Source organism: Triturus cristatus, chromosome 7 (genome assembly GCF_964204655.1).
Source record: "Triturus cristatus chromosome 7, aTriCri1.1, whole genome shotgun sequence".
NCBI lineage: Eukaryota > Metazoa > Chordata > Amphibia > Caudata > Salamandridae > Triturus > Triturus cristatus.
This window is the reverse complement of record NC_140590.1, coordinates 1065245167-1065533524: the sequence shown is the minus strand read 5'-3', so window position 1 is coordinate 1065533524 and position 288358 is coordinate 1065245167. Positions and strand designations below refer to the sequence as shown.

Here is a 288358-nt window from a genome sequence, read left to right as displayed (position 1 = left end):
TTACTGGTCTGCCATCTCTGTAGACCCAAACATGGTCTGTTTCTCTTGGAGCACATCCTGCTTTAACCCAATCTTGTTTCTCTTCCTCTCCTGCCTCATCTTGTAACTGCTTTACTTCATCCCACGTTTCTAGGACATTAGTAAACATCACAGAAAGGAGAGACATTTCCTCCATCCTACTCCTGTTAATAGATTGGTTGGTTTTAGCGCAATACTGCGCCACATCGTTGGCATACCTGTTACCAACAGTGATAAAATCATCTCCTGAACCATGTGCGGCACATTTTACAACCGCTAACTCCTTAGGCAGCTGTATCGCCTCAAGCAATTTTCCAATCAACTCAGCATTCTTTATCGGAGTTCCACCCGATGTCAAGAAACCTCTTTGTAGCCACAGTTGACCAAAGTCATGCACTACTCCAAATCCATACTGACTATCAGTCAACACGGTTGTTCTCAAGTCTTTCCCAATCTCACAAGCTTTTGTCAATGCCACTAGTTCAGCAACTTGCGCAGATTTCACTCCTTTCAATGGTGATGCTTCCATGACCTCTGAAACTTTGCATACTGCATATGCTGCACATAGCACACCATTATCATTTCTCAGGCATGAACCATCCACAAACAACACATGGTCATTCTCAGGTAAGGGAATATCCCTTATGTCTGGTCTCGGTTTCGTACAGTACTCGAGCACATCCAAACAATCATGATCATCTTCCATCTTTATACCCACATTTTCAATATCCGGCAAGAGTGTCGCTGGATTTACATTCACACATCTCTCAAGAGTCACATTTGATACTCCCAGAATCACTTTTTCATACTTAGTCAGCCGACTATGTGACATATGCTGAGTTCTGCTTCTTGTCAAAAGAATTGTCACATTGTGAGGTACGAATACCCTTACAGGATACCCCATTATGATCCCCTCACTCTGTTCCAGGCTTCTGCATGTCGCAGCTACAGCCTTCAGACAACCTGGTAACCCCACGGCTACAGTGTCAAGTGTCGATGAGAAGTATGCAATAGGCCTTCTCAATTGCCCATGTTTCTGGATTAATACTGAAAGTGCACATCCATTTCTCTCACTGCAGTACAATTCAAATTCTTTTTCATAGTCTGGCATACCCAAAGCTGGAGCCTCACACATTTTAGTTTTGAGCTCCTCAAATGCTGCCAATTGTTCTGCATCCAGATCTAACGGATCTGTCATTTCACTTTTTGTCAATTTAATCAATGGCTTTGCTATCAGGGAAAAATTAATTATCCACTGACGACAATATCCCACCATACCCAGGAACATCCTCACTTCTCTCTGGGTTTTCGGAGCTTTCATTTCTCTGATTATTCTGATCCTATCAGTAGTCACTTTTCTCAGACCTTTCTCAATATTATGTCCAAGATAATGCACCTCTTTCTTGCAAAATTGCAATTTGGCTGGAGATACCTTTAACCCTCCATCTGCCAGATGATTCAGTAAAGCTATGGTATCCACTTCACAAGCTTCACGTGTCTTTGATGCCACAAGTAGGTCATCAATATATTGTACTAGCACTGAGCTCTCAGGCATGAACAAACTTTCCAACGATTTCTTCAATAACTGATTGAATATCGAAGGACTCTCCGTATACCCCTGTGGGATACGACACCATGCTAAAATACGCTGGCCAAACCTAAATGCAAAAATCGGCTGGCTGTCATGATGCAATGGAATTGAAAAGAACGCATGACACAAATCAATTACTGTATACCACTCAGCATCATGTGGAATTTGATACAGAATCACTGATGGATTTGGCACAATGGGACAACATGCCACCACAATTTGATTAACTTTTCTCAGATCTTGCACGATCCTGAACTTGCCATTGGGCTTTTTCAGTCCCATTATCGGTGAATTACACGGACTACTCAGTAGTTCTCTCAGAACTCCCTGCTGAATCATTTTCTCGATTATAGGAGTTATCCCTTCAATTATTTCTGGTGTCATTTTATACTGAGGAATGTTAGGATATGTAATTCCCTCTTTCACTGCAATTTTCACTGGATCTACATTATTCATCAATCCCACATCCTCTCCTGTAAAATCCCAAACTGCTCTTTTCACTGTGTCTCTCAGCACTTGAGGCAAATCCTCCGGATTGAACACTGGAAATGCACCAATTAACTCATTTTCTCTATTTTCTAGAGTCATTCGGTAGAAAACATCATCATCTGGTGTCTCAAAACTATTCCATCTGGTGTACAAAAAATTGTACAATTCATTTTACACAATAAGTCCCTACCTAACAGGTTCACTGGACTCGTGTCACAGACAATAAATCTGTGCATGTCTGAGAATTTCCCTATCTGTACTCTTACTGGTTCAGTAAGACGTGTTCTGATTTGTGTATTGGCTACACCAACTACTTGGATTGCTTCATCCGAGAGAGGAAGATTTCTAACATCTGTTGACCTGACAGTTGATCTTGTCGCACCTGTGTCTACCAAAAAAGTAACACTCTCCTCATTTATTTTCCCATCCACAAATGGTCCTGCCTGGTCTATTTCTAGAGTTGCACCAAGTATGCACTCTTCTTCCTCTCCTCGGCACCGTCAATAATCACCCTCAGACTCACTCCCTTCACTCTTTAACAAGTACTGCTGTACTTTGTTAGTACGTCTTTGTTTGTTTACCTGCTCATCATTGAAGAATCCTGAGTCCTGATTGTACTTTTGTACCCCTCTATTCTGCGGTAAGGGCGGTTTTGGCTCTTGACTCTGCTGCCTCACAACTTTCTGCTGTTGTTGCTGCTGGTTATTCCCTTCATTCTGCACCTGTTGATTTAAGGATTTACCCTCATTATTCACTAATGGTGGATTAGGACATTCAGATCTCCAATGTCCCAGTTGGCCACAGTTGTGACAAGGGAACTTTTTCTTTGCTTCCTCAAGACTTCCTTTTCCTTTTCCTGCATATCTGGGTCTATTTCCTGCATTATTTCCTGGATTATTCGCCTGTTCCACTAACTGTGCTTCCTGTCTTTCTGCAACTTTCACTTGTGCCCACATTGCTTTTTCTTTCAGCTTTCTCTGTTTTGCTTCAATTTCATCACTGAAGTATTTTGCATGTCTCAGGATCTCATCTACTTTTTTACTCTGCCAATCCACTGTGTGTTCACGAATTCTCTCACCAATTTCAGGTCTAAGACCATATACAAACCTGTATACAAAATGACTCAAATCCTTGTCACCCAGGTGTTCATCTCCACTGAATTGTTTAAATGCCAGTATCAGCCTTTCGTAAAAAGCATGAACTGATTCTTTTGCTTCCTGTTGTGTTCGATCTATCTTAACCCAGTCTGTCTCTTTTGGAGGAACTTTACTCTTCAGGTATACCATCACCTGATCATACTTCCTCATCACTTCTGGATCTGGTGCCCCTGTTCTTGAGTCTCTTGGATATTCCTCAGTAGGCCAACTCACAACTATTTTACACTCAGTCCACAAGTCTGCTGGAACAATTATATCAAACAGACTATTCAGGTCAACCCACAGCACTTTTGACAATTTCACAAACCTATCTACCTGCCTATACCACTCGACGGGCTTTTTTCTCAATCGAGGGAAATCATTCGTAAATGATAAAATATCCTGTCTGGTCCATGGAACATGTACATATCCTCCTCCAGGTATTTCTCTCATCGGATAATTCTCCACTGGTTTCTCTTTTTCTCTCACTGGAAATGCTGAATAAGTTGTTCTATCCTCAGATTCCTCTCTTTTCTTATACCACCTATCCTTCCACTTTTCTACATCCCCCCATCTACGCAATAATGCCACCATTTCTTTAATCTGTCCTGTTCTACCAGAAGTATTCAAATTTTCAATGTCTTTCTCAGTGAAATCCATCCTGTACGTTTTCTGCAAAGCCTTTACTCTATCAATGTCAACTCCTTGCTCATTTGCTATCGCTCTTAGTCTATCATGAGTATTTCTTGCTCTCCATGTTATGCTCTTGCACATAAACATTAATTCACCATCATGATGACTCTTCAGGATTTTTGTTGGAACTGTTCCTGTCACAAGCTCTTCTAATTCTATACGTAACTTAACCACATCAATAACTTGTGAATCTTTATCCTTTTTCTGAAGAACTTTCATCCAATCGTTTAAATCGTCCACTGTTATTTCTGCAGTTTTTCTTACTGGAACCACTTTTTTCTGCGGTTCTAAAATTGGCATCCCTGAACAACTAGGTTCACTGACATCCAATAATTCACTACATGTGTCATGTCTGGTTTGTCTCAGGTCACTTCTCCCTGTCCTTTTCTCTGAATCTCCTGAAGGACCAACTGAATTTGTCGATTCATTTGCAATATATGGAATCACCAGTCCATTCTCACCTGCTCTCTGTTTGTCAAACACAGGCATAACTGGACCTATAGTTACAGGCACCGTAACAGCTTCCAGATTCTTCGTTAACTCTCTAATTTTCTCAGCCAGTTCTGTTGTCGTCTTTGCTAATTTTCTAGCATTTTCTTCACTACCTCGACTCTCTCTCTCCCTGAAAGAACTACTACTTCTTGATTCAGGTGTCATTTTTTCTTTCTCAACTGTATCTCTTATCGGAGAAACAACTGGTGTACTCTCATCTGGTTCTGTTCTATATGGAGGTGGTCTCTTGTAAATCATGTCATTTAAGACCTCATCCTCATATTCTCCATACCTTCTCATGTCTGACTCAGAAGCTCTTTCTGTCGAAGGAGCAGAAGCTTCAACTGTTCTCATCGGATATAATCCCTCTGACATACAAGCATCTCGCCATCTTTTCATTCGATCTTGATGTGTTTCACGATCATGTCTCCTCCCAAACATGTACCTATAATACCCTCCAGACCTTTGCTTTTCTCTGTCATGAACTTCCTCTTCCCATTCCACTAAAGCCTCGAACTGTGTAGGTCTCGGCTTCGGGTCTAAACATAACATCTTTTCCCGTAAGTTTCTCAACACGGCCAAATTAAATGAACCATGTTCTGGAAATGCTAGAACACCATCTTCTTTAGTATACTTAACCCAATTCTGCAACCATATACAGGTATGCAATCCATATTTCACAGCCATGAAGGATGCAGGCGTTTTCGTTGGAGGTAACAACTCACCCTCTCTTGTTTTAACCTTTTTATCCTTGCTAAACCACTTTTTAACTTTTCCAAAGAACGTCTTTTTCTTTTTCTCTTCTTGGTAATACATTTTTGCAAGCGCTTATCAAACTCTCTACCCTCTCCGTATTATAAATATACAATACGAGTTTCTCAACCAATAGCAGCGCGACTCACACTAACGCACCAATCCTGGAGCGTCTACGTCACTAGACAGCTTTTCCAATCCCTGCGCGACTCACACTAACGCACCAATCCCAGCGCGAACCCTATTCTGATTCACTATCCAATCAGTGCGCGGACCTTCTGACGTCAACAGTCGCTGCAGTCTCTGTCTCCTGTCTCTGTCACTCGTCTACCCCTCCTTTACAAAACTCTCAGTAGACTTTGTGTGTCAAAATTTCTACAAAATCTATTAGTTACAACATAAAAACATCTCCATTGTCTGCTTCGCTAACCACAGAATAGTAAAAGAGAGTCTATTTCTCAAGAATCAACAACTTTCATACATCGCATAACTGTTTTCTCTAGGACTTATCCAAAGAGTCTTACAGTCAATAAATGTATATGCATTCACGCACATTCATACGAGAAAAATATAGTACATGCACACAGAATCCTGCTTCTCGAGAACAGCACAACCTGTCTCTATACAGAATTATAACTCAACAACTAAGCAGCTTACCTCTGCCCAGTTCCTCAAACAAGCTCAGAGAATACCTATTACTCCTCCCGCGATAAGCTTTAACGGAAATCCTTACGGATCCCTGGGACTTAAGACCAGAGTTTCACAGATAACCTTCACTACGATTCACACTCCTTATATACCAGAAATGTCTAATAGTAACATACGACGATGTCACTGATTCCGAACCCAGACAATGTGAACGCGCAACTTCAATTGTCACACGTAATTCCTTACAATCCCGTCTTTCCCGAGAGCAGCATATACACTTTCCTCTGCCCTACTACGGAACTGTTTCCACAGCTTCCAAATTCCAGAAGCACTACATATAACTCAACATTACGACTCCAACATATAATATTAGTACGAATACCAACAACATAAAAATAAATCAATAATCAATAAGCTGATTTATAAGCAATCTTATCTTATCAGATCAAGACAACCATCTAAAACCATCCTCTGCTACCAGAGAAATTGCTAGAGATCAGGGTATCAAATATATGCCCACTATCACGGATAGAGTAATCTCACAGTTACACGCACATACATTCATCATACGTTAGGGCCCATTTCACTAACATACGCTCAAATACTCTACCAGCATAAGACCTGTGGGAAGAAAACTCTTAAACCACCCTGCATCTATATCTAAGCGATAGGACCTGATTATAGTGGTTGTCCCTAAACATACTCTAAATCTATACAACAATAATCAAGAATGTACACAATAATTGACAAGAAAGAATATCCAACACCATGTTTTAAAGTTATATTGCTTTATCTAAAATTAGTCAAAGTAAATCAATCAGAATAAATCATTTCTCATAGTTACCTATTCTAGCTAAGTGTCAGAACGGGTCAGGACCAGTCACTCGGTAAAGTCTCTCTCAGGACAGAGTCCTCAGCATCGAACCTCAGCAACGCATGAAGGCGGCCAAAGGAGTGGGGGGAGCCCTCCCTAAACTAACAGTTTTTATAGTGAGAAATACAATAGAAACACACATAAAGTTGGCTGAATAAACTGTATCACCGAGCAGAACGAGAAGGAAGAAATGTAGCTTTGCTACATCTGGAAATCTCCGCTCAGGAAAAGTCACAAGGCATAAACTACGGAACAGGAACCAAGGAAATAAAACATGTAACACATTTAATCCGATTCCTCCTCGGCCATCGAGCCACAGTTCAGAGTTTCCCTCTAAGGCTCCTTTGTCCTTTGAGAAAGCCAAGGACACTTTCACTTTTCTTGGAGTACACCCAAAGCTGCTGTCGTCCTCATAGAAAATTTCATAGAAGGACTATGGTCAGTTGTCTTCAACCTTTTTCCAGCAGGGGTCTCTCTTGCCACATCACAGAAATATTTACTCGAGGCCAGGCTCACAAGTCAGCCATCATGGATTAGGCCTCCATAGGCCACAATAGACCATCTCAATTTAAAAGAAATAAAAACAACGTTACTACAGCATAATGATTAAACAGTGTTAACCCCACTAATACCCTTATGTGTATGCATCTATCTAGCTTTTGCGACATAAAAAGCATTAATTCTGACAGCGTTTTGTGCTCAAAATAAATAGCACACAGCAACATTTAAACATGAAAACTTGCACGTTATTGTAAATACATGAACAGCACACATAAGCTAACCCTCATGTAACTTTCTCTTGTGTTAAGACAAACAGGTTGATTAGTGAAACATACTTGCACAAGACAAATAATTAATTGTTAATTATTAATAAATTAATAAAACGCATAGACATGCCAGAGCTTCAAAAGCCCCAGAATTTTCTAAAAGAAAACTCTGCTCCAGCACCTCCATATTACTAAATTACCTGCAATTCCTTGTAATTATGTGCATTTGGACGTGGAGTCTTCTTGGGGTATAGATGTGATGTGTCTGGCATTTTGGGCTGGCCGGAGGAATACAATCCTGGGCGGGATCTTCTGGTAAAGGTGTCGTGTAATGGAGGCGGGCAGGTCGTTGGTGCAAGGGAGAGCATCCATGCGCATGAGTGGGTGATGCTTGTACAAAGTAGTAACAGTCTCTGTGGTAAAACTGACAGTGTGTAGTCTGCCTGTGTGGTGGTTACGTGTCCCACAACCCTAAGACACCCCTGTGACAATGGGCCTGTCTGCACTCTTGTCAGAGTGATGGCAATTTCCCAGAGTGGTAATGTGGCTCATGGGGCACGTGCGGCATTTTTGACTTGGCCATTAAGTAAGAAAGTTTCTCAGCACCAGTCCACGAGATGGGGGGAGTGAGGGGGACAGGAGCCTTCCACGCCATCGCTTTTTGTCTTTTAAATAGAACAAAGGCAAGGTTGATTAACCTGTGAAGGTGACTATCCCCCTTTGCTCTGTTGCGCAACCGCAACAGGCAGGATTCAAGTGTGGGTGTGATTTGCAAGTTTGGCCACCATGGCAGTGGCTGTTTGCCCGGCCGGGCGCAGATCTGACTGTCTCATACCATGTGGTAAAATCCAGCATGCAGTAATCTACATCTAGGGCCCTCAGAGGTCAGGGCGAGGAAAGTGCGCTTGATTCGCTGAGGGGAGAAGGAAGCATGATGTAAATTGTGTGAAACAAAATCTAGGGTTACGAGACACGTCCTTCACCATTTGAAGTGCCCAAGACCAGGCCTTATCTGACAGAGGGTACAGCTACACACCATCCCGCCTGGTGCGTGCCCCCACTGTGTAATTCGGTGGAGCATAGTTGAGGGATAGAGTGTGATTATAGCGTGACGTGCTATCTTGAGTTAGGAGCATGTGCAACGTGGTGGATGTGGGAGGGTCACTCTGCCCAGCACCCAACGTGGCGCATAGTGGGTGTTGTATGGTGTTAAAGGTTAAACACTGACCAGTTCCTATTCCATAGGTGTCCATGATGTCTGAAAAAGACATGATGAAGCACTCTTGATAGAGTTCCCCTATTTAGTCGACTCCCCAGGGGGCCCTATCATATCGGTGTGTTGTATGAGTAATGAGGTCCTTTGGTGTGCACAAATCTACGCCAGCAGGCTTGTGCCACAGTTCCTGTCAGGCGGATGGTTGGGTCGGACAGCCACATGTAGATATTCAGATTGCCTAAAACCTCACGGGCAAGCGCCAGCTCGAGCCAGGTGGGTATGCACAGCCATGCCATCAGCCACTGTAGCTGTGCCGCCACGTAGTACAGCTCATAGTTAGGCCCACCTAGCCCACCATCAGTTGCTGAGTGCTGGAGGGTGACTAGCGCAACACGCCGGCAACCCACACTCCATATCAGTTTGAATAATACACCATGCAGCTCACGAAAAAACAGGAGTCAAGGTAGCACCAGCATCTTGGAGATCACCATGCGACCTAACAGAGATAGAGGGAATGATCGCCAAAAAGGCAAAGACTGACGGATGGAACCTACTGCCTTGTCTATATTGCCCTCTTTGATGTTCTTCTTCGAGTGGTAAATCTGAACTCCCAGGTATTTAAAGGTGTCATAGCACCACTGGAGACGAGTACCCAGGGGATTAGCACTATGCAGATCGGGCCACAACGGCAGAGGGAACAGACAGGATTTAGGCAAGTTCAAGTAGAGCCCCGAGATGTCCCTGAAGTCATTTAACAAGCGCATGAGGCCTGGTAGGGTGGTCCCCACATCACGCAGTTAATCCACGTATCGTCTGCATATAACAAAATGACGTGATGTGCACCCAGCTCCGAGACCCAGAGTTGTTCACCCACTGGCAAAGATGGCAAGCCAACGGCTCCATGGCAAGGGCCAAAATAAGTGAAGAGAGCGGGTAACCTTGTCTGGTGCCTCTTTGAATGAACAAGCTTTTGGAGATCAACAGACAGGTTCCGACCCCTGTCAACATTATTTTAGAGAGTATGGCTCCATCTAAAAAAAAAACGGGCCGAACCCCATGACAGCAAGGGTTAGATGGAGAAAATCCTAGCCCAGGGGATCGAACACCTTTTGGATGTCTAATGGAACAGCCACTTGACCAAATGCATCGACAGGAGAGCTGTGTATGATGTGTAACAAGCAGGTGCCCTAACCGCGATTCATCGTGTTAAAGTCGGTGTGTGATCCAGTTTCAAATGCGTTGTATGGTGCAAACACAGGTGGGAGCGCACAAGGGGGAATAGAGCAGTCTAGGCCAACATTCGGCACACAATTAACCCACCCCTCCCCCAGAGCCCCAGGTGCAGGGGTTCCCAAAAAAGCACGGGTGTTAACGCATCCGGGAGGACCGATTGGTTAGTGTTGGGGGAATAAACTATCACCAATGTAAGGGGAGCCCTGTCAAGGTATCTCTCCAAAATCACAAATCGCCCCTCTGTGTCCTGTGTACATCCAGGACAAATGGGAGTCCTGGAGCGATCCTGAAGGGATCCAGATGAGGACCCCCCTTGGCATAGGCCGACATAAGCGTGCCGTACACCTGGCCCTCCATTTCGCACAGACTTTGTGCAGCTCCGCCGAAGTGAGGTGAGTTTCCTGGAGCATGGCAACGTGTGCGTGACGGCATCTGAGATATACAGTTTTAGCGGGAGTACCCATACCACGCACATTCCAGGTGATTATGTGGTACTGAGGGCATGAGTGTCAGGTGTTGCCCCCATCATGTGACCTGGTAGTGGGATTAGCGGAGAGGAATGTGGAGCCCCTCTGTGTCCACTGTTGATAGTGACCCGCAGCCAAGGAGGTCGCCCAAGGCCAGATTGGGTGCCCCTGAGAGCATGTGTTTGAAAAGCAGACCGGCAGCAGGCTCCAACAAGACAACAATGCGCACCTGAACAGCAGCAAGTCGAAATGGCTGCATCCCCCACATGACAGTGTAGTTGTGCATCTCTGTCCAAAGGTACCCAACTTCTAAACAAGAACAAAACAGAAAAGACAAGCATTTGCAATGCAATAGGTCTCTCATTTATACAGTTTGAGCTATTGACATTGTAAATTACAATGCCCTTTATTAAAGTTTTGGTTTTCAAAGTATAAATAAAAGGCATTGTCATTTACAATGCCAATTGCTTAAACCAGCGTAAATGCGAGACCTATTGCATTGCAAATGCTTGTTTTTTTTTGTCTTAAGCACTCCTTGAGAGCGCATTTGTTTTTCAGCTGTCTCCCTAGTGTGCTTCTCCTTCCCACTCGGTGTTGCTCTCTTTCCCACGAGCTTCACCCACTATCTGTTATGCGCTTGCCTCCGTATGCCTTTCACCCCCCACCCCAGGTTGCTTCCCTCACTCCAAGCTCCATGTTTCTTATTTGCCTATTTGTCCCTCCCACCCCACCAGACTCCAAGCTGTTCTCTTTCTCTCGCCCATTTGCTTTTCTCCATAAAGCCCCCACCACATGCTTTTAATTGGCGCGCTTCCAAAATGCAGGCTTCTGATTGCAAGGGAGGCATGTTTGTTCCCTCCCTGTCTCCTGTTTGCCGTGCCTGCCCGGACAGGAGCTGTGCACGCGCACGGCGTTTCAAGGCGTACTCAACAGGGCTTTGTTAATTAGATATATATCAGTTTCACTTTTGCATTACACTGCATCTCGCCAGTGACGTTGTTTTTGAATATGTTTGCCGTGCAGAGCTTTGTTTCCTTCTTTCTTTTTTGCGTGGGAGGTAAGCTCTAAATCTTAGATACAAAAGCAGCATGTTGTTACATATTTTTGTCCGTGCCTGCTTTTATTAAATTGTCGTGCGTTCGCTGTCTGAAATCTGCTTGCTTGTATATTTATGTGGCTTTCTTTGAACATATCGCAAAGGTTCATTTTTTGGGAGTGCCTTTCCCTAACTTCTTGTCGACTTTGCTTGCCCACATCGCAGCGTTTTATTTTCAGTTTTGTAATGTGTTGCTGTGACCCACAATGAGGAATGACTCAGGCACTTATGGGTATTTATCCGTGTTACTTTATTCCCATGTATAAGTATTCAGGAGAGCGCCAGGAGACATGTGAACAGTTCGCCGGGCCCGCGCTTATACTCCGTTCCCCAAGATGGCCGCCGCGTCCTACGTCATCGCGCACACACGAAGACTAGAACGCGACACTACATATCTCCCCCCTTTACAGATATACATTTCACAAATAAGATAATGTCTCTCATGCTACTTGCTGTTGGACTCGTTCCCTTCTCCCATCTCAAAGTCTCTGTACTTCAACGTTCTTACTACAGCTCTGCCCATGCGGGTGCGCCTCACCGGAGACTTTGAAGTGTGCCCAGCTTCTTCTTGGGACTTCTTTGTTCCACTTCTTTCTACACTCCAGGGAACTCCTCTACACGGCGAGCTGATGGTGCTTCCCGACAGTTCCTCCACTCCTGGATCACTCCTTTTCTCTACTTCCTGTTCTCTTTCTGTTCCTCCGGTTATCACCGTTCCTGCCCCCTCCGGATTAACCTCCCTTTCTTGTACCCGGGGAGTTGCTGTCTGTCCACTTTCTTTTCCACTCCAGCTCAAGATCTTGATGCATTTGGACATCCTATCTTGGGACCAAACTTTTCCGTCGCGCAGCAAATCTGCTCGATTGTAGACTTCCTCCACTTGCATGGGTGCACTGAACTTGGTGTCGCCTTTTCTTCTTAACTGAGCTAGTCTAACTCAAACCCATTCTCCTCTCTCTAACTCCGTCTCCTTGACATTCCTCCTCCTGTTGTAGTGTTCAGTATATATTCTCTGTGCCTTTTCCAGATTATGTTGCACTACAGCTGGAGACCACTTGCTCGTGATCGTGCGTTCCTTCCAGAAAACATTGTCCTTCGTGAATGTGTCTCGGCCTCTGAGAATCTGGAAGGGACTGTATCCTGTGCTGGTCGGGGTAATCCTGTATGCCCACAACATGCACTTTAGTTCTTTCTCCCAGTCCTTCCCGGATCCTATCGCTGATTGTATCGAGCCCATGATGACTCTATTAAACCTCTCGGCTAGTCCGTTCCCTGCTGGATGGTATATGGAAGTATGTTTGACTTTTATCCCATTCCTTCCCATGTACGCATTCCATTTTTCCGACGTGAACTGAAGGCCCATTGTCACTTAGGAGAGAGCGTGGAATACCTTCTCTGAGGAAGACTGTTGTTAGAAATTTTAATATTTTGTCTGAGTTCATGTCTTCCTGTATGTCCACTTCGGGCAACTTGGAGTACTGATCTACAAGTACTGCCACGTTTTTCTGGACTCCCTGGTTATCCAATATTGGCCCCAAAATGTCTATCAATAGATCTTCCCAAGGGTTGGTGGGGTTGTCGAATTTCCCTAAGGGAGGACGCATCATGCTTTGGGACTTGTCCGCTCTTTGGCATTGATCACGCACCCGCACATGCCTATCTATCTGGTTGTCCATTGCTGGCCACCAGTACATCTGTTTCGCTCTGAGCTTCGTTTTCACGATGCCTAGGTGTCCTTCATGTATGATGGCGAGTAATCGTGGCACCAGCGCGTTGGGCGGAACTACTTTTTCGCCTCTCCGCAGGAAGATCCCTTGGTCACATACTGATAACTCCTCTCTTACTTCAAAGAATTTTCTGAGTGCTGCCTCCACGTGTCTCTTCTCTGGCCATCCCCCTTGTGTGAACCTTTTGACTACCTCAATGACCGAGTCGGTCTCGTATGCTTCCTTCCACTCCTGTTCACTTATCGCCCGTTCGTGATCTTCCGTGAACGCCACTCTAATGTCTTCCTCCTAGGATTCATTCGGAGCTTCTTCCATGGCTGCGGCACAACTGAGGTAGTCTGCTACTTTGTTCCTGGTTCCTGGGATATGTTCTACATCATACCTGTAATCCAGTAATTTCAAAGTCATTTTCGCAATGCGGGCGGTCGCATTAGGATGTCCAGATGATGTGAGGACTTTGACCAGGGGTTTATGGTCGGTTCTGATCCTGAATCTTGTACCCCATAAGAATTGGCGGAACTTCTCCATGGCCCATACTGCCGCCAACATTTGCTTTTCTATCACGCCGTACTTTTGCTCCGTGGGCGATAAGGATCTGGACGCGAATCCGAGGGTGGCTAGTTCCCCTTCCTTCGTTTCTTGCATTAGGACCGCTCCTAGGCCCCTTTCACTCGCATCTGTCGTCAATACTGATCTAGCTTGCTGATCATACCGACTCAAGGGAACTGCTGTGCTGATGTCTGTCTTGATCTTCAGGAATTCTTCTTGAGTCTCCTCAGTCCACATGAAGGTTGTTTTATCCCTCAGGAGTTGGCGTAAGTGGTGTGTCTTAGTAGTGAAGTGCTGTACAAATTTGCTGTAGAATTCAGCCATGCCTAGAAATGATCTGACTTCTTCCTTGGTCCCCGGGGATGGCGCGTCACATATTGCTTTGACATTGGATTGTTTAGGTGTAATGCCTTGGTCGCTGATCTCATGCCCTAAGTATGTGACTGATGTCATCCCGAACCGACATTTGTCCCACTCTGCTGTGAGTCCATTGCGCTCCAAGACATGTAGGACCTTGGACAACTTGGCGCCATGGTCCGCTTTGTTCTTGCCCATCACCAAGATGTCATCTTGGAAATACTGGACTCCTTTTACTTCTTTGAATAGTTTGTGCATGAGTTTCTGAAATCCGGCCGCAGCCGAGGCCAGTCCGAATGGCATCCTGCGAAACTGGTAGCATCCGAACGGGGTTATGAATGACGTAAGTCTTCGGCATGTGTGATGTAGGGCTATCTGATGATAGGCTGATGTGAGGTCGATGGTAGAGAACCATTTCACCCCCTTGGTCTTCGCTAGCATTTCGTCTATCCTCGGTAGTGGGAATTTTTCTACTATTATGTTTTTGTTTAATTCTCTCAAGTCTACGCACAGATGCACCTTGCCGTTGGGTTTCATTGCTACTACCAATGGGGCCAACCATTCCGCACTGGTGATCGGTTCTATGATACCGTTGTCCTCTAGTCTGCGTAATTCTAGTTGTACTTTCTCTCTAATTGCTAGCGGTATATTTCTCACTTTGTGACACACCGGTTTCGCCTCCGCTTTGAGATTGATCTTATGTGTGAATTTGGTTAATTTACCAACCTTGCCTCCAAACACGGTGGGGAATTCTTCTTTTAGTTTTCCTGCGTCTGGTTGTTGTTCTTCGCCGGTCATCAAGACTTGTGTGGTGCCTCTGGGATTCAATTGTATTCCCAGGTCTCCTTGGTCAATCCACCCCAGAACCGATGGGCCTTTCTCCGCCACGTATAGTTTGCATCTCGCACTCCGTTCCTTGAATTCGAATTTCAATCTTCTGTATCCCACCATAGGGATAGGGTCTCCTGTGAATGTGACTGGGTGAATGTCTGGGGGTTCCATGTGATGCCTTAGGTGCTCTTTGAAGCGTTCATCCCATACCGTTCTTTGTACTATGGTGTACGGGGATCCTGAATCTGCCACCATCTTTATCGGAATACCTCCTATCACCAGGTCGCATTGGGGTTTCTTGGAACGGTTGCAGTTGATCCCCAGTATGTGTTCTTCTATACACAACACGCCGTCTTCTTCTTCTTCTTCACCTTCGCTTTCCGCCTCTGTCTCCTGTGCCACGTATTTTACTGCTGCTCTCTTTTGCTTTCGGCGACATACTTTCTCGTAGTGCCCTATAATTCTGCAAAACATGCATTTGGCTCGAAACACTGGACTTCGTTTGTCGTAGGCTGGATGTGACTGACTGCCGCACCTGTAGCACGTGTTTTTGCCTTCATTACCCGGCTTCTTCACCGGCACTGACTTGGGCCTCCATTTTGCTTGTACTTTCATGTCCCCCGTAGTTCCCTTGCCTTTTTCCGGCGATTCTGCTTCGGTGACTTTGTTCACCATGGGCCTAGCTGTTGTCTCTCTTTTCGCCGCTTCCGCACATCTCTTTTACAGCTCGGCTTTCTTCACCATGGCTATGACTTCCTTCAAGGACGCGTCTCCATTTACCCACAGCGTGTCCTGGATCGTCGCATTTGTGGTGTGCATTACGATCTGATCTTTGATGAATTCGTCGTGTAACACGCCAAATTTGCACGTGGCCGCTAATTTCCTCAACGCTGCCACGTATTCTTCTACAGACTCCCCCACTGCCTGTTTCCTCTGTTGGAAGTTGTATCGGTCTATGGACGTGCACACTGCTGGTCTATAATGCTTATTCAGGTCATCAAGGGCATGCTGGAACACGTCATCATCTGCTGCTTGTCGTGGAGTCGGAACTATGTTCTGGAACACTCTGATGCCTTCTGGGCCTAGGTTGTGAAGTAATATCCTCTTCCTTCTCTTGCTGGGAAATGCTTCTCCATTCTCGTCCTCTAGGGCTTCCAGATAGTTCAGAAAGTATTCTCTCCAGTCTTCCCACTTCATCGATGGATCTCCTGGTTTCGGTAGGAATGGAATGGGTGTCGTGAGTAAGACGGTTGAGCGCACATTTCTGCTCTTCTTCCCTGTGACTCTTCTTCACCCCTGGGGCTGCCTGGCACGCTTTGCTTCGGTAGGCGCGGAGGGCTCTGTTGCGACGCAGCTCCACCCCCTGGTCTGTGTCCTGCTTGCTCCGCCAGGGCCTCAGGTGTTCCGTGTGTTTCCCGCGAACGGGAGAGCTAGCCTCTGCGCTTCCCCGGTCACTGTCTTGACCCCCCCCGACTCTCCTCACTGGTGGGCAGTATATGTCCTGTTGCGGTCGGTCCTCTCCGCTGCCCTACGTGCCTTGGGGTGTGGCTAAGTGGTTATTCTTCCCCTTGCACGTGGCTGTTGGCGCCGGCTGCGGTTGGTCTGTGTATTTCAGTTATACCATGGACTGTTCTTGCGCTCGTTAGCCTAGCGCTTCCCCTCTGCCGCGCTCTCCTTACTGTCTCTGCCTGCGTGAGTCGGTCTCTACTTCCTCGTTTGGTAGGTGGGTTGTCCCTTGTTCCACGTGGGTACTGGGCTGTGCCTGGTTTTTCGTCTTCTTGTTTTTTTCCAGATCCCCAGCCTCGTCGCCAGTTGTAATGTGTTGCTGTGACCCACAATGAGGAATGACTCAGGCACTTATGGGTATTTATCTGTGTTACTTTATTCCCATGTATAAGTATTCAGGAGAGTGCCGGGAGACATGTGAACAGTTCGCGGGGCCCGCACTAATAATCCGTTCCCCAAGATGGCCGCCGCGTCCTACGTCATCGCGCACACGCGAAGGCTAGAACGCGACACTACAAGTTTGCGTAGCCACATCACAGCGTTGGATTCGCTGCTTTTGTTTGCCCACATCGCAGCATTTTATTTTTGTGTAGCCATGGTATCGTTTTATTTTAAGTTTGTGTGGTGTTATATGCATGAGTTTTAATATTACCAAGTCTGTGAACAAAATGCCAGGGCCTGTTCACTTGCCACAAAGGCATCTCCGCATGCCCACTGTTATGCGCTAATGTAATAATGGGACGGAGCAATTTGTTTTTGGTATGTGCCCCCCTCCGCAAACGGTGTGAGGTGGATGCATTGTGTGATACTAGTAAATAATGAGATGGCTTCAGGCGTCCGTAAAGGGCACTGTCTGTAATGCTGGCTGACTTTTGATTTTGAGTTTGTGGCTCATACTCGCTGCTTTTGCTTGCCCACTTGGCAGCGTTTTATTTTCAGTTTGTGTAGCCATGCAACCCCAAGGCTGTATATAATTTAAGGGCCATATACTAAGTCGGTGTGTGTCTGTATACTAACCACTGGCAGTGCTCTTTGTGTAGTGGGAACATTTTACCACACGGATAGTACTGGGGGCTACAAAGCCCTCATAGCTGTTCATGTTAGCTTCCCGCTTGACAGCTCTAGTCATTATGCCACTATGTCTAACAGTGGCCACCCCTGTACTGTTCAGCATGCAGTATCAGCGGACAAAAACTCCCACGACTGTTTGGAGTATTGTGCCCACCTGAATGGAACCTATAATGCGCGTAGGCTGCTGTGTCTCAGTTTGTAAAGCTAACTGTGCCACAGCGGTTTGTGTTGCAGTGACTGCGCAGATGTAACTTCTACATGTTATAGGAGGCACTAGCTCAATGGGTCCAGGGACTACAGCTCCCGAGCTATTTAAGTTACAGTTTTCACAGGAAAAGCCTTTTGAGGCTGCATACGGTGGAATATCTCTGTGTGTCTAATAGTCACAAGAACACATTGCCTATTGGAAGGCGCGGGGATATTAACTAATTTGCCCAGAATCACAGCACGGGGAGCCAACGCCGTGACTCTAACATGGTTCTCTAGCTTCTTGCTCCGCAGCTCTGGTCATTTCGCAACATCCTTGTGCTTTAGGGAAATTGCTAGTGCCATAGTGTGTGCCTATACACCCATCTACAGTATGTTATACATTATTTACAAGCAAAAAGCCACATGCTGCAACGTATTTATGTCTGTGAAACCTTTAGTTGCATTGAAGGCGCGTGGAGATGAACTAATTTGCCCTCAATTACAAGACGGTGAGACAACGTTGTGACTGTAACATGGTTCTTTAGTTTCTTGGTCTGCAGCTCTGGTCATTTCGTTACATCCTTGTGCTTTAGGGAGATTGCCTACTGCCATATTGTGTGCCTATGCTCCCATCTGCAGTATGCCATACATTATTTAAAAGCAAAAGCCACATGCTGCAACGTATTTATGTCTGTGAACCAATGCCGTATCTCTAACATGGTTCCCTACTTGTTGCTTGGCAGCTCTGGTCATTTCGCCATATCCTTGAGCTTTAGGGACATTGCCTACTGTTACATTGAGTACCCATCTACAGTACGTCATACATTATCTCAAAGCAAAAGCCACATGCTGCACCCTATTTCTGTCTGTGAAACCTTTAGCTGCATTGTTTTGCGTTCACTGTCTTCAAACTCCTTGCTTCCAATTTATTTCGCTCCCATTCAGCACATCGCGGCTGTTCAGTCTTTTTTAACTGCCTTTTCAGATCTTCTTGCCGCTTTTACTTGCCCATATTGTAGCGTTTGATTCGAATTTTGTAGCTTCTAAAATTTTCATTGAACTTTATTGTTCACCTTTACCCCATTATTTCAGGTTAACTCACGCAATAGTTCCAAACAAAACCATTAAGCAAAATTGTCCTTACAATACTACCAATAACTCTAACTTTTAACTGATGCGAGACCTGTTTCATTGCAAAAGCATGGAAGAAACAACTACAGCTCTTTAGGTTAATTTACCGGCAGCAGCAATACGTGTGCTGCCCGCAGTCACCGGTTTAAATCCGAGAAGGTAGGACACAACCTTACATTTTACATTAATATAATTGTTCGAAGTATACAAATCTGTCTTTACGATAAACAGATATTACCTTCATTTTCCTCCTTCTGTTTATTTGCTCCCCTGTGAAATGTATCCAAAAAAGAAAAAGCTGTAGGCATTGTGCTAGTGCGCACACTGAATAACGAGGCTTGGTCCGAGAGAGGTGGCAACAGGAGCACGCTGAGGCGCATTTTAAATAAGCTGTTGGTGTAGTGCAAGCGCGCGTGCATATCTCCTGTCCTGCGTGCGCGCAGACAGGGAGGGAGAGAGCGAACGAGCGAGCCGAGCCCTACACACGTGAACATCTCCTGTCCTCGAACGCCTGCTGTTTTATGCTAACGTCTTCCGCCGTACGCGTCCACATGTCCTGTCTTCTGGGCGCGTGCACCTATCCTGTCCCGCATCGCAAAGCAAGTCGGCAACAATAGATCTCGCCTACGCGAGCAGCGCTTTCGTGCTGCGTCGCTAGGCGAGACCTAATAAACGATTAAACAAGTCCTTATTGGAGCACTGGAAGGACGTGGTGTAGCACGAGGGCCCATCACAAGGGTCCCAGCATTCGGCCTACCAGTGATAGAGGTGACTCCCTGTGATGATAGGAAGTCGGGGCGCGCCAAATGCACATTGATTTGGAGGACCCAATTATGAGAGAAAGGTCACAGTAGGATATCAGTGCATCACGGTGTGGTTTTAGGATCAGGTGCACTGCACGTGGAGGAAGTCTGGGAGGCGCCTGTGTCAGAGGCAGAGTCCATGGTTGGTCTGATGCGCAGCGCTGTGAAAGGGTTTGTACTGTGCAAGGAGGCCGTCTCCACCGCCCGGTCCTGTTCCGCAGTTACTTTGTACGGAGTAGGCCATATTAACGCCGCCCTGCACCTTCTACTATTAGCGTTTAAGTCACTAAATCACTCATTCATCCTCTGCCTGAACGTTATCAGCCGTGCAAGCGAGGCCCTTAGTGTGAAGACAGGTCTAAACATCCTCTGGTGTAGAAAACATGTGAGAGGACTCACCCTCCATGACCTTAAATTTCGCAGGAAACAGTAATGCACAGCAGAGTTGCAGCTCCTGCAGGTATTGTTTCACCTTCATGTAGGAGCCCCTGAGGCGCCGTACCTCAGTAATGAAATCCGGAAACGTTGATATTTTGGTGTTCTCGTAATGCCAGGGACCCTTCGTATGGAAACGCGGCAATATAAAGTCCTGATCACATTAGTTAAGGAAGTGAAGAAGGATTTTGTCTGTGCTTAATGATTGGCGAGGCAGCGCTCCAGGTGGAGGTGAACAAGCTGGGATGCAAGGTGCTCGCTCCACTGAAAACAGATGTGGGACTGTTTTCCGCAGCACTGTGGCCTTCAGCCAGTCTCAAAGAAGAGCTCAGTGCTGGGGTGTTCTGAGCGCTCTGGGAACGACAGAAAATGAATGTTGTTGCGCCGTGGGCGCCCCTTGGCATCCTCCGCACGATGGTGCAAAGAGGCTACTTCCTCTCTCACAGGGACATATTAGCAACGATCTGCGATATTTATCGCAAACCGCGTATAGAGCTGTTTTCTTTATCGCCGCATATCGCTGGAATACATCGCCCTGTTAGCGGCGTATTATCAACGCGCTTCTCACAGGCGATGTGAATTCCAGCGATAGACGGCGATAAACCTCAATAGCGGGTGAAAACCTGCGATAAATCAAGAGCGTAAAGGAAATGCTTGATGATACGCAATGGTGTACTTAGCCCATCAATCTACCTGCCACTGAAGAGATGGCTAAGTCAGATTTCTAGCAGGAGTTAAAATCCTGCGATAATGGGGGCTTAGCTCGCCTTTTATTCCCGCATCGCGGGTCCGGTGCAGCCTTGTAAATATCGCGAAGCTGATTTCGTGAGTCTTTCTCATGTAGTTTTGCTGAGGTACGGCCACTTTGCACGTCATTAGCGATGTATATCGCTGACAAGCAAAGTGAGATAAAAAATGGCTACCATCTCAAGGATATACGGGCTAAAGCCTGTTAGCGTGTCCTTGATAATAGAGCGATATTTAAATCACCGCTTTTCGTCCGAAAACGGCCGCTAAAGCGGCGATATTGGGCTTGATAATATGCCCCGAATGTCTAACTTGGCCAGTAGTTCCCGCACTGTGGAGCCCAGGGAGGTCAGAGCAGATTCAGCATCTTCCACACGGTCCGCCTGCTTGCAGTGATCAACTCTCGGCAAGTTCACGTTCAAAAATATTGCGTCTGTTTTTGCTTCCAGTGATGTCTTTGTGTGTCCAGGATAGCCTGGAGAACCTTTTCGAATTGTGCTGTGTTTGTCGAGGGTGGATTCAAGGCGCCCATGGTTTGTTCTGGGGAGGTGGAGGACGGTGGCAAGATGCTAGATTTGGAGGTCAGATTTCTGGTGATTCTGGTTTTCCCTATCATGATACGGTGCGGACCTACAGGACAAGTGCAGGAGAGGGACCGTGGTAGGCTGGTTTCTTGAGATGCAGTGAGCTATAAGGAGGAACTGTCTCAGAGCCCCAGCAGGGAGGCATGGGATAGCTCGCACCGCCTGGCCAGGCAGGCAGCCAGGAGTGTCCCTCAATGTAACAAGCCCCTTGTTTAGCAGCGGGACCACAGAGTCACACGTACCAACCGCTGTCCAATGTGCCATAGATTTAGACTGGCAGAGGACAACACATTAGCTGCATGTGTTTGGTTCTGCACTCATTGCAAGCCTCTGATTTCAGAAATAACAGGGTCTCAATTGGTGAATTCAAAAACATTCTCAACAAATCCACAAGATTTAGTTCCATACAAGAAGATAAAGTGACCTTGGTGAAGTGAGTAGATGCTTGGCAAATCATCAACACTTACCAGATTTTTTGACATCCATGAAGACATTTTCTGTTTAGCGGTTAGACGAAGAGAGGAGGTTTTTTCACTACCATGCTTTATCAGCGTCTTGCAGTAGTGTTCCCAGTCATTAATTGCGTTGGAGTGAGCTAATGGATATTCCTCTAGTAATTTCATACATTCTGTCAAAATTTATTTTTGCCAAGGGTGCTTTTTTCTTCTCTACAGAATTGGAACTCATAAATGCACATTCTCCATATATAGGGGGCTGTCGCTTCTCTCACATCTTATATGCTGGCGATCTGCCCCTGCTACGTATGACGCCGTTTGGACTGCAACATCTCCTAGATGCTATTTCAAGCTTCACAAAGCGGCACAAACTCGAAATCTCCTATAAAAAGACAAAAGTGGTGAAATTTAGTAATAAACTAAAAACACCCGGAGCATGGTTCATAGATGGGCTTGTAGGAAGCTGGGTTTCTGTTGCAGTAAATCTCCCTACATTTTGCCAGTCTACTGATGCACTTTGACTTGATGTGCCCTGAGTCCCTGCCAATCAGGTTCCCAGGGCCTGTGTTCTTTCCCAAAACTGTACCTTGTACCCCCAATTGGCACCTCTCTGGCCACATGTCAGCCCCTTGTAAAAGGTACCATGGGTACCAAGGGCACTGTGACCAGGGAAGGCCTCTAAGGGCTGCAACACTTGTGCCACCCTTAGAGGCCCTGTACCTCACACACTGCCATTGCAGGCTGCGTGTTTTGGTGCAGGACAAAGTGAAGAGTCGACATGGCACACATCCCTGTGTACCATGCCTACAACCCACTGCCCTGGCATAGATCAGCCACCTCTCTAGCTGGGTGCACTATACCAGTGGTGATGGTACAGTTGCATGTGGCCTGTACCCATACATTGTCGAAACCAATTCTTAGACATTGTAAGTGCGATAATGCCATAAAGAGTATATGGTGCTGGGAGTTTGTCATTACGAACTTCACAGCACCTTAATTGCTTTACTGAAAACTTGGAAGTTTGGTATCAAACTTATCAGCACATTAAACCCACACTGATGCCAGTGTGGGATTTAATGAAAAATGCACAGAGAAGGCATCTTAGAGATACCCCCTGAAAAACAACCAGCCTCTGGTGGGTTCCTTGACTGGTACGTACCAGTCTGCCACCACAAGACATATTTCTGGACCCCTGCGGTGGGAGCCTTCGCCCCCTGAGCCCAGACTCCAAGCCTTTCCTGGGTGGAGGTGGTCACACCTTCCCTAGGCTAGAAAGAGCCATCTCGGGCAGGTTAGCTTCAAAGGCCTTGCCGCCTTTGTAATGCGGCCCCCAGCCTCTCCTGCTAACAGGAGCAGGCCCCCTTCCTGTCCACCCGCCTTTTTGGCGGGAAGACAGGTGGGAAATATTAGCACAGCCCAGAAGGTGTGCCCACCTTTGCCAACCCCACACCTCAGGTGGGGAAGGCGAGATGAAGCCCAGCTCTTAAGTGCCCGCCATCTTGCAGATGGCAGGCCTTCTCCAATCAGGATTAGGGATTGTGCCCACTCCCCACATTGGGTGAGCACACCAAGGGTGTAGTCACCCTAAGGTCAGTAGCCCATTGGCTACTGACCTCGAGACCCCTAAAACGCTCCCTAAATACTGTATTTAGGGGGCAGCCCTGAACTAAGAGGTGAGATTCTAGCAACCTACGAAGAAGAAGGACAAAAGAAGATGCCCAGCAGAGGAGACTGCAGAGAAAAACTGACTTGGCCCCAGCCCCACCGACCCGTCTGCAGTATCCAGAGATCCTGAGCCAAAAGTCACCTTGTCCTGCAGCCAACGACCTCCAGAACCCCTGGGAGGACTGACTGCCTTCAACAAAGATCAGATATCCTGTGAGCAGCAGCTCTGTTCAAAAGAAACTCCCAAGAGAGACTCAGAGCCTGCTGAGGACAAAGAAACCAGACACCTGGAACCACCACTGCACCCGATGCCTACAGCCCGAATCCGGGTGGCCCACCGGTCCCAGCAAGGTCCCCCAGCGCTCCAGAGTCTGAGTCCACCATGGGTTAACCCCTCTAGGCCTCCCAGACGTCGCCTGCAGCCTCTGCACGGAGACCCCCCAGCCGCGAGTGGCCCGGTAAGGTGAAATCTGACCTCAAAAGACACCTCTACATCCAGCCGCCCTGCGCCCTGGAGAAGAGAACCCAAGGTGCATCTATGTCCCCAAGCCCTCCAAATTACCTGCCCAGCTGTTGGTTCCTCCCGGAAGTCTTCCTGGACCGAGCCTGCAGCCAAAATCCAAAACCGGCAACTCCGTTTGAAAACAACGGGGCACCTGATGCCAAAACAGCACCCTGCACCCAGCTGCCCCTGCGCCACTGCGGGTGATCTTTAGGTGTTAACTCGGATCCCCTTTTGCCCTGAGCCTAACACCAGGAGTTTTTCTCCCACAGTCTTGTGGCCTGCTCGTGCGCAGCCACCAACCAGAGGTCCCCTATCCCTCATTGGATAACATTGGGCCTCAGCACTCTGCACCCGGCCACCCTAGTGCCGCTGAGGGTGTTTCAGGAGTGCATCCTTGACCCTGGAGGAATCCTGGTTCTAACCCCAGAATACCAACTCCCACAAACTTGTAATTACCTTTAAACTGTTAACTTCATTTTTTTCCATAGGAATACATTAACTGGTTTTCGTTGAAAATTGTTCAGTGTGGAGTTGGTTTATAGGAAACACTGACAAATTGCAAATGTACAAAAACTTATTTACTTACCTTTTCTCTAGGAAATGTCCCATTGTGATGTTTAGGCATATAACACTGAGTAGAAAAGTAACTTAAAAAGTAATCTAGAAAGTAATGTACAAAGTAATCTGTAAAGTAACTGAAAAGTAATTTTGAAGCACTGACTTACCTGTAATTCAATCAACTGCATTTGAACCTGCATTCAACTGTAAAACATTGCATAAGATTTTGCAAATCATTTATTTCACTTACCTGCACCAGGCTTGGCTTGGTTCTAGAAATAACTAAATAATATTTTTGATACAAACAAATTGGTCTGATTCAGTCTTTGAGTGTGGGACATCATTTGCTGCCTGAGTGTGTACAACAAATACGTAACACTACCCTCTGATAAAGCCTTAATGCTCACCCACACTACCACAAATAGAGAGTAAGGTGCTATTTACTTTTACCTCTGCCTACCTTTGGGGTTCCACTGGACTTTGTGCACACTATACCTCATTTTAGTATAGTATATACGGAGCCAGCTTCCCACAGGGATCAACTATCCGTTGAAACAAAATATAAAAATCTTGGAGTGGTACTCGATTGAAGAGGCACTTTCGCCACACACATGGGCACTATGAAATCTAAAGCCACCTGCTTGACTTCAGGCTTTCACACACTCTCAAGATCTCTGCAAGGCCCTATTTTAGGGCCACTACAGAAGGCCATGGCGGCAAAGTTGCTCCCGTCTATTACAAATGGTTGCAAAATAATGGCAGAAAAGAAGGTGGCAAGGCTGTGGATCTGCTTATCGCAAAAGCCTATTGGTCCGTCTGTAGGCCTCCAAACTATACATCGCAGGCACATCTGCGCTTAGAGTTGGGTTTAATAAAAGAATCACCTGCCATAAAAAGCTTTTTCTTTTTTTTTAAATGTGCCACAGATTCAGACTGGAAGAGGACAACACATTAGCTGCATGTGTTTAGCTTGGCACTAATTGGAAGCCTCTGACTTAAGAAGTAACAGTGTCTCAATTAGTGAGGTAAAAAATATTCTCAACAAAGCCACAAGATTTGTTTCCATGCACAAAGATAAAGTGACCTTGGTGAAGCCAGCACATGCTTGGCAAATCATTAACTCTTACAAGTCTCTAAAACCACAGCCATAAGTTTGACCTTGGATTCCCATTTCACATTAAACTAAAGTTTTATGGCGAGGTCCGGAGGCCAATGTTATGCCTTGATCTTTTATTGCCTCATACACAGCAATATTAGCCTCCATGCTTTTAATAAAATCACGATTTTCTTCCCATTAAAACTGTGGAAAATCTGCATTTATGCATCGTTGTCTGGGAGTCCAACCAACTTTGGACCAATTACACACCTGGTCAAAACCTGCTAAGGCAGATTGCAGACTCTGTGGTGCAGAAAAAGAGACACTAATACATGTACATGTCCTCTGCACCTGCCCGGCCATGTTATCAGACCGCAGAAGGATGCTGCGAGGCGCCTTCAATCAGGCAGCCAGTCGAAGGTGTAGGCAAGCCCTTATAACGGCACTTAACCCAGAATATGCAAGTATGAGCATCTGGATGGTAACATTGTTCAACATTTTTGAAGCAAGAACAAGTGACGCTGTAGAGAAATGAAGGCTCCCTGTTGTTCTGACATGCAGATATGACACCAGGGGCTATCAAAAGCAAAGACACTTTAGCAAAATGGGCACAGCAGCTGCCACGTCTCACCCATATGTCACCTGGAAATTGATCAAGGTGTGGTAACTGCAAAGGATGTAGCATCTGAGTATAATTTCTCGAACCACTCAATGCCAGGAGGATGATAGCAGAAGCAAGGTTCTCAAGGCCTGCCGCAGCCAGGGCCGGACTGGGAACCACAACCGGCCCTGGCAAAGTGCTCGGCCAGCCCAGGGTGCCGCCCTGGGTGCCGCCGAGGTTTTTGCCAGGGCCTGTTTTCGGCCGAATCTGTTACCGGGCCGATTTTGCAAAAAAACGTCCCTGTAACGAAAACGGCCCATAGGGGCCAAAACCGGCCCCCACCCGTGCGGCGTACTGGGGGATTGGCCGGTGCCCGCTACGGCCAGTCCGGCCCTGGCCGTGGCCTAGCTCTGTCACTATAACACATTTTTTTCACATATCTATGCGGAGGGACAAGTATTGCCATGTTTCACTGAGCACAGACATTTCCTATAAATTCTGCTCGGTCAAGTCCATGGCTAAGGATCAACTCTTTTCATACACTTAGCGCAGCCAAGATCATGACTTACCTCTCAATGAAAAGTTTATGCCATTTAAGCAATAACTTATGGTCTTTTCACCCAAATGAATGAGTAATTATTACACACTTGTTTATGATTGTATAGCATCTTTACAATTTATCACTGTATATTATTATTTTATGATTGGTTTAATGCTTTGATGGTGTAATGGTTTTGATTAACTATGCACTTTAGAAATAAACTTGAACCCTGGTGACAGGAGAATTAGTTGGTTTGTGTACTGTTAAGGCATTGTGATGTTGTGTTCCTTTAAAGAGGTGCGTCATCAACTCTTTCCTAAATTGGAAATGAGTTGGGGCGGTCCTAATGGATACAAGGATTTTGTTCCGGATCCTCGGTGCAGAGATGGAGAAGACCTACTTGTGAGATTGCTTCTTCTGTGAAAAAAAAAACAAACTTCACATTTGCAGAAATGTAACCTGAACTGACAGAGCCAGTCACTGGGCTGGATGGCCTGACAGACGGTGCCATGGTAAATGTGTAATTACTGCACCGTGGGACTCTGCAGTCTGTTATTCCTGAGGAAGTTGATAACTTTTCAAAGAGATGCCATAACATCGCAAAGAGTTGGGGGCGAGAGTTGGTAAAGGAGCAACAGAGATAGACTGAGAAATTATGACAATTGGGAACGTTTTTTTCGAGGGAAAGAGGCACTCTTACACAAGGAAAACAAAAAGGGAGGAACTGCGCAAAAGAAAAAAAACAGAAGAAAAAAACGAATACTAGAAAACGGAAGAAGGAAGGAAGCCCTCCAGTGCCGTCACAGTAGGTCAGTCTCAGCAGATTTGCTGTACTTTATTTTTTTGGGATTATTTCAAAGCCTCTTCAGAACCGCCAAACGAAATGTTGTATTTTGGGCAGGGAATGTGCTGTAAAATGCACTGTTTAACCTTTAAAAAAAATGTTTTTAATAACTTCTTGCTTAAGAATGTTTTTACAAGGAGAACACCCTATCAGCACTGACACGCCACTCCTGCACACTTGTTGGGACAGCTGAACTCACTCCCTCTGCTCGCTCGGTGCTTCAGAGGTATGGTTGCAGGTGGACCCTGGTCCTAGCATTCAGTACAAGTCTAGCATGGCCTGGGGAGAGGCCTTGTCCAGGGGGTGCTCAAGACCTGGCACCACAGACATGCAGAAGCAGCAGCAAACAGCACAAAAGTCACAAACCACACCATGATTTTTCCCTCTTGTGTAGAGACAGTCCGACAACAGCTCCTCTATGTAAAGTGAGTGTATCATAGGATGCCTAGCATCCTGACTGCCTCCAGAGATGGGTCTGATGTCCCATGGGTGTCACAGACGTCTGCCATGTTGCCTGGTCTACCACAGTTTTCCCCAGATCCCCACTGCCCTGGCCACCATGCATGTAGTCACTATTATCTGCTCCTCTGCTGCCTTATCGCCCCCGCCCGATCAACATTCCAAACTCACTCCTCTGCCCATGGCTGCCCCATCCCACTTCATCCCTAATTCCCGACATCTACTCTGTCTGAGGCTAATGAAAGAATCAGACCAATTGCCCAAGAGGAACCACAGAAATTACCCATAAGTCACTGGGGTAGCAGGAGTGTGCACTTCAGAAGGTGGTGTGGTACAGCTCCAGGCCATTGGAGTGTTCACAGCTCTCTCTTCAAAGTACACGAGTGATTGTGTATTTCTGTACTCAGTCCAACCATTTATTCACAGTGCCAGGCATAGTAGTGGGTGACATTGTTACTGGCCTTCTGCTGTCAGCCTCAGGCTAACACTCACAGTAAGCGTGACTGCATGCTTGGAGCAGAACACACAATATTTCTCCACAACTAATTCTCGACCAGAAGCACAATGCATGGACCATAGTCTTGTGACAGAAGTCAACCACAGGAAAGCTCTCTATTTTCCAGCATTTTTCAAGTAAGAAAATAATACACAAGACTAAACTGATCTCTTAAGGCGGCCAACATTCAATCACACTACCACACTCCTGCTGCATTTTAGGATTGACCTAGGACCTGGACCAAGTCCTGACACAAGCTTCGTACTCGAAACATTATAAGGAGTCATGCAGAAGGAGCCAATCAAGTGAAACCCCTCCTAAAAGAACAAGCATTTGCAATGCAATAGGTTTCGCATTTGTGATAGTTTGAGCTATTGGCATTGTAAATGATGCCTTTTATTTATGTGTTTACAGAACCTGCAAGCGCTGCGTGAACACTGCTTGCAGGTTTAGTAAACACATAAATAAAAGACATTGTCATTTACAATGTTAATAGCTGAAACTCTTGCAAATGCGAGACCTTTGTGGCACCCGTACTTCAGTCTTCCACATCGTAAGCTAAAGCACGGGTGCTGCGATTGCTTTAAAAGTAAAGAAATAGAAGAAAAGGTTTTTCTATTTCTTTCATTTTGAAGCAATCGCGACACCCACACTTTAGATTTCAACATCGTTAACTAAAGCGCGGGTGCCGTGATTGCTTCATAAGTAAAGAAATAGAATTTTAATTTTTTTTCTTTCTTTACTTTTGAAGCAATCGCGGCACCCATGCTTTAGCTTAAGATGTTGAAAGCTAAAGCGCAGGTACCCTCATTGTAACAAAAGTAAACAAATATAAAAAAATGGTGGCCGCACACTTTTTTTTCTATTTATTTACTTTTGTAACATCTTCAGCTAAAGCTTGGGTGCCGCAATTGCTTCAAAAGTAAACAAACAGACAAAAATGCACATTTTTTTCTCTATTTGTTTACTTTTAAAGCAACCGCGGGACCCATCATTGTGAAAAAAAACTAAATGAAACAGAAAAAGAAAGCCATGCGGCTGCGTTCGGCCAGCATATAAGAAAAGAAAAGCGCAGCCACCATTATTCTTACCAAGGCATGCCGCGCTGGATAGATTATAAAAAAAAAAATACGTGTTGAGGGAGAATGTGTCCTGCCTGTGTTGCAGGCAGGACAAACCTACTCAAGAAAATAGTGCTCAGAGGCTGTAATTAAAGCCTACCACACAACACATGTAACAGACAGTGTCCTCATGGGAGGTTACAAGAAAAGAAAAGGCGGTACTAAGGAGGGACAACTGAGCCTATTGACCAAAGAGAAGCCACCATTGACAAAGGACAGGGACTGGACCCAATTAAAAAGATGGGCAGAACGTGGGCGGAGTTTCATGCCCTTTTCCTGAATGCAGCATGTCTCAAAGAGACAGCTCAAGTGCTGCCTTGGCGAGACCTAAAAAGGAAAATGCTGGGCCTGACCAATTCACTGCAAAGAGCTCTGAGTCAAGGCACGTGGCCAGCATCCTAGCAACAACAACTAATAACAAAGCAAATCTGTTTTAGGTCTGGGTTTTGACAGTATAGCTATATTGTTAACAATATACACAGAGTGGGTTTTAGGTAGGCCTCTTTCAACCATTGGCTTTGTTTCACCTGCCCCTTTCACAAATATTTCCTGGACAATTATATACCCACATTCAATTGCCTCCCTTTCATACAACTAGACTGGACAGATCAATGAGCCATGCCACTGACACTCAAACACTTGCTAACTATCCGCCATGGCCATTCAGAACCAAGCTATCAAGAGCTTTGCTTCTACAAACACTTCCCATTGAAAGCTGTCGAGCAAACCTCAGTCACTCTTACTGTTTCTCCAAGTTTACACCCAAAGTAAACATACTCCTTGACTTACTAAACATCACATGCAAAGATAATGACAATCAGGCTCTACTGAAGCTATGAATTAGCAGATTAACCCTAAATACTTGTTACACCCCTAACAGTCAGGCTTCATACTTCGCCGCGGCACCAAAAACCAATCTCCATACAAATTGTGAATTTCCATATTTAATTGGATCCGGATAAATTCTGTGCATCACAGTAGCACTGAATCTACACAAATCAGTTGGAAGGGGACCATTTTAAGTGCCTCTTGTAAATGCTTAAACCAATACTCTTGAAAAAGTTATGTAAATTCCTGCCTTTCTGAGGAGCATTTTTACCATTGGCAGTATTTTTATTTATTTATTTATAAAGTTTTCTATAGCGCGAGCGTGACCCTCAAGGGTATCAGAGCCCTTTACATGACGAGAAGACGAGTAAAAATTGGTCTGGTAAACAGGAAAACATGTACGTGAGAGCCGAACATATCATACAGTAAAATAGGATAACAAGGATTGGGATGAATTAAAGTTAGTCCTAGGAAGGAAAGTCCACATGAGAGTTTAGTATCTAAACCTTTTCAATATCACCGATATATTGACTTAGGGTAAAAACGTAGTCAGTAGATAGGGTTTGGCTTTTTTTTTATGAAGGAGGTGATAGAGGAAATTGATCGAAGGTCCGGTGGTAAAGAGTTCCAAAACTCTTGGGTGTGATAGCCGAGAATGCTCTGGCATTCATTTTCTTGTTGTGGGTATGTTGGGGTTTCAGAAGCAAGGCGAGCTCACTTTGTGAGGATCTGTTGCTCCCTGAGTTTTTGGGCCAGATAACTGGGGGTATTGAAGTGTACCGCTTTATGCATCATGCATGCCATTTTCAGTTGGATTCTTGATTCGTATGGTAGCCAGTTCAAGGATTTTAGGGCTGGTGAGATGTGCATGTTTCTTTTAGTTCCGAGGATGAGTCTTGGTGCTGTGTTGATGGATGCTCTTAGAGGAGCCAGTTTGTATCTAGGTAGGCCACTGTTAGACACGGGGTAGCGTGGTGCAGAGCGGGTGGGCCAAACTCCGGAGGAAATGTGTAAAGCATCCACGCAGCACACACAGGCGACACACGAGGCACACTACAAAAAGAGACCACACCAGTTTAGGTGAAAAAACAGCATGTGTATTATAAAATAAACACATCAGAAGGGAATCACAGGTGCAGATGAACTGTGCCAGCCGGCACCGGGTAATAATTCACAGGGGGACTATATACAGGGCAGCACCAATCGGGCCGCTTCCTGAACCATCGCAAAAGGACAAAGGATAAATGGAAGTCCAGTAATAAATGTGAAGCATAAAAGTGGAACCAGGCATCAATGCATTTAGTCATAGGTCATAAAACATCATAGTCCGACGTAGGCATCAGCACGTTAGCATCAACGCATGAGCAGCCTATTAGGCATAATCATCACTATCACCAGGGGCCTAAACCTGTGAGCCTAGAGCAGTGGTCTTCAAACTATTTGATGCCGAGACCCCCCATCAACATTTTTTAGGCATAAGGACCCAACAAAAATTTCTAGAACCTGGTACTTGGTATCACTGACAACCATAAATGTTCACCAGAGAAATGGTCAATCTGTGGTTGCACCTCATTAGTACCAGTTTAACACCCAAATATAGCAATAAGCAACCAGTACAGCTTTACAAATGGCCATCTACGAAGTGTCAACACCTCTTGCTGCTTTTTAGTAACTTTTGAACCTTTTGAATAAATACATTTTTGTTTGGTTAAAATCAGCAGAGTATGTGGTAGATGATGGATTATGTGGCAAATGTGATGAATCTATAATCATGCTAAAATCGCTGCGGCCTCACAATCACATAATTCCAGTGCCCCTTGGTATAATAGCTGTAATGCATGGGCTGCAACTTTATTGCACGGCATTAGAGGAAAACCATATTATATTTCATGGGATGCTGACAGTGGCATTTACAGCTGCATGTAACTGGAGGCAGCTTCAATGAATAATAAATACATTTTAAAAAGTTGTTACTCAGTGAGAAATGCACTATAATACATTATGAAAACTCTATTAGTTAATGCACTGCAAAGGTCTGTGTGAAACTAGAGAGCAACCAAATTAAATTGTGGTTGGTGCAGTGGAAAATAGTCACTTGTGTATTTTTAGTTCTATGAGTTCACAGCCTGTGACAGAAAGCACCTCGAATATGTAAGTCTTTATTTTATACTTGCATTACACACAGTATAAGATAGACTGTTACAAAAAATGTTACGATAAAATGGTGCTTCCAAAATATACAGGATGCTTTCAAAATATAGGGGCTTATTTATAAGCCCCTTGCACTGCATCATTTTTTATGATGCTCTGGTTGCGCAGACCCATATCTACGAGGCCACGTGAAGTCACTTTGCATAGCATTTCATGGCCTCCTAGATATGTGTAAGGAAACGCTACGCGAGTTGATGTGTTGCCTTACACTGCGTTGGGGGAGGGGGGCGTTCCATGGGCGTTGCGGTGGGTTTTCCCATGGGTTTTGACACATTCCCAGATTTACAAGCATATGTAAACCTGAGGATGCGTCAAAACTGTACGATGCCCCAGGGAATGCGTAACAAGGAGAAATATCTTTATTTCTCCTCAGTTGTTTCCTCTTTCTATGTGTGGCACACATAGAAAGAGGAAAAAGCCTCCATGAATTGCTTTTGCGCAGAAAGGCGTGCCTTCTTGCACAAAAACAATCCTGCAAACAATGCACACACCCTTGCACCATGGTGCAAGGGTGCCTGCGTTGGCGCTAGGCACCAAATTGTGTGCTGGCAGAAAGGACAGGAATGCACTGTATTTTATAAATACAGTCCATTCCTGCCCTTTTGAATTGGCATAGGGCAACGCAGCAAAAATATTTGCGGAGCTGCCCTACACCATTTCATTGTAAATGAAGCCCACAGATTTTTGTAATATCTGTACCCTATGTAATGCATTTCTTTTTTAACATAACTGTCCCTTCAACACATTCTCAGGGAAAGTAAAAGCTATGTAAATACGATAACAATTAAAAGCAAGCACTTCACAGCTCAGTTAACTCTGTGCACTACCACTCAAAAAGTTTCAAGTGATTCAATAAATGAACCTCAACAGCACTCTCCTTTCCTGAGAAATCAAAGCCAATACACCTTTCTGCAAGTGTGCTGCTGGCCTGAAAGAAATGCAAATGTGCACAACCAGTTAATCTGCAAATCCTTTACTTTTGCAGATTAACTCGTGCACATTTGCATTTCTTTCAGGCCAGCAGTACACTGGCAGAAAGGTGTGTTTAACTGTCTGCCTGGCTTCTGTTTCCCAGCACAGGAGAGTCACTGAATAACGCTCCAGGGAAGGCATTTTAACTACCCTGTCTGGAACGTTATCTTTAGCAAAGGAACAGTGCGACCCCCTTCCCATGACTCCACGGCCCCCCTGGGGGTCGCGCCCCACAGATTGAAGACCTCTGGCCTAGAGGCATTATCAGTCAGCAGAATACACATTAGATCAGGCACATTATGCATGACACCAGACGGAACGTAACTGTAGGCATAACCTTCATAGCCTCAGCTATACCCGGTGGGCATAAAGCGCATTAGCCTCAACCCTGCAATAAAAGCATCATTAGCATAAAGCAGTATATCAGCATATGTCACCCTGGACCTAAACCAGTGAGCCTAGGGGCATCATCCTGGGGCAGAGGCACAACCTGACTTCAAAAACAAACGTGCCCAATGTTGTAGGTTAGTCCTTGGCGTCACTGCGCCTGGGGGGCCCCCTTCTCTGTGACTCTCAAACTAAGGAATGCCCACGTTGCGGCGGCCCAGCGCTCTTGCAGGGCAGCTGTGTCCCAGAACCAAACACGGGCAGGGGGAGTCCCCTTTGGGGCTCTGAATCACCAAGGCTCCCAACCGGTGCAGCGGCCCGCAACTGCGGTGCCGCTGGGTGTCCCAACAAAGTACTGGCCCTTAAAAGTACACGGGCACCACGGAGCAATTGGAGGCCCCACTCAGTAAAGGGATGAAAGGCAGCTGCCCACTACCACCCGGGGCAGCTGCCTGGTAAGTCCCGCAAATGGCGGCGCGGCCCCTTCCTGGGTCCCGGGGGCCTCAGGCACCGACAGTGTGCCTCGGCTGGCCCCCCCTCCAACAGTTGGACCAGGCCGCCCCACTCACCAGGATCCCGGCGAAGCTGCTCCGGTCTCTGCTCCGCCCTTCTTGCTGGCGGGAGGCGGGCGGCCGGAAGGGATGTGTGCCGCTCGGGATCCTCGGTGGCTGCGGGGAGCAGTGCAGGGCTTCCGGTCTTCTCTGTGGCCACAGGAGCCCACGAAGCTCCTCTCCTGGCTTCACCCGGGCCCCCTCCTGGGACCCGGGACTTCGTTGCGGAGCTCGCAAGGGTCCGCACCTCCCGCTTCCGCCTCTGCAGGGCGGGACTTCCTGGAGTGGCTCCCACCAGCGCCAATGCCAGCGCGGCTCCCCTGACATCACAGGGAAGCCCGCGCGGTGCTCCCGGGCCGGCGGCGGTGAGTCCCGGCAGCTTCACTGTTCTGCAATGAGGGGTAGGCTCCCTCCAAAGTCAAAGCACACACGCGGGGTGGGCACCCACTTTCGCTGGCAGTAAACCCGCGGGGTGGGCTCCCGCTGGGTTTCCAATTAGGCTGGCACGCGGGGTGGGCTCCCGCTGGGTGTAAACCAGCAAAGTGCAGCAAAAATAACGCGGGGTGGGCACCCGCTCTCCCTTGCAACGCGGGGCCCCACAGGGATTATAGATTCTCCTCCTGGGGCCACAAATGCGGGGTAGGCTCCCGCTGTTCTTCCAAATGAGCAGGCAGTTCCCCCAGGCAACACTCCCGCTAATTCCAAGTGTGCAGGAGGGGTTCCCACTCGCCGGGAATTCCTTCACAGCCCAGAGCTGCAGGCACCAGCTTCTTTCTTCTCCTGGGCAGTGCCCCTAAAGCGCTCTCCTGGTGCAGGGATAGGAGGGGAACTCAAATATAGCGCTCACCTACCCCTGGCAACTTGACTCTAGCGCTCTCCTTACGCAGGGCATGCAGTCAGGGTCCCACGAGGCTCTAGGTAGGAGAGCACCAGGTACTACTGGGCAAGATCAGCGGTCAGTGGGCACTCATCAGAACAGGGCCGCAGTTCCTAGGAACAGTCATCCTCTGTAACCTGGTACTCCTCCTGGTACAGCAGTCTTGACTCCAGCAGCGGGGCTCTCACTAGCCCTGTGGACAGCAGAGGGGTTATAGTTGGGCACAGGGGCCAGCACACAGGCCCATGCGGCGGTACCTCCCGGCAGTAGGTCCCCTCACATTCAAGTCCACGCTCAGTCTGAGCACATGGTGGCCCAGCCCCCCTATATATACGCCCCTCACCCCACCTACCAGACAGTGCAAGAAGCTTCTAGAAGCGTCTGGGGAAACTGGTCCTAACTGGTCTAGGGGGAGGTGTAAAGCACCCTGGGTGCCAGGCTTCCCTCCAAAAGCTGGGGTTGCTGGGAAACAAACAACTAGACTGGCAACCCAGCTTCGGCAGACAGGCACAAGCACACAGCAATGGCATCCATTTTAAAAGTAACCCTTCTGCAAAGGGGAAGATGACTCTGCGCACGCCATTGTGCAGCATGTATCACTGCATCTCACACCACACATGGACTATACATTCCTCTACCATGGGGGAGAATAGGTGAAAAATTCAGGGAAAAAGGGCCAAGTCCAACACAACCACCTCCCAGCCAAAAGCCAGGGGAGACCGATCAATGCCTTGATGGGCTTCCCTGCTTGGGGCGAGAAAACGTGGACGCAGGCCCGCAACTACAGGGGCATCCGCAGGTTCTCCGCCACTCTGGAACCCGATGGTTCCCTCTCTCAAACCTCCCTTAACCAACTAAGACACCCCACTGGTGCTCTCTAGTCGGGTGCAGCCAGGACTGGCCCCTAGGCTGTCCAGATGTCTCTGCCCTTGCTGTCTTGCAGAGTGGGGGGCAGTAGCCCCAGGCCCGTAGTACCCGTTGGCCACTCTCCTTCTCCTCCTTGCAGTTCCAAACTGCCACTGGTCCTCCCACCTGGGGTCCGCACCCTCAGGCTGACCAGCCATCCGGGGCGAGGCTCTCCTCCCCGTACCTCTCCTTCTGGGGTTCCTCACTCTCCTCCCATGCGAGGCACCATCCGAACACCACTCTCTCCCCAGTCCAGGGCCGTGACCCTGCAACTGCTCCACCAACCCAGGGTCTAAACCCTTAGGCTGCACTGGTGCCAGGGGCGAGACCTCCCTCCCCCTGCACCCCCTCCCAACTGGAGTAGTACCCCTGGAAGACAATTCTGGGGGGACACTGCTTACAGATGTCCCACCCGCCAGGTCAGGCAGTACCTGTCCATGGCCTCCCAACCCAGGATCGAAGCCCTGTGGCTGAGCCGGTGCCAGCGGCGAGAACTTCCTCCCTCTGCACCCCCTTCCAGAGTTCCGCACCCTCCCACCTGGAGAAGTACCCCTGGAAGTCAAACCGGTAGGGACCTTGATTACAAGTGCCCCTCCCTCCAGGTCAGGCAGCCCCTGAACCTGGCATCCCAGCCCAGGATCTAAACCCTGTGACTGAGCTGACCCCAGAACCTCAGGAGCTCTGATGACAGTCGCCCGGGTTCTCCTGACACTATGGGATCCCCTTCACTGGACGGCACATCAGGACAGCCTAGGCTCCCAACTTGGGGCTCCCTTATGGAACTCTCCAGGCCCTGAGACTGCGGTTGGGGCACCTCGGGACACCTCCCCGTCTCACTCTTTCCTGTAGATAGGACGTGAGGCCCTACAACCCTCTCTCTTCCCTGGGACCTAGCTGGGCTATTCTCCACCTCTCCCACCTGACTGGGTTGGAAGATCCCTGCACCACTCCCTTCAGGATCACTCCCCAATGCCTCCTCAGACACCCTGGCACTCACCGAAAGGTCTTCCTCCTGTGCAAGCTCCCTGGGGTCGGAGAACCTGCACTGTAACAGGTGGTGACGCAACCTTGGGAAACAATTCCTTAGCATGTGCTCCTTGATAACTACATGGCACAGCCCTTCCCAATCATTCACTGCTCTACACGCCACCCAATCCTCCAATGCAGTCCAACACACATCCGCAAACTCCCCCCAGGACTGGTGGGACAGTTTTCCCCTGCCCCTGAACTCCAACCTGTCCCCCTCTTCCTGGGAATCAGGCACCGTCTCCCGGGCTCTGGGAGTGGGACTCCCTACATTGGAATTACTTCCGCTGCCACCACTGGACCCCACCCTCCCTGGCGAGTGCAGACTCTTGAAACCACTCTTAGGGGACAACCAACCCTCTAGAGCTAGTTTCTCCCTGGCGAAGGCCCTCTCTGCCTCCGCCATCCTTTCTTGCGCTAGGACCCTTTCGGTCTCTAGCCTCTTCTCTTCCACACTCAGCTGCGCTAGCTCCACTCTGAGCCTCTGCGACGCCAGCTGGTGCTGCCTTTCTTCCCTCCTATCTACCCACTCTTCTGGGGACAGGGAAAGGGATGGGGCAGTGCCCCCAGGACTGGACCCAGCACGGGACTCCCTGACTATGGTGTCCTCCCTCGCTACTCGCGTCTCCGCCCTGTCTTCATCTTCATCCTCGTCAGTATCATCACCCTCCAGGGTTATGGACTGGGCACCCTCACTCTCAGAGTCCTCCTTACACTCGAGGTCCTCCTCCGCGTCTCCACCAAATCCACCCTTGAAATATGCGGAGGGGTAATCGGAAAGGTCCCGACATGGCTCTAAGGGTTCCCCCCTCCTGAGGGCCTCATAGAGAAACAACTTCCTGCGAATGTTGCCTACTGGGGGTATACCTCTCTCTCTACAGAAGTCCATCACCACCTGCTCCGTGTACTCCCGAAGGTCATCCTCATTGTAGGTTAACCCCACTCTGGCGAGATACACCCGGGACACACCACCCACAGTGCAACAGGGGAAAACAATTCAAAAACACCACTTTCAGGAGGAAAGCACAATCAAGAAAAAAACAATAATCCTCAAAACCTGTGATTACTGTAAATGCTTAGTTTGCAGTGCAACGCGTTGTCGCTGTGGTACTGCGCAAACACAAGTCCTATCCCACCGCTGCCACCAATGTTAGACACGGGGTAGCGTGGTGCAGAGCGGGTGGGCCAAACTCCGGAGGAAATGTGTAAAGCATCCACCCTGCACACACAGGCGACACACGAGGCACACTACAAAAAGAGACCACACCAGTTTAGGTGAAAAAACAGTATGTGTATTATAAAATAAACACATCAGAAGGGAATCACAGGTGCAGATGAACTGTGCCAGCCGGCACCGGGTAATAATTCACAGGGGGACTATATACAGGGCAGCACCAATCGGGCCGCTGCCAGAACCATCGCAAAAGGACAAAGGATAAATGGAAGTCCAGTAATGAATGTGAAGCATAAAAGTGGAACCAGACATCAATACATTTAGTCATAGAAACATAAAACATCATAGTCCGACGTAGGCATCAGCATGTTAGCATCAACGCATGAGCAGCCTATTAGGCATAATCATGAGCAATACTATAGCTTGGACCTCTTGTTTTAGGTCTTCGTGGGGTAGGTGGGTTTAAGTTTCCACAGAATGCTCAGTTGGTAGTTCACTCCTTTAGTGGCTGCACTAATGTGATCCTGCATATTTAGGTGATTGTCTAATGTAATGCCGAAAGATCTGGCAGAGTCTATGATGTGGGGCGAGCAATTGAGGGCTGTAAGATGTTTCATCCATAGATCAATATTGGGGATGTTTTTCGGTGGCGAGATGAAAAGAAATTCCGTTTTGGATGCATTGAGTTTGAGATGGTTAACCATGAGCCAGAGGTGCGTGTTTTGTAGGATGGAATTGAGGGATATGATGTTCTCTGAGGAGGCGATTTCGAGATACAGCTGAGTGTCATCAGCGTACATATGGTAGTGGATGTTAGCGGTTTTTAGGAGATTTGCCTGTGGTTCCAGAAATGGGTTGAAGAGAATGGGTGATAGGGAGGATCCTTGATGAACGCCAAGAGTGATCGCGTGGGACTTGGAGAGAGGTTGATTAATTTTGACTCTTAAGCATCTGTTTTGGAGGAATGATGAGAACCATTGTAATACGACCCCTGATAGGCCCATCCTTTGTTCCAGTAGTTTCAATAGGTTATCGTGTTTGACGGTGTCAAAGGCAGCGGATAAATCCAGCAATATTAAAAGGCATGATTCATTTTGATCCAGCATTTTTAGTATCTACTATATGAGTAAGGGAAGTTTCCATGTTGTGATCTTGATGGAAGCCTGATTGGTGTTGATTGAGGAGTTAGAAGTTTTCTATGTGATTGAGATTTGGTTCTGTACACATTTTTTTGAGACTTTTGGCAGTGTGGGGATGTTGGAGATGGGCCGGAAGTTGTTGGGATTGTAGCAGTCTGCCCTAGGGTTTTTTAAGATGGGTGTCACTTGTCCTACTTTTAGGCAGCCAGGGATAGTGCCTTGACATAGTGAGGCATTTACAATCTTGGACCATAGTGGGAGAATACAGGTTTTGTTCTCTTTGAATATGATGGGCCATGAAGTGGTTAGATGGGTTTAACCCCTTCTGTGCCCATGACGAGCTGGACTCGTCATGGGCCGCGGTTGCGCTGTGCCCATGACGAGTCCAGCTCGTCATGAACCCCGCCCGCTAATGCAACGGCCGGCACAGGGCGGGGAAAGGGCGTGGCACACAAGGGGTTAAAGAAGAAAGAATGTTGTACATTTCATGTTCGCTGATTGGGGAGAAGGTGTTCCAAGTGGAATTGTTTTTGGAGGTGGGGCCATGGTGGTTCCTTCCCTTCGGTGAATTCGGAGGTGTATGAGAGACTGACTGGAGTAGCCAGTAGTGTCTCCTTCACTAGTTGAAGTTCGTTCTCAATTTTTGTAGTTTTTTTCCTTGAAGAAGTGGCCAGTTCTTCACAGCTTGGAAGGGTGCTGGATCCAGAGTCCAATGGGTCTGATGTGTTGCGTGATTGTTGCTTGACTATTTCGAATAGTTTTTTGGGCCTATTTCTGGCTTGGTCGAGCTGTGTTCTTATAAAATTAGCTTTCGCTTGTCTTATTTTTCTAATGTAAGCGTTTCTCATTGATCTCAGGCATTTTAGTGATTACACGGATGGGGAGTATCCAACCCCTTTCTGCTGTTCTAAGATTGTGTCTTATCATTGAACCATGGTTTTGAACTTTTATTGGAAATATTTTTCTGTTGAAGGGGTACGATGGAGTCCATGACTTCCCGTATAGAGATATTATAGTAGTCTGTGAGGTCATTGACATCCTCCATGTTCGTCTGTGGGATCAAGGTGTTATTGCATAGGACGGTTAGTTCATTGTGGTTTATGTTAGGGAGATTCCTTTTCCAATGTTTTTTCTTCGGTTGGCTATTCTTTGGGATCAATTTTAAGTTGATGAGGAAGGTGATGCGATAGTGGTCTGTCCAGTCACATGGGGTAATAGACTCTAGAGTGATAGTGTCCGACTTAAAGATGATAAGCATTTCACCCTTGCTGTGTGTTGGTCTGTCGCAAATTTGGGACAACTCATTGTTTAATAGGAAGGATTTTAGGCTATTCACTGAGGGGCCATTCACGGGTCATTCCAGTGTAGATTGAAATCACCATGGAAGACCTGGGGATCTTGAAGATTATCATTCATTGTGATAATTTCCATGATTTGTTCGATGAACAATGAGTTATCGCCCAGAGGGTGATAAAAGGCATGTATATTACAAATGGATTTGTAGCAGTGAATGTGCCTGTGCTGCCTCTCACCTACAGAAACTGGGATGGTGACTACATTTGGCACCTCTACGCTCAGCAAAGCTCTTTTCCTGGGAATTAGAATCACACACAGGAATCTTTGTGTACCCTGTGTCCTTTCAAGATAATCTAATTTAGATCCTGAAATATTAAAGTTTGACTCAAAAATCTTTCCCTTAGCCATATGCGGCATATAGACACAAATTAAATTCTTCATATAAGCCTTCTTAAACTCCCATTGTTTTTCCCGATTGGGCAGTGTGCCTGCAAGCAAGAATTTGGTGCGAATGGTTGTTTTTGAAAGAGTTTGTGTTGGTATGCAAAAGAGCCCTGGCGTGGTTCTGGAAAGCATTCACCCCAGCCCTGCATTTCCCGTAGCAAGTCTCTAATGTTTTGGGGATTTTTGTCCTCAGCACACATGCCAATTATTCATGCCTGTGTTTTCGAGGATCATTGTGACAAGGAGGAACACACCACACTGTGTGAACCCCTCTTTACTGTGACTACCGTCAGCTGACTGGGCTGGACTGGAAAAAAAGAAGGCAGCAGGCCTTTTCTATTTAGGCACCCACGATCTGGAACAACAGCTGGCATTGATTAGGACTACCGCAACGCTGCTCCATTTTTGGGAAGAGTTGAAGACTTGTCCCTTTAAAGGAACCTACTTTACAATGGATCAACCACCCCCAAGCCACCTACTTCTATCACTTGCTGACTTTATGCCTTTCATTGAGCCTGTGCAGTACTCTGCTGCCTTTTGGCTAGTTCTGTGCTGTTAAAATACCATACATGTACATGCACACAGAGCAGTTTCTACCGGGTTGCTTTGTGTGACTACTTACCATTAAGAGCAGTGCCGTTGCTGCCCCCAGTTGTCAAAGGGAGCCATGTCCATGAGTACAGAAACAAAAGGTACAGTGCAAGGGTGAGACATTACAGGGAAATCTTTGGCTTTGGGACAATTCACGCCCTGCCCGTAAATGGCCCACAGTCACTTTAGGGGAGGCAGGGAGTAGTTTAAACCTGAGAAGACAATGTGTCGTAACATGCACAGATTGTATCCACATAATAGTCTACTAAAGGGAGCAGCTTCGGCTAGTATTGGCTTGCCCCCTGGCACAGTAATTACTTCCTCGATAACCATGTAATACCATTTTATTGCCCTCTTATATATATGTACAATATTCTCTTGTGTGTTGAAAAAAAAGTACTTTTTCTAGAGGTGATTCAGAGGAGCAAGATGGCGGATTGATGCCGCTTGAGAGAGCAGGCTTACAGTGAGGCCCCTCAGTACCTACACCCAGCTGTGTAACTGATGTGAGGCGATGTAAGCAGGGAAAGGGAAAGGAAAACTGTGACAAGGAGACTCCAAGATGCATACATGACGCAAGGGGGATCTGCCAAACTACGGGGAAAAAAAAGAAAACTTACGGAACTTGCTGTGAAGAGCGGACAAAGTGAATGCAGGTAGCGGTGACGGTCAGTATCGGGCGGCTGGTGCACGTCTCTCGGATCGCACGCCTGGTAATTGGGCGTTGCTCGGTGATCTACTGGCTGAGACTGCCTTTTAGACTGTCCACTGCTCCAGACTTTGTCCTAAAGGAGGATATGGCAACTCCAAAGACAGCGCCCAGAAGCACAAGGGCAGGGGGGATACCGGCAAGCACAACGGGCATGGTATGTACTGTGGGGGCTGACGAGATGGAAGAGGTAATGGCGGCTCAGCGAGGAAACACTACTAAAGCGCCATTGAAAGTAGGTAAGCCACTGCTGCGACTTTTACAATCAGGGAAAGCGGTGGATTTGTTTGCCACATGGGCAGTCTCTGAACAATCTACTTGCAACAAAATAGCAGATGTCATTCTAGAAGCGATCCCAGTGCAACATAATAGCTCTCAAAATGCTTCTTGCAGCCTGGACATTCTTTGTCTCACGCAAAGTAATATTTTTAACTGCGTTCTAAAAATTCTGCAATGCAATTAAGCGAATTAATAAAAGTGTTTACACTACCATCAGAATTATCGGGACCTCTGACAGCGGTCAATTCTGTGGAAGATGGGGTAATTCGCAAAGTACAAACTGAAGCTAAAGAACCTGGCAGCGTGTTTAGCATACATAGGAGAGAAAGCGTAACATCTAATGACCTGCTTGGCCTAGAGCAGAGTCAGGGGGACATTGATTTTTTCACTGCCACAACCCCTGCCTCAACCCCTCCCAGGGTGAATTCTGATATGGACAACAACATTCGATCTACACTCCAGATACTGATTGGAGATGGGGATAGCGAGCCAGGAAATGGGGGAACTATCTCAGAAGCACCAGACTCCCAACAGGAATCTGGTAAACCTATGGAAAAAAGGAATGATTTTCCAGTACCCAATCTAGCTGGTAAAAAGAGAAAGGTAAAGCTTAAAATAATGAGAGGCGGGAAGAAAATCCACAATGTACATGATAACCAGCAACGTATTGTCCCCCAACGGGCTAAAGATACTTCAGGTGGCAGCCCCCTGCATTGCTGGGATCAAGCTAAGGGAGGGGTAAGACAATAATATCACAGTTATCAGGTACTAGCCCAATAGACGGTGCTGGCGTCATGGAGGCGGTGGAAACAGTGGCTGTCAACTTAGAGCCAGAGTCAGCGACACCCACCAGCCAGTCACCTACTTTGCACTCTCTTGGCTTGCCATTAATATCTGGTTCTTCCAGAGTGCTGCAACAGACTGTGGGGATATATCAATCTAAGAAGTTTCAAGGTCATGAGGAGCCATCACTCTCTTTGATCTTCCGCGCCCTAAATGACCAGAGATCTGAAGCGCAGGAGCATTATGCTCAAGCTAGGGCTGATAACTATAGCATCCAGCAGTCACTAAAGGAGGTGACACTCAAGGTCGGGACACTCACAAATGATATTTTGGAACTACAGCAGAGGGTTGCAAATACCGAGGAGACTACTACTCAGGTAGCCAGCTCGCTGCAGATGCATGACGCCCATATCACAGCTATGCAACTCAAGATAGAGGATCTTGAGAATCACCAGCGGCCACACAATTTAAGGCTGTTTGGAGTCCCGGAGGGGCAGGAGGGATCAGACCCCAGAGCATTTGTAGTCCAGCTTTTTCAGAAGGCTTTTTCCGACTTAGGGAATTGGGACTGGGACTGGGACTGTCAGCTGCAAAGTGTTCATAGACTCCCACTTGTACAAAATAAACAGGGGTCTTGCTATCTAAGGCCATTTTTGTTTTTTGGGGGAAATTTTCTACTCCGACAAGCTGTGTCTTTAAAGGCTCGTCCTAGCTCTCCTGTGACAATTGACTCTTTCACTATCTCCAAGCGGTCAGATCTTTATAAAGTGACAATGGATAGATGCTGGAAATTATGCCAATTGATTGATTCATTAAAAGCTACTGGGGCACAAGTATTTTTACAGGAACCAGCACGCCTGAAAGTCCTGCGGGGGGCCAATCATATTTTTTCTTAAGTGAGCAGGAAGCAAATGATGCTGTTGGTAGATGGCAAACAGGAGTGTCGGACAAAACTTAAAGTCTAAGAGTGCCTTGATTTGGTTCTATTAACTGAATAAAGCTAAAAGGGGGGTAATTATAAAAAAATTAAAAAAAGAAGTGGGTAGGGGGGAGATGGGTTTGGATCCTTTTTACTTGAATACATTTGTCTTCCCTCTTGCTTCTTTCTCCTTGGGGTTTATTTTTCCTTTTTTTTCTTTTCTCTCTCTCTCTCGGTTTCATTCTAATGGCAAATTGACAAATGTTATTGGGTGTGGGCTAGCTTGGGAGTCGCCGTGGGGGCACTGTCTCCAAGAAGCTGCCTAATCAGCGGCAGCTGGTGAAAGGGGATGATTCCTTCTTTACGATACAGGGAGGGGGTGGAGTTGTTAAGGGTGAAGGGGGTGTAGGGTGGATTATGGAGGGGCAGGAAAAAATTCAAATGGGGGTGTATAGGAAATTAAGAAGCAAGTTTGTGATTAGAGTGTATGAGTATGGAATAAGTACAAGAATAAAGATGCACATTAGGAAGGGTAGCAACAAGATAGAAGGGAATCATTTTTATTATGGATTGGATTAAGTGTCTCGCTTGGAACATTGCAGATCTTAACAGCAGAATTAAGTGGCAGCTTGTCAGTGAAGAGTTAAAAATGTATGGTCACCAGATAGTACGGTTATCAGAGACGCATCTCTCATATAAAGATTGCAGTCTTCTCAAACACTTGAGGTATGAAACAGTAGTGTGTACGACACAAGGTACTTCAACGAGGGGTACTGCTATATTAAAGCACAAACGTTTTACATGTACGATACATAAGACACTCGCTGATCAGAGGGGTTGATAGGCAATTGCACAGTTAGAAATTAGAGGTAGGAAATATGTCTTTTGTTCACTAGATGGTCCTAATATTGACGATCCTACTGTTATTGATGTATTGTAATATCGAAATCTTAAATTGGGAGACTAAGCAATTGATAATGGGGGATTTTAATTGTGTTATGGATTATAGTATGGATTCAACTAGATGCAGAGCGACTCATAGAATGTGTAAGACTCGGGCTGCAATCTTAGAATCGGGATGGCTTCAGTCTATTAGAGATGTATGGAGAAACCTAAGTCCAACTATTCCAGGTAACACGTACTACTCTACCCCACATAGGCTCTTTTCCAGAATAGATATGGCATGGGTGTGGGATCAAATAATGTTGTCATCAGACATAGAAGTATGCCCACGAGTTACTTCCGATCATAATCCTATACTATTATCGTTTAGGTCTACACACAAATGTAAGATACTTAGACCCATTTCTTTTCCTAGATATCTACTCTCAGATAGTGTGTATTTGGCTACTATTAGAAAACAGCTTGAACTATTTTTAAAAGAGAATATGGGGCCAGCCTCCCTGCCTACGGTCTGGGAAACTATGGAGGTAGGTATAAGAGGTGTAACCCAACAATACATATGGCAACAGAACCAAGCACACAAAGTCTCAAGCATGGAGGTAATTCAAGCAATACGTAAAGTTGAATAACAACACGCGGAGGCAGTCTTGCGGGGTACTAACGATCAGGGACAGGCGCTTCTTTCTCTAATAGATGCCAGATTAGCTATAAAGAAGACATTTAGGGAGAGAATTGGGTTAGATACAATAAATATCATTTAACGCAATATGAATATGGCGAACAAATAGGAAGGGTTCTGGCATATAAGTTTGCAGAGGATAGAGCTAAAACTCAAATTAGAACTATAAAAGGGGCAAATGGTACTTTGCATTCACACCCACAGGAGATTTTAGAACAATTTTCCATCTACTATCAAGAGCTATACACACCAACTATTGAACCAGAAGAGGATGACATACAACGGTACCTTCAGGGAAAGTCATCTCCCAGCCATGAGTGATGGGATATTTGTTTTATTGGAGAATTATATCTCGAGGGAAGAAATGGGCTTGGCAATATCTACTCTGCCATCTGGGAAGGTGGCTGGGGAAGATTCCATACCCATCGAATTTTATAAGCTCTCTAAAGATATTTTGATTCCACCGTTTAGTTTGGTTAGACAATGTATAGGCTCAAGCGGAAAGATACCAGAGTCTTGGAATATGACCCAGATAGTCTTTTTTTAAAAAAAAGGATAAACCTCCTGTCGAGTGTGGCTCTTACCAGCCAATCTCGCTTATAAATGCTGACGCCAACAGTTTTGCAAAAAATTTGGGCGAATCGTCTTGCTCCAATTATGCCTGGGTTAGTATCTCCTCACCAACAAGGCTTTATTCAAGGTAGGGACACTACAGCTCATGTTGATATGGCAGTAGGGGCTTTTGATATGACCGGGAAGATGTCAACTCCCCTTGGTATGGTTCTTTTGAATGCTGAAAAGGCTTTCGATAGGGTGTGGTGGGATTTCCGGTGGGCTACACTTGCAGCATTTGGGGTTAAGGGACAACTCATGCAATTTGTATAATAAACCCCAAGCAAAATTATTATATTCGGGTTTACAGTCATTACCATTTCCTATTTTGTGTGGTAGCAGGCAGGGCTGCCCCCTATCACCTCTGCTGTTTGCTCTATATATCGAGCCATTTATTTGGCCTCTGCAGTTTAACTCTCAAATTACTCCATTAGTATCAGGTGCAACTTCGCTTAAGGCCACTGTTTATGCGGACGACATCATGGTTTTTACAACTGAACCAGTGAGAACGATTAATGCCATTGAGGTTGAAGCAGTCAAGTTTGGCTCTATTTCAGGGTATAAATTAAACGTTAAAAAACACAAGTCCTTCTCAACTTCAAACTCAATAAATCAATTCCTGGTGTTTGCTCTGTAGTTACTTACTTAAGGGTTAGGCTCTCTGTGCAGATAGATCGGATATTTGCTTTAAATTACGAATCTTTACTGAAAGACAAAATAAAAAAGTTAAAGAACTAGCATAAACTCCCTATTCTTATAATTATTTCGATCTATCCCCTTGTGAGTTCCTTATTTTTTCTTTAAGAGACTAGAGGGCATGTTGGGTAGTTTTATTTGGGGCTACAGAAAAGCCCAATGAGCAATTGATCTGCTAAAGCTTCCATATAATCAGGGAGGACTTGACTCTCCTGACTTTAAAATGTATTTCTGGGCAGCTTTTGCTGGGCGTTTCCGCAGTCTTCTAAACCCTGCTCATAAAATCTTCTTTCATCAATTTATATTGGGAGAGGATAGCAGTATGTACTTATATAGAATCAACGACCCAAACTACTTCAAAAGAGTTAAATTCAAGACTATAAGAGACAGTATATATATGTAGAAGAGTGGCATCGACTGCATAGTTGCCCCCAACTTTTTGCTGATGTTTTGACTGTTTTCTGACTCTAGCCAGGCTGTGGCCCTGCTATCCAGGACCCCAGCCTATCTGCTTCCTCTCTAAACTGATGTGAGTACCCTAGGTACATACCAATTGGATACTGAGGACACCCTATCAGCCCCTTGTAGATGGTACCCTAGGTACCCAGGGTATGGGTCCCTCAGAGGCCTACCAGGGGCTGCAGCACTTATTGTGCCACCCCTGGGACAGCCATACAAACTGACACCACCAGACCACTACTGTAGTCTGGGTAAGGTGGTGCTTGCACCCCTTACAGGGATATAGGTATTCTGTATCCAACTTAATACGACACATATATCCTCATAGGTCACCCCTAAGGCAGGCCTTGCTAATCCTACAAGGCAGGGTGCTGAGATATGTGTGAGGGGGGACCCCTACCTGAGTAGTGCCCCTCTGCAACCTTCATAAAACTATTGCTGGGTTGTTTGTAGTGCAGTCATACCATATACTCTTAACCGCATTATAAGTAATCGCGATAGTGTGATAACTTGAAAGTGGCTGCACAGAACCATGTCATGTTTGGTGTCAAACATCGTGGAATCATACCCCCAATCCAGCCATGGGAGTGAGGGCATGATTCCCCCCTGCTAGAGGGGTGATATGGTAAAAGCGGCAGATTTTAGACACCAATTTAAAAGTGCACACGTAATACAAAATGGATGCTACCCGCCACCCACACGACTCTGGCTGCCTGTTGCTGGGCAGAACTCCAGCCACGGCAGCTGGACAATAGGGATCTTGTTGCAGGGAGGTGTTCCCACCTCCCCAGACAGACTATGTGGATTGGAACTGGGTGGGTGCACCATAGGATGTCTTTCAGACTTGCACGTAGGCTTCTCCAGTGCCTACTTCTGCATACACCGCCTCAAACCGGTTCAGGGGCATCCTGTCCCCTGCCCAGGTGGGAAAACACACAAAGGGGAGAGGGTGTGGCCACCCTTTCCCGCCTGAAGTCTCATTGGTGGGCTCTGATTCAGACACTCCCCTAATCTCTGGATAAAGGTGGGTGCAGGGTCCCCAGAGCCTCAGATTAATCTTGGACTTCAAAGACTTGAACCTTCGACTTGCTGCCGCACAGCTGAATGAAGAAATCTCCCTTGGGGTAAAGAAGTTACCCCCCTGCTTGGCAGGCACCTGAAACACTGCAAGTGACCTGGTTGGAACTCCACTGCTCCTACGGACATCGAAGACTTCTGCCTACCCTGAGGTGGGTTTCCAAGCATCCCAGAGGCCAGTGAGTATGCACAGCAAAGCTCAGCACCGTGGACCCCGTGGGTGCCGAGATCCCCAATACCCCAGGACACCAGCCACTTCATGCACAGCACACGACCCCAACCAGTGGGGAAGTTGTGCTTTGGCCCATAATTGAGCCAACCTCTCAGCATTACTTGTGCCAAAGGACGACACTCCAGCCCGCTCCGACGACCCGTGGGCTCACCTTTACGCACTCCAAATTGCCGCCTCCCGCGGTCCCTTGTCTCTCAACTGGTGGGCCCTAGCGGAGGTCAATCTTTACTTTAAAGGGCTCCCCTGATTGCTCCAGGCCTGCTCTACAGTCTCCTCACTGGAGACCTCGCTCAGACCTCGTGGGTCTGCACCGTAGCTGTTTTGTGATCCTTGCGTGGGGTGCGGTTGCCAAGGCTTAGTGGATCCAATCCGGACACTAACACTGCAGCAGCCTTCATCCTTTGTGGGACAGTCGCCCTCCAGAAGCTGGCCTTCCTTGAAGCCTCCTGGACCTCATGGCTGCTGATCCAAGCTACCCATCTTCAACCTGAAAACACCCGACATTGAAGGGCTCTTTCTCCTGACCTTCCTGGTCACTGGCTAGTGACCCAGACTCTGTCCCCTCTGCTTTCAGGTCCTTTCCTTCAAGATCTACATCTTCAATCTGCATGACATCGACGGCACTTCACGCCAGCAGCAGTTCTTCACCTTTTTCCATTGAAAACGAGATCGCGACCCGACATTGAAAACGACTTATGCACCCGGCTTCCCTGGGGCAGGTAACAGTGGTACCTCGGTACTGTCGTGGGTGTGGGCCCTCCAAAAGCTTAACTCTAACCTGCTGAACTTGAACTCCCGCTAGAAGTGTTTAGATTCTTGTAATTTCCAACTGCAACATTCTCCATAGGGTTTAATAGAGATCCCGACAGTAGTTTATACCACTCCACGCGTCTCCCGTGGGTCCCCTTCCTCACTACCATGGGTGGTTTTGTAAGGGGCCAGCGACCCTAAGTGCCCTGGGCACTGTCTGTAGAATTGTCTTGGTTCTTATACCACTTTTTTAATATATGGTTTGGTCCCCACCTGGGGCCCTATGATTCCAGTGCTATTTATTGTAACTATCAATGCTTGTTTGAATTGTATCTTTACCTCCAGTCTCATAAAGAGACTAGTGGGATTATTCTTAGAATAAATACATATATTTCATATATATACCTGTGTGGACTACTCTTTCATTTGGTCATTCAAGAGGTTATCCATGGTAAAACAATAAGCTTAACACTCCTTCAAGACTTAGCCTGAAGGCTGCTCTCCACAGCTACCACTAGGATAGCTTTCTTTAAAGGTTGTCTTTTAACCTATCACCTTAAGAGTCGAATTGGACTGGTGCAAAGTGTCCCCTATAACTAGTGGACAGCATATGCCAGGCCAACTTCTCACAATATATATATATATATGGGGTGCTATATCCTCTAGATGTACTATATCATTTTATTATGATGAACTTCCCTTATGGGGTAATCCGATATTCCCAGAGGTCAGGGCCGGACTGGCTGTAGCGGGCACCGAGCGTTTCCCCGATGGGCCGCCAGGGTGGGGGGCATTTTTGGGCCCCTGGGGGCCGTTTTTGTTACCGGGGTCCTGCAATATCGGTCCCCGGTAACAAAATCGGCCGAAACCGGCAATTGCAAACAGCTCGGCTGCACCCCATCAGCCCCCCCAGGGGGCCGGCCGAGCAGTTTGCCAGGGTAGATTTCGGTTACCAGTCCGGCCCTGCTGGAGGTGTTTCAGGATGCTGTCAGCAAAAGCTGGGCTAGCTATGGGATAACATGTCTTGGGCATCTCTATGATTATAATGGCTTCCTCTCCTTTGAGAATTTTCAGCTTCAGTATAAATTACCTAATCATATGTTTTTTCAAATATCTTCAGATTAGGGATCACCTTGTGAGATAGCTAGCCCTGACACAAATATCTAGTTCTGAGGTTTAGGACTGCTTGCATGGGCAGAAGACAAAATCCATGATAAGCCATATGTATAAGTGCTTTAATAACTACAGACAAAGTGATTGTGAAAGACTGGTGGAGCGTTGGAGTAAGGCTCTGGGCACGGGGATCACGCCAATCACTATTGAACATGCACTAAGAACCATAGATGACTCGGTATATTCTGTGAGTCTGCGGCTACAGCAATTTCGTGCTATATGCTTGCTGTACCACACGCCAGAAAAAATCACTAAATGGACTCCGTTTTGGTTAGGTGGTGATCGGACGAAATGTCCCAGATGTGGTCTGTATGCGGCCAGTATAATGCATATGTTTGCAACTTGTCTGGAATTAGAGACATTCTGGCAAAAGGTAGGCCAAGTATTCTCTCAGAAACTGCGGATAGACTCACCTGTTATGATTACAGAAATCATGATGGGTTACAAGCACACGAATCATAGACTCACGCGATTATCTTCAATATTACTGGTCGCTGCTAGGCTGACAATTGCCCGGGTATGGATCTCTACAAAACCTTCTTCTATAAGTCATTGGTGGATGCTGGTCAGGCAAATGTATGAAATAGAAAAAGCGTTGGCTAAGGAAAGGGGTATCCGTTCTCTGATGAAATTAGATGCAATATGGGGGCATTTCATTTTAGAAACAGGTTTTTTTAATACTATTATTTGAGACACTGATAATCGTTATGCTTTGGCGATCCCTTCTGGTAAATGGCATACGTCTATCTGTTCTAAGATCTTGAGTCATGCTTTCTTTACTTTTTGTTTGCTTCTTGGTTGATATAATACTGTGATAAGTTTTGTTGCCCTTTTGTTGACAATAAAAAAATAATGTTTAAAAAAAAAAAGAAGAAAATAACATACTTTTTTTTCAGTAGAAGCACTAACTGGGGGACAATGATGGATTTGTTTACTAATTTTAATAAAAAATATCAACATACTCTGTTGGACAGGCCTATCTGAAAACAACCGGACTTGTTCAAGTGGTTGTTAAAATTTTTTCACATGTGCAATTTTGGATGACAAATAATTCTGTGATTTTAATAATGTTTAGTTTGCATCTTGTCATAACCGATGAACAAATGATGCTGCATTAAAATGATAAAAATATAGTTCAGAAGACTATTTGAAAAGTAATGTTGTCACATTTTTGCAGGAGACCCCATTTTATTAAAATGGATGCGGTTTCTGGGGTTCTACTGCACATTCTCCCTCGCAATCAGCAACCTGCTGCAGATCTTCTCTCCTTACAGTTTCTGCATTCCTCAGCATGTGTGACGTCAATGAGGGGCAGGGTGCTTCAGGTCTTGGCGACGAGGTAGGAAAATTGATCAACCTCCGGTTCTGGTCTTGTGGATTGTAGGGACGGAGGCCAGAGCGAGTTAAATGGAGTGGTCTGGTGGGTATGTGGAATGAGAGGCAGTGGTTCAGATATGTTTGTCCTGCATCATAGCGGGTTTTGCAGGCATGTGTGAGGAGCTTGAAGGAGATTCTCTTGTTAATGTAACCTCGACTGGAATAGTTCCTGCATCATGGAAAGGCGCAGTCACTCATCCTTTATACAAAAGGGGTTCCAAGCAAGATCCAACTAGTTATCGCTTAATAGTTCTCTTTATTTTGAGGGGCTATTATCCTCGAAACCTCTACTAAATACTTTGGAACATTGGACAACAAAACAATGTTTAATATCATTAACTCAAATGGGATTCTGCCGGAGATGCTCCACCTATGCAAAAACAACAGTTGATGGACAGAATGCAGCACAATGTCATACATTCACCCCAGTACAGATATCTGGGCCTAAATCCATCTTTTTTTTGCTCACCATGCCGTTCCAGTTTGAACTCAGCCATATTCAAATAAAGTCTTAACCCTGTGCCTCTTGGGAACAGTCCAGCCCGAACTGCCAAGCCAGGTCCTCCCTGGACTGGAAACAAGCATCCTAGGACCGGTTTCGGGGTTTCACCCCTCTTCAGCCAGGATAGCTTGATTCCAGTGGCATGGAGAGCACGGGACCCATGTCTGGGCATACCCTTCCCACTCGGGGTGACAAATGCAAAAACAACAGTTGATGGACATAATGCAGCACAATGTCATACATTCACCCCAGTACAGAGATCTGGGCCTAAATCCATCGTTTTTTTACTCACCATGCCGATTCAGTTTGAACTCAGCCATATGCAAATCAGTCTTGGCCCTGTGCCTCATGGGAACAGTCCAGCCCGAACAGCCAAGCCAGGTCCTCCCTGGACTGGAAACAAGCATCCTGGGACCGGTTTTGGGGTTTCACCCCTCTTCAGTCAGGATAGCTTGATTCCAGTGGCATGGAGAGCATGGACCCACGTCTGGGCATACCCTTCCCACTCGGGGTGACAAATGCAAAAACAACAGTTGATGGACAGAATGCAGCACAATGTCATACATTCACCCCCGTACAGAGATCTGGCCCTAAATCCATCGTTTTTTTGCTCACCATGTCGTTCCAGTTTGAACTCGGCCATATGCAAATCAGTTTTGACCCTGTGCCTCATGGGAACAGTCCAGCCCGAACTGCCAAGCCAGATCTTCCCTGGACTGGAAACAAGCATCCTAGGACTGCTTTTGGGGTTTCACCCCTCTTCAGCCAGGATAGCTTGATTCCAGTGGCATGGAAGGCACGGGACCCACGTCTGAGCATACCCTTCCCACTCGGGGTGACAAATGCAAAACCAACAGTTGATGGACAGAATGCAGCACAATGTCATACATTCACCCCAGTACAGAGATCTGGGCCTAAATCCATCGTTTTTTTGCTCACCATGCCGTTCCAGTTTGAACTCAGCCATATTCAAATAAAGTCTTAACCCTGTGCCTCATGGGAACAGTCCAGCCCGAACTGCCAAGCCAGGTCCTCCCTGGACTGGAAACAAGCATCCTAGGACCGGTTTCGGGGTTTCACCCCTCTTCAGCCAGGATAGCTTGATTCCAGTGGCATGGAGAGCACGGGACCCAGGTCTGTGCATACCCTTCCCACTCGGGGTGACAAATGCAAAAACCGTCATTAATATCATGGCACTGACTCTTATCACAAACAAATCACACAGGAAATAAAACCTCTCTGTACGCCTGTTATGTGGAATATTCCCCCACTGTAGATAAGGTGAATTACCAGAGACTGTGGACAAAGCTCAGGAATTGGGGGATTGATCCATCATTATTACACTTCCTCATTGAATTGCATATAGATACCTGGTTACATGTAAGGCTTTCTAGTGACAACATTCTGTCATCTAAAGTTTACACAGAGAACGGCTTTACACAAAGTTGCATCCTGTCCCCTTCATTATTCTCCTTATACATTGACGACTTGTTAGAGTTTTTTAAAACCAGAACATGGTCTACCTTATTGTACCAAGAAATTTCTTGTGCGCTTCTTGTACATTTTTATTTGCTTATCTTGTTATCCTCTACTATTGCCTTACAATGTTCCCTTTTTACCTTCTTACCTCTCCCATTACTGTGAAGCGCTCTGATACCTCTCGGGGTCTTGTTCGCCCTATACAAAACTTTTTAAATAAATAAATAAAAATAAATGATAAACCTTGTTAGAGAGTGTGTTGTGTGAATGAAACTTTTACCATGGTCCTAATGTATAATTTTGAAGGACTTGCGCTGGAAGTTCTGATGTAGGCTTGCAGGAGAACATTTTCTATGGAGCTTTGTTTAGAATGTTTCAAATTGTATTCTGCATCTCTGGACTGTAGTTGCTGAGGACGCAAATGGAAGATTATTTTACCTTTAAAAATGGGATCCTGTTATGTATTTTGAAACCCATGACAATATTTCTTCTCATTTGTCAAAAGTAGACTAACCATGATCATGCTTTGATGAGTTTGCAGTTATGATAATTTATATACATGAATTATATTTACAAAATGTGGTTTTGGGCGGATTTGGGGCAACTTCTCATTTTCCTCCGAAGACTATGTCTGATTTATTTGAGACTTATGTCCTTACTACAAAATGATGCTAGTACTCTTTATGGGTCAAATACTTCGTTTCGAAATGCCTAAATAGGGATTATTGCTTCTCTGATTTCTGTATTCATTACCTGTGTATTTATGACCTTTAATGCATTTTTCTGTAATTACTTTCTGTCATAAATCCTTAAAACGTATCCTCTTGATCTAGAACTTATGTTTTTGAATGGTCCAAGTTACTAATTGGCTATGCTGATTTATACTCTGCTAATTTGGTGAATTTGAGGAATGAGGATGGTGTTTCTGGACACTAGATCAACAGATCAGGGGAGCAGAACCGTTGAGGTAAAATTGAGATATTAGATTACTGGGATTAATTTGATTATTGGGGTTCAGTCCCAAACTATGATTAAAAACATTGAGCGATTGCGTGTACCTCACCTGCGTGTACCTGTTAAACAAAGCCATGTAGCTTACTGTGTATTACGCCATCACACACTCACAACCACATAGTTATTGTTTCGGTACTGTAAAAAACTGAAAGTTGAAAAAAAAGCTGAAGAATGTTTATACTTTCTTCAAGCCAATGTACTGATTATTGTCTAAAATGAAAAATATATTAGGTTTATTAAATAGCAACAAACAATCTACGATTAGAATAATTTAAACCTACTCAAATAAAAATTAAATAGAAACAATGGTGCCCCATAAAATAGATTATCCTTAGGAATCTCAGGGTTGCCGAATATATGCTTTTAGTACCGACTGACTTGAGGCACACCAAGGAAATTGATGTAAATGACTGGCATGGACACATTGAGGTTTTTAGTGAAATGCCTTGTATAGGGTATATCTGGGCTTATGGTAACATGAGGTGGCATGGTGAGCAAACGAACAATGGGTTGGAGTGCTACCCCAAGCTATTGCCGGTGGCTAAACTTATTGCAAGCAGCATCCCATCACCTGTTGTGTTCTTCATGTACCCCCCTAAGTGGCATGGGTCTGCCTAGACGTGGGTCCCTTGCTCACTGTGTCACTGGAGCCAAGCTGTACTTGGCAGATGAGCCCCTAACTAGGGCAAAACCGGTCCTGGGTTGCTTGTGTTCCAGTTCAGGGAAAACCTAGCTTGCAATTCGAGCTGGACTGTTCCCATGAGGAGCAGGGTCAAGACTGATTTGCATATGGCTCGGTCTAAACTGAGGTGGCATGGTGAGCAAAAGAACAATTGGTGGGAGTGCTACTCTGAGCTATTGCCAGTGATTAGACTTATTGGAAGCAGCATCCAATCGCCTTTTTTGTGTTTCATATGATAAAATTGACTGCCACATGAGGTTGAGACCCCAGACACTCAATAGAATTGCTTGGCCTGATGTTCACTTGGGCACATCGAAGCATAAACTGGCAAACAGGACATATCATGTCACGGATTGCCATGTGGTACACCTAAACAAATAAAGGCACCAATTGAGATTATTAAAACCTGGGAAAGTGATGGACAAAACTGGCATATGTGCCATACGATGACACTAAGTGGTCGGTTGCACAACTAGGTGCATGATGGCATTGTCCGGCATGGGCAACACTTAAGCACGTTATTATTATTATTTCATTCTTGTAGAGCGCATGAATACCCAGAGGGTTGCCCAGCACTGATGAGGCACATGACCTCATCAGTAGGTGTATGAGGGTGCATTAAAACAGTTAGGCACATGATAGCATTCACTGGCATTGGATAGACCGGAGAACATGATGGAAGTGGTGGCTTTGTCTCCCTGGATCACAACAAGATGGCATTGCCTGACATTGAGCATGTCCAATCACATGAAAGCATTATCTCTAAATATGCAATACACATTGGCACGTGATAGCATTTATAGCATAGGGCACACTATGGGGATGATGGTAATGACTTTCTTGGGGGAGACATGTGCCCAAGATGGCAATGACAGACATATGGGTGACATAAGATCAGATTTGGCATTGGCTACCAATGGGCACATCAGAGTGCATGATGGCATTAATTGGCATATGTTGCGACTACGGAGGGTAATGATGACAACGGCTTTCCTATATGTAAAATGAAAATGGAACTTGGGAACACCGTAAGTATATTTCATGGCAATAACAAGCAGAAATATTGCGACAAAATGAGAATGTTGGCGAAACACGAAAACAATTTTATGGGGAAATGGGTGTATTTACTAAACAAACAAACAAGTTGATAATTTGGCAACATATATATATATGTACAGTAAATGGTAAGCTGATGTTATGGGATACAATTCTTTTAGTTAAAAGAAATAAAAGGTCTTTGGTGACAATTAGTGTTTTTCTTCAGAAAATGTCAAGCTGGTATGTTAGCTGAAAACCAATTACGTTTATTTACTGGAAATGTAAAGCTAGCCGTTAGGGACAAAATTATTTTATTTCCAAAAATCTTCTAAGCTGACGTTTCAGTGAGACTTTTAGATGAGTTTGGGGGTATTTACTACAGATGTTGTAGCCTCATTTATTTAGTGCTTGCTGGTGTGGTGTCAGGATCAAATTTGAGGAACTGTTTTGATAAAGTAAAATAAAAGGAATTAAAAGATGTCTGCCCGTGTGCAAATGTAATGGTGGTCATTTTGGAATGTATAACAAAAGGCATTTCCAAACTACGGCTGCTAGCAGTGCACAAGCAGGATTCAACACACTACAAATAGCAGCAAGGGTCTAGTAGAAGACAGGTGAGCTGTGGGGCCCTTGCAAAAGGAACAAGCATTGGCATAGCCAATAGGTCTCGCCTTTGGGACCTTATAAGTGTTTAGACATGCAACAGTTGCATAACTAAATGCTTATAAGGTCCCAAAAGCGAGACCTATTGGCTATGCCAAGCGGCCGTGCGGCCGCGAAAGTGATCGCTGTCACGATCAAGCATCAAAGCGGCCGTGCGGCCGCAAAAGTGAAAGTAATCGCGGTAAAAGCGGCGCGCGCGCCCGCGCACATGCACTGTAGCTCTAGGCTGGCCTGGTAGCACTTTTTGGAGCCCTCTCAATAAGCCTCGCCAGACCAGCGCATTCTCTGATTGGCGGCCGCAAAATATGAATGACAATACAAGAGACCAATAGCTGAAGAGGGATGCCAGTAAGCTTCTGTATCTATGTACCTATAAGTTTGTATTTTCAAAGGTTATTTTGCAAAAAACAAAAGGCTAGGCTAACTTCAGGCCTAAAAAATAAAAATGTTACTATTGGCCCGCCCGCCTGTCAAGCTGACAGCTCCATTTTGTCTCTGTACTCTCTTCAGAAGCTGTAAGAGGCCAGCCAAACAGCAGCACTCTGAAGCATATCGTTCAATTTCACTTTGCTGACTACTTGATTTTCTGTAAAAACAGCTGCATAGACAATCTGCACAGCCGCATGACTCAACTGTCTCATCTGTTTCCTACAGTGATGCAATTGCACGTGATTGTTACAGGGTCGGACTGGGACAGAAAGTAGGCCCTGGCACCAAAATAAATGTGTTTCCCATTAGTGTCTTGGATAGCTAAAAACTAGGCCCTTGTTTGCGAACTGGGCAGTTTTGAACTTTTGTAAAGACATGCTGTGTGAGTGTTTTGCAAGATATGGAAAACTGCACGGATTTGAACTTGCTGCTGGCAATGTTTGAGTGAATATGAGGGAAATCTACAGACAAAATAGAAGACTATAAGACAGCCCCTCAAATGGGCAAAGAAACTCAGCCCACACACTGACCTGCCAGAACAGTCCATTGGGCACTGTCTGATAGCCCAGTACACCATTCCACATCCGGACAGTTATGACCTCTCCCGGTCCTTCGGCAGGCTGCTGGTAACTGCTGTTTTTCTGATGCAAGGTGTTATAACAGAGCATGCCTGCAGTGCCCGATTAAACCATGAAGAGGCCCCCAGGCAGTCAAAATTTCGCCCCCCCCCCTTCGCAAATTATCTCCTAATACCCAATGCACTTGATTTTTTAACAAACTGACAGCTGCTAGAAGATGAGCTTTTAAGAGACAAACTGATGAGTGAATCTGATGTCTCTCATTTATGTACTTTAAGTTGTTACATCAATACTGTATTTTCTCTATACAGTATTTAATGTACAGTTTTCCTTTCTATGACTAGATTATTTTGTTTCTATCTTTTGGAAAGAATATTTAAGAAAGCTTGATTTCCTTTCAAGATCAAATCAACATTACTTTGATCCTGTGTCGCGAGGCCCCTAAAAGGGGTTGGGCCCCTAAAAGGGATGGGGCCCATAAACCAGTGCCTACTTTGCCTATTTGGTAATCTGGACCTGCATGCCTGGAATACCCTCGTTTGGAGCGTAAATGCACCCAGAGGCTTTAACTGACAAGGTTGGCTACACATGCTGAAATTATAATGTATTGTTTCTTTGACAGTGCTGAACATTAAATATTTACTTGCATTTAATTGATGTTATAAACCCATCAGTGCACTCCAGGGTGTGAACAAACTGAAAAGATTCATAACTGATTTTTTGATTGAAAGAATATATTAACCCAAATGTTTGCCATACGGGTATTCACAACCCCTCTTAGTTCCATGATGTTATGGTAGCATCATGGGATGCACTTGTAATCCTATCAATGAATAAGAGATAGCGGAATATTTCACACCCTGATAATCACAGTGACTCTAAAGAGAGGAAGTTTGCTAATGACAACAAGCATTTTCAATGCAATAGGTCTTGCAGTTACACGAGTTAAAGCTATTGGCATTGTAAATGACAATGCCTTTTATTTATGTTTTTAAAACGAAAACAAATATAAAAGGCATTGTTATTTGCAATGTCAATAGCTCAAACTCGCGTACATGCGAGACCTATTGCATTGCAAATGCTTAGTGCTTTCAGACTAAATAAGATATACCATGTAACAACAGAAGTAAAAGGGCCAGTCCTCATGGAAGGTTACAAATGAAGACAAGGCGGTACTAAGGAAGGACTAACAAGCCTATTAACGAATCAGAAGACAGCATTTACAAATGACAAGGACACAAGCAAATGAAAAATATGGGTGGAGAGTGGGCGGAACTTCAAATCTAAACTCTAATACAGCATGCCTCGCAGAGCAGCGCATGCGCTGCCAAGGCTCCACCTAAAAAAAAGTACCAGTTTTAGAGGTGAGATCCACTTAACCTTCTTGAGGAAAGTGATGGGGAACAGTAGAACAAAGAGAAACGAAGACTCTTTGCAATTAATCTGAACAATCCTGGTTATGGCTTTGTGTAATAATAACCATAAAGTCATCTGAACAAGGGGAACAGAATTTATTGCACAGACTACATATGTGTGGGGTGTCCATTCATGCCAGTCACAAGACCAACTGACCCTCTTGAACACTCACCACAAGTCCTCTGTCATCGACTGGAACACCCCAAGGCACCTACGTTCCATGAAGCACGCAACAAAAAATAGTCAGCGTCAAATCACACAATTCCCAGCCCCTTGTCAATTCTAACACATTTGCTGTTCTACTGTGGCCAGCGCGTGCATTACTCTTAATAAGTATGCGGGAGGACGTCATCTTGTAAATTGAGATAAGTGCCCAGCTGTTCATAAAAAAAAGAGACCCGCCCCCTTGAAACATGATTAGAGGGTTTTGCAGTTTCCTCTCTTTTGAGGTTTGAGGCTTTGAAAGGTTTTACAAGTCCTCATTTGGCCAAAATAACTGAGTCGTGAACTGTCTGGCTCGGAAGTCCTGTACATTTTTGTCGAGTCCTTGCAGTAAGTGCAGTTTACATTAATTTCCTTCGAACATTTAGTAATGTTTCTGTAATACACCAATAGAGCTTGGCTTTTCTCTTCTAATGCTTTGTCTCTCATGTTAGCGACTTAAAATTATGTTACCAGGTGGAAATGTTATGATATTTTACGGAATGTATGTGTGTGAAAATGTATTGTTTTCAACAACGTGATATTTGTTGTGCTCACTGAAACCCCTACTGCTGCTTGCGGCAATGTGCATATCGGCTTAATTTTCGAAATTCATTTTAGATGTTTGCTGCCCGCACACACAGCTGTTTCGGTTTGCACGATGAGTTGCGAAGGTTCGTTGGATTTAGAATCTATTAGAATCATGTAGTATCACTTTCATAACTTTATCGTGTTATGCGCTGCGGTCTGTGGACAGATACTTCTAGACTCATAGCCTGCTATGTAAAGTTGAGTTTACTCATATGTACGTAGATTTTATGTAATATACATATTACACATTTGCACCTCCTGCCTTGAAACACATGCGCTTAAGCACGATGCCAATTTTTAACAGGCTAAACAAGCTGTCTCCGTGGAGCCGATGGGAAGACGGAAAGTGAAAGGGCGAGATGCACGCACTGTGTGCTTGCAGAGAGGAGATGCCATGCGCGTGCACATTGCTTGTCTGTGCGCGCACATGGTTTGTCTCCCTTCGCAAACCAAAGCGACGACAATAGAGTCTCGCCAAGGCGAAGCAGCTGCGCTGCTTTCGCTAGGCGAGACCTAAAAACCATGAGTATGGCATGGTCTGAAGGGTGAAGGAAAAGCTGTTCCTTGTCAGTGATGTCCTGATGAAAATCCCTTTAATGTTTTGAGTAAAGTGTTTTGGCTGGTAGCAGGTGTGAGCAGATGTACTGCAGCACAGACAGGTGCCTTTTCTTCACAAAATCACATAAGAGTTGAAATGAGATACCAAAGTGATGTAGGTTTAAAGCGCTCCATATAAAGTAATATCATGTTAGACATAAATGTGAACTAAATATCTAGGTGAAGCGACAGCAGAAATTGCTCATGATGTGCTGCCTCTCTTTTGAGAAAGGAGGGAGGATAACGTCTGCCTAATGCACAATATGTAATGCAATGCGGGCTTAGGTGACTTAATTGTATTCATTTGGACCATTCACATAGCACGTAATAGACATTTACTCATTTATTGGCACTTATTAATAGTTTTATGCCCTCCCACAGTTTTCATCTAATAGTTTTGGTTACTTGTGTCCCCCATTTCGCCTCTACAAGTATTTGATTTCCTTTGCAAACTCTCTCAAATGGTATCCACTTGTTACTTTCTGTTGAGTGCAGTGGATATGAAAATAAATGTTGTCTTCTACAAGCTTGATTTGATTTTAATTTTGCAAAGCGCGACGTTTGGTATGGAGGGGGAAGCCAACAAATAGGAAGTCTACAGGGCAAGAGTAAACAGCCATGTTTTTTGTGACTTTCTGAAAGCCAGGAAGTTAGATATATTCCCTAGATGATTTGGCATTTGATTTCTGACGTGAGTGGTGCCATAGGAAAAGGTTCTGCCTCCCCAGGAAGGTCTGTGAATGTAAGGGCTTGGCTGTGACTGAGCGCAGAGATCTATTTTGAATGTACCACAAAAATGTATTTCTGAGGAAATCAGGGCCCTGATGGTAAAGTGATTTATGCGCTATACATAGTGTCTTAAAGGCCACTCTCTTTTTAATGGGTAGCCAGTGGAGTTCTTCCCTAGCTTTTGGAGACGGGTTCAAACTTTTTGAACTTTTTCAGAACTTGAACTGCTGCATTTTGCAGTCCCTGCAGTCTTCCCAAAACACATTGCTGAGCTCCAACATAAAGGGCATTGCAGTAGTCTAACTTTGATAGTGCCAGAGAGGTAACCACTGTCTTCTGCAGGTCGAATGGTAAAAAAGGACGAAATTTCCTCAAATGTTTTTTACCTGTGGAAGCCACTTCATGTTATATTGCTCACAGGTTATATCTTCCTCAAATTTTCACATATACCTGGGTTTGCCTATCAGTATTTGCAGCTTATGATCACTTATCCTGTATCTGGTCATACGTGGTCTGTATTTAGTGTTTTTGGCTCTTGGATTCAACAGTGTCAACAAACCTGTTGCTAACAATATCTAGAGTGAGATCACTGGTGGCTGGAATCTACAGGGGGGGGCAGGCGTGTGCTCGCAAAATTTTAATAAAAAAAAAATTAACCTTAACTGACGTCCTCTGACCTCAGCTCTAGATCTCTTCTCAGCCGCCACCAGATGCTGCAGTGCGGGCACCAATCCTGCCTCTGCTCTCACAGCGTGAGAGCAGCGCACTGCTTGAAGGGAGCGGCCTCACTCGCCGCTCCCAAGGACACTGAAGCCCTGCACTTAATCTGACCCAGCTGTCTTAAGACTGGGTTAGAGGTTTGAAAGTGCGCATGTGTGGCTGTCCATCGCAAGACAGCCGGCCAAAATGACATACGAACTTTGAAAAGTGCACACACCGCTCACCATCCTCCCTGCTGCTGTCATTCAGCAGCGGCCCGTGGATAAAAAATTAAATGGTGATGTATTACCATTTTATTATTCATTCTTTGGGGTGTAACTTAAGTGGGCCGACGCTCCTCCGTTCCAAGGGAGGAGCCGCCCCTGAGTGAGATTCAGGCCTTGCCTTTTCAAACATTTAGGGTTTGGGATTTTTTTGACGAGCCTCTTTCAGCCACTAGCTTGAAACGTTGTCAATCATTCTTGGCTCAGTTCAGTGGAGTGGGTTTTTTAATAATTCATTTTATTGGTTTTTAACAAGGAAAAACGCAAAACAACAGAATAAACAGACAGTGCTGTATGACCAGGGACAGTCAGGAGTCAAATACTGCGGATCTCTATGGTTCACATAGTTAGAACCAAACCAACATTGCACATGAAACAACATTTCACCCTTATCAGCCACTCTGACTGGTTATCCATGGGCTCCAAACTTTATTATATAAATTTGTATACCCTCTTCGCAGCCACAGCACATTAATCCATGCCCCAGTATCATTCCTCTATTGGCGGGAATGAAGAGCATCTTCAGTGACGAGCTAAATCTCTCTTGGCAACAAGAATTCCCAGTCAAACTAGTAATCTCTGGCTCCTCAAATACCCCTCTCCCTCCTTGATGCCCAGCGATGCCACTTTGTAGTCTGGTCCACTGTGGTGACCAGGATAGCACCGAAAGAACCGTATATCATCTGCCATTATCGTTGAATGGGTCTGCAGTCCCATACCATGTGAAAAAAAGAAGACCGGCTCCTCTCCCCCCACCACGTACATTCCTGGCCACTACCCCGTCATCCCTCCACAGCACACTGGGGCGTTAGTAGACTCTATGAAAGTAACTAAAGTGGATCATTTTCAGGTTGGGGGGAACAGCAGTCAGTCAGTCAGTCATTGTCATCTAGTTCTCCTAAACTTGGGCCCATGAGGCTATAATTTACCCAACTGAGACAGGTACATTCATCAACAAGGTTCTATTCAACTTTGAGATCCTTGTACTCTACAAGGTTTCCATGGTTTGTTTTATTTCTAGTGAGTTAGGTCTGGGACCTTCTCCAACTCGCTTCTATATGTCGTAAGGGCATGGCAGAAGTGAGATTTGTGTAATTGGAATTCCTTTGCAAACTGAGTGCAGAACTTCATATGATCTAATGTCCGCAAATCACCCAAATTTGAGATACTGATGAGGTCGCAGGGTCCAAACCCCTCCAGCTGCACAAACAACTTTAGCCAACTGCCAGTCCACAACAGGATCAGACTAGTGAGATTATTCAGGCAGCTGGTGAATCAAAGCTCCTCCCGTATGACTAGGATCAGATTTTTCGTGATTTGCGGAAGCACATATGGGGGAACAGCACCATACAGCAAGTCCCTGGTTTTTCCTGCCTCACCTAGGACTCATGCTGGTCTCCAACTATCTAATCCCCAATTGGGGCCAGCCCAGTGGAGCATTTATCTTTCACCTAATGCTATTGGCTGCTTAGTATTATCATTCTGCCTCCACCCTATGCTTGCTTTGAACTGCAGGAGGAACTGCTTTACAACTCTAGCCCGATCTGTCTTCTCCTGCTAGCTGTCTTTCATATACAGCGCTTCAGTGTGCTAATCCCAGCCAGGAGAGTATTTGCCAATAGTGCAGCAGATGCAGTGGTGCCAGAGGCCCGTTGGGCACCAATTGAAGCTGTTTTTACTACCAAACCTGGAGATGACGGGTTTCTTTTTTTGTTGCTTGAATTAGGGTTCGTGATTGCTTGAATTAGGGTTCGTGACATCATTGCTCTCTGTTGTAAATAGAGAGGTGGTACAGCCAGGTTAAGTATGAAGACCTTTATTTGAAGATCGAGAGAAGAGACAAGAGCGGACTCTCCTCCACGGAAGCAACTCGTAACTGCCGTGGAACAGAATCCCAGATTGCAAGCAAGCATGGAATAAAGAATACAGAAGCATTCTATGAGCGGTAATACTAAATATGTACTACACATCTTCTTCCTTTCTATTGTTAAAAACAAGAAACACAAAAACAAAATTTAAAAAAAATAAGTACAATAAACATTATGATATGTGAAAAGCATAAAGGTTACACCAAAACACAATATTAGCGAATGAAATCCTGCAAATAAATTGGAGGTCTGCGATACCTTGGGGTGCAATTTGGAGCAAGAGACTCAGGCAAAGAGGTAGAACTCATTATAGGATGAACTTCAGGTGTGAGAGAATCAACGCTTTCTCCAACATGATGTTGACTAGTGGGAACTAAAGTGGTGGTCTCAAGAGGTGCTTGGGCCAAAAGGTAGCCGCTATTGTTCGCAGAGGAAAGGGGTCTCTCAAAGGTAGGAGTTGAAGCAGCCCTTTTATACAAGGCCACATGCCTGAAGTTCCAACACTCACCATTATTGAGAATTACACAATGATGAAGAACTTTCTTGACGGTGAAGGGTCCCTTGAATTTAGATAACCCCTTAGCCACCCTCCCACTTTTGACTTTAACAAGGTCACCAATAGTGAAAGGACGGGAGGTTTTAGGGGGAAAAGGTAAAAGTGAACAGTTAGTTTGTGTAGTTACAACTTGTTTCATCCAAGAAGGTATGAGTTTTAAACCGGGAGTACGCCCTCTCATAAGTTGAAAAGGGGAAAGATGTCCATTAACAAGGGGAGTTTTTCCGATAGGCCCATAACATCTCATTAACCATTTTTCGTACCACAGATCCATTTGCAGAGGCCATTTGTATGATACCCTTCACCACCCTGTTTGCCCTTTCACAAATTCCATTGCCCTGTGGATTGTATAATGAAGTGCAGTGATGAGAGATACCACAATCTTTGAGAAATGCTTGCATTTCATTGGAAGTGAGCTGAGTGCCATTGTCAGTAATGATGATTGAAGGAATCCCCTCGTCTTTAAACAGGTTTCCTAAAAACTTAATGGTGCTCTCAGTGGTAACATTATTAGTAAATTCTACAACTAACCATTTCGAGTAGATGTCGACTACGACAATAGCAAATCTGTCTCTTTCATGTAATTCACCCATGGGGCCAATAAAATCCAGACAAATACTATGCCAGGGTAAACCTGGATTGTCTAAGTGACCCGTAAATGATTTGGGACCTACTTTGAGTCTTTTTTCCCCCTCTCTGCAGATGGAACAATTTTCTACCCACTCAACAACTTGAGAATCCATGCCTGGCCACCAGAAATGATTCTTAAGACGACGTTGTGTGAGAGTCTGACCCAAATGGCCCTCATGTGCTAAGGCTAAAAGTTTGTTTCTGAGACCAAGAGGGGGTATGAATTTCTCTTCTTTGACAATAACATTGTTGTTAAGGAGAGAGAGATCATCCAACACTTTGACATAAGGTTGAACAGAGATTGAAAAAGAACTCTCTCTTCTAGAGCCAAGGGTAATGAGTCTGATAACTTCTTGCAAAGTATCATCAGAATTCATTTCACGTTCCCAATCACTGGCTTTAAAGGCACCCTCACCTACGAACACGGCAACCTCGACAGAGGCTACCGCACTGTCATCACCGAATCGAGAAACACAAGGATCAATAACACTACGCCAATCAAGGGACATTCTAGAAAGGCAGTCTGCTTGTACATTTTTCCACCCCTGAATGTACTGGATGGTATATTGAAACTCTTGAAGTTTTGAAGCAAGTCTAACGAGTCTAGCCGACCCTTTACCAGTCCCGCCAGGAGAAAGAATTTTGAGAAATGGCTTATGGTCTGTTTTTTAAAATGAACTTCATGCCGCACAAATATGTCCTGAAATACTCTACAGCCCAGGAAGCAGCTAAGGCTTCTCTTTCAATGACTGAATAATTCTTCTCAGCATCAGTTAAGGTTCTAGATGCAAAGGCAACTGTATGCTCTGACTCACCAGTGAGTTGAGAAAGCATAGCTCCAAGGCCAGTGACACTCGCATCTACTGTTAAAATAGACTTTTTGTGAATATCAAAAGGAGATAGGACTTTGGCATTACAAATTTCCTTCTTGATATTCTCAAAAGAGTCTTGGTGTTGGGCAGTCCATGAGAAGCTTGTGCCTCTTTTGAATAATGACCTCACGCATGACGTCTTGTCTGAAAATTTTTTAACACATTTTGAGTAGTACTCAATGAGCCCCATCAAAGAACGTAGTTGGTCCTTGTCTTTGGGTTGGGGTGCAGAGTGAATGGCACGACAAAGGTCTTTCTTCGGTTGTACACCGGAAGCACTAATGGTGTAACCTAGGTAGTCAATCTGATTGACTAAAAACTGACACTTTTCTTTACGTGGTGTTAGACCTGCAGAGGAGAGTCTGTCTAAGACTATCTTGAAGGTGGTGTTGTTTTGTTCAACAGACTGACCATAGATCAAAATGTCATCTTGGAAGTAGACAGTGTTACCCACTCCTTCAAAGATGTTGGACACCATTCTCTGAAAAACACTTGCTGCAGAGTTGAGACCAAAAGGAAGGCGTGTAAACTGGAATGTACCGTAAGGTGTGACAAAAGCAGTCAGGTGCTTTGAGTCTTTGTGTAAGTTAATTTGATGATAAGCACTCCTAAGGTCTAATTTGGAGAACACCTTGGCACCTTTTAGAGATGTGACTAATTCCGAAATATTTGGAAGAGGAAAGGTGTCTGCAACTACACATTGGTTCAAAGACCTCAAATCCACACAGAAGCGGAGCTTGCCATCCGATTTCTTCGTGACGACAATGGGAGAAATCCATGGCGATGCCTCTACAGGTTCTACAACACCCGTTGCTAGCATGTCTTCAATCAGCCCTTTAACTTCTTGTTTGACTACAATAGGGACTCGCCTAACTTTGTGTTGCACTGGAATTAAACCTTTTTTTAAAACAATGCGATGAGAATATCCTTTAAGTTGACCTAGACCCTCTCTAAATACACTGCTAGCATTGGCTAGGATTTTGTCTAAATCATTATCTTCAATAATCATAACTTGTGGGGTAGCCCGAGGGTTGACAATTATTCCCAGGTCATATTGGTGAACCCAACCAAGTATAGCTGGTCCTGATTTGGACACGTAAACTTGCCCTTGAATGTGTCTGTGGGGAAATGTGATTTGTGCCACAAAATAACCTAAAATGTCAATAGACTCACCTTGGTAACCCCCAGGGGAGATGTCTTTAGGAAGGAGGGATCTCGTGCCCCATTTATTTTGGAACAGATCATTAGGTATTATAGTGTATTTTGAGCCAGTATCAACCATTAGGTGTATATCTTTACCATTTACTTTGAATAAGGCTTTTGGCCTATTCTTGCGTTTGTCTTCTTGTTCAAAAGATGTGTCTGACTCAACCACTAATATTTTATCTTTTTCTTCGACCAAAGGAGGGGAACTTTGTACATAAGCTACAGTAGAGTGAGGTTTACTACGACATACCCTTGCGTAGTGACCCATACGGCCACACTTAAACATTCCTGTTTGGCTGCAAAACAAAATTTTGAATCAGAAGAATGTACAGTGCTACCACACCTATTACACATTTTAGCAAAAGACTTTTGAGTAACTGTAGGCCTCGACGGAAGATTTCTCTTAATTATCTTCTTGTTTTTGACAGCTGCAATTTCACTTTGTTCATCAACATTCTGGACTTGGTCCTGAGACTCTAGGACTGAGACTTCATTAACGTCATTTGAAGATGACCTTTTTTCTAGTTCCTTCATGCAGCCTTCAGATTCTTCTACAATTTTTGCCAATTCTATAGCAGTTTGCAGATTGGGGTTCTTTGCTGCCCAAAGGCATTCCTGTATCTTTTTATTGTTACACTGGACTATGAGTTGGTCTCTGATAAGTTCTTCCGTCATGTTCCCAAACTTGCACTTAACAGACATTTCTCTCAGTCTTGCAACAAAATCGTCGATTGACTCACTAGACTTTTGACTTTTAGTATAAAATTTGTATCTGTTCATGACTAAGTTCTCTTCTTTAGAGTATCTAACCTCCAGGTGACAAAGTGCTTCTCTATATTCGTCAGGAAGGGGTTGGCCATTCGCCTTCTTTGCCTAGAGAACCTAAGAGTAATGCCTCCTTTCTCTTAGCTGAATACTCTTGAGCATCTAGTGCGTCGAGATGGTTGTCAAACATTGGGAACCAATCTTTCCAGGAAATACTTGGCTGGCCAGGAAGGGGAAGAAAGCTTGGGGGGAAGAACTACAGAGGGATTTTCTGAAGACATGGCATAAACAAGGCACAGCAAAAGCGTAAGTTAACAGATGAACTATTCAAATGACTTAACAAACCAGACTAGGAAAAATAATATCTCTATAATATAACTATGTACACCATCTTCTCCTCTATCCATGTGAAAAATCTTTGGAAAAACCAGGCCAACATAACATGTGCCATACCAATGGTCTGGCAAACGATAATATGCCCTGTTCCCACAAATGAAATACAGTCCTGGAAAGACTGGATCTCTTCCACCTTTAAATCCCCATCCTCCCATGATCCGGTATGTATCATGGCACTCACTATTCCCTGGAAAATAATTGTCATATGCCGTCTGATTTCTTCTTATACACAGTTTCCCTTTCTGGGGCCAATCTAAAGCCATAGTTAGACTCCATTCTCCTCTTAAATGTTTCTCCGTTTCTACATCCCAAACCGTTTTCTCCACTTTTCCTTCTGAAACCTTCCTTTGCATTTTCAATCTCCTTTCTTCAACCATATTCAAAAATGTCTTCTCCTCTTTCTTTAAACTGGAAGTCAAGTTATTTCTAATAATATATTCTAACGTTAGTTCACTTGTCTCTAAGAAAAATTTACCTTATACTTTTGCAGGTTTTACTTTATTTAGCTTGTTAATTGCTGGTACTTGTGAAAATATAGTATCTACATCTGAAAAATAATACTCTAATTTACCTGTTTGATAAAACAAACTAGCTATTACACTACATGTTATTCCATATGTTACAGGAAGGTGATGATAAGTCACTCCTTCAGATACAGATGCAGGTAATTGCATATAAACGTAGCAATCCCTTACGTCCATAGTTTTTACATATTCATACAACAACTTTGAAAACACATTGTTAGAAAAATCTGTTATTGACCTGTCTTTATGTAAATAGTTTTTATCTATTCTAGTTGGAACTACCTTTTGAACCTTCCCTATATTAGTTATGTTATCACTATGTCCTTCTAATGTATCTACAGTAACTTTAAATGAAATTAGTAGAGCAAGAATACTCCAAAGAAGCATTAATAATCCTGTACAACAACAACACATTTTGCACCATCTTCTAAGGAAGGTACATCTACTTTTGCTACTTTCTATGTTTGCCATCTTTCTAAAATGCGCCGTGTCTTTTGACTTAGCCTCTTCTACTTCACAACTAATTTCTAACCCTAGGCTTCTAATCACCTACGTGGTTCTACCAGTTTTTATTCTTTTTCAGTATCTTATTGTTTTTCCATCAGTAACTTCCTTGTCTTATTCAGTTTGGCATCTCATCATCTTTCACCTTCCCTTCGTTTTCAACAAACAGGTTGTCCTGAATATCCGCTTTTTCTCCAATATCGGACAAGATCACTCTCAGGATTTCCGATTCTTCGTCTTCCTCAACCACTTCCGGTACAACCACCTCTGGATTTCCTTGGCTATCCGCCTCTTCCTTCACTTCATGCAGGGCCACATATGTCCATTCCAGGGATTTATACTTCTGGTTAGGCTTTCTTGTTCATTTGTTTTCTTTGACTACTGTCTGTTCTTCTTCATTCGATCTTTCCTGACTCGTTACTTCATTCACCTGTTGGCGAATTTACACGTGTCAGCCGATATCTCAGTCTCTTTATTTTGTTTGGCCACACTTCATCTTTGGCCGCTCTTTTCAGTTTACTCCCTTTATCATTCTTTTCAGTTCTCCATTCTTTCTCAGAACTCGGCCTTCTGGTATTTCATCCTCACTTTCCTCAGACTCTGTTTCGACTTGCTTTTTACCTTCAACGAGTTCTTTCTCCACCTCTTTTGTTTTCCCTACTTCTGTCCCTCCTCGAATCTCCGTCACGCAATCTTCCTGCTGACTACTTGTCCCTGCTTCTAACTGGATTTTGGAGTTCCCTACACCTCCTCGGGGGTCTTCCGCAATAATCTTTCCCTCTCTCTCTGTATCTGACACCTGTTCATCTAAAGGTGTTGTTTCAGGTGGAATTTCTCTCAATCTTTCATCTGGTACTTCCTTCTCACGGATTTCTTTTATTGTCTCTCCACTGTCCTTTTCTTTGTTCTTCTTTTATTCTTTCTTGGATGAATGGACTCTTTGTTCTATCTCTGAGTCTGAACTGGATTCAGAAATCTGCAATCTTTTCCTTAGGGAGTTACTTCTGGGGACCAAAGTTAACCTTGGATCTGTTTCCCCCCTTTCAGAATTTTCTCCTTCTTTATCTTTTGGCTCTCCGTCGTCTGACTCAGTACTGGATTCTGATTCATCAAAATACTCCTTTTCTTTACAGTCAAATGGATTTGGAATTCTCAAAGTATGACTTGCATGGATCCAGTTCTTCAATCCAGCGCACTTCACAGCTGTTGTTGTAGTCAAGATGACTTGCCTTGGTTTTCCCCACCTGGGAACCAAACAGTTTATTCTTCTGTGTACTTTTATCCTTACCCAGTCCCCTGGGCTTAGATCATGAGCTGGCTTCTTTTCAAGAGTGGTGGCATCCGCTCCAACCTGATAAAACACAGAATGAACTGCGTCAGCCAGGCTTTTACAGTATTCCAATACCATGTCATCAGTTATTGTCATCAGCTTGTTGACTGGTATAAATACATGTCTCATTGCGCGTCCCATGAGGATCTCATGAGGACTCAAACCAGTAGTTCTGTCTGGTATTGATCTAATAGTCATGAGTACTAGAGGCAAGACATCGGGCCATTTCATACCTGCGGCTAAACACATTTTCCCTATTCTGTTTTTGATGGTACCATTCATTTGTTCTACTACACCAGAAGCCTCTGGTCGGTAGGCACAATGCAGTTTTTGTCGTACATTCAATGCTTCACAAATCAGTTTTATAATCTCATTATGAAAATGCCCTCTTCTGTCTGATTCAATTGTTACTGGGAACCCAAACCTAGGTATAAATTCCCTCAACAATAATTTTGCCACTGTCATTCCATCATTTCTTCTTGTTGGGAACGCCTCTACCCACCTGGAGAATAGGCACACCATCACCAAAACATACCTCAATCTGTTACAGGGAGGCATTTCAATGAAATCTACTTGCATTCTGGTGAAAGGCCCTCCCTCTCGACCTATTGTTCCTAGACTCACCACTGTCTTTCTTCCTGGATTGTACTGCTGACAAATTAGACATCTTTGACAAATACTCTCCGCCACAAGCCTGAACTTGGCATTATACCAAGTTTGTTTAAAAGACCTAATCATGGCGTCTCTCCCTATATGTCCCTGTCCATGATACATCCGTGCCATGGCAGACATCATGCTATCAGGCATTACTGGTCTTCCATCTCGATAGACCCACACATGATCTTTCTCTCTTGGTGCACATCCTGCTTTTACCCACTGTTTTACTTCTTTCTCTCCTGCTTCTTCTTGCAATTGTCTTACCTCATCCCATGTTCCCACAGTGTTAGTAAACATTGGGAAACACGAAACCAATTATTTTTCCTTTGCCCAATTGATTGAATTCTGATTTTGTGCACAATACTGTGCCATGTCGTTGGCGAATTTATTTCCAGTGGCAATGTAATCACCACTGCGACTATGAGCAGCATATTTTACCACAGCCAATTGCCTGTGCAGCTGTATTGCCTCAAGCAACCTTCCAACCACTTCAGCATTCTTAATGGGAGTCCCACTTGAGGTCAGGAAACCTCTTTGCAGCCAAATTTGGCCAAAATCATGGACCACCCCGTAACCATACTGGCTATCAATTATCACAGTCACTCTCACACTTTTCCCAGTCTTACATGCTCTGGTCAGGGCGATACGTTCAGCTACTTGGGCCGACCTTACTCCTTTCAAATAGGATGCTTCCATCACTGCTGCAACTGTACATACTGCATATGCTGCACTTAGCACTCCATCATCTGTTCTCAAACAAGATCCATCGACAAACATGACATAATCACTTTCTGGTAAAGGGTCATCCTTTATATCAGGCCTTGGTTTTGTACAAAAATCAAGTACATCCAAACAACGATGATCTGCTTCATCTCTTACCTCCACATGCTCCACATCAGGCAACAATGTTGAAGGATTCACATTCACGCATCTCACAAGACTCACATTTGTTGCGCCCAAAATGACCTTTTCATACTTAGTCAGTCAGCTGTGCGTCATATACTGAGTATGACTCCTTTTTAAAAGAATCGCCACATCATGAGGCACAAACACTTTCACAGGATACCCCATCACAATTCCTTCACTCTGTTCCAAACTTCGACATGTAGCAGCTACTGCTTTCAGACACCCAGGAAGGGCTACAGATACTGGGTCAAACATGGATGAAAAATACCCAATTGGTTTCCTCAGTTTTCCATGCTTCTGTACTAGAACAGAGAGTGCACATCAATTTCTCTCACTGCAATACAACTCAAACTCCTTATCATAATCAGGCATACCCAATGCAGGCGCTTCACACAATCCTTCTCTCAATTTCTTGAATGCTGCCAACTCTTCTTTGTTCAAATCAATTGGATCTCTCACATCACTTCTTGTCAGTCGTACCAAAGGTTTTGCAATCAAGGAAACATTTCCTATCCATTGACGACAATATCCAACCATTCCCAGGAACAATCTCACTTCTCTTTGGGTCATTGGTGGACTCATTTTTTTTATGATCCTGATTCTGTCTATGGTTATTTTCCTGTGTCCTTTCTCAATGCTGTGTCCCAAATATTGGACTTCTCTTTTACAAAATTGTAGTTTAGATGGTGACACTTTTAGCCCTCCATCTGCCAAATGATTTAACAAAGCTACCGTGTCTACCTAACAAGCGTCACGAGTTTTCGATGCCACAAGTAGGTCATCGATATACTGGACTAGTACTGAATTTTCAGGCATTTCCAGACTCTCCAAAGACTTCTTCAATAGCTGATTAAATATTGAGGGGCTTTCTGTATACCCCTGTGGAATTCGGCACCACGCCAAAATACGCTTGCCGAAACGAAATGCAAACATTTGCTGGCTGTCATGGTGTAATGGGATGGAAAAGAATGCATGGTACAAATCAATCACTGTGTACCATTCTGCGTCATGAGGAATTTGATATAAAATCACAGATGGATTCGGTACAATGGGACAACATGGTACATCAATTTTGTTTATCTTTCTCAGATCTTGCACTATTCTGAACTTCCCACTAGGCTTTTTCAGTCCCATTATTGGTGAATTACATGGGCTACTCATTATTTCTCTCAATATTCCTTGCCTTATCATTTTCTCAATCACAGGAGTAACTCCTTCGATTATTTCAGGAGTCAATTTATATTGTGGAACATTTGGATAACTTACTCCTTCTTTTACAGTTATCTTTACTGGATCTATATTCCTCATCAATCCTACATCTTCTCCTGTGAAGTCCCAAACTTCTGCTTTTACTGATTGTTTCAATTCTTTTGGTAGTTCGTCAGGATTGAATACAGCATAGCCTCCTGTAATCTCTTTTTCTTTATTTGCCAATGTCATCTTATATAGCACATCATCATCAGGTGTTTCAAAGGCTATTCCATCTGGAGTACAAAATAGAGTGCAATTCATCTTGCACAATAAATCCCTACCTAACAAGTTCACAGGACTAGTGTCACACACTACAAATCTGTGCATTTCAGAAAATTTCCCTATACTAACTTTAACTGGTTCTGTAAGGTAAGTTTTAATCTGTCTGTTGGAGACCCCAACTACTTGGATCATTTCATCCGAGAGGGAAAGATTCTTAACATCAGCTGATCTAACAGTTGATCGAGTAGCACCAGTATCAACTAGGAAAGTAATATTTTCATTATTAACTTTTCCATCTACAAATGGGCCTGTCTGGTCTACTTCTAGAGTTGCGTCAAGTACACACTCGTCTTCCTCCCTTCGGCACCGTCAGTAACCCTCTTCTGAATCGCTTTCATCGCGTTGCAGCCAATACTGCGAAGCAGCGCTAGCGCGTTGCGGCTTATTTACCTGTTCTTCGTTGTAGAATCCATTCTCCTTACTATACTTCTGGCAATTTTTGTTCTGTGGAAAAGGTGGTCTTGGCACCTGATTCTGTTGTGTTACACCCTGCTGCTGTCGTTGTTGTTGACCACTCACCTCATTCTGCACCTGTGGATTCAAGGATTAATTTTCATCATTAGTACTTGGTGGATTTTTACACTCGGATTTCCAATGCCCTATTCTACCGCGATTATGGCACGGAAATTTCTTTTTAGCTTCCTCAAAATTCCCTTTATTTTTCCCAGGATTAAATCTCGGTTTTGACCCTGCTTGTTCCACCAATTGTGCTTCCTGTCTCTCTGCTACTTTTACCTGTGCCCACATTGCCTTCTCTTTTAGTTTTCGCTGTTTTGCTTCAATTTCATCACTGAAATATTTAGCATGTCTCAATACTTCGTCTATTTTCTTGTTTTGCCAATCTACCGTAAGCTGTTTTATCATTTCACTAATTTCTGGACGAAAACCATATACAAACCTGTGTACGAAATTACTCAAATCCTTGTCACTCAAATTCTCATCTCCACTGAATTGTTTAAAGGCTAAAATTAACCTTTCATAATAGGCATGTACTGATTCTTTGCTTTCTTGATGTGTTCTGTCAATTTTCACCTAATCTGTCTCCTTAGGGGGTACTTTGTTCTTCAAAAATGCCATAACTTGTTCGTATTTCTTCATTACCTCAGGGTCTGGAGCTCCTGGCTTAGGATTCCTTGGGTATTCCTGTGTTGGCCAATCTATTACTATTTTGCATTCTGTCCATAAATCGGCTGGTACAATTATATCAAACAGGCTATTCAAATCAATCCACAATACTTTGGATAATTTGACAAATCTGTCTACCTGTCTATACCACTCGACGGGCTTTTCACGCAGTCGAGGGAAGTCATTCGTAAATGACAAAATATCCTGTCTAGTCCATGGGACATGCGCATATCCTCCTCCTGGAATCTCTCTCATAGGGTATTCTGTCACAACCTTCTCTTTTTCTCTCATAGGATAGGCTGAAAACGTTTTGGCTGAAACTTCGTCTCGCTTACGATACCATCTGCTCCTCCATTTGTCCACATCTCCCCATTTTCTCAACAAAATAATTATATCCTTAATCTGACCTATTCGTCCTGTAGTATTCATGTTTTCAATGTCTTTTTCAGTGAAATCTACTCGATAGGGTTTCTGTAAAGCTTTTACCTTTTCAATATCAATGCCCATTTCATTTGCCACTTCTCCTAATTTTTCATGAAGATTTTTCGCTCTTCATGTTACACTTTTGCACAGAAATAACAATTCCTCATCTTGGTACGTTTTTAGCTTCTCTGTCGGAATAGTTCCTACTATTAATTCTTCCAGTACCATTCGTAATTTAGCTACATCTATTGACTGAGATTCCTTGTCTTTCTTTTGCAAGCTTCTCAACCATTCACTCAACTCCTCTGTAGATGGTCCTACTGGCTTCTCTACATTTCCCTGTCCAAAATCTTTTTGTGTTTCTGACATGGTCTCTATCATTGTCATACGTTTCTCTACACAGTGTTGACCTACTAACGGGTTGTTTGAAAAATTTGGATCAATCATACTCATAGTCTGTCTCCATGGATTCTCACTCTGACTCACTCTCGGTTGTTCAACCGATTTATTACTTTTATAAGGGACTGTCAAACAATGTTCACTGTCTTTTTGCTTGTCAAAAATAGGCATTACTGGACCTATCGTTACTGGTACAGTTACTGCTTCCAGATTCTTAGTTAATTCTCTTATTTTCTCCGTTAGTTCTAGGGTTGTTTTGGCTAATTCTGCTGAATTTTCTCCATCCAATTTTCCTCCAGACTTCTTTTCTACCTCTCTAGTAGGATCGTTTCTTCCTAAATCTTGGAACTCTGGTTCCGCTTTTATGATTCGTACTGTTTCTTTCATTGGGGCACTTGGAGTTAATATTTCTGGTTCTGGTCGGTATGGTGGTGGATTCTTATAGAACATATCATCAAGAACATCATCCTCGGATTCATTCCCTCCATACCCTTTCGTCTGCACATTATGCCTCTTTTCTACACACTTTCGTCCTTCATGCTCTCCTGCAGTTCTTACGGGAAACAAACCCTCAGTCATACATGCATTCCGCCACCTTCTCATTCGATCATCATGCGTCTCATGCCCGTACGTACGCAGTTACCTATATCCTCTACCATTTCTCTGTCTTTCTCGGTCATGCATTTCGTCTTCCCATTCCGTCAAAGCTTCAAATTGAGTCGTTCTAGGTCTCGGTTCTAAATTCATCATTTTCTCTCTCAAATTTCTCAAAACAGCCAAATTAAATGAACCATGTTCTGGAGAAGCTCATACTCCGTCCTCCTTTGTATACTTAACCCAGTTGTCTAACCAAATACAGGTGTGATATCCATATTTCGCAATCATTGAAGATGCAGGGGTTTTCGGTGGAGGAAGTAACTGTCCTTCCCTAGTTTTGACCGGTTTCTCCTTCTTAAACCACTTCTTAATTTTACCAAACCATGACTTTTTCTCTTTTTCTGGTGGATCGTAATACATTTTCCCTTCTTTTCGTGCCTCACTAGTTTCTCCCTACAACTGTACCGCTATTCTATCCAATCACAGCGCGACTCACACTAACGCACCAGTCCGGAGCATCTACGTCACTGTCACAATTCTCAAACCTCAGTGCGACTCACACTAACGCACCAATAGGGAGCGTTTTACATCACCCTGTATTTCTCCAATCCTAGCGTGGTGCACACTAACGCACCAATCCGGAACGTTTTAAGTTTCTGACCGACTGTCCAATCCCAGCGTGGTCGTTCTGACGTCAGCAGCCGCTGCGGCAGCTCCTGCTCCTGTCTACCCCTCCTTTGCAAATCTGATCAGTACGTTTTTGTTTCAATTTTTACAATTCTGTTAGTAACAACATGAAAACGTCTCCATTGTCCGCTTCGCTAACCAAAGAATAGCAATAGACCTTTCTCACGAGAATTCCGTCTTTCCCGAGAGCAGCGCTTACCTCTGCCCTACTACGGAATCGTTACTTCCGTTGATAAAGTAGCACATCCCTCTACTTCACCCTTATAACAAGCATTAGCCAACCGTTTCTCTAGTATTTAAGACACATAGTTGGAGACCCAATGCTCCTGAGAAATAAACCCAGAGTTTCACAATTACCCTGAATGCCTTTTCATTCATGCACTTTCACACAAGGAAATGTAGTACATTCACACAGAATCCTGTCTTTCCCGAGAACAGCAAACGGTCTGTTCTACTTCAGAATTATAACACACGTTAACAAAGCAGCGCTTACCTCTCCTTTGTCCTTCTAACAAGCTCAGAGAGTACATATTACCTTTCCAGTGATAAGCGTTATCAGAATGCCAGTTGGATCCCTGGTACCTAAGACCAGAACTTCACAGGTAACCTTCGCTATCATACACACTTCTCTCACACAGGAAATGTCTCTAATGGCAACACACGGCGATGTCACCGAATCGAACCCAGACAATGCGTCGTGCAACTTCAATCATCACACGTTTTCTCCTGTGTACCTACAGGATAACAACAATTCCGTCTTTCCCGAGAACAGCGCTTACCTCTGCTCTACTACGGAACCGTTACAAACTTCCGACTTCCTACATCCCAGTAGCCGTGCAAACAACATAAAACTCAACACAACTCAACATAGCGTGTTAGTACATAAACCAATATCAATAACCAATAATCAATAAGCTATTTACAAGCAATGATCACCAAACCAAAACAATAAAAACCATCGTCTTGCTACCAGAAAACTGTTGCAGCGCAGAACGTCAAATTCCCCCTTCGGCACAGACCAACTACCTTGTCATTCAATTTACTCACATACATTCATTGGTGGGGCCCATAACACCAATATACTTACACTCAGTTGACCTGTTTTCTGATGGAAAATACGTTTCACAACGCTGACATGAAAGGAATACCTTTACCTCACCTTTACAACATTGACATTAAACCTAAGATATCCCTCCCATACGGAGATAGATCATTTAGTTGAGTTGGTACTTGATGATTTACTCGTCTACTTTTGCTTTATTACTTTTCTCTTAATCTTCTTTTTCAAATAATCGACACAACACATTTGTCAATTAATCAATTATACCTTATCTAAGTAAATTGAAGGAAATGTCAAAATCATCATCAGCATTTCAGAGCATCATATTTACCTATTCTGGCTAACGTCGTCCTCTAAGTCAATTAGTCAAAGTGAAATTTTCTGCAAAGTTTAGGCCGCAATTCAGTCTCTCATAGACTCAGGAAAACAGCTGTCCAGCAGTGTCACCGTCCTCTCCGTCAGCATAACGTCAGGAAATCAAGTTCGTCAAAGAAGAGCGAGCCGGTCGTAGCGTCGAGATAGAGCGGGCGTTCCTACCCTAATTCCCTACCTACTTTTCTAATGAAAATACTAACAAAATTGTATCAAGATTGGGTTTAGAGAGTTCTAATTGGTCAATTTCGAATGGCGACGAGCAGTTCTCAGGGTGTCGAAGATGAAGTCATCAAACTTGCTTGTTCCGGCTTTTAAATTGAGCATTGTCTCTTAGTCTTGGACGGGTTCCCGGAATGACCTTGGAGGGTACATGTTCACCTGGGCTCAGGTCCAGGCCACTGTTGCTGGCGGTGACGCATGCGCACTTCACCCAGAACCTCGTGTTGTCAAGGCAGTCACGTTTAACGTCTCGTTCAGCCATCTTGTATAGGCCGAAATTGTCAACTTAAGCAAAAGAAACACAAAAACGTAATTAAAAGATGGAAATGACTAATAAAATGTTATCCCCTTACTAATACCCATATGTGTGTGTATTTATCTATCAGAAGCAACACTCAGAGCGGTTTATACTTACTAAATAAAGCACAAATCACAAAGACATCACTTAAAGCAACTTATAACATATAATATTCTAATTTTCTACTATTAATATGCGTACACTAGTTAATTTACAATTAATATAGCCATGCAAAGTGCAATTCCCACGTGTATTTCTCTTGTTAATATAGTTGGTGAGTTATCACTTCAAACAGATTAATAATATTACAATTAATTAATTATTCGGATTAATATAAACATGCAGAATGGGAGGGTATACAAAATGTTGTACTACCTGCCCCAGCAGTCACAGTAACAAGGAAACAAGGATGTCCGCCGGAGAGCGTGGGCAGCGTGAAGATGTCAAAAGAAGGAGTCGGAAGGACTCGCGTCGCAGAAGAAGGTGATGACAAATCACTGCGTCACGAAGCTTGCTCCACCAACACTCCGTGAGGTTCCATGATGTCATCAGAAGGGCGATGAAGAGGAGACAAAGCAGATCTCGCCGGGAAGTAACGGCTTTGTCCAGGCGGCTTCAATTGAGATACATCTTGGGAAAGCCAGACGAGGGAGAACACTCGCAGAGTGCCAAAATTATGCTGTGAGTAAACTATAGTGTATGAAATGATGAGTTGCTTGCACTTGTGAAGTCAAGTGAACTACAGGAACTTTATCTTTAGTAGAATTGACAGTTCGCTGAAAGTCACGTGTAGACAAAATTATTCGCAGTAGCTTCTACTTCTATCAAAACAGGCAGTTTATTGAAAGGTATATGTAGACTATGGTATTTGCAGCGGCTTTACTTTTAGCAGGGTTGAAAGTTATGCATAGGCTATGATGTTCATAGCACGATAAAGCTCACCTTTGCCCTGATACTGGATGCGCTGGAAATGAAGTCCATCTATAGTTGAAATAGGTGGGTGTAGTGTCGTGGCCCAGGGCCTAGAAATAATGCCACACCACACGTGGGTTACAGTAGTGGCTAGTGCAATGCCTACCACGCCCAGCACCCCGGGCTATTTATTAGCTTGGTAACGTGCCTTCCGTGTGGACGTCGGGGACGTCCACTGCGCGCACGCTCATGGGGGGGCTCATTAACTATCGCCAGGGACCCCCGTAACAGTCCAACTCTGGCAAACACTACAGTGGGAAGATTACTTCATCCTCCGCTCTTGTCGTTGAGTTTAGAAAACGGTGTGCTGTTGAACGCAGGGTTGTTGAAATCGTCAAATCGTCGCCAAGATTGTTGTAAATAGAGAGGCGGTACAGCCATGTTAAGTATGAAGACCTTTATTTGAAGATCAAGAGAAGAGACAAGAGCGGACTCTCCACCACGGAAGCAACTCGTACAGGGCTGGACTGGGAACCAAAACCGGCCCTGGCAAAGTGCTTGGCCGCCCTCCCCCCGCGGGGATGGGTTGGGGGTGCCGCCAGCTCTTTGCCAGGGCCGGTTTTCGGCGGATTTTGTTACATGGCCGATTTTGTAGCTATGCTGCAAAATCGGCCCTGTACCAAAAACGGCCCCCAGGGGCCCAAAACCGGCCCCCACCCGTGCGGCGCACCGGGGGATTGCCCGGTGCCCGCTACGGCCAGTCCGGCCCTGAACTAGCAACTGCCATGGAACAGAATCCCAGATTGCAAGCAAACATGGAATAAAGAATACAGAAGCATTCTATAAGCGGTAATACTAAATATGTACTACACTCTCTCTCTACCCCTGCGTAACGCTGCATGCATTAGCACATAATAACAGACCTATCCATTTGCCAATGCTTGTTTATTCTGTTTAGGTTTCCGGCGAGGTTGTTAACCATTTGTGAAGGTATCGGTTTTCAAGGGTTTCGTGTAGACAAATAGTTGTAATAACAATAGATTTACGGTAAGTTTATATTATTAAACATGTTTACAATTCAAATCTTGCTCATCCTCCATGCCTTCACAGTTTTGGCCGATGCCACTGTTGGAATAGGGGAAGAGCGTTCAAAAGTCCGATATAAATAATCTCACAAACTATTTCTGTTTAGTAGATTTCGGTAGCGGATTGCAGAAACGGGGGAACTCCGCGGGCACAATTATTTATTGCTTGCAACAGAAGCTAGAAGAAATGGTAGAATGGAACGGAGCATATGCATTATAAATAACGTGGTTTACTCCAATCATGAACAGCGTGAATGGTTAAATGAACACATTAGTGCTGAAGGCAGAGAGGGTTAAACGTTTGCTGCTGGCCGCCCCTGACAAGTCTGCTGAGGCAGGCAGTGAAGTTCCCTGAGAGAAGAGGAGGGTGGCAGTATTTTGCTCCATTGAGCAACAGAGGAAGGAGGAGGAGGAGGAGGAAGGTCGTGACTGTAATACACAGAGAGAACCGCGATCCGAGCCCCCTAGCTGCGGAGCTTCCCTATTCCCAGTACCCCCCTCCAGGGAAGGAGACCCTTGGCGGCCGGAGCGCTTTTCAGGGTGGATTATTGCCTCTCCAGCGGCTGTCTGTGAGCGTTTTCAACTGCAGCACCGTCATGGCGGATCCCAGCAGCAGCGGCCGATATCAGCAGGTAGGCGACAAGGGTTGCGCAGCCTGGCCGGGCTTGGCCTGACAGGTGTCGGCCATGCTTTTACGCGATGCCGGGGATCGGGCAGGGCGTGGTAGGCCGCGGTGTTTTCATGCACGTTCAGCCGTACATCCCTGTTCTTTAAAATCACCTTTTTATGGGATATACAGAGAAATAAGAAATAACTATCTCTTTGGTTACTAGTTTACTGTTTATTTTTTAACTATTTGACATAAAAAAATAACTGCGAAAAGGGGAAATGAAATAACAAGACTAGTGTTTTTCGGGGACATAGGGACCCCAAATCCTAAAAATGTGTTTCGCGTGCTGTTTTTTACGGGTATATTTACCTACTTGTTGAAAATGAAATTGTCAAATTAGTATATGCCGGATTGTTTCCTGTCCAGCTGTTTAGTTCATCGTGTTGTTACTCTTCATTGTTACATAGTTAGAGAACGTTTCAAGCGTGCATTTATTCTCGATTTGTGGTGTTTGAAAAAGATTTCATAACGTGTCCAGTGTGTATTAAAAAACGGGTTGAACACTCATTACATGAGAATTTCTCTTTTATGAATTTACAGGCGGCAGTGCCTTCTGAGACATTGTGGTAGTTTTTAACTGTAATTTTGCATAGTTGCTTGCATGATTAAAAGCAGTATCCATACATGATGCCCTTTCCAGAGACGTAATGAGTAGATGTACATTGAAGTGCTGGTCATAAATTCTCGCCAAGGCCATTTTAGGGCTTGAAAAGTGTTAAACCTGGCATTTTTTACATGCTCCCCAGTCTTTTTGCTGTTGACCACCTGTTTTTTGACAGTGTGCTGCGTTTCCCTTTGTTTTTTGGACTCTGGGCCACTTTACACTGGTGTCCAGTGCTGAGGAACAAGTGTTCCCTGTGTGAATTGTATTGGTGATTTGGTTTATCAGTGACTTGCATATTTGATTTACTAGTAAGTCCATAAGTAAAGTGCACCATGGTTGCTCAGGGTTTGTAACTCAAATGCTGCAAGTGGGCCTGCAGCACTGATTGTGCCACCCTCATGAGCAGCCCTGCAAACATCTTAGAACTGCCACTGCAGTGTCTGTGTGTGCAGTTTTAAACTGCCATTTCGATCTGGCAAGTGCTCCTACTTGCCAGGCCTAAAACTTCCCTTTTACTACGTATAAGTCACCCCTAAGGTAGGCCCAAGGCAGCCAGCAGTGTATTTACAAGGTAGAACATGTACTGTTATGTTTTACATGTCCTAATAGTGAAATACTGCTAGTTTTGCTTTTCACTATTGGAAGGACTATCTCTCCCATAGGGTTACATGGGGTTTGCCTTGAAATATTTTTTACACGTAATTTCCCATTGGGAGCAGATAAAGGTTTGGAGTCTCTGCACTCAAAATTTAAAAGTACATCTTTTGGTGAAGTTAGTCTTTAAACACACAAAAATGCCACTTTTAGAAAGTGGGCATTTTCTCGTGTAACCATTCTGTGCCTCTGCCTGTCTAAAGAATCCACGCCTGAGTTATGATGATAGTTGGGCTCTTGTGCATTCACTCTAGGCAGTCACACAAAGGGAGCTGAGGTGTGCCTTCTATATCCTGATGGGCCATCACCAGGCTGATGGGCCTTCTTGAGCTGGAGTGGTGGGAGGAGTTGTCACTTAAACCTGAATAGGGCTGTACCTGACCTCGCACAAAGCTGTCTCCATCCCCCTGTAGTGTGTCTGGAGCCAGATCAGAGATAGGCAGGTTGTGTGCACTACATAGACTTTCCTTTGAAGTTTGTCAGCAATAATGGCAGACAGGGGTGTAAGTATTGCACCTCTGACATACTCCAATCAGAACACTTCTGGAGTAAAGGACATTCTGCTAGGAAGAAGAGCTGGATGCTGTAGGAGGAACTGTTGCTTTGTGGGGCTGGCCAACTGCTTTGGCCTGGGAGTAAAAGGACTGGACTTTACTTTTTGTATCCAGCTGCCAAGGTTTTCCCAGGGCTTGTGTGTGCTATTCCCCTCCTGTTAAGAAGTCTCAGTGCCATCAAAGACTTCACCTCAGTACCTGGGCTCTTCTGCTGAGAGTCCTGACTTGCCAAGTGTTTCCAAATCCAGTTCCTGGGCCCTTGGAAGTAGAATCTGGTGAACTAAAGGAGAAAATCCATGCATCAACACACAGCGTCTGTTTTTATCGTCTACCGACTTTGGTACATTGCTGCTGCCAGCACCGGAGCGTGGTTCCCAGTTGGCACATTGACGGTTTTCACCGCAAGCCCCAGCTTCCCGTAGCAACATGTCTGCCGCAGCGTGAGCTTCATCACCGTAGTCCATAACGCACTGCTCCAACTCCGACTCAGCACTTGCTTTGCGGCTGTGGAATGGACGCAGTGGGTCCTGGATTTTTGATGCATCGTCCCTGGGTGCCGATTTCTTCATTGACATTGCTCAGCAGCATGGAACCGAGCCCGCATGCCCAGAGATCGACGCATCACCTCCCCTGACAGTAAGGACCCGACGCATCACCTCCCCTGACAGTAAGGACCTGACGCATCATTTCCCCTGACAGTAAGGACCCGACCATCACCTCTCCTGACAATAGTGACTCGACGCATCACCTCCCCTGACAGTAGGGACCCAACACATCACCTCCCCTGACAATAAGGACCCGACGCATCAGCCTGCCCTGGAGTAATGAACCAACGCATCGCTTTTCCGCGCCTCACCTCCCCTGTGCCTCGCATTGTCTTTGAGTTTTGATGCATCAAAGGTACTTTCTGCTAAAATTAATGCATGCATTGATTTCTATAATTTGAACGTATTTAACTTTTGGAAAGTGAAATCTTTACTTGTGTATGTTGGATTTTTGTTGTTTTGGTCTTGTTTTATTCAGATAAATATTCGCTATTTTTCTAAACTTATGAGGACTAATTTTGAAGTATTCTATCTGTTACTTATTTTGTGTGTATGTACAAATGCTTTACACATTGCCTCTCAGGTAAGCCTGACTGCTCGTGTCGCGCTACCAAGGGGGTGAGCTGGGGTTATGTTAGCTGTGTGACTCCTTTACCCTGACTAGAGTAAGGGCCTCTACTTGTACAAGGTGCCAACCACTGCTAACTAGAGACCCCATTTCTAACAGCAAGACATGTTTATTTGTTAGTCGGGCCATAACTGATACTTAAAATGCACTAAAATATAGTGATCTTTTGGAGCGTTAGAAGATCGTTGCGCTTTACTTATCCTGGAAAGTCCTTTTCTGCTTTTTGCTGTAGCCGCATCTTCTGACATATAACAGCATTGTACATGCTCTTGCTGCGTACATCGACATTACACTACGTTGGGTTAAATTCTTGATGGATAACCTTGCTTGCATTAGTCACAGTATTTGCATGATTACCTTTGCTGATGAGTTGTTGGAGCAATATGTATAATATACTGTTGGTTTGAGTTCTTCAACACACTTTTTCTAAAATCAATAAAAATGTATTTTCCAATCTAGATGAAATTCAGTTGTGTAAGAACATACATTTTTGCATTAAATATCATCCTAATGTCCACAACCAAGAAACTAACAAATGTTTGCTTATAGAGCATGCATTCACTTACTTGGAGTATCTTGCCGCTACCTAAACTGGACAAACTATTTTACTCTACTTGCACACCACCATCAGAAGTTGACTTAAACTTCACATCTCCAAATTATTGAGAAAAAACCTGCATCCTCATTTTTTTCTAGAACCTGGCTAGAGTAGGTTTGATGGCTCATGTGCACAGGAAGATCTGATCGCTCTACCACCTAACCTTTTGTTTCTGCACTTCAGGGTGATTAAAAGACTCTGAGTTTCAGGATCTTAGTGGGTGAACAGCAACATGCTTTACAATGTTTTTGGTCAGGAAGGATTGTCCATGATTGTAATGGATCCTGACAGATATATATGCCCATGAAAACCGGATCAGTTTCACTACTGATTACTAGTGAAGTTCATTAAGCTGGTGGAAAGCCCTTTTAATGATGCTGCTAATTAAATCTGTCCCTCACAGTGGTGGTCTGTATAGCCTGTAGTTTACAAATATATTAAATTACAAAAATGCAGGCAAGCTTGAATAAAGGCATCTGCTACGGTAATCCTTTTATGAAATGTAACCTTTTTTCAGCATAAATAGGCTGAAGTAGAAGACTTCAATCGCTGAGGTAATATGCAGGATAACATCCACGTTTATCAGATTCTATATAGCCCTCACTGAGGAAGGACAATTGCTCAAGGAGGTAGTCTAAAGAGGTAGTCCTAAGAGAGGCATCCCACAGATTAATTCAAGCTGACAATGGCATAATCTCAGATTTTGAGAGGTTCAGTTTCAAGAAATGTCTTTATCCCCTAATAGACTTCAACCTTCTAAACAACCATGGCTTGAGTTTGTCTGGTTAGCCTTAAGGTCACCCTCAACGGAGTGTCCTCAGCATACATGTAAGTGGTCACCTGAAAATCATGTAATAAAACTGTTAGTGGTCTTAGGTTGAAGAAAAGGGACAAGGAAGATCCCTGAAGTACTTCCATTGTAGTCCTCTGGGCTCCAAACTAGTTAGGGACGGATATTGATAAAATGCATGTTTTAAAAAATCAAATATTGGCTTATTCAGAATACACAATAAAACATTGAACTGATAATGATAAAAAAAACAGGCTAATAGCAAGAACAAGCTGACCGTGCCAGATACAAGAGTCACAAATGTTTGCAAGATGACTTTATGTATAGGGGTAGGAAAACCAGGGCTCCACAGGCAGACATAGAAGGCAGTGGTAGTTTTAAGAATCTTACACATAAACAGGGCTCCACTGCACCATGAGTCAGAGATAAAACCATATTCACAAACCAATATATCACAGGACTAAATTTGTATCCATTATTCACAATCTGGTTTACATTTGAGGGCAATTTGGTCTTGGAAGCAGGAATGGGATGTTAGACCTGCCAGCCTTAGGGTGGTCTTCCCCCCCCCAAACGTTTTGCCTTCACCCTTCATATTTTTCTGAATTCTCGTCATAGGAGTCTGTGCACCTTACCAGTGATTGTGCTCACTCCCTAATCCTGTTGCCCTCACCACCTGGTTACTAGGGACGCGTCCTCTCTCCCCTTCCCCTACAACAACTGGCTGCCCGGACCCCCACCCCTCCTCTACGTGGGACTCAGTCCCGATGGCTCTTCGACACTTGGTACCTAGGTGGATACCCAGCACTAGGAAAGTTGGTTTTCTTAGTTCTATGTGTAACATGCCTTTTCCCCGTCCCCACCCCGACCAAATAGCATTGTATTGCTTATACACTTTTGTTCCAAACTCTGCATACGCTGTACGATTCTGTTTCAATAAAAAATTGTGACCAACAAAAAAAAAAAATTCCTTCCTTCTGACTTAGCATGTGAGGAGCTGCTAAACAGGATTTGCTGATGCGGGGGGCGTGTGTTGGAAATTTCCTGTCTCGGTCAGTGCAGACATTTGACGGACAAATTTAGCCCCCTCTTCCTCATCCTCTCCCTTCTTACATAAACCCTTTGCAGGTAACTCAGTTGTATAAGGTGGTGTTGGCAAGCTGTGGCTGCCTTCCGAGGGGAGGCCAGCGATTCCCTCCAGCCCTCATCCCCTAGGGGGCATAAAGTCCCAGTCCGGGCCGCCTAAAGGAGCCCGAAGGTATCTGGGGCATTGCCGGCTAAGGACCAGATAGATTTTGGAAATCAAGTGTTTTGGGATATTTGTCAGCAGAATGTAGCCTTTAGGGGGCTGAATTTTGGGGTGCTCTCTAGGTGTGCAATGTAGGGTGTGAGAGCGTGGCAGAGTTGTAAATATTTGTAAAATTGGGACTGCTGGAGACAAAACTCCTCCTGGAGGTCAGTGAAGTATATAAGAGAATCACCCCAGAGTATGTCCCCCAGCCGAGAGATGCTGATCAGGTCCCAGCGCCGGAACCCCTGCAGCCCAGTCACCTGATGCAGGACCATGCCCGCTCACAGAGGAGTTTCCAGAGTGAGTGGTCGAGCCAACCCCATAGCTGCACCGGTCTCCTTCCAACCCACGAAGATCAGGATAGTAGCGGGGGAGCCTTCCTGACATACAGTAGGTGTAGGAGTAGTTTCGCACAACCTGTGCCCACCCTTCAGACACATAGGCTGGATCTCCAAATCCCTCCGACTCACCCGTCACTCAAGACGGTCAGCTGGGCCGCCCTATAGTAGGACCAAGCATCTGGCGTGGCTATGTCCTACTCATAGATCAATTCACAGCACTTAGAGCAATTTGGGGTGGACCCTAATTCCACAGGAAGCCGCGTAGAAGAGACTTGATGTGTGAAGAGGTACCCTGGAATTCGGAGCGGGAATTTCTGGAGTTGGTATAACAAATGGGAGAGAGTCACAATCCTAAAGACAGCAGATCTCCCCAGGAGGGAGAGAGGGAGTGATGCCCAAAATTTCAGATTCACCAGCAACCTGTCCAGCTGTAGTTGTATATTTAGGATCAAAGCCTGAGCTGCATCAGCAGTGATATACACTCCCAGGTAACAAAACCCATGCCGGAGAACTCTGACGCCCACGACAGCTCCGGTGTCCCCACACCCTCTATAAAGTCCAAAGATTTACCGAGGCAGACCTGTAGTCCAGAGAAGTTTCCAAATATTTCCAGCATCCTTAGTGCATGCTGCCGTGAACGCTGGAGGTCTGCTAGGAATATGATCACATCATCTGTGGATAGCGTAATCTTTTCTTCTGCTCTCTCTCGAACTCCCTGAGCTGCGCATACACTCTGGTCCAGTCTGCCATGGGTCCAGTAACCAAGGCGAATAACAGCTGAGAAAAGGGGTACACCTGTTGAGTCCCCCACTCAACCTGAAAGCATGCAGAGGTGGCTCTACCCACCCTTACTTGGGTAAATGGCTCCGTATAAAGGAGCTTTACATAACTAATGTACAGAGGTCCAAAATTCATTTTGACCAGGAGGGAGAAGAGGAACAGCCACCCAATCGAGTCAAAGGCCTTGCGGAAGTCTACTTGCAGCAACGGACTGTTCGAATGGGAATGTTTGGACAAGACTATTGCGTTGCATCCCGACAGATGGTGTAGCGTGGCCCTCCCCGACATGAAGCCAGATTGGTCCTGGTGGATCAAGGTGGCAACAACTTTGATGAAATGATTCGCTAGGGCCTTGGCCCACACCTTGACCTCGATGTTAAGATGGTAGATCGGCTGGTATGATTCACCAAAGGTCTGTCGGCTAATGAGACTTCAGTATAACTACTATGTGTGACGTCCAGAGGGGCAAAGCGCCCCCTAGAGCTTCCTGAAAGGCGCCAACATGTGGAGGTTCCTTGAGCACCCAATTGGCCCTGTGAAACTCAGCTAGGAATCTGTCTGGGGCCAGCGCCCTACCCGGTTGCTGTTGTGTCAATGCCCCCCCACCCTTCCCCTCACACTGAGCGTTTTAAGGTTCCATAGTAAGTGGCAAAAGCTTCAGCTGTGAGACGCTCCGCAACACCCTCTCCCCCTGAGCTTTCTTTACATATGGAAAAGGTTCACTTGAAGACGTTGTGGAGCAGAGCCAATGTAAGGTTCTTCTAGTCTTGTCCTCCCCACTGATAAATGAGACTCTCAGTTGCCATGAAACTATTTAAAGAGCCTGTAAGAATCATCGGGTCCGAGGACCTCAAGTACTCGACATCCATCTCCAGGAGTCTTCACTCTAGACCCTCCACCTGGCTGTGATGGGTTGCACCTAAGCTATCGATGAAGCCACCCGTGGTGGCATTCAACGCCTCTCAGGGAAGATGATCGTACCCACATTGTGTTGCAAACATTCTCTAGTGGCCTTGTGCATCGCTGCCTTGAACTCCACACTAGCTAGGGTCCAATTATTCAACCACCACCGGGGTGGGCCTCCCCACTCCCTCCGTTTCCACCAGTAACTCGACCGGCACATGATTCAACAGACTGCGAGCCCATATATGTGCCTGACATATTGTGTACCCCTGTGTCCTGGGTAGAAGAAAATAGTTCAGCCTAGAGAAGGTATTATGTACACCATAGAGGAATATGTAACCCTATCCGTGGGGAGATGGAACCACCAGGCGTCCACCAAGCCCAGTCTGTCTATGAAGCGGGTCAACCCTCTCTGGAGTGGGGCGACCTTGTGGCTGGAAAAGAGCAGTCCATCTGTGCGCTAGCAACCCCATCCATGTCCCCACCCAGGGTCCAGGGCCTCACTGGGAGCTCCAAAATGATGTTGCATACAGTGAGCAAGAATGTCTCTGACAGAGGGGCAGGTGCATATTCATTAACTATAGAGAAGGGTTTCCCGTGAACGAAGCGGCCCTGTTTGTAATGCCAAGTCTGGGTTTGTTGGAACAGGACATGTCCTTTCAGTAATATGGCTACCCCTCTGTGGAACACAGAGTGATACACTTTTGTGAACCCCAGGTGATCTAGGAAGGAGCATTTGTTTCTGATAAGATGGGTTTCCTGCAGAAGCAGGATGTCATGACCCGTAGCCCCCAGGATAGCACAGCGTTGCATCTTATCTAATAGCCCGTTCACGTTCCAGGTGAGGAGCATCAGGGACTCGTCCCTCCCCGAGGTATCCTATCCTCCATGGGCACTTCTAAACCTGCTATTGAAAGGACAGAAGTGGGGACTGGGTACGTGAAGTGCGATTGCAATAGTGGATGCCAACAGTACTCGCCCCCCCCCCCCCCCCCGACTGGACCGAAGTTACCCTAAAAGCAATTCCCCCCCAACCCCCTTCAAGTAAAGGAGCAAGGACTGGTAGCCCTCTGACAAGATAGGAGACTTAACCCCGCTTCAAACAAACATTTTGTGAGCAATACCCAGCAATTGTCTATAGTAATGCCCGGAAGACAGGAAGCTCGCAAACTTTGGAGGACAAGAAGGGAAGAATCTCCACAGACTGAAAGACCCGGGAGATTTTGGGGGGGGGGGCAGCCTGTCCCAGCCGGTCCCAGCGCTGGGTTCAAAAGTCAGTGGGATATCTCCATCAGAGGCATTTTGGTTGCGGATCTCATTCCTCTCCAGCCGGGCTCTCCCACCGCCTTGACCACAGCCGACACCCCCGTAGCAGCCTCCTGCTCATATGTGGAGTTCTGCCTGTTCTTCACAGCGGCCACCATCAGACGAGGTCTCTACTTCACCCGTTCCCAGGGATTCAACTACAAACAACACTTTGAGGTGGGAAGGGAATAGTGGCATGTATTGGATGCCCATGACCCCCATTTTCTGCTTGACGCTCTGAAAGGAGTGGTGTCGTTTTTGCATTTTGAGGGTATAATCTGGGAAAATCTGAACATGTTGACTCGCAGTGCAATGGATCTCTGGACTGAGAGGCCCGCAGTCTAGTGTTGCAGTCCGCGTAGTTCAATATATGGGCTATTATTGGCCTTGGCCAGGTGTTCAAGGACCCGTGGGCACGTTCCACTAGGAATCAGGGGGAAACTGTTCCTGGCAGTAGCCATATCTGTAGCCGTTTAGCGATAAAAGTGGTTGTGTTAGGCACCTCCTTCCCATCTGGAATCCCCACTACTTGGATGGTGTTTCTTCTTGATGGACCCTCCGCATCCTCTGCTCTGGCTCCACGGTGCACCGCAGGGTCTTCACTTAAGACTGGCAGACCTGCAAGGAGTCTTCTGCTTCAGATATTCTGGTTTCGGTTACCATGACTCTGTCCACTGTGTTATGTAGATCGTGGCTTATAAGTTTGGAGTTCATCTATTTTGCAGTTGACGGAGGAGCGGAGGTCTTGGATGGCCTACAAGATGGGAGACACCTCTGATAGGTGTGGGCCTTCTCCCCTCCCTGTGCCCGAGCATGTCTGGGGGCTCCACATAGGAGGAGGGCCTGGTGAATTTATCGATCTTGCCCTGTGATGAGGAAAGGGGAGGCTTATGTTCCCCAAACTGCCCAGCCCCTACTGGTCCACAGTCGTATCTAAATGTCCAGTACCGCGCTTTGGCCCATGCAGCTCTCCCCCCCCCACCCCTAGAGGAGTTTTGTAAAAGTTAGGGTGGTAGAAATGCTGTAGCTTCCACCAGGTCAAATTAGATCCTGATAAGGTTGTCACATTGCGGTTCGCGGCCCAGCACAGCTGCCAAATCCCTCTGCCTCATGCACCCAGTGGCCCCGGTGTGTATTTCTTGCATGGCCCATTGCTGATTTCCCTATGTTAGCCGAACTAGGCATGTTGTAGGCCATTTTTATTTTGCACACGTTATTACCTAACATGCTTCTTTTTGTGCCACGTTGTATTTTCACACAGAACCTACATATGTTTTCGTATTTTATTATTTTCCTGGTATTTTGCCTGAACACACTAGACCCGGGCAAACAACAATTCCCCTTGTTATTCTCTCTTGTCAGACACTAGCACTTGGATCTAACCAGATCATGCTGCTGCTGTTTGTGAGCACACGTCTTGTCATATAACTGAGGACAAGGGTTCTGAAACAAACCCACACAGAGCGAAGGTTCTGAAGCAGGGGCCCTGGCCCCAGCCTCTGCTGTCCACTGGTGCCTGAACCCGCAGGCTTCAGAAAGGAGCACTGGAGACACGGGGCCCACCCGAGTCCTGACAAGGGGAGCTGTGCACCCGCTCTGCGGCCCTCCCATCCTCTCTTGTGACCCTCGGGAAACGAGTAGAGCTTTGGTCGCCTGTCCCCTCGCCAGCACCCCTAAACAGACGGTCGAAGTCAGGAGCACCACGTTCGCCAACAGTGTCTCACCCAGCTATGGGAAGCTGAAAGTTTGCCACGATGTCCGCGGTTCTCTCAGTGAGTGGTATCAGATTGCTGCGGGCGGCAGGAGCTCAGCAAACTACAACTGCCATCTTCAGCGGCTAAGCTACCACCCAGGGTGTTTGAGGTGTTGACATTGTTGAGGAGTGGTAGAAAGAGAAGCTTTAGCAGGACAGATTAATCAAAATAGTAACACAGTAGCTTATTAATTGTTATTATTGGAAAAAAGGAAATTTTTGCAAATATTATTATTTTCTGATTAAAAACAGAACTTCATTACTATGCAGAGCAAAACAGGTAACCTAGGTTACGCGCTGAAACGTTTGTTTTTAACTAGACTTTAGTAGTAAAAGTATAGAAAAAAGGTATGTATATATAGAGTATGTGTATAAAAAATATTTTATGGTGGAATTTTATTTGCAAACTCGTGTGTGTGTATGTATGTGTGTGTGTGTGTATGTATGTGTATATGTGTATATATATATATATATATATATAACAAGATTCGTCTCCAACTTCCACGTCTCCTCGGAAAGACGAACACAGACCCAAAATCAGTGCAGAAGTTTTTATTTCATATCACCCAGCACTGCCGCCATTACGCGTTTCGGCCTGCAAAGAGGCCTTGATCACATGACATGCGAGGACGACATTCACAGTTTTAAAGTGCTAGTGTATAGTCACGTGGTACACAGTGATTGAGTCATCATAGACATAGAAACAATGAAAGAAACAGTACTGAATCGCTATTCACTTATGACATAATGCCAAACTTTTAGACCAAGCATTGAATCAAATCAAGTATTATTAGTCATCATAATAATTGGTGACGTGAAATACTCATAATGGCTTTGTGTATAAATATTGGGGGTGAATAAAATTCACCTACGTTGAGAATGACCATAGTTCAATTTACACATATCACATATACAATACATATAAATAAATAAATAAATAAATATCAATAAATACAAGTATAAATACGCATATTTACACATCTAATCATTTAAATAAGTACATAAATATATATATAAATAACATAGTAACTTGTGCAATCCTATTTATATAGAAAATAAGATAAAAGAATAAAACCCCGATGGGTAGATTCTAAAACATTAGTCATCTCTGTTTATACTTTGGTTAAAATCCAGGAATAATAGTCGTTCAATAATATACACAAATCCTTCACAAAATTTTCACGAATGATATAAAGTGCTAGTGCTTTGGCCTAAACAGGTGTAAACATAGTTGAATCAAACTGTTTCAATAAAACTAAACTTAAGTGCCTATGTTGCATAAAAGAGTGCTACCCAGTGTCTAAAATGTACGTAAAACTAAATATGTTGCTGTGATTGTTAAAAGAAAGGAGGAAGAGATTTTTGTTAAAAGATATGCTAAATGCAATATCTCATTTGTCATTTTGTCATAGGACATTTATAGCAGGCTTAGTTACAGTAACATTTCCATGATAATAGTATCATAGGCACGTGTATAAATCCTCATTAGCATTCAACCCGTTGGGTGACTTAGTATCTAATTCTAGAATGAATCGGGTTTCAAGTTTACGTAGTAGTGCTTCACGGTTGCCTCCTCGTCTGAGTGGCAATACATGATCTATTGCGAAATACTTCAAAAGTTCAATGTTATTGTTGTGGCATTCTTTGAAGTGTCTTGCAACTGGATAAGTGGGGTCACTGTTGGTGATAGCTCTAATGTGCTGGAGTATCCTCTTGTGGACCTGCAACTTGGTACTACCAACATATTGCAGGCCACAAGGACACCCCAGCACATAGACAGCGAACTCTGTTTTGCATGTCAAGAATTTACTTATCCTTCTTTCTTCCATGTGAAAAGGGGATTTGTATGTGGTTGTGCTGACACCGTGTTTGCACGCTTTGCAATTTGTACAGCGAAAGAATCCCTTTCTAGAATTGAGCCAATTTCTGTTGGAGATAATTTCAGGGCTACTTTTAACCAAGTCACTTGACATAGAACGGGCTTTTCTGAAGGTGATGTTAGGAGTAGGTGCTGTCTGTTTCCCTATCACTGGGTCATTGCAAATGAGATTCCAATTTTTGCGGATTATCTTACGGATGGTACAGTGTTGTCTATTGTATGTCAATATCAGCCTAGTTGGTTCTGTAGATACATTATCGATAGGAATGGGGGTAGTTTGTTTGTTTTTCAAGGCGTCAGTTCTAGACATAAGGTTGGCTCTCCTGATGGCCTGATCAATTACCTTTGCACAGTAGCCCCTGGCTAGGAATCTCTGTCTGCTTTCTTGCTGCGCCTTGAGACATTCCTCATGCTTGCTACAAATTCGTCTGATGCGCAGCATTTCCCCATAGGGAATGCTGCGTATCAGGTGACCCGGGTGGTGGCTGGAGGCGTGTAGTACAGAGTTGCCTGCTGTGGGTTTTCTATACAGTCTGGTTTGGATCTGATTTTCCCAAATATATATCTCCACATCTAGAAAAGTGATAGTTTCCTTACTGATATTGACTGTGAAATTAAGATTTAAAGAATTGACATTTATCTGATCTGTAAAGTTCCTGGCCTGTATTTCAGAGCCCCTCCAAATTATGAATAAATCATCGATAAATCGATACCAACAGACTACATGCGTGTTCAATAGTTCAGAGTATGTTGCTCTGAGGACTTGCTCCTCCCACAGTCCCATGTGTAAACAGGCGTAGCTGGGAGAGAAGCAAGCCCCCATTGCAACACCCCTGACCTGTTGGTATACCTGATTTTGGAACATAAAGAAATTATCGTTCAAGCAGGTATCAATCATGGTTACCAGCATTTTGTTATGTTCACTCATGTGAATTGATTTTGTGCCAAGGAAATGTTCAACTGCCCTGGTACCATCATGATGGTGAATGCTGGTATATAGACTCGTGACGTCCAGTGTCATCAATAGGTAGTCTGGATTCCACATAATATCTTTAATTTTCTGCAGGAAATCGCTGGTGTCACGGATATATGATGGCAACTGCTTTACATGATCTTGTAGAAAGTAGTCTACATATCTGGATGTGTTCTCAGTGATGCTGTTCCTCGCAGATATTATGGGTCTGCCTGGTGGTTTTTCAAAGTTCTTATGTATTTTGGGGATGAAGTATATGGCCGGTATGGCAGGATGGTCATTTTTAAGGAATTTAAGTTCATCCACACTTATTAGACCCGCACTTCTCCAGGCTGTCAATTTTAAATAAAAGTTGCACCACATCTGTTTCACCTTGCCAACCTCACTTCTCTTATAGCAATTGTGATCGTTTAACTGGTTCATTGCCTCTTCCAGATATAGTTCTCTTGACCATAATACGATGTTTCCCCCTTTGTCTGCCTGACGCACTATGATGTTGCCATTGGATTGGAGCCTCTTAATAAGTTGAAAGTAACATTGATTTTGGTATATATATATATATATATTCTGCTCCAAGGTTGTCCACCTGTAAGTAGCACTCGACCAGCAGCTTGATTTATGTGTAGGTAGGGACGGGGATCCGCTTGTAGGAACCGCTCCGTAGTGGATTTGCCTGACGCGTTTCGAAGCTCCATATGCTTCTCTTCAGAGGCTTTAACGGAAACGGTGTGCACAACCGCTAACCCACTTCACCATTTAACATACGACACACCCACCAATGGGAGGCTCAAATGAGGCTGTGCATTATGGGAAGTGTAGTGCGGAAAGCTCATAATCAAGTCCTGTATGGACCCTGCAAGTGGGCCCGTCCTCGATCCTATGTACGGCTGCTGTTCCACTTTCGTGGCCCCCAAGGCTACCGGGGTGGTGCATACTCCGCGGCTGGACGGCCGCGTGTTATATTCTGCTCCAAGGTTGTCCACCTGTAAGTAGCACTCGACCAGCAGCTTGATTTATGTGTAGGTAGGGATGGGGATCCGCTTGTAGGAATCGCTCCGTAGTGGCGTACCGCGTGCATGACTGTCTGATTGAAACTGCCTGCTACGTCTTGCTTATACCCTGGAATAAAAGGCTTGCCACCTTGGTCTGTTTTCGAGTGTGCTCAATCGTGGGGGAATGGCAAAAGGAGCATATATATATATATATATATATATATATATATATATATATATATATATATATATATATATATTACCTACTGGCGGTCGCCAGTAGGTAGTTATAGTTAGGACCACGTTTCCATAGGAAAACCTCAACATTCTATTTTGAATAACTTTGGCGCCGGTCGACGAATCCTCGCGAATTTCTCAAAATAGGTGGGGCGCTACGCTCCGCTCCTACCCTGAAAGTCTCGGGGGGGGGTTCGTCAAGCGGGGGCTGAGATAAAAGGGGGGTCCCAAAACGCGTTTTTCCCATGCATTTTTCCATAGGACCTTTAGAACGAGCTACAGCCCGAACGGCTGAACAGAATTACTAGAAATTTGGCAGAGAGGTAGTCCTCAGGTCAAGGAAGTGCCTTTTGTAGGTTTGGTGTAAATCTGTTCAGTAGATCCTGAGAAAATAGCTTTTTTCACTGAATTTCTAAGGTTTTTTAAATGCTAATTCCTAACTATAACATGTGTGAAACCTATGGTTTTTTCACTGAATTTCTAAGGTTTTTTAAATGCTAATTCCTAACTATAACGTGTGTGAAACCTATGGTTTTTTCACTGAATATATATATATATATATATTCAATTGCCTCGTCTCATGCACACGTCCCTTGGATCAGGAAAAAGACGACGTGGACCTAGTTTGCTGGTGCTGTTACTTATTTTGCTATGTGCCCTGCCCCAACTGAGAGATATATAAAAATCCACAATCCTGAATTGCCTTTCCCGCCGCAAACATCAGGTACGGACCTCAGTGTGCATTGGTAGTTTCAAGTACGCTTTATTGCAGAGATATCAGTTTCATAGATAACAGCATGTGCCCAGCCTTACGGGTTTCGACAGTGAAACACTGTCTTGATCACATGACGTACCATGGGCCAATCAGCAATATATACTCATTGCAATGTTGAAAAAAACTGGTGAACACAAAGCCTGCCCTTTCTTAAATCATAAAGCTGAAAGAAATATTCCAGCAGTCCAAGTACAACCATTATTGAAGTAAATCTGATTACTCAAATGGGTGGCATATTGTGCAAAATAGTGATTAAAAAGTGCAAGTGCTAATAGATATAAATATAGAAATCAGATCTTCATCTAAAACCAGTTATTCAAAACATAACTGCTAATCGTGCCTGGGAAAAGACCGATAGATGCTTATATTCCTACATAAAGCATATAATAAAGTGCTAGTGCATTCTTGTATACTCATACAATTACCGATGTGCAAACTTAGCTTGTTTCCAAAAACAATGGTCAAGATATATAATTGATGCGGGTATATCAAGTTGATAGTATTGATATGCTAAGATGTCAACATAAAGTGCTAGTGCATTACTTTAAACATCATACAATACATTCAATATATATAAAGGTAACTCAATTGAAATTACAATAGCTAATAGGATTTTTCAGGTAAAATCTCACTATTGCCCATAAAAAATCCCAAGCCTAGCCCCGTATTAGTAGAGTAAAACCAACGGTAACAAGCATTGGCATAGCCAATATGTCGCGCCTTTGGGACCTTATAAGTGTATAGTCATGCAACAGTTGATATTGTTGAACCAAGGATATTGTGCTGCCTAACTAAATACTTATAAGGTCCCAAAAGCGAGACCTATTGGCTATGCCAATGCTTGTGTATGTCAGGGGTCACGATGCAATTTATTTTATTGACCATGGGGCTGGCACGCTATATTTGAGGTCACACAGAAAGTGATTTCCATGCCAGGAAGTGAAATCACGTGACCTTTACAGAAAAAATATCACGGAGAATGAAGTGGATCAAGAATATCCTAAAAGTAAAAAAAAAAACACAAGGTTTCGCTAACATACACAAGCATGGTTACTCCGAAACCAAGTAGTGCGCAGTACCATTGGAGAGTGCACCCTAAAACACTCCGGATAACAACCATATTGAATGTTTGCATGAACAAAAGCGATGAATATATCAATAGCAGACAGTTAGTTAGAACAGCAAATACACTTGTCATTTCCGTAAATTATACTTTTGTCATAAAACCACTGATTATTTGAATTAACTGCTCTTATTTTATCAAAATACCCATTCCGAAATGCAGCAAACGTATTCATTTGTCCCACATTATTGGCTTATCATCCGATGCAAATGTACTGATTTGCCCCTATATAGCAGCATGTCATTTGCAGCAAACATGCTTTTTGTGTCCCAAAATATGTTTGCCGTTCAAAGAGTGTCAGAATATAAACTCAGCCTGAGGGCCTACTCTTCCATCTACCAGCTGCCTATCCAACTTTACAGGAAATAGTTGGATGGAGCAAAACTACGTCCAGTATCGCACTTTTTCAGTGCACAAAAAAAGCACAAAATTGTGGTGGATGTGCATGATTTGTATGCCGCACAATCCACATGCATCTATATGGGCAGTGCTGTAAATGGAAAAAAAAGTATTTACTTCTGGGCGCACAAACTGAGTTGGGGTGGTCTCATGAGGGGCTGTGTTACTAGTAGAGGTGTGCGTAATTCTCATAATTTTATGTTGCATAATCACATGGAATTACCCAAAAATGCAGAGAGATTACGCAGAATTACACAAAAAAGATTAATTCTGCATTTGTGCAACAACAGATTACCGCCCAACCTAACTGATGTAAGTATAATATTCCCTTCTTTTAAGTTCTCAAATTGAGAGGACGTAAAATTGTAGCTAAAAAGCATACTTGCGATGACCGATATTAAGAGCAAACAAGCATCGAGGCATCGGCGCTTTACTTTGAACATTAAAAGTAAAGCGCGGGTGCCTAGATTATAGTTAAAGTAAAGAAATAGATGTTTTTTTCTTTTTCTTATAATCGCGGCACCCGCGCTTTACTTTTAATGTTCAAAGTCAAGCGTGGGTGCCGCGATTTTAGCAAAAGTAAAGAAATAGATGTTTTTTTCTATTTCTTTACTATTGTGAAAGTGATCGCGAGGGTGAAAGACAGATGGTGGCCGGCTGCGCGTGTGCACGCTTACGTGAACGCAAGCGCTAAGCCAGCCAGTAGCACTTTGAAGACTCACCTACAAAATGTCTTGCAGAGCAGCGCATACGCACTGACTCGGCGAGACCTAAAAACCGGGTAAAACCCAGGTAAAACCACAAGTAAAAACTCGTCTAAAACGCTGCTAAAAACAAGGAATAATCATGGACCATATATATAATTTTTTTTCTTTTTTGTATATATCTCAAGAACAATCTTTGCTGTATGTACAATGTGTTGAGTAGATGGTCGAATCTGTTGGTTGGAATATGAGTGCTGTCTCCAGGTAGGTTGCCTAGAGTAAGTTAAACAAGATAGAGGACCCGCTCATACAGTGATGGATCAAATGTTTCTATAAAGTTGGAGCAATGGTCTATAGAAAAGATTTTCAACTTTGATTTGTAGATCTTGTGAGGGTCGATGCGTTTCAGCCTTGTGATTCTAGGCCTTTTCAAGACTATAGACAAGGGCATGCACCAATGCATTAAAGGAAAATTTGAAAGAACAATCAAAGGGTCCTTTGACCCATATGTACATGAAAAATAAATCTATGTGTAATCTTAAGAACTGAATTAGTGAAGCACACATGCTTGATAGGATGTCATGCAGTAGCGACATCAAATGAGTGATGATTAAAAGAAACTGTTCTGTGTTAAAAATTAGGGATGCAGTATAATAGGCATAAAGTTACATTGTGACTCCACATGAGAGTTCTGATAGGTACCGCTGAGCATGAGGCGCCCTGAGTAGCAAAAAGATAATGTGGGCGTGGCTGGACACTAGCATGCTAAAGCACATTAAAGCCAGAGTGATACACTATGGAAGGTTTGAAACCGATGCTTACCATTAACTGCAGGAACTGCAGTATACACTGGCAAGCCGTGTTCAAATGATGCCACGGGGAATAGAGATAAAAGCAATTACTGGCTGGAGAAAAGTTGAGCAAAAAGACCATTAACATAAGTTACACTGAAAGGGAAAACAAGAGTGCTGAGGAGTGTCTAGAGGTTAGCCAGTGATGGATTTCAACATGGTTGTTAGAATTATGTCGTCTTCATAGAATGTTGCCTTCAAAGAGTTAAGAAATATTGAAAAATGTGTTTCATTGTTCTCTGGTACTAGAGAGGTGACCTCAACATGTGAACAATGTAATTCTTCAAACCATGACACTTAATGGCTCTAAATGTTTATCAATTTGATTGAAGCTCTGCAGCAATCCGTTATTAATTTGCATGTGGCTTTTAAGGATTGGGCCAATTTTAGCCTGCTGCATCTTAGTACATACAGGTCACATTTTGAGGCATTTTCAATCAAAAAATATTAAATACCTACTGACAGGCTATAAATCAATATTAAAGTCTCTGGGACCTGTGTTTGTATTTGATTGGAAGGAAAATATAACTTGGCATTATGGGCGATTTCCGGTCCCCTCTCACTCACCTAGTCTGGCTCATAATTTGTTGCATATCAAAAGGAAAGGTTTAACAGTGGCCTTGTAATTTCTCTCTAGTTCTATGAACCAATATTTCAGACATAATGGCAAACAAGCTTTGGCAAAGACAATAGGCCTGGCTTCTATTTTGTGCCCTGACTAAGTAGTGATTTGCAGTGTAAATTTGGTTTTATAGCTTTCAGAACCCAAGCCTAATCAGGTTTCAAGTAGGTGCACCGTGATAGAAAGTAAGTGGCCTACACAAAATTAATGTTTGATTGCAAGAGTAGCAATAGACCATTAATCCAAATTGTGATAACTTGTGTGGCTTCTGGAATGAAAATTTGTAATCGGTGTTTGTCAGTATGTGAGGTTGTGTACGTGTGTAGAGAATGTAATGTAATGATTTGAAGGATGGCATGCTACCTCTGGCAGTTTCTGTCCTTTGTGCTCCTCTGAAGACCCTGCATGGCATACATTGTTTTCTGATAATTTAATTTATAAGTGCATGATAATGTGTGAGGCTAAGATGTGAGCTTTGTGCTGTGAAAGTTTTTTGCTGAGTTTTATATAGTGCGAACTTGACCCGAATCCAATCTGGTATCAGAGCGCTTTACATAGCACCAGTTACGTTACATGAGGACACACATTCATTTTTTGATAGGCACGAGCAGATTAAGTGATTTGCCCAGAATCACAGGATGTTCAGCGTCATTACCCAGACTCGAACCCAGGTCCGTTAGGCCAACTCCTCTCCCCGATTTGGAGTGTGCACTGTGTTGTGGGATAAGATCTCTAGCACATGATCCACTGGAAAGGAAACTTTGATGCAGTCTGGCCATCCCAGTTACAAGGTTCTTTTTTTTTTTCTCACTCCAGTCACACACACCAAGTTTTATCTAGTTTTAAGTCTGATCTGGACGTTTGATATTGTTTTCCTGGTTCCCTAAATTATTGTGCTATTCTCTGTAGATGTGGATGTCATTGGCCTAATTTAGAAGTGCACCAGGATGTGTGCTAAAGGGAGGAAGTAGGGCATAATTTGTTTTCAGGAGTATGAGACTTACTGTTGGATATCAGGAGTAAGTTTGCAGTAAGCCACACCTCCTCCCAAGAATATTATTTTGAAGTAGGCCTGTAAAGGGTGTATATATAACCAGGAAAGAATTAAAACCCCTGTAGAAAAAGCATGAATCTTTTGTGTTTATGATTACTCCGCTCCAATACATCCTTCAGCAGTGGAGATGGAGCGCATGCTCTCGAGAGCTGTAACAGACACGTCACCCTCTTTAAGATGGGGATGTTGAGTAATGCTGAGCGATCTGAGCTTTTTCAGCGTGAAGTGATAAATCGAGCCGAAATAAAGGACAAACACTTTATTCGGTTCCCGGTAGCATGAAAAATAACGTTTGTTTGTAACAATGCTGATTTTAAAAAAAAAAAAAAAAAAAAAACCAAAATCATTTAGTTTTAGATTAACTTTGTCACAAATAGTTGGTTTTAGTTTGCAGCGTACTTATTTCACCGATGCTGCGTTAATTGTTTACGAGTCATGCTATGTGGCATTGAAGTGATACTGTCTTCCCTCATAACATGGCAGCCATTTCAACACGAGCAGGAAGTTTACATTAACTGGGATTTTCAGTGGTCTGATTATCCCAACTGGCAGCATGACTGCATTACCTGATTACGATCTGGACTCTTAAGCTTCTGTGAGCGTATGTGATGGACTTATGATATTTCTATCTGCTCTATTGCTGGATGTCTGGCTGCATGGAATGGTGCTTTTACATCGTACTGTTTAAATCAACCCCCACTGTTAAGATAGGTAGAATACACGCTAACCATGCTAATATTTGGATCTTTGAGTAAACCTCTACAGCTGAGATGTTGTTACAGTTTGAAACATCAAGAATGGGCGTTCACGACTCCTCCTCCCCCCCCCCCCCCCCCCGCCAACACCTTACCTAGGTAATTGATGCAACGTTTTGTTTTAAAGACCCTTTATCCATTGCCTTACGTTTTTGGATTTATTTAGTGCAACGAGTCACACAGTATGTTCATAATTATGGGCCTATAGTCTGCTAATTTCGGGTGCCCTTTGTGTCCCTCTCTCAGCATCTTTTACAACAAGCATTGGAATAGCCAATAGGTCTCGCCTCTGGGACCGTATAAGTATTTAGTTATGCAGCACAATATCCTTGGTGCAACTACATCAACTGTTGCATGGCTAAACACTTATGCGGTCCCATAGGCAAGACCCATTGGCTATGCCAGTGCTTGTTTAATAGGGTCGTTCATTTGTACATAATGGCTTCTTGGTTATATATAAGGTAAAAAAATGCTTATATCACTTTATCATAGCTTTTCAACATGCTGCACAGCAGCCATACTGCTCTACAACATAGCTTAAAGACATTGGCAAAGTCGATTGCTCTGCCTAAATACTTAAAAACTCCCAAAGGCAAGACCTATTGGCTATGCCAATGCGTGTATACATTGTGTGTTTTGCTGAAATGATGTCACCAATCACCTAAAGCGGTCTTTAGCAAGACCAAAAAAAGAAGATAAAGGTGCTGCAGTCTAAACAGGTTTGATGATCTAATATTTTGTCTCATGTGTCATGGATTTTCAGACTCTCTCAGTAAATTCACGTGCGATGTTATCTAGAAAATCCTGCTGCGAAGGCTGCATCTTCTTCAATCTCTTATATTCATTAATTGAGGAGGTGTTTTTTATTTCAATCCAGCATGTTAGGCAAAGAGAATTCCAACAATGGAAGTGGAATATTAGTTCACAACTCTTACAAGTACGGACTCAAAATGAGGACGTACGCACGAGGAAGGCAGGCCAACAACATGAAGCAGGACCATCATGGGTAGGGCTTTAGCACTATGAATGAGTGTCACCCCTTATTTAACACAGGTCTGCACAGAGCCTAAGGATCCTGGATGAAACTGCAGAGCATCTGACAGCGCCACCTATTATTCAAATATTGAGCACACTGGGGCAAACGTCACCCAAATTTACACAACGTAACAGGAGTGTTTTTCACATACAAATAGGAAACATATCACCTATTTGTGGGGGCAATAGCCCAATCTGCCAACACTGAGCATAGGATTTCTGTTTTATCTACATTAATCCATCAGCCCTCCCCAGGGCTTGGTCGCCCCACTCACTGCTGCCGCTCCTGCCTGCCTTTGCTGCCTCCTGCCTGCAGATTCCTTCGCTCGCTGCCCGCTGCTCCTGGGAATTTCCCGCTGCTTCTTGGAATTTCCCGCCGCTGCCTCCCTGCGTCCCCGCCCCCCATGTGATTCCATTCGCCGCCCCGCTCCCAGCTGCTCCTCCCTCCCGGCTCCTTACTTATGACGCCCCCAGAGCGACCGCGCAGCGGGAGTGCCGATTGAGTGCCGATTGAGTGCCGATTGAGTGCCGATTGAGTGCCGAAGGTGCGCCAAAGGTAAGCCCGTCTGCGCCCGTCCGCGCCTGGACTGCGCCCAGCGCCGGACCCCCCTGGTCCTCTCCCTCGCCAGCACACCCTGCACATCTACGACGCCAAAACCCTCCACGCACTCAACGCCGGCCGAAACACCGCCTGCTACCGAGCCACCCCGAGACGCACCTACGGACCCCTCACCTGCCTGACCTGCCGCTTCACCGGCCTCCGACCCAACACCGCACCTGCTAAACCGAGCCCCAGCAACAAACACCTGATGTGCATCCTGCCCAACACCCGCTCCGTTCACAGGCATGCCGTCGAACTCTGGAACCTCCTCGACTCGACGGCACCAGACATCGCCTTCCTGAAGGAAACCTGGATGAACGCCTCCTCAGCGCCCAATGTCGCCATCGCCGTCCCGGAAGGCTACAAAATCACCAGGAAGGACCGCGTCAACCAGACAGGAGGAGGCATCACCATCATCCACAAGAACACCATCCGCATCACGACCAACTCCGATGACCCCTTCACCTCCGCCGAACACCTCCACTTCCAGATACACACCAACCCCAAGACCACGCTCAGAGGCACCCTCGTCTACAGACCACCGGGACCACGCACACAGTTCAGCGAAGACATCACAGACTTCGTCAGCCCGCACGCCATCAATTCCACCAACTACATCCTCCTGGGGGACCTCAACTTCCACCTGGAGGACAACAAGGACCGCAACACCACTGCTCTGCTGGACAACCTGGCCAACCTCGGACTCGAGCAACTGGTAACCACCCCCACCCACTACGCCGGCCACACGCTTGACCCAGTCTTCTCATCCAGCAAATACGTCACCTTCAGCCACTCCACCAATCTCCAGTGGACTGACCACAGCTGCGTCCACTTCAGCTTCAGTAAAACGACGACCCACCACCACCCTCAACAAGCCCCCCGCAGGTGCTGGAACAAGATCACCGGCGACCAGCTCACCACCTTCCTCAGCCAGAACCCCCCCACCAGCTCAACGGACCCCAACGAAGCCGCCAACAACCTCACACAGTGGATCACCAACTGCGCAGATGCCCTCGCACCACTGAAGAAGAACCCCCCCCAGCAGACGCGGCAGCAAGAAAGCCTCCTGGTTCACCGACGAGCTCATCACCTCCAAGAAGAACTGCCGCTCCCTGGAGAACACCTGGCGCACCAACCAGACAACATGACGGCCCTCAAACACGCCACCCGCAAACACCACCAACTGATCCGCGCCACAAAGAAGACAGCCTTCAAGGAACGAATGGACAACAACACCCACAACAGCAAGGAACTCTTCAGCATCGTCAAAGAGCTCTCCAACCCCGACGCCGGAAACAATGACATCACTCCCTCGCAAGACCTCTGCGACTCCCTCGCAGCCTTCTTCCACGACAAGATCGCCAACATTCACAACAGCTTCGGCCCACCAACCACGAACCCCACCACCGAACCGATGCCCCCCACCGCCACCCTCCGCACCTGGACCCCAGTCAGCACCGAAGACACAACACGCACAATGAACACCATCCACTCCGGATCCCCTACGGACCCCTGCCCACACCACATCTTCAACACGGCCGACCACATCATCGCACCCCACCTCCGCGACATCAACGCCTCCTTCAACACCGCCACCTTCCCGGAGTGCTGGAAACACGCCGAGATCAGTGCCCTGCTGAAGAAACCAACTGCAGACCCCTCCGACCTCAAGAACTACCGCCCCATCTCGCTCCTCCCGTTTCCTGCCAAAGTCATCGAGAAGACCGTCAACGGACAGCTAGCCGCCTTCCTCGAGACCAACGGATCCCTCGACCACTCGCAATCCGGCTTCCGAGCCAACCACAGCACGGAGACCGCCCTCATCGCAGCCACAGACGACATCAGATCCCTAATGGACAACGGGGAAACTGCGGCCCTCATCCTCCTGGACCTCTCCGCAGCATTCGACACTGTCTGCCACCGCACCCTGGTACAGCGCCTGAACAACACCGGCATCCAGGAGAAGGCCCTGGAGTGGATCACCTCATTCCTCGCCGGAAGAACCCAGAGAGTCTGCCTCCCCCCGTTCCGGTCAGCGGCCACCGAAGTCATCTGCGGCGTTCCACAAGGGTCATCGCTCAGCCCCACCCTCTTCAACGTCTACATGAGCCCCCTCGCATCCATCGCACGTCAACACAACCTCAAGATCATCACCTACGCCGACGACACCCAGCTGATCCTCTCCCTCACCAGCGACCCGGACGCCGCCAGAGCCAGCATACACGAAGGGATGAAGAACAGCCGCCTGAAACTGAACTCAGACAAGACGGAGGTCCTCATCCTGGGATCATCACCCTCCGCCTGAGACGACTCCTGGTGGCCCCCCGCCCTGGGAGCCACCCCCAAGCAAACGGACCACGCACGCAACCTAGGCTTCATCCTGGACTCCTCCCTCTCGATGACCAGACAAGTCAACGCCGTCTCGTCTTCATGGTTCAACACCCTGCGCATGCTTCGAAAGATCTTCCGGTGGATCCCCACCGAGACCAGGAAGACGGTCACCCAGGCCCTCGTCACCAGTCGGCTGGACTACGGGAACGCCCTCTACGCCGGCACCTCCGCCAAACTCCAGAAGAAACTCCAACGGATCCAGAACGCCTCAGCACGACTCATCCTGGACATCCCCCGACACAGCCACATCTCCGGACACCTGAGAGACCTGCACTGGCTCCCCGTCAACAAAAGAATCACGTTCCGACTCCTCACCCACACACACAAGGCCCTCCACGACCTGGGCCCCAAGTTCCTCAACAGCCGCCTGACCTTCCACAAGCCCACCCGCCAGCACCGCTCCGCCAGCCTCGCTCTCGCCACCGTCCCCTGCATCCGCAGAGCCACCGCCGGAGGAAGATCCTTCTACCTGGCAGCCAAGGCAGGGAACTCCCTCCCCATCCACCTCCGGACAACGCAAGACCATCTCTCCTTCAGGAAGCAACTCAAGACCTGGCTGTTCGAGCAGTAGCGTTCCTCCCCCCCCCCCCCCCAGCGCCTTGAGACCCTCCGGGTCAGCAGTGCGCTATACAAATGCCTATGATTGATTGATTGATTGATTAAGGAGTTGCTACTAAGCCAGATCGAGATTTCTTTTACACAGTTGTGAAATGTGTCCAATAACTCTGGCCGAGAGTTGTCCAAAGTAAGAATTAGCTGTGCACCATCTGTGCAGTAGATAAAGTTAACACCAAAGGATCTAATACTAAGAGTTGCAAGAGGGTGCAAGTAGATATAAAAAAAAAAAAGAGTTGGGCTTGGCGTTAAGCCCTAGGATACACCATGTTCCACTGCTTTTAATGTGGACCAAAAAGAGAAGAGAGCTATGGCTTGCAGCCTGTCCTCTAAGTAGGATTGTATCCACTCAAGCACTTAAACATTTATCCCCAATACCCGAAGCCTTGCGAATACGGTCTTGTGATTAACTGTGTTGAAGGCGGCCCGATAGATCAAGTTAGACCAAGACAACTGTATGACCACAATCCACCACCATCTGCAGCTCGTGCAGTGCCAGCACTAGTGCTGATTCAGTACTGTGAGGCAGCATGAAGCCAGATTGCACCTCATCTAACAGAGCGTGACATTCCAAATAATCTAACAGTTTCTTGTTCACAAGTCTTTCCAAGATGTTAACTGGATAGCGCAGCGGAGATAAGGATCTGTAATTACTTGACACTAATGAATTTGCCATAGCTTTCTTTGGGAGATGGATTTAGAACGCTTTTCCCACAAGTGACTCGCATAAGAAGTCTAGGTGAAAATTTCACTAACACTAAATGCCACATCTGGTGTGAACTTGGTTTAAATGGAACTATTCAGAGTTTGTGCGCAGAATAGCTACTGAAAGCTGAAAATGCTTCGGAAAGCAATCGCACACCTAGGTACATCCTTAATCGAGCAGGGAAGCAGTATTCTCAAATATATCCACTTTTACGAAAGACAATAATGATAATCCTGGTGTATCATTTTATACCTTTATTAGACAAAAACATAGATGGTATTCTCTCTTTTTAATGGTTGCCAATTATTTCTCACAAATTTTAATGTATCTATACTTTTAAAACCGAACAAAGATGTCGTAAACACTTTGTGCCCTATGCATCATAGCAGGTAAACCATCTTACAAAACCCCTTCAGTTGACACAGATTTTTAAGACCAACACAGTGGTGCTTTGTTGCTTTATAAAATCCAAGAAGCTTCTCTGTAGAGGTTTTGATACATCTCCAAGTTCCAAGCCATTTGCTTAAAGTAAATTCTTACTGGGGGGAGTTCATGCACCTAATAAATTATTAATTGATCGCCTAGGTACGGTGAGATGTCAAGCAGTAAAAGGATGGGGCGGAGCTCCGACCAATGTGCTTTACAGGAACTCAGCGTGACTAGTGTGAGCACGCCCAAGTTTGACAGTTTTATACTCTTCCATCTAGCACTGACCATCTGCCCACTACTTACACGGGCCGTCCGTAAATTCAGCCTCATGTCCGTCACTGGCAGCTGATCTTGTCCTATCATTTGGCTAAAACGGTTACCTCTTCCCAGTCGCATAGCAGACATCCCACTTTTCTTTGCTACAAAAGTGAAGAAATAGATGGTTTTTTCTATTTCTTTACTTTTGTAGCAATCCCAGGTGAATCGCGGCACCCGCTCTTTACTTTAACCATGTTAAAGGTCAAGCACGGGTGCCGCGGTTGCTACAAAAGTAAAGAAATAGATGTTTTTTTTCTATTTCTTTAATTTTGTAGCAATCGCGGCACCCGTGCTTTACCTTTTAACATGGTTAAAGTAAAGTGTGGGTGCCGCGATTCACCTGCGATTGCTACAAAAGTAAAACCATCTATTTCTTTGAGACCTAAAAAGCACACGAGTGGTGCGTGCGCCACAGCGAGCCATGTGTTTTGAATTATCGTGCCTGTCTGGGCACGATAATTCAAAACCTATGGCGCCGGTACGGGTAACCGCAAGCAATAGGCCACACACGCACGAGTGTGCGTGTGGTGAGCCCTAAAAAGCCCCTTACTAAAAGTCTTGTCAGAGCAGCGCATGCGCGCTGCTACAGGCTCGACCTAAAAATGCTTTCATAATTTTTCTAAACATTTTGTACCTAGCTATATATAGTTTCTTTCCTTGTCTTATGTACTCCTGTACCCATGACCCTTCGAGTGGTGTGTGAGTTTTAAGTTCATAATGTTCATTCCTCAGATTCACTCTCCCCTTAGGTCCCCACCAAGAATCTTTCCTAGTGTTGTTCCATTGGTAACTTATATCAAAAGGTCTTTTTTCTTTTACTGAATGTCATATCATTTCGTCTCATGGTTTGAGTGTTCTTTAGGTTTGTTCCTCGAACCAGTTCAGGGATGTGCTCTGTCCTAAATAAAAAAAAAAAAAAAAGAAAGTGTCCTTTTGCAACTATTAGACCGCACAAACCCTATAATGCTGCCTCCACCCGTGTCAGAGGAGTAAGGTTGCTTTGTCCTGCAAGAGAGATCCATTGCCCCCTCCATTTCAAAGCTTTGTTTGTCCCCTTGTGTGTCTCATGGTCCTGGACAGCCCTAAGTGTCAAACCTTTTGCTCCACTTATTACCTCCTCTTCTGTTGGAGTGTGGCCATTAACATGACGGTGCTTGCGCAATGGGTATTAATATGACTTTGTAAAACATGGGCCATTGTTGTGAAGGTAGAGTGAACCATCACATTTTTTGTGCAGACTTTGTATATGTATTACCTGTCTGAATCGTAAAGGTGAGGTATTGGTAGGCTAAGTAGTAGCAGACCTAGTTTAGGCAGCTTTGTCAAGCTTGATATTTTTAAGTCCCTGCATCCTTCAACATTTGCATGCTTCTAAGTCACAAAGTACTGTGCCTGGCACAGAGCAAAACATCTCATCCTCTTTGTTCCTATGGCCCTTTACTCTCTAACCCTATAAAATGTGAGCTTGAATAATTCCCCTCACCTAGTACTGTATTGCCTCCCATCTTGCTTCACCCAACTGAAATACCAATGAATACATATATACACAACATTTGCCATGTCTTCAAGGTTGCATAAATGAAGAGAGCAATTCAGGGGGTCAATTCTGGCCATGTATGCCACTATCCTACAACTTTAGCATGGCCTTAACTTTTGAGGGTAATGAAAAATGTACACGGGACACGTTGTTTACTGGTGAAACTGCGGGATAGAAGACCACATTATTCACTTTTTTTATTTACCTCAGTTTAATACTGAAATAATGCAAAGACAAAATCTCTAACAAGTCCTGGCCCATCTTCATTGCCCGTTAATAAAGAAAGTTCTCCCCAGTGAAACAACTTAAAGGCTCATCTGCGTTCAGAATGTAAATTCTTGGTGCAATAAAATGCATGTCCTATACAGGATACAGTTTCCAGACAGCGTATGTATGAGCATTAGGATTATTGATATCTCATATCCAATAGGTTAGTTCAAGCGTGTGTCTCTAGCTCGGCTTGCTGCAAAACATTTCATTTCAACACCTTATCATCATTCCCTAAGGTGCTAAGTTCTAACCTATCCAGCTGCGCTTAAGGCAAATAGTTGTAAATGTTAATATATCTGATTTCAAATACAAGGCCGATTAATGCTTTCAAAGCCACTGCACTGATTGAAACAGTAACCACTCTGTTTGGGTAACCTGGATAGGTATAGCTCTTCTTACAGCAAACTCTCCATTTGGCAGTGCTTTTTATGAGGTCTAGCTCTTTATATGAGCATATCCATCTCAAGAGTGGTCTGTACTTGACCGATGGAATCATCATCCCTTCATCTCTAACAAGGGAAAATGTATATTGGCTGACTTGCATGACATTATCGCTGTTGATAAGATTTCAAGAGACACCTCTTAATGTCCTACTAAGAATTCCAGCGCAATCGATCATCCAGGTTTTGGTCCCCAGTACTGGTACTCCTGGAAAGGCTAAATATTTTTCTCTTTCTATGTGCAACCATTCATATGACCCTTTGGTTGAAATGAAAGACTGTTGTTTTCCCAGTGTTTTCTATAAGGAAATGTATGGTGTAAGATTTCTCCGGTTTGTTATGTAGTCGTGCAAGTCCAGAGACACCTGACATAGGTTTGCTTTGTTTTCAGCAGAACATCGATATACTATAGGTTTGGTGCCAACTGTTGAGGAAGAAGCTGGTTTACATTACCCATTTTATGACCTAGATCGACTATAGTAAGAATAAACAGCATATAACCAATAAGCAGTGTTGCTTCGATCCTGCTGACTAGCCTATGCTTGTTGGCCCCCTTTTATCATGCTTAAAATATATTATTTTTTTTCCTAATTACTGGTACAGGAGTTGTATGCCTCCTAATACAACTCGATAGGACACTATTACCTATAAACCTTCAGCAAAGCCTAGTCTACAGTATTGAGAAGAGATTCTAAATCAATAAAAATACAGTAAATGTATAGGGATTTTATGGCAATGTCTTGCAATGGTTTATAAAAGTCAAAGAAAAAATGCTCATTCATTAATTATTACTAACAAAGTCTTCTGAGTAACATGCCTCCCAAACGTGGACCACAAATGCATTATTTTGGAAAAGTGGAGTGGCTGAAATAGAGTCCAATTCCCCACTCGTAGTTACCCTCGGAATGAACGTCATACATGGGAAAAGATTGTGTTCATTTGTGCTAACTGCTCATGTATGATGTAAGCTGCGAGTTAAAATTGTACTTATTTAATGGCTTGACAAAACAGATTATTGCTAGAAAAAAATCTTTATTAGGGGAAGCATTGAAACTCATTTTAATAATATCTGCATGGATTTCCAAGGATGATCTTGACATTTCAAAACTTTTATCCAGTCCTTGTGAAAATAGTTTCTGAGATTTTTGGCTTTCTTTCTTTATTTTCTGGGAAGGGTGGGGGGGGGGGGGATCTGTACATTTGTTGTGTTGCACCAATTTATGGTTTTTGTCTCGCCCTCCTGGGTAAGACTCGAGTAGTCGTACTATCTGTGTGGTAGCCATAAAGCATAAGGGCGAGGTAGGAGCCGATTTATTTTATTTAATCAATATACTTTATTTCCATTATCTCTTGCAAATCGACTTATTCTGTGTCCTTACCCAGTGTATTGGTTGAAGCTTTCCCATCCTTTCATGTATCATGGGTCTCTGTTCCCATCAGGTCTCTAGGGTGATCAGTCTCTTACCTTCCCTCACCAATCGAATTAGGTTAAAGACTAAAGGTTTTGTTGAGTGCGGTCACTGAGATAGTATCCATCATGACTCCTGCATATTATAGACAAAGTTCCTTTGCCCTTATGAATTTGTCTTAATTTTTTTTCTCAGGGTTTACAGTGTCTTCACAAATTGCGCTTCCAGATAGCCCTCTTGTACACTATAACATAGACACTGACTCACCGGAGTGTTTTGTAGATGCTTCTATTGGTGGAGACCATAGAGACTTCATCTTCTTTTAGGGTCGATGTGCGTGTGTAAAGGTAGACGGTTATACCGCCATTCGTTGCATGTCACCAAGTGTAACTGTGCTTCACATAACCTGCCTTTCGGTGCACTTTGTGCTTTGGAATAACTGGTGTGAATGCCTTCTGCTCTGGTGTTCCTCATTAGTATGGAGTCGAATGAGGAAAAGGGTGGTGTGATGTTTCTCATCTCATTGTTTGCACCCTTCCGCCCTGTGAGGCTTGCCCTTCATACTAGATGGGGCCTGAATTTTCTGGGGAGGTTTGTGGGATTGATGGCCTAGCTGAAATGTATTTCCTCTCTTGGAGGTAGAGTGCACTTTATTAGTAATAACTGTGACAAAGAAGAATAGAACTAGGGTTAATGATTATTAGCAGAAAGTGATATAGGCAGGAGATTAAGGTTTCAGAAAATTGGACCAAGTGTGTGCTGGCTTCCATTTTAGGTCGAAACCTACCTGGCAGCACTGCTTTCTGGTTGCGAAATAGACTACTTGTGAACACTCTGAAAGCTTCTCTAGGAATTCATCCCACCATTGCTTACCATTGGCTTTGTGCTTCATAACTCACATTTTCTGGCTTTCTATTTGCTGGCTTTATTTGTTTTAGGCTGTCCAACATGTCCTCGTCCCTCCAGAGGAGCAAAGCTTGATCACCGTTTCTCATTGTATCCTCCCACAAGTCCTCACATTCTGTAAGCATTCTTTTTCTTATCTTGCTACATTTGCTGTGTGTTTAGAGACAGAGGTCAAATATCAGGCTCTGTCTTCTGAGGAACCTTGATGTTTACTTTTCTTTCTCGGACTTCAAAGTGAGAGGATTTATGTGACCATCTTGCCTGTACTGGGAAAGAGGATTTTTTTTTTCTACCACACAAATGTTAATGTCTAAATGAACTGTGCAATTATTTCAGAATATATAAGAATTAGGAAAGCACAAACGGAGCACATTGGTTTTGTAGTTCGGAAGTGTGATGGAAACAAATATTTTAATATGATCAAAAAAAATGAGTACACTATGTGATGCCTTTCCACACAACATTTATGTGCTGTATAGTTTTATCAGTAAAAATATATGTGCAGTTGTAATGGTCATTTCAATTGAAAATGTGTTATCTGGAATAACAGTGTGCTACCAGACCATGCATACTTCCCTTTACACCACTCCACTCTTCTCTGCATGCACCACTGCACTGTGCTCTGCACTACTCCACTCTTTGCAACTCTATTCTGCAATAGTGCAATCTACACCACTACAGGGTAGGCCACTCCACTCATCTCTGCCCAACTCCACTCATCTCTGCCCAACTCCACTCATCTCTGCCCAACTCCACTCATCTCTGCCCAACTCCACTCATCTCTGCCCAACTCCACTCATCTCTGCCCAACTCCACTCATCTCTGCCCAACTCCACTCATCTCTGCCCAACTCCACTCATCTCTGCCCAACTCCACTCATCTCTGCCCAACTCCACTCATCTCTGCCCAACTCCACTCATCTCTGCCCAACTCCACTCATCTCTGCCCAACTCCACTCATCTCTGCCCAACTCCACTCATCTCTGCCCAACTCCACTCATCTCTGCCCAACTCCACTCATCTCTGCCCAACTCCACTCATCTCTGCCCAACTCCACTCGTTCCACTCGTTTGTACTCCACTCGTTTGTACTCCACTCGTTTGTACTCCACTCGTTTGTACTCCACTCGTTTGTACTCCACTCGTTTGTACTCCACTCGTTTGTACTCCACTCGTTTGCACTCCACTCGTTTGCACTCCACTCGTTTGCACTCCACTCGTTTGCACTCCACTCGTTTGCACTCCACTCGTTTGCACTCCACTCGTTTGCACTCCACTCGTTTGCACTCCACGCGTTTGCACTCCACGCGTTTGCACTCCACGCGTTTGCACTCCACTCGTTTGCACTCCACTCGTTTGCACTCCACTCGTTTGCACTCCACTCGTTTGCACTCCACTCGTTTGCACTCCACGCGTTTGCACTCCACGCGTTTGCACTCCACGCGTTTGCACTCCACGCGTTTGCACTCCACGCGTTTGCACTCCACGCGTTTGCACTCCACGCGTTTGCACTCCACGCGTTTGCACTCCACGCGTTTGCACTCCACGCGTTTGCACTCCACGCGTTTGCACTCCACGCGTTTGCACTCCACGCGTTTGCACTCCACGCGTTTGCACTCCACGCGTTTGCACTCCACGCGTTTGCACTCCACGCGTTTGCACTCCACGCGTTTGCACTCCACGCGTTTGCACTCCACGCGTTTGCACTCCACTCATTTGCACTCCACGCGTTTGCACTCCACTCATTTGCACTCCACTCAATGCCACTCGGCTCCACACTACTGCAATCTATTCCAATGCGCACTCTGCCACTCTACTCTGCACCACTGCACTCTACGATGCTCTACTCTGCACCACTGCACTCTCCACCACTCTACCTTGCACCACTGCACTCTCTGCCACTCTACTCTGTACCACTGCACTCTCTGCCACTCTACTCTGTACCACTGCACTCTCTGCCACTCTACTCTGTACCACTGCACTCTCTGCCACTCTACTCTGTACCACTGCACTCTCTGCCACTCTACTCTGTACCACTGCACTCTCTGCCACTCTACTCTGTACCACTGCACTCTACGACACTCTGTACCACTGCACTCTACGACGCTCTACACCATTGCACTCTACGACACTACACTATTGCACCCTATGTCACTATTCTGCTCTGCACCACTGTACATTACGCTGCTGCTCTCTATGCCACTCTACTCCGACACGCCACTCTACTCCCTTCTGTTCATGCCCCTCCATTGTGCTCTACACAACTGCCTCTATGCTACCTTACTCAACTGTATTCTATGACACATTAATTACTCCACGCCACTCAGTGACACTCTGTGCCACTCCATAACGTTCTACTCCACTCTATTCCATTTCACTACACTACTTGACTGTATGCAACCTCCCTCTACAACAATCTGTCAGTCTGACACTCAACTCAAACTCTATGCAACACCCTTTATGCCACTCCTTATTACTTTAATCCACTCGAAGCCACACCACTCTAAGCCACTCTACTCTGCACCAACACTCTACGACACTCTACACCATGCCCAGTCACTCCACGCCACTCTACAACACTCCATGCCATGCCACTCTCCTGTACGCTACTAACTTTTAGCTATGCTGAACAGCAGCCAGTTGACCTTGCAAATGCGAGACCTATTGGCTTTGCCAGTGCTTGTCAGCTTAGTGGCCCGAAGGTTGGTTGCATAGTACATGTAAAAGCAATGGTCCCTTCCACTTTGACTGTTGGCATTAAAAAAACCATTTACATCAATATATATATATATATATATATATATATATATATATATATATATATATATATATATATATATAACAGTCTCGTCTCATCAAGTTTCTCAACACCAACAAACGAGAGTGGACCCAAGATAAGTGCTGGTTTTCTTATTTTATTTCCTTAGTAAGTCGCCATGACGCGTTTCGACAGCTCCCTGCCTTGATATATATATTGATGTAAATGTTTTTGTTCCACACCAGAAAAGGACTTCTTGATCAATTTCAGAATAATGAGGTTATTGACAACTTTTGTTAAGTGGAATGAGGGGAAGATACACAAACATACTCCGGTTAGATCTATTGTAATATTTTTAAAAAGGTGTTAATCATTGTTCTTGCTTGGATTCAGCCAGGTTTATTTAAGGGTTTTTAACTATTTGAATTTTTTTTTATTTTTTTTTATTTAATCATTCCACATTCTGGTCCCTGGATAATGATTAATTAAACAAGTCCTGCATCGGCCCGATCTTACTTTCAGACTGTACATGGTAAATATTGTCCTTCCTTGGGATACCCTGCTGCACTTCGTGCTACACATTAGTGGCCATTTTATGAGCTGTGTATAATCTAGGCTCATGCGTTTGCTGTTGTTGCTTGTAATGCTAAGTGCTGCGGTTGACATCTCATTGATTGCATTAGTTGCAGCATGATTTTTTTTCTCTACTGTTCCTCACTCCCTGCTCACACAGCATTCATTCTCTGTGACATCCCCAGGGCTTGTCATACTTTGTGGAAAGATTGCAGTCATTAGGTAAGATAAATGCTAGTTTCCTTAACACATTGTATGCCTCTCCGGAGTTTTAACATCAACACCGCTTTCCACGGTATCCCTCGAGTAGCCTGTTAATTGAAGTTAATGTTTGCGATGGGGTATTTCTACAGCCTTGTGCTCATTATGAAGAGGTAACTCGGAAAAGAAAAGTGCATATAGTAGGTAATTGAAGTGATTAGCAGATCATAGGTTACATTTCTAAAATCCTGAAACATTTTTCTATATGAAGCCTCGCAAATAGGACTATTAGTTTTGACCAATAAGCTTCTTATGAATTGTACAGTCTGACTTTGGTATATATTTATTTGTGTTACTTTAAAGTTCTCGTATAAAATTGCATTGTATTTCAGATTTTCTGAATGCCCCTTCTGTAGCCACCTTTTTACTGCCCTCCAATTGGCATGTTTCGGTGTAATAATTGGCTTTCAAGTGGTTTGACAGCTCAGTCCGACAATTACGGCCAGACAGTGGACTACTTGTTGACGTTTACAGTGTAATAGATGGCGTTCTAGAGCATTTCATCTAAATTATTGTACAGTAAAGAGCCCTCATTTATTCCATCTAACATAGCTGCTAAATTGCATATTATCCCATATATAAAAATCAACCAAATTTGATGTAGTTAAAAATCACCACAACTTAAACGGAATGTGCTCACTTAGTTTCTCACCAGAGGTGTGGGTAGAGAGACCCCTAGGGCCCTCTCTATTTCCGTCCCCCGCCTATAACGTTAAAAAAACATAAATTTTGATTACATTATTCATGACCCAACCACTGTGCCCTACGCCTCCTTACACATCAACCTTCCACTAATTGTTCCACATTTAATACCCCACCCCATTAGACTCCCTCTTCCTCCCGACTCCCCTTACCTCACCTCCCACCATCTATGTAAAACACATTTCAGCATGACATACATTTCCTTTACCCCTGCAAATTGTGTTTTACCCTGAATGTGGGTGGTATGTATTGTCCTCTTTATTCTACTACTTCTGTTTTTCACAATACAGGAAAGCACTTTCTGCGTTTTAATGAGGCGAAATGAGCGAGTCTTCGTTAAGAAGTGTTCTCGTGTGCACTTAGCGTATGCATCCATTTTGACGCGGTTCTCCTAGGTGATGGTCAGATGGTTTTGCTTGCGTGGATCCCACACTGTCGAAATGGCTGCCACTCTCGCTACAGAATCTCACCTTCCTGGTCTGCTGAGGCCGCTCTGCTAGCACAGTGTGCTACTCAGTATTTTAATGTTTAAGACCTTTTTCTGACATGTGCTCTGCAAGAATCCTGCATAATGTTGTTTTTAAAGGAACCGCTAATTGCTTTAGTTTGTAAAAACAGAAGAGTAGCAGAAATTTAAAACCTGTATTGTTCCAGCAATAAACTTGGAAAAAACGCATTGGTAGATTAGGTTAATTTGCTAAAGTTTATGCAGGTCTCTTAATTAACAATGTTATTTGGTGCTAGAAAAGCGGCATATTGCAAACCCTTTCCACGGTGCCAGCAAGTGGGTTTGGTGAGTGTGCCTCTAAAGAGCAGCAGAGGAGAAACTGACTGGGCTACCATGGAAACAGATCATAAGATTTAAATAGTCATCTGCGCTCATCAAGATTTCCAGTGGAGTCGGTCGCGCGGGCCATTCTGCAGCCCTTCACTTGTGCAACTCCCCCGCTCCAAATGGATGTGGCTGCCACAGTTCTTCACAACCCGAAAGCATGACACTCTGAAGTTTTGGATCTAAGGGTGTGGGCTCTTATCTTGTGCTTGAAAGGGGTTCACCCTATGTTTTCTTTCAACATGTTCATCTAAAATGCATTTGCAAAACCTGCTTTGTTTATCCCTACTTAGCTCACGATTTTTTTTTGGTGTATGTGAATGAAAGCCATCAAATATTAAGTTTTCGTGAGTGCTGTTCCATTGATTTGAAGTATGGGCTCTGGCTTTGATACGACTTCTATGGATGAGGGGAATGGCTACCTCTATATATGTATGTGTGTTTAAAAAAAAAAAAAATAATAATTGTTTTTTAGAATATTTTTTTTTGGCCCTGGAGACCCAAGTTCCTTTGTCCACACTTAAACCCCTGCCTTCGAAAGTTACATTTGTGAGTCCTTGGTAGCCTATATTAGTAAACATGTTAAAACTACACAGAAAAATTGACACTTTCCCCTTGACAATTGAGAATTTGTTCTAAAAATACGTCTTTCCCTGATCTGTTTGTGCTACCCATTGACCTAGGTCTGTGAATGTGTGTCCGTGTGCTGACACGGTAATGCTTATATTTTTGTGGCTGAGGCTGCCTCTGTATGCATAGCATGGTAGTCTGTTCTTTCGGAATTGTTCCTATAATATCAATCAATTAATCAATCGGGGTTTTGTAAAGCGTGCTACTCACCCGCAAGGGTCTCAAGGCGCTGGGAGGGAGGAGGGGGGGGGGTGCAACTCCGGATCAGTCGAAAAGCCAGGTCTTGAGGCTCTTCCTGAAGGTGTGCAGAGTAGGGTAGCATCTGATGTTGACTGGGAGCTCGTTCCAGGTCTTTGCTGCGACGTAAGAGAAGGCTCTTCCGTCTGCTCTGGTTCTGCGGATGTGTGGGGTCACTGCGAGGGCGAGGTCGGTGGAGTGGAGGTTCCTTTTGGGTACGTGGAAGGTGACTCTCTCGTTGAGGTATTTGGGTCCGATGTTGTGGAGGGATTTGTAGGCGTGGGTGAGTAGCTTGAAGGGTACTCTCTTCTCGACTGGGAGCCAGTGGAGGTCTCGTAGGTGCTGGGTCATGTGCTCATGTCGTGGGGTTCCGAGGACGAGTCTGGCTGCGGTGTTCTGGATGGTTTGAAGCATGTGAAGCAGGGTTCTGTTTATTCCGGCGTAGAGGGCTTTGCCGTAGTCCAGTCTGCTGGTTACGAGTGCGTGGGTGACAGTCTTTCTGCATTCGGGTGGGGGATCCACTTGAAGGTCTTGCGGAGGAAGCAGGTGGAGGCGACAGAGTTGAGCAGGTGGGTCATGGTGAGGGAGGAGTGTTGGATGATGCCGAAGTTACTGGTGTGGTCTGATGGAGTGGGTGGGATTACGAGGGCGGAAGGCCACCAGGTGTTGTCCCAGGCGGTGGAGGAGGGTCCAAGGACGAAGACCTCTGTCTTCTCCGAGTTGAGCTTCAGGCAGCTGTTCTTAATCCAGGCTACAACATCCTTTCTTACTTTCTGGAAGCAGTCTGGTGTCTTCGAGGTTCTTCGTGAGGGAGAGAATGAGCTGGGTGTCGGTGGCATAGGATACTATGCTGAGCCCACGCTGTCTGATGATGACGGCGAGGGGGGGCCATGTAGATGTTGAAGAGCGTGGGGCTGAGCAACGATTCTTGGGGTACTCCACAGCTGACCTCTGTGGGTTCGGAGAGGAAGGGTGGGAGTCTGATCCTTTGGGTTCTGCTGGAGAGAAAGGAGCGGATCCAATCGAGGGTGGTTCCTTGTATACCGGCGTCTTGGAGTCTGGTTTGTGAGAGTGCGGTGTGAGACTGTGTCAAAGGCTGCGGAGAGGTCTAGTAGGATGAGGACCTCAGTGTGGCTCTGGTCGAGTAGTAGCATGCGGATGTCGTCAGTGGCGGCGAGGAGGCAGGTCTCGGTGCTGTGGTTGCTGCGAAATCCGGACTGGGAGGAGTCGAGTATGGCGTTCTCTTCAATGAAGGTGGTCAGCTGGGCATTGACAAATCTCTCTGGGACTTTGGCTGTGAAGGGAAGGAGAGAGATCGGCCTGTAGTTTTTCAGGTCCGTCGGGTCGGCCAAGGGTTTCTTGAGGAGGGGCTTGACCTCTGCCCGCTTCCAGTCGTCGTGGAAGATGCCGGATTCGAAGGAGGCGTTAATGGTCCGGCCTAGCTCGGGTGCTATGGCGGCGGCGGCTCTGTGGTAGATGTGTGTCGGGTAGGGGTCCATGGGGGCTCCTGAGTGGGTGTTCTTCATGGTTGTGGCGGTGTCTTCGGTGGTAGCAGGTTTCCAGGTGGTGGTGATGGGCTGGTTGTTGGTGGTGGAGAGGGGGTGGTGTCCTGAGTCTATTTGCTGAAGTTGTGGTAGAGGGCCTTGATTTTCAGGTGGAAGTAGGAGCGGAGCTTGTTGCAGAGGTCCTGGGATGGTGCGACATCCGTGGTTTCGCTGGGGGGTTTGGTGAATTGCTGTATGACGTTGAAGAGTTCTTTTGCGTTACTACAGTTGGTGTGGATTTTGTTCCGCTTGGTGGCTCTTATGTGCTAGTGGTATTCCATTATGGCGTTCCTGTTGGTGTTCTGATCTTCGGTGGTTTTCCTGTTCCTCCAGAGTTTCTCGAGGTGTCTGCAGGAGCGCTTGGCTTCTTGGAGGTCGGTGGTGAACCAGGCGGCCTTCAAGGGGCGTTGTTTGATGGGGTGGCGGAGGGGTGCAAGCTTGTCTGCGCCGCTGGAGATCCAGCGGTGTAGTTCTTTGGCTGCGAAGTTGGCGTCGGTTGTGGCGGAGTGGGGTGGGGGGTTGTGGAGGAGGGTGGTGTTGAGGTGTTCCTCTGTGATCTTGCTCCAGTTCCTTTGTGGCAGGCGCGGGCAGGTTTGGTTGCGGTGGTGGTGTTGAAGGTGAAGTGTACACCGTGGTGGTCTGTCCAGAGGGGCTGCGTGGTGTGGCTGAAGTGTATGTTTGCCCCTCCTGCGAAGATGGGGTCGGTGATTTGTCTGGCTCTGTGGGTGGGGGTGGTGACGAGATGCTTCAGTCCGAGGTTGGCAAGGAGAGTGGTGGAGTCGGGGTCCCTGCGTTTGTCGAGGTGGAAGTTCAGGTCTCCGATGAGAATGTAGTCTGAGGAGGTGATGGCGTGGGGTGTGACTAGGTCAGTAATGGTGGTGGCGGAAGAGGCGCGAGGCCCGGGGGATCTTTAGACGAGGGTCCCGCGCAGCATGGTTCTGGGGCTGGTCTGGATCTGGAAGTGGAGGTGCTCTGTGTTGGAGAGGGGGTCCCTCGTGCCAGAGGTGAAGAGTCGGAGGGCGCTTTTGGGAGCGATGGCGAGTACTCCTCCAGGGCGGTGAAGGCGGTCTTTTCTCTGGATCTTGTATCCGTCGGGGATGGCAGTAGAGTTGGTCCATGTTTCCGTGAAGAAGGCGACGTCTGGAGAGAGTGTGTCGAGCAGGTCCCAAATATCTAAGGTGTGTGTGTCTGTGTAAGAAGCGCACGTCGAGGAGGATGCTTTTCAAGGTTCCGGTGGTACGAGCGTGCGGCGTGTGTTGAGCGGTCGTGGGAGTGTTGTCGATGGTGAAGGATTGGCGGCAGTGTATGCAGGAGAACTGGCCATGGGTGGTGTTCAGCATCACTCTCGGACAGTTGTCGTTTCTTCCGGGGTTGAGTGCGAGGGGGGGCGGCAGAGGTGTAGCGGTGGCGGGTCGTAGATCCTAGGTTCCTGGCGCGGGTCGCGGATGGGCTTACCTTTGGTGCAACCGCTGCGTGCGACCGTGCAGCGGCCACCATTAAATAGGGGAGGAGGGCGGGACGAGAGGCTGGGTAGCTGGCTCCCAAAACTCAAGCCGTTGTTTAAAAAAGAATCCATGGTACTTCTTACCAGGTCTCGACAACTATGTTGCCTTTGTCCGTGGAACAAAGGGTGGTGGGTCCCTCGCATACGGCTGGCCACACCCTTGATGGCATTTTTACCAATCGAACGGATCTGGATGTAGTGGAAGTCTTGCCATTCCCTTGGTCTGATCATGCCGCAATAATTTTCACACTCCCAACTGGAACCCAGACATTACCAAAGACAAAGCCTAAGGAGGAGATTGTGACCCGAGCTTGGAAAAAGATAGATGGGACAAAGTTCGGTAATTACCTAATGGCCAACGCCCCTGATGTTCCACAGGACGCAAATAAGGCTGCAGACTCATACTTTGAATGGATTGAGAGGGCCTGCAATATATTTGCACCTGTTAAATCTTTCACGCCCAGAAGGGCCTCTCCCTCGGCTCCGTGGTTCTCTGATGCGCTACAGACCATGAAATCGGACTGTAAAAGATTGGAGAGAATATGGCGGAAGGGTTACAGTCCGTCCGATAAAGAAAAATATAAAAATAGCCTCTCTATTTACAAAAATGAAATACATGAGGCAAAGAAAAGATATTTTTCGGAGCAAATTGAGTTGGCGAGTTCATCTTCCAGAGAACTGTTTAAAACTTTAATCAAACTCACGATCCCAGCTGAACCTATCTCCTCAACTAGTTCTGACCTTTGTGAAACCTTGGCCACTTTTTTTCAGAACAAGGTAGCAGGGATTTTTTCCTCCTTTTCCGAAGTCTACAAAGAGGCTGGAAAGGCAGTTTGGAGCACGAAGGCTGGGTCAGTAGAGACGCAGGATAAACTTAGGGGCTTCAGCCCGCTACAAGCAGAGGAGGTTATGGGTTTACTGGTGACGGCACGTTCTGGAGCCCCCAGTGACCCATGCCCGGTGGCGGTTCTTCAGAATTGTCCACAGGTTATTGCCGCCACACTCACTCCACTGTTTAACTCTATTATAGAGTCAGGTAGCTACCCCAGGAGGTGGAAGGCGGCTTCCATTTTACCATTAATTAAAAAACCCACTCTGGATAAGTGTGACCCGAATAGTTATAGGCCTATTTCGCGGCTCCCACTACCAGCAAAACTATTAGAGAAGGCCATAAACAAGCAACTTACCTCCTTCCTTGAAAGATCGAAGGCCCTTGATCCCACACAGTTTGGGTTTCGTGCTGGCTACAGCACAGAACTTGCCCTGGTTAAGGCGACTGAGGAAATCAGAGTGGCGGTGGATCAAGGGGGTGAGGCGATCCTCATTCTGCTAGATCTGTCGGCGGCCTTTGATACGGTCCATCATGGCGTTATGATGGACCGACTGGCTTTGGCCGGGGTGGAAGGCACTGCCTGGAACCTCCTTAAGTCTTTTATGGCCGACAGATCCCAGAGTGTTGAATTGGGAGCAGAGAGATCTAAACCTTTTGTCCTTCCCTGTGGGGTCCCGCAAGGCTCATCTCTGAGTCCCACTCTCTTTAACGTATATGTGAGTCCCTTGGGAGCTTTGATTAGATCCTATGGACTCCAACTTACCTCATACGCTGATGACACGCAGATTGTGTTATCAGTACAAAGAGGGTCCCAAGTTGATCTTTCAGCAAGGTGTCATGACTGTCTTCAAGGTATAGCGAGTTGGATGGCTGCGAATTGCCTTAAACTAAATGCTGGAAAAACCGAGGTAATGATATTCGGAAATAATCCCAACATCTGGTCCCCAGCCATGTGGCCCGATGTATTGGGGAAGATACCAGTGCCCACACCCAAAGCTAGGAATCTGGGGGTGATTATGGACCAGAAACTGGACTTTGGAAGTCAGGTCAGTGGTGTAGTCTCATCCTGCTTTCACATCCTCAGGATACTGAGGAGAGTTAAAGCATTGCTTCCCACGGATGGTCTCCGGCTAGTAGTGTCGGCTCTCATTCTCTCGCGTCTTGACTACTGCAACAGTCTGTACCTTAACTTGCAAAAGAATCACCTGTACAGACTGCAGTTGGTGCAGAACGCGGCAGCGAGACTGTTGACAGGTACACCTAAACAGGTCTCAATCCGAGAAGGAATGAGGAAACTTCATTGGCTACCAATTCACAAACGCTCCCAATTTAAGGCCTTGTGTACAGTCTTCAAGGCATTAAAAGGCACTGGCCCAGAGTTTCTGAAGGCCTGTTTTAAGCAGTATGTGCCGGGGAGGGCACTGCGATCTATGGAGGGCAATCTAGTAGTGGTGCCTAGGATAAAAAAGGCCAGCTGGGGAGGAAAGCTGTTTTCATATGGTGCTGCCACCGCATGGAACTGTCTGCCAGCACATATGAGAAAAATGGAGGAACTTTTCTCTTTCAGAAAGGGCCTGAAGACTTGGTTGTTTAGGGATTAGACACTCTCTCTCCAGGGATGATCAGTTTCTTAGCGCCAGGACACCTTCGGGTATAAGCGCGCTTTATAAGCTCCTAATAATAATTTAAGTTCTTTGGATCCAGCAGAGTCAATCTCGTATCTCGGTGTACTGGTGATCCCCCTCAGACAGCAACCATGGAAAATGCAACCCCTCTGGGGGTACGTTCTGCAAGGTCAGACGGTTCTCCAACTGGTCCCCTGACCGCGATTCCTTCTAGTCTGTCTGCATTCACTTGGTGCATCCTGGACAAGCCAATAGTTTGTGAAAACACAAATCGGGAACACTTGTCTGTTCATGAAAGACTGCAATCAAACACAGTTGTGGAGTTATGCTGATTTGAGCTTAAGAGATACGAAGCAGTCTGCTTCCAAGAGAGGATGAGGCCTAACAGCTAGAGATGTCGACCCAAAGCTGGCGAGCCAGGTTTGGGTCTTGGCAGAGACGCTCAGCATCCTGTGATTCTGGGCAAATCACTGAATCTCCCCGTGCCTAACAATATGGATGTGTCCGTCTGTATGCAATTGGTGCTCATGTAAAGCGTTCTGATACCTTCGGGTCAAGTTTGCTCTATATAAAACAAAAAAAACCAACACCAAATTATGCTCTGACCAGAAACAGCTGACGCAATCTTTATATACTGTTTGAACTACATCATAGATGTACATTGAAATAGCTGAATCCGACGTGTGTGTAGACAGTTGATTTTGTAAGTTAATCTTTATACAATCACAAACCAGAATATTTAACAGACCATAAATACATTTGTTCTCACAATGTATGGAGAGGTGCGGATTCGACATCTGCTGTTGTTGTCTTTCTTATCTACTTCTTATCTTCCTGTCCCTTCAGTTATTGAAAACAAAGGGGAAGCTTAACAAACACAAACAGTTCACAGACTTTTAACCTTGTGTGGCCTATGTGCAGAAGCCAGGGTTTTTACAGCTGCATGGCTCATGAAATCATGGTGAAGACACAACATGGAGAACAATTGCTCGACATCATATTTATACTCCCTCACTTCCCTGCTGGGTTAGGGATGTCACTTGGAAGAGGGGGATATCCGAGGTCTCCGGTCACAGGAAGAGACCTGGCTCTATGTTGGAGCTATGGGCCATCCACTTGAAGCTGAAGACTTTACTGCCTTCTGTGTAGAGGAGGCTAGTGCAGGTTCTCACAGATAGGACCACCATGCTATTTTGCACAAGCAGGACAAAGTGTAGTCCTGGGTTCTGTGGCTGGGGTTATAGTGCCTCTAGAATTGGCCGGAGCATCAGGTAGCTTCCCTGATTGTGAACCACCTGGCTGTATCTTTAAACACCAGGAAGAACATGCTCTTTCTGCAGCACCTGGAGGGTCACGAATGGCGGCTACATCCCTCGATGGCAATGGGCCTCTTCCCAAAAGTGGGGATAAACCAGAGTAGATGTGTTCACACTCTTTTGTGATACCACATTCGGATCTTAATTTTGTGCTTCCTTTCTTCATGGACGCTCCATTCGATCCCATGAACAGTTGTTTGCCCTGTCTTTTTTTTACTCTCAAAACTGGCTTTCTCATTGCCCTCACTTCAACTTATTGTATCAGTGAGCTCCTTTCTCTCTCTTTGCAACCACCCTACATCACTCTTTTCTCAGGCAAGGTGAGAGCCAGGACGGCCTTTTTGCCGGAAGTGTAACACTGTTTCATGTGGGGCAGTCCTCACCCTCCAAACGTTCTTTGCCCCACTTCATCCTTTGAAAGATGAGGAAAAGTCCATCAGTTGGACTCCAAAATACAGTTGATCTTCTACATCAATTGCACTTAGCGCTAATGGGTGGACGATCACTTCTTTTTAGGGTTCTCAGGAGCAAAGACAGGTAAGGTGGTGCAGAAATGGAATCGGTCATGGTGGATATTCATCTGAATTAATACTTGCTCTACTCAGCGAAGAAGCAGCTTCTAGAAAGACTCTGGGCTCATTCAGTAAGGGCCATGGCTGCTGCCGCTGTGTTGTAATGCAGAGTACACAACATGGGTGTCAGTGCACTTGTTTGCCAAGTTGTACTGTCTTGACATCCAGGCCTGACCGAAAGGGCATTTTGCCTGTTTTGACATGTAGACGTTTTTGATCTGAGACCCTGCAACTTGAGATACTACTTTTGTGTCTATTATAAGGGTAGGGAATGTGCAGTTTGATGTATCCATCAGGAAAACAAGTTTTTTTATCTTTGTTAACACTGTGATAGATACTCTTATGTGACTGGAGATACATCACTGCCCGATTCTTGTGTGCTCTCTGAATGAGTCAAGCAAGTAACTGACGTTGATGCACAGGTATGGTGCTTTTATAAGGCCCTCCTCTGTCACTTTCAATCAACACAGAGCTGAATGGTGCCACCTAGCGGCACATAGGAGGACTGCTATGATAATTACTGGGTTTCAGAAATGTGCGATTTAGGTAGGGTTCCTGGGTGCCACTTGAGGCAGTGTCCAAAATTTACAGCTACCCAAATTGCAAAAAAGGGTGTGTTTTCATGGAATAATTTGATCTGCCCAAGTTGCGGTTTGGGCCCTTCCCCGTTGCAGGCGCTAGGCCCACCCACGGAAGTAAGGTGCCATTTATATCTGGAGAGGTGGGGGAATTTTCCCTCCCAGAAATGTGAGGAAAATGTGTGTTTTTAGCTAAATGTTAGGTTAGCAAGAGCTTCTGGGTAGCGAAAACCTTGCGTGAACCACACAGTCATCATACCCTGTCTGGGTATGGTAGGTTTCCTTGGGTGGTGGCTGAGCTAGTACTCTGAACCATCTCCCCCCCACCCGAGGGGAAACCACAAACCCTGGGTACCTTTACAATCCCACAGATGTTGGGGAAAAGATTCAGATTTGGCGTGGATGCCTAATGTGGAAAAAAGTAATCCAGGCCTAAGCGAAAAGTACCTCAAATACCAAACAAAGGTCTTCACATTCTACGGGAGAAAAGGCTTTCCAGCGAAAGGGTATAGGACCACAAGAAAGCCACCTAAGTTCTGATATATCATTAACACAGGTAGCTTAGAAGCTAAACTCTGAATGGGTGGTATCATGTAGAAAAAAAGTCCTCTTTTTAAATTTAGAGTACTGGTCTATGCTTTGGACTCACTTATGTTTTTAGGTCTCGCCTACGCAGCGCGCATGCGCTGCATAGGAGGACCTTTAGCCGTCGCTCTGGTCATTTTCAAGCACACACTCGTGCTTGTGGCGGCATCCACCTTGCGGGAGCGCGCAGTGGCGTGCCACAAGCACGAGTACAGTGCTTGAAAATGAGCAGACTCCGCACGCAGCACTCCCGGGCTCACCTCCTGCTCCCCCACTCTCTCACGCGCATTTCTTGTTTTTTTTTTACTTTCAGCGCGAGGTGCGCACACTTGTTTTTTATGCTTTCGGCCCGTCATTGATTATTTTGCCATCCGCTTCTGTCACCCCTCCTGCCATTTTTATTTTGAACTGCCTCACACCTTGTTTACTTTAGAGAATGAAAATTGAGCAATTGAGGCTTAAGCATGCTTTCGCCAGACTCCCCTAGAAATATCCTAGCAAGGTTGCTGCCATTGTTTCTTTTATATCTGGCGCATATCTCATTGCAGCCTCATTGAACTCTTCACTGGTTGAAAGGCCCTATATGTCCGAGGTTTACTGAGTTTACACTAGTACTGACTCATTGGATAGCATTATGGAAAAACAGAGTGTCTACCAATTAGTTATATTCCCTAAAATAGTGTTGCAGTGTTCAAAATGGATTGAATATAAATCGTTTAGCACTGCCATTGACCTTTTTTTGCAAGCATCGAAATACTTCAAGGAGGTGCCTGCTTGTTCTGCAAAATGCCTGTCCTGTGCCCTGCCATGTGTGCATGTGGTATGTTATCTAGGTGTATCCCTGATTCAGTGTGCAGTGTGTGTTGAGTTGGGTTTCTCCACTGGAAGAGCTGTATGTTGATGCGTCTTGCTGAGCAGAGTGCATTGCCTCTCGAGGAGTAGTGTATTTTTATATACACTTGAGGTGACAGTAGTAAAAAGACAAGATTGTGCCCACCTTCGATGCGGACCTGCAACTCGAAATCCTGCAGCTGCTGTTTTGAATGGGGTCCTCATAGAATAGTGTGCGACAGTGAGCAATTCTGTTTGTTTTTGTGATCAGAACGCTGTGAACCACTGTTTGGCTCCTGTTGGCTGTAGTTCTTTGAGCTTCCTCTGTGGTGTGTACATGTTCTGGACTGATGCTTCATTGTTTGCTAGGGCATTTTTGCTTGGGTTTCTGCCACAGGCCACATCTGGTGTGGTGACCCGTCTCCTTCGTTCTCGGTACATGTTGCTGATTTGCTCTTCCCTTTCGGGACCGCAATCTACCAGGCGTGTCACCTCTCATGCTCGCACACACTGGGTGCCAGTCTGCCTAGGGTCTGAGCCATGACCTAACTAGGGTGTACCTGGCTTTGGGAGTCTTCTGGAGCTTGGGAGGGGTTTGGGGCATACATACCAGCTCCAAAATATAAGGTTTCTTCAGCCTAGCAGTAGGTGGAATCTGAGCGTTTTAAAGATGTTATCGTTTTTCCTCAGGTGTGAGCCTTGATTGCTTTTCCACTTCCTTCCTTGTTCATAGGGTGCATTTATTTAGGAGTAAGCGGTGCCCTTCCCTGCATTAAAAATAAAAACAAATAATGGCTATGTCTACTGATCGTGTCACCAATTCCCATCCTTGCCCTGCTTTTCATCATTTTACTTGTTCAGCACCGTCTGTGCCAGGTACATGTTACCATATAGAACAGATTTTCTGATTGGCACGCTTTTTTGATGCATACTCCCAGTATCCTTATGCTGCTATGGTTAGGCTGGTGCAGTCTAACTGCTTATATATTTTAGTTTTTACAGCTTGTGTGCCTGTCTCTTATATACCCTCACCCATCAAACTGCCCGTCGCAATTTCCCCATAACGTGATAACTGCACATCAGTTGTCATCATGCATGACATGAAAACACTTGCCACGTAGTCTGGAAAAACAAGCATTTGCAATGCAATAGGTCTCGCATTTACGCGAGGTTAAGCTATTGGGATTGTAAATGACAATGCCTTTTTATTTATGTTGTGAGAAGTTGGCCTGGTATATGCTGCTCACTAATTCTAGTGATCACCTTGTACCATGCCAAACAACCCTTATGGTGGTGGTTGAAGTCAACCTTGATAGACCAGCTATCCTAGTGGTAGCGTGGACAGTGCAGTCTGCAGGCTAAACTCTTGAGGGCATGTGAAGCCAGCTGTTTTACCATAAGTAACCTCCTCCTTGAATACCAAAGGAAAGGACACCACACAGATATATATTCAAAATATATATGTATTTATTTACTAAAAGTATCCCCTATACTCTTTATGAGCACAGAAGCACATTCGTTTAAAACAAGGCAGTGTTTAAATATACAAAAGTTGCACAATTATGGATGGGCCAGGTGGCCAGCTAAACCATATACTAAAATAGTGGTATAAGAACCACGAATAGAAAGGAAGGAAGGCCTAGGGCCTTGGGAATCGCTGGGACGACAAGGAGCTAACTGTAGTTGGTGACCAGGAGGCCCACAGGATGCGTGTGCAGTGTTAAAAGTTACACACGTGCACCTATTGATTTCAGTGGGTGCGTAAAAGTCACAAAGTTAACGAAAAAGGAGTCTTCCGGATGGACCAGAACCTAACAACTTGAAACCTAGACACTAGAGATGTTTCTCTACCCAGGAGCACCGGAGTGCCAGCGTTACCTCACCCACAGGAAGCGGGTGCATAGGGGTCAAAGTGCGTCGGGTTTCGTCGTGCAGGTCTATGGAGCCTGAGGATGAAGATGCTGCAGGCGGCCAGGCAGGAAGAGTTCGGGTGGGTCCAAGGATGGATCTGAAGAGTAGACCTGTAAGCAGAGGGGACAGTGTTCAAAGTCACTAGCCAGTGACCGGTGTGGAACCAGGAAGGAACCAGGCGATGTCGGGTGCCAACAGGTGAAGAAGGGAAGCTTGTCTCGGCAGCTACGTGGAAGTGAAGAGATCGACGACATCCAGTAGTCCCTCACGAGCTGTCCCACGAAGGCTCTAGCTGATGGCGGTGTCGGCTTCCTGATCGGAGCAAACAGGCCTTGGCTAATGCAAGCCACGCAGGAATCGAGGAAAGCTTGGTGCTCTGGCCTGGCCAGCAAGGTCAGAGGGGCTGCTCCTTTTCACAGGAGCAAGGGCCAGTCTGGAGCAACCAGACCAGCAGTGTTGTTTGTAGTTTTCGTCGCCAAGATGGCCACTAGCCAACGGGCCAGTGACCGTGATGACGCGTCGAGTGGCAAAAAGAAAAAGGGCCCCACGCAGATCTCGTGGATGCTGGAGGGCTGGTCTTTGGTGCAAATGCTGCTCGGTGTTGGGGCTTCTCAGGGCCCAAATCACAGCGTTGAAGATGCCTCAGGTGCTGCTAAGTCAGCTTGTCGTGGACGTTTCAAGATGGCCGGTCTCTCGGTGCCTCCACGGGTCTCTTCTTTGCAGGGACTGTGGATCGGGCTCAGAGATGTCTGGGAGTCTGGGTCTTGTCGGGCTCTGGGCTCGGTCTCCGGCGGGAGGCGGCGGCAAAGCAGTCGTTGAGTTGCTGGATGGTGCCTGTATTCACAGGGTGGTCACTCCTTGGCCACAAGGGAGATTCTCTTCAGTCTTCTGTGCAGCAGAACGTCGAAGTCCAGTAGTTCTTATTAAAGTCGAGTTTCAGGATGATTTGAAGTCTTGGGACACAGCTCCTACTCTTATTCCAAATCTAGGGTCCCGGATTACCTGCTAGGTCCCACCTCTGGGTGGGACCAGGAAGGGGGGCGGTTACACCCCCTTTCCTTTGTCGAGTTTCGCGCCAGGACTGGGGCTGGAGAGCCCCAGCTCCGGTTTGAACTGGCATATGCGCAGGGGCACCTTGTGTGCCCCAGGCATGTCTCCATCTATTCAGCCCTCCCTAACCCACTGCACAAAATCCTGTCTGGGGTGGTGCAAGCACCTCCCCTGACAGGAAACCCTTTGTCCACACCTCCCAAGCTGGAAGGACTCCCAGCAGCAGGAGGGCAGACTTGTGTCTGTGTTGGCAGCATCCATTTTGTGATGCTGAGGCTCTGTCTAACTTTACCCGGGTTTCAGGTTAGGTACATGTCGTGTCCCTCCAGAAGGGTGGAATGCTACCCCCTTCGCCAGAATTGGCAAGGGGGAAGTATTCCAAATCGTATAACACCTTACTCAACATGTTTTGATAAAGCCAAACCAAAGTTAGCATTTGACCGCGAGGTACATAATGCACTTAAGAGTATATGGTATGGCAATATCATGAAACAGCTAAAGGACGTTGTTCCGAAAGCTGCAGACAGGCTCAGCTCATGCCAGAGCACCATCTCACATGAAACCAAGCACTCTGCCTCCAGGATTGTTAAGGCCTGCCATAGGAGTGGCTGATAGGTTACCATGTGTCCATATATGTTAGATATACTATATCTAAGTAAGAGGTGATTACACCAACTTACCCCAGCTGAGTGATCAGCCAGTTGTGTCAAATAGTGAGGCCAGGCCAGGGGTGGCACAATACATGCTGCAGCCCCTGGTAGGCCTTGGATACACCTATGCCCTGGGTACCTGGGGTACACTGTTACAGGGTCCAATAAGTTGAACCAGTTCCAATTGATAATGCACCTAGTGTGCATTGGCATTAATTTAGGGAGAGAGCAGCAGGGCTGTGCGTCTGATTAGCAGGCCCACAGCCACACTAAGTCATAAAACCAGTGAAGCAAAAGCAAAAATTTGGAGTGACCATAGGATAGCAGACCCTACTCTCCTACATATGTTTTTAAAAACGAAAACAAAAATAAAAGGCATTGTTATTTGCAAACTCGCGTAAATGCGAGACCTATTGCATTGCAAATGCTGGTTTAACTAGCCTCTGATTTTGAAATAATGCAGAGAATGGAGAGCGATCGTTCTCCACAATTCATCACATTTGATCTGGGAATGGCAGGCCTCTGGTTTGATACAGTTAGAAGCCCTTCTTGGGCATGAGAAACTCAAAATGTCACATAAGCAAGTTAGATTTATTTAAATACTTATTCTTTACATTAAAACAAGATCTGTTTGAACATTCCTATCCCCTCTAAGCATTTATGATGGATTGTGGGATAAAAAATGCTAGTCCTTAAACAAGTTTTTGCCCCCTAATAAAGAATCATTGTTAGGTGGACACATGTAGCGTTTCAAATGATAGCCTGTGATATTTGTGTGACTTAAGGAAATAAAAGGCATTCACTAATGAGGCATTACCTAATAATCTATTGCATACTTTTGGTTGTGATCAAAGCAGGAATTAAGTTTTTAAAGAAGTATTCTCACAAGTAAATTTGAGAGTCAAAGAGAGCTTATACAGATAATCGGTGGTTATCCATTCGTGACATTTGCAAGAAATCATGACTAGAAACGGTTTTGGATTTTTGCAAACTACTTGCATAGCTTAGTTGCCATGTCTGAGGGCAACAGTGTGTTAGAATTTGCTTTGGTTGCTCATGTGTTACATGTAAATAAATCTGGATGAGTCCATAGTCAATCCTGCAGTAATAACATCTGGAGTAAGAGATGATCCTACATTTGCTGTCATCTGTTGCTCCAAGTTCCAATGATCTTCTGCATCCCTGTTTACAGCTGATGCACATTAAAGGGATCATGGTACAGGCTGATATGGCTAAGCAATCTTGCATCTATTCACTGAAAGGTACCAATCGGGTGAAGCAATTTTGTTTACAATATCCCCAGAAGAAGGCCTCCATGCTTGAAATTCATTGTAGATAGAACACATAGTAATCAGAAATTACTGGCCTCTTTTGTTTCTGTTGTCCAGAGACTCTCTTTATTGCAGACCCCCAAACTGGTAACAGAATACCTCTGTTATCACCTGACTCTCAGAGTAGTGAGGATCAGTCCGGGGCTTACTCAGGTAGGTGCTGTGGGCTAGAGACTCAGAAGTCAGCAATGCAACAAATAGCACTCAGTAGCGTCCAGTCTGTGCTTGCTTCTTTTAAAAGGAATAGAATTTTAATACATGCCAAAACTAAACGCTACACACACAATTACAAATCAGTTCAAGATGGCTGGTTGAAAAACGAATGGAAATACCATCTAAAGGACCCCACAATCATTGCGGTGTACATACTGGGGAAGTCACAGTAGTCAAAGGTTTGAGCAATCTTTTATGATTTGAACTCTAGCAGACTCCTCTTTGGCCCCCAGTAAAACTTTTCCTGTGTTTGAACAGAAATGCTCAGCTTGTATTATTGTCAGCCATTAAGTCAGGCTTTGGGGGGGGGGAAAACTTCTCTGACAAAACTAAAGGTTTTAGCAAAATCAAATGTATCAGTAATGACACTGAATCTTGAAGTGATTCAGTGATTCTGACAAAGACTGTGTATTAGATATACAAGTGGAAATTGTAGAGGCTGTTGAAAACCAACTTTCCCCAAAACTGTGTGATGATCTTTGGAGGAGGTAAAATGAATATTGTGGGGGACTTGGGCTCACTCTATACTATTAAAAATGAGGGTGTATGGAAGGAAAAATGTATTTGTTTTAGGTAGAACATGCAGCTATAAATCGGAGGTTCACAGGAGTTTACTGAGAAACAGGAAATTGGTGTTTGAGTTTAAATGCAGGACAGCAGAAAGAAAATTGTTTATAGCTACCAAGGAGCCTTCAGTTTTAGTTTGGATGGATCTACGAACATTGGGTATGATGTTGAATCCTAATAGTCCAGAGCCAGGTTTGGTCTTAGTCAATAATGAAATGATGGAAGTATGCATAAGAAATGAATTTCCTGTCAGTCGATCAACATGATTTGTAGAGCTCAGCTAATCACCTGTGAAGGTATCCAGGCGCTGAGGATCTTGTTGCGGAAGCTCAGTACCGAGGCTGAGGTCCGAAGGTGAAGAGGGAGATCGTTCCAAGACTTGGCCACCAGGTAGGAGAAGGAACGACCCTCGCTGCAGCTTCGATGTATGCGAGGGGTATGGGCGAGGTGAAGGGAGGCGGACCGCAGTTGTCTGGAAGGTATGTGGAAATTCAGGAGTTGGTTGGTGTATGCTGGTCCTTTGTTTTGCAGGGCTTTGTGTGGATCAGTATCTTGGCATCTCTTCTGAATGAGGGGGGCAGTTGAGCTTTCTTAGGCTGAGGGGTGATGTGGATCTGCTTGGGGAGGTCGAGGATGAGTTTTGCCATGGTGTTCTGTATGTTCTGTTGTCTCTTCAGGAGGTGAGAGTTGATTCCTGCGTAGAGTGTTTCCGTTGTCCGTCCAGCTGGTGATAAGGGCTTGGGTGACGGTTAGTGTGGTGTTGACTGGGAGCCATTTGAAAATCTTGCCGAGAATGCGGAGAGTGAGGAAGCAGGCGGAGGAGACTGTATTGATCTGGTTTCTCATTGTAAGTTTGCTGTCCAGGATGATGCCGAGGTTGCAGGCATGGTCTGTTGGTGTGGGTGAGGGTCCTAGTATGAAAGGCCACCAAAAGTCATTCCACTGGAAGGTTTAGTTTCCGAAAATCAGTACTTCAGATTTTTCTATGTTGAGTTTCAAGCAGTTGTCTTTCATCCAATCTGCGATGCTCATCATACACCTGTGGAAGTTGGCCTTTATGGTGAAGGGGTCTTCTTGTAGCGAGAGGATGAGCTGGGTGTCGTTGGCGTAGGATATGATGTTTAATCCGTGGGTACTGACGAAGTTGACTGGGGGAAGGGGGTCATGGAGGCGTTTTGTACATCGGCTGAGGTATAAGCCTTGAGGGAGGACGCAGATGATGCTTTGGTGTTCGGAGGTGTATGTAGGCAGGCCGAATCTCCGGGTTCTGCAGCAAAGAGGTGGAGGAGGATCAAGACTGCTATTTCTCCTCAGTCAAGGAGGGCTCTGATGCTATCAGAAGTGATGAGTGTGGTTTTGGTGCTGTGGTTGGTGCAGAATCCGGGCTGGGAGATGTCTAGTAGGTGGTTGTTCTCCAGGTGTTCTGTGAGTTGGCAGTTGATGGCTTTTTTGTGGACCATGGCGGTACAGGGGAGTTGAGAGATGGGTCGGAAGTTTTTGAGTTTGCTGGGGTTGGGAGATGGTTTCTTGAGGAGGGGTTTGACTTCAGCGTGTGTCCATTCAATTCAAAATTGGTAATTTGAGAATGTTGTTGCACAGAATTGTTCTAAAAGAAGATATAACTTGTGTACATAAAGTCCCAGGAATACCTATAGTGTTAAGGAATGAAGTAGAGACATGGCTGAAAATGTACAGGGTACTGATATAATGGACCCTGTAGAGTCCTCTGATTGGGTTATTGGTAGTAATATGTCAGTCCAATGGCAAAGGTTGACTGCGTGTGGACGTTTGTGAGTTGAACAAGAATATTTTTGTACATAACATTTCTATTATCTTGGGTAATGGAAACCTATCAATGACCACAAATGTAAAATGGTTTTGTACAGTTGATTTGAAGGCAGCTTATTACCAGGTTCCTCTACACCAGGGGTCTCCCAACGGGTAGCTCGAGAGCTACCGGTAGCTCATCAGTACCCTGGAAGTAGCTCCCTGAGATGCAGCTCAGCATAATACTTATGAGAAACTGATATGCTAATGTTTGAAAACAAAATGACTGAAAATCAAAAATGTATTTAAAGCTGCTCTTTGAATGATTGTTCACACCGAGCTGTGGAGGTTTATAGCTTGCTGAATTTCCTGTGTGCCACTAGACACTTATAGGTAGTTGAGACTGTTGTGTCATTGGAAATGTGGAGACATTTTTTATGATAAAGCTTCACTGTCCCTGACACTGCTGTCATGTGTCAAGGACGTTGGTGTTCTATTGCAATATTGAATTTTAAGTATGGTCCGACCAAGATCCAGATTATAGATTACCACAATATAATGAAGGTAAGTATAAAAAGATACGCATACTTTTATGTATGTTCTTGACTCCACATCTTCTTATCTTAAAAAAAAATATTCTAATATTGTGGATACATCTGGTTGTCCACTACAAGTAATCCTACATAATGGACATTCTATTGTAATTGGTTCTGATGTGCTCCCTATTGCAACAATTGTCAAGGTCTTCAGTAGCTCAGGACTATTTTCATCATTCAGAAGTAGTTCTCCTTATAGAAAAGGTTGGAGAAGCCTGCTCTACACAAAAAAGCAAGAGATTGGCTACGTTTGTTTCCCCGTTTAGGTGATACCAATTTTGTAGACTTCCATTTGGCTTTGCGTCAGCTGCTGCACCTATTCAGAGATTAATGTTAATGTTATTTAAGGATGTCAACGTATTTTTCTTTCAGGATGACAATCTTGTCATTGGAAAAACTAAGCCTGAACAGGATGAGACATTAAGAATAGTTTTAAGTATATTACGAAAGAACAAGCTTTATGAAAAAATTCACAAATGTAAAGTTGCTAAACAGAGAGTAACTTACCTCGTTCATGAAATGCATCAGTATGGTATTGGCTCAAAAATTGAGTTGGTTGAAGAAATTAAAAATGCACCCCCCACCAATATTTAAAGATGATGTGAGGGCTTACCTTGTTTTAGCAGAATTTTACTCTAAAACGTTTTGAAACATTTGCTGGAAAAACATATGAACTCAGGAAGTTACTTTAGAAAAGGATTATATTTGAGTAGTTGCCTTAATGTCTGTATGCATTTGACCTGACCAAGAATAACAGTAGCATATCATCAGCAATACAAAGTTTCGATTTGAGACTCTGGGATTTGAGATTAGGGGCTGTTTTAACTCCGAGGTAAGCAAATGGAAAGTATGCAGTATTGCTTATGCTTCCCGCTCTTTGACTCTCACTTAGGGAAAATACTGTAGTATAGAAAAAGAAACCTTGGCTTGTGTATGAGGTTTGAACATTTTAGGCAGTGTATATGGAGTGTGCCTGTGATTTTGAGATCTGATCACAAATCTTTAGTTACAGTGTTGCTTATCAAAGGTTATATAATGCAACATCTTGTATTGCATGCATATATTTTATGTTACTCGATTACAACTATGTGGTGGAGTATGTATTAGGTGCCTAAAGCTGTATAGCTGATTTTTTTAAGCCAGTTGCATTTACCCGCAAATAAATTCCCACTAATTCTTGGAATTAGTTTCAAGTTACTAGTGTATCTGAAGATTCTGAACATTCTTTTAGCAGAGAAGAGTGTATCAGTGTAGCTGATGATAATGTGTTAATTTATGTTCTTCATTTTGTTAATGAAGGATGGCTAGAATAAAAGATCGTGGATATGGACATGGTAAAGTTTTGCACAGTTTAAGATGGAAAACTTACGAGACACCATCTGTTAGCCAACAGAAAAAAGTAATTAACATTTCCCATGAAGGACATCTTGACATTGCAAAATTTAAGAGAAAAGTTGAAGATTCTTGTTGGTGGCCTGGTTTAAATATGGAGTAGAAAATGGGATTAGAAATTGTGTTTTGTGTTTGAATTCTGACAAATTACAGGTGACTTTACGGCCACCGCTTTGTCCTGTTAAAAAGTTCTAGCATGCCGTGGGAGAAATTGAAGTTGGTTATTATGAGGCCAATTTCTAGACATGAGAGAAAAAAACATGTTTATTATTGTAATGAATGATGTGTTTTCAAAATGGTTGAAAGTAGAATTTGTGGAACACATAGATGCTGGTGTGGTTGACAAGATTTTGGATAAAATATTTTTAAGAGCGGGTCTATCTTACGAGAAGATCAGTGATAATGGACCCCAGTTTACGTGTAAGTGTGTACAGGATTTTTTGAGGAGGAATGAAGTAGTGCATAAAACATCATCTAGTTCTCATCCTGGAGGGAATAGAAATGTTGATAAATTCAACATAGTGTTGATTAAGTGTGTCTTTCAACAGGCCATGAAGAGTAGAGTTGTGAAAGATGAATTTAAAAAATGTTATGGACTTCTAGTATAACCCCTAGTAATATGACTGGTGTAGTCCATTTGTTATTACCAAGGGCAGTACACCGTTCATATAAGACGAGGTTGTCAGTCAGTCAGATATTCTTTATTCCGTCTATGCAACCATAAAAGAAATACAAATCACATTAAACTTACTAAAAATGAAGGGCCAATGTGCAACTTAAAAGTGAAATCTTAGTAGCATCCTCCCATTTTCATAGGTCTCAATGAGTACTAACAAGGTCTAAATTCATGTAAATTGCATTTAAAACTACATAAAATAGTCCATGCAGGCTGTGTGAACTAGTCCATATATGTGGAAGAGATCACATTAAAATGATTAAAAATGAAAGTTAAAGTGCCAATGTGCCTCCTAAAAGTGCAATCTTAGTAACCTCCTCACAGAATGTCATATTTTCCAAATCCATCTTGCATCTAATCAATGTTAAAAAAGACTTTAAAGAGTCATTATCATATAATGCCATACAGTGTAATATAAATAATCATTTCATTGTGCAACCTAAAAGTGTAATATTAGTAACCTCCTCACAGAATTTCAGCTTTGCCAAATGCATTTTGCTTCTAATCCATGTTAAAAGGCTTAAAAAAGTTATCATAGAATGCCATACAGCGTAATATAAGTAATCATTTCCCTACTATATCCCTTAATCGCACTGCAGTAGAAATAAATTTGTCTATCATTTGACATTGATTCTGTTTTAAGAAACTGGAGGTAATATAGAGCCGGCCTGCGTTTTCTAATATTCAAATAATGGAATAATAAATTATTTCTGTAGCTTAGCATATAACTGACAGAAATAAAAGAAAGGGCAGCATATTCTGGGATGAGTTGGAGTGATATGGACAAGAAACAAGGAGGGAGTCGCAATATACTTTACTAGGGAAGGGGACCAATAGGTGAGCACTAACCTTTTGGAATGACAAAAAGGGAACAAAAGGTATAACTGTCAGCGTTTAGTGCTGACCAGGGGCAGATATTTAACTGCTCTCTTCTTGCTAAACTCCATTTGTTCCCTGCGCTCCCTTAACACAGTTAGATCGTTCTTTAACTAAGATTTTGAAACAGTTGTGGATTACAGAAACAGTCCACTCTCCCCCCTAATTTGAAGCTGCTGTTTGACATAACTAAGCCATGGTATTTTATGCATGTTGTCAAGACTCAAACAATCCTGTATTATTGCTCGGTTAAGTGCAGGTTCATTTTTTGACCAAATGGGACGACATAACATAAGTGGGGCAATTTAGATACAGTTTATTGAAGGGATCAAACCTAATTCCATATGGCATAGTATAATCGGATGGCTAGTGGGCAGGAGCGGCCCGTGCAGGTAAGATCTGCAGGGTGGGGACTCGACGACGAGGGAAAGTAATCCATTTAATTTTCCGTTGTCTGTCGAATCCCCCCCCCCACCCCTCTTGTCTGCACAGGCTGCTCCTGCTAGTGGAAACTGCCAGGAGTCTTAAGTGAAAGACATTTTCGCTTGTCTGCAAAAGTGAAGCATTACAAAAGCCCCAGACTCCTGCTCCATACATGGTAACAGAGCTCAACATAGAGGTTAATTAGTGCGGCAGTTGGTTTAGATCCTAATTTCTTTACAAATCTAAATAATGCCTGAGAGTTTGATCAAAACACCTTTTCCTAACCTATATAAGGTGGTGCCAAGGGCCTCTTTGATCAAATGGAACACCTAAATGGGAAAAAGTCGGTACATGGAGCAGCTTATCTTATTTTATTTATTTTTATTTTGAGAGTTTAATATAGCGCTGGCTAGACCCAGAGGTATCGGAGCGCTTTACATAAAGTTCCACAGAAATTACAAAATTACAAAATTACATCAGTTACACGTTACCGCAGTTACTAGAAGTTACTAGAAGCGCTGGCTAGACCCGTGGGTATCAGAGCGCTTTACATTAGGAATCACATTATTACACAGTTAAAAACAGTTACAGGTTACATCGGTTATACGAAACACATTTAAATAGTATGGAGGCAGGAGAAATAAGGGGGAAGGAGGGAGATAACGGCTGGAGAGACGAAGGAAGGTCTGCCCAATGTCCGGCTGGGTAGGTGACGGCCGAGGAGGGAATTCACAGCCCATCTCCCCTATAGCTATCAGGGTAGCTCCACCGGGCAACGGTCAGGTAGCAAGGTCTCAGCGGTCGGGGGAAAGTTCACAGGGTAAATGTCCTGAAGGGTGTGCAGGATCCAGGTCGGATAGGGGTAAGAGGGAAGGGTATAGGGGGAAGGGGAAAGATAACGGCAGGAGAGACTAGGACGGGCATCGGTCAGATAGATTGATCGATAGATAGATAGATTGATTGGAGACCAGGAAAAAGCAGAGTTACTGAAAACGATAAGGGGGCAATGGTCGAGACAGGGAGACGGGGGAAAACTGTGCCCAAAGTCCCGCTGGGCAGGTAACGGTATAGGGGATGAGCCAAGGCCGATCTCCTCAATAGTTGAACAGAACAGCTCCACCGGGAGTCAGACATAATGCTCAGACTCCGCTGTCAGGGTAGGCATCAGATAGATAGATAGATAGATAGATAGATAGATAGATAGATAGGTAGATAAGGAAAAAGCAGAGTTGCAGAAAAACGATGAGGGGGGAATGAGCGAGACAAGGAGACGGGGAGAAAACTGTGCCCAAAGTCCGGCTGGGTAGGTGACGGTCAAGGGGATGAACCAAGGCCGATCTCCTCAATAGCTGAACAGAGCAGCTCCACCGGGCGTCGGACATAATGTTCGGACTCCGCTGTTAGGATAGTGATCAGGTGTACTCGGAGATTGTCAGAATAGCGCAGTGTGGGGGGGGGTGAGTGAGAAACCATGGACCAAGTCAAATCCAGACGCCATCTTGAGTTCAGGCACAGTCCTGGTAGGGTTAAGAAAGAAAGAGATTGGGGAAAGAAAGTCACCACTGGCAGCCATATAAGGGTCAGGCTCCCATCAGCCTCCGCTTCAAGTGAATAGTGGCCCCAGGGTCTTAGACTGGGGCTTAAAAGGAAACCCTAGATATATGCGGGCATCGAGCACTATGGGGCCGATGGGGGAGGGGCCCAACTGTGTGCTCCGTAAGGAACAAAGTTTGTTGCACACTTTAACTGGCGGGGGCCGGGCCTCCCTCCCTCTCTTACCTGACTGTTTATCGTTGTCAATAAAACAAGACTTTAGAGGGGAGCAAATTTTTTCAACCACCATGACATGTGACTTCGCTGTATTTGTCTTTAGGCCCAGATCACTCAGAAAATCATTAAATCTGTATAAGTATTTGCAGGCCAAGACCGCTTCTAGATATCAATACAATACACAGTCATCCGCATAGAGCAGAGCTGGGAGATCTCTAGAACCTACCATCGGTATGTCGGCAGCCGTCTGATTAAGATAACTCTCAAGATCATAGATATAGAAGCAGAACAAGTAGGAGTTTAATACGCATCCCTGTCTTTCTCCACACCTCGTTTTGTTTGGTCTCTATCTCCCTTGTTTAACTTCATTTTTTAGTTTCTGTATTTCAAAGGTCTCTGACTTGAAGATTTAATTTGACTTTCTTTTAGCCCCTTAAAACAACATCTTCCAGAAACTCCAGCGCTTAAGCAAATGAGGATTGAACATTGAACGCCTCACTTCTCTGTCATTCTGAGTTGCATTGTAGCCTAGATTCCAGTATATTGGTATATCGAGAGAAAGTAAAGAATCGGTTTGCGGATATCTTTTTTTAAGACTGAGTAGAGCGAGATTAGCGGTGGTTAAAAAGTCACATCCATCCTGTCCTTTTCGGCGGCCTTTCCAGCACACCCTTACTTTGTGGGAGACTACCTCGTGAAGCAGAATTGTTGCGTTTTCCTGTGTCTTATCTTTCCTTCTAATCACAGCCAAAAATCGTCCACAACAGGGACATCTTAAAGATTTTGGGGGCCCCTGTTTGGAACAGCTTTGAGTTTATGTTATAATTTCAGCGTTTTCATGTTGTCTTTTGCTAGGTCACTGACAGTTCACAGGCACACTATTTCAAATTTTAAACGTGTTTCCATCTAATATTCAGGGATAGGCATGTGTGTTTTCAAAAATTTAATATAGCAGCAGCGCACTAATATTGTTGCAAATCATCTTTGTGAGCCACTGCTGTTTCAGTGAGGTCCTGTTTCGCACTTCAAGGAATTTGTTTATTGGATGTGGCAGGGTGTTAAACATAAAGACAACATTTCTCTAAATAATGTCTGTAAAAGACGCACATCAACCCTATTAAAATAAACTAAAAGAAAGTGGTATTTAAACAATCTATGTTTTAGAATCATGTAGGGTAATCAGGGCAATACTGTGTGGAGAACCGAGCCGCATCTATCAGGGGACCCCCTTAAAAGGCTTGGGCCCTGGGTCAGAGTCCACTTTGTCCATGCCTTAAAACGTCTCTGGTCCACAAGTGTCCTGTGATTTGTGGCATTTCCCAAAGGTCTTTCCTTTCTTGTCTCTTGTTCGCTGTTCACGTACATACCCTGACATAGGTACTTGAACAGTACCAGGTGAACTTTCTGTTGTATGCGGATTAACTTCCGGGAAGATGAAACCCCTACAAATCCCCCAACTTTACCTCCTGCTTGGATGATGTGCTCCATTTGATGAAAGAGACATCCATCTGCTTGAAATGAGCCAAAACACTTTCTCTCATTAACAGCCTCTTAGTTGGTCGTTTTACTCTTTGAATGGCCCCCAGTGCGAAATCCCTCCCGGCTCCCACCCTCCCTAAAGCACCCCCACATTGCTCACCCTATTGTGAAATGTCATTTCACTGCTCCAAACTGACCATAGGTTGAAGTTGAGGAGCCATTGCCTTGATAATGCCTGAAATGTTGTCACAATATCTATAGAAGTCTACTTAGGATGCTCCGTGGCAGATTGGCTATTTAAATTGAACTCCTTCATGGGTTGCAGTCATAGTATTTCTGACATGGGAATTCACCCATCAAACTGGACTCTAACTTTCCCATTCTCTCTGTCAAAACTGTACATTGTTTTCTTTACTCACTCTGAAGTAGTCGGAAGGTAGCACATATCCTATAGCGAACTCCCAAAATAACTAAATATCACAAGGTGAGGGGTAAGGTTATTTTTTTGTAGCCAAATGCTTTTGGATTGCCTTGAATGAAGAACGGTTCAGTATATTTCTGGAAAAGGAAACTCCAAGCACACCTTAAAGTTTATTACACACATGCACATGTGTTTTTACCATCTACCAGTCTATACTTGATCAGTGTCATCAAAGCAATACCCTATGTGTATGTTACGTTTTTATTGCTTGCTTGTTTCTTTACATTTTAGTCTCTTCCCATTTTCTACAATATTATTTTTTGGCCCTGAGTTCACTGTCACCACAGCAGTATTATTTCATCTGTCTTTCTAGTCTCTTTTTTCATTGAGTGAATGTATTGATAACACAGACTAAACGTATTTTAAGAACACCATCTGTAGGTACAGTACTGCCAACCGCCTGTAGCGGAATGGAGAGCAAAATGACAATGCAAGCCGGGCATAAAAACTATGCTTGTTCAGACCTGAGTTTGGCATGGTATAGTTGTAGCTAAAGGAGCCAGTGATGTAAAATACCAGCCACCTGGACTAGAGAGTTGGTAAGAGAGACGGTGGACCGCACTTTATTTAATTGAGGGGGTTGGACTTCTGTAAACACGAGAGAGATAATGTTTTGAGATGTCTGTGGATGATACCTGAGCACTTATTTTGATTAGATTGTCTTTAGTAAGAAGCAGTGGCTATATGATATCTGAATGATTAGCTGTGGCTATGAACTTCAGCGTTCTGAGGATCTTGTAATGTTTCCTTGAATTTCTCAATGATGACCAAATACAGGATATTATTGTTTAACTACACAACCTGTGACAGAGTGACTTAGATTTTCTTTAGCTTTTTTTTGCTAATTTTGCTTGGTCATTTTATAAGGTGCAAAGTAGCACAATATTTTCTGAGCTGGCACATGCTTGCTAAAGCGTTTTTGTGCATTACCCAGTTTGAGGTATGCTTATGAAGTAATGAAGACTATGGTGTCTCGTTAGGGCCCACACTAGTCCATTAATTGGTCTAGCAGTGGTATGTGTAACGCTCTGTTGTTTTTTTTAGCTGATTATAAAGCCGTGCATTCATTTGTAAGTTAACTGTGATAAAGCTGTGATAAAGCGTTTAGAACAACATGCACAAGCGACATGTGTGTATATATACACCACATCGGGCAGCCTTGAAGAATAGGCAGTAATGGGACCTGCAGGAAGGGAGCCCGGAGCCAGGTCACTCCTGAAAGACATCCTGTCAAATAACTGGAAACCATCTTATTTAGCACTTCTTCACGTGTTCCCACCAACATCTACAACACTGAGCACATAATAGAAATATTGTGATGAGCTTAGACTCATTAACTGTATTAAGTTTATGATCCAAATCGTGCTTTCAAAAATACAACATAAGACTACAGAAGTCCGTCTAATGGCTGTATCAATACTTGTGTAACTTTGTTTCTCTGACCAGTGGTAGGTAGGTGTCTGAGTACTTGCTGTTTTATGTTTCCACCTTACTGACTTGCCACAGAGTTCTTTGTTTGATGTGATTGTTAGTAGAGGGATGACCATTCGACCGTTGTACTTATGTTCTTCGTTATTGCCTCACATGCTGTGTTTTACATCATTAACTTGATATTTTTGTTGTTGCTTCACCAAGAACCTGCTCTATTTCTTTATTGCTTTTGCGTACCGTTCTATTAGATACACCTTTTTAGAAGGGCAGCCCGTTTTTGTGGCACATTAAATCAGTTTTGTTGTGAATATTCAGTGTGCATAAATTGTGGTAACTCGATGCAAGAGCTGCAGTCATTACTGTTCCGAAACGGAAGGACACACTTTTAAGTCTCGCCTGGTGAAAACAGCGCACGCGCTGCTCTCGCCATTGCGAGTACCTTTTGGAATCCATTCTGCCGAGGGCTTTCATGCACGTGTTTGCATGGACAAAGATGGCTGCTCTCGCCATTTGTCCAAAGCAAACCGCATGCGCGTGTCCGTGGGACTGTGGACAGTCCAACGCCATCTTGCGATGCTTTCATTGTCATAGCAACGAAAATGCCGCTTCGCGTACACACACACACACACACCGTGCTGCCGCCTTCCAGCTCGCCCAGAGCCGCACATGGGAAGAGAGCGAACTGGTACACACACACACGCCGTGCTGCCGCCTTCCAGGTTTCACCATCTGTCTCTATCACTTCACTGTCACTCCCTCACACTGCCTGCTTCTATCACTGTCAGCGGAGGCATACCGCCCATGAGTGGACTCTGTCAGCCGGGAGGGGCCCCGTCACCCAGACATTCAAGAAGCGTCCACCTTTCAATATGTCTCTGTCACTTCACTGCTTCCCCCGCGCTCTGCCTGCTTCCCTCAGTGTCTACAGATGTCCCGCCCTTCAGAGGCACTCTACTCAACTGTCAGCCGGGTGGAAGGGTCTGGGTGTCCCATCACCCAGAGTAGAGATCAGAGGCGCGTCCACCTTTCCTTTCCACTATCTGTCCAAATCACTTCACTGCCACCTTCAGACTCCGCCTGCTTCTCTCGCTGTTTCCAGAGATGTCCCGCCCCTCAGTCACTCTCCGCTCCTGTGTCATCCCGGCGGGAGGGTCTGGGGTGTCCCGTTACCCAGAGTTCCAATGAGCTTCCAACCTGGCTTTCCACTATCTGTCTCTATCACTTCGCTTCCACTCTGCCCTACAACTCCCACTGTCTGCTGTGGTATCCGCCCTTAGGAGTAATTATCCTATCCCTCCCCCCCTGGACGGCTGGTTCTGGGGTTGTCCCGCCACCCAGTTATTTCAGATGCTCTGTCTCTATCCCTTCGCTGCCTCTCTCACACTCTGTCCTACAGCTTTTACTGTCTTCTGGGGTATCCGCACCTAGGAGGCAGTATCCTGTCCCTCTCACCCGGACGGGTGGTTCTGGGGTTTTCCCGCCACCCAGTTATTTCAGATGCTCTGTCTCTATCCCTTTGCTGCCTCTCTCACACTCTGTCCTACAGCTTTTACTGTCTTCTGGGGTATCCGCCCCTAGGAGGCAGTATCCTGTCCCTCTCACCCGGACGGAAGGTTCTGGGGTTGTCCCGCCACCCAGTTATTTCAGTTGCTCTGTCTCTATCCCTTCGCTGCCTCTCTCACACTCTGCCCTACAGCTTTTACTGTCTTCTGGGGTATCTGCTCCTAGGAGGCAGTATCCTGTCCCTGTCACCCGGACGGAAGGTTCTGGGGTTGTCCCTCCACCCAGTTATTTCAGATGCTCTGTCTCGATCCCTTCGCTACCACTCTCACACTCTGCCCTACAACTTTCACTGTCTGCTGAGGTATCCACCCCTAGGAGGCAGTATCCTGTCCCCTTCCCCCGGACGGGTAGTTCTGGGGTTGTCCCGCCACTCTGCTTTCCCAGATGCTTTAACCATTTACTATCTCTATCACTTCAGGTGGCTCACACCCTGCCCTGGTCCTCTGTTGATACACCCAACCCTTAAGGAGGCACTCTGTCAGCCCTCCCTGCCCGGCATCCCCCAGCCCTCCCTACCCCGCTCCGAGTGCGCCCCGCGTCACCCGGTGACTCTTTAAAGCAGCGCTGCTCGTCCATCCAGAGAGAGGGAAAGGGGCGCTCTTCAGAGCAATTGGAAGCAGCCGGAGGCGCCTCTCTCGGGACTCTCTTAAAGTGACATCCTCCTCCGGCGGGCAGGTCACCCAAAGGTCGCCTGGGGGACAGTCCCGTCTGCTTCAACCTGTGCAGACTGTCTGCGTGGGGGAGGTTAATGTGCCTATGTGCTGTAATGTGCCTGTGTGTGCTGTGCCTGCGTGTGCAGTCTAAGCCACCGGCCAGAGATGAGGTGTGACTTCAGACTAACAGAGTAAGCTGGGAAGCCCGGGAACTGCAGGCAACCTGTCCCCGTTTACAAACTTAAGGGTTTCCATAAAATACCATCTGAGTGGTGCATAAAAAGACTTGTAGTTTGAAATGGAAGTCGTACAAAAAGTACACAAAAAACAAAATAGGCGCAATCCTGCCCCACTTGTTATGTTTGCTGTGTTTGGAATAGGGTGCATTTGCTCGCACGTGTTTCGCTGCTTGAACTTGTTAGTTGTTGCAGCCCAGCACAGAGAAGGTAGCTATGTTAAATCAAAGGCAATCTTTCATTATTGGAATTGGCTGAGTTCAGGAAGACATTATGAACTGACATCAAGAATTAAGTAGGCAAGACTTGTGTTTCGTTATGCAAGTAAAAAAACAATTATTTGATGTCTATCGGTGCATATATATCAAACGTGAATGTATTAAAATATATACAAATTGAGATTTTGCAATAATTTCGTGGTTGTTCTATAATATATATTTGTTTAAAGGTATGTAAAAGCTTTTAAAAAAAAGTTATTCCGTTACAGTCAATGAACAGAAGTTAATCTATACACACTGTTGGACAGGCCACATGAAGGGCTTGCTCCCTCCCCGCATGACAGGGCCCCAGCCCCGGACTCCCAGGTGTTACCCACAAGAGCAACCCGCACCCCGTCTCCCGACGGAACTCCTGCCCCCGGACATCCATGTATCATGGGGCCGAACCACTACCGGCTCCCCCGGCCGGATCAGCCGCCATCTTGGACACTGCACCACGAGGCCGAGTGGCCTCAGCTCGACCCTAACCCTGGGCCTGGCCCGGCCCCGACATCCCGGCACCACCATCCACCCAGGAGGTGAACGGACCACTTGGCAGGTCAATGGGAGAAAGAAGTGTCGATGGCTCTCCCCCGCCAGGTGCCGATCGCCCTCCAGCTCCCCCGGGCGCTGGCTCCACCCCCCTGCTGGGTGTCTGGACTCCCTCATCCCGGACCCCCCGACCTCCAAGTGCGAGGGTCCGGACATCAAAGGGCGCCAGACCTATAACTAGAGCAGCTCCAGAGCAGGAAGGCAGTTGTATCCTGGAGTCGAGACACTGAGAAGAACTCAGCCTTGACGGACTACCGGCGCTGCCGTAGCCCTGCCTTGTGAACTATCGTCCTGCCTGCTGGCGCTGCCGCGGCCTTCTGCATCCTCCATCCTCGTCGGGACCTGCTGGCGCTGCCGCGGACCGTTGTACCAACACCTTCATCGGGACCTGCTGGCGCTGCCGCGGACCGTGTAACGACCACCTTCATCGGGACCTGCTGGCGCTGCCGCGGACCGTGTAACGACCACCTTCACCGGGACCTGCTGGCGCTGCCGCGGACCGTGTAACGACCACCTTCACCGGGACCTGCTGGCGCTGCCGCGGACCGTGTAACGACCACCTTCACCGGAACCTGCTGGCGCTGCCGCGGCCCGTTCAAGCTAGAACACCGAGCTCGAGGATTGTGAGCTATCCACCATACCATCTCAGCTACCAGATTGGTAATCAGACTGTCCCGCTACCCCCTTTCCCAAACCAAGAGACTAGAATCGAGGGGACCCCTGAGTCCAGACCTCCTTGTACAAATCCATCGTACCTTAAGAAATCGCCTATAAAGAACGTTAAATCCTATCCTTGTGTGGTGTATATCTGTGGGGGGGAAGTTACTCACCTGTACGATCGCTGGAGACGGCTCTCCCCGGAGACCTCTCCCCTTGTCCTCGGCCGACCCTCCCGGTCCGTCTAACACACACCTATAAACAATAAAACGGCATTAAAAATGCAATAGGTCTCGCTTTTTATTTAGTTAAAGCCATTAGCTTTGCTATACTATACCATTAGCAAAGAAACTTGCTTTAACTTAACCAAAGGGGAGACCTGTTGCATTTTCAATGCTTGTTGAAAATGTATGTACTTTGAAACTTCACCCAAACCTGACTGAAAGTTGAAGCCGTTCTCAGGTGATTGAAGTTGCAATGTTTTTTTTAAACCTTTGCGATGCAAATTCGTGAAGGGTTGCAAACATTTTCAGTTTGCCACTTGCATGTCGAGATTGTGACTTTTGATACCAGTTAGGTCACCAGTATTCTTATTTAGATAATGGTTCTACTAGAAATGTACTCTGCAAATAATTTAGTGATCTATCCCTTCGCAGTGTCATTGTGCAGAGAAAAATTCTCCAAACATTTCTCTTTACACATAGAAAAGCCTCACAAAAGCATGCAGAAAAATAAGCTGCCTCACAAAAGCATGCAGAAAAATAAGCTGCACACATTTTTTCATGCTGGACTGCGTTCAATTATAGTGAAAATATCCCAACCGGTGCAAATTATCTGACAGTGCAGAAAAACATGTGGTAAGCTAGACCTGGAAATGTATCGTCCTTTTAGAACCAGCAAAAATCGGAAACTTCGTAAAACGTAGGTGGCTAAAAACGTCTTCTTTTTTAAATTGTTCACCTGGAAGAGTGTACATACGAACTAGTTCGCAACTAAGTGTATACAGTACCAAATATACATGTTTATTTAGAAGCAAATTAAAATAACGTACACCAACAAAGAGCATTACCTACCAATTTGATCTGAAATTAAGTATTGCAGAGAGACTTACTACGGTTATGTAGATTATTTTAATGAACAAAAATGTAGTCCACAATTCAAATATGCATGTTGAGACTGATAGCTGGTGGAGGTGGAAAAAATATGCTTACGGTCATGAGTATTTCACTTCGAAGGTAACATGCTAAGGAATGCGGAAAGCCAGTTGTAGAATTTACAGTTTTGGGATATGCAGTTGAAGGAGCGCGTTCATAAAGCTATCTGAGAATGAAGTCTTCCTTTAGCATGTCAGTGTTTTTTATTTAAAAGTTAGGACAGAACAAATTCTAGTCCACTCATGATGATCAGAGTGGATGGTTATTACAGAGATGTTAATTGGATATTCTGGTAGCCCTCACTAAATGAGTAATAAGTTTACTTGTGGCCATGTGAAGATTTTAAATTTCTTTACAGAAGTCTTTTTCAAATATGGGGCCAGGCAAGCATTGCGGTTAATCTATTTAAGCTCTGATAAACAACCCAACAGTTCTATAATTTTAACTGCAATAACACTGGCTACATTCTCCATAGGTAGACAGGCACCCTCTAGACATCTTTTTTTGGTTACACTTTCTGACAAATGTTTCTGACTTTTTAGATAGGTGTAGTGTTTTTTTTTTTCCTGATCACACACCATATGCTCAAAATTGATTCTAGTGAGATATTCAGTCCTGTACAGTGACATGGGCTCACCACAGATTAAAATTGCCCTTTTTAATTCCGAAGTTTATATTTTATTGTACTGGTTTTAAATTGCTCACGCGTTTAAAATGTCTTCATATTTGACCTTTGCTCTCTCAGCCTAACAGGGTGATCGAGGACTGCCATCAGACCCAGGGAGAGGATCTTTGCAAAGTAGGCTGAAATGTTATCTCTATGGCCTGCTGACATGTCCACTCACCAGGGCCCAATGTGCACTCAAAAAATGCAAGTAAATCACTTCCTTTGGCACCCTGTGTGGCTGTTGTCAATACTGGCAGTAGGGAGGTGGGCCGGAGCCCATGGTTTGCTCCGTTACACCTGGTTAAAAATGTTGGTCAGTGGTTCAACTTCTTTAGCTTTTTTTTACCATAGATGTAACCGTTTTCAAATGCACTTCCTGCTAATATTTCGATTGTTTAGCACAGAAAGTCACGTCTGCTTTGAGTTTTCTCACTGTAAATTCACAATCTTGCTAGCACAGCTTTCTGCCATCAAAGCAACCATTTGTAACATGTTCCCTCTCTCATTCAATAGCTTTGTCCGGTTAAATGTTTTACTGTTCTACTTGCATTGCTGAGTAGTTGCCAATGAATTTCACATTTGAGGTCTTCTCTGTTTGGACTGTGCTTAATGGATCTGACGGAAGTGCACCTCTGACCCTATTATGGATGCTGCCTAACTTTCCTTTAAAATTGCTGAAGTTGACTTAAAACAAGAGAAACTTTCTGGGCCACAGGTTTCTAATGTTGTGAGCAAGTTAAATGTTTTTTAAAACTTGCAAATACCTGGAACTGTGCCTTGCTGCTATGCGGATATCATGGAGGAAAAGAAATACCAGGAGAAGAGGACCAAGGTCTAGGGAAACAACATTGTTTTAAGACCATTGCTACATACCAAGAGCTTGGTTTCATTCCAGAGAGAAGAAAATAGCTCGACCTACAACTCTGGACCTTTCGATCTTGGGAGAAATCTAAAAATTCTATGCAGAGGATCACAGGCAACACACAGGTGGGAAGATCTTTCATATATGGCAGATATTCCACGAAAGGCTTGATGACAAAAGCAGAGGACATTAAAGATGTGTCTTTCAACTCTAAAGCCAGTGGATCTCACTCATTAGGGTAGAGGTAGACACATGGTGAAAGGCACGGAGGAGCGGTCGTGCTTTTGCATTCTGCACCTTTTTGGAGTCGTCAGAACAGATAGTAAGAGAATCCAAAGTCGGGGGAGTTCTCATAGTCCCGGTGAGTTAGAACAAATGCCTGTACCACAATCTTCTGACAGTCGAAGGAAAGAAGATGGAGAATTCTAATGAGAAGATAAATATGATCGAACAGTTGGAGGTGACCTTGTAGCTTAGTGATGAAAAAGATTGCACAGTCAAATAAACCTTTGATTTCTTAATGGTATCACAAGTAGTGGGCATGGATCCTAAATCAGTGGTACATCAAGCAGATGACCATAATGATGAAGCACTCCCATTGCCAAAACCCAAGTTTGCTCAGAGTTCAGTTTTAACCAATTGTTATTCATCCAACTGGAAAGCTTAGAAAAGCAGCCGTGGAACTGAGACTGAAAGTATGTGACATCACCATTGAGACATAAAATAAGTTGGGTCTCATTCTCGTATGACAGTAGGGTGAAACCCTCAGACTCACGACTATGTGACAATCCTTGGAACTCTACATGACGCAGTGTGTGAAGAGGAAAGAGGGATACCCCTAATTATTCGTCCTAAATCAGGGTATATGAACTTAAGTGAAAAAGAGCAAAGATTTAGGAGACAGTAATTATGTCCTAATTCCAGCAAACATAGCCAGCATAACTCTTGAAAGCAAGACTAATTATAAAGGCTATTTTTATAACCATTCTTTAATAGTTTTGAATAAAGAAAAAAGTTCATTTTTAAATTTTACATATATACATGAAAATAATCACGGTTGTTTCATTGTTATATACAGAATAATGTTAAGCCATGGATGACATGGATAATCTCCGAAAAATAAACAGTGTGGAAAAGACACAGTGTTAATAACAATGTTTGCAATATGTTACACAATGTATTAAATGTGTCAATGGCCTTAGGATGTTTCCATAATCCTCTACATGACGCAGACAGGCGCTCAGAACGAAAGTGAGGTGAATGAGCAGCCTGATAGTATGAATCCAGAAAAGAGGCTAACTAAGCTTGAGCTTTTCCATGTATCCTGCTGGCCTTGATATCCGTCGGAAGGATTGAATGAGACTGTATTGAAGGAGGATCTGCGTGATGCAGGTTCTCTGATCAGCTATCATCTTAAAGTCGTGTTACAGCAAGTAAATGAGGCTCTGCGCTGTGACGAGCGAAAGCCATATTGAGACGAATCAAGTAGTGTAGCCTAATTGCAGTAAGGTGTTCCCAATCTCCTTTTGTGTTCTTTACTACTAGCACCTACAAATAAGAATGGCTGAGGGAATCTAAAACCTGTAGCAGTGCAGGAACCAGTTAACAAAGTGAAATGTGAATTTTGGAAAGATGTTGGTGTTGTCTACTCCTGCTTGTGCTACACCACTGATCTTTTGTGTTGTTATGATCAAGTTCTTGCACTGAGTACGTAGTTTTTAACCTTGATGCCTCATGATAATGTTGGAGTGCTGCTGTTGTATCCCCATGCTTACTTTTAACTTGAGAACACTCTCCGGAGCACGTCTTCTTTATTCTACTTCGGTTTTGTTGTCAATACTTAGAGATTGGGATTAACTTGGATTCAGGTCTCACTCCATGTTCTAATACCGGCTTTCGATACTGTGTAACAGCTCTGTTTTTGTTTGTAATTTTTGGAGAGTCCTCGGTCAGTTAAGCCTTCATGAAGTCATGGTGCTACCTACCCAATGACGAAACGTGTGTTGGCTGACCTCCTTGTGATGAATATATAATATCATTGATGTTGGAAAATCTCATGAGACCATTGTTGTTGGGAATGTTCATTCCCAACAACAAGGGTCTCATGAGATTTTCCAACATCAATGATATTATATATTCATCACAAGGAGGTCAGCCAACACACGTTTCGTCATTGGGTAGTTCATCGGATGTGAATAGTTTTGGAATTGTATATCATTGGACCTATACATGGATTAAAAGTTGACTTACTGCTACTTACCTAGTTTGGACACTGACATATCTTTACTGTTTGAGTGCTCGGACTATTCTTTGCACACTGAATGCCCTTCTAGTGAGGAGCCTAATCGGGTTGTTTGGTAACCAATCCCAGTCCTGGAGCACTGTTTGTGATACTTTTGCTTTCTACTTTTCCTAGATTTATTGCTCAGCACCTACTGCTGCAAACCGGCTGCCATATCCTTATTGCAGGTAAAAGCTGGTTAATATGTGACCTTGAGCTGCCTTAACTGTAAAGAGGTGGTGGCTTTTGCCAGTGTTCATCTGCACTATGCATGCTTGTTTCCTGGAAAACAAATACTTTCTGAGGAGAAACCAAGGTAATATGTATAGTCCTAGTTACAAAAAGCATTGACTATGCCAAAAGGTCTGATATTTTAGTTGTGAACATTATTTTGTATTGATGAAAAAGCTCTTATCTGTTGCAGAAGAAAGTTGATGCCATCAGTACAAAGCATACATGGTGCAGGTAGAACTGCTGTTATTAAACTGTGTCTGTTTATACAGCGATCGACTGACATCACTTGTGTTCATTGTATACTTTAAATTGGAATGTGTTGTCATTTGACGGTGCACAGTATAGGCTCACTAGAGACTTTTCTGAATGCTCAGTACTGTTCCAGGCAAGTGATCACGGACTTCAAATAATTATGAAAGTTGGATGTGGACCACGTCTAGAAAGAACTAAGCTACTAAATGAAGTCCGCATTGATGAACTGCACACAACTCAATTAATTTTGAATGTTGTAATCTGGTTTAAAAAGAGAAAAACTGGAAGTTATGATGTGCTTTCGTGCTGAGCTGCTAAGCACATGCTTCTCCATTCCTGTTTCACTATGGCAACCGAGGAAGGGGTTTGGGGAAGAAGGTTGCTATCCCTTCCTTGATACCAATACACCCTACTCCAGATGAGTGTGCTTGTGCATACATTCCACGCCTCACATTGTTGGTAGGCCTGGCTGTAGATCACTGGTTTCCTATTCGTGTAATACAAACTGGCTCAAGATCAGAGTGCTGACTGAAAATTTGACCAGCGGGCCACTATAGCGCAGGCCTGAGGAAAGATTGCGCAGCACTTTGGAAGGATCATCCAAAACATGCCACAGTGCATATCTTTCAACCTTTCAAATTTTGTATGTACTTAACGTTGATATGGAAATGGTGCTCCAGCTTGGACTCTATGATTATTTTGGCGCTCACAGCAGCAAACTAGTTACATTTGGGTGCAACCTTTACTATAGGGTGCTAGAGGGCAGGGTGGTAACTTAACTGTGCTGCTGAAGGTTGGTGGTAGGGTCACAAAGTGACGTGGGCAAAGGGGTGTCTAGGCTCCCAAATGTAATATTGCCATTAGCAAACTAGAATGCAGGTGACACCTGCTAGAACAGTTAGAAAGCAGAGTGGGGAAACAGAAGTGGATGGTACTGGCCAGTTCGGGGGCTCTCTTTGTGCTTTTCTGCCGGTGTGTACACTGAAGACTTCTAGTGATATCAAGGGATTGGGCAGGGCTGAGCTGGAAAGCCAGAGCATGAGGCATAGGCATGTTTCCCCAGGCTCGCTTACTACGCCAGCTATGATGTTTGCAAGTCATAATGGTACACCAATACCTACCCCAGGACACCTCTTTCTTGCATTAGCTAAGTGCCCCTTTTGTAGTTATGCAAGTGGACATTCATATAGCGCATATTTGCCACAGATGTGGCCTTTTCACTCTGTTGCCTCTTTGGGTTGTGAATTATTGCAGGCTCTGGACTGCACATTTTTTCCTGCCACACTACTGTGAACTTGCTGTGTGCGCGCTTTGCTGCACGTTGTGGGATGTGTGGAGTATGTGCTACAGCATTGTCCACCGGTTAGTGAAACAAGTGGAGAAGTTAGAGTAGACGAGGGACAGCATCGGATTGGTAACGCGGGCCCTCGTGCAATGCCCGAGGGGCCAGTATCCGAATTCCAGCTGTGGGCTGCTTTTTTTTTTTAGCAGCCTGGGGCCGATTTGGGTGGTTTCTGCGTTGTTCCATGCTGCCAGAGGTCCAGTGGTTGCCCGAGTGGCCTTTCTGGAGGCAGATGGGCGACCAATACCTCCCTTTTCTCAACGGGGCAGAGGTGTCACTCCCCTTCTCTTGCTTGGCCAGCCCATTAATATATGCTATTTGAGCGGGGGCAGGGGGCCTGAGCAAAAGTGGCCTCACTGTTTTTTTAAATACAATTTCGCCGAAGAAGTGTTCTGCGGAAAGTCAATATGCAAACGTGGGCCACTTTTTTTTTTTTTTTTAGTGTGCCCGGGCTGATTTTTAATCTCAATCCAACTCTGAGGGATAGGTGTGTTTACAAGCCTAGCCTCCCAACAAGAGCGAAAATTATATTCAGTAAGACCTAAAATGCAATCCAGAGCATCTTTCTGTCACCTCTTTGTTCTACTTAATGTGTGATACCTACAGCATATAGCTCTCTTCTAAGTACTTCTGTTGGTATTAGACATAGGGATTTTTTCTTAAGCTTCTGCTCCCTACTCTTGCCAGAACCAATTCTCTCCCCTTGGATGACAGATCAGAAGCCTCCAGTTAGAGAGCATTTTGCTCCTCAGCCAGACCATTTTACCTTTTTATCGTCCACCTAGCTAATATTCGAAGATGACCATGAAGGTGACATTGCGACTCTTCAAAGCATCCACAATAAATATATCTTGTTTTATTCAGGCCTTATCTTGACACTGACAGCAAAAGCTTTAATAAGTCGTGTTTAGTTGGAGTGCCATAGTGTGACACCCGGATTTTTCTCAACCAAAAATAGTTTATTTAATGGGCCTTACAGTTCAAAACACATGTTGCTGGCCAGTGGTGATCTGAGTGCCTAAGGGTATCAAAACATTGGAGATATAGACACAACTGTATAAGGAAATGAAAAGAAGTAGGTTTCAGAAGAAATCCATGTTTAAAGGTAGGTCTACACAAGAACTAAAAACTTCAACTCGTAGCACAAGTAAAGAGAACTGTTGATTTCATAAAGCAAACCTTTTTTTCACTAATTAAAGGCTTGGATTTCAAGCAGTAGTCAAAGTTGAGAATTGCATGCAGAATACAGCAAGCTGGTAGTTTAGGGCACAGATATTCTTGAAGTTTTTAAGCTGCCTAAAGGTGTGAATGGAAATAATTGTGCTAGCTTTATAAGCAACAGATTTGCTAAAAAATAATTGTCAACCGATTAGCTGGGATTTTATGCCAGTTAGATAGCAGGCTGTGAATTTTGGTGCCTAGCAGTCAAGTGATCTATGACTGGGCAAGATGATTGCACAGCCAAAAGACCCTTGTGTTCATTAGCCTATACTTATGAAATGTTATTGCTACATTACAAAGAAATTATAGATTAGGTCTGAACTTCTGGTCTTAGGATCAAATGATCAGGAAAACGTAAGGGCAACCACTGTGCATTCTGTGATGGAGGAACACAGATGCCTTTGATTCTCATGTCTAAAGAAACAAAAGGCATACCTCATTTGAAGATATATATATATATATATATATATATATATATATATATATTTTTTTTTTCCGGATGTTTTGCTTGCAATTACTTCTTCTATGGCAGCCTCAGATGACCTCAGACAGGCAACATTTCCAGTCGCTGGAGGCATGCTCAGCAATTTGCAGAACAGGATGTTGTTGTGACTGTCTTGCATGCTCCTGATTGCTGTTTAGAAAATCAGAGCCATTGTGTGAAGGCACACTGCCTATATATTTTTTGAGCTCCTGCTATTATGTAAGGAAGAAAAGGTAATCCACTTTGCCGTCCCTATATTTTTTTGCAAGTGCCTCCCAATCTTTATTGTCCCCTTCCACCACTAACCATTTCCTGATGTTAATCGTTATTAACAAATGCAGCATACTATGTGTTTTGAATTTTTTTTGGAGCCCTTTAACACAGTCAACAATCACAGAAGCTCCAGTTCCATGCAGGGTTTTTCATAGATTCTTCAAAAATGTATTGTAGCATAAATAATGGCATGTCAAGGAGATTTCAGGTTCCTCACCTTGTGAATATCCGTAGGCGCGAGTGTAGATGTAGAAACTCAAAAAGCAGTGCTCATGCGTGTGTGTAGATTGTGGCCTGTGGCTCCATTTGGAAGTGACAAAACAGCACTTTATATAAGCACCACCCATGCATGCTGAGGGCCATTGCTTTCGCAGACTTTTTGTGCCCTCCGACGCAGAGCCCATCAGCAAATTGGAAGAATCGGTGTATAGATTCCTAAATTAGGACCTTTCTTGGTGGAAAAGGAGATCATTCTACAGAACGAGGAAGTGAGAGGGTGGTGTGGGGTTTGCGATTCAATAGAATATCCAGCAGAAAGAGTGTTACGGAAGGTAAGTAACTAATTAAAGTCTGCTTTGTGAACGTGAGCACGGATACCCACATAGCAGCCTGGCATATATCCAAGACAGGCACATGTGTACCAAAGCAGTGGTAGCTGTCTTGGCTGACCTTCTGGAGGCTACTTCTTAGCCATTGTATAGCACATTTTAATACAGAGGGCTATCCATGCTGATATGGTCTGCTTCTGCACCTCTTTGCCTTTCTTTTCTCCAGCGTATCCCACAAAGAGCTGATTGTCCACCCAATATCCTTGTTATGATTGATTTTAAAAGCTCACTGCTCTTTTGGGGTCCAAGCGGAGGAGTGTCTCTTCCTCGTTCAAGGGATGAAGCAGAGCTAAGAATGTCAGAATAGTGCTATCTTGTCCAACACGAAAAGGCGTCACTAGCTTCAGCAGGAATGAAGCGCAGGTTCTCTGGAAAAAAAGTGGTACAAGACTGCTGGACTGACGGGGCCTGAAGCTTACTCACATGACGAGTTGATGTAATCACGACCAGAAAAACAGTTTTCAGTTTCAAAGGTCATAATTAGGCTTCCAGTTTTGCGTTTTTACCGATTTTATAGATAAATACAGACCGAAAACAATCTATTTCCTGCCTATATTTATTTTTAGAAGTTGAAATATACAGAAAATGGTGCTTCTTGTGATGTGACTCTCCTTATTGCCCTTCATAAATTCTAGTCCAACTGCTAACCAGATAGACACCATGGGGATTTAAAAGCAAGATGAGATGCCCTTAAATACAGGCACATATTTGTATATAATGCTAACATTTTTACCTGTTGGAGTAGCGTTTTGTTATATTTACTTGCTTATTTTCCTAAAATGGGACAGGCATCAAAGTATGAGTGCTTGTCCATCAGTTAAATAAATGTGGAAATATACCAGTGTATCCTCAAAACATAAAATAAATATGGATGAATACCAATAAAATGGGCAAAAATAGTAATGGGTAAATACAGATGGAAATGTTAATAAATTAATACTATAAAACAGGGAGCCCTAGTCCTAATAGAAAACTGTGCATTGGCTCAAACAGGGTACACATTAAGAAACTGAGAACCACATTTAAGTCCCACTGTATTATCACAAAGTGTTTTGGTGGAAATCTATATTGCTAAACTTTACAAAATCTATTCACAACAGGCAATTTGAACGAGGACTGCTGGTCCAGCAAAAGTTAAAAGGGTGAAAAGTCCTGCAAGTAATCTTTAACAGTGCCCCCTGTAGGTCCTTGCTGTTCCAAAGATAAAACAACCAAGACATTCAAGTTTGCCCTGTAATAGGTACATTTGGCATGTGCAATACCATGCCGCAGACTTATCCCAGTGCCCTTAGGCACTGGGATAAATCGTAACCTGCTTAGGTTACGAGTACCCTTAATTGCAACGGGTGCATTGCCTTTCTGTATACCCTTCTTCAAAAGGCCACATAACACTCACAATGTCTTATTCAGAGGAACATCTTGCATACATCTAAGGCTAAAGAGATGCAATAACACAAAACATTGTCATCAGTACCCCAGACTCTTTTGAACGGAAATCCACTGTGCCTACTCATCAACACCATACTAATTTTATTAAGGCCCTGTTAACGGTGCACTGTGCAGACCAACCTGGTACAATCAAAGCCACATAGTTGAATATATATTGACACCTCAGCAGCACATCCATATAAGACGCAACCCATTACATCATCCCATGCACATTTCGTCAAGCATCTATGCATTTGCCACCTTCACTTCATATCCTTGCACCAATCCACATAGCAACCATTTTGAAGCCGGTAATTTAAATCTACTGCACACACACATGCACAGAATATTTCATGAGAGCCACCAGCAAAGATGCCTTCATTCTGAACAGCCACCCCAAAAAATAAGCAATGGACAGCAGTGGGACTCCAGCGGCACAAAACAAACAACAAAGTGCTATGACACACATCCATACACATATAATGCTTTCACGCATCCTTAAGAGGACCCTGCCTTCCACGTTCGAATAATAAGCCATTATATACCATGACAAGTAAATGTTTATTCAGCTCGTGTAGTGCTGTCCTACAAGCTTCTTAAATTCTGGCACTTATAATTCATACTTTATGGGTTGCTTTTCTACACAAACTACATTTGGTGTTTGTTGTTGACAATTTCATTCAGCTTTGTTTTCCTGTTTTCAAAGTCTTTGTGTTTTTATTGATGTTCAGCATACATGTTATTTATTACAGCAAGGACCTAATCGTAATATTCTTTTCTTTGAGGACAAGTGTACTTCATATTTTTTTTGTTTTACTGTATCCTCCATTAAAACAGCAGTTGCCTCTTTGGCGTAGTGTAACAGCTTTCTCTCTTCTTTTCCTATATCATGCCTTTCCCCTAATTCCTTTTCTCCCATCCCTTCACATCTAGAATTCTTTCATATCATTTGAAATGTTTCTTGTCTCGCATTTTTTCTCACATGCCTTTCTTTACTGTTCTTTCTATCCTCGTGCCTTTGTGCCTATTCTCTCCACCTTCCTTGAATGTGCCCTCTGTTCTTTCGCCGTTTATCTTCTCCTCACAGCGCTGGGCGTCCTGGAAGTTTCAAATTCTGGTGACTCAGGGGCTTTTCTCAAGAAGAAGCAGCAAGCATCAGGGGTGGATTCCGGGTGGCAAGCCTGAGCTATGAAAACCGGGCGGGGATGTTTTGTCTTTGCCAAATAATAAAACAGAGAAATACAACACTGTTCAGTAGTTGGCGGAAAATGTTCATGACTTCATTTTGAGTCAGGGGAAATGTTTTTCCAGATATTTAAGAATGGCTGCATGCTCCGTGGAGGGGCGTTATGGAAACTGTCAATTCCACTACAATTTAAATGACTTTATTTGTTTCCTTTTGTTTGATAACTCATTTCGTATGCTCTTTCATCTTTGCTAATCTGGGTCCTCTGCAAACATTATATAAAAGAAATTGGTAAATGCATTACGTTTTGCCTATGTGATTAATACTAAGCTGTTTTTGTTGTAGCTTGCTGACTAGTTGTACAATGTAAGTTACAGACAGTCTGTTTAAGTGTTATGACTTGTTTATGTACAAAACTGCAATAAATTGTGCTGTTACTAGCGGGTATAGTTTAGGTAAGTAATTGCAACATTTTGAACAAGCATTGGCATAGCCAATAGGTCTTGGCTTTGGGACCTTATAAGTGTTTAGCCATGCAACAGTTGATGTTGTTGCACCAAGGATATTGTGCTGCATAACTAAATACTTATAAGGTCCCAAAAGCGAGACCTATTGGCTATGCCAATGCTTGTTTAACATTGGAATTCTGTGGTAGAAAATTAGGTGAATGTACGTTTTTCAAACGTTTGTAGCTAGAAAACGAGGTTTGACTTTGGATTCTGCGCTCTGCGGTGATCGTTGTTGTGTGAAGGACATGTCGTTACAGGCAGTTCTTTTCGCATAGTCTTGGGCTAGGCACTTAATCACGGGAGAGCACACATCGAATGGTCCTTTCATTCTGCCTCTGTGTATGCAGTGCTTGTTTGTGTACTGTTGCAAACGGCCTCAATTCTCAGAACTGGAATATAATGGCGATTTGTGCAAGCCGCATATACGAATCCTTTGTGCAGGTTACTTAAGGTTAAATAGCGGACTACCGAAAAAGCTGACGTTGTGAAAGAATCGAAGGAGCACTTTTATATTGTTGGTGGTTGAGTACAGAGTGAAGCCAAAACGCTGCTGAACTTTTCGTTGTACTCTTTTGGCAATACCGCCACCTTGTGGGCATTTGGAAATTAAGCAGTGACACCACACGTTGCTTTTGGTTCTTTCTCTGCAGCTAAAAGGGAATTTTTTTGTTTTTTTGAATGTCTTTATTGATTGCATTTAAAAAAAAAATGTTGTACATGCATTGTATTACACTTACTGAACATTCGGTAGAGAAGTCCGTCGGCGGTTGCATTACAAGTACGTCTCATATCACGCTGAAGTGTGTAGTTGTACAGAGATGTGTGGAGTCAGAGATTCAATACAATAAATATACTCAACAAAAGGACGAAGAAGAAATAAAACAGCATTTGAACTAAATGAGGCTGTCGGCCACAGTAAAGGGGAATGAACATATAAAGGGAGTCCGCAGCATATGGGGGGGGGGGGGTGGAGGGGGCAGGAAGAGTAACAGTGTATGGCTTTAACAAGGATCTGTAATAAATAGATTAATGCATGCATTAAGGGGTAGGTTCGTGAGGGGCCGGGTGGAGGGAACAAGATTGTAGGGAGTGGCATGTGTGAGTATCAGGTTAGAGGTGTACAAGCATTCTGGGTGCCCTAATGTGGTGACCCAAGCAGGCCAGGAGGTATGTTGTCTGGCTGCATTGACGCCTGAAAAGCCTCCAGGAAAGCTTCACACCTATTTGCTAGCTGATATTTACAAAGTCCGCACGTGTCTGCTCTACCCCTTCAGCACGGGCACATGAAGTGACAATTGCCAATCGTTGGATCCCTGATAAACTCTGATAGACCCTATGAGGGTTTTCACTCTGGCTTTCTTGCAGATCAGGTGGTGAGATCGCGTTATGTTCAAATGCAGTAGCATGCTTCTTCCTTGGCCTTCAGAAATATTACATGTTCTCTCTACCATAGAGATCATAGCAATCAGTCAAAAAGTAATTGGTCTTTAAGACTCTTTCTATGCGTGGCCTTTGAATTTGAATGTTCGGTATGTGCAAATTCCATTAAATATGGTGCGAGGTGAGCGACCTGAAAGAGTTGAACGAGTTTTTCCTGGCCCGCGTGGTCAGCTGCTGCCTGGATCTGTTGCACATTGGACCAGAAATGCTAAGAGATGAAGAAAATGTATATCCTGCAGAACGTTCTTGGAGTGCCAGTCCATGTCTGCACTACTGGTTCTTTGCAGTCACAAAGAATTGTGTGTTAAACTTCAGTTCTCCCGTCTGGACTTAAAAGGATCACCAGGATATTTTGACAGCCTCCATTGAAAGCTTAACAAGCCAGTATCGTTGGAAAGTTTAATCAAGTATAGGAACAGCTTCAGCTATTCAGTTACCAGTGTATCATACCAGTAAACACCCTACCACTTTGCGAAGCCTTTGTGGAAACCTCAAAGGTAGGTGGAATGTCATAAGAAGCCTGCCCTAAACTGCAACCCTTCTGCCTAGGCAATGTGACTAATAAAGGATCCATCTCCAGTAAAATTCACTGTGGAGTTTGTGGGTAAACAAACAATAGGAAAGCCTGCCTCTTTCATTATTACTTCGGTGAACCCAGTCCTATGGGTCTGAATTAGCAGACTCACCTGCTTCTCAACGCACAAGCGAGGCACTGATAAGAACAGAGAAAGCAGAATTGATTTCAGTTGCCCATGAACTCATAAAAAGGCTAATGGCTGCTAGTGCTGTCAAGAGTGAGATTCTATAGACTACCTTGTTCCGCAAACCAGTCTGTTTGAGTATACCACCATGACCCCTTAAAGAAATTAAAATCTGACTCCTCAAGAAGACATTCTTTATACCACTGCTTACTGAAGGACTATGCTGTTCCACCAACACATAAGCAAAGAGGATAAGCGAGATTTGTTGGAAACATTGAACAGTTCAGCAGCATTAGCTGTTTCTCCACTTCAATTAAGAGATGACATGTTATTGTGTACTAGGATCCAGATGTACCAGGATTTGGAGTTGAGTGTTAGGCTGACAACTCTTCAAGAATGCCGATATGGAGTGAGCATCATACATGAACACACTACTAACTTGAATTATTGCTGAGATTTATAATCTGCAGCGAGACCAGGAATCCACACTCTGCAGAAATCCTTGGAGAAGATTCACACTGTAATGCTCTACCCAGCTAAACTAGTTCCTGTCCCTATCTTCCCTTTTAGATCCCCTTTTCCATCTCTCCTTCCATCCGTCCTTCTCTCGTAGGTACATCCTCCCATCTTTTATTCGCACAGCAGTTTGAAGCAGCTTACAAGCTTAAGGCCAAACGGATGACCTCACTTCAGCTGGAATGGGCAGATCATCCATTGCCAACAAACACTGCGAAGTAAATTTTATACCGGTAGCAGGTGATGTGCTGTTTTAGTGATTTTCTTCTTCCCATTTCACATATTTTGGACTACTAGTATGGAAGTTGTTGTATTGGATGTTTGTAAAATGACAGTGAAAATGCTACTAGGATAGGAATGGTAACGGTTAATACTGAATGAGTCTACTGTTGCTTCTATATCTCCTAAAATTCTAAAATGTCTTTCTTCATTTCGTGTTCTGCAACCAACACAGACCATCTTGTGTGCTGTGACTTAACATTCTGAGTATCATTTATTCATATTGTTTAGTGCCTATACTTGTTTTATCATTAGGTAATGCTACTCCGTTTTTTAGGTCTCGCCTGAACCAGCGCATGCGCTGGTTTGGCGAGACTTTTTGTGAGGGCTCAAAAAATGCTACCATGGCCAGCTACAGTGCATGTGCACAGGCGCGCGCTTAGGAGCAGAGGCTGGCAAACCTCGTCATGCTCATTAGCGCCCGCGATCACTTTCACTTTCGCCCGCGATCACTTTCGCGGCGCCCCTTTGATTTTCAAAGAACATCAAATATCAAAGAACATGTTGTTGTGTTAATGCTTTGCTGCACCCATTTGACTTACAATGTGCTTTCTCTTTCCACAAACTCGATGTTTGTGTTCCTTTATTTTGAGATGCTTTTAGTATTATGGTTTTGTGACTTAAAGAACATTAAGGAAATGTTACTGTGAAGCTGGACAACGTTCACAGTGTTTATTTCTGATCGCAGCGGCTGCTTCATGTCCGTTGCACCATTCAAGGAGTCCTTTCGTTGGCGCTTTCATGAGGACATGATGAGGAAGCTGGAAACTTTTGGCACATTCTCTTTAAAAGCACAGCATGTTGGCGACTGGTTAATCGATTTAGACCTATGTAGCGCTTTAGATCTCAAAGCGCTATGGTGGGTGCAGCAGTTACAACTCATGAAATATGGGGTGCAACTCACAAGGAGGGGGCAGGTTTGAGTGCACATTGGCTGCAATCGAACTCTTAAGATGATGGGCTTTGTGTACCCATTATCAGCACTCAGTCTTCGCTAAGTGATCTTGTTTGTTTTGTTGTTATGTTAATGCTTTGCTGTGCCGTTTGACTTACAACGTGCTTTCTCTTTCCACAAACTCGATGTTTGTGTTCCTTTATTTTGAGATGCTTTTAGTATTACTGACACAAACTCAACCACACGCACAACCACACGCACAACCACACGCACAACCACACGCACAACCACACGCACAACCACACACACACACGCACAACCACACGCACACACGCACAACCACACTCACACACACGCACAACCACACTCACACACACGCACACCCACACACCCACACCCACACACCCACAACCACACACAACCACACACAACCACACACAACCACACACAACCACACACAACCACACACAACACCCACACACACAACACACACCCACACCACACGCACAACCACACCCACACCACACGCACAACCACACGCACAACCACACGCACAACCACACACCCCACACACCCCCCACACACCCCACACACCCACCCCACACACACCCCCCACACACACCCCCCACACACACCCCCCACACACACCCCCCACACACACCCCCCACACACACCCCCCACACACACCCCCCACACACACCCCCCACACACACCCCCCACACACACCCCCCACACACATCCCCCACACACACATCCCCCACACACACATCCCCCACACACCCATCCGCCCACACCCATCCGCCCACACCCATCCGCCCACACCCATCCGCCCACACCCATCCGCCCACACCCATCCGCCCACACCCATCCGCGCGCACTGCCCCGCGCGCGCACACAACCACGCGCGCACACAACCACGCGCGCACACAACCACGCGCGCACACAACCACGCGCGCACACAACCACGCGCCCACACAACCACGCGCCCACACAACCACGCGCCCACACAACCACGCGCCCACACAACCACGCGCCCACACAACCACGCGCCCACACAACCACGCGCCCACATGCCCACATGCCCACACGCCCACACGCACACACACGCACGACCACACCAAGCATTGGCATAGCCAATAGGTCTTGCCTTTGGGACCTTATAAGTGTTTAGTCACGCAACAGTTGATGTGGTTTCACCAAGGATATTGTGCTGCATAACTAAATACTTATAAGGTCCCAAAAGCGAGACCTATTGGCTATGCCAATGCTTGTTAACAGCAGCCATTTGTTTTATCATGTGCAGGGCTGCTTGAGTCACAAACCTAGGCCCTGAGTTTATTAAACCTACACTGTCTTAAAAAATCCATCTGATCATCTGTAGACTGCACTGATGCGGTCTAGCCTACAGATGGTGTGACTGTACTTTGAGTCAGTCTTCATTCGCTATAAAGTGATCTTTATGTACAGTGCTAGGCTTGATTTAGAATAGGACATTTTAACAGGAATTAGGGACAATGCAGAACCTTATTCTAGCTGATATTCTTCACTCTGTTCAGTCTTATGAGAATGAACTAAACTGTATTGTTATGTTTAGTTACAGAATGAAGAGGAGCCGGGAGAGCCTTCACAAGCCGGAACCGATGCCCCGCCGCCATACAGCAGTCTTACCGGAGAGAATGGAGGTATCTAATCAAACAATTGTTCCTCTTTTTGTTTCCTTAGTTGGTTTATGCTCTGGCATCAGATATTCATACCTTTTCATGTTGATTTATGGTCAGTGTTGACATGAGTGTCCATTTGTACATCTTGCTCTAAAGAGTGCTCTTGTGGATATTGTCAGCACTAAAACATGGTACTTTTGTTTGATGTTCCATACTTTATTAAAAACGCAAATATCAAATGTTAGGAAATTTAACTCCCAAAGGGTTCTACATGGGGGAGACCTCTCTAACTCATTTTTCTACTACACTTTCATCACATTGTTATTTTCGAACCAACCAGTCCCCTTCCTCACAGCGTATTAACATTCCTGCTCCTCTTGTTGTAGGGTGGGATTAGTGTTCCACCTCTGTCACTGGATTGTCTCTTCTCCAACAAACCCCTCTTCCACTACCTGGTCTCAGTACAAATTCCTTTATATGAGTTGAGATATTTAAGGAAGGGCAAGCTTTGGTGATCCTCGAGGGAAAGCGTCAGGGAAGTGCCACCCAATATCCATCATGGCGCAGTTGGCAGACAGTGGTCCATGAACTTGGCATATAGCAGGTATGCTAGTTAGCCTGGAGACAGTGTATATGATGTTGCTTCTACCCCTCTGATTGACTGGACTAGCAGAGAGCTGAGATGAAGGTAGCTAGAGAGAGCGTATTGAGATGGGCGTTTATTGTTATATTGAGAAGTAGTATGTTTATATATATTATTCAGTGAAAAGCTTTACTTCAGATTAAGTCGTTGGCATTTGGGATTATTGCTTTCACATGCCACAGACTTGCCTCAGGAGATTGTGATGGCTGTAAACTCCTTCCCTTTCACATGCTGACCCTTCATGTTCCTCAAGCACGAAGAAAGGAAGGCAATCTGGTCAACATTGTTTAAAAAAGACTCCTAAATTGTTGTCACTCATGCTCTCCTTGATCAGCTCAGGTTCCGTCTTTGGTCTGTCTGAGAGTATCGGAAAATATGTATTCAGCGTCAAGATTAAATACCCATGTTTCCCTCATCTGCTCCCACCCTCTAAAAAAAACAAAAAGCATTGTTGACCCTGATTATGCTGCTTCTCCATTTCTTCGAGATTGCTGTCACTATCTTATTCCTGCAACATATAGGGCAATGACAAATAATGAACTTCCAAAGTGATGGGTCATTACAGAGATTCTGTGAAATGCACCAAACAAGCTTTCCATGCCAGCATGACATGCTCCAAGGAAGTTTGAGTGGGGCGTCTCCCCCCTGCAACCATATTGAAAAAATAAGACCAAATTGAGCCTTCTGAAGCACACCTTTTCAAATAAATTGGCTAATAAAAGCAATGTTTTTATAGGCAAAAGGGGACTTACTGAATATTTCAGTACATTTGCTGTGTCTTCCACGTCTACTTTTGTACAGCATTATTTACAGGGTAGGCTCCACAAGAAAATGTCGATGTACTATCTTACTGCACTACTACAGTCAGGCTTGCTAGCGTGAGGGCAGCAGGGCAGTGGGCTAATTAGTTATAGAGATCTACTTCATGTCTCACTCACCTTTATGTAGTGATTGGAGTGGGAATGAATGGTTCATTGATCACCCTCTAAGTCCTTGCCGCTGGCATTTGGAACTCACACCCACATTGCCTGTGATCGCTCTGTCGTGTTCAGCTGTGGTACTTTTGAAAGGAGAAGCAATGCAAAAGTACATTTGTGAGAGACTACGGTCTTTATCAATTGCCGGAATCCACCAGTGGATAAGAGACCCACACTACTGATGTTGGTAAAGGCCAGGAATTCTGCAAAGTTCAAGGAACCTGCAGAGTTCAAGAAAACCTCATAAACTCAGTGTATACAAAGGGTTCAAACCACTGAGTGTCCCACGTCTTTCCACAGTTAACACATTTTTATGCGCTCCAAGATTCCCTTTGAGAGTTATAATGCTGAGGATGGATGTGTAGGTCTCCACATTCTATAGTGAAAGGTCCTGCAAGGGTAACTGGATTTCTTAAGTCACTGTATGGATTTCGGATTTGGCACTTCTACCTGTTGTTCAATACAAAAAGATCAGGGTGTGACAGTGGCAATTATTTTGAGGCAGTGTGCTGGGAATCAAGTCATTGATTTTGTCTTGTGTGACTCTGTAACCAAATTGCTGAGGCTTGGCATCTCCAAGCGTGGATGAGTAAAACAAAAAAATTCTGACACGCCCGGTCCAACTCTAGGATTTTTTAGGTTTGTCCGTGGATGCACTTCATGTTTGGGCGTGGGGGTGACCATTTTTTGCTCTGTGTGGGAGTATCCCAGACTCCCAATTGAAGTACTTTGCATAGGTTTTCTAAACAATATTTCAATAGAAGCAAGCATGTAATGCAAATAGCCTAGCTTTAAAGTGGCAGTGCAGCATTTTACAATTAGATAGTGGCATGGAGCAAATGATTAAGTGGTTTGGGAAGTGTGACTGAGCATGTAGAGAACGGACCGCTTCACTTTGATCCCCGAAGGGACTTGTGCTGCAATGCAAAACACAGGGAGCAGGGAAAATACTGCACATTAAAGCTTCTTATAATGTTTAGACTATAGCTTGCTACCTTTGTTTTTCTATTCCATTGCACTGTATCAGAAATTCATGTTCAATTTGATGTCGGTGACTCTATTAATGAAGCATGGCCGTACTAGGATTACTAGAGAATCTTTTGATTTATTTTCTGCATTCTGCACAGCTCCACTCTCGATTCTGAGTGATGTCTGTGCCCTTTGAGTAGAACACTTGAAGTCTCTTGTCGCTAGGTGACAAAAATGGCTTTGCAAGTTAAATACATATTAAGTCAGTACTACTCCTTTGCAGCACATGGATACTCCACCTGCTATGCACTGGAGTTGATCTACTTAAGAAGTGGAGAGACACAACTGCTGACAAATTGATTGCCTTTAATGAAGAAGATGAATACATGGGAGGAGCCAAAGCCCCTATTTTAGTACTGCTTTTCAAGCTCTTTTTTTGTGATTTTATGAGAAACAGTTGGCTAAAGCTAAAAGGTTTACTTCAATTCAAACATAACTAAATACTCAACGTAATTTCATATGTACAGAGCGAAAAGAGGGCCTTTAGAGCTCCTGCAGATTTATCAATCTTTGTAAAAAAATTAATATATATATAATAGTCTGGAACAGTGTAAAGCCACCTTCCGTGGTGCTTGTGATGCGGTCCACAATGTAAATTCCATTCCTCTTGTATTTGTCACGGAGTTCACAATTTAAAACCCCTTACTTTTTTTTTGTCGCAGAGTTCATAATGTAATACTTTTTTACCACTATATTTGTCAAGGAATTACACAGTGTAAAGCCTCTTTCTAATGTATTTGACACAGGTTCTGTGTTAACAGTGTCTCTGTCAAGTAAAGGAGCTACTTCATTGGTGGGCTCACAGCTGTTTGCTAATTAAACACGCAAAGAAAATAGCAAAAAAGCAGAGCGCCTAAGCCCTGGGCCAACCTTACTTTTACATCTAAACTGAGCACCAAGTACACTCCTTATCACTTGATCCTCAGAACATTGAACGCTGTAGAGGAGTCCAAGGCTTAAAAAGTGAAGTGGTGTGAGTTCTAAACTCCACAAAAACACGTGCCGCAAATGGAACTGTTATATAGGTGAAAAACGCGCAACTGCTCATGAATCAAATGTCTGTGGAGAAAGAGGTCAACGTAGGGGCGAAGCTAAAAGTCCTTCCTGAATACTGATTCTTAGAGATCTTTTTCTGGCGATTACCTGAGCTCTTGCAGACGGCTACAATGCTCTACACCGACATAACTATGAGAAATCTGTCTTAAGTGAAACCTGCTTGTATTACCATATGCGTAATACGGAGGTTAGAGGTTATTTGTCCCATCGCTTAAGTAAGCTAGTTTTAACTAGCTCCCAAACAGGTTAGGTAGTGTGAGCAGATGCTGCAGCACCCTGCCGTGTACTTTCAGGTTGTTTTAAATCCGTAGCACATTACTCAAAAGAAAGAGTCAGTGGTGGAGAAAAATAATACCTTCTGTACGGCCCATTTCCTCCTTGATTAGAGGGTTATGAAGTACAATTAAAGTGACCCTAATTTGAAATATCCACAATCAATTGAAATCTGTTTCTGTAGTAGGGGCTCTCTGTGATAGTCATAATCTAGTGAATAGTCCCGCCCATGTGCGGGGAACCCGGAGCAATAAAAAATAATCTCTTAAGGTGTCAAATCATGCAGACCTGCATCCACCTTTAAGAGAGAATTTAATTTAAAGACAGATAATGCAGCCTATACCCACAGGCTACACTGTCCAGTACTTCAACTAGAATTCCACCAACATCCACAAACAGCACTGCCTGTCCAGCTTTTCTCCACAAGGGAAAAACACCCTGCCTCTCCCAGCAAAAGCCTCTGGAATGATAGAGAGGAAGGAATGGACAGACAAGCCCCATAGGCTGCCATTATGTGGCTCAGAACAGGATACTGTGCCTTTAAGAAAACTTTCCAGAACTTTCCCAGTATCCCAGAATGCACAGCAGGTCCCTTTTACTTTCAGTTCTTTTTTCCGGCTCCTGCTACCAGGACCCTGGAGCATTGAGCTCTCCCTTTTCAAGGGTTTATTGGTTACTTTTCAAGTAATAGTAGTTAGTAAAGTCCTTTCCTTCTGGTGTTGTCAGCATGCCTGGTTTGTTTGACAAGTGTCCTGATTGTGAAAGGAAAAAGGCTAAGTCAGACCCTCACAGGGTGTGCATCGTCTGCCTTCCCCAGTCCCACGTGCCGGAGGAGTGTGAGATTTGCCGCTCTTTTTTTAGCCAGGACCCTGAGAGAGAGGTTGAAAATCAGGCTCCAGGTCCTGGAGGACAGAAGACTGAAGGCACGAGGTGGGTCTGGAGGGGCTGATTCTGCCCATGCTGAGGCCTCTGGGGGGCTCCCCAGTGGCGGGAAGACCAGCAAGCGTCCCCACTCCCCGTCGACGTCGAGGGCGTCGACAGCGGCGTCGAGGGGGATGACTACAGTCTGTTCGCCATCTCCCCAGGGCTCTGGGGAGAAGCGGCATCGACGTCGAAGGAGCTGAACAGACCGCCGTCGACGGCATGGTCTGCGACGACGCCGTATACGTCGCCATCAAACATTCGGCGTCAGGATCGGACCCGGCGTCGGCGCTCACCGTCGAGGGGAGGTCGCGATCGCCATCGGCGAAGAGAAGGTCGCCGTCGAGGGGCTCCTCGACGTCGCGAGCCAGCCGACGCCCGGCGTCGATGCGGCGGTCACCGTCGACGTCACGGAGGAGATCGACGTCACGGAGGAGATCGACGTCACGGAGGAGATCGGCGTCGAGGAGGTCGACGTCGAGGAGGTCGATGTCGAGGAGGTCGTCGTCGAGACTGCGCAGGGGGAGCCCTGACGCCAGGAGTAGGAGAGGAACGGAGTCGCCGGGATCGGTGTACTCCGTGGTGTATAAACCTCCGCCTCCTCCACCTCTGCCAGCACCGCCTCCGCCACCGACTCCTCCTCCTCCATCACCACCACCACCGCCTCCACCACTGCCGCCGGTGTCACCGCCCCCACCGCCGCCTCTACCACCTCGCACGCCGTTGGGGCCTCCTGCGGTTCCACCACGGTCGGTCTCCCTGCCCAGGTATCCGACTCCACCGCAGGGGACGCCAAGGCCGCGACACTCACGGTCGCCGGGCCCGGCTAGACCGGCGGACAGGCCAAAGCCGAGGAGGTCGCGCTCCCGCTCCTTCAGGAGGAGAAGGTCGCGGAGTCGTGGACGGTCGTCGTCGTCATCAGGACGGCGCCATAGGAGGCACAGGTCCAGGTCGCGCACAAGGTCCTCGGGCAGGGATTTCTCACCGACGCTGTCGGACTCACCGGGGACTAGGGTGTCTCCGGTGGATGATCTGGTCTCCTTCCAGGAGGTGCTGCTGAGGGGGCAGCCAAGTTGGGCATCACAGTGACGGTACCGACGCCCACGACGTCCGTGATATTCGAGACTCTACACAAAAAGCACCTGTCTCGCCCCCTGCTACCTCTAGTGCCGGGACTGGTGGAACCCACGTTCGAGTTGTTCCTCACCCCCGCGGTGACGAAATCCGCTCCCTCACGGCTCATCAAAAAGTATCGGGCCCCGGACTCGGACCCTGCCTTTTTACGGATGGACCCGAAGCCGGACTCTGTCATCGTGACGGCAGCGAGGAAGCAGCATGCGACTGCACCTTCATCAACGGTCCCGCCCGATAAGGAAAGCCGCTGGCTGGACTCGGCGGGCAGGAAGGTGTGTGGGACCGCGTCTACCACCATGAAGGCGGCAAGTGCGGGGGCGCTGTTGGGACGTTACGACCGGGCCCTGTGGGAGTCCCTCCAACAGTATGCGGACCTGCTGCCCCGGGACAGGAAGGAGGACTTCCTGGAAACGGTGCGAGAGGGCATGCTGGTTTCGAACCAGGTCATCAGTGCGGCAGCGGATGTCTCCTTGTTGGCGGCGCACTCCTACTGTCATGGTGTCCATCAAAGGCGTCACTCTTGGCTGCGCCTGACGTCGCTCAAGCCGGAGGCTCAGCACAGAGTAGCCAATCTGCCCTTCTCGGGGGAAACCCTGTTTGGAAAACATGCGGATGATGAGATGGCCCACATGAAGGCGGAGGCGGAGACCCTGACGGCTGTCGGGTTGGAGAAGGCCGAGAAGAAGAAGCGCCCGTTCCAGAGGCGGTTCGGGTCTACGGGCAGAGGGCGTGGGCAGGGTTCGGGACAGCAGCAGCACCAACAGCAGCAGTTCCGGAAGCCCTTCCAGAAATGCCAGAGGGGTAGAGGAGGCCAGCAGGCTTCTACCACTACCAAGGGCCCGGCCGGGTCTCTGCCCTGAGCGACTACTTCCCCCTCAACCGTTACCCACTCCAGTGGGGGGGAAGCATTCAATTTTTTCCGGCAGAGTGGAGAAAAATTACTCAGGACAAGTGGGTGCTGAATATTGTTTGCAATGGATACAGTCTTCGGTTTATCAGCCCGCCTCCAGCGATTCCGCCGGTAAGCTCTCAATTTCAGCTGCGAGAGCTCCAGGCGGAGGCAGACATCTTGTTGAGAAAAAAGGCGGTAGAAGAGGTACCTCTGTCTCAAAGGGGAAGAGGTCTGTACTCTCGGTTCTTCCTCGTTCGCAAGAAGGACAAGAACGAGTTCAGGCCCATTCTGGATTTGCGACAGGCAAACAAATGGATTCGCAGAGAGAAGTTCGCATGCTATCGTTGCATCAGATTTACCCTCAGCTGCAACGGGGAGACTGGCTCTGTGCCATAGATCTACAGGATGCGTACTTCCATGTGCCCATTGCTCGGAAGCACAGGAAGTTCCTGCGATTCCAAGTCGGCGCCAATCACTATCAATACACAGTACTACCGTTCGGGCTGAAGTCCGCGCCCAGGACCTTCTCGAAGTGCATGGCGGTGGTGACGGCACACCTGCGGAACAACAAGGTGTTTGTCTACCCGTACCTGGATGATTGGCTGATCAAGGCCTCATCCTTCTCGGAAGCAGAAGAACACTTCCGGTGGACGTGCGTTCTTTTGCGCAAATTGGGGTTACACGTCAACATGTCCAAATCGGTTCTGACTCCGGTCCAGTGCATTCAGTACCTGGGAGCCTCCATCGATACGCGGTCAGCAAGCGTGTCTCCTTCAGAGGAGAGACGGTTATCACTCCTTCGGAAGGCCCAGGAACTCAGGAGTGCACCATCGACGACAGTGAGGAAGGTGTCTTCACTGCTGGGATCGGTGGCCTCCTGTATCTTCCTCACGCACGGCTGCACATGAGACCACTGCAGGAGTGCTTGGAGGATCAGTGGGATCAGAGGACAGGTTCTTGGGACGACAAGATACGGCTGTCTCTACATGCTCTTCAGTCTCTGAAGTGGTGGTGCTCGGCGGAGAACCTCCTCAGGGGGGTTCCCTTCCACAAGGACATTCCCACATACAGTGTCGTGACGGATGCGTCTCTCCAAGGCTGGGGAGTGCATTCCGGGGAATTGCAGATTCAGGGAAAGTGGTCCCCGTTGGAATCGACATACCACATCAATTTCCTGGAACTAAGAGCTGTCTTCCTGGCGCTGAAGGTCTTCCTTTCGTCTTTCCAGACCAACTCACTGCTGATTCAGACGGACAATACAACCACTATGTATTACCTCAACAAGCAGGGGGGGGTCGAGATCGCGCACTCTGTGGCAGGAGGCGCAGGCGATCTGGCACCGGCTTCTGGCCCGAGGACGGACGATTATGGCCACGCATCTGCCAGGGGTACAGAATGCTCAGGCGGACGCACTGAGCAGGCTGATTTAGGAAAACCACGAATGGGTCATAAACGACGGAGTACTAGGAGAAGTCTTCGCAAGGTGGGGGACTCCAGACGTAGATCTGTTCGCCACCGCCGAAAACAGCAAATGCCGAGACTTCGCATCCAGGTACTACCAGCGGGGGACGCTGGGGAATGCGTTATGGATCGATTGGTCGAACAGCTTTCTGTACGCTTTTCCACCCATTCCCCTGATTCCGGCAGTGCTCATCAAGCTGGCCCAGTCCAGGGTGCGGATGATCCTGATCGCCCCGGAATGGCCCAGACAGTGGCGGTTCACGGACCTACTTCACCGGTCTCTCCTTCCTCACATACGGTTGCCGTGCAGGCCGGACCTTCTCACGAAGTTCGGGGGGCGGATGGTGCACCCCAACCTCTCGTCTTTGAGTTTGGCGGCATGGCTCCTGAAATAGTGCAATATGGCCATCTGAATCTACCAGAAGTTTGTATGGACATACTGAAGGAGTCTAAACGGCCTTCCACTGGGACGTCCTATGCCTATAAGTGGAAGAGGTTCTGTATCTGGTGTAAGTCCAAGAACTTTGATCCTACGACATGTAAGGAAGATGTCATTCTTCCATATCTTTTACATTTGGCCCAGTCTGGCCTTAATTTCCATTCCATTAAGGTTCATCTGGCTGCTTTGACTGCTTACAGGAAATGCCCTTCACAGACTTCCTTCTTTCAGATCCCTGTGGTCAAGGATTTTTTGGAAGGCTTGAAGAAAGTGTTTCCTACTGTCAGACTTCCCTCGCCTTCCTGGGACTTGAATGTGGTGCTGTCCAGACTGATGAAGGAGCCTTTTGAACCCATTCACAAGGCTTCATTGCAGCACCTATCCTGGAAGGCGGCGTTCCTAGTGGCCATTACATCAGCCCGCAGGGTGAGAACTTCAGGCATTATGTTGTCAAGAACCTTATACTGTATTTCATGCTGCTAAGGTTGTGATGCGTACTCACCCTAAATTTCTTCCTAAGGTTATCTCTGATTTTCATGTCAACAAGACCATAACTTTACCTAGGTTCTTTCAGAATCCCTCTTCGCCAGCGGAAAGGTCACTCCATTCCCTGGATGTTCGGAGGGTGTTGATATTTTATCTGGATAAGACCAAGGATATTCGTAGGTCAGATCAATTGTTTGTTAATTATGGATCAGTCAGGACCGGTCTCGCGACCTCTAAGCAGTCCATTTCTCGGTGGATTGTGTCCTGCATACAATTGTGTTATCAAAAGGCTAATAAGACTTTAGGGGGTAAACCTAAGGCTCATTCCACCAGGGGCAAAGTTGCCACGACGGCTTTTCTGCGTAATGTTCCGATTGCGGAAATCTGCAGGGCGGCCACTTGGAAGTCGGTCCATACCTTTGCTGCGCATTACTGTCTGGACACGGATGCCAGGGCAGATGCTCAGGTTGGGCAGGCGTCGCTGCGAAATTTGTTCACACAGTAGTGGTATTGTCTTGTGTGTTCTCCACCGCCGTTGTTGTGTGGGGATGGGCTTGCCATTCTATTCACTAGATTGACCATACACAGAGATCCCCTACTACAGAAGGAGTAGTTTCTTTTCTGTAACTCCAGTTCTGTAGTAGGGGTATCTCTGTGATAGTCATAAGCGCCCGCCCTCCTCCCCGGTGGAGAGATGAATATTCATGTAAGGAATGCTACAGGTCTGGCGTGCTACGCCTTCAAAAAGAACTGAAAGTAAAAGGGACCTGCTGTGCATTCTGGAATACTGGGAAAGTTCTGGAAAGTTTTCTTAAAGGCACAGTATCCTGTTCTGAGCCACATAATGGCAGCCTATGGGGCTTGTCTGTCCATTCCTTCCTCTCTATCATTCCAGAGGCTTTTGCTGGGAGAGGCAGGGTGTTTTTCCCTTGTGGAGAAAAGCTGGACAGGCAGTGCTGTTTGTGGATGTTGGTGGAATTCTAGTTGAAGTACTGTACAGTGTAGCCTGTGGGTATAGGCTGCATTATCTGTCTTTAAATTAAATTCTCTCTTAAAGGTGGATGCAGGTCTGCATGATTTGACACCTTAAGAGATTCTTTTTTATTGCTCCGGGTTCCCCGCACATGGGCGGGACTATTCACTAGATTATGACTATCACAGAGATACCCCTACTACAGAACTGGAGTTACAGAAAAGAAACTACTCCTTCCTTTGGCACAAATCTTGCACAATGTATGCATAGCCTAAACCTTTGTAAAATATCTGCTCAACCATAAACATTTTCCAATCCAGCATCTTGAGCCCCAGTCCCATTTTAATCAGTTGTTTATATCCTACAAGGCTTAATTCAGCAGAAACCTACATTTTGAACATCCCGTCTTGGTTTTTCAACTGAAGAATGTGAAAAGTAGATCAACTGGTAGAAGGCATTACTTGTCCGGTATTTTTTTTTTTAAACATGAAAATGGTCAATATAACCATGTTATAAATGGCATCAGAGGAGGTGAGGTCTAGAATTCTGACTGTAGTGAATTCTACATCTACGACCTGAAAAAAGGGGCTGATATTTTTTTGTTTTGAGATGGAAATCAGAATCATATAAAAGATCTCGTTTTCTCCAACAGAAACTGCTTTACTTAAACATATTCCGAGTAGTGTTGTGTCTCAAAGTAAGTGTTTGAAACTAAATGTACACCGCATGCTCTGGTCATGGTCTGTAGGCTATGCTAATAGAGTGATATGAATAATTAGTGTGATATGCACCGATTTTAGGTGCTTCCAGCTAAATGGATTCCTTTTGACTTGTAGATCATGAATTATCTTTTAAATATACCTGTCTGGTCTATAAAGCACCCAACAGTGACTGACAACCAAACACATGTTGCAGTACACTTCATACAACTAGAATTCGCGAATCTGAAGAGCAAACGAACAGCTTACTTTACTTTAGTAATCAAAAATGTTAGCGAGTGTTGTGGAACCATGCAGGTTTCTTGGGGTAAAACCCTATTTGAGAGTGGGGAATGGGGTTGTAGGCATGAGGCTGTTTTATTTTGAAGTGAGAAGTAAGGTACATTCAACTATCTTAGACACTCAGCCTGGTTTGTTGGGCTTCAACCACAACAGACACGTGTTTCAATAATCTGTTTAGTGCCATAGGGGATAATAGGCAACACAGTGGGAGATAGAAAGCCAGACTAAGGTAGCAAAGATGGGACATAAACAGTACATTGGAAAATATTGTTTTGCTTTGCTTTCGGAATAGCACCATAAGAAGGATTATTAACATGTTTAGAAATCACACTCACAAGCAGATGGGGAAACCACTATTTTACTCAAGGTTCCCGATTCAACTAAACGTCACTTATATATTCACTGGCCAGACGGCCACACTTTTTTATTATCAGTTGGAGTCCTGTTGAATTCGTTTCATTGAGTATGAGGGTGGTGTTGCCAAGGACTATTGTTGTATCAGGTGACCTGAACAGATATCTATACAGCTCCCCCTGACCTTCTACAGCCATGCTCGGATATTCTTCGGGTGAACCGTAGGGGCCGCCATCCACATCACCACATAATTGGACATTAGAAATGAAATGTAGAACCTTTTTTTTTGTCTGGAATTACACACAGGAAAGCGACATGCTGACTTTCCGTGCATTTGCATACGCATGCTGCTTTCTAGCCTCTTGATAGGCACAACTAAAGAAAAAAAGAGCAGGTGCCCCAGCACACGCTTTAGAGGGATCACAAGTGGTTAGTATCTATCTATCTTAATTTGCTCTGGATGTTTTTTGTGTTATCTCCTAAGCAGAAAATCACTTACTTATTATTGAGTGTACCAAAATGAGGTACGTTGTGCAGAAAGTCCAGGCAACTGTTATTGGTTTACAGAGGCAAAAATATTAACACTAAATGCTCTCTCTTATGCTAGTGTGGGAGAGGGGTTTAGGCTTATCAGAAGGCAATGCTAAGCATTTGTTTGACCCGCAGAGGCAATAAATGAGACACACACTCGAGAATAAATCCGAGACCAATTTAATAACTACGTTATCAAGTTAGTAATTTTTAAAATATTGAATTTCACAGTCAAGTAAATGGTTCAATTAAATGCGTCTTTACACAGCAATGCATTTCTATGGGGAAAAAAGGCATATGTTGCATACAGTTATTTACGGTGAGTTTCTGGACTTAGTGTTGTAGGGGGCAAAGGTCCAAAGTACCACCAGCAGTTGCTTGTTTCATACCCTGGGGCGTCTGGGTGCAGAAGTGCTGGTCGCGTTGGTAACTTTGCGCGTTGCGCTGGTGGAAAGAACGGGGGCACCTAAAAACAGGTTGCAGAGGGGGACCTGGGGACAAATCCTGAAGCTCCCAATGGAAGGGGAGGGCTTGGGTCACACGGGTCCTGGGAGCACGTGGCCACAGCCAATTCGCGGGAACCTGGGCCTGTGCTCTTGGTTGCAGAGTAGATAGGTCAGCTGGGCTCAGTGTGTTAAAGGCCCTAGTGGTTGTCAGTCTCTCTGTTTGAGGGTGAAGGAATCCGGACAGCTGGGTCACTCTGGAGTAGGTCTCTGTGGTTCTGACGTCCCTCGATGGCTGTTCTGTCTCGGTGCTGTTAGAATCCCGACTGGACTAACACAGGCCTTGGTTGCTGCAAAGAGTCCGGTACCCCGGGTATGGGTGGTGTGTGGCTCTGGTTGGTCCTGGTATCCTCTCACTCGGTGGAGGGACAGATCTGATCTTCCCAACCACAGGCACCTTTTCCTAGGTGGATGCAGTGTCTGGCTGGCCAGGGAGCAGCAACACGGTGAGCAGGACTCTGCTTCTTCGGTGCCTGCGTACTGCAGGGGAGTAGCCCCTGTACTGCAAGGGGGATTGCTGGCAGTTTGTGAAGGGCTGGCAGTCTACCAGGGTTCTTGGCAGATGCTCAGCTGCAGGACAAGTCACTTGGTGACGATTGTCGAGACTGGTGCAGGCAGGTTTTGATGCCAAAAGTCCACAGCAGTCTTCAGTTCTCGTTTTCTCGCGGCTCTTCCTTGTCCTCTACTTCTGGGTCCATTGAATCTAAGTTCTTGGCATCAGGGGTGCCACCTAAATACTCAAGTTAGTGGCGTCAAGGGGAGTGGCAGGTAGTAGCCAATGGGCTACCTACCTTTAGGGTGACTGCACCCACTATATAACCACTTCCTGTAGGGAGTGGGCATAACCCTGAACCAATGAGCCTAATTCCGCCAAAAATCAAGATGGTGGAATTCTAGTTTTAATGTTTACATCAGGTAGCCTACTTTAGGAACTAGCTTGATAGGGAGCACGTCTTCTGATTAGCGAATTAGTGGTGGCCGGCTGATCTACACCAGTCAGCCAGAGCACTAGAGGTTGGTACGTTTTTCAGGGAGCACCTCTTAAGTCCCTCTGGGTACATGTATTAATACATCGATCACTGGAATCAGTTTGGGCTTATTAATATGAGATGTCTTTAATTTCAGTGAAGCCATCATGTAGCTGGGGAACTTGTAATCACCAGTGCCCAGTCCATAAACTCAAGATGGCTTCCTTGTTCATTGGCAATGTCCAAGAATCGACATGGACATCACAGGGGCATATCTGCTCATGCAGATATGTCCTCAAATGTAATATAATGCACCCTGCCTTAGAGGTGTAAGGCCTACTGCAGAGGTGACTTACTTATATTGCATGCAGTGCCTGCAAGCATGGCACACAGGAGGTGTGGCATGTCGTGTCATCCCTTTTCTCTGCACCATGTCACGCAGCCTGTGATGGCAGTTTGCATGAGTGTGGTGAGGGGTCCCTTAGGGTAGCACAATACCATTTTCTAGGGACTTAAAGGGGGAAGTCAAGATATTGCCAATTGGGGGAACAATTGTACAGTTTTAGGGAAAGAGATCTGGCACTGGGGGACCTGGATAGCAGGAACTCAATGTACTTCTGTCAAAATTGCATCAAATACCAGGCAAAAATGGGGGTGACCATGTAAAAAAGAGACACGTTCCTACACTTGGTCAGAAGTTAATTTGCCTTAAAGACTGTTCCCTGAATCTCCCACTACCTGTTTTTCATGATTTTACTCGGCTCCCCTCTCCTGAATGCTGCTTCTCGCTCTGATACCCTCTTAGGTCATGTTCCCGCTATATAAAACTTTGTAAATAAATAAAATAAATCAGCCTCTCATGACTGTAAGAACACTTCATTCATTGTCAATAATCCCAACACATCTTTTCTTCACTTTTTGATTGCTTGCATGTGAAGTCTGCAAATTTGTAGTCTGAACAGCTATTCTCTGGATGGTCCCCTGACTCAACGGCTTAGACTGAAAGCAACTGAATACCTAGTTACTGGCTTGTACTTTCGTCTAATTCACTCAGACATTGCCGGAGTTATTTCACACAGAAAATTGAAGCCTAGGCAATGTGTAACACCATACACATTTCTGAAATGAGTAAAATAAAATGGATGATAAACCTTGACAGATCAGTTTTTCTTTAGCTAGTGTTCATGCTTCAGGAGTTGCATCTTCTGTGAACAGCCCCGTCCTGATTTCCCATTATTTAGCTATGTTCTCCTCCAGCCATTAGGTGTTCATTTAGTTGTGCAAAGTTCAATCAGTCAATCAAAGTCATTTGTAAAGCGCGCGGCTACCTCAGCTGAGGCGTCCCGACGCTTATAGCAGAGACTGAAGAACAGGACCGGCCAACCATATCTACACTTGATTAAAGAGCCAGGTTTTTTAATATTTCTTGTAACAATGTTCATACTCCGCCTTTGGAAGGTGGATAGGCAAGGAGTTTCAAAGTCTGGCCATTGGTACCAAGAACGCCCTACCATCTTGACGAACCTTGGCAAACCTCGGAATGCGCAAAAGTCGCAGGTGATTAGATCTAAAGGCTCTCTCCTTATGGTACTTACTAAGCCGATTTCTCGGGTATCACTGACCTTTGCCACTAATGCCAATGTCAGTTGATGGAAATGTTTCTATCTGGCTTCGGCATAAGAGCAAATTAATGACCTGTAGCGCTAATCCCCTTCAGTTTGTATTTGTGTTTTTCATAAACCCTCATTTTAACAAGTTTTGTTTATTCCATGCTTTCGGGTTCACGTTAATGTCGTTCTAGTGTGGTAATAAGATATTTTTAGAGGTTACACTTCTTGCCTCAGATAAGAGATATTATTATTCTTTTATAGAATTAGATGATAGTCATTTCTGATCGGTTGGCGAGCAAGATGGTGTTCACAAACTTTGTTGCCTGCCATTCATATTATCCAACTCTCTTTTGTTTCCTTGCAATCTCTTGTCTGATAGATGTTTTATGTGCCTGAATGATTTAAGCATAGATTTCTGAAAAATACTATTTACATTAGTTGTGGGCCTAAAGAAACAAGTACTCTATACCAGATCATATCATTTCTTTGCAAAGTCACAGTAAGTATTCCCACCTACAGTAATATCAGCATTTCTGGCAGAATGTCCTCGTGGCCAAAGCCTACCTTTCCACTAAAGAGTGGACAAGAAAAGAAAATGACTTTCCTTTTGGCCAACCTGTCTGGCAGATGATAAGGAAGCCAGTCTGTCCACATTAATCTGGTGATTATTTCTGTATTCATATCAGTCACGCCGTTTGTCTTGCAGGCCTTGATGAAGTACTTGCAGTATTTCTGGAGTGAGGAAATAACAATTCTGTGGTTCTTAATTGTGTTCATATCATTGTAAATTAAGGAAACGGAACCCTACTTGATAATGCTGAAGAGATATTTGAGACGTTTTGGCGGGAAAAATTGTTTAGCAGGTTTTCTTGTGTTAAAAGCCTATGACTGTGGGATGATTTTACTTTTTCTTAAATGTCTGTGAGGTGCTGTTCAGAATTTCTAGTTTTGGTGAAGTTTTTTTATCAGACTGCCTAATTAAAAAACAAAAATCACAGATAATGTTTTTATTTAATCCTTTTCTTCAGCATTTTTCGATTATAAAGACGAGTCTGGCTTTCCAAAACCACCTTCGTACAATGTTGCAACCTCACTTCCAAGTTATGATGAAGCTGAACGAAACAAGATTGAAGCCACTGTTCCTCTGGTTCCTGGGAGAGTAAGTATTATTTTTATCTAGTTGTATTTTTATCTTGTTTATTGATCCTGTAGGGCATTGTTGACTGTTTGCTGGGCTTATGCACATTTCATCAGTGTGAGACTGGCTATTTAACAGTTTATCAGCGGGACAACAGTAGCCTTCTGTCCATAGAAATAGCCCCACTTAAATCCAGAATCAGGACAACCGTAGTCTGATTCAGATAAGGGAATAAGGTTGGTGTTTTTCTATGAAGTAATGTCTATTGCTTTAAGGATCCACTATACAATAGCTGTCCTTGTCTCTCTGGCTCTTTCCTTTAGTGTTTCACATCTTTGAACTAGAACATTTAACACGTCAACACCTTTTTCAAAATTAGGTTTTACCCAGCATTGTTGTAAGGTGGTGTAAAAAATAAACCATGTTCTCTGTAGCCTACAACGTGAGAGCCTATTTTAATTCATTTAATCAGATAAACTATGCCAAAAGAAAATAGGGTGTAATAGGAATGCAAAACTCTTCTCAAGCTTCCATCCTAGTAATTTGTACCTTTCAGTGATGTGCACATGAGGAGCTTTCCTGTTCTATGCCGACTGACCACAAAGGCGGTTGAAAGTGAAACACATTGAGAAAGCTTTAGTTATGTAAAAAAGACACCGGTCATTTTGGAACAAAAAATAAATACTCATCAGAAGAATTTGATCACTCCCTAATTAATGATTTGACTCAAAGTTTCCAGAACTAGTGATTACAACACATTTCTAAATTTGTTCTGAAGCTCGTCTAAACATATATGCTGTGCGTTCTGTACCAACTGTAATTAATATTTTGTATTTCTTTGAGGATTTATTTACTCAGCTCATGTAATAGTATTATCGAACTTACCATATCAAGACTTTCTAGTATTACCCAAGGCATAACTGAATGTTAAAGTATTCAGATATTAACCCTCTGTGGCATTATTGTGTGACCTGAAAATAGTTAATGGTTACATGTGGTTTCACCTTCTTAATGAGATGGCTTACTGGGCTCTTTATTTCTAAACATTTCATGATTTAAAAAAAAACAAAAACTTATCAAGCTTAATTGGTAGAAATACAGGAAGGTGCACCAACATCAGAAGTACAATGATTTACTGTTAACAATAGAACGTAAATTGGTTGACTCTCTTAAGTTGCTCACCAGCAAGCAGTACAATTTAATGGCAGTGCTCTAAAGATGTCTGGGTCTCTTGGATCTAGTTGGAACATTATCATGAAGGATTCTAGGCAGAAGCTCTCAAGACTCCATGAGTAGAGAACTTCCTGAAAAAGTAAAATAAAATGCTTTTTTTATCACAGTCTGGCCACTTCCCTGATTTTAAGAGCCTTTAGTTGGAATTATTCTTTTGCCTTCTCCTTTAATAAAAGTATATGTACTATGCTGTAAAATGCTTCAATTTTTGAAACTACACACTGCAGAAGGTTTTTCTTCAGTAACGTGCAAACACAACAAACCAGCCAACCAACAAGAGGAGTAAAGATTTAGAAAAATACTAGAAACAGTGATCTAAAATCTGGAGTAAGTAGCTGACCCCATACAAACTAGTCATACATTGTATAATATAATATTATTTAATTTGGCTAAAACTAAACTACAAAGAACACCTATTTCAGAAAAGTGTTCATGGAAATTCATTTGAGGAGTTGTGTGCTATCCTAAATGCTCTAGCAATTAGAACGAAGTTATAAACTTCCAATTAAGTTATTAAACCAAAAAAACTTTAGGGCATGGGAGTTACTGTACACGCTTGAAGGAGAAGACTGAGATAAATGTGATTAGATGTCAGCAAGGTGAAGGGCTTAAAGTTGTATATATTTTTAACAACTTCAGGTTTACATTTTTGACACGTTGGGAGTTAATTTCACATTGGAAAGCCGAATAATGCAATCATGTTCTAGAATTTAAGATACATTTTTTAAATGCACGGTTCAGTTTGCTTAGCAACCTTGACAATTTTTGTTTTTTTTGTTATACTGGACTTTCACACTGTGCAGAGTGTAATTGGATACCTTTGATGGTTTAATCTACTCTCGTAAAAAGTGTGGTTGTGTGGGGAGGAATAAAAAAAAAAATAGGCAAGAACAGAATTTATCTTGGATGTGAGCCAATTTTCATCTTGAATCCAAGGCACCAGCAAGTAGTGGGTACTAGTCAAAATGCAAACTCCTGAATCTGAAATGTCAAATTAAACCGCTCAGCTTGTCAGTCTGTTCTTGTTTCACATGAATGATGTTTAATTAAGATAGGATAACTGAGGACACCATGCTGTTGACTGAAAATCAATCACAAAGGTTGTTCAGGCCACCAGTGGTCCTTAAGGTAATTAGCCTAACTGATCTCAAACAAACCATCCATTAGTCTGCTTCTTCTCTGTCCATTAGCGTTAATATCTTTTGGTCCTTTTGTGCTGCTGCACTCGCTTTTGTTCTTTTCGTTAATGTGTACAAATTTTCAAGCACCAGTTCATTTGTATCTGAAGTAGGAGTGTGTAAAGTTGCACAATTTTTTACTTATGTATCATAAATTCGTCTGGTAGAAGTATAGATTTTCACAGTCAACTTCACTTGGTATGTGTAAAAAGTACTTTCACAGTGTTTTTCTCCTCAAGATCTCCGTTCCCAGCATGCATTCGCTGTTGTAAATGGACATGCATACCTTTCCCTCGTGAATGCCCAATTTCTATAACTTATGTGTTGATGGTTGCTAGCAAAGCACATGAGGTACATGTCCGGTTTCACAGTTGTGGCTTCCAAAAAACAAAGTGATGGAAGTAATGCTTGAATTAATCTCAGCCACTTGCAATTGATCAGGGCTACATCTCAATCCATCATTTTTTGCCCACCATTCCACCTCAGATTGGACCCAGCCATATTCAATTCAGCCTTGGCCCAGTGGGAAGAGTTCAGCCTGAATTGCCAGGCCAGGTCCTGCCTGAACTGGAAGAAAAGCAACTTAGGATCGGTTTCACACTTATTATGGGCTCAACAGTCGGATGTAGTTTGATTCCAGTGGCACAGTGAGCACGGGACCCACATCTGGGCATACCCATCACACTTGGGGCATCCAAAAAAACGAGTGTTGGATGGAATGCTTGACCCATCACTCAGTGTCTCATCTTAATCCATCGTTTTACGCCCACCGTGCCACTTCAGTTTGGACCCAGCCATATGCACAGTTATGGCAAAAAGTGTTTGCTCAAACCTATTCTCGTGCAAGAGGAAGTAATGCCTTTGGTGTAGGTATAAGTAAAACATGAAATTGCACATATTGCAACTAGCCCAGTAATTGGGATCTACTAAAATGATGCTTGCATAATGAAAATGACATAAAAGCCTTATATGAATGACTAGCCTGTGATCTTTGAAACGTTGTTGGTCTTGTGGACGATATCAAGCACTTTTTGGAAGATGAAAAGAATGTCTAGCATAGCTGGTCAACATTATAATCCAACACTTACTTTGTCTTTTCCTTTGAAACAGTCTTGGCCCTGGGCAACTGGGCTACTGAAAAAACTGGAGTCCGACAGTTAAAGTAACTACTATTGAGCCCCAAGTTGGTAACGTGGATTTATAAGATTATGCAAGATTCGGCTCCGATGATCTGCCCTAAATCATTGCAATACTGGAATGCTGAGCTGGCAGTCCCGCTGACGGAGGACCAGTGGAAGTTTTGCTGTGGGCAGCTAACTGAGCTGTCGCCTAATTACAGGCTCAGATTAATTCACTTCAAGTTTCTGCACAGGTTTTATAGAACCCCTATAGGGCTGCACAGGATGGGGTTGCGTACGGATAGTGACTGCTGGAGATGTGGATTCTCCCCTGCCACGTTTCTGCACATGGCTTGGGACTGCCCAAAAGTAAGGGATTTCTGCTCGAAGATATTCACCCCCGTAAATCAAATCATTGGAAGATCTGATTTGCCGACTCCCGAAGTGGGGTTACTGGGGTTTGTCAAAAACACATTGCCGAAAGCGCTTAAATTGCATACTCTGTTATTATTGTTTGCTAAAAGGCAGGTGGCGCTGTGCTGGGGTGGGAGGAGGTTGCCAACAGTTGAGGGCTGGTTGGATGCGGTGACATACGGTCACACACAGCTCTCTGTTTTTTGGGAACTCATGCCGCCCACTTCCAGGCCGCGAGATATCTGGGAGCCATTTTTGCAATGGGCGCAAAGCCGGCAGGTTGGGAATGAGTAGATCTGTGGGGGCTCCCGGTTTAGGATACCACTGAGGGATAGGGTGGGAGGTGGGCTCGAATATTTGGCATCTCGAGCGCTGCTGCAGAGGGAGCGCACCTAGGTACAAATGACGGGGAAGGTATGTAGCGAGGGCTGCGATTCTGGCGGAAGATATGAAGATGGAGTGGAAGTGTAGGGAAAATGTGTCATATTGAGCCCTTGAAGGGTAATGTACAGGTGGAGGTTTTACGATGCAACGGGATATGTAGCTAACACCCAGCAAAATGTGTGATTCACAGTTGCATTCTATATCCTCTTTTTGTCCCACGTCCGGACATGATGCTATGAGGGAATATACTGATCGTACTGGTTTGTCTGTTTGTTGTTGGTATATTGTATTGTATGTAATTGAAAATGTCAATAACAAAAATAAAAAAAGTAACTACTATTGATTTAGTTTGAATATAATTTGTCATACTTTCATTTTGTTTCATTAATGCGGCCTCCCTGATACTGCAGCCCTTTTTAGTACTTGCATTGAAAAAAAATTCTTCATTGCCATAAATAGTGTAGATCTTCATCCCACACCACGTTTTATCCTACAGTCCCAGCTTCTACGATCTATTGAGTACAAATGATTGATTCAAATTCCTGCACAAGTAAGCTTGCGCAGAATAATTGGCTGTTTTGTGACTCAGTTTCATGGAGAGCGATTTTAACCCCCCCTAAATGAGGCTACTGTAAGGTCCTCTTCAAAGACCATAACTCCTTAAATATAAAGAATTTCCTGTTTCTCCAAATCTCAGCTGGAAGACCCATCATAGATGCCAACTCAATGGACCACACAAAAGTATTCCTAAAAGGATGCCATTGTCTCCTAATGCAAGACAACTGCTGATTTGAAGTTGTGGTTCTGACTCATAAAATTGTGAATAACAAAGCACTTCGCTATCTGTCCTACCTCATCAGTGTTCCGCAATCTTTTTAAAGTGCTCGGACACCCTCTCGGGTCATGTTCGTGCTATCTAAAACTTTTTAAATAAAATAAATCACATCCAACTATAGCATAATGTTGCTTAATTACTTGGTCAAGAATCTGTTTGAAAATTCAAACTCAAAATATAATATGATCATGAAACATTTTTTTTACAAAATAAACAGAATACAACCAATCTATAAGAAATGGGACTAGAAAAAAAATAAAGAACCAAAATAGTAGCTTAAATTGTAACAACTTAATTAAGTTAGTTTTATTTCTGTGTTCTGTAATGGAACCAGAGGTTAGTTCAAAGCGCTTGTCGAAAGGAAAGGGAAAAAGGAATCATGGCTAAAATATATAAGCTAATTTAGGGGCATATGTCTGACAAATGAGAGGGTCTTCAAATGTTTGCAGAATTTCTTCAAGTCCGGTCATAGAAGATGCGAAGGCAAATAGTTTAAAATTATTGAGGGTTGAGAGTGCAAGGACCATCCTGTAAACAGTCTTCTTCTTGAGAGAAGCAGCAAAAACTGTTGGGATGCTGACAATAGGAGTGTGGTTTTATGATCCGGGACAAACCGCTTAGAACAGCACTCATGGGCATAACTATATTGCCTTTAGGTCTAGTCAGAGTTTGAATTCAGTACTTTGTTTTGCTGGAAGCCAGGAAATGATATTAATATAGGCAACACATCATCATATCTTTTAAGACCTTGAATGAGTATAGCAGCAAAATGTTGAGCTCTTTGAAGCATACTTATAGTTTTTGTTACTATAACTCCATCTATTTCATTACAATAGTCCGTGCCTGAAAGGGCTACTGTGAGGACAGGTTGATAAGTTGGCAGAAGAGGTGCAAACCATCTAGACCGTCTAGAACGCTTTACTGATCATTGCTGACTTGTGCGGGCAAGGTTATTTCAGAGAAAAGAGAACCCCAAGATTGCTGATCAAGCTTAAAGGTGTTGGATGAAGAACACTCATACGAGGTGTACAGGGTACAGTTGATTAGAGAGTACCATTCCACATCAAAAGCACATCAGTGGATGGCTGACAACAGCCTAATTCATATATATAATGAAATGGTATAGGAAAGGACCCTCGAGAGAGAAAGAGATACCTTGCAGCACCCTAGTGGTTACCTTGGAGATGAATGAATCGAACACGCGTACTTTTACCTCATGGGTACAGTTGTCAAGAATAGATCTGAACCACTCAGTTGCTGTGTGTGATAGTTAAAAAAGGTCCAAACCACACTGCATCGTGGATCCCTCTATACCAAATGAGGACTTGAGAGGGAAGAGAAGAATTTCTTGACATGCAATGTCCAAGGCTGCCAACAGATAAGAGATTTCAAGTCACAGTTCTAGCACTGATCTTGAAAGAAGACACCCAAGGACGAGACTTGGGTGTTTGGTATACTGCAGGAAATGCTGGTTGCAAGGTGATGAGAATTTGATGTGGATGTAGCACTGCCAGAAAATGTGCAGATTCCAAAATATGTGCAAAAGTGGTCTTGATTGTCTTGATTCAACAACCTTGGGACTAGCCATCTTCAGTTTGGCAGCAAGCTATATCAGAGTTGTTGATAATAATAGGTTCATGGGTAAGGCAAAGAATATTATGTGTTGCTTGTGCCAGGATAGGGTGCCAATGCAGCTATAATACATATGGAAATATAGTTATGTTTCCTGCAGCTTGACACCAACGTGACGACCAAATGTCGCATAACCTTAGGATTTGGGTGGATTTAGGGAAACCAACAGATACTAAATCCCCGGAATCCATGTGGGCAAGAATTTAGGCTTAGTCTTGATTGCACTTAAGTAGCACTTTGTTACAGAATGGATCAAAAGTGAAGGAAAGTATGCAGACCACTACCCTCTGAATATGTGGTAGCATAGAAAAATGAAAGTCCAACCAGAAATGCAAGTCTTAATAGATCATTTGAATAAGAGTATTATTGTACGTTGGCTAGTTCCCTGGTAGAATGTTTTTGGAAATTGTACTATTGAACACACAAACTTAGAATTAGAAACTTGACCTTGTGATACTGAATAGTGATTCTTGCTTCACTATTCAATTCAGTGAATTGCTCCCCCACAGGCCGTCGTGATTTCATCAGGAAGTGTATGGATGTGTCCAAAGATATAATTGAATATCCTACCAGCTTTCAATACGTTTTGAACGGGGATGGAGATGATTTGAGGCAATCGTTAGATATATTTTAAAACCCATAACTCCTAATGTAACACTGGACTTTAGAAAGTGCCACTTAATTACAAGCTTAGAACACTTAACCACCAGTAATTTTCACCTTGTGCTTCTGTCAGTTTCCTTTCATGCAGATGTCCTGTATTTTTTAATATAGAAATCTTCTATCACCATTGAAAAATGTTTGACAATGCTTCATCTCACAACAGGTGGAAATTGCTGACATTGTTTTTTGCTTCTTTCAGGAGGATGATTTTGTTGCTCGGGATGATTTTGATGATGCTGATCAGCTGAGGATAGGCAATGATGGGATTTTCATGTTGACGTTCTTCAGTAAGTACTTCTTAATAGGAGGTAACCTGTGGCAGGGCATTGGGCAGCAGTTTTTCCACTTGTTGAAACTTTTTATGGCTGTAAAATTTGGCAGCATGAAACTTCTCTGAGTTCACATGCTATGCATTATACCTACATCTAGTGGTTGGGTCCAGATCTTTTCTATTTCTTCCTTTTTTATTGTTTATTTTTTCTGATTGTGTGTGACTATTTGGTGGTATGCTCGTCTTGTCATGATGTCAGACGTACACTCCGGAAGCCCTTTTGCATGGTCGCCATTTTCAGATTCTTTTTTCTACCTTTGGCTCTGGAAGGAGTCAGAGCTTCAGGTGTATCAAAGAAAAATAAGAAACATATTGGGGTAAAATTGACGGATCGTCGAGGGGAAAAAAATATCAGAAAAACATCATAAAGCGAAAAGATACCAAGGACAACCAATAGCCACAGAAGATCACCAAAAGAAGTAGGTGCGCCATGTGATTTGCTGACCGAGGTGTCGAATCATATGCAACCTCAGGGGCAGGAATCGTTAAGGCGGATGGATAACACCACTTTAAGATTCTGCCCCAAGTGCCATCATAATTTTGCACAAATGCAACCTCTGCTTGCTAAAAGACCACACCGCCAAAAGTTTCAAAGCGTGTGAAGCATTCAAACCTAAGGCCTCTGAACCAGAGACAAACAGAGTTGGGCACATTACACTACAAAGCAGCCACAGAAAAAAGACCAACCTTAACTCGGAGACCTCAGATTGTCAAGTGATCAAAACATTGACAATACTGAGATAGTGCAAAGCGAGGGATCTGAAGAGTCGAGAGAGACCATGTCAATTCATAAAGGGAAGAGCCTCTAAAGAAGACTCTGAAAGAAGGAGAGCACAAGAGGCGGGTGCAGGTAACCCCATAAACCCATAAAAACACAGTGGGCCAGAGATTAAATATTCAGACTCCAGGACCCCGAGGATAACCTTGACGCCAAAACACTCAACTGACGAAGGGAGGTAGAAACACAAAGAACTTCCCGGGTCCCGACAAAAGGACACCACTTGAGAACGCCCTGCAGACATTGAGAGAGGACCCGAAGGTAGCGCAATAAGAGACACCATTGCTAAACAGGAGACTGTAATCAGTCCTCGATACCGCACACACAGCGCTTGAGGTTGAAATTAAAAAGATACCTCAAGGCCAAAATGGTAGCGATTCCACAAAAGAGGAAGTTTGCTAAATCGCTCAAGGTGTTTTGAATCACCTGTGGAGCAGATAAAGGGGAACATTGCTGAGGAATAGCAAGTGGAACTGCTTCCACTGACTACCCTTGATGCCAAGAAGAGGAGCAGGAAGTCTTCATTGAGATGAAGGAGATGAACAAGATGGGTGGGTTTCCTGACCTCAAGCACACCGAAGGAGAGTCGCGAGATCTTGACACAGATTCACCTGAAGAGAGGGCATGGAATCATACCCTTTAGGACTTTTGTCACCAGGAGACATTGCAATCTACATGCACAATAGAGCTTGCTGCCAACAAGTAAGGGGTACGATTGGAGAAACAGTCATAGACTTTCTTTTGTGCTAGTTTCCATTTCAATAGAAGTGCCAGTATCTTCGTATGCTCCCAAGCGTTCTAGATCAAGGAATAAAAGCGTTCAGAGATCCAGCAACCTCCAAGCCTGTGACTCCAAGACTGGAGAAGTATTAATGCTCCTCCATAGACCCTGGTATATATCAAGGGGATCACAGTGGTGGACTCATTAATCATGGCAACGGCCAGAAAAAGAGCTAATGTCAACAGGACCTCCACTGGAAAAGCAAAAATTGGAGATGATGGGTCAAAAATTGGAGAGATGAGCAGTGACGTAATGGAGAATTGCAACTCTAATGCCCTTCTTAATCCCTGTGCACATGAACAGTGGGAGAAAATCGGGAACTAGTGAACTAATGGAACTAATACATTCCCGAACAATACAAAAAGAGTGTAAGCTCCATCATAGAAGAAGTCAAGGCCATCTTAAACACCTCCTTTTAGTCTGCTTTGGATGCCACTAACATGGCAAGTAGAGAATTATACACAGGCACTATCGTCTGAAAGCACACATGACTATGCGTCCAGAGCTTGAAACATGTCATAAATACTCCATTTACAGAGGAGCACCTGGTTAGAACAATAATTAATGGGTCTCTACAGCATCTGAAAGAGAACAAGACCACAAAGGCCATGGGAGCCCTGCTGTTCCACAGTAGCATAGGAAGGGGAGCTGGACTACTAAAAAGGCCATTTTAGAGAGTATAAACACCGCAGACTTCATACCAACAGGTAGCTGAGCAACAACCAACAACACCACAGTGACAATTCCAAACAACTCCAAGGCAGCTGTTTTGTGGCAGTGTCCATGGAAGGGGGCATCCTTCAACAAAAACAAGCATTAGAAACCATACCAAAGAAAGATCAACCTAAGAATCTACTCTTTGTATTTTCTGGTCCCAAAAGTGGACAAAACTTTGAGAACAATTCTGCATCTCAGATTCTTGGACTGATTCATCAAGATACAAAGGTTCAAAATGGCTCCACTTCAATGTGTCATTCTTTGGCTGCGGAAACAGCACCATATGGTGACTATAGACTTCAAAGATACCTACCTGTTGTGCCAATGAACAAGAATCACAAGAGATTATTTTGCTCAACTGTCAATCAAGTACACTATCAATCAATCAAGTACACTATCAATTAAAAGTTCTTCCCTTTGGGATAGAGTCAACACCTAGGGTGTTTGCAAAATATCCTGCAGCAGTAGCACCATATCTCCGAAGGCAGGCAATACATGTATACCTGTGCCTACATGATTGGCTTGTAAAAGCAAGCTTGTTCAAACCATGCTACAAGAGTATAAAGACAGACATGCTCACACTCCACAGGCTGGGGTTCTCGATAAACATAACAAAATTCTCCCCAATACTATAGACAGAGAAGATCTTTTGAGGGTCAATGCATTGACAGACCAGAAGGGACATTCTCTGACAGTGAGGCAAGTTGGGAATTGAATGGGCAGCATGGCCTCTTGCATTCCACTATTACCACATGCCAGACTATTTATGAGACCAATTCAAGAATGGCTTTAAAACCAATGGCCACAGGCAACTGGGAGCTGGGATGATCTAAGCTGACAAACGACCCTCTCCCATGAATGGGGAACTAAAGTTGAAAGTATTAGAAAAAGGGTTTTCAGATCACGAGCACAGCAGAAATAGACCTATTTGCATCACCAGAAAACGTGAAATGCCAAAACTTTGCGTCCAGTCATCCACACCACCTGTCCCAGGGGAATGCCCCATGATAGACTGGTTAAAGAAATGTGTCTACTCCTTTTCTCCCAATACCATTAATCCACAAATGCAGACAATCCCCAAAGAGATATTAGGGATGAAAACTCCTCTGAGGGCGACCAGGACATGGACCCTGTTAAAGCAAACTTCTCGTTCCTAAAAAAGCATGGACAAACACAGTTGCAAGCAGTCAGGAAGCAAAGTGTATTTGCTTTAGCTCGAGCGAGAACAGCCAGCGACCAACTGCACTGTTCTTCGGGGGTTACATTCAGCAGATTTTTATACATTTCGAGCCACGTAGGAGAACATCACAGTGAAGACAGTTGGCAAACAATAACTCATTGTGGTCAGGCGATTAATCAGGAGGCTAATTCAGGAGGTGCACCCGAAACTACCTGCAAGCACATTCCGAGACAACCCACAAGCTCAAAACACCCTACACCTCATGTCTACAAACCATCAACACAACATCCACATTCTCAGACTGTCCACAGATGAAGAGCAATGTAATACCATGCACTGCAGAATAACGTACAGCTTATCACATGGATGAACAGTTGTTCATGAAATCTATCTACTTCCACAACCCTCATGAAGAGGATGGGGAGGTCCTGGAGCAAGTGCAGGCTGATGATGTTTAATGCCAGGAAAAAAAGTGGAATGATTTCATACTTCCTAAAGAAGGAGACCAGCTGGATTACATGGCCTCACTTCCTGCATTGTTAGAACAAGCAGCATCTCAGTTTTTTCTTCCGTTGTCTTTGGTAGAGTAGCAGCAGTATTTTTGTATACATTCAAGGAACAACCCAGAAAGCCCACAAAATTCAACTTTGTCCTGGATCATGCTTGGAGGAAAGTGTTTGAATCTCATGCTAACATCTGCGACGGTATAAGCAATGGTACCACCAACTCGATTAGACATATAGGATACCTGACCCCACACTAGCATGCCTAACCAGCCACCCAAAGCCTTACTCTGTCATTGGAGCAGCAGTTCAGAGGTATTCAAAGAACTTGATCACACCCAGTTCTGCCACTCCAGATGATTAGGGGAGTCATATTGATAACTTGGACCACAGTCAGTCTGATGATTGTGACCACCAAAAAGAGGGAGAATGCACCTGCCATCCTATTCCAATGCAATGACCTGTTGTCGCCTATTTTGCCTGTAATTGATTTGATTCCTGAAGAGAGATGAGATGAGGCTAAGGTCATTGTGAAGGAAGGGGCTAATTCTTCGGCTGCCGTCATCGAGCCAGTGAGGAACATCTGCATCTGTAATGCTGATATACATCTTGTAGGGGTGATGGTGCTTAGGACACAGATTTGACGTGGGTCCACTTTCCACTCAGAGGTGCATGCCCTTCGAATGACACACAGTTTGGCAAGGAAGTGGATGATGCCTTACAAAGTATTAAAACGGATACTCACAAGTCTTGATCGCGCAGAGCCCTGCGAAACATATGTGCTCCTTCCACATCTTTACACGGCCGAAGATGTTCCCAAGCTTACATGAGTCTACAGCCAGTATTCCAGACAAGGCTGCCATTACTTTAGCTCCAGCCAGTGCAGTTATGACCATGACTACTTGTCAAGCAGAGGCCAAGGCCATCAAGGTTACCACAAATCAGCAGGGAATAAGAGAGGTGCCTCACTCCTGCTTCCAAGATACTAAAAGTGAGCCTGACTTGTCAGTGTTGACCCCTAAAGCCCCCCCAAATGACACCCATACAGGGCGTAGGATGGAGAATTTCGTGTTTTGCTATTTCATGGGCACGGAGTAACACGGATTGCTGCTTGCTTAGAATCATACTTTCTGGGTCACAATGGAATTCCTGGGAAAACCTCCGATCATCTGCCCAGTCAAGAACACCATCTACATCTAAGGGTACTGCAACAGGAAATTCTCGTCCTCTCTTCTCATAGGAGCAATAGAGAAAGTACCTAACTTCCACAGAATATGTGTGGGTCTTTGTTGTGAAGAAAACTGGAGAATAGAGTTCTGTTTTGGACCTCCAAGAATTCAACAAGCTTTTGGAAAGCAATCTTTTCAAATGTTCACATTGGAAGATGTCTTTCTGTTGCATCGGGAAGGGGTCCCTTACCTCAGTGGGCCTACAGTACTCTTTGTTCAGATCTCTATACACCCTTAACAAAGGCAAAACCTAAAATTCTCAGTGATGGGATAGCACTACAAATCTAGAGCCCTCCATTTCAGCCTAAAATCCTCTCCCCGGGTATTCAAAAAGTGCTTAGTCCCATGGCAACCTTCCTACACAGACCAGTTCACCAGATTTGCCTGTATTTGGATGACTGACTTGAAAATCATGTGCTTCAAAAAAGACATTGGAGTTAATGTAAACGTCCCGCATAATCCACCCAAGAAGAAATTTTACAAGCAACTGAAGGAGCTGGAGTTAGGAAAGACTGATGCTGCTGAATAAGAGAGAAAATCCCTAAGAGCTAGGTAAATGGAAGGTTCTGTTCAGGGTACTTCCTGATAAAAGAAGAAATATGCAGTATGGAGGGACATCTTGCTTTTTGGCTATCTAAACACAGTGCTTGAGAAACCACCCTTCCCAATGGTAACCATGCAGTACCTCATGTCCATTCTTCAGTAGGGAGAGTACCTGAGATTCAACAACTTTCACGACTATTCTTTTGTGGCCTATTATTCCAAGGTTTCACGAATGGTCACTATTTGTTATAGCTTTTGGCAGACCCAATGGTGCTTCTGTTTAGGCAAAAATGTGCACTCAATACTCCAGCTGTGGCCTATCTCAAATGACAGCAACATCACTTTTTCACACATTTGAAACTAGGCCCTGAAATCAAGATCAAGCAAAGAAGAATGAGCCAGCAGTGATGCAGCGTTGAACCTCTTCCGTGAAATAGGCTTGTGTCCGAATGATGAGAACCTATTTTGCTCATAAAACTACATTTTTTGTGGTTGTTGGAGCACCTGCTAAACCAAAACCTGGAGCAAGGAAGAGGACGTTTTTTGCTATGGCAAAACATTCATAGCTACATACAACTGCACCATTAGATTATGAAAGTCTCAAAATGGTTGATTCCTTTACGTTCCCTTCATCCGTTCCCTTCATCCCATGCTGTTGTCTTTGTATGAGGTGCTGACAAACAATGGAGAGAAGTAGACACAGATTCACAGTGATGGATTACATCGAAAGTCACTTTTGTTTGTTCCCATCTGTAGCAACTCCATGGATTCAGTGCACACACAACCATATCATTTCCCTATTGAGAAATTCTGTTGCTGGCTCTGTCCTTTTCCTACCAGGTAGTGGATATCAATCATTCAATCAATCAGTCAGTAGGTTTGTAGAGCGCTTCTTGTCACCTGCAGGGGTATCCAGTCGCTGGCAGGGTCCAGTTGATTAGCTGAATCGCCAGTTCTTCAGGGACTTTCAGAACTCTAAAAGAGATGGAGGGGTTCGTAGATGAGAGTAGCTCGTTCCATGTCTTTGCTGCTAGATACGAGAATGAGTGACCTCTGTATCTGCTACGTCGAATGCGGTGGGTGAGATTTAGAGAAAGGGACGGAGAGCTGTCTGATGGTCTGATGGAAGTTCAGGCGGTGGTTCAAGTAGTTGTGTCTGCAGTTGTCTGGCCTTGTATTCATGGGTCGGGAGCTTGAACTGGCATCTTTTCTGTACAGGGACCCAGCGTAGTTTCCGGAGGTAGGGGGTGATGTGGGTTTGTCTACGGAGATCCAGGACAAGTCTTGCTGCGGCGCTCAGTATGGTCTGTAGTCGATGGAGGGGAACAGCAATCCCTGCTTAGAGAGCGTTGCTGTAGTCCAGCCAGCTGGAATTGAGGACCTGGGTGATGGTGCGTCTTGAGCTTAGGGATAGCCATTTGAATATCTTACGAAGCATGCAGAGGAATGATGATGATGATGATGATGATGATGGAGGAGGAGACGGAATTGACCTGTGTCGTTTTGGTTAGCTTGTTTTTCCAGAATGATACCTAGGTTCCTACAGTTGTAAGTGGGGTAGGAGTAGGTCTTAGCTCTGAGGGTCACCAGGATGCGTCCCATGGGGAGCTTTTGTTTCCGAAAATAAAATCAGTACCCCTGTCTTGCTTCAGGCAGTTGTCCTTCATCCAGTTGGCGACGCCTAACATTCAGTTGTGGAAGTTGGTGTTGGTAGTTTCTTCTGAGAGGTAGAGGATCAGTTTGTGTTGTCGGTGTAGAATATGATGTTGAGTCTGTGGATTTTGGCAATGCTGGCAAGAGTTGTCATATAAGTGTTGAAGAGGGTGAGGCTGCAGTGTGTTAGGGTTTTGGTAAAGCCTGCAGCATGTATTATACCATACCTTTATGAAGTACTGCTGCCTCAGTGCAGCCCAGAAAGTATTCTAAAGTGGGATAGGTGGTGCCTTGAAACCTTTTCAGGTACAGTAAAACTCTTTCCATTTGTTGACTGCTTGCTAGACTGAGTAAAGCATGTTAAGTAAGTAAGAGACACTTATAAAGAACAAACGTTCACCTTGCAAGTATCTTGGCACTATAGCAACCATGCCGGATCCTTAAACACTGTACAACCTTACTTCTGCGTCAACTTTCCTGGTCTGACCTGACTAAAGTCTTTAGTCCTTTTTCGGAAAGAGCCAGGTCTTTAACCTTTCCCTAAAGCAAATTAAATTTGCACTGGCTCTAAGAGAAGCTGGAAGCTTGTTCTACAGTTGGGCTGCTGTTATTTGAAAGGTCCTTCCGCCTGACCTCACTTTCCTGAATTTCGGGGGCGAGACCAAATTAGCCGAGGAGGACTCTGTTCCTCTGTGGTTTGTACTGTCTGAATTTCCTTTGCAGCAGCACTGGTCCTGTTCGGTTTACTGCCTTCTAGACCATGCACATTGCTTTAAAAAAACTTCTTTTTTTTTTTTTACTGGAAGCCAATGTAGCTCTCAGGGAGCTCGAGGAAGAGTCCTATCTTGATTTATTCAGTGCAAGTTTTGCTGCTGCTGTTTGTACTTTATATATCCTCTTAGTTAGTCTGGTGCTTCCAGTAAAAGAGCATTGCAATAGTCGATTCTATTCAATACGGTACATTGAACTGCTAACTTTCTAGCTGGCAGAGGAAGTAATCCTAAAATTTCGTAGCAGTCCGAAACATGTGGCTGCCGTTTTATTAATATGTGGTTCCATGGATAGCTTCTCCTTCATGTACACTCCCAGGTTTCGCACAGCCTGCTATATTTTAAGATTGTCTGTGCTGATCCATGGCTTAAAGTCCACCTGGAGTGAGTATGGCTCTTTTGAGATTTCAGTATTTCTTCCATTACATTTTTATGAATTCTTTTCCAGCCAACTAGCCATTTCCTTTAAGCAAGTGTGAAGCCCTTCTACAAAGGTATAGCTATTTTTAATCCATAGACTGGATTAGCTGTGTATCATCTGCATAGTTTAAAAAAGAGATCTTGTAAAATCTACTAAGGGTCAGAAGTGATCATAGGTATATATTGAAGAAGGTACGGCTTAGTGCTGATCCCTGAGGTACCCCTTGTTCTGTTATTTTGAACTCTAAGCGGAAAGGAGGGAAGAGTTCGCTTGGGTCCTGTCTGACAGATGGGATTTAATCTATAAAAAAACTATATGTGAATCTATAAAAAAACAGTGTTTGTGAAGTTACATAACCTGTAACCACACTTATTTTGTGCTGATGTCTTTAATAGATTAACATGCCATACACCCTTCTTCCCTTGAGCCTCGTCTGCCTAATCCTTACACACGGGTGCTTAGAAATATGGTGTACGGGGCCTCTGAGGGAAATGGAATTCAACACACATTCATCTCATTAACTGAAATATGAAAATTAATTATTACGTGAATGTGTTGTGAAATAGACATTGTTGTATTAAAATGAAAGCATTATATTGTAGCATGTGTATGGCAATTACTATTCCTATGTGGGTACTGAATGTTGTTTAATGCTATTTCTAATGCTGCTGGTGGCTCCCAGCCTGACCATGGGTAATGTTTCAAGCGTGTAAATCTATGAAGAACTGTAGTTACAGGTCATTATTATTTTCTTCTTGTATTTCTTTTTGCAACTGAGATAGACTCAAATTGACATATACCAGAGAATAATTTTATCAGCAGCAAATGTGTATTTTTTTTATTCTCAGTGGCATTCCTCTTCAACTGGATTGGGTTTTTCCTCTCCTTCTGTCTCACCACCTCAGCTGCTGGACGATATGGGGCAATATCTGGATTTGGCCTCTCACTCATCAAGTGGATTCTGATTGTTAGAGTAAGTTGCTCAAATAAAGTTTTCCTATTGGGGGAGATTGGCCTCGTGCTCATCAAGTGTGATAAAGGACAGATAAGGCTGTTGAAGTCCGCATTCACCCGGTAAAGGCTGATATTGGTTGTCAGAGGTATTTGCATCTATCAGAGGGAACAAGCCTCACCCCATATTATCAGGGGCTCTACTTCCAGTCCAGAAATTTTCTCTCTCAATTAATTGCTCTCGGGTGTATTGGTCTAATTAATTCAGTCAATACAATCCAAGACTGCTACAATACCCAGGAGGCATCAATTTGCCATGTGAAAAACCAGTGCTAGAAATAGGGCTCTGATGACATTGAGTGAGGTACCCACCTCAGCATCCATCCACTGCCTGATTCATTCTCGAGATTGGTAGCTACTCCTTGAGCAGTTGCTTGTGTCACATGAGGTACACACACATGCTCCACGGAAAAAATGCTCCCTTGCGAGAGACAACTCGCAGGTTATAAAACTTTTTGAAATTTTTTTTTTTATGATTACGACGGAGTTCTATTACCTCTTTTAATCCATGTCAGATCAACTTCATAGTTCACCTCTACAGCCAGACTTGCTATGGGACATTTCCAGCCAACTACTTCTTTGTTAGTAATCCATGTGTTCTTTAAAGTACCTGTATTAAGATCTTTGACAAAAAGCAAACGGACCTTTGACTACTGAAGAGATTGAAGCTCCTCCTGAATCCTGTATGGGCCTCAAAACTGTTCATGTGGCAGACATGCTTTTGTCTGATTTCTTTAAAACTTTATTGTTGGTTACAAAATTATTTGCATTACTTGTGTGCAGAAACAGTTGTAGTTTAAAAGCTTCCTTTCACAGTTCTTGGACACTCATTCTTCACTAAAATTCTGGCATTTAAATAAAATAAAAGGAAAGGGAGTAGCAATAATTAACATTCAATAGATAAAGCAAGAAACAACCCTAGACAACACAGAGTAGTCATGAAAAAATAATTATAGAATTGATACATTCTGCCAACCATTGCTATTGTATCATTCTGGTTAGCTTTTCCATTTTCATTGGAAGTCATTTCAGCACTTCTCCTTTCATATGCAGTTGTTTGAGTTTGACTAAGATGTACAGTGCCATTAAGATCACATCTTAAAGGGAAGTATTGACAAGCAAGATAAAGGTACAGTTGTAAAAAATATATGCAGGTCTACACTTTGATTATAGAGTAGCCTTTGGATCTACTGTTCATAAAGTGGTAGCGGCTCTCGTCAATTTGCACTTCAGTACTAGATTACTTAAAACCCGATTAGTGTACAATGTTGGGTCAGGTCAGCAAAGACAAAATAGTTGGTGCGGTGGTTGTTAATTTCCATTGGGCATGTAAATATAATGTGGTAGGTCACCATGGGGCATAAACTAAGGAACAGTCTTTCTTATTTGAAACTATACATAATCAAGTAGCTTATACTTAAGTATTAACTGACTTGTTATGAAGGCCTTAAAAACCGCTAGTTTTTGCAATCTGTACCATGTCTCACTTGCCTCCAGACATTCTTTGGCACTCTCTAAATATTTTATCCACAGATTGATGCAGTTCTCCTGATATTTGGCCAATATCTTGTCAAATATTTGATTTTGGAAGAAACTTCTTTAATTCATGTGCATCATTCATCCATTCTATCGCACATGTTAAAAAAAAAAAAAGAAGCCATGTTTGCCAGTCGTGCCTTAATAAACACTCCTTTGAATGATTTCCACCTGGTCATTGATTTTCCTATAAAAACATGGAGCAGTGTATTTCATTGTCTAGGACTTTTCAAATGAGCTGAACAACCCTTGAAACCTTACCATGTACAAATCCAAAATGTATATTGCTTTCACTATTTTGGATGTTTTAATATTTAAACTTTTTGTGTCTTGCCTTTTAGTTTTCCACCTATTTCCCTGGATATTTCGATGGCCAGTACTGGCTCTGGTGGGTCTTCCTTGTGTTAGGTAAGTACTTTTAAATTAAAACAATTTATACATGGGCTCTAAAATGCATAGAAACACATTTTACAATAATGTATTGTGTTCAGGATCTGTGCTTCACTCCCAGGCTCCCAGGCTTCTGTTTATGTAGACCCCTACGCAAGCTGAACCTTTTGCTAAAACCCCCATCCTGTGAGTTCAGCCATTATTCGGACTTAATTCCCTGTTTAGAGTTGAGGTTTTAAGCTCAAAGGTAACAATCTAGGAAGATACAGGAGATTTATCAACTAGTAATGTAATAAACACACCTCCAAATAAAGAGAAGAAGAAAACCATATTCGTACAGGAAACGCTAAAGTAACAGGAAAGCTGCTCACAGTTGGGCAACCCTGAGAAATGGAAGTCTGAGTTTTTTAGTTGACGTGCCTATTGCGTGAAAAGAGCCCATGAGAAAGTCCCAAAAATATTGCTGTGCCTTATTTCTCGAACATACTGATTGACCCAGTATTAGGTAGATGAAGACCCACCTTTAACCAGACAGGGACAATTAGTCTTCAGGGCCTGCTAATTGAAGCAAAGTTTCGGGCCATTGGCACTGGTTGCAGTAAGTAAGATAGGACACACACACTCATCTTTGCAGTAGCCCTGTCCACCTCTCCCAAACCACACCAGTGCACATCCTCACATGTTGCCCTTGAGAAAACCTATTACATTTTTTAAATCGCTTCTTGATATGTCTTAGGCCACGATAATATGTGCAGTTTGGTATTTCGGGTCTCGTAATTCAGTAGTGATTTGAAATTGTTGAAACTTTTATCTGGATATTCTGCCATTTGCATTTCTCTTACTTCTCAACCTTCGTTGTTGAAAATGTTGTCCTAACTGATACAGTCAAGAAGCAAATGTAGAAGCATTAAGGCTTCAGTATTTAACGGAACAAATAAGAATGTGTTAGTTACCGTTTCTGCATGTTTGTTCCAGACCTTTGGAATAGAAAAGCATAAGTGTGGACTTTCTCATAAAACATACATTTCTCATGGAAGGTAGCTAAAAAATGTCATGTGTAAGACCGATGACAGAATAAATCTGTTTTTGTAAGCTGTTATTTTATTAATGTCTGCTAGATTGTCTTCGCAAAAGTATATCACGTTGTTTGTTTATTGGCCCTGCGATGTTAAAATGGTAGCTTTAAGCTGTTAGAAAATAAACAAGCATTGGCACACTAACCGGTATGGCTTAGACTAGTGGCCTCTCAGCTTTGTCAGTGTTTGTTTTATCATGACTTTTTGTAGATTTTAGTGTTGGAAGAGCTGCCAAGACTTTGCCAATATGGAAAAAAATGACTAAAAGCAGAAATATGTTTTTAATCTCAAAACACACATTGCCATAGTAATCCTTGGAACTGATTTGGGGGGTGGGGGGCAACTTTTTGCAGATGTGGTCATTGTAAGAGGTCAAAATGCTGTCATGCAAAGTGAAGCTAGCCAGTGGCAGAGGGGGATGGTGCTAACCTATCGCCCCATACTGTGTGCTGGGGTGGATGGAAGAAAAAAGTGAATGACACAACAACAGAGTAATAAATAGAGTGTGCTGACTAAAAGCCGTTACATTTAAGCATGTTATGTATATAATTTTTGTAACATCAAATGTTCTTGGCTAACACAAGACCTGAAAACATGAACTGAATACATTTGAAAAGAAAGCTGATAAACAAGGAGCTCAGCTTCAATGTTAGGAGGGTATTCTGCCATAGACTAACTTTTGCTGCAGTTGAAATAATTGTAAAAAACAAATTAAATCCCAGTACCTAACAAAATAGTATTGCCTTTGTGGAAGAATCCACTTTTTCTGCTGTGCAATGAAAGCGTTATTTAGGAAGTGTACAAAGTTTCCAAATTTCAACATGATGGATGATGCGTGTGTTTTTTTCCCCAGCCTTGTTACTTACCTCTTACTTATTGCTCTTGCAGTAAGGCATTAACCTTTTCCATTAGCCACCACGTGTCTGACACAATCAGAAATGCAAACCTGGGCAAATCTTTTATTTTATTGTTTATTATTTTCTTAAATTCATATTACAACCATAAATACACGCAGCAGAATTTTAAAAAGAAGCATTATATTCCTAATGTTAGTGTCAATTCTGTATAATACAATGGCAGATAAGCTTAGCAGCATGGAATTTCATTATACCTCATATAAATTTAAATTAGCAGCATCGGTTAATAAGACCATATAGATCCTCCTTTCACAGAGTACAAATGCGTCCGAAAAGGTTTTCAATGCTTAAAGGGTTTAAGCTTGCATAAAAGCACCATAACCCATCCCCAAACACTATCATATCCCTCCAGCTTTAACCCCCTATCCCCTTCATCCAATTAGTGATCGGCCCCCCAGATCCTACGACCCAAACTTATTTTTCTAGTCCCTTTAAGATCATACAAAGAAACGTCCATGTTATAGATTACCAGCAGCCTGGATTTCCACTCTGCAAAGGTAGGGGGTTGATCCGGCTTAACCCTTTAGATGTAATGCATAAACAGGCAATTGACATAGCCAAAAATATAAAATACGCTCCCCTCCGCTCCAATTCTTTGTTACATGTATCATCATTAACCCCCAAGATCAACAGCACGGGGTTATTTGAAACATTGTACCTACAACTACTTTGAAAAACCTCAATCTCCCCTAAAAAAATATCCAGTTTGGGGCCTAGAAAGAAAATATGAAGACTATTAGCCAATTGCACCCCACACCTATTACGTTTCCCTCTGCGACTACATCCCCATTTTGCAACTTTTGCAGGTGTATAGTATAAGTTGAAAGCTGTCACAAAGTGTTGATTTTCAAACTAGAAGTTAGAAAATTCTTGTTCCCGAGCTCTAATGATTTGTAAATGTAAGGCCCCTCCATCCATAATGTTATCTCCCAGTTGCGATGTTGTCCCTCCAGATCATCCGGTACTTCCTGTAGCAGTAACTGATATATTGAGCCAATCTTAGCTTTTTTTTTTATAGCTTCCACCAGAGGGATCTGAGATGCCACATTCGAATCCCTCATAGTTTTGAGGAGAAAGTCCAGGAGTAGTAGGTACTTAAATAAATCAACCCACCCTGGCCAGGCCAAATTGTTCTTGCAATCCAGCAAAGGAGAAGAGTTGTCTATTTATATACAAATTCCACAAGGATGTCTCACCTCTCCGTACCCTAGATGTTACTTGATCTTGAAACACTACTAGTAGGATTGTTGAAGCCACCCTAGGAGTGTATATGGTTACCTTGGGGATACCGATTACCCGTTTAACCTGTAGCCAAACCTTGTATGCCAACTTTAGGACCTTAAATCTAGTCTTTTTATAATAACTAGGTTCAATATTTTTCGCTTAAATCTTTTGCTTCATGCCCCAAAATCAGTCCATAAATAGAAGGGGTCTCTGCAGGATTCGTCCCTCCCGGGTTATTATTGAGTAAAATACCCAAATATCATACCATACAAGCCCAGTAATAATAAATAAAACTGGGAACTGACCACCCCCTCCCACCCCCGCATCCTGGGCAAAATCATCCCTTTACATTTGATAATGCCCAATAGCGGAGTCAGATTCCATTCTACTATCCTGTACACAGTGGCTGTAAGTCTTACCCTGAGATATACTGTTTCTGAGACCGCCCGGGGATCATCCAATCAAATTCCCTCTTTGCAAATAATTTGTGTTTTGCTTTCATTTAGCTTGTAGCTGGAATATGTCCCAAACTGCCTAGCTAAAGCGTCCACCTCAGGAAGTGCCAAGTCGTGAGAACCGCTATATCGTCTACATAAGCCAGGTTCCTGTATTCAACTTGATTAACAATCACAGGTTTAATAAAAGCACTGTTCTCTAGTTTTCCCAAAAAAGTGATTTATATAAAGAGGAAATAAAAGTGGGGAACATGGGCACCCCTGTCTAGTGCCCCTTGGAATGGTAATGCATTCAGATAATTCCAATCCCAATATCCGAATAACAGCCTTAAGTGTTTTATACAGAGCCTTAATTACCTGAATACATTTATCCCCAAACACCTTCCACTATAGAACCATCCACAAGAACTGGCAAGATACCCAGTCAAACTCCTTCTCGGCGTCTAATAAGGCTAAGACCAAGTGGCGACTCTGAGGCTTGGTCGATATCAAATAACGTGATAACCTTCTGAACATGATCAACTCTACTTTATCCTGGTATGAAGCCATGTTGATGAGGTAAAACTAAGGTTGCAATGACTTTATCTGGTCTATTGGCTAGCACCTTTGCATAAATTGTGCCATCACAATTGATCAGGGAGATTGGTCTATACGATCCTGGTAGCAGGTTCCCCTTTTTTAAAGATCTTTAATGCCCTCACACACCTTTTTAGGGGTGTCATGCTTCATCATCGGGCGCTCCTCATCGGACCGGCGCTGCAATATCCAACGGGCCTGGTGGCCACTTTGGCGGAGTTCTTTTGATCTGTGAGGAGCCGTATGTGAAGTATATTCTTGTGGACAATCAATACTATGTGTAATGGTAACGTGACTAAGTGATGTTAAAAAAGATTTCCAGGTCTGTAAAGTGAATTTATTCAGTAATAGAACTGGGTCTTGGGTAAAAACAGTGGTGCCAACAACAGGACTTAAGGTACCCAGGTGGTGATTCAAATGTCTTAGGTCAACATGTTTCGTGTCAATGAAAGCTCCAAAGATGAGCGACACTTCTTCAGGACCTCGGGTGAGTAGTAACGAAAACCACTGGAGGACGTCACTAGGGGAAACCTCCTTAATAGGAGGATATCATGGATTCACAGGTAGATTACTGTGAAGGGCAAAACCCAACCTTTCCACCTGTGTAATTGGGAAACAAAAGATGGGGGGGGGGGGCGGAAAGGGGAAAGCGACTTGAGCTAATAGGCTGAAAAAAACTAGGAGTCTAAAAGAAGTATAAAGACATAGATTCATCAGCTAATACTCCCAAATATATCACAATCATATATTGAATAAAGCAACCCTTAAAACAGAAAGAATTCTGAAAATGGGAGGCTATAAATAAAAATGGTATAAAAAAACCATAGTGTTAAAAGACTATTGTAAGTCAAAACAAACACATAAACCAGCATACCAATGACCAAACGCCAATACGTACTTTAAAGACCCCTATCAACACGTGACCACTACACACCAGCAGGGGTAGGTCTTACCTTAGTGTTGCAGAAGGTAATGCCACATGGGGGAGAGGGAACAGTCGGCCCAATAATTTATTCAGGATGCCAACTGCAGGAGTATGAGGAGGAAAGAGGAAAAGAAACAATTTAGTAGAAGGTGTACCACAATAGACCCGTATCCAAGGGATCGGTCAGCGGTTGATTGGACTATGTAAGTGGGGAAAACGCCTATCGGTCTGAGTGTATTCAAAATAAGGGGCAATGAATGACCCAAAAAGGATAGGAACGGACTTGATACTAGTACCGCAACTATAGCAGACCGATAGGTCTCATAACAAGTGAATTGCGTCTACCAGTGGGTGGAAGGATTTGCCATCAGCTGCCCCACTGGCATTCCGTAACACGGAACAGGTGGATTTTGCAGATTGTCCTAAGGTGCAACTTCCTCCCCTTCGAGACTACCCCTCCCTCCATGCTGACTTGCGAAAGGTTGACGGAGGATCACCTATCTTTTGGCCAAATGGGCCAGACGCTCCCTTTCATCTGAGTTGTTCTGGACATGGTGCAGTTTTGGGCCTATTCTCTCGAATGGTGAGCCAAGATATTCAGGCTATGATACAGATGTTTTTAGCCTCTATCCTGGGTTTTGGTGAGACGGACTCTTAGGCTTCTGGACCTCATGGCCTCCAGATTGGGACACATGCCAGTTGACATACACTGACCCTGCAGTGGGACCTCAAATTCCGGTGGGTGCAGCATATGGGAGAACTGTGTTTGGATCAGTGGCAGACCCTTCTCCGTTCCCCAAGGAGATCTCACAGTAGTGACAGATGTGTCACTTCTGGGATGGGGCGGCTATCTGGGAGAGATGGAGATCAAAGAATTCTGGCCTCCGGCGGAATTCGGACTCCACATCAATCGGAGCTCCGAGCAATCCAATTGGCATGGAGAGCCTTCCTACCCTCCATCCAAGAAAGGCTGGTGCTGGTTCACAGACAACAACACCGCTGTGTGGTACTGCAACAAACAGGGCAGTGTGGGGTCGTGTACCCATTGTCAGGGGGCCCTACGTCTCTGGACATGGCTGGAACAGCAGATCATATACCTGGTGCTTCAACATCTGGCAGGTTCTCTGATCGCCAGATTGGACAAACTTGGTCGAAGATGCCTACCGGATCACAAATGGCATCTCCATCCGGAGATGGTGCAAGGTCTCCTTCAGCAGTGGGGCGAGCCTTGGTTAGGTTTGTTCGCCACTGACGATAATACGCAATGTCAATCAGCAGTTCTGCATGCTGGTGTATCAGAGGCAGCTCTCGCTCAGAGGCACTTTTCATCTCGGGTCGAGCGCATGCCTCCTGTACACCTTTTCTGCCCATACCACTCCTGCCCAGAGTTCTCAAGAATATCAGGAACGACCGGGCCAGAGGTATCCTTGTGGCGCCAGGTTGGGCAGTGAGAATTTGGTACCCCGAGCTGTTGAGCATGGCTGTCGGTCCTTCGATCAGGCTGCCCCTTTGAGTGGATCTTCTATCGCAGCAGCAGGGGAGGGTTCTCCACCTAAACTTCTCAACGATCTGCCTTTTTGCACGGAGATTGAGCCGCGACTGTTGACCGCTTTCGACCTTTCACCCAAAGTCTGTGGTGGTATCTTGGCAGTCAGGCGTTCCTCCACCAAGACAGTTTGCGCCTGCTGTTGGATAAAATATGTTGCATGGTGTACAGAGAGATAAATTGATCCCTTGTCTGCCCCCCTTTCTCAGGTTCTCCTATTTATCCTCTCTCCTTCATATCGGCTTTTCTGCGGTTGCCTGATCAGCCACCCCTTTTCAAATATTCTATTATAAATTGGTTTGTAAAAGTTTTACATTTCTTTTCCACAATCTCCCTTTGTTATGCATCTGTGGGACCTCAATCTCGTCCTCACTTTCCTTATGTGCACTCCGTTTGAGCCTCCGCACAATTGTCCACTCAGGCTTCTTACCATCAAGACGCCCTTTTTGGTTGTAGTAACATCACACAAATGGTCAGTGCAGTTCACTCCTTGTCATCCAAGCCTCCTTATCTTAACATCTACCCAGACAAACTGATGCTTAGTACGATAGCTTTCTGTCTTCTAAAAGGGGTCACTCCATTTCACGTAGGCCAACCAGTCACTTTGCCTAATTTTTATGCTCCATCTCCCCTTCTGAAGAAGAGGGGTGACTTCACCGTCTGGACCCAAAAAGAGCATTCTCATTCTACCTTGATTGCACACGAGAGTTCAGGGTGGACGACCAACTCTTCATGGGTTATGTCGGAGCAAAGATGGATCGTACTCTATCAAAATCTGCTACTCATTGGATAAAAAGCAGCCCCATGAGGGTTTGTGTGCTCATTCCACCAGAGCTAAAGCTGCAACAACTGTGTTAGCTCATGGCATTCCAGTCCTGCACACATACCAGGCAGCAACGTGGGCTTCTCTGCACACATTTACCAAATGCTACTGTCTGAACAGTCTGGTCCAGAGGGACGGGCACTTTGCCCGTTCAGTCCTGCGTGTGAAAATGGTCCACAGATCCACCTCTGGGAAGGTATTGCTTGGGTATCTATTCTAAGGCATCTGCAGCTATAAGTCTCGGTAACGCCTTATCTGATAGATTCTATCTAGCCGCAGAGGCCTTACCGACCCATCCATCCTCACACTGCAAACTAATTTCTAGGGACAGGGCTTTCCCCATTTAGGGCCTTAGTTTTCAGTGGTCAGTGTACTTTGTGGCTCCACGCCTCTGGCGTTAGAAGTTGCAAAAAGTAACTGACTACGCACATCTGGGTGGAGCCTATATAAGCACTGCGAACAGGACTTTCGGTGTGGATGATGCCATGTGGAGCCGAACGACACCACCTACCGGCACGCAGGGGTACTTAAGGAAATATTTCTAGATCCAGTCTGACGCCTGGGGGTAATTCTAAGGTGAGGAATCTGGGGCAAGATAATCTCCACCAGATAGGCGTTACCGAAGGTAAGTAACTTGTTCTTTAAGGTTTTCATTACTTAGTTCCATCCCTTCACTCAGTCTTTTCAAAGGCTAAATCCAATGTTCCAAGACAGTAGGCACTATTTGGTTTTGCAGCATTGGCAAAGTATTCAAATGTATGATTAGGCTGTACCATGGTTATCAGAGGTTCAGTGGTAAAATCAACAAACGTAGGTGCATGGACATGCTAGATATGTTGTGCTCCATTTCAAAGCTCCACATTTTGAAAGTAGCCAAGCAGTTAAATTAGGCAAAATGTTAAGCCACGGAGTGATTAATTTGGCCATGATCACCCCAAAACTAACAAGGATTTCCTTAATGCCGGACCAATGTTATGTACGGACTACAGACTTTAAAAAAATTAATTTGTTTTGGCATTCTTATGGTCATGGGGGCAGGACAATATTTTACAATTGTACAAAATGTCATTGAGTTAAATTCTGCATCCCTTGGTATTCTACCCTTCTGCATTCCATGTTGATGAATGCAGCCTAACACTGCAGTTGATGGTAGTGTTGCATCATCCACAGACCGAAATGAACCAGTATGTTGTGAAATCTCACTGTTATCTGTCATTATCATTTACCAGGGATGTGGTGATTGGGCTACATATTAAATAGTATTATTGTTATTATTGCAAAAAAGGTTTTTCCCTTGTCCTTTCTGTGGTTTTAACTAGTCGGTATAGCCGTAAACAAATGGCTAGAGCTACCACTAAGATAACGGTGTAAGCTGTTGCCTACTGGGCCGTAAAGTAATGGGGGCGCAGATGCACATATACATGAGCAAGTTTCCTAAATGTGGATAGATTGTGTGTGAGGCTCAGAACTTTCACATTCTAATCTGAGCAATCCTTTTCTTTGGGAAGATGTTTTAAAATTTTAAATCTGTTCTATTGCCGTGCTATTGGGGAGGTGGTGAGGTGTAGACACCAGATTCTTAAACCGGTCGCCTACAATATAGTTCCTCATTAGAAAAAATAGTAATTAATGTTTGTAAATCAGTTTCTTTGTTAATCAGGTTATCTGATTCCTGCTTCTTGTTCACAATGCTGGTTCTCCTAGTTTAATTATTTAGTGTTCAGTGAACATTCAACCACTTTCTGAATGGGTTATTGATATAAATTATAAATTAAAAGGTGTTTGGACTAAAGCTCCACTGCTGGAAACATGTTGGGCTTTAAGTTAGCCCCTGCTGTAGGCCCTGTAGGGCTTTCAATAAGAAACGTCCTAGGATTTCACGATAAGTGTACTTGAATTGCTCTCTATATTGAGTTGTGGATCTATTTTCTCTCTAGAAGGTTATTTTGTTTAATGTACATGCTCCGAGTCTTAGTTTCCCCATACACTAGGATTGGCGATTAATGGGCAGATTTGTGTCTGGCAGATATTTTTGGAGGGCACGGGTCTCTGCAAATCCCAAGTAAGCTTAAATGTTTTTAATGGAAGTGCCAACAGCTGTTTTTATTACCTTAATTTCAAGGTGGTATACCCACCGTATGGCTGTTAGTCAGTTTTAACAATATTAAACATGACTGAATACTGACCTCCTATGTAGATCCTTCCCCATTAGTCTCTTCCCCGGTAGCAGGGCTTTGACCCACAAACCTTTTACTTGTTAATCCAAGGCATGGTGGAACAAGAATACCACTTTTCTTATTTGTATTCTTGATTCTTCTTTTATTGCATCCATGATAGCAGCAGGTTTTACTATTCTATGCTATTCCATCTTTCAGCTGTGATTTAGTGTAAAGCATAGCTTGCTTTCCTCTTGACTATAATGAGATTGCATCCAAGTGTTCTTCTCCAAATGAAAGATTATTGTAAATGCAAAATAGCATCATGAGTCAAATGAGGGGCATATTCCATTTGAGGTATCCCACTCCATCCCCAGAACTCAGTTCACCATCTGTAGAAAGAACTGGATTGGGGAACGTCTAACTAGGCAAGAAGAGATTACAGAACCCAACCACTCGCTTACAAATGAAGTAATTGGTGGTTATGCAGCCCGATAACTTAAGTACACCACCATATTTTGACTGTAGCTTGCAAGATACTAAAGAGGCGGGAGGCCATAGTACATAGTAATTAAGTTCAGTAGCCCCCTTCCCCAAAGTTGACGTATTGTAGAGAAAACACAGAAACCTACTTGTTTGAAGACGCACTGTTACTTTATGAGCATTTCGCTGGAGGGTTGGGGGGGGGAGAGAAAAGGCTGGAGGAAAGCAAACCAGCTTCTTCCTATATCTGATGGGTATATGACTGGCATTATCTTGTCCTAGACTTTTCCTTTGCTTTGTACCCTTCCCACATGAGTGACACAGTGGGTGTTACTTCCACCTACAAACACTGGGGTTGCTGGTATATGAAGCCCTTTTAGTGGGCACAACGCATGCCTCTCCCCTGCAACTTTACTTCCACTAATTCATTATTTAGGAGTGTTTTTTATGTTAATGAAGCAAAAGTGTGAGCTTAAAAAGAGAGACTGTGTTCCATTCGGAAAAAGTATCGGTTTCTCATCCACTGTCTTTCTAAATTTAATTTTGCCTGATAGATTTTCTCATTATCAAATGTGAGATTTCGATTGAGACCTCTAGGTGCGTGCAGGACCAAGGGAGCCGATACATGGGACTTTGAGACCGCGAATTGACAATATCAGTTTTAGCCCTGGAACTCTTTTAGTGGTGAATAAAGGAAGCAGAAATTATGAAATGGTTTCCATTAAAAATATCTCCTTACTCAGACAAACATTCGATTTAAGGCACAGGCCCCAAGGGGATTCATTGTACCTGATGAAGATGCTGGAGCTTGGAGTTTTTCTTTTGACCTTAAAATCCCTTTCAATCATCATGGTAATAAAACTTTATTCAACTGGCCATTCAACCGCAAAAACAAAAAATCAATATTAACAACCCTCTACACGGACGCTTGAGCCGACTGGATGGGTTCATTGCTTGGGATCACCCTGTCATAATAGTCACAACAGGACCGCAAACTGATGAGGCCAAAGTTACACCTAGGATCACAACTGAAATGAGTCAAAGTTTCAATCAATGTAAAAGCCTGAGATGGGCTTTTTCGTGATTGGCAAAAATTGCACACCGCTAAGACTTAGTATCCAGTTTCCAGAGACTGGTTCTGTGTGAAATTTTCTTTTGATGGTCTGGTTAGGGGCATTTCTCTAAATTTTCCATTGAATTACCGGTTTCCATACATGATCATCGAGCTAAAACAGGCTGACAAAAGAATGTTTTTACTTGCTTCAGAGTTGCATCAATAGTTTAAAATAGAATCCTTCACCACTGTTTCTGATCACCACGCTTGGCATCTTGGCTCCCTAATTCCTGCAGTACAGATATTTAAATAGGCTACCTGATTCTAAACAAAACCAGAATACATGCCGCAATAACATCATATATGTTTAAGTAGAAGTGCTTAACCGTATGTTGTTTGGATAAGTCCATTGACTCAATGGTGTGCAAGGTGAAAACTGCAATGCTTTTCCCATCAAAAATCTAGGTGGTCTGGTAAGAGGCATTTCTCGAAGCCTTTGGTGCTATCACTGTCTATGGGAAGAGTCATTTCCAGTCATCTTTCCTTATTGTCTTATGCTGTCATGGCCTGTGGGAAGAGCCAATCTCAAACTTATTTCATTATTATCGTAGTGGTTAAAGTTTAAATTCTTTCTGCCGTTGTGAAAAGCCTACTCCCCTTTGGAAGTTGGATATTGTATTGACAAAGCTCATGAGTTCACCTTTTAAAAATATGCACTAGTCCAGTTTACAGCATCTCTCTTGGAAGGTTTATTTCCTCGTTGTAATATCTTGGTAGAGAAAGATTCAGACCATGTAGTACACACTGTTTGCAGAAAATAAGATCGTTTTGTGAAACCAACAAGTGTAATTCGTCATATACACATTCCAAACTAAGATCCCCATCTTTCCTCTTTGCCACACAGATGACTTCATATCTTGAATGTGCAAAGAATTCCCTGGTATTTCCTGGGGAGATTGATGTATCATGCACAATACCTTGCTACCATATCCTTTTCAGGAAAGCCTTTGCGTTTTACTTGGGCGTCCTGTGTGACTGACCTTTGTGATGAGGTGCATCCCTTGAAATGAGTGCTTAGAATAAATATGCTTTCCCTCATAGTGTTCCTACTACGACTGTTGAAAAATCTCAGAAGACAGTCTGAGCTTATTAAGAATTGGAGCTACTGGTGAGGTTTATTATTTGGAAACTATTTGTTAAACCTGTAACGTGAAGCTTAACATGTATTTTTTGCCTTAATTTGTGGACTTTCAGTTACAACACACCTACAAAAGCACTACTCCCTGGATTCTAACTACCGAACCGATGCACAAGTAGGCCATGCTTCTCTGCTGAGCCAGTTTGATCTGCTGGCTTTTACCTTATTGCTATCCACTTCCTTTCCACTTTTAGTTTCACGTTTCCGAAATGAGATGATGCGGATGAGCTTGTTGTTCTATTAACTGTTAATACATTTCAGGGAAGTTCACTCGATAAAGAAGTGGCTTATACTACTTGTTTTGTCATCATTAAGCACAGAATGAATACACATCATTGCCTCTTCTAGGAAACCAGGAAAGTATAGATGGGCAATCTCTTTCCCTGTCAAATCATAGTGCCTATATTAAGATTCTAATAGAACTCTCTTGCCACTTTTGAAACTATGAACTATGGTCAGCATGAATGGCTTTGAGGCTTCTCTCTGAAACTGTGCTGCCTATATGCCTGCTGCCTCTCTTGCTAATGGTTTAATTGACTACATTATTCTTCCTCAAAGAAATGGGTGCCCCTGAAATGGCTCTTTATATGGATTCGTTCATGCACAGTTCAGTAAAAAATAACCTGGTCTAAAATCTACAAACCCTTGCTAGTATTGCATATAATATTTGGTTCTGTTTCAGAAAAATTCATAAAATCGGCTGATACAGAGCTGTTCTTTGTTGTTTCGTGAATGCACTTATTTCAATGTCAAATTCAGGTTAATTTATTGTGTTAATGTAAAACACATTAATAATATAATATACAAATGTGAAAACTCTTTTGTTTGTTTTGACAAACTGTGCATAACTTTATAGTGGAACACAAAACTTTGACAAACATCTGAGTGACCATTTTTTACTAGTGTTCACCAATACAATATAACTTTTACAGCAGTTGCAGGAAGCTGGCTCTTTGTATAGTGCACTTAAAGGAAGTACACTGTGTAGAGAGTCCAGGGGGTCCCCAATTGACTTACAGAGGCTAAAGTAGATAATGCTCCCTTTTGTGGTAGTGTGAGCGAGCAGTTTGGCTTATCAGAGGTTAGTGCTAAGTGTTTGTTGTACTCACAGAGGCAATAAATAAGACACACACTCGAAGTAGAAATCTGAGATCAAATTAGGGAAATTTCACTTTTTATATATTTTGTAAAACCAAGTACACCATACAAAAGTAAGTACTGTTTTTGTTAGAAATGTAATTTGGTAAGTAAAACGTTCAAACCTGTGCGCTTTTACACACAATGCAATCCTATGGGAGGAAAAGTCAGAGATGCATAAAAGTAGGTACAGTCTGTTTCAGGGGTTCACCTTCAGGGTTCGGAGTTGTAGTGGGCCAAGGTCCATAGTGCTACCAGCAGTTCTTCAGGAACTGCCCGAGCCTTACCGGGAACAGGGTGCTTGTGAAGTTGTAGCTTGGCGTGCTGCGGTGAACGGGGGGCAGCCTGGAAATAGGATGCACGGGGGTACTTGGGGACAAGTCTGAAAGCTCATAAACAGGGGCTTAGGTCGCAAGAGTTCTTGGAGCAAGGGTTCACAGCCAGTTCTTTGGTACCTGGGCCGGGATGCTCTGGTGCAAAGTGGTTAGGGTGGCTGGGCTGGTGCGCAAGATGCTGCTTGTGGTTAGAGGTAAAATCAGGACAGCTGGGCCACTGAGTCTCAGTGATACTGATGTCCCTTACGGCTGCTCGGTCGTGGTGCAGTGGGAGTCCAGACTAGACTCTCACTTTGGTGTGTGCCATGTCGACTCTTCGTTTTTCTTTGCACAAAGACACGCAGGTTGCAATGGCAGTTTGCATTAGTTTGGTGAGGGGTCCCTCAGGGTGGCACAATTCGTGCTGCAGCATTTAGGAACCCTCTTTAATTCCCATGCCCTATTTACCAGGGTTAACACTTACTATGGACTTACATGGAGCCTAAAGTGGTGCCAATTGTGAAACAATGGTACAGTTTAGGGAAAGAACACTGGTACTGGGGACCTGGTTAGCACAGGACGCGAATGGAAGACGCGACGAACATTGTTTGAAGAGCTGGTCTCGTCGGATAAATAACCACGAGCTAACGAGCCTAACGAAAAGATCCACTCCCACACGCATTATCGTTTAAAAGTCCGGGGGACGGGATCCTAATCAACTAAATCGCTGAGCGGTTTAAGTTCTGCATATAACGCACAGAACAACGGCCTAAACTATTAAGTGGCCCACTGCTTAAGTCAAGATGGAGGATTATAACTTTTCCTTCTGCTTTTACAATAACGGCCTGAACAAGAAGTGGCCTACTGTTGATGATTTGATACCTACATAAGGAACGAATTCATAAGGCCAATATGTGATGTGGTCTTTTTAAAATTGAGGAAGATCAAAAAAACATTGTCCTGAAGAAGGTGGTCTTAATTGATATAGCACCATCGAAACGCGTCGACGCCCATACATTCGATTAAATTTGGTGAAGTCAGCAAATAGGTTGAGACAGGGAATTTAGACCCATGCTCGTTGCTGTCTATGTAAATGTCCAAATTAACACCGTGAATGACATAGTGGATTGTCTCTTTTTGTATTCTTCCTCGTTTGTATATCTTGGTTTGTATCGCTCATATATGCTGAAAAATTCTTTCTCTGACATATATGTTTTACATTAGCTATTGCTTTGTGTTTTTATATATAACTGTTTTTGATTTTAATGTAAACTCATATGAGTATTGTATATTGATGTATTTATAATATTGATCAAAAACAATATTCATATATTTTTATATGAGTTTTGTTGGTCTATAAGTGCTTCAACTATCAACTGCTTGTGCAAACTATATGGTTTATAGTGGGTTATGTATGTGTGAATGAGAAATGGTCAGTGTTTGATTCATCCAAAGGCAAAACTTTTTTTAACTTGTCAGTTACTGGGTGCTCCATCCCTTTGGTGTGTGAGCCCCCTCTCCTTGGTTCAAGGTAGCACAAACCCAGTACTCTTTCAGTCAAAGTTGCATCAATACCAGGCAAAAAGTGGGGTGATACTACAGCAGCGTTCAGTTTTTGACAGCAGTGATCGAATATAGATATGAAATGTATGGTTATTACATATCTAATTCTTACAAGTGCAGTGTAATCAATTAGAACACACTCAACAGTTTCTAGGCCATGACCTTATAATCTGCAGTGAAGATTCTCATGTAGAGGGTGCACCAATTTCCTCATGACTTTCGGGGCTTTTGCATGACCTGTGACACATGAAGGACGCTTGAGTTTTTACAGTCAAGCCAAAGGTACTAGTATATCTGTGTGCCAAGGACTTCATATGTTGCACAGCATTGACTGCAAAACACCTTCTTTGATTAAATCTTGATTAAATAAAGATGAACGGCTTTAAGATCAAATTTAACAATAATCAAATTACTTTGGTTTTAAAAACCTACATACTTGTTTGAACTGCAGAAAATACGTTTGTTTACTTGACTTAAATCAAATCACATCTTCAAGAATGAACCATACAAGACTTCAGATAGGGAAAGTTTTGTCACACTTTCTTCATAGCTTTAAAAACGCAGACCTGTATAGTATATTTAGGGGATCGTTTTAGTCTGAAGTCCCAAGCTAGGCTTTCTCTACTCCGATGTATAGATCGTGCTTCCTGGCAACATATCACAGAATGCACATTGTATTTAAGGGATTACTGTGACTGTCCCAATTTGCTCCTTATGGGCGGCAGTTGAAAGGCTTGGATCGATCACCTTTATGCTAGTTGAGGCTTTGTCTAGCCGCACTGCCATGCTCATAGCTGTTAGCTCCTCTCCCTTTTAAGAAGTAGTACATCCAACATTTGTTTTTTTCTACTTCTACTGCATTATTGAATTCCTCCAAATTAGCATGGAACCATTTTAGTCTCTGCTGCGGAATGGTGGAAAGTTACCTTTTCTTCTTTCACTTACTTCACTTTTATTTCTAGTAATTCCAATAAGCTGTCAATTTGCAGGACCACCGTTTCCACTTGCGTATTTCTGAAGAAATACTCTAGCTGGGTCTCTTAGGCCGTTACTTAATACTCTATACTTTATTATGTATATTGTAGTTGTTTATGGTGGTCATTTCAGAGGGATTCCCTTGTAGTCAGTTCAGGCTCTTTTTCCCCAAAACCATCTTCCTTCCCTTAACCTCACACTCTAGGTGAAAAGTTATTTTGGGGATTCTGTTTGTTTTCCTTCAGCTGTATCTGTTTTTCAACTGGGTGTTCGGGGCAGAAGGTGGTCTCTACCTCTTTAAAAGCATGGATCAGTCTCCCCTTTGGTTGTGGTGTTGTCCCGATGGGAGAAGGTTCTTTCCCTTCTGCTCTTGATGCCTTCTCTCTCGACTCGAGGGCAACCTGTCAACATTAAATGTATGTAATGTAATGTGGATTTGTAGAACGCTGCTTGTTACCCGTGAGGTTATCCACGCGCTGAGTAGATGAGTGTAGGCATGTAGTGAGGCCAAGTCTGAGTACAGGCAGATTCAATGGTCCCGCAAGAAGACTAATTGAAAAGCCTGCCCTTCAGCATCTTGCGGAATTTAAGAAGTGAGAAGTAGGCCCTGATGTGGGCGTCTTTTCCCCAAAATAATTAAGTTAACAGGGGAAATAAATAAGAATATAGTAGAACTAGAACGGATAACTTATTTTTGAATCTACATAGTGTAATAATCCATAACTTTATTCAATAACAATATTCATTACAATTGGAGGAAGAGGAGCAGAAATTAGGATTTCTGAGCAGTACAAAGTATATGACCCCCCCAAGGCAAACTTGCATTCTTTATTTGGTAAATATATTTTATTTTTTCTTTAACCGAGCAACTAGTAAGCAATTTTGCATTATGTAATTAAAACGAGCATTCCAGTTAAGCCGCATCTCAAACGAAAAAGCAATATTACTTTGTTGGTCACTGTAACCCCTCACCTTTCTGTTTTACCAGAGCAGATTGGGAGTTGGAATGCAGGGAGGGTTGCTGAATTTCTTTGACAAGCCATAGTTTGAGTGTGTCTCTTATACCATGCCAATGTGAGGAGGCTTCAACGTAGTGTGGACTTTGGGCCTATGATGCATCAATAGGATTATTGGCTCAGTTTACCAGAGATTCTCAACTGCAAGTACATCAACACAAGGCTTTATATAATCTGGAGCCAGCAAGCTTTTCTAAAAAATTAAGAAGGTATGGCTGGGACCTAAGCCAGTTCCCCTATTTGGTTTAATCAGCCTGGCCTTAGACCCATTTATCAGCTTAGAAATGATAGCCTGGACCAGAGCCCTGAAACGATGCAGCCAACCCAGAGCTCAGCTCAGCTCCCACTCCCTTGAACTATGAATTTTAAATAAGGGAGGAAAATGTTCCGTGTGCAGTGGAATGAGAGCAGAATAGATGAAGGAAAAATGTGTATCTTTTTATGTGAATTGTCATACCATTGCAAAGATTCAATGCAGTGAATGCGGGACTGTAAGTCGGCTGCTATAATTTAGCATTGATTCAGAATGAGGTTAAATTGTTTTCATGAAAGCAAGAAATAGAATATGTTGATTAACTACAAAAGGAATTGTGTTAATGAGACTTGACTGTATTGCATGATAGAAGGTCCAGGTTATATATCTTCTCTTAGTGGGAATGTATGGTATGGTCACTGACTCTCACTCTAAGAATATATTGATTTGTTTCTTTTTTAGGTTTTCTGCTCTTCCTCAGAGGATTCATCAACTATGCAAAAGTCCGTAAGATGCCAGATACATTTTCGACTCTCCCCAGGACCAGGGTCCTTTTTATCTACTGAAGGTATAAAACGTGCCCTACTGTGGCAACTCACCTCACTATTCCCCAATTACGTTTTCTAAAATAAAGATTGTATTCCTAAAGCATTGCACATTACATTTTCATAAAAAGTACTCTCTACTACCATCACAGAATTATTCAAGTTAAGTAAAAAAAATCTTTAGAGCCCTTGCATGTTACTGTGAGGGGCAAATAACTTGTAGTGACTAGAGAAGTGACACACGGTTGTTGGGAGTGGTGTTAGATGGAGATTGAAGTGATTAAGCTGTTCCTGTAACGTCGCTGCTGGCTAATAAATTTGGAAGCGTCTGTACATCTTTACGAAGACTTAGATGAGTAAATGTGCATACTAACTCTTTAAATTACCTCTTTTCCTACCCTTAAACATCACCTGCCTGTATTTTTAGTTCTGTTTGAGATTGCTGGAGCCTCTGGCTGGCCTTACCTTTATTTTGCTTTCCGGGATTTTATTTCCCTGTGATGCTGCAGTGTTGTTTCAACTTCCTTATTGTTATTGATTTTTCAGTGTATGCTTAATTTTTCATTTATTGATAGCACTTATTTGTTTGAAAAGTTGCAGAATCTTTCTCAGGTTTTCAGGAAACATACATGTCCTTATTTGTCTTTTTAAACAACTCTTTTGTTGATTTTAAAAATGTAAGTTACCAAGTACAATTGTAGTAAGCATACACCTCTATAGCATTAATCTGCCAAAACCGCATGAGACGTACATCACCAAAAGAAAGAGTAATGAATCTGCGAAGTGATTTACAATACTTTTAAACTTAACATGAGCACTCCTATTGGAGGAAAAAGGAAAGGCAGTTGATATGCAAGTATAAAAAGTATGAAATGTTATGGCAGCAAAGATTGTTATACATGTGAATGCGATTGTTGTGGTGTCATAAGCCACCCGATTAGTTTCTTCTCAGTTTGTAAAGTTTACCTTTCTCTTTTTTATTGTTGATAGTTGATGTATGCAAGATGGTAATCTAGTTTCCAAGAACATTATATTCTTCCTTGTTTGGTGCTTCCTCCTTGTTATTACCTTATCCTGCGGTTGATAGACACTTTGCCAAGTCCAAAAGAGTAGCGACCTTTCTATCACTCTGCCCTTCAGGTTCGTAGAGCTCTATAAAAATCCCTTAGGAAGGATTTTGGTTACTACTGCATATTGATTTGAGGGTTTAACCAAATCCTACAATGGATGTATACTCTAAGGAGCAGAGCAGGCTCTCCTCAAAATAGCTAATTTTGTGTATCTTGTCTGCAGACTGGATACTTTCAGCGCTGAAAAAGAAAGTGCTCGAGTACTCATCAAGGGAAATAGTATGGCTGTCTTGTAGTAGGATTTGTTGTGTTGGAAATTCCCATGCATTCCTTTTTTTGCTTCATACAGAAGAACTTTGGTGTCCTCAACTTTCATAGCCCCCGCTTTCTGACCATGTCCTAATTCAAAAGACATTCCCACTGATTCCCAGGTCAAAACAAAAAAACTGCCCATCCTTTATTACTTTATTAAACCTGTCATGCCCTTTCTCCTCTCACGAGCCACATTTCCAGTGAAATCTTCAATGGCACAATTTAGTTCACTTTGATTTTCACCCCATGTCATATTTGTACAATCCTGCATTACACGTCAGTTTTGTTCTCTCACCCTCTACAAGTGGAGGATGTTATGCTTTTGTAAATCTGCAAAAGTCCCCAATACCTTCATCACTACAGTTGCCTTTCACTAAAACCACCTTACTTGACTTTAATCCCACCGACTTTACCCCAATTTGAAATGTGGTTCTTGTGCTCCCTCGCTTACAGCAATACAGATTAGTCTGTTGGAAAGTGACTACCCGATTTTGCTCTTGCAGAATCTCCCTTTTTCCGCTTAACCATCTGTGAACTCTCTGGCTCCTTTGGCAATCCTGTATAATCCAGTCTATTGCTCTCTTTGCCAGAGTACTTTCCCTGATTTCTAGAGATTTTATTCATCGTCTCCATTCAGAAATCTAGCCACAACCCTTCAGGTCTCCTGTGGTAATCTCCTTTTTCAAGAGACTAGCAGACAATGGAGACCCTTATTCCTTATTCCTTTTTCCTTATTTTCCTTGCTTCTCTGAAATACTTCAACAACTTTGTCTGCAACATTATTTTCAATGTAATTGCAATTAGAGCGGAAACCGGCGTTTGAGTCAAAATTTATAAAGTGTTGCAGAAAAAAATCACACCTTAGATTCGGCCTCTATTGCACTTTTTTGCTAGGAAAAACCCGGCGAAATGTTAGCGGGGGAAATAGACCCAGGATAGGAGGAAAAACATTTGGGAATTCCTCAGGACAAAACTTGAAATATTGTGTTATTCCTGCATATTGAGAATACTTATGCAGGTTTTAGGCTTCACCTATAATGAGAACCTAATGTTAAAACATTTCTTCTTGAGCCTTACTCCCCAAAAACCTACCTAACCCAATCTGGATTCCACCATTTGCATTTTTCCCAAATTATTCTTCATGCTCCTTTCCTTTTTCTTATCCTGCATGACCTCACCACAGAATTTCACATTGTTGACCACCCCTCCGTGCTTACGTTTCTAACTGGGTATCGTCACTGGATGTACCCGTGTTCCTTCATGCTTAATTCCTCCAAGACTGCAAGAAATCTATTTCTTTAAAACTCAGCTCCCCTCCACTGTGTCCACCGTAATCACTGTATCTCCTGATACAATCACACCCTTTTCAGTCTGTCAGTAATCTCAACTTGCAATTGCATTGCATTATGAGGCTGGCATCCTTCATCACCTACAGCACCACTGCCTCCAGGTACAAGCAGGAGAACAGCTAAAGCAGTGGTTCTTAGCTTCTGTGGGCCCTCACTTATTTGTTACTGGACCCTGGGGACCTCTACTGAATCATTAATGGAATCCAGGGATTCCCCAGTGAGTAAATATTGGAAGTCGGGGACCCCAATCTAAGCATTCTCAATCATTTGAATTTAAAAAAAATACATCAAAATACAAAAACAAGCATTCATCAAACAAATATACAAACAATTAAATATGTTATATAATTAACAAACTAATATATATAAAAAATGCTATGGGAAGATTGTAGCTTTTCTAAATCCAGTTGAGGACACACATCATCCATACTTTGTTCTTTTAGAATAGCACCTGCACTGCTCCCATGAAGCAATCTGAGGCTACTCACTCAATTTGTAGGCTCTAGTTTCAAACTCCTTCGCATTTACAGAACTTTTTATATTTTTCAGTTCTACATTTTGCTCCTTTATTTATATACACTTTAATAATTTGTTAATATATGATTTTCTAACCAGTCACAGACCCATTGATTAGGTTTTGCGGCCCCCGGGGGTCCTGCAACCACAGGTTAAGAACCACTCATCTAAAGAAATTGAAAATATCTTCCCATCCATGTTGCAAAGTCTTTATAAAGCATCATAGGAAAGATTAACCTCAGCTACTGCTCCTTCCCCTCCACAAAATCGCCAATGTAGCTGTGAGCATTCTTTTTGTAATGTTCTACTGCTATTACTTTGTCAGGCTGCCTTTTAAATTCAGGGAACTCGCATTAAGAGGCGATGAGTAATGATTGAAGAGATTCAGGTTTGTGTACCTGGATTAATAAAGGTGTTGAATTGCTTGCAGTTGTGTTGATTTTGAATATGTTTGACGCCTTTGTTTTGAAAATATTCAAGATGGTCCCAATAGTGCTACTAAGGAGAGACAGGTGTATTTTTCAAAATGTGATGTTTAACCATTTCTTGGTAGATGTTGAAGATGTCCTTTGTTTCGTTTAGGGCTTTATGGTTGTATTTGGCATGCTACACCTTTTTTTGCGTACCTAACTGGTTTTGGGTGCTTCTCTATGACTCCTACAGCCAGCCATGTTATCTTCTGGTAGTGAGGCATGTTATTTGTTTCCTAGGTACTTGAATTTTGTCTTAACTTTAGCTTGTTTATTATTATACCGGTATGTTTGTTAGTGTACTTGATTCTTTGTACAGGCCTCCTTAGTGAGCCTGGTGACATTTTGCTGAGCGTGTTTGATATTTTCTGGGTGATGGTATTTAATCCGGATCTGTGGCTCATTTTTTATATGTAGCTTTAAAACTGCTGATTTATAAATTGTTGGGAGTCTTTCCCTTTCATTCTTCACTCTTGCGACAGGGGTGGGTGAAACTTGTGGAGTTTCACTCAGTGGAATAATGCAGAGTTACCTAAAAAACTCCACGAAATTCTGCGGACTTCCACGGGCAGCTGGATTTTGGCACGTCACGCTGCTTGCGCTGATTTTTACTGCTGTAGCTTGTTCCGTGGTGTGAAATCAGCACTAACTGCACCATATGGTGTGCCAGAGGGCAATGCTTCTTTGTGCCACTCGAGTGAGTAGATTTTCTACTCGAGCTGCAGCTTTCTCACCGTGAGCAGCAGCTTACTCAGTGTGAACGGTAGCAACCTGCTGTGATTGAGCAGGTTGAGAAATCTCGCCGGGAGGCGTTCTAGTGCTTGAAATTCAGGCTAGGGGCTGCAAATTCGCACTCGCCAACCTAATGTTGGAGAGTCAAGTGTGAGGAAAGATTCTGAATAGGGCGGTTGGTGGCATGCGGTCGTTGGCAGAGTTTTACCGGAACTCTTCAAGTGGAGCGTAAAAATGGGCAAAAATGGGTAAAAATGGGCAAAACTCTGCTGTTGGAGTGGAATTTTTCCCCCACTCCTAGTTCACAGAAGAGGCTAGATTAGAGGGGGTTGATCAGTGAATGGTCAGACCTAGCTTGAATGTGCACTGTAAAATACTCTGTTTTCCTGGTTATGTGGAGACAAGTTCACAATGTGGCCCACTTTCAATAAGACCACTCCATGCTTGAGTGAACCCTAATGCACTCTTCCTTAATCAGTTCTGAGGCTGAATTTCTGTCTCCTTTAATAGAGTTTTGCACTGTTTTTGACTGAAGGTACAAGGCCAGATTGCGCATTTCAACTACATATCATGGAATGTACATTGGACAATGATGGCGACTAATATGAGAAGGAGCTCTTTAGATTTATTTCGCAACGTATGACTACACACTCCAAGTAGGAGAAAAACAAGTTTTAGATTTCGTTGCAGATTCTCTGTTTTTATGGATGACTATGAAACAAATTAAAAATGGTGATTGGGTTGTCACTGGAACCAGATCTCTGTGAGCCCAAATATAAGTAGCAGCTGTTCTTGATTGCTTTCCCACGTGCCCAAGGCATGATTTTTTAATACAACATTTTATTGTCATGGAAGTATAGCAACCATATCATCGGTCGCTTTTCAAGTAGAGGAGATCTACAATTGAGACAATCTCTGATCAATGGATAGGAATAAGTCACAGAGTGAATTGGTAAAACACATGATTGTGCATTAAATCCATGACAAATCTGGAAGCATTCTTTCCATTTATCATGCTTTTGTCAAACGCCTATAACCCTATAAATAATTGCTTAAAATATTAAATATCTGTCCATTCCTTTCAACTGTTCCTGAAGAGGCGGGGTGTGGGCAATCTCCAGTATTTAGCTATATCTTGTTGTATGAGAAGGAGCACCATAATTATAAGGTGTCCCATGGGTATATCTTTCTTCCTTAATAATGCTCAGAAGAGGTAAATTAAGAGACAAGTTGATTCACCTAGGAACTGCTGCAGGTGTGTGAGCAGTTTTGAAGCAGGAGCTTTGGGTAGCCAGATGATCAACACAAGGCTTAAAAGAAGCCCCTCCCATAGATGTTCATCAAAGACTGCTAAGGGATGTTCTCTTAGCCATTTTCATATGGTCCTTATGGGAATAATCTATCCTGTGAAATATTAATCTCAATCGAACAAATCTAGCCAACTCACAGGATGCCATATTGTACAGAGACAGTTATGTTAGTCTATCAGACCAAGATCCTCTTCTCAGTTGGATTTAAGGATCACAAGTGTGTATGAACGGTTGAAGGGCGTTTTGTTGCTGAACAATCACCGACGCATGCTTAGTGCTTGTGTTTATTCCGTAGGGAATTCTGTGTGTAATGATGGCTTCTCTTGCTCATCCTTCTTCCATCTGTCTTTTGTTTAAAGAGATGCTCTTCCTCAAAACAAGCCACTCTTTCTTAATCTGTTTTTAGTACAGTGGCATGAAGAGTGGCACAGCATCCTGGGAAGAAGAAGGGCCGAATCCAGGATGTGTTTGGTGCCTCTGCAGCCCATATCCTTCCTGTGCTGCATTTTATTCCCATTTTTTATGGATGTCCCCACCTACACAATCTCATTTATTTTATTTTTTTCTTGAAGGGGTGTCTCCTCCTCAGCAGACTATGGTCTTAACAGGTAGAATGGAGGCTGGCGTAAGATTCGCAAATAGGAATGACTAAATAGGCAAAGTTTCATAAAGTGATTAAGTTCCCTTTGGATTGCAGGGTCACACTGACCGAAAATCCAATAACTGCGAGGCTCATTATTACAACTTACAACCTAATGTCTGCCAAGTCAGTCCTCCTCATAAACTGATTGAATATAGCTTTGGGTTCATCGGATGCTCCATGTGACCTTTCAAAGGAGAGAACTGATATATTCCCGACCTCCTTTGAAAAAAAATAATATAATACAAAAAAACAGCTTGGATTCCAAACGAATACTTTTGGCAGGATACTTATCAGGTGGGGTAGAGCCATCTTCTTGAAAGCGATTAATCTACCTACATATAAGAAGTGCAACCCAGGAGATCTTTATATAAGCTCTCCCCCAGGCGACTTAGGTTAAGGTTCCAACACACCTGTGGATCCTGCATAATGTGAATCACCAAATATTTAAAACTGTGTGCTATCACACTTAATTGGTATTGCCATTGGCCGGTCTTCCCTCTCTCCACTGCAAGGGATAGAAAAACCATATGTTCCAATTAACTACGTGCCAGGAGACTTTTCTGAATTGGTCTAGTCTTTTCATAAGATGCTGGCCCGACCATCTTGAATATCTACCAAACAGTAACAGGCAATGTGCATAGAGGAAGCCTACTCCATTTCCTGTTTTTTTGTTGTTTTTTTTTTTACTTTGGATGGCCCCTGTTTGTTTTCTGTATGAATAATAAACAAAGAAAGAAACTGGTACCTGACTGATCGATTCACTTGTTTGTACATAACCGTTAATATATTTTCGTTACTGGTCCTCCGCTTAAGGGGATCTCCAAACTGTTTCTTAGCTTTTCTGCTACAAAAAAGAGAATGATCTTCACTTTGCGAGCTTGCAAATAAATCTACCTGCAGTAGCACTATTAACGTGTGCAGCACCTTTAATGCCAGAGGCACCAGCACACACTAACTTGCTTACTGTGCTTAGTATGAGCAGCTTCAATCTTTAGGCCAGTAGTTCACATCATTCTAGGGTTCTTGCCCAACTGTCCTTTCAGAGGTCTCAAAGGCATGTGAAGAACTCTGCCCAGTTTTTGCCGCCCCTTCCCCCAATCTGACGGGCCTCCACTACTGTCACCAACCTTTTAGTGTGGTTACCTAGATGTGATGGGTAGGCTTCTGCTACTACCTTTTCCGAGACATTGGCTTTATAGACAGTGCCAGTTCTGGCCCAGTTGGGCTAGATTTGCAGAGGCACTGAAGTAGACCTAAGCCAAGTGACTTTATCACCATTAATGAGCAATAGTTTTTGACAGCACTGCTCCTGTTCCTAAAAGACGCTCATGCCAATTGGTTTTGAATTGGAGGAGCAAGCCACTGTTTGTTGGGAAAGCTGAGGCTTCCAGAAAACGCAGACTCTTGCAGTGGTTTACCGTAATGTGAACCAGCCCTGAGCATTCATGGCAGATACTCCGTTCGCGGAATGTAAGCTACAAGAACACACTTGTCCTTTGTTATGAGATTTTAGATAAAACACTATTCATTTTGTAAAATGTAATGAAGGTATCCATAACATCCTGTGACCTCTCGCTCTCACATTTTTGCTCCTTCTGCGAGCCAAGAGTAGTTATTAGTTAAGAATTTGGCAGGTTTCATTTCTCTGCACTAAGTCAACACCTGACGCAACGTGCTGGAAGTGTTGTTCCGTTTGTATATAGTAACTGAAAATTGTTTGTGGATTTCTTTTGAGGGAACTGAAATAAATAGCCAAAATGAAGTAAGATTTTTTTTGGGGGGGGAGTCGGGGAATTGGGGAAAAGTGTTATGTAAAAATATGCTCCGTCTTTTTTCTACAAATGGCATCAATTAAAGTTGTTATGCTAAGATCACCCTCTTCCTGGTTTCCATGAAGAGGCAGAGTTGTGGGGAAAAAAAAGTCATTTTTTACTACAGTTTTTGCAATTTTCTAAACTATAGTTGATTGTTGCTATTTTTCTGTTTTTTTTTATCCACTTACAGTTTGTGGTGGACACAGGTGTAAAACCCATTTGTAAAATCAGAAAGGTATACATTTTTGAAAAGTAGACAAAAGTCTGAATTCAAAATGGGATCCATTTGCGTAGATCGTTCATGGTTTTCTCAAAGAAACGAATTCTTGAACTCAAAGAAATAATGGAAATAAGTAGAAAAAATAGAAATGGTGGCAACATTTTAGATAGCTATTATTTGCTCCTATGGTCAATTAAAAAAAGAATATACCATGACTCGATTGATCACAAGGATATATGTGTTTGTTGCTTATTTTAATTGTGTGCTGGCCAAGCATCAATTCACATGATAAAACCCAATGAAAGAAAAATGGGCATGAAGTAAACCAGGGATTTGTGAAATGTGACCAGGATAGTGCATAAGAGTAGTGGCTGTTTATACAAATGTGAATTTCGAGTTAACCATAATATCATGGTTGAAAGGGTGTTTAGTAAAATATGCTCTTTCTTGCTTACTGGCTTATATTTGGACGCCAAAAATTGAGACAAATTCAATTTATAATAACAAATGTTCTATTATTTTGTGTTCTCACACTTCGTCTGATAAAAACAGTCCCTCACTTGTGTAGTTGGTCCTCTCTGTTGCCCGCAACAAGGAAACATTTTGCCTTTCAAGTTAACCCATTCTGGTGATGCCTGTGCCTGTCGGATTTGGCCCAGGCTCTGCGGGAAACCAACTAAACCTATTCATTTCTGAAAACCAGACACTCCTTGGATTCCAGAGTGAGATGATTTGCGTGGATTTCACTATACACCACTTATTTGGCTCGGCCTGTCGTCTGCAACAGGAAACTTAAAAACTAGGACAATAGTGAGAATGTGATAATGGCAAGCTAAAGGTTTTGGTTATGTGCCAACAAGTGTGTTACATCCACCCACATGTGGTGTTCTGTAATTATCGGGAGATAAGTGGGAATGAAGGGCATCTTTGCTATTGGCCAGTATTGGCAGATATTTCCCTTACATAAATGTGGTCAGAAATGTGTTTTTAAATGAATTTTTTTTTACATTTTTGGGACATTCGGGGTAAGATAATGTGCTATTATCAATAAAAGCCACAAAAGTCAAGATTTCCTCCCAGTCTCCAGTTCACAGAAGTACCTTTGGATGGTAGGATTTCCTGGGTGAGGCTCTTCCCAGTTCCTAAATATACCATCAAGTCAGTTAATCAAAATGTCTGCTTTTTAAAGGCATATATGTTGCCCTTTCCTCTGTCAAAATGTTCATACTTTACAGAAAACCACCAATTGCACCCATATCAATGCACACTAATCTGACCACTACACCCAGCCGTCCATCTAAAAGGTTGGTTTGGCACATGGATCACATCCATGTGAGCATTGATGACTTTTCAAGGCAGCAACTTTATTAGCGTGCTCACTTTTGCGACCAGTCACTCACATAACACACTGACTTCCACCACAGAGCCATTTCACCAGAATTATAGAAAACACAACCTGCACTGAACTCTTTACCACCATACACAATGTAAGTTGCATAGTACTCTCACTACCACTTGCAACATGAGCACACCACCACTCAGTAAAACTCTAGCCACACAATCTCACTTCCAGAAACCAAAATGCTAGTTACTCAAAGTCCTTCACACTGTTCAATTCACCCTCAGCCATGTTACTTTTCTGAAATCAAGATAGTTTTTCAGTTATCTATATTATGAGCACACATTTGAAACAAACTTCACTTAGGCTAAATCATTTACCTGTCAAAGAACAGTGGGGGGAAAGGTCCATAAAAAATAAAAGTCCAGAGCAATGAGCGCCACCCTAAAACTTCTTTTTCTCCCCACATTTCCACTTTGTGTGGTTCAAATTGAAACAAGGTAGCACAGGGCAGAATTTGACGGAGACAGGGAACAGCTGTACCTAGTCTCTGACTTAATTCTCTTTCTGGCACAAACTGTACTCCTCTGATAAGGTTGATGTTTTCTTCCCTTTTATAGGAACATGTTTGGAAAAGGGTTGCCCAATCAACCGTGAAACACACTCTAACTCAGTGTACTGACCTTCAACTGAAACAAGGTTGCTGATGACCTTCTCAAATTCAAGACACATCTTGCAATTGGTAGTTGAACTGTAATGTACAAAATACATGTTGTAAGTTGCTAATTGCATCATGTGTTCTGACAGATTCTTATACCAAATGCAGATCCTATGAGCATTATTGTAAGGATGAACCATCTGGCTATGCTTGTCACCCTCACCCATGTGTTTATTATAGTAAAGAACACAGTTGGGCTTCTGCACTTCAGCCATTTAACCGTACACTGACTCTGGTGGTGTTGTCCTATTACGTATTGGTTTAAAAAGCTACACTTGCCTGTGGTCTTGGCACTTGATGGATAGAAGGTCTTCGCAGTATTAGGCACTGCACGCATTTTAAAAAACAGCTCAGTGGGAACCCATTTTCTACTGCTCTTGATTGTTCCTCAAGCAGGAGTGGCTCTAGAAACAACTTCCTTCCAGTACTGGACACACAATATCCCAAACAGTTCTTTCACTGGTACCTAAAAACTCAGGGCAGTCAAGTGATGAAATGCTAGTCATTTGCGGTGTTTACTGAGAGGATGTAGGGCAGTTGGTAGAGCTTCCATAAAGTAGGCAGATATTGATATCATACCAACCTCTCTTGCTTTTGACGTACTGCTTAAACAGCAGTCATCCCATGTTAAACACCAAAGGCTACTTTCTTGCCAAATGTTTACATTTCTGATGGAGACTTCAAGCCACACATTCCTCACCTTTTAAATATTCCCAAGACATCAGACGAGATCTGGAAACTACACTGGCAGGTGGCGCTGTGCAGATCCACACTGATGCCATTCTGCTCCGAAAATGACTTGCGGAGCTATATAGGCATCAACCCTGCATGCTGATGTAGATTAATTTCTTTCTGCAGCACCAAACGCGAATCCGAAGCTTCATTCATGTCTCTCTGAGAATTTTACCCCAATCTTTTTCTTCACTGTGCAAGGGATGTCGCCCTCAAAAACGGCAGGCTTTAAGCCTTGTACATACTGTGCCAAACAAATGTCTGTGACAGCGCTCTACAAGGTATGCTCGTGGTATCTGGGGTGAAGCCACAACTTCAACGCCTGCAGCGACTGTGCGTCAATGAATCCAAAGGCCATCAGGCACCACGAAGCAAAACTTAACATCAGCAAGCATAAAAAGACTCCTTGCCATGTTCTGCTCCCTCGTGTCCTTGTATTTGACCAGGCGTGGGGGTGGTGCACACCTCTTGATCTTGCTGTCAGTCGCCCGACTTTGGAGCTGATTCCGCAACTGGTTCCGGCACTTACTGAGTTTCTGGGGCCGACAGCCACTGCACATCAGATCGAAGAGTTCTGCTCAGCCATGCTGCTGCTCATCAGATACCTGACGACTCCCACTGGCACGCTTTCGGGCGCGAAGGAGCTGAGAGGCCTCTCATCTGGAATACTGCCGCAAATTCACTCTCTGTGCCATTTAGGCCCGCTGAGCAAGTCTAACCTCTGGCTTTTGTCCCAACCCCTCCTCTGGCACCACAACCTCTGCCGGTCTAGGACACTTAGATGCCAATGCCGATGCTATTGACACTAGAGAATGAGGCCCCCATAGTTCTCTCTTTAATGTCTGTCCAACTTCGACTGACGTCATGCCAGAAGCACCTAGCCCCCCCCCACTTGATTTACCACCTCGACAAGGGAGAACACACACTCTGTATTCCTCTTTTTGGAACGGACTCTGATAATGACCATAACCTGGGTGATGAGTTTGCTCAACCCTACCAGGATGATACTTGGTACGAGGATTTATAGTAGACTACTGGTCTCGATGCCTCCTCAGAAACGGGTCTCTTCTCACCTACAGCCCAGGCCACAAAAGAATCTGCTTCCTGCGCCATGGTAATGCGTAATGCAGCTGAAGTACTTGACTTCTAGCTCCCTACCTTGAAGGTTAAAACCAACGTCATGACAGAAGTCCTCAACTAGGACAAACATATTCTGAGTCCCTTCTTCATTTAACGAGGCACTTTAATGGGGACTTGGACCAAGTCTTGTTCTGGTCCCCTAGTCAAATGACACATTTCCAGGCACCATCGCCCTGCTTTTCTCTCCTAGCACCCTTCACCTGAAAGAATAGTGGTGGAAGCCTCTATGAGCCGATCTATTTACAACACATTTTCTGTAACTCCCTCCGACAGGGAATCTAAGCAAGAAGAAACGTTTGACAAACATGTCTTTTCTTCCACCACTCTGGCCCTCTAATCTGTTAACGCCAGCTGCTTGTTGGGACGCTGCTTCCATGACTTTTGGAATTCTGTGGTACAAGTCCTCCCTGGTGTGCCCAAAGACCCTTAGTCTTGTTCTTGCTCAGGCGAATCAAGATGGTCGAGATGCAGCCAAGTACACAATTCGTTTTGGTTTGGACACAACCAATTTCATTGGGCGGACCCTAGGTACCAGTGTTGCCATTCGACACCATTCGTGGCTGCACTCGACTGGGTTCTGTGGTGATGTCCAGTCCTCCTTGGTGGATATGGCCTTTGATGGGACTCGCCTGTTCAGGAACAAGGCTGATTCTGCTCTAGAGCATTTAAAGGAGAGCAGGGCTACAGCTCACTCTGAGCTTTTCTACCTTACCTCGGTCAACTGCAACAATTCCACTGCTCCGTTTGTGGATTTAGCTGAGGTGCTCCATACTGTCAGCCTGCCCAGCCTCCACAAGGAACTCTGCAGTTTCATGGTGAGGCTGGGGTGCCCACCATGCCTGTGGCCAGGACCGTAGCCCCAACTGCCAAACCTCTTTAGCGTGCTCCTACAGGAGCACAGCTACCCCATGGGAGGCAGAATCCACCAATTCTACCTGGGATGGCAGGCAATTACCTCAAACAGTTGGGTTCCACAGATCGTTTACAGGGGCTACGTCTTATCCTTCCTTTCTTCCCCACTGCACCTTCCACTGCTGCCCCTTTCCCCCAGCGCCTAAAGGAGGACCATCTCTCCATTTTGACGCAGGCCCTTTTGGCCAAAAGGGCTATTGAGAGGGTAGCTGCACCACAAATAAGTCATGGTAGTTATTCCCTGCTACTTTCTTGTGCTCAAGAAAGATGGAGTCCAGCTGCCTATTCTATCCCTGCGCCTTCTCAACACTTTCTTCCAGAAGGAGAAACTCAAAATGCTCACCCTAGTCCAGGTCTTGTTTGCCCTCACCTCAGGGGACTGGATGGTGTCATGGAACCTGCGGGAACCCTATTTCCATTTATCTGTCCTGGCTGCCGACCAGCACTACCTGTGATTTGAGGTGGGACAGGCTCATTTTCAGTTTGTTGTGCTCCCCTGTGGTCTCACCATTGTCCCTCGGGAGTATCCCCAAAGTGATGCTGGTGGTGGCAGCACACCTTTGGAGGTCAGAGGTGTTGGTCTTCCTCTACCATAACGACTGGCTGTTAAAGGCAGTCTCTCCACAGGAAATCGTCGACCACCTCCAGACTACAACAAACCTTTTATCATCTTTGGGGTTCACCATCAACGTGCTGAAGTCACACCCGACTCCTTCCCAGATGCTCCCCTTTATCGGAGCCAATTTGGACATGGTTTGGTTTCATGCTTTGCCCGCAGGAAAGAGTCCAGGACATTTCACCTACGATTCCGATATTTCAGCCTCGCTCTTAGATGTCAGTGAGATCGACGCTGAGGCTGTTGGGATCAATGGCCTATTACATCCTGCTGGTGTGTTGCAAGAGGTGGCATATGCAGGATCTGCAGTGGGACCTTAAGTCTTAGTGGGCCCAACATCAAGGGAAAGCTTCCGAGCATTGGTCAGATTTCATCATCTTCCTTGATTAGGGAGAATCTTTGGCTTGATCTATTTGCCACTGTTGAGAATGTGCAATGCCAGCACTTATGCTTTTTGAAGTTGCCAAGAAGTATGTTGCTCAGAGACTCATTCCCCCTCGAGTGCAACTCTGGACTCCTATATGCCTTTCCGTTGAGACCAGGCCTAAGTCATCCTAGGGGGGCTGGATTGGGCACGAAGAGTGTGATATCCAGAACTCCTGGACATGAGCATCTGTGTTCCAATCAGGCTGCCTCTCCGAAAAGATCTTCTGTTGCGCAGATTTATGGTTTGATGTGGCACACACAAGATTGACCCCCTCCAGGCTAATTTATCTGACATGCTGTTGTTTTATATTTTCTCTTGCCTGGCAAGGCTTTGCTTTGAGCATGGTTTAGGTTATCTTTTGGCCATTTCGGCCTTCTTATGGTTGCCATATCAACCCTCATTACTTTAAGTCACCAGTTGTGATACGATTCTTGAAAGGGCTACATGTTTCCCCCTCCTCACTTTGTAATGCCCCAATTGGACTTGAATCTAGTCCTCACTTACATGATTTGCACTCTGCTCGAGCTGTTTCATAGTTTACCCTTACGGCTCCTTACTATTAAAAGGTTCCTCGTTTCCAGCACCTCGGCACAGCGAGTGAATGAGCTTCAGCTTCTCTGTCAATCCACCATACACTATCTTCTTCCCAAACAAACTGATTCTGCAGAAGCAGGCATCAATTCTACGTAAAGTTGTGACGTTGTTTCACATTGGTCAAATCATCACATTGCCGCCGTTCTGTGCTCCACTTCACCCCTTTAAGGAGGAGGAGAGGCTCCATCGCTTGGATCCCAAAAGGGCGCTCAGTTTACACATTGATCTTACCAAGGAAAACCGGGTGGATGATCAGCTCTTTGTGGGGTTCTCTGGAATGAAAAAAGGCAAGGCAGTGCAGAAGAGAACAGTCTTCCAATGGATCGTGCTCTGCATTAAGACCTGCTATGCATTGGCCAAAAATCAGCCTTCAGAAAGACTGCATTCTCATTCTACCAGGGCCAAAGATGCTACCTTTCCATTAGCATATGCAGTCCCTCTCGAAGACCTATGGCAGGCAGCTCCCTTTATGCGTTTAAGAAGCACTATTATTTGGACAGTCAGATTCGCATGTCCACTCGGTCCTGCAGGACATTCTGGTTTGAGTCCATTCACGATCCATTTCCAAATAGGTACTGCTTTGGTATCTATTCAGAAGGTGAGGAATCTGCAGCTAGAGTTCTATCAGACGAACAAGTTACTTGCCTTTGATAATGCTCTTTCTGGTAGAGACTGTAGCTGTAGAATCTTTACTGCCTCAAATACTGCTCGACATGGAGGTTAGTGTGAACAGCTAACTCACCACTCACAAATACACTGAAAAAGCAATTGGTGGCTAATTACCTGTGTTCATAGAAAAACCTGCTACTCCAGAAAAAAGCTTAAGAATAGGCTGGACTTCACCTTAGCTGATAGTTTGCTCTTGCTCCAGCAGTCACAAGACTACAAGATTGAGGGTAAACTTGAGGTACCATTCTACTTGGAGCTTGCATTACTAGCTCAGCAGAAAAAGAACTTGACTTGGCAACAGTAGATGATTAACCATCATCACAGGAATCTGAATTATCTGAGGATTCCTCTCTGATAGAGAAATGAGTGCCAGAACCCTCATCACCGTCAACCTCGTAGGCTTTGGCAGTGTCTGAATTCCTCTTCTAGTCGTAAACTGGCTTTCATGATCGTCTTAAATGCTGTAGCGTATCTGTAAATGGGTGAACTGAAATCCTGAAAAGAACAGGAAATTCAACGCGTAAAGCTTGGAATAAAAAGCACTGAAAGCGATCTGCAGTCAGATGTCTCGAGAAACATTGAAAACCATTCACACTGCACGAAAAAAGCACACTGAAACAATGCTTTAAAAACACAATGAAATGTATGCAAAATGAACAAGGAAAGTGAAAATTAACAAATCAAATTCAGAATGCAAAAAATATAGCTAACCCTTTACCCTAACCTACCAAGTACACAAACCACAAAGAAGGCAACCGCTAATTACAATACAGTAACACATAGAGCGCTCAAATTGTATTCACAAAATACCTGTAGAAACAAATGCCACATGGTAAATTAAATCTGTATATTTGTTTATTTATTTTATTTTATAATTTTATATAGCGCTGAATCACCCCAACATACAGTATGCACAGTAGAATATTTCAGTAACATTCAAAACATTCAGGTTAAGCAAACCACTCCCGCAGTCTGTCCATATTAGCTTTTAGACTTCCATGAGGTGCCTTTGCAGTTGAATCTCCACCCATGATTGAGACAAGTGACTTAGCTTTCCTGTCCTTTGGATGACACATGGAGACACTGGCCAGTGAATGCCACAACTATTGCAGCGCCTGGCACCCAGGAAGGGGCAGGATAGGCATGCTGTGTGGCAGTAAAATATCTGAAGGTGCTCCGTGCGGCTAGTATTCGCTGCACATGATTTAAGAAAGCAAACTTGCGTGTCGGGAGTAGATTCTCACAGTCATTTTACACGTTTTCTTTAAAAAAAAAAACTCTACCCCAAAGAAGTTGGCAACAATTAAAAAAAAAAAAAATCCTACTCAATATTTTTGGGCTTAATTGCTCACAGGCTGCATTTTTAAATATTCTTTTTGAGACTAGCAGTTTTCAGGGCATCCTGACGGTGAGAGAACTCTGTTGGTTAAAGCACTTGCTGCCGAAATGCAGGTGATGTCTAATCACAAATTTGACTCATCAATAAATAACAAAGCACAAATGTGCCTGCTGCGATGCACAGCGTAGAACATGCACATCCTAGCAATTCTAGAAAGACAACTCAGTTACTGCGTTTGCTACTGAGATACTTGTGCTACCTGTAGGTCACAAATTATAATCCTTGTAGACCACTGAGACCTCTGATCTGGCATAAAGATTACATGCAAAATTGTGTGTCAGAAGTGTAGAACCGTACTGTTTTTTCTCAGTCTTTCATTAGAGTACGTTTCCTAAAAAAAAGGTTCATTCTGGAAGAAGCAACCGTATTTGTAAGCGCTATACAAAGGGTTTTTACTGGATTTTTATTTTAGACGAATATATCTGACCTTTTTATAGTACATTCATATCTCTTAAATATGATGGTTAGAAAAACCAGAAACCTTCCCTCAGTTCATAGTGTATCCCTTGAGTGCTTGAAGTGAAAGGGATCTGTAAGATATAAATTTACAAGCTTTTTAAAATTTCGCAAAACCAGCTCCCATACTTTTTCTTAACAAAGAACCTTTCTTGAACGGTTAATGTTGACCTGGAATTGCCTTGGGCTAAAAGGGAAGGAGTGGGTCTCCTGTACTGTGAAGCAAGCGGAGGGACCGACAGCTAAAGAAGAAACAAGTCTTCTCTATAGGATGCCTTCTAACTAAAAGAAATGCTTATGTGTGGAAATGGTTAACCAGCTGCTTGAGAGCCAGTATAGGCTTGATTTGAAATAGTCATTTCTAGCTTGCTGGTGACTGAGTTGTTTTTGAGAGGAGGTTAGCATTTGTAGAATGCGACCTTTTAATGGAAACCTATCAAAAGTGTTTGCAAGAGGTAAAGTCTGATTGCATATTGCTACAAATATATCTTATGAAAGAACTGCAAACGTTGAAGCAACAAATCTTTTCACGCATTTTTAGCAGCCGGTCTTGTACTGCGTGTAGTCCATCGTATAGTGTAATACATTTTGTAAACGAATGACACACAAATGCAGTGTTTTTTGTCGCAGGGTAGGACGTCATAGCACACGAAGGGTAAGAAAACAAGTTACTTACCTGTAACTACAGTTATCCAGTATTGGTATCTTTCATAGATTCACATGCCTGAATCCTTCCCCGTCGCCGAGGCGGGAGTCCCCGGTAAATAAAAAGTAGTGCCAAAATGTTAGTTGTAGGCCCAAAGAAAAGGCCTAAAGCCTATATCTTTGCAGCCTATCTACCTCATTATGCAAAAGAACCAAGAATTTGGTAACAACCAATCAGACACCAGCACCCTTCTAGAACTCTCTCAGCAGAGCCAGTTCTCCTCAGATTTTCGTAGCACAAGTGGGAAGTAAACGTCCCAAAATATAGAGAACTGACTCTACGGGGAGGAGGGTGGGTGCATGTGAATCTATGAAAGATACCAATACTGGATAACTGTAGTTACAGGTAAGTAACTTGTTTTCTTATCCAGTATTGGGGTATCTTTCATAGATTCACATGCCTGAATCAGAATAGCGAGCAGTATACCAAGTACACAGTCGTTTGCGGATGGTGGGAGACTAGTGCTGATACTCCCTAGTTGCATCCACAGCTTGTTAACAAGAGGTATAAGAAAAAGAATCTTAAAATTCGAAACATGCAATCTATAAAGAGAAAACAGCATGTAATGCAATAACATTGAAAATGAAACCAAATTATCATTGTAAAACATTGCATTGTCATACCAAAAGATATCAACATATTACATGTTAAAAATATGAAAAAGGTACCTGAAGATATCTCAAAGAAACAGATGTCGCAGGACAGCTTGTCTAACTGCTGCATTGTCTCGATGCGTAGATTGGAGGCAGTAATGTCTTGTAAAAGTGTGCACATTTTTCCATGTCGCAGCACGGCAGATATTTTCTAGAGTCACACCAGCAAATAATGCTGTAGACGCTGCTACTGTTCTCGTGGAATGGGCCTTGGGTTTCCGTAACAATGGCCTGTGAGCTTTGTCATGGCAGAAAAGGATTGTTGATGCTATCCATCTGGCAATGGTGGATTTTGTCACCGCCCTTCCCAGGGTAGTTTGGCCATAAGCCACGAACAATTGGTCGGACTTTCTAAGGTTCTTTGTTTTTTGAAGATAGAATTTAAGACATCTCTTGATATCGAGAGAATGTAAGGCTCGTTCCACTGGAGTAGATGGGTTAGGAAAGAAAGTTTTTAACCTCACCGGTTCATTGAGATGAAACTGTGACGGCACCTTAGGGATAAATGTTGGGTTAGTTCGGAGGTGCACGTAGTCTTGAGTGAAGTGTAGAAAAGGTTCCTTTACAGTAAACGCCTGAATTTCACTCACTCGTCGAGCTGATGTTAAAGCCAGAAGTAAAGCAACCTTCCAGGTATGGAATATGAGATCAGCCTTGTGGATAGGCTCGAATGGATGCTTCATTAATTGCATTAAGACTGTGTTGAGTTCCCATTCCGGTAGCGGAAGTCTGACAGGAGGAAACTCCCGGAAAAGTCCTTTCATAAACTGCTTAATTAAAGAGGATGAACAAAGAGCAGGGCCATGAGCACTCTTTCTGAATCTGGAAAGTGCAGCTAAGTGGACTTTGACTGAAGGGAAAGAAAGTCCAGATCTTGCCAGGTGTAACAAATAAGGGAGGATCTGTTCTGCAGGAGCGTCCACCGGGTGCACCTGGTTTGCTTCACACCAACAGCAAAACCGTTTCCATTTTAGACGGTAAGTTTTTATCGTGCTGTGGGCTTGTGATTTCGTTAATATATCCTACAGTCTTGAGGGATATCCAGGTCCTTAAATTCTAAGAAGTCAGGAGCCATGTGTGTAAATGTAGGGACTGAGGGTCTGGGTGGAGAACCTGACCTCTGTTCCTTGACAGCATTGTGGGCGTCGGGAAAAGACGGATCGGCTGGTCCTGGAATAGTAATAGAAGCTCCTGAAACCAGTATTGGCGTGGCCATCTGGGTGCAATCAAGATGAGACGACAGCCCTCCAACTTCATTTTGCGTATGACCCTCGGTATTCGAGGTATCGGGGGGGGGGAGCGTAAGCACAAATCCCTGACCATCGCATGGAAAGGGCATTCCCCCTTGACCTCTGTTGAGGGTATCTGCTGGCATAAAAGTGGCGTTTCTTGTTCTCTTTTGTGGCGAACAAATCCAGTGGCGGTGTTCCCCAAGCTCTGAATACTCTGAGCACTTGAGCTTGCTCTAGCTCCCATTCGTGGCAATCTGATTGGGATCTGCTGAGCGTGTCCGCTAATGTATTGCAGAGACCTCTGTCATGTTCTGTTCTGAGGGTTATGTTGTGGAGTGTGACCCATTCCCACAACTCCTGAGCCTCTGTGGACAGAGTTGCTCATCTTGTCCCTCCTTGCTTGTTCACGTAAAACATGCTGGTGGTATTGTCGGTCAGAACCAGAACCGAAGAACCTGCAATCCTTGGAAGGAAAGCTTGCAGAGACAGGAAAATTGCTCGCAATTCCAGACTGTTGATGTGTTTGTTCTTGTACTCTGGAGACCATTTCCCCAGTATCTGTAAGTCTTGGAGATGACCTCCCCATCCTTCCATGGATGCATCCGTAGTGAGGACAAAGTCTGGAATCTTCTGTATGAAAGTGAGCCCTTCTGCTAAGTTGGGTATGTGGGACCACCAACACAGAGCGCTCTTCATGCCTGAAGTGACTCTTAGGATGTCGTCGAAGTAACCCATCGCCTGCTGCCACTGAAGGTGTAACTCCTCCTGCAAGGGTCGCATCCGGAGCCGTGCCAGAGGGACGAGGTGTATTGCAGAGGAGCACATCCCTAGGAGCGACGTGAACATCCGGACAGAAACTGACCTTCTTTTGGAAATCAGGATTGCTAACTTTTGAAGACGAACCTGCCGTTCGTGAGATAAGAATGCCTTACAGCGGACGGTATCTAGCAGAGCTCCCAGAAAAGGAAGGATCTGCCTTGGGTGTAATTGAGATTTGCTCCTGTTGACCGTAAGCCCCAGAGAGTGGAACAGACGAAGAGATGTTGTCACGGCAGTCTTGACTGAGATTTCCGAAGGACCTTTTATCAACCAGTCATCTAAATACGGGAAGACTTGGATTCCTTGGGATCATAACGCTGCTTCCACTGGAGCTAGGCACTTCGTAAATATCCTTGGGGCAGATTTTAACCCAAACAGGAGCACTTTGAACTGGTAATGGGCGCCAGCCACTGTGAAGCGAAGATACTTGCGATGCTTCGGATGTATTAGGATGTGAAAGTAAGCGTCTTCCATATCCAAAGAAGCTAGAAAATCTCCCTCGTTGAGGCAACTTAGAATTTCTGCCAGAGTGACCATGCGAAATCCCTGCTTCTTGAGGAATCTGTTCAGATTGTGAAGGTCTAAGATTGGACGCCACTCCCCTGATTTCTTCTTGATGAGAAAAAAGCGGGAATAGAAACCCGTCCCCTTTTGAAGTGCAGGAACCTTCTCGATTGCGTTCTTGAGGAGCATCGTTAAAGCTTCTTTGAATAGTAAGTGAAGACGAGGGGGAGGGGGTCCCTTGGGTGGTGTGTTGGGTGGCTTGGTGACAAAACTCTAAGGTATGACCGTTGTGAACCAGGTCCAGAACCCACTGGTCCGACGTAATTTCTTGCCACTTGCACACAAAAGTTGAAATTTTCGCACCCACAGGGAGGGGAAAAGGAGTGGAAGACGCCCTGCAGAAATCATTGCTTCCTTGTGGTGTCTCTTCCCTGATTCTGCGATCTTTTTCGTCCGCCTTGACGAGAGAAACCAGATGTGTTGGTTTGTCTGTAGGAAGATTGTCGATACTGAGGCTGGTACCTATTCTGTTGGGTGTGATAACCTCCTCTGGATAAAAATCCGCTGCCTCTTGCTCCTCTGAAGGTACCTCGTTTGTACTGCAAGGAGCCCAATGATCTTGCGGTATCAGTATCGGTCTTTATTGCTTGGAGTGCGTCATCTATATGCTTTCCAAACAACGATTCGCCATCATAGGCCATATCCAATATTTTTGTTTGGACTTCTGGTCTGAACGTGGTGGCCTTAAGCCAACCCTGGCGTCTGAGAACAGCTGCCCCAGCCAACCCTGGCGAAAATTAGTATTTACAATATCCTGAGCGCAGTCGATAGTCTCTGATGCTGCACGCTCACCCTCCAACAAAACCTTCTGAGCGTCTTGTCTGTTGTCCTCTGGGATGAGGTCAATAAAGCTTGCCATTTCTGACCACATTTGGTGGTCATAACGCCCTATTATCGCCAACGAGTTGGCTGCCCTGATGGCTGCCCTGATGGATGCAGCTGCCATCGTTGAAATTTTTTCTGACAATTAAATCAAGGCGTCGTCCTTCCCTATCCGGTGGTGCAGTGATAGATGTTGCTGGATTCTTAGATTTTTGTTGGGCTGCCTGTGAGATAACCGAGTCTGGCCGAGGATGGCCAATGAGACGGGAAGGACTGTTGGCAGGAGCACGGTATTTCTTGTCAATCCGTGGAAGCACCCCTGGCACTGATGCTGGGTTTTTCATAATTTTTACTCCTTCCTTCCAAATGTAGTCAATGATAGGGATAGCTCTTGTAACCTTTCTTGACTCCTCTTTAAAATCATGAAGAAAACAGTCAGACTGTTCAATGGTAACCGGCAAGTGGAACCTGGTTATGGAACCCCCCTATATCTTCTGGGGGCGAATCAGATGGTAGAGGGGTGGGTGGCGAAGGCATAGGGATTATATAAGAATCCCAAGGGTCTGCTGGGTCTGGTAGCTCACCCTCTTCGAATTCCTCCTCAGAGGTTGAATCTTGACCTTGACGTGGGTCCTGTGGAGGATCAGGCAGTTGAGACGTTGGGGCTGGATCTTCAGGCAAAGGCAATGGGTCCGGCTGCGGCGCAGTCCGCGGAACCTGTGGAATGACTGGCTGCGGTGGAAAACGCTGTTTATAATCTGCAAGCATGGCTTGCAGGTCTTGAATTAGAGTCGGAGGCAGATGTGACATCTCGCTCTGACGAGGTTGTCTGTAGCAAGGTCTATGATGCGGAACGACTGTCTTCCTGATAGTAATGCCCCTGATAATTGTCCTCCTCCTCATCATCATCGCCATCTTGACACTTGATGTGCAGTTCAGAAGGATGGCGAGTGATCCCAAAGGGCCCTTCGTCCTAGTCATCCTCATAATCATCATCCTCACCCTGCACATAGGTTTTTAGGAGTTTGTAAGCGGTGATATATCGCTACATTCTTGCCTTTGAAAAGTCTTTAGTTGGAAACTCCTGGTGGAAATAGGAGTGGAATTAGCGGGCGCCATTGCAAATGTCGGGGACTGAACAGGTAAATCTCCAGGCATTGTAGTAGAAATGGATTCCTTTGATGTTAATAGGCTTTTAGTGTCCATCGTCAACGAGGTCTGGTTATTCGCCTTTGAACTTTGTGCTCATGGTAATAGGCAATCTAGATATGCAGGGCAGGATTGTGGGGGTAAGCAGAGACTGCTTTTGTGAATGTCATGAAGAAAGTTCTCCCAAACCTTAATTATACATAGGGTTTCTACAAGGAATGAGCATTATATCCTGCTGTAGATCTGGAGGTACAAGTTTAAGTATAGGTGTGTAATTCAAGTCAGAAGTGTAGTTTTTGGAAACAAAGAATGCATGTTTGATGTTTTGACAACAGTAGTTACATCTTTGTGAGTGAAGTGTTTTCATGGGATCTTGATACCAGACCTTGGTTTGTATTATATTGTATTTGCATTTATATAGCCCTTACTACTCCTGACGAGATGTTGAAGCGCTTTATGCCAGACAGCACTCTGCTCTGGAAAGATTAGTGGTTTATGTTTGTAATTGGTTATGGTTAAATATTTGTTATTGTTGGTTATTGGGACTAGCCTTGTGAACTCAAGCAAATCTTACCGTGCATTTACTCCATTTTCTTAAGTTGATTAAATCAATATGAGTTAGATGGGATCAGTAGTGAGGAAGGGGTATGTGAGTTAATGCGGATAGTTGTCTTGTGAGCATTTTAAATGTGAAGCAGTGAAGAGGATCTTGTTTGGCATTAACAGACATACCATTTCTAAACAGTTCTATTCTCAGCCAGTGTTTAAGCAGGAACAATGTAAAATACATTTTAAATTTGAAATACAGAATTGTATTTGTTAATTCGATATTCGTTGAACATAATATCCCCCCCCCCGTTATCCAAACGGTAATCACTTCCACAAAGTACCCCTGTGTTTACTCTTTTTCACCCTTTCAGATAGTGGATATTCTGCTTCTTTCATACGACCAATCATGTGGTATTCCCACAGCCTTTTCTCCCTGCTAGGTGTCTTAAAGTGCCTGGTCATTTGTTCTTTTGGAGGGTGCTCTAATTTGAGAATAGTAGTCCTGTTTTGTGGCCTTCCCCCTAGACCCATGTTTGGGTGGTTGTCATTCAGTGTTCCATTGTGTTGCCTTACCCATGAAAGTGTTTTACCCTTATGAACTCATGTTTACTTCATTTCCTTCTCTAGATCGTCTTAAGCAGACAGCATGTTTGCTTTGCACGTGCCCACTGACCCCTCCCCTTCCTCGGACTCTTTTTCTGCACGATGTGGATTATCTTCATTGATGTCTTCAGAGACGATCTTGGCTTGTGCGTTTCTAACAAACTGCCTGTACCGGTATGATGGGTCAATGAAAGCAACACCATGTCATTATACCCATGTGTGATTGTGGTATATGTATGTCAGTGCCCTCTCATTTATTGATAGCACTGCCTCATCCAACTGTATTGCTGGAGGCTTCACAGCTAGGATCCTGTGGATGCTGCTCCTGATTAGGTGTATGTTGTGTAGAATTGACCTCCAAGTTAATAAACTATTCCTCAGATCCTGGCAGTTAGCAGGAACTACTCGGACTGCCCAAAGTTAGATCCATAGGTGCTCCACAGTGGCCAATCTACTGGGCACCAGAAATGTAGAGGTGAGGCAGTGGTCCTTCAGCTTCGGCCTAAAATGAAGAATGTCATGAGTAGGTGGGTCCAAGCTCCCTCAGTGGCAGTCAGATGGCTGGTACCACAGGCAGTACAACACAGACACAATCAACAATTAAGCAAAAAAAAAAGTCAGTCATCCACCTCAAGGAAAATTCTTGTTCAGCAGGAATAACGCATAATCAAAACTTGTTAGCCACATCTGTAACTGTCCACCCAGTATAGTTCCAGAGTCGACTCCAACCCTGCCAACAAAGCCAGGTCACAGTGACCAGAGATGGCTCAATGTCTGTTCTTGGGCCTTTATACCGTCTCATGGTTGTTGCATAAGGGAGATCCTAGGACAGAGGATCTCAACAGATGCATTCTGTGGTAGTCAAATTCGAAACGGTGAGGAGCCAGCCACTTTGAGGTCTTAGCCCTGAGTCTTCAAGTGCTATGGGTACTTGAGAGCTGTTTATCACGTTTAACAAGGTTAGCTGTTGTGTGTGGCTGTGTTGAAGGACTGCCTGAGAACCTATTGCTTGATTGAGCCTGTTGGATTAGTTGTACAGTGGAGCTTTGGGGCCATTATTGGACTTGTCAACTGCTGTTAGCTAATCCAAATTTTACAGGGCACGGTAAAGGGGTTTTCATAGTCCGATATACATCGGAGTTTGGCTGCTGAGTTTTAACTTTTTTGAGTCTTCATGTGAGGTAAACTGATTGGCTGAAAAATAGTGTGTTTGTGTAGTACTCTTGGTTTGGGTCCAAGGTGATTTCTGCCAGTATTCCATGCAAGCGAGGTAGGATGCAATGTAACTAGAAATTAGTCAATGCCTAAACCTAAGATTTTATTTTTGAAGTGGCTGGTGTGGGGCAGGCTGCTTGAATCTGGCATCAGTTGAGTGGCTCCACCTAAGTTGTCCTCTAATAGGATTTCGGTCTTTTTTGGGTTTGATGAAAGCGATTACTGTCCTATTGTTGGCATTCAATTAGTTTGATTATTGTCAGAATCTATATTTGTTTTGAAGGTGATTTGGTTAACATTGACCTAGTTAAAGCCGGCTAGGCTGAAGGAGAATGTCTGTGAGATTAGCATAGGCATTTAGATGTTGAAAAGATGGCAGGGTAGGATTGACTACAGGGAATACTACAAGTCTCCTGAGGCTTTAGCTTACTATAATTTTCCAAAACCCTTACGGATTAAATGATCAAGAGAAGGTACAGAAGGTCTAAAATAAAGGGGAAAGAGACCTCCATTAATACCTCAGCAGTTTCAGGATGGTTGTATAAAGGGTAGACAGTTACTGGAATGGTTTTAGGGGTTGACTCAAGGTACAAATGATCCAGAGGCACCATTTGACATTCAGGAGGAGAAAGACACAATTTTGGAAGATATAAAGGTAGATTCACCTCAAGAAGACATTGAACTTTTCTAAAGTAGTCTTTTTTCTTGAGATGGCCTCCGCATTACATCATAGTATCATCAAAAGGACAGCTGACACCTCTGGTGTTCAGAGGAATACAGAGAAAAAAAGATGAATTTTTTCAAAAATTTGAAACCTTAAATCCTTCGTGTAGGAGGCACCCCTAGTTCACTAGTATTGGAGTTTTCCTAGAATCACATGCTTGAATCTTTCCCCATCGTTGAGACGGCAGTCCCCGGTATATAAAAGTAGCAATTAAAAGTTAACATAAACTAGAAAATAGGCCTAGGCCCATTTCAGTTTTGTAACATATCCCCATTGTTTAGTAAAAAGAGATCAGCCAATCAGAATATCCTACCTTCTAGAAAACACCTGAGAGAACCTCAGACCTTCAGATTTTCTACCGCACGTCGTGCTAGGGTGTCTCCACTGAGCTCTGCTCAATTTTTTCCTTCAATTCTACTTAGTTCAGGGTTTGTAAAAAACACTTCTGTATTCTTCTTTATCCAGTTTACTACTGATTAAACTAGCTTATTAAGTCTACAATTCCTTCTCTGAATTTTATGATGTCTGACAAAGAGAAGAAGAGTCTCTTCAGAGCCAGTGCCACCTGCTCCAAGAAAAGACTTCATACTGATGTCCCTCACAGCAACTGCATCTATTGCCTGTATCCCAGCAACAAGGTGAAAGATTGCAAGGTATTTCTTATTTTTCATACCAAAACGTTGAGGGATCGTGAGGGGCGCCTTCTTATTTGGCATCAAAAGTTGAAGGCCAGGAAGGAACTAATTTCAAGTTACAACAGTGATGAGGTGTCTTCGTCATTTAGAAGATTTCACAAGAGAGAAAGATTACAAACTCACTCATCCTGTGAACACCCTTCAAAAGCCTAAAAAAAAGACCACTTGTGGGTCTTACAGGCATAGTCCATCTAAATCTCCTCACAGAAGTGAAAAGGAGAGAAAAGGATATCATTCAGGGGACAATAAAACAACAAAGGCAAGTTCAGAGACACCTACAACACCTTCTCCGGGCAGTCATGCTTTCAAAAAGACTTCATCTGTACCCCCTGCAGATAAACCGCAGACGAAGGCTTTACCGTTGACAAAAACGTAGTTGTCGCCGACACCAATGAAAAATTCCTCATCGATGCGGAGCGATGTCCTCAAGTCTTCCAAAGCCAAGGAGCCGTCATAGATTTCTGCTCCACCGACCTAATCAGTATCGATGAATCCATAATCGCCGAGGGTTTCACAGTCATCCCCGACCACTCTTTCGCTGACTTCCGCATCGTTGATGATAGCAGCAACAACAGTGTCTGCGTTGCTGCTGGTATTGATAACGTCGGTAGCTCAGTTGACAACACCGGCGATGAGGGAAAAAATCACCTAGACAGGGGGAAAAGATCAGAAGTAGACATCTGACACCAGAGGTCACTTCACCTAGCAAAGTGACGCCTTCACGTTCTTCACATCCCCTGGAGGAACAGGATTCCAATGAGGATGATGGACCTTTTGGATATGCCCATAACCCATCGCAGTTGCACATAAAATATCAGGAGGATGACTATGAAAAGGAGTATGAGTAACAACACTATTATATGCCTTAAAAAGAGTACCATCAACAATATCAAGAGGAGATGGTTTGCATGCTATCTTCATTACTCTCTGACTCAGTTCATGCTTTCGGACTATAAGAAAAGGTTCCCGTCAACATCTGCTCCTCCTGAACATTCTACATTGCCACTTTGGCAACTGTTGGTCCCTTCCACTCCACAACAGGTTTCAACGTTGCAAACTGCAGTTTCTCCAAGATCACCACCGCCTCCCAGTCAGCAGGATCTGGTGACTACAGATGATGACCTTGAGGAGGGAGAACTTCCAGAACCGCCCCAGGAATGAGACGTCTATCTTATACCCACACGGTCTTCTACCTCTCCAGTTCCTATCGATTTACCACCGGAGGATATCCATGGATTTCACAATTTGTTGGAAAGAGTGGCCAAGAGGTATGACTTGCCAATGCCAAGATCCCAAACTGAGTTATTTTTTTATGACTTTAAAGAACTCTTTAGGAGGTTAGTGCGAGCCATTCTGATTGTTAACCACATATGGGAGGAAGGCCTCAAAGTTATGAAGACCCCAGCTACTGTGACTCCAGTTCATCCCAGGTTGGAGAAAAAATATAAAGCTCCAGAAGATGCTCCCGCCTGCCATGTGGGCCACCTGAAACCTGACCCTGTGATCTCTCAGGCTGCACAGAGGAAGTCTAAGAACCCGTCTGCTCCGATTACAACACCTCCAGATAAAGAGGGTAGACGCTGTGATAATTCTAGCAAACGTTTCTCATCAATGTCAGGTCTTATGGTCAGGGCAGCTAAATGCTCTAGCGATCTTGAAGCGCTACGATAGTCATATGTGGTGTGATCTTGCTCTATACATTGATCAGCTTTCGGACGACAGTAAGACAGAAGCCAAAAAGATCCTCCAGGAAGGTGAGCGGGCATCCTCGGAGGTTATAGACTGCGCAATGGACATTGCTACCACAGCCTTTAGATCGCTGGGAGGCGCTGCAGTCTTATGTCGCCAGGGTTGGCTCAAGGCTGCATCTTTCTCTTCAGAACAAATTACTTGATCTTTCCCTTTATGGAGAGGCCCTTTTCGGGATACATATTGATGAGGTACTCCAGGACATAAAGGCACTGACACGGCTAAGTCGTTGGGGACACTTCAGTACGGCAAGGTACCCTTTTGAGGAGCACGAGGAAGAGGTCTTCCATCGTATAGAAGGGGATACCAGCAATATTGGTATCCCTCTTACACCTCTTCTTCTCAATCATATCTCCCTCAGTACAGCCAGCATCAGCCGTAATCTGCAGCATATTCTAGATCTGGCCCTAGGGGAAGAGCGAGGCGACAGGGGAAGGATTCCTTGCATTGCCAATGTTGACTTTCAGGCTCCAGCTATTCCTTGCCCCCCCCTTTCTCAGGTCACCTTGGGAGGGGAGGAACTCTACACAATTCCAACATTAGAGAAGCATTACAACCAACCACTTCTCCTGCATGGTCACATTGAAAGACATCTTATTGCTTCTAAATTCAGTATACTGCATGGTCACTCTCGACCTACAGGACACATACTTCCCCATCCACCCATCCCACAGGTATCTTCGATATGCTATAGCCTTGAGTCACTACCAATTCAAAGGACTGCCAGTTGGCCTAAAGTCGGCACCAAGAATATTTAGGAAATGTTTGGCTCCAGTGGCATTCTTTCTCAGAAGACAACATCATCAGGTGTTTACCTACTTGGACGACTGGCTGATCAAAGCACCAGCAATACCAGAATCCCAGTTGTCCACGGCGGCTTGCACAAGGCTATTAGCCAGTGTAGGCCTTACCTTGAATAAAGAGAAATCAGTCGAACACCCGTCCACAAACATCACCTTTCTGGGGGCGATTCTGGACACAACTCTCAGCAAAGCCTTTCCATCTCTCTAAAGGCTGAAAAAATAGATATTAATGACGCAGCTTATCCTAAGAAAAAAGTCACTTTCAATTGACCTTTACAAGTCTCTCCTGGGGACAATGTCCTCTTGCATCCCTTTTTTCACCTCAGGATGCGTCCTCTTTAGGAATAGCTAGACTTGCAACGGTGTCAAGCGGAAGGGACTTTCGAGGATGTGATTACAATAACACCAGTGGAAAAATATTTCAATAGGTCTCTCTTTTCTCGCCACCACTGCTCTGCTCATAATCACCACTGATTCTTCTCTAGACGGATGGGGGGGGGACATTCTGCAGTATTTCCAGGTCAGTGGCCGTTGGCAGCAGCAACATCGGCTTTTTCACATCAACTTACTGGAGTGCAGAGAGGTGCGTTTAGTTCTACAGGCATTCCTGCCAAAAATAAAGAACTCGTCAGTTTTAATCAGAACAGACAACACAAATGCAATGCATTATGCCAACAAGCAGGGGGGCACCAGATCTCATCTCGTGTCTCAGGAGGCGCAATGCATCTGGGAATGAGCTATCCAAAATGGAGTCTCTTTAAGAGCGGAACAGCTTCCGGGCAATCGGGACACGCTAAGCAGGCTCAAGTCCTCATGCCACGAATGGGAATTGCATCAAGGGGCACTCAACAACATCTTTCTCCAATGGGGCAAGCCAACCATAGACCTGTTTGCGACTCTGGAGAACAAGAAATTCCGGTACTATAGAAAGAGCACCATGCAAGAAAGGTACCCAGAAGTGTATTCAATATACTTTCTCATTCCCAAGTGGAACTTAACTGGAAGCTCAATTTAGACTTTTGAATTTTTTTATTTGATTTTAAACAAATTCATTAAGACACAGAAGTTTCAAATGACTGCTCTTCAAGGTAAGATTTCCCTAGTTGAAAAGAATAATTTTCTTGTGACAGTTATCAAGCAAGCATACTTTCACATCCTGATGCATCCAACACACAGGAAGTATATCTTGGTTGACATTAAAGGAGTACATGAAGAATTGAGAGCCCTACCTTTTGGCATCAAGTCTTCTCCGAGAATATTCACACAGACACTTGCAGCATTAGAAGAACACTCTAGAAGTAATAAAGTTCATGAATACCCATAATTAGATATTGCCTGGAAAGGTGAGTTCTTTTCAGAAGTGTGAGAACACATAGAAACAGGGGGGCATGTTGTTTTCCGATTGGCTTCATTTTTAACATAAAGAAATCGTTGCTAAACATAGAGAAAATAAAGCCTTCACTGGGGGCAACAGCACACCGTACATTGTGCATTGCCAAACAGATTTTGAGGAGTAAGTGCATTGCAGAGCTTGGTTCCCCTTTACCAGAAGTCTGTGTCCAACAGTGAGGAAAGTGATAACATTGCTGGGAATAGTCCCTTCATGTATTCTGTTGGTTCCATATGCATGATTACATATTAGGCCGGTTCAGGGATGGTTGAAAAATAAATGATCAATGATCTTAAGGTCGTGGACATTGGGATGATGTATTTGTTGTCACGATAACCAGCAATAACTACTGGATCTACCACTAACCTTGGGTTCTAGAGTTGCATACTACTCACTGTAAAGTCAAGTGTGAAGTGCAAAAAATTGACACACACACACACACACTACGGGCCATAGGTCAGAAACCGATGCAGTAAAACAGATAAATTACTTGGACTTAAAAACTGTTTTCCTAGTTCTGAATGCTTTTTAAGGTCAAATCCAGAATAGGGTTGTGTAAGGACACACACACACACACACACACACACACACACACACACACACACACACACACACACACACACACACACACACACACACACACACACACACACACACACACACACACACACACACACACACACACACACACACACACACACACACACACACACACACACACACACACACACACACACACACACACACACACACACACACACACACACACACACACACACACACACACACACACACACACACACACACACACACACACACACACACACACACACACACACACACACACACACACACACACACACACACACACACACACACACACACACACACACACACACACACACACACACACACACACACACACACACACACACACACACACACACACACACACACACACACACACACACACACACACACACACACACACACACACACACACACACACACACACACACACACACACACACACACACACACACACACACACACACACACACACACACACACACACACACACACACACACACACACACACACACACACACACACACACACACACACACACACACACACACACACACACACACACACACACACACACACACACACCCCCCCCCCCCCCCCCCCCTCCTTAGGGAACAGCATCTTATCCCCTGTTGAAGTTAGGCTATAAATTTAGAATTAAGCGATTCCACAATACAAAACGGTGATAACACAACACGTACCAGGTGTAGAAAAGGTTCCGTCAGACGTGGGCATCAGATACGAATGGGAGTTAAAGCAGGATGTTCTAGATCACCTAATTAGTTTGTGTGTGAGAATAAATAGGCATTGACGTGATTGCCACACACGAAAATGAAAAATTCCAAAGCTTTGCATCCAGGCATGACTATCCATAGTCGTTGTGGAAAGCATTGTTGATAAGCTGGTACAGGAAGTTCCTCCAATACCATTAGTCTAGATGGTGACCCGCAAATTTACAACTTCGAACATCGTAATGATACTGATAGAGCCCAGGTCGCCAAGACTAATTTGGTATTCACACCTCATGGAGATGTCACTAAAATATTTCATTATTACTTGGCAAAGACCTACAGGCCTTACAAAAGAGGAAAATATTCCACCCTGAATCTCCTACTCAGCAACTGGGAGCGTGGCTCCTGAAATCGTAGGGTTGGCTAATTTAAAATGATTTGATAACTGAATAGATGGTGGAAAGAAATCTCTACTAGAAATGTCATGAGGCATGGTGATGTAGATTTTATAACAAGTTTTGAAGAAATAACCTGTTCCGTGCACTAGCAAACGGAACAGAAGGTACACTTAAGAGTTGTTGGAATCTGGCCTCAGTTATACCTCAATAAGAGTTCACCTATCCGCCATTACAGTTTAAAATTTATATCAAGACATGGGTTGCAAGCATCTCCCTTAATTTTAAATCTTTGTTAGCAGAGTTAATGAAACCACCATTTGAACCCATGCACAGAGCAACCTTAAAACATCTTAAATAAAGAGATTTTTCCTTTTTTTTTTTTTTTTTTTACAACGATCACTTCCTTAAATACAGTTGTTACAAGATTTAACTGTGGGAATGCAATGGATAATTGTCCACACGGACAGTTAAAACTTCCTGCACTTATATCGAAGGTGGTGTCACCTTTTCACGTTAGTCAATCGATACAATTACACTCATTATTTCAAACTCCTACTAAGGAATCTGCTCTGTAAGGTGTAATATGGGTACTAATTTATTAAGAAATAATAAATATTAGGGAACGTAATCAATTTTTTGTACTGTTGCAATATGGATTGTGGATTGTTATCAGCTCGCAAACAATAAGTTGGACATTAAGTCTACAGCGCATCCCACAAGAAAAAAGTGGATATGTTAGCCTTTCTGGGCAGTGTGCTATTAAGACATTTGCAGTATAGCAACCTGGTTAATAAAGCATACTTTTACAAAGCTTTATTGTACATAAATTCAGGCAAAAAAAGGGAACAATAGAAGGGCAAATGACTTTAGACAACATTTGTAATAATTTCCTCATCAGGCCCTTCTATACAGGGGAGAAAGCACTAAATAATCTATGTACAGTGTATGCAACTAAGAGCTTTCAAGCTGCAGAAAATACCAGTAGTTTGAGACTCTTCTAGATACAAATGTACCCCACCCCGCCCAATTGATGGAGGAAATAAAAAAAAAAATCTAAAATGGGAGGTCATGCATGAGCGCATTATGGGCTTTTAATGGATGTCAGTGAGTCATACGACTCCACCCAGGCCAACCTTCAAAAGGAAACTAGCATTGGCCAAGCATGTAGGTCTCAACATATTGACATATTTGATTGTGCCAATGCTTTTTTGCCAATGCTGTGCAGCATCGGCCAAAAAGAGAAAGGCATGATGATGCTGTTACTGCTGCCAGCCGAGTCATTCTGTAGGCACACATGCTTGCTGACATAATGCATGCGCGTATCTGCAAAATGATGTAGACCGCAGTTTTCTTTCTAATTCACTAATCTAAGATGGCAGCTGCGCAAAAATGCTTTTGAGATAGCGGTGCTGCCTTGCAGCAAATAGCTGTTGCTCTCCAATTCGTATCCCCCCCCCCCCCCCCCCCCCCATGATGGGTGGAGCAACGGAGGAGTGGGTGATGAGGTGAGTTGGAGCAAGCAAAGAAGAGTGGGTGGGGTGTTGGAGAGAGCAAGCGATGGATGCACAGGAAAGCACCATTTAGAATGTATAACAACCCTGCAGCATGTGCCAGCTATCGGGCCCTCACAAAACGGTGTACAATAAAAAAAATGTATTTACGTGACTCTGAAGAGTGGGGAGCAACGCAAGAGCAGTTGAAGGGGTAGAAGCATTGCAATATGGTTATTGGAGGATAAGTTGCACATGGGATAGACAGCTAGAAAACACAGGCCCTCTCTTAAAGTCCTTAATGGAAAAAAAAAAGTTATGTTAATTCGAACAATGGAAGGGTACTTGACAGCCTGTCAGAAGGAAGGTATAGCAGCTCCACACTTCTGGTCCCAATCACTAGATGACAGAATTACACAGAGCCTGTGAATCCAGAGGAGTCTCCAGCTTCAAAACCATACTGATGGGTAACTAAACTAACTGGTATCTTTTCTTATGTGAATTGTAGTTCTGTAATTTACCGTTGCTCGTTTGTTTTGTTACCTTAAATTATTTCAAGCACTACCTTCGCTTAAGGCGATCAATTAACCACTAGTTGAACGAGTTTGGCCATGATCTATTTGCAGTGTTCCTCTGAGAGTTGCTAAGGCGTACGTCCGCCAGCAATACATGGGCACACCTAAAACTCTAATGTGCTATTCTAATAATCTTATGGGTAGGACATTTCCCTTTCTCAACTGCCGTTACTTTCAGTTTATCCACAAAGCACATTTTATGTTTCATTTGATCTCATACAAGTCCTGTAAAATGCACTTAACCTTAGTCTATCTAGGAGTGTAAATGTAATTGTATGTACTCTGTTGTCCATTGGTGCATAATTTGGTCGCCATATTGACTCAAAAAGTAATGGGGTTGAAAGGTGTGATTTATTGTACACATCTGCCCTCTTTATAATCGCAGGGTTTATTGGATGGAACGTAATCCTTATTCCGGTGTGACTTTACTGCCTTCACTGAATACATCTATTCATCCTTTCCTGGATTGCGTATTGTCGTTGACTTCACGAATACTTTGCAATCGCCCTATTTTGGATTTCCTGTACTACTTGATCTAATTGACAGATTGCATCATAGCATCAAGCAGACAAAATGTTCCAAGTTTCAAATAATTGTGAATGTGGCAGGCGAATTCATGCTGACGCAGGTAGCGTAGGTCGGCATCCTGTTGCTTCTCTGATCCAAGTACATTTAACTTCACTTTTAATTTTCAGTATCTTTTCGCCAACAGAAAATTCTGGGCCAGGCCTTCCTGTATTTATGAATTCAACGTCAAGCGGCAACCGGACACCTGCAGGAAGTGTCAAAAAGCTCGGCGCGAAAAAGGAAACAGAAGCTCAACTGCTTTACAGAGAACATATTAAAACTATCTAAAATAAAGTACTGTTGTAGAAAAATATTTCTTTATATTTGTTTGAAGGTGTACAATTTTAATAGTTCACGCAAAAAAAATCTGTATACATTGAATCGTTAGTGGCTACTGTCTGAAAAAGCTATTGCAATCAACTCTGTGATGTACTAATTACTATTAAATGCCTTACATTATTTTGTAGTCCTTTGGTAGCATGGAGTATGCCCCCGCGGCCAGTAGGGGTCAGTCTTGCTTTAATTTTTCTTCATACTAAAATTACGGTGGGAATCTCAATATTTTAGTGTAAAAAAAAAAACATGTATGAGGCTACCAGCCTTTCAAGAATGGGTGTCAGGGGAGATGGGAATTACTTATTGTTATAGCGTAACTGAACACCAGACACGCGTGCTGTGAAAGAGTACAGTCTGTGTTGCACCCCAAAGTAAATTTAGGGTGGCCGAGTGACGTTCTTGTGGTATGGTTTTGGTGGGCATTAAGCGCTTAGTGCTCGAGTTTGAATTATTGTAGCCCATATTCATAATCGTGCAGTATAGCTTTACATACATTGTACACTTTTTTGGATCGTGGAAGGATTGTTCAGTGCAACCCGTAAAGATGACAATGTAAGTATTAAGGTATTGCTGGATTTGGAAACTCTTGTGCTGTTTTTGTTAGCCACGTTTCTGCTTTCTGTGAAAATGGTAACCTTCACTTGAAAATAGCAATACAACGTGCTCAACCAGCTGCGACTGAGAAACCAGAGCCTCCGAGGAAGACATCAGAGAAGCGACAGTGACTGAATGCCAGGTGAACTGTGCTGAGGGATGCACAGTGACGTCATTAAGCTGTTGCACACTTTAATTTTTATTGGACGGGACTTCCACGGAGAACTTGTATATTTTCAAGCAGGAAATACCATTTTACAACCTGAAACTGCAGTAACCTATTTGAAGAAAATGGCTCAAGGTATCACCCTCCCAAAAGAGGGCCATTATGTGTGGGTATCCTTGTTCTGTTTGCTGGGCTTCTGAGACGAATTCCTAATATAAATGTGCTTTTTCCTTTTTGAAACTTGTGCATTATAAGTGTAAACTGGCATGCACTTTGTGCTTTCTGCCAAGCGGCAATTCACTCTGGAGTTTTACTATGTTAAAACTGTAAATATAGGACAACATTAATAAATGTCTCTAAAGTAGCAGTTTCCGTGACAGATTGGCGCCTCATTCGCGATCCTGATTTATCTTCTAACCTGATGTTTATCCCCCTTAAAGAACAGTCATGCAAAATTCTTCTAGATTGCAGGATAAAGGTGGTTTGCGTTTGCCGTGTACAGCATGTGTGCACAATCCCATCACATGCCTTATCTGTACGGAATGGAATTCAACATTTTGCAATGAGAACATTTTGAAGAAAGCAGTTTCTTAATGTGAATTACAACTGACTTATGATAATGTGTTACTGTTGTTTGATGGTTTCGTGCCATGAGTTGAACAGCAAGTGACCGGTGTGTATTGTAAGTATATAACGGAAAGCCCAGCTATTATCTGCATAGATTTAACTTCGAAAAACATTTTGTTTCAGAGAGGAACACAGTTCTAAACAGTGAGCAGAGTGAAACATTGCGTTCATATCTCAGCGAATGCTCTGTTGCAGCCAGACAGCCAAACACGTCCAACCAGTCCTATGTTTACTCTGGATACATTTGTGCCTTATTTGGTCTTGTATATGGGAAAAACTGGAATAGTTGACATTCTTATTTCTGGTCAGGAATTTGTCTAAATGCTGCACATCAACGAGACTGCTCTCTTTTCATGTTCGTTGTGTGCTACATTGCTTAGCACTTGCCCCCCCCCCACCCCCCCCCCCCCCCCCAGTTCATTTGAGTGTAAATGGTAAATTGTGTTTGCTAGTTTTGTTTAAAGGACTTACCAGTGTTTAAAAGCTAAGCCTTTGTTTAGACAAAATGCCGGACAGAGTGCAGCAGGTCACAAAATAGACTCCGTGTTTGCATCCGGCCAAGAAGGATACCGAACTGCAGAGATTACATAGTAGGATGCTTCCTTGGTGTAGGTGGGGTTGACATGCTTGTACAAACCACCATCTGACAATAGACTGGTACAGGTGTAATTCTACTGATTTATCAAACAATTATGTGGTGGTTTAGAGTAAATCATATATGAGCACCTTGAAATATGCATTTGTGCTAGATATTGTAGAAAAATAACTGTTGGTTTCACGCCTCACAGTTTAGGTCTGGAGTCTCAAGAGTAGGTCCTGGAATGTTGACTCACTTGCCGATTTTCAAATTATCCACACCAGACCTATTTACATGCATTGACACCACATAGAAATCAGTACAAAGTCGGTGGTTATTCTGAAAATATGCCTAGATCCAACTCTCCCCAACCGAAAGTGTGCTGGACACACTTGTTCAGAAGTTGACTGATGTATGCCACCTTTACTTGATTTAGTCTGCTCGGATTTCTACACTTGTTACTATACCAATACCAAATTGAGAAGATGACAACTTATTTTTTCTAATGCTCCCTTTATCTTTGATTTGTAACTTTTTCTAAAGAATTAATCTATAAACTAAACAATCAGTAAATGACACAGTTATTGACTACATACACAAGCATTTACAGTGTATTTTGGAGTAATCTGCGTGTACCCAGCATGCTTTTCTATTGCGTGCTTTTTTGTATTTCATCAAAGATGTATGCTTTGTGCTTCCAGCAACTAGATCCTACAGATCTCCGAGAAAATATTTATTTTGTTGTTGCCCTTTGCACTTCATTTTTACATTTTTCGTCTTGGTGGGTGCATAATGCTTGTAGTTTTTAAGCTATGCTCTCGATCTATAGCACATGTACTGCTTCGGCTCACCATAGCTTGGAAGTCTACATGAAATATAGTTGGAGGAGCCTACAAAGAAAATTCATGTTTGAGCTTAATCTTGAAAAATAGTAAACTTGTGTTTGGTTACGAAGTAATTTGTCTTTACCACCATTTTAGTGTTGAGATCAAGGAAAACGCTTAGTGAGATCCGACCAACATAGTACTGGTGATTCATGGGAGAAGGTCAAGAATGAAATGTTTCTCACTCATTTCACTTTATATTTCTACATTATTAAAATATGTCTATTAATATCAGGGGGCTATGGTTAAAATTAAATTTTTGTGAAATTCAAACTAATCCTTCTGTTCTACCCTTATGTACAAAAGTAAATGCTGACCACTTACCTGCAAACATCAACATACTTAAAAAAATATATATATATTTACATGTTTTCTAATGCATGGAACAGGCCTCAAGGTAATCCGTGTTTTTTTTACTGAGGTTTTTACACTAGTATTATGTTTCACTTCCCATACTATAAAGTCCATGTCTTGAAAACCGGATCATACTCCTTTTCATATACGTATTTAGTCCCTGTTCCAGACCAGATGTACTTTGTCCCCAAGCAGTGTCCCCATCGGTTTGAGTGTAAGAAGGTTGCCTTTTAGTAACTGAGTCGTCATCACCATGTCTTTTAACATATTTTAATATTTATTAATGTTTTGACTATCACAAACAGATCTTTAAGTGCTATGCATATTCAGAGGGTAGAGGCTGGATCCAATCAATTGACAATCCACGTTATAATAAAAACTTGCTTCAAGAGCAACGTTTTCAGAGGCTGTCTAAAAACAGAAGCAACATTTCCAGTCGTAAATTGACAGGAAGGTGTTTCCATAGTTTAGTAGTATTTATTGAAAAGCTGTGTCCATCAATTCTAGATTTGTCGAATCTGGGCACAGTCATTAGTTTGCTCCGGAGGAGTGCAAGTTCCAGTTGGGATGGTAACTTCGGAATCCCATGTTGATAAATGTAAGTATTATTCCCTGATCTGGACCTATGCACTATGCTATGTAATTGAAAGTGGATCAATTATCAGACAGAGAGCAGGTGTCTCTTAAAAAAAGATTGGGCTTGCCTGAGTAGAACGTGGGGTGCCAGCCCCGAGATACTTGACAAATAGCTGAAGTCTTTTTTTTGTCAGCGTCCTTACTAGCTGAGGAAATGTTAAAGTAGTACCACGTCTTCAAGGAACTCTTTTGGACTTGCTCACTTACCTCACCAACAATAAACAACATATTTAATGTCTTACCTGAACCGATTGACTGAATTGAACACTTGAGAATCTGTGTGACTAACTACACACCCCAAGTCAGAAGCAGCCAGCAGAAAATCTAAGCATGTGCTTGAACATAGACGAAGTCCAAACCAGAGAAAAACGAACTTTTTCTTGAAAACCTTTCCAGAAATTTGATAGAGACATTTTAAAAAGTGCCTTTCGTCTGCCTGACTGAATCAGAACATTGAATACTCTGAAGCATTAACAAGAATGGCATGGGCATTCCAGACTACTTCAGCTGTCCCCTTTCACCTCTGAATGCAATAAAAGGAACATCGTTTTGAAACTAATAATTTAGGTTAAAAACGTCTGGGATATCTAGCAAGGCCCTATAAATGTACCTCGGATCAGATGTTCCAAGCCACCAAGTCCATTGACCTTTAAAGGACCAGGATTAAGACTAGGTGATGTTATGGACGACGAGACTAGCTTCAGATAGGTCAGACAGTTCTCCAGGTAGTCTAGCCAGTGGGAAATCCAGCCACTCAAGGACAAGTTATTTGACCAAAAATCAGTATTGTGAAGATGAAAGCGTACACATTATATTCCGATGTGGTCTTCTACAAGGCAAAACTTTTCTCTGTTGACTAGGGAGCTGGCGTCAGAAGTACACAAGACTCCAACTGTGGTTGTCAGTGAAGCAGAGTTTAGATAAGGAGAAGAGAGCATGTGTAACAACATTATCTTCAGATAATCCTGTGGATAGATAGACCCAACATATTAGATCGCTGTAATAGTCCGGACAGAGAGAGAAAACATCCACCACTAGGGACATCTGTAGAGGAGAAAAACCAAAAACATTGAAAAACTCAGAAAACCACCGACCAGCTTCGAAAGTAGGTAAACCACATGGGAAGACAACCATGCGGTCAGAGAATGCATGTACATGGGGAACGGACTCGACAAGGGAATTTTAGAACACTCCCTTTAGGTTCTGTCCCAAGTGCCACCACTAATTGGCCCAGAAGGACAACCATCAGGTGTGCAATTCCTGCGTACCCATTAATCATAACACCAAAGGCTGTGAGGTGTGCGCTGAGTTCCTAACGAAGACAATGAGTACTGGAGCCAAGCAGAGACCGGCACACTATGACACCATGCAGGTGCAGAAAAAGGGAAGCCCATCCCTAAGAGAGCTCGGGATGTCGAGCCTGGAAGAGGACAAGCCAAAGGGTCGGATGCCGAGTGAGAGGTTATTGACCTGGAACCTGGTTCCTCAAAGAAGCATAAGGAGGAAGACCGCTGAAAAATACTTCAGGTACCGGGGGGAAAGCAGAGGGGAGCCGACCAAAAGTCAGAGAACTCCATGTCCTGTAAGATTACCTCTTTACAACAAACAAATGATGGACGGAATGCTGACAATGCAAACATTCTCCCCCAGTCAAGAGATCTGGGTTAAATCCATCGTTCTTTTGCCCACTACACCACCCCAGGTTAGACATGGCCATATGCAAATCAGTCTTGACCCTGTGCCTCATGGGAACAGTCCAGCCCGAACTGCCAAGCAATGTCTTCCCTGGACCGGAATCAAGCATCCTAGGACCGGTTTCTGGCTATCAGCCGTCATCAGCCAGAATAGCTTGACTCCAGTGGCGTAGTGAGCACGGGTCCCACGTCTGGGAATACCCATCCCACTTAGGGCGAAAAGCGTTACAACAAACAAATGATGGACGGAATGCTGACAATGCAAACATTCTCCCCCAGTCAAGAGATCTGGGTTAAATCCATCGTTCTTTTGCCCACTACACCACCCCAGGTTAGACATGCAGTCTGTCCATCAATTGTTGTTTTTGCAATTGTCACCCCGAGTGGAAAGGGTATGCCCAGACGTGGGTCCCTTGCTCTCCATGCCACTGGAAATCAAGCAAGCCTGGCTGAAGACGGCTGAAATGCCAGAAACCGGTCCTAGGATGCTTGTTTCCAGTCCAGGGAGGACCTGGCTTGGCAATTCGGGCTGGACTGTTCCCATGAGGCACAGGGTCAAGACTGATTTGCATATGGCTGGGTTCAAACTGGAACGGCATGGTGAGCAAAAAAACGATGGATTTAGGCCCAGATCTCTGTACTGGGGTGAATGTATGACATTGTTCTGCATTCTGTCCATCAATTGTTGTTTTTGCAACTGTAAGATTACCTCAGCAGCAAAAGATTCTTTGACGGAAGGGAAGTCAAAACACAAGGAGCCCCACGGGTCTTGACACGGATATCAGTGGAGGTAACGCCTCGCCCCTCCCTCTCTCCTGGTAGAAGGGCAAAGCATCTGATTGACCTCGAGGCCCTTGCTGGATTAAACAGATTGCCAATTGGGATTGACGCAGACGCAAAGGCGTTCAAGGTCGAAAGAAAGAAAAGGTATCTCATAACCAAAATGACAGTGATCCTGCAAAAGGGAAAGGACTTCGAGGTATCCTTTTGGAAATTTCGGATCCCTTTGATGCCTCTGGGAGGAACTGGAGGAGGTCGACCTAGATCTTCTGACAATACTAGAGCCACAAAAAGAAGAGCAGGAAATGTTCTTTGAAGATTAAGAGCTCGCTGATGACTAGAGGCTCTTTTCGGACGTCCAAAGCATTGATGACCAGTGGCAAAATATCAAAGCTGACTCTGCAGAAGAGGGAATCGACTCCTAACCTTCAAGACCATCCCCTTCAGACAATATCGCCATGCATAATTTGATGGCAGAGGGCAGAAGACAGTAATGGAGTCCAACTCGATGAGGAGAGGGCACAGACATGACTTCTCCTCAAAACTCTTATGCCCTAACAGACCAGGAGCCAATATCCCCTGATTTTAACCAGTGTCCTGGCCCAAGGAAGAGAGGCCTTCAGAGAGCCCGCACCCTGCAAGGCTACGACACACAGGATGGAGAAAAAATACAAGTAATCCTCCAGAGACACACTATATATTGGAGGGGAATGCAATGGCAGACTCCATAATCGTGTCCACTGTAAGGAAGCGAGCCAACATCCTCAATTCCATGGGCCCACCACCCGAGAATGAGCAAGAGGGTGGAGATGGTAGGGTGCAAGATGGAAAGCGGAGCGGCAATGCAGTGGAGGATTGCAGACTTGAACACCCCATTGAACCGGTAAACCCATCAGCACTGGAAAGAAATGGGTGAGCTAATGAAACGCCTCATGGAGCAGTTTCAAAAACGGGCAACTGCACTAGTGGAAGAAGGCAAGACCATTGCCAGCACTTGCCTGAAATCCACCCTCAATGGCACAGACACAGCCAGTAGGCAAATGATCGCGAGCACAATCCTGAGAACAAACACCTGCCTATGGGGCCAGGGTTCAAAATTGAAGTGTAGGCAAGTATCATAAACACATCCTTCAAAGGAGAACACCTGTTAGGTACAGCAGTGGATGAGACACTGCAACAGCTAAAGAAAGACAATAAGAAGGCCAATGCAATGGGGGTGTTGCAATTTCGAAGCCACCCCGTAGAGGGGCAGTCCCCCTAAGACCAGTCAGGGAATACTTCCAGAGCACAGTGCCACAGACCTCTTACCACCACGCAGGCCAACAACGCCCATGGTGGAATAGTAGATGCGCACACAACGCAATGCCAGCCCTTTCGAGGAAGAGCGAGAGTAAGAGGACAGCTCTCTGGAGCAGCCAGCTCCACAGCCATGTGACTCTACATGCCAGCTGCCCTGCCACATAATAACGGTGGGTGGGGGGGGGGGGCAGAATTAAGGCCTTCTTTCAGGAGTGAGGAGGGTCACATCAGACAAATGGTTACTCACCATTGCCCAACGTGGATGCTGCATAGAACTTGTAGACACACCTCCAGGAGCCAAACCAAGAAAGAGAAGGAAGAGAGGCGCTGCCTAGAATGTGAACAGCAGGACCTTTTAGAAAAAGGGGTGCAGGGGAGAGTGCGAACAACAGAAATCAACCCAGGAAACTACTTTGCATACTTCCTCGTCCCAAAACCAGACAAGTCACAACAACCAATTCTGGAGCTCTGTTTCTTAAACAAATTCATGAAAACACACAAATTCAAAATGTGCATGCTACAAGAGGTCTTTCAGTGGCTGCGGGAAAAAGACTACATGGCAACCATAGACTTATAAGATGTCTCCCTACACACCCCAGTGATCCTCAAGCACAAGAAATTCCTGCAGTTGGTCTTCAACCAAGACCACTACCAATTCTGAGTGCTCCCTTTCAGAATCAAGTCCGCACCAAGGGTAGTCTCAAAATGCCTGGCCACGGTGGTGGCCTAACTAAGAAGAAAGGGGATCCACTGGTTGACTGGCTGGTAAAAGCAAACTCCTTATGCCAGTGGATGAAGAACATCAGAAATGTCATGGACACCCTCCACAGGCTTGGTTTCACAATCTGCTTAGAGAAATCATCCACAAAGCCAGAAAGGGAAAATAACTTTCTTGGGGGCAAGGATCGGCACGGTGGGGGCAAAACCATTCCTTACCCTCAAAAGGGTTCAGGCAAATGCTGAGCAAACTTGTTGCTACCACTGGGGACAGTCTCTAACAGTGATGACTGTTTTGAGAATGGGCATGATTGCCTCCAGCATTCCCCTGATACCACATGCAAGACTACACATGAGACCCCTCCAAGAGTGGACCCAGAACCAATGGTAACAGTCAGCAGGGAGTTGGGAGTATCTAGTGATTGTAATGCAAGAATAGATGAAATTGTGGACATAATGGTGGGTAGACCTGTCACACTGCCAACTGTAATGAGAACCACAGATGCATCCGACATGGGCGGGGAAGTAAAAAGCTGGACTATGGATAGCAGGGGAATTGATCCAACATAAAAATATCCTGGTGCTACAGACTGTCTTCCTGTCCCTGAATGCCTTTCTAACACAAGTGACGGGGAAAATCATGCAAATACAAATGGACAGCGCAACCACAATGTTCCATCTGAACAAGCAAGGAGGATCAAAGTCCCATGCTGTTCAATGTAGTTCAGGAAGCATGGGCCATTCAGAGAAAATAATTATCCTGCCAGGGCTGCAAAACAAAGAGGCAGACAGGCTCAGCAGGCAAGCATCCATATCACACGAATGGGAACTGAGCTGACAAGTGCTTGCTTTAAGAGCTCCTCACACACTGGAGCACCCCAGAGATCGATCTGTTTGCAACATCAGAATAGGCATAATGCCAAGACTTTGCATCCAGGCACCCACACCACCACTCCAAGGGAAACTCCCTATTGATAGACTGGTCAGGGAGATTTGTGTACACTTTTCCTCCAATTCCCCTCATAGCCATGTCAGAACAATGATCCTGATCACCCCACAGGGCAAGAAAGATGTGGTTCTTGGACCTGGTGGAGATGGCACCGGGAAAGAGGCAGGCAAAGTTCAACCTCCTTGCCGTGCAAGGAGTCCGCCACCCGTTAGTAAACACTTTGACCCTGGAGGCCTGGCTCCTGAGGACATAGAGTTTGGCCACCTAAACCTCCCAAAGCAGTCCATGGACATACTAAAAGAGGCTAAAAGGCTAAGTGCAAGAAGGGAGTATGCCGCAAAATGGCAGAGATATGTACTGTAGTGCAGGGACAAGAAACAGTTTCACTGTAGAACAAAGCATGCTACCGTTGTCAGATACCTCACATACCTAATAGACAATAATCTAACATACCTCTTGCTAAAAGTACACTTAGCGGCATTAGTAGTCCACAAAAGAGAACACCCAGGAAGAAGCCTCTTCACAGCACCAGTGATTAAAAGGTTTCTAGGAGGGGCAAAGAGACTCGCTCCACCCAAATCAGCACCAACACCAATCTAGAATCTTAACCTGGCAATAATACAACTAATGATGGCACCCTTTGAACCACTGCAAAAGGCAGAGCTGTGGTTTCTGACTTTTAAAACCTCCTTCCTAATTGCAATCACATCATTACCTAGGGTGAGCGAGCTGCAAACACTAACCACCCAGGAACCCTACCTATAAAGACAGGATTGTCAAGCGGAGAAACCCGTGCTTCCTCCACAAAGTCATATCACAGTTCCACGTGAATCAAGCAATCCATCTCTCAGCCTTTTACCAACAGCCAAGAACACAGGCCAAAAGAGCTGTACCCATGCTGGACGTACGCCGGGTATTGATATACTACCTAGAAAAAACAAAAGAGATCCAAATGGTAAACCAGTTCTGCATATCCAATCGCAGATTCATGCAAAGAGTACCATTGCAAGTTGGGTAAGGCAAACTATACAGTGCATCTTCCTCACCGAAGTCTTATCCCAGTTACAAGTGAATTTAACAATCCATCTCCCAGCCTTTTATCAGCAGCCAAAAACGCAGGCCAAAAGAGCCCTACACATGCTAGACATACACAGGGCAGTGATGTACTACCTGGAAAGAACAAACAAGCATTGGCATAGCCAATAGGTCTCGCCTTTGGGACCTTATAAGTGTTTAGCCATGCAACAGTTGCATAACTAAATACTTATAAGGTCCCAAAAGCGAGACCTATTGGCTACGCCAAGCAGCCTTGCGGCTGGGAAAGTGAGTAATCGCGATCAAACATCAAAGCGGCTGTGCGGCCGAAAGTGAAAGTAATCGCGGTAAAACGCGGCGCCCGCGCCCGCGCACATGCACTGTGGCTCTAGGCTAGCTTGGTAGCACTTTTTGGCGCCCTCTCAATAAGTCTCGCCAGACCAGCGCATGCGCTGGGTCAGGCGAGACCTAAAAAGATCCAATGGGGAAATCAGATCTTCATATCCTATGCAGATTCAAGCAAAGGATCTCCAGGAACAAAGGGCACCATCGCAAGTTTGGTAGTTCAAACGATAAAGAGCAGCTTCCAAGAAGTAGGCACACATTTGGAAGAATGGCCCAGAGCGCATTCCATAAAAAAACAAGCACTGGCAAAGCCAATAGGTCTCGCCTTTTGGCTTTGCCAGTGCTAACTTACTGACTATGCCAGTGCTTTCTGACAACACTTCAGCACCGGCAAAAATAAAAAAAATGCAATTATGTATTTGTATGTCTGTGTCATGAAGCTACAGGGACCCCTGCATGATGACATATACGTGCACATTTGTTGCCATGTGGCGACCATTTTGTTTAGTGAATTATTCTAGGATATCAAAGCCCTTATTGCTAAAAACAAAAAATTAAATGATAAAAGGTACTTGAAAGTGTGTTTTCAAAAAGGAGTGGCCTGTTAGGAAGTTGTAGCTGTCGGCCCTCCTAAAAACTTTTTTTTTTACACAAATGTGATAGACTGTAGAGAGGCATGGAGGAGCTGGAAGCTGGTGCGGAGCTAGTAAATGCCATTGATGTGTGCAGTGTTGAGTTGGGAACCAATAGCATTTTTTTTTATTTAAAAAAAAAAAAAACACAAAGGGGTGGGAGAGTAACCTCGAAAGCACATGGGGATGGGAGCGTTAAGTGGGAAGCAGCATCTGAAAGGTCAGTAGGTGACGTCATCTAATAAAATATGTACCAGGCTAGGGAAAACGTTTGGCCTGCGTTTAATTAACAGGGTTGTATGCCAGCTGCTCTGGGTTTGTTTAAATGTGCTGTTGGCCACAGCCAGGGATTGCAACCCCCCATCGAGTCCTGTAACTGTCTGCAGCAGGTATGGAAACATGCATAACGGGAGGTGGGTAGGTGGCGCCCCTACCCAGGAGGTATCGTGTAACTGCCTCGCTGCCAAGTAGTGTCCACGTCTGCAGTCAGGTACTCATCGCTGGTGCACCCGCCCGATCCGGAACTAGGGGGTTGGCGAGGGAAAGAAAGACAATAGGAATACAGCCCCGGTAAGAGGTAAAGCCGGGGGTGCAGGGCATGAATCTGAAACAGACAAGAAAAGAAGAGTCAAACTTTATTAAACTACAGGCAGAATTGTTAAGAGAGGGCGGTTGGAAATTGCAAGCCAGCCATCCAAGGGATAATTGTTGGCCTGGGTGGAGGGAATGAAGGAAGTTGTGCGAGCTGGCCTGAAAAAAAGAAAGGGGGGGGGGCTGTTATTGTTGCTGACTAAGAGCGAGCTGCGTGCCGTGGTGCTTAATAAAAAAGTAACACCGTTTGAGCCTCAATCGGAAATTAATGTTTATTCCATGCGATTTCTTCATTAAACGCGTGCGTTTACAATATATACACCAGCGTGGCCGTGAAAGCGACAGTGCTGTCTTTCATTAGTAACATGATCCAAGGGAGGAATGCACCTGCCACAGTGCACACCACTGCTCGCTCCCAACACCAAAACGCTATGTGAGGCAACATTTACACAAAAGGTGGGACAAACACCTGCCTTTGGCCCTTTGCGTACTTTCGTTTTTGAAAGCCACACGCAATGGCCAATGATGTGTAGGAGTTAACAAAATCACATGGAGAAGTTTAGGGGGAAGTTTGGAGTGCTCACAAGAAGCCTCTCAAAGATTAATTATTCCAATCCAACAAGCGGGGAATCTAGTTAGAATAGGTCTATGTATAAAAATGCATGTAGTCTTCATATTGTCATCATTCATACGTCTTAATGGTAAATTCACAGGAAAGGAACACACGGCCTCCCCTCGTATGAGTCATCCATATCCTTTATAGTTCTAATCCATCCAGTATTATAAAGCATAAATTGCAAAGAAGACTTGTTTGTATAATTTTGTCACCTGTAGATCCTAAAATTGCTGGTTTGCTCGTAATCCAGTTGAAGCCAGCATCCTCAGAGTTGGCAAACTACGGGCGGAGTCCTCGTAATACGAAAAGAGTATACCGCAGCAAAACGAAATGGTTAGTTAACAGTAGGAGTAGTTTTGCAGTTTGAAGAATTATCTGAAGAATTATCTGGTTTCCTATGCCGCCCTCCGCCTCCACAGATAATGAAAGGTTACAAGGAGGGTTACCTCCTGCGATACCTTAAATCATCAAGTAGCCAACAAGGACAAAGGTGAATAAAAAGGGGAAAAAATAATCTGAAGATGGCAACCACGCACAGATGCTTACAGGGCGCATGTCTGGCATCATAGGAAGACGACCATAGCACCAAATGGTCACAGACGATACGCAGCAAAAAAATAGGACTAACCAAAGAATTCCAGAAACAACCACTAGATGGCAGAATAATGCACAGCATGTGAATCTAGATTCTAGAAAATGTTTCAAGCTGCACAACTACTACTGGTAAATAACCATTTTGTTTTTCTCCTCCATGGCCTGCCACGGAAGACAGCGCCTCCTTTCTTGCGAAGGGTGGCAGGGGTTCTTTATCTTCAACTTCCCACTTAGGAAGTTAAAACGGAGCTGTTACAGCTTGGTTAGTCGAGTTCTGAGCCACTACTCCCATTCAATGAGTCTCTTGCTGATACACTCTTCGGTACCTGGGCCAAAACCCTGCTCAGGCGCACCTGTGCATTGCCAGATGCCTTCGCCCTGCACCGGGTGACTCACCTTTGCTCTCTCAGTACCCAACTCCTGAGGGCCTTGTGGTGCAGGCTTTAGCAAGTAGATTACACCAAAACTTGTTTCACACTACTCCACCTGAAAGGGAATTGAAGATAGATACATTTGATTTAGAAGTTTGGCCATTCGCTGAGTAAATGCCAGCTGCCTTTTAGGCCACTACTTTTGTGCCTTGTGGAACTCCGTGGCCCTAGTATTGCCCATGGTCCCGGAAGAAGCCCAGGCCATGCAAAATGGTTGTGATGGGGCCATTCATATGCTCGCCTGGATGCCGTCCACTGGTTTTTGTGCAGTCATTCAGGTTAGTCTTACAGACATGCCCTTTGATGGCTCCTGAATTTTGGAGATAAAGTGGACTCTGCTTCAAAGATAGGGCCACAGCGCACCTTTGCACTTGTTCCACCAGTAGCTTACCCCCTCTGTGGCTATGCAAGAGGCTTTCAACAGCTCCAGCAACTGCAACAATCACCCCAGCATTTTCGTGGCCACCGTACTGACAGGAGGGGGGGTAACGGGGACAGCGTGTGACCCAGTTTTCGCTGCCCCAGCTGTCACCACCCCAAGCCTCTAAAGAGACCGGATCCAACACTTTCTTCCAGAGTGGCAGGTGATAACTTCAGAAAAGTTGGTCCTGCAAATTGTTAACCAGGGTATGCTTTGCCAAATCTCAAGACCCTGCTGCACCATCCACCATCTTCAGACCAGCGATGGAGGACCACCTGTTGCTCTTGGAGCAGACGTGCACACTCTTTAGTCTAAAGGGGCCATAGAGAGGGTACTGGAACTTGAAGTTGGTTGTGATTGTTGCTACTTCCTGGTGCTGAAAAAGGACAGGGGCCTCCGTCCCATTTTAGACCTTTGTCCTCTCAATGTCTTTCAGTGGAAAGACAAGTTCAAGATGATTACTTTGGTATGGGCCTTGTCTGCTCTGACCCTGGAGACTGGAAGCTAGCACTAGACCTGCAGGATGCTTATTTCCACATCCCCATCCTGTAGGCCTACAGGTGTTACCTGCGGGCATCGTAGGCCTCAAGCATTTTCAGTTTGCTGTGCTCCTTTTTGGCCTTACCAGCCCCCCACGGGTGTTCACGAAAGTGGTGGCGGTGGTAGCAGCACATCTTCTGAGGTTGGGGGGTACTGGTCTTCCCTCACCTCAACGACTGGTTGTTGAAGGCGTGTTTGCCCCAGGCAGTCGTTAACCACCTCTAGGCTATGGCGAACCTCTTGCCATCCCTGGGATTCAGTATTAATAAGTCATACTGGACTCCTTCGCAGATGCTCCCCCTTATCAGACCCATTCTGGACACTGTTATTTTGTGCCTATTCCCAGGAGTGGAGAGTCCTGGGCATTCTGGCTATGATCTCAATGTTTCAACTACTGTCCTGAATCACTGTGAGGCTGCTGGGACTAATGGCCTACTGTAGCCTGCTAATGAAGCATGCCAGATGTCCTATGTGGGCTCTTCAGTGGCGTCTGAAGTCCCAATAAGAACAGCACTTGGATGAACCTTCCAATCTGGTCCACATTTCAGGGGAGACTGCAATCTGGTGACGGGGCTGCAATTTAGTCTGCAGCAGACCCCTCTCCTTACCCCACCCAGAGTTCACAGTGGTGACCGATGCAGCATGACTGGGTTGAGAAGGCCACCTGGGAGAAGTGGGGATCAGAGGTTACTGGTCTCTTTTGGAGGCCCGGATCCATATCCAGTTCTGGAGCAAAGAGGCATCTACTTGGCTTTGAAAGCCTTCATGCTCACCATCAAAGGGAGGCCTGTGCAGGGGTTCATGGACAACACCACCACTAATTGGTACTGAAACAAGCAGGGTGGGATTGTGGACCCTATGCCTCAGGGCTTAGCATAAATGCCAATGGATTTGTTTCTGGTGACACACTATCTGGCTGGATCCCTGAACGCTAGAGTGGATAAACTAAGCCACTGATGCCTTGTGGATCATGAATGGCAGTTACATTTGGAGGTGGTACAGGGACTTTTCCACGACTGGGCAAAAACCTGTCTCAATCTTTATGCCACTTCTGAGAACATGCACTGTCAGCACTTTTGCGCGTTAGAATTCCCAAGACGTCTCTCACTCAGAGACATATTCCGCATAGAGTGGACCTTGGGACTTCTACATGATTTTCCCCAATACTTCTCCTGCCCTGAATTTTGAAGTGCTGGACCGACCAGGAGCAAGTCATCCTAGTGGCTCCGTGACTCCAGATTGGGAACGCGGAGTATGGTATGCCGAAAGTCTGGGTATCTGTCCTCCAACCAGGTGGCCTCTTACAACAGCAAGGCAGGGTTCAGCTCCCAAACCTGCGCTCCCTACACCTCCTTGCTTGGGGATTGAGCGGCGATAGTTGAGTACCTTTGATCTTCCTCCCGAAGTTGTTGACATCATCTTGGCAGCCAGGTGTCACTCAGCCAGTTCTGTGTACGCCTGCCGTGGTGGTCTGTTTTTGGCCCAGTGTGCTTCTAAGCAGATTGACCCACTCCATAACAACCTATCTGAAGGTTTGTTGTTTGTGTTCTTCGCAGGCTAGAAAGACCTTGCTTTGGACATAGTTAAAAGGAACTTGAGAGTTCTTTAGGCCTTTTTACAGTTACCAGACCAGCCCTCATTATTTGTCACCTGTTGTGATGAAATTCCTTAATGGGTTACAATATATTCCCTTAACTTCTTCCCCATTTGTTACTCCTCAATGGAATCTAAATGCAGTCCTGTTCCTCAAATGTATGCCCTCTGAGCCTTTCCACACTTCTCTTTGGCTCCTTACCAGCAAGACAATTTTTCTTGTGACCATAACATTGGCAAGTTGAGTGAGCATTCTTTGCTCAACCTCACCTCTCTAAGGCGGAAGACAGACTCCACTGGCTGGATAAGAAAAGGGCTCTAGCTTCTATATTGATCGTATCAGAGAACACTGGATGGGCAATCAGCTCTTTTTCTGATTCATTGGAGCTAAGAAAGGCAAGGCTGTGCAGAAGAAAACCATCTTTCTCAGGATCATTCTATGGATAAAGATCTGCTCAGCATTGGCAAAAAAAGCAGCCCCTTGAACGCTTGTGGGCTCATCTTTAGCAGAGCCAAGGCTGCTTCCACTGCGCTAGCGTGCCGGGTGCCTGTCCTGGACATTTGCCAGACAGCTACATGGGGGTCACTTCATATGTTCACGAAGCACTATTGTCTGGACAGCCAGGTCCGTTGACATGGGCTTTTTGTCTATTCAGTCCTGCATGATGTTTTGGTCTGAGCCAATTCACAGACCCACCACCTGGGAGTTACTATTTTTGTATCTATTCAAAAGGTGTAGAATTTGCGGTTACAAGTATCTATTAGGACACTGCGTACTTTTGGTAATACTCTTTCTGGTACAGACTCCATCCAACCGCAGATTACTCACCAATCTTCCCGTCTCCCCTTTCTCTGAACTTGGTTCGTTCATTTAATAAGGTCCACCTTCGAGATCTGCACACTAGGCTCAATTGATCTGATACTGGCTCCGCGTCTGTGAGTGCGGATGGGTCAGAAAGCAACTGATGTCCGCATGAGTGTGGGTGCACCTAAATAGCCCTGTGCATGTCATGGTCCTTGTGGAAAGAGGATGCCCATAACCACCACTTGCTGACACTGCTAAATATTTTCTGGATCCAGTCTGACACTTGAGGGAATGTTCAAAAGGGGAGGCGTCTATGGTTAGATAGTCTTTACCAAAAAGAGTTTTTCCGAAGATAAATAACATGTTCTACTTTTTTTTTTTTTTTAACTCCACTAATAGACCTGGAAACCAAACACAGTCCAGAGAAAGCAAGTGTGAAGTGAGGAGATGTGATAGAGGGCATATGGGAGTGAGTGAGTGAGTGCAATACATAGACTGCTATGCGTAGCAGGTCTACCATAAGTATATTGGCAACGTTGTCACTGGGAATACTGCAATGCTTTTCCTTTAAATTAAATATGTGTGTTATAACAATCACTCACTTCAAAAAAGCAACATGTTCATACTGGATATCATTGGTAGAGGGAGTTAAGCAACTGCATATACAGCAATAAACAGATCTCAAAACACCTGAGGAAATGCCACTGAAGTCCTCAAAAAATTAACAATGAAAACAGGAAAGCCAGTTACCAAATCTGTAAAGCTGGAAGCTTCGCACTAGTTTCTTTATTAACCAAGACAGACAAAAGTATAGTATTGTGATGTTTTTTCACACATAATATTACACAAAAATTAACAACCATTACTCAGCGGGAGAGAGTAAAAATAGGAAGTGTCCTTCTGACCCCGTAATTGCAAAACTTCAGAGCAGCTGAAGTATCTGTATGCATCTGTCATATGTTATTGAGAACTGGTTTAACCCTATCCCAAGCATAGTTCCATCCATCATCTCCCAGTTCTATCTGCAGTCTTAGCACCTCAATTCAGAGGAGTCAGACTCTGTCTTGGGTGAGACTCCAAAGGCATACATTAATGAATGATGCAGAAATGAACAAACCATCTCCAGTTTGCAAACAGAAGATAAACAACTCCCACACCGATATAGAATACCTAGTTGGAAGAGCCATGGTGTCCCCTAGCACAGAATCATTTAAGTTTAAAATAGGCATCTTGAAGTTACCGCCACATTTATCTTCCCCTCAAGATAGCACACTGTTAAAATGGTCAGGTTTGCCAGGGAACAGTTCTAATGTGGAGTAGCAAGATAGCAAAGTGGATGGGACCACAACCACAAATACTTGCTATAAGTTGGACCACAGGGCCATTTTCTGTATTCGTAGTAAGGATTTCAATGTATACTGTACACCAAAGGCCTTTGAAAAGTTCATTGATCATGGTAATAAGAAGAGAGACGAAGGGAAACCAGATGCCTTTTACACCAGTTTTAGCAAATACCTGTCTCGATGATACCCCCTATGCCGTAGTAGTATATGACTAGAAAAAATCGAATTACCATCCTTGCTTCATGTCATAATCAGAGTACTGAGTACCCTGCCTTTACCCAGGAGAACGCATAACTCCAGTCCTGCAATCACTCCATGGGCTACCTATAGCTAGAAGAGCAATGTTCAAGGCACTCTTCGTTGTCCACAGAGCATCCCAAGGGAAAGGACTGCAGTACCTACAAGTTAAATACAAGCAATAAATACCAAACAAAACACTGCACTCTAGGCTTGCACCTCTTATCATGCAACCTTACCAAAATATGTAGGAAGTACTGCTTTCACAGTACAAGCAGCCAAGCCCCAGAACTCACTCATTAGATGCCCCCAGGAGCATAAACACTTCTGAAGACCGTTGATAACATGACTATTTCTTAGATAACTTGCACAGAGCTCAGAAAACGATCACACCCTCAAGCATAATCCTCAACGTCCAATCCACAAATTGCAAACAACTCACGCAGCAAACTGTTTTCGATATGCAGGTAAGCTAATCTTGGCTACTATTCTTCCACTACACTTTTGAATTATTGTCCAAAATGTACATATTGTTTTTTTGAAATAAACTCGGTTTGGCTGAACCGTGTTACATACTGGCTGAGTTATTGTTGCTCTTTTTAAAATGTCTTTAATCTTCATTGACTTTTCTTTGGAGGGAGTCAGCGCAGAAATATTTGTGATAATAATTATTCTTTTTTTGAATGAGTTCCATGTGAACACATATTTCAAGGATCACTTGATACCCCTGTTCGCATGGACATAACGGTTGCTTTCGTTGTTTTGTTTAAATATTATTAGGAGACATGGGAACACAAAAATGGAATGGTAGAGAGTCAAGGACGTTATTAGGCAGGGCATGATTGGGAAAGCTCCAATTTATTGGAACTGGAACAGCCTCTCACAATCAGTGGAGCGCAGGCCCTCACTGATGTGAGATGTAGCAGGCAAAACAGGCTTACATAATAAGGCATGTTGGAAAGTGGCTTCATGGTAGTATCCACCGCTGTCTGATGTCTAGGCCACTTTTACTATTCAAAGGGCATTTAGCAATGTGCACAAGCCTTGGCACACTGAAGAGCTACTCTGGCACACTCAAGAGCCCCCTGGCACAATGAGAGGTCCGGATTTATTTAAGAACCATCATTGAAATACTGATTAGTGCTGGCATACTTGAGATATACCACCAGGAAACTAAGGGCCTGATTCACAGTGGTGACCGATGCAGCATGACTGGGTTGAGAAGGCCACCTGGGAGAAGTGGGGATCAGAGGTTACTGGTCTCTTTTGGAGGCCCGGATCCATATCCAGTTCTGGAGCAAAGAGGCATCTACTTGGCTTTGAAAGCCTTCATGCTCACCATCAAAGGGAGGCCTGTGCAGGGGTTCATGGACAACACCACCACTAATTGGTACTGAAACAAGCAGGGTGGGATTGTGGACCCTATGCCTCAGGGCTTAGCATAAATGCCAATGGATTTGTTTCTGGTGACACACTATCTGGCTGGATCCCTGAACGCTAGAGTGGATAAACTAAGCCACTGATGCCTTGTGGATCATGAATGGCAGTTACATTTGGAGGTGGTACAGGGACTTTTCCACGACTGGGCAAAAACCTGTCTCAATCTTTATGCCACTTCTGAGAACATGCACTGTCAGCACTTTTGCGCGTTAGAATTCCCAAGACGTCTCTCACTCAGAGACATATTCCGCATAGAGTGGACCTTGGGACTTCTACATGATTTTCCCCAATACTTCTCCTGCCCTGAATTTTGAAGTGCTGGACCGACCAGGAGCAAGTCATCCTAGTGGCTCCGTGACTCCAGATTGGGAACGCGGAGTATGGTATGCCGAAAGTCTGGGTATCTGTCCTCCAACCAGGTGGCCTCTTACAACAGCAAGGCAGGGTTCAGCTCCCAAACCTGCGCTCCCTACACCTCCTTGCTTGGGGATTGAGCGGCGATAGTTGAGTACCTTTGATCTTCCTCCCGAAGTTGTTGACATCATCTTGGCAGCCAGGTGTCACTCAGCCAGTTCTGTGTACGCCTGCCGTGGTGGTCTGTTTTTGGCCCAGTGTGCTTCTAAGCAGATTGACCCACTCCATAACAACCTATCTGAAGGTTTGTTGTTTGTGTTCTTCGCAGGCTAGAAAGACCTTGCTTTGGACATAGTTAAAAGGAACTTGAGAGTTCTTTAGGCCTTTTTACAGTTACCAGACCAGCCCTCATTATTTGTCACCTGTTGTGATGAAATTCCTTAATGGGTTACAATATATTCCCTTAACTTCTTCCCCATTTGTTACTCCTCAATGGAATCTAAATGCAGTCCTGTTCCTCAAATGTATGCCCTCTGAGCCTTTCCACACTTCTCTTTGGCTCCTTACCAGCAAGACAATTTTTCTTGTGACCATAACATTGGCAAGTTGAGTGAGCATTCTTTGCTCAACCTCACCTCTCTAAGGCGGAAGACAGACTCCACTGGCTGGATAAGAAAAGGGCTCTAGCTTCTATATTGATCGTATCAGAGAACACTGGATGGGCAATCAGCTCTTTTTCTGATTCATTGGAGCTAAGAAAGGCAAGGCTGTGCAGAAGAAAACCATCTTTCTCAGGATCATTCTATGGATAAAGATCTGCTCAGCATTGGCAAAAAAAGCAGCCCCTTGAACGCTTGTGGGCTCATCTTTAGCAGAGCCAAGGCTGCTTCCACTGCGCTAGCGTGCCGGGTGCCTGTCCTGGACATTTGCCAGACAGCTACATGGGGGTCACTTCATATGTTCACGAAGCACTATTGTCTGGACAGCCAGGTCCGTTGACATGGGCTTTTTGTCTATTCAGTCCTGCATGATGTTTTGGTCTGAGCCAATTCACAGACCCACCACCTGGGAGTTACTATTTTTGTATCTATTCAAAAGGTGTAGAATTTGCGGTTACAAGTATCTATTAGGACACTGCGTACTTTTGGTAATACTCTTTCTGGTACAGACTCCATCCAACCGCAGATTACTCACCAATCTTCCCGTCTCCCCTTTCTCTGAACTTGGCTCGTTCATTTAATAAGGTCCACCTTCGAGATCTGCACACTAGGCTCAATTGATCTGATACTGGCTCCGCGTCTGTGAGTGCGGATGGGTCAGAAAGCAACTGATGTCCGCATGAGTGTGGGTGCACCTAAATAGCCCTGTGCATGTCATGGTCCTTGTGGAAAGAGGATGCCCATAACCACCACTTGCTGACACTGCTAAATATTTTCTGGATCCAGTCTGACACTTGAGGGAATGTTCAAAAGGGGAGGCGTCTATGGTTAGATAGTCTTTACCAAAAAGAGTTTTTCCGAAGATAAATAACATGTTCTACTTTTTTTTTTTTTTTAACTCCACTAATAGACCTGGAAACCAAACACAGTCCAGAGAAAGCAAGTGTGAAGTGAGGAGATGTGATAGAGGGCATATGGGAGTGAGTGAGTGAGTGCAATACATAGACTGCTATGCGTAGCAGGTCTACCATAAGTATATTGGCAACGTTGTCAGTGGGAATACTGCAATGCTTTTCCTTTAAATTAAATATGTGTGTTATAACAATCACTCACTTCAAAAAAGCAACATGTTCATACTGGATATCATTGGTAGAGGGAGTTAAGCAACTGCATATACAGCAATAAACAGATCTCAAAACACCTGAGGAAATGCCACTGAAGTCCTCAAAAAATTAACAATGAAAACAGGAAAGCCAGTTACCAAATCTGTAAAGCTGGAAGCTTCGCACTAGTTTCTTTATTAACCAAGACAGACAAAAGTATAGTATTGTGATGTTTTTTCACACATAATATTACACAAAAATTAACAACCATTACTCAGCGGGAGAGAGTAAAAATAGGAAGTGTCCTTCTGACCCCGTAATTGCAAAACTTCAGAGCAGCTGAAGTATCTGTATGCATCTGTCATATGTTATTGAGAACTGGTTTAACCCTATCCCAAGCATAGTTCCATCCATCATCTCCCAGTTCTATCTGCAGTCTTAGCACCTCAATTCAGAGGAGTCAGACTCTGTCTTGGGTGAGACTCCAAAGGCATACATTAATGAATGATGCAGAAATGAACAAACCATCTCCAGTTTGCAAACAGAAGATAAACAACTCCCACACCGATATAGAATACCTAGTTGGAAGAGCCATGGTGTCCCCTAGCACAGAATCATTTAAGTTTAAAATAGGCATCTTGAAGTTACCGCCACATTTATCTTCCCCTCAAGATAGCACACTGTTAAAATGGTCAGGTTTGCCAGGGAACAGTTCTAATGTGGAGTAGCAAGATAGCAAAGTGGATGGGACCACAACCACAAATACTTGCTATAAGTTGGACCACAGGGCCATTTTCTGTATTCGTAGTAAGGATTTCAATGTATACTGTACACCAAAGGCCTTTGAAAAGTTCATTGATCATGGTAATAAGAAGAGAGACGAAGGGAAACCAGATGCCTTTTACACCAGTTTTAGCAAATACCTGTCTCGATGATACCCCCTATGCCGTAGTAGTATATGACTAGAAAAAATCGAATTACCATCCTTGCTTCATGTCATAATCAGAGTACTGAGTACCCTGCCTTTACCCAGGAGAACGCATAACTCCAGTCCTGCAATCACTCCATGGGCTACCTATAGCTAGAAGAGCAATGTTCAAGGCACTCTTCGTTGTCCACAGAGCATCCCAAGGGAAAGGACTGCAGTACCTACAAGTTAAATACAAGCAATAAATACCAAACAAAACACTGCACTCTAGGCTTGCACCTCTTATCATGCAACCTTACCAAAATATGTAGGAAGTACTGCTTTCACAGTACAAGCAGCCAAGCCCCAGAACTCACTCATTAGATGCCCCCAGGAGCATAAACACTTCTGAAGACCGTTGATAACATGACTATTTCTTAGATAACTTGCACAGAGCTCAGAAAACGATCACACCCTCAAGCATAATCCTCAACGTCCAATCCACAAATTGCAAACAACTCACGCAGCAAACTGTTTTCGATATGCAGGTAAGCTAATCTTGGCTACTATTCTTCCACTACACTTTTGAATTATTGTCCAAAATGTACATATTGTTTTTTTGAAATAAACTCGGTTTGGCTGAACCGTGTTACATACTGGCTGAGTTATTGTTGCTCTTTTTAAAATGTCTTTAATCTTCATTGACTTTTCTTTGGAGGGAGTCAGCGCAGAAATATTTGTGATAATAATTATTCTTTTTTTGAATGAGTTCCATGTGAACACATATTTCAAGGATCACTTGATACCCCTGTTCGCATGGACATAACGGTTGCTTTCGTTGTTTTGTTTAAATATTATTAGGAGACATGGGAACACAAAAATGGAATGGTAGAGAGTCAAGGACGTTATTAGGCAGGGCATGATTGGGAAAGCTCCAATTTATTGGAACTGGAACAGCCTCTCACAATCAGTGGAGCGCAGGCCCTCACTGATGTGAGATGTAGCAGGCAAAACAGGCTTACATAATAAGGCATGTTGGAAAGTGGCTTCATGGTAGTATCCACCGCTGTCTGATGTCTAGGCCACTTTTACTATTCAAAGGGCATTTAGCAATGTGCACAAGCCTTGGCACACTGAAGAGCTACTCTGGCACACTCAAGAGCCCCCTGGCACAATGAGAGGTCCGGATTTATTTAAGAACCATCATTGAAATACTGATTAGTGCTGGCATACTTGAGATATACCACCAGGAAACTAAGGGCCTGATTCACAGTGGTGACCGATGCAGCATGACTGGGTTGAGAAGGCCACCTGGGAGAAGTGGGGATCAGAGGTTACTGGTCTCTTTTGGAGGCCCGGATCCATATCCAGTTCTGGAGCAAAGAGGCATCTACTTGGCTTTGAAAGCCTTCATGCTCACCATCAAAGGGAGGCCTGTGCAGGGGTTCATGGACAACACCACCACTAATTGGTACTGAAACAAGCAGGGTGGGATTGTGGACCCTATGCCTCAGGGCTTAGCATAAATGCCAATGGATTTGTTTCTGGTGACACACTATCTGGCTGGATCCCTGAACGCTAGAGTGGATAAACTAAGCCACTGATGCCTTGTGGATCATGAATGGCAGTTACATTTGGAGGTGGTACAGGGACTTTTCCACGACTGGGCAAAAACCTGTCTCAATCTTTATGCCACTTCTGAGAACATGCACTGTCAGCACTTTTGCGCGTTAGAATTCCCAAGACGTCTCTCACTCAGAGACATATTCCGCATAGAGTGGACCTTGGGACTTCTACATGATTTTCCCCAATACTTCTCCTGCCCTGAATTTTGAAGTGCTGGACCGACCAGGAGCAAGTCATCCTAGTGGCTCCGTGACTCCAGATTGGGAACGCGGAGTATGGTATGCCGAAAGTCTGGGTATCTGTCCTCCAACCAGGTGGCCTCTTACAACAGCAAGGCAGGGTTCAGCTCCCAAACCTGCGCTCCCTACACCTCCTTGCTTGGGGATTGAGCGGCGATAGTTGAGTACCTTTGATCTTCCTCCCGAAGTTGTTGACATCATCTTGGCAGCCAGGTGTCACTCAGCCAGTTCTGTGTACGCCTGCCGTGGTGGTCTGTTTTTGGCCCAGTGTGCTTCTAAGCAGATTGACCCACTCCATAACAACCTATCTGAAGGTTTGTTGTTTGTGTTCTTCGCAGGCTAGAAAGACCTTGCTTTGGACATAGTTAAAAGGAACTTGAGAGTTCTTTAGGCCTTTTTACAGTTACCAGACCAGCCCTCATTATTTGTCACCTGTTGTGATGAAATTCCTTAATGGGTTACAATATATTCCCTTAACTTCTTCCCCATTTGTTACTCCTCAATGGAATCTAAATGCAGTCCTGTTCCTCAAATGTATGCCCTCTGAGCCTTTCCACACTTCTCTTTGGCTCCTTACCAGCAAGACAATTTTTCTTGTGACCATAACATTGGCAAGTTGAGTGAGCATTCTTTGCTCAACCTCACCTCTCTAAGGCGGAAGACAGACTCCACTGGCTGGATAAGAAAAGGGCTCTAGCTTCTATATTGATCGTATCAGAGAACACTGGATGGGCAATCAGCTCTTTTTCTGATTCATTGGAGCTAAGAAAGGCAAGGCTGTGCAGAAGAAAACCATCTTTCTCAGGATCATTCTATGGATAAAGATCTGCTCAGCATTGGCAAAAAAAGCAGCCCCTTGAACGCTTGTGGGCTCATCTTTAGCAGAGCCAAGGCTGCTTCCACTGCGCTAGCGTGCCGGGTGCCTGTCCTGGACATTTGCCAGACAGCTACATGGGGGTCACTTCATATGTTCACGAAGCACTATTGTCTGGACAGCCAGGTCCGTTGACATGGGCTTTTTGTCTATTCAGTCCTGCATGATGTTTTGGTCTGAGCCAATTCACAGACCCACCACCTGGGAGTTACTATTTTTGTATCTATTCAAAAGGTGTAGAATTTGCGGTTACAAGTATCTATTAGGACACTGCGTACTTTTGGTAATACTCTTTCTGGTACAGACTCCATCCAACCGCAGATTACTCACCAATCTTCCCGTCTCCCCTTTCTCTGAACTTGGTTCGTTCATTTAATAAGGTCCACCTTCGAGATCTGCACACTAGGCTCAATTGATCTGATACTGGCTCCGCGTCTGTGAGTGCGGATGGGTCAGAAAGCAACTGATGTCCGCATGAGTGTGGGTGCACCTAAATAGCCCTGTGCATGTCATGGTCCTTGTGGAAAGAGGATGCCCATAACCACCACTTGCTGACACTGCTAAATATTTTCTGGATCCAGTCTGACACTTGAGGGAATGTTCAAAAGGGGAGGCGTCTATGGTTAGATAGTCTTTACCAAAAAGAGTTTTTCCGAAGATAAATAACATGTTCTACTTTTTTTTTTTTTTTAACTCCACTAATAGACCTGGAAACCAAACACAGTCCAGAGAAAGCAAGTGTGAAGTGAGGAGATGTGATAGAGGGCATATGGGAGTGAGTGAGTGAGTGCAATACATAGACTGCTATGCGTAGCAGGTCTACCATAAGTATATTGGCAACGTTGTCAGTGGGAATACTGCAATGCTTTTCCTTTAAATTAAATATGTGTGTTATAACAATCACTCACTTCAAAAAAGCAACATGTTCATACTGGATATCATTGGTAGAGGGAGTTAAGCAACTGCATATACAGCAATAAACAGATCTCAAAACACCTGAGGAAATGCCACTGAAGTCCTCAAAAAATTAACAATGAAAACAGGAAAGCCAGTTACCAAATCTGTAAAGCTGGAAGCTTCGCACTAGTTTCTTTATTAACCAAGACAGACAAAAGTATAGTATTGTGATGTTTTTTCACACATAATATTACACAAAAATTAACAACCATTACTCAGCGGGAGAGAGTAAAAATAGGAAGTGTCCTTCTGACCCCGTAATTGCAAAACTTCAGAGCAGCTGAAGTATCTGTATGCATCTGTCATATGTTATTGAGAACTGGTTTAACCCTATCCCAAGCATAGTTCCATCCATCATCTCCCAGTTCTATCTGCAGTCTTAGCACCTCAATTCAGAGGAGTCAGACTCTGTCTTGGGTGAGACTCCAAAGGCATACATTAATGAATGATGCAGAAATGAACAAACCATCTCCAGTTTGCAAACAGAAGATAAACAACTCCCACACCGATATAGAATACCTAGTTGGAAGAGCCATGGTGTCCCCTAGCACAGAATCATTTAAGTTTAAAATAGGCATCTTGAAGTTACCGCCACATTTATCTTCCCCTCAAGATAGCACACTGTTAAAATGGTCAGGTTTGCCAGGGAACAGTTCTAATGTGGAGTAGCAAGATAGCAAAGTGGATGGGACCACAACCACAAATACTTGCTATAAGTTGGACCACAGGGCCATTTTCTGTATTCGTAGTAAGGATTTCAATGTATACTGTACACCAAAGGCCTTTGAAAAGTTCATTGATCATGGTAATAAGAAGAGAGACGAAGGGAAACCAGATGCCTTTTACACCAGTTTTAGCAAATACCTGTCTCGATGATACCCCCTATGCCGTAGTAGTATATGACTAGAAAAAATCGAATTACCATCCTTGCTTCATGTCATAATCAGAGTACTGAGTACCCTGCCTTTACCCAGGAGAACGCATAACTCCAGTCCTGCAATCACTCCATGGGCTACCTATAGCTAGAAGAGCAATGTTCAAGGCACTCTTCGTTGTCCACAGAGCATCCCAAGGGAAAGGACTGCAGTACCTACAAGTTAAATACAAGCAATAAATACCAAACAAAACACTGCACTCTAGGCTTGCACCTCTTATCATGCAACCTTACCAAAATATGTAGGAAGTACTGCTTTCACAGTACAAGCAGCCAAGCCCCAGAACTCACTCATTAGATGCCCCCAGGAGCATAAACACTTCTGAAGACCGTTGATAACATGACTATTTCTTAGATAACTTGCACAGAGCTCAGAAAACGATCACACCCTCAAGCATAATCCTCAACGTCCAATCCACAAATTGCAAACAACTCACGCAGCAAACTGTTTTCGATATGCAGGTAAGCTAATCTTGGCTACTATTCTTCCACTACACTTTTGAATTATTGTCCAAAATGTACATATTGTTTTTTTGAAATAAACTCGGTTTGGCTGAACCGTGTTACATACTGGCTGAGTTATTGTTGCTCTTTTTAAAATGTCTTTAATCTTCATTGACTTTTCTTTGGAGGGAGTCAGCGCAGAAATATTTGTGATAATAATTATTCTTTTTTTGAATGAGTTCCATGTGAACACATATTTCAAGGATCACTTGATACCCCTGTTCGCATGGACATAACGGTTGCTTTCGTTGTTTTGTTTAAATATTATTAGGAGACATGGGAACACAAAAATGGAATGGTAGAGAGTCAAGGACGTTATTAGGCAGGGCATGATTGGGAAAGCTCCAATTTATTGGAACTGGAACAGCCTCTCACAATCAGTGGAGCGCAGGCCCTCACTGATGTGAGATGTAGCAGGCAAAACAGGCTTACATAATAAGGCATGTTGGAAAGTGGCTTCATGGTAGTATCCACCGCTGTCTGATGTCTAGGCCACTTTTACTATTCAAAGGGCATTTAGCAATGTGCACAAGCCTTGGCACACTGAAGAGCTACTCTGGCACACTCAAGAGCCCCCTGGCACAATGAGAGGTCCGGATTTATTTAAGAACCATCATTGAAATACTGATTAGTGCTGGCATACTTGAGATATACCACCAGGAAACTAAGGGCCTGATTCAGATTTTGGCGGACAGGTTGCTCCGTTACAACGGCCATGGATATCCCATCCGCCAAAATATAAATCCCATAACATCCTATGGGATTTATATTCTGGTGGATGGGATATCCGTCACCATTATGAAATATAAATCCTATACTATCATATGGGATTTATATTTTGGCGGACGGGATATCCATCTCCATTGTGATGGAGTAACCTGTTTGCCGAAATCTAAATCAGGCATTTAGACACAGCAACACTGGCTGAACTGCACTCTCCTACAAATGTCTGCAGCGCCAATAGCACCCTGAGCAATCTTCTGCGTGACAGCTGGGGACAATGAACAAACAATTGATATTACTGAATAGCACCTAGTTACTCTCTTGCACTGAGCATCACATTTTTCGATGAATACTGACATTTGCACAGCATCCTTAAATCACAGGCAGCAAATAATTTTTGGGACCCAGGGCAGAAAGGGATTGTGCAAAGTCCATCTAAATTGCATACAGTGTAATATCACAGAAAATTACATCACAGAACTGCCACCAATTCACTATTCATTCTCTAGTTTTGTTGAAGAGGCAAATTTTGCAAATAACAGCTTCCCATGTGCAGATATCAGTAAAACGATTAAAAAAAACCATAAATAATAGGCCTAATAAAATAAGTACATATATTTTAAAGCTCTTTTAGGTGGAAATGTTGACTAACTGTTTCCAAATTAATCAATGATTAAAATTCAAAGACTGATTGTCCCATACAATACAGGAATAGGATGGTTTTCCGGGGCTCTTGTGCAAGATAAGCAATGCTGTGCAGAAGATATTTGAGCCAGAAAGAAATGTAAGAAAACAAAACAGTTGAAAGCAGATTACTTTTATTAAAGCCATCACTCATGTCACTGAAAAATTAGGCAACCGGATTTAGTGAGATAAACCTTTGTACTGTATTATA

At 44.2% G+C, this 288358-nt stretch overlaps 1 protein-coding gene across 1 annotated transcript; it reads left to right on the top strand.

Moving 5' to 3' along the window:
- Positions 1–83011: 83011 nt before the first annotated feature.
- On the top strand, positions 83012–259810 carry NDFIP1 (Nedd4 family interacting protein 1). The gene is made up of 8 exons (XM_085618141.1): positions 83012–83255; positions 168896–168983; positions 185242–185372; positions 193008–193095; positions 202563–202687; positions 204603–204669; positions 222805–222910; positions 258493–259810. Exons 1-7 carry the CDS (start codon positions 83220–83222, stop codon positions 222906–222908), a joined length of 639 nt encoding a protein of 212 aa, XP_085474267.1. The 5' UTR covers positions 83012–83219; the 3' UTR covers positions 222909–222910; positions 258493–259810.
- Positions 259811–288358: the final 28548 nt, after the last annotated feature.

What these genes read in the sequence shown, in the direction of transcription:
- NDFIP1 (XM_085618141.1), top strand. Translation starts at nt 83,220, where the DNA reads ATGGCGGATCCCAGCAGCAGCGGCCGATATCAGCAG. An exon ending in TTTCATGTTGACGTTCTTCA is followed by an intron (nt 193,096 to 202,562) that starts GTAAGTACTTCT and finishes TTTTATTCTCAG; the next exon opens with TGGCATTCCTCTTCAACTGG. An exon ending in AGTGGATTCTGATTGTTAGA is followed by an intron (nt 202,688 to 204,602) that starts GTAAGTTGCTCA and finishes CTTGCCTTTTAG; the next exon opens with TTTTCCACCTATTTCCCTGG.